Below are 288,358 nucleotides of genomic sequence, written 5' to 3'. Positions count from 1 at the left end.
AAGCATTATGACACATTACACCAGCAGTCCCCCACACAGAAAAATTAAAACAAAACTCACTTAACATCAGAGAATCACAAAGCATGATTCCTGTCAAAAACACTTTATTTCTTGAACAGCTTTAGGTTACACAGCAGGGGGGAACACCAAAGGGCATGGCAGCACTATCTTACACAAAAATAACACAACTCACTTAACATCAGAGAATCACAAAGCACAATTCCTGTCAAAAACACTTTATTTCTTGAACAGCTTTAGGCTACACAGCAGGGGGGAACACCAAAGGGCATGGCAGCACTATCTTACACAAAAATAACACAACTCACTTAACATCAGAGAATCACAAAAACACAATTCCTGGCAAAAACACTTTATTTCTTGAACAGCTTTAGGTTACACAGTAGGAGGGCACAACAGGGCATGATAGCAATGTACTACAAAAAATAATACAACCCACTTCACCGTTTTTGACAGCAATTGTGTTTGTGTGATTCTCTGATGTGAAGTGAGTTGTGTTATTTTTGTGTAGTACACTGCTTTCCTGCTCTGTGGTGCCTTCCTACTGTGTAACCTAAAGCAGTTACAGAAATAAAGTGCTTTTGACAGCAATTTTTTGGGGTGATTCTTTAATGTGAAGTGAGTTGTGTTATTTTTGTGTAAGATACTGCTTCCGTGCCCTTTGGTGTTCCCCCCCTGCTGTGTAGCCTAAAGCTGTTCAAGAAATAAAGTGTTTTTGACAGGAATTGTGCTTTGTGATTCTCTGATGTTAAGTGAGTTGTGTTATTTTTGTGTAAGATAGTGCTGCCATGCCCTTTGGTGTTCCCCCCTGCTGTGTAACCTAAAGCTGTTCAAGAAATAAAGTGTTTTTGACAGGAATCGTGTTTTGTGATTCTCTGATGTTAAATGAGTTTTGTTTTAATTTTTCTGTGTGGGGGACTGCTGGTGTAATGTGTCATAATGCTTTGCCTCCTTGTACTTTGGAAGGGAGAAAATAATTTTTTTAAAACTTTATTTTGTGTTGTTCTTGTTTTATTCTTTGTTGTGCAGTTGGTTCCCATCATAGGGAACAATGGGGCTGGCTGGCCAGCCATCTCTGTAGGTGGTGGGGGAATTTGAGGGAGGGTGTCTGTGGTTCAGGTGCTCTTTCACAGGGACCAGCTGGCACTCAGAAGTGTGCCCACCATTGTGGCACCCCTGGGCTGTGCAGAATTGCCCAGGGAAAGAGAGTTTAGAAGTTCCCAGCATAGGGAACAAAGGGAGAGGGCTGGCCTTTGCCAGCCTGTTCCTGGGGTTATGGGTGTGGGGCAGGTGGGGGTGGATTTGGGTCTGTGAGGGGCTAATGTGGGGATTTGGGTCTGTGTGTGGCAGCTGGGGGGGAATTGGGTTTGTGTGGGGCTGTAAGGGGTGGACTTTAGGGGCTGAGAGGACCTACTTGGGGAGGCCATGAAATGCCCCCCCCAAGTGGGAGCAGTCTGAGCCTTGGTGGGGGGTGGGAGGAAGGGTGGGAGAAGGGCCCCAGAGGGCTGGGGGGCATTTTGCATGCAAAATGCCACCCCTGGCAACACAAGCCTCCCCCAGCTGTCAGTGGTAGAGATGAGAGCAGAGCACCTACTTGGGGAGGCCATGAAATGCCCCCCCCAAGTGGGAGCAGGCTGAGCCTTGGTGGGGGGTGGGAGGAGGGGTGGGAGAAGGGCCCCAGAGGGTTGGGGGGCATTTTGCATGCAAAATGCCACCCCTGGCAACACAAGCCTCCCCCAGCTGTCAGTGGTAGAGATTAGAGCACCTACTTGGGGAGGCCATGAAATGGCCCCCCCCAAGTGGGAGCAGGCTGAGCCTTGGTGGGGGGTGGGAGGAGGGGTGGGAGAAGGGCCCCTGAGGGCTGGGGGGCATTTTGCATGCAAAATGCCACCCCTGGCAAAGGAAGCCTGCCTCTTCATTTTTTCCCCATAGGAAATAATGAAGAAAGATCAGCAGCAGCATGCTAACAATATGCTGCTCCTTCGCTTTCTTATGGGAGGATGGGGGGACCTGCTTTGGGGGGCCATAACATGGCCCCCCAAAGTCCAATCTGTCTGAAACTTGGGTGGTTGTTAGAGAAGGGTTAGAGGAAGGTCCCCACCAATTTTGGGCTTATTCGGTGGGAAAATGCCTCCTCCAGGCGTCCTGGAAGACGGAGGCATTTTCCCATAGAAAAGCCGAAAGAAAGCCGAAAGAATCCCGAAACGTTTCGGCTTTTTTCTTTCGGCTACCCGAAACGTTTCGGCATTCCCCGAAACGTTTCGGCATTCCCCGAAAGAAGCCGAAACACTTTTGTTTCGGCATTCTTTCGGCATTCTGAATGCCGAAACGCACATCCCTAGTTCAAATCCCACTACTGCCCTGAGCTCAGTAGGTGGCCTTGGGTAAGCCACTTCTCTCAGCCCCAGCTCCCCAGCTGCATTGTGGGAATAACAACACTAAATTGTTCAACACTCTGGGTGAGGTACTAATCTGTATAGAAGAGCGGAATATAAATGCAGTTGTTGAGTGGACTAAAGCCACACTTTACTCTTAGTTGTAGATAACTTTCCTACATTGATTTATTTGTAACAAAATGCAAATAACTAAAACTACAAACTGGAGGAAGAATGGACCAGAAGAGTTACTGAATCTTTTTCTGACTTTGCTGTTTTTCTGCTCAAAATCTCTTCTCCCTCCCAGTTGCATTTCCCCTCTCAAAGAATATTCAGGTATAAATCTATCAAGTCACCATGTCTTTGCCCTTCATGACTGTGTTATTTTATGTGGGAAAATTGTTAAGATTCAGCATTCCTTATCCTCTCTTTTTGCTCCTAAACTCAACCCTCAACCCATGCATCATATATAGGGAAGATCCACATTTAAATATGGGTCCGCTGCTGTCACATCTAGTTAAACTAGTATTAGAAACCCAGCTTCATGTGAAAGATGCTTGGTTTTGTGGAAAGATTTTCCCAATTTCTGACTATTCCATTATGTACCTGCGAAAAATATTTCCATTGCTGTTCACTCCAAACACGTCTCCTTCTGTCCCAACTTCAATCATGGAAAATGCACCAGGCACATTCTGCCACCTGGATCCGGCACAGGAATCTGGGGTGACACCATGCCGGTAATAGATGGCGTCAGCTGAGTTAACTCCCCAACAACCCAGTGGCCCACAGGAGTAGTATTTGAGTTTTCCTTCAATGTGGATCCAGGGCAGTGTTAAGCCACTATCAGCAACAATGGCTGATGACTTGGGTAGGCAATAGATGTCATCATTCATGTTGACTCCAACGATGAACTGGCTTCCACCTGCATCAATTTGTTTGAGCAAACCTGAAAAGTAGCAGAAAGGTCTAGTAGATTTATCTCAGAAATGTATAAACTAAGGATTAGGTAAATAAGTACATTTTGCCTGACATACTGAAAGACGGTTGTTTCAGCCCATGTCAAGTAATCCTTGGTTGGGTTCATCATGTGCTCTCGCAACCATACAACCAGGGGTTATGAGACCTTAATAACAGGGCACATAATCTGGATCTGGGGCTCGGATTCATTATACAACCAGGAAACTGGAGCACATACAGTAAGCAGTATGTCTTTCAATTGTGCTGGGTGGTGGAATTTCCATCTGTTGCACATGGTGAAAACCTGCCAATATATGAAGATTAACAAAGCTTCCTATCATACATCTAGTTGTATGGGTGCACACATTTCACAGAAATCTGCAATGGGTATTGTTTTAAAATGAAGTAGCAGGGAAACGCTTTCCAATTTTGCTGAATCTACAGCTTGAGATCATGAATTCAGTTAAGTTCTTCTACAAATATACATTTATCGATTTGTTTGTGTGGGACTCTGTGCCATGAGAGGGAGAGAAGACAAACCAAAGCAGTTTCTGTAGCTCCCTTGCAAATTCTCCACTCTAGTAACCTTTATTGCCAACACCAGACAGAAGTCTGTGTTTTTTCTTGGTTGAACCCCTCCAACAGCCTTTTCTAAATATCATAGGATTCAACCAACTGACAAATGCAAGAGAAAATGGGATGTCTGTAGGCACTGGATGTCTGTAAGCACTGGGTGGGAAAAAGAGACAAAGGTGCTTACAAAGCTACCTTTTTACTAAAAAAAATTATAGGATGGGGGAGACTTGTAATTTAAGTTACAAAGAATTATATATAAAAACCTGATAGCATCCAAAGTAATTACAAGGGCAAACACATCCAGCAAAACCTATACAGATTGTCCCTTAATCCTGGCAGATTGTAAAATAAAACAATATTTTTTAGCTCAATATGCTTCCGTTTTTGAAGCAACCAAATTCTCCAGCAAAGATTTCTCCTCATTTCTCTTCTAGGATTCTCTGACATCCTTATTTTATCTCTTGGCCTCTGGGTCCTCTTGTTTGGATGGGGTATTTCCTCCCAGGTCTTGAGGGGCATCCCCACATTTCAATTTTCCAAAACTTTAAGTTTCATTTTTCTGACCCTCAAGAGACTGTTGGTTTCATTTTCCTAGGCTGACCCTATGAACTCTGTCTGAAACAGATCAAAACTTATTTTTCCCCAAAGGCAACTATGGGGCAAAAAGTTTCATTCCTTCACAGGATGTATTGCTAAAGGGAAAATTACTCCCATTTCCAAATGTGGAGAAGAAGGTGTTTCTTCAGGTGTTTAGTAACTGTGAAATGGCTGCTGTAAAACACAGGGCCTCCTAGTGGACAGTGGGACAATTTACATGTCTGTTTGAACACAACGGTGGCTTTTCTCCCCTTTCCAGCTAAATCATCAATGCATGAAGATGGAAGATAATGTTTGGTACACCAGGATTGCCATGAGATGCCAACAGGGCAAGAATGGTGAGACACAGGAAACAGTGTAGCTTTTTTCCTGCTTTTGCTTATTTCTGATATGCTCAAACGGACTCCTGCACAAAGTTATTGGTGATCCCACTGATTTCCCCTTAGCCAAGGGCCCTCCAAACTGTGGTGCTCAAAATGAGTTCCAAGCTGAATATAGAGAACTATTCCTGGCACCTTAAAAGTTCTTTGGGGGGACAAAACATATAGTGAAAAATCCTAAAAAATGTTCCTTTTTGTGCATGGCAGTGATAGAAGGAGGGAGTAGAGGAACCGTTCCTGGCGGGGGGAAATCCCTTAGAGAAGAGTTTCTTAGAGAGAACCTGATAATGGCTGTCACTACTCGGGAATCTCCTGAGAACATCTAGACTGGCCCACTAAGTAGTTCCCTTCTAGCACAGTCCTAAACCAATAAAGAATTAAATGAGTATAACCCTGGAGAATACTTTATGGGAAAATATGTAGCATTCCTGCAGTCTGGCATGTAGGCAAGAGACTAAGGGCCAAGCTACAAATGATGAATGACACTTGAACGGCAAGTGGATTGGTGGAGCGCAAGTGAACAGGAAGAAATACACTTGCCGTTCAAGTGTCATTCGTCACTTGTAGCTTGGCCCTAAGAGAAATATTCCTGAGAAACATTGTGCACCAAATGAAGTCCAAAACTTCATTTGGGGATGTAGGTGTGCTTCTCCACCAATCTCCTGTCCGGGGGGAGGGGTGGCATTGTAACCCCTTCTGAGCTTTCCATCAGACTGGTTGCTCTCTCCACCTCCTGCCCCTTGATAGTTAATGGGGCAGGGCATATTTTGCAGACCTCCAACTTGAGTTTTATTGTTTTATAAAATGAGTTTTATCATTGTGGGAACCATTTTATGTATGTTTTTATATGTTTTTAACCTGGTTGTTACTCCGCTCTGAGCTTGCCATGGGGAGAGCTGACAAAAATAGATTCGGTTTCGTTTTCTCAGCCATGTCGGACGCTCCTCTTCGCGGGCTCGAGAGGAAGCGCCCGAGCACCCTGTCCGGGCGGCTGATCTGCGAAGATTAGCCCCCAAAACTCCCAGTGAGGGAGGCTGGGTCCGGGACGCTGCGGGAAGAGCCCCCCGGAATCAATGTGGGGGGTTAATTGCCCGTTTGTCCCTATGGAGGCCGGCAGACGTGCGCGGTGCCTCGAGTGCTGCCGGGCTATAGAAAACGGCAAAGAGCAGAACTAGGCGAGAGCCTGCAAGTAAGCGAATCCCTTCTGTTACTACAAGCGTACGTGAAGGAGTGGTGGGATCTGAAGCTAAGAAGGCTCGTTCTTCCCCTTTGCTGAGTTTCAGAATCCGGCTGGCGGTTCCCCCCCCCCCTAAAATGGCAACAAAAAAACAAAGTCCTGCCCTGGGCAAGTCAGTTTCGGCTGCCCTAAAGGGAGAGTCGTTGGAGGAGGTAGTGCGGAGGGCGGTTGGTGAAGCTATAAAACCCTTTGTTGACAAGCTGAATGAAACAGATCAAAGGGTGGGCTTAATTGAGAGCGAAGTGAAAACCATTAAGGAAGCAGCGGGGGGGGGGGAGAGAAGTCTGCTCGGGAAAGTGCGTCACTCGTGAAGGCTACGAATAAAGAGCTTAAACTGGTGGAGAATCAGCTGATCGGGCTACAAGTGGAAAGAACATAGACAATTTTGCGCCTCCAGAATGTGAAAGAGGAGGAAAATGAGGATTTACGGGGTCTGGTCTCGGAACTATTGGCGACACCCGCGAGGGCAACTAAAGAAGAAGTAAAAAGCGCCATTTTGGAAGTCCGTCGGGCTACTTCAAAATATGCAATGAAGCGTCAGTTGCCTCGCGAGATCATCATTGATTTTTCATCTAAGAGGATCCGGGACACTATCCTATATAATTCATATAATGCGGATTTGGACTTTTGGGGTAATAAAGTTAAGATATTGAAAGACGTCCCATTTCTAGTTCGGAAAAGACGTTTTAAGTATAAAAAGTTCGCAGCTCTTCTGAGAGAACGTGGAATAAAGTACAAATGGTTATTTCCGGAAGGAATCTGGTTCAGTCACAAAGATCAAGCTTTCAAGTTATTATCAGAAGATCAACTAAGGGATTTTGAGGATAAAAATCCGGAATTTCAGTGCACCAAGCAAGACGAAAAGGAGAAGTCTGAGGGGGGGGGGGGAGGAAATGAGCACTGCGGCTGCAGCTGCTCAGAGAGAATTGCGTCCGGGACCCAGGAGGGGAAGAAAAATTTAATTTGAATTTAAATTGTAATTTGCATTTAGTAAGGTCAACCACTCCATCAATATAACATAAAGCTTTAACTTTTCAATAATGGCAGTATGAAGGGAAAACATTTTGTGTAGCATAGCTGTTGCATGTTGTAGTTGTTGTGTTTTTTTTTTCCTTCCTCCCCTTGTTCCCTTTCTTCCCTTTGTATTGTTAGTTAATGTAGTTAAATAAAAATAAAAAATATTTAAAAAAAGGGAGAGCTGACAAAAATAGAATATATGAAATTTATTTATTTATATATATATATATATATATATATATATATATATATATATATATATATATATATATATATATATATTTATTTTAAAAACCCGTTTGTTATAGGAAAAAAGGGAAAAGGGTAAATGAATTTGAAAAAGTGTTGAAAAAAGTGGCCAAATACAAAAATAGGGAAGACCACACAATAACATTGCACACAAAATTTCAAATAAAAGCAATAAATTGAACTAATTCAACTAAATTGCACATTATCTAGGTGTAGTACATTCCTCAGAATATGTGCAGGGTTTTTTGCAGTAACAAGATGATGTCCTTAACTGTTACCTACCATCCTGTGGTCACCAGATTTCATGATGTTCTGATGGAGACAAGGAAAGATCCAGAACTCCCAGATATTTATGGGCAATGGAATCTGACCTAAGCCAGCCTCCTGTCAGACTGACCAGCTGGTTTAGCAGATCCAACGTAAAGCCTTATCTCTGAGGCTATTAGCAATTAGAAAATTATTAAAATGATGGTCCCCCACCAAGTAGCTCTGAACTACCATGACAAATAGGGGGTCCCATTTAGACCAGTTTGTGCTTTGTCTAAGGATTAAATATGGCAAGGTGGTCCAATGTGGAATGGAAACGAATGAGTGATTCTAAGGTACACCCCAGGAGTCCAAGATCCCAGACTCTCTCGAGGGCACTTGAGGCCTATTGTAGTTGAGGGGTTTCTATGACAATGCCCCTCTCCCTTGTTTCTCTCTTACAATCCATACAACCATGGAGCAGCTGTCTCACAATACCTGAAACCAGTGTCCAGTTGCCTCCTATAAACTTGTAGATGGCATGGTTTGAGTTCACACCCCAGATGCCAGAAGGACCGGTTGTGACATGGGTCATTGCCCCTGACAACAGAGTCCATGTGTTTCCATACTCCGTATAAATATTGCCTGCACTGTCCACACCAAAGGGCTGTCCATTGCTGGCATCGATTTGTGTCAATGCTCTGGGCACCTGTTCACAATCCAAAGCTGAAACTAGAACAAAAAAAATGTCATATTTGTACACTCATCAGCAAATGTAAATATATCACAAGGAGGAGGAAGATTGGGTTGGGGTGGGTAGAAAAATCCATGCCACTCCTGTGAGTAACTGACACTCATGCAGCTCTTGCTCTTTTCTATTCTAGGTCATGGAATGCACCTCAAGGGTCATCATATAACATATTGCAGGAGTTTAGATACTTAGCTTCAGCCATTACATAGCAATTTGGGAGCCTTTTTGCTGTATTGGAGGTCTATTTATGTCTCCCCTTCCCCAATGAGAACCCAAAGCAGTTTACAATATACAAAAAGGTATGAAAAAACCAGAGTACAGAACAGCACATCCTGAACTGGTCCTAGATCCACTGGGCTGCTTTGCTCATGACCACAGGCTGTGAGCCATGGACTAAGGTCAAAGGGTCCAGAGCCTTGCTCTTTGGCTCACAGTAGAAGACTCCTGCCTCTGGCCATACCCAAAATTAAATATCCGTCTCAGGAAGGGAAACAGAAGCTGCCTAGATCTTAATCAGATGATAGCTGTGTTCCCAACAATTCCCCTCCCCAGCTAGGTTGCATAAAATAATACTAATATTTGCCTTGAGACTGGTATTGTAATATATAATGATAGCTATATTGTGTCATATGGTTTTTCCTCATTCTTTTCCTTGTGGCAGATGGTGCCATGAAAACAGAATCATAACTGCTTGCCTCCGTTTTGGAAATGGTGTGTCAGAAATCGTGGGAAAAAGCCGCCAGCAGTCTGTGAGCGGGGTGCTATTTTAAGACATGGGAGACGGCCAGTGATAAAAACATGTTTACTTTTAAAAGTCGGTACTCATGTTGGTTCAAAAGGTTAGATAAAATGCAAACAGCTGCAAAAAGGGCTGTATCATACAAACATGTCAGTTGACTTGATTTGGTCTACACCTTTCATATTCTTTATATCTTGATGCACCTTGGAGGCTTCAACAAACTTCAGAGCTCTTTCCAGACCTGCAACTTCAGTCTGAATCATTACTTGGTATGGGACTCCTCCCCACCATGTAATACCTTTCCATGCCCATACCAGTGATTGCCAGTGTTGTGAATCCAAGTTGGGGAACTCCTCTACAGGCCGTAGGGATGCATGCAGGGCTTTTTTCTGGGGAAAGAGGTGGTGGAACTCAGTGGGTTGCCCTCGGAGAAAATGGTCACATGGCTGGTGGCCCTGCCCCCGATCTCCAGACAGAGGGGAGTTTAGATTGCCCTCTATGCTGCTGGAGCTCCCCTCTGTCTGGAGACCAGGGGGAGGGGCCACCGGCCATGTGACCATTTTCAAGAGGTTCCGGAACTCTGTTCCCCCACGTTCCCCCTGAAAAAAAGCCCTGGATGCATGTGAAGAGTTCTCTGACCTAAGCAATATGACCAAGTGGGAAACTGTCCTTCAGGATGTGAATCTGCGCTGCAAACTTAATTTGGGAGCTGAGTTTGCAAGCTAAAATACTGGCCATTTCCACACGTCATACCTGCCTGCGGAACATTGCACGAAAGACCCAGAAGTCAGCATCTTCTCGCGCGAAATCACACCAGGAAGATGCTGTTATCTGGGAGTTTTGCGCGATTTTGTGCAAAGCAAGAAGATGCTGTCTTTTGGGTCTTTCGCACAGTGTGCCACAGGCAGGTAAGACGTGTGGAAACGGCCATTGTGTCATGATGTTCATCTGAATACCTCTTAACCTGTTAAAAGTACAGCTTTCGAGGCTATTCAGCCTCACCATTGAATAGTCAGAGACTGGAGACATCAAGAATTGTGGGCTGGGAATTTCAGGTCAGAAGACAGGACTTCCAGATATTCTTGACACCCAGGCTGACTTCCTTTAAGCACCAGTTGTAGGACAAACTGTATATGGCGGCGCCATCCAGGAAAGTGGCTGCCACCATTCCTTGCATGTTTCAAGCTTCACACAATTATTTAAAATCTTGTTCATCAAAATGTGGGGCTATTTGACCAGTATTGAAGACATTCCTATGATTATAAGATATTAAACAGTAGCTATACTCAATGCTTTTAAAATGCACTAATTTTGTGAGATTGCATCATGAATATTACAAACAGCAAGTCTTTAAACCTCAGCAATCCTTTCCCTCCCTCTTAGAAATAGGGTTGCCAAATTCAGCTTTGGAAATTCCTGGAGATTTCCAAGGAGAATGGAGTTTGGGAAGAGCAGGGAGCTCAGCAAGGATGTGACTTCAGTCTAGGACTTCACTTTTGCCACTTTCCAAAGCTGCTGTTTCCCCAGGGGAACGGCTCTTTGCAGTCTGATCAGTTGTAGTTCTGGAAGAACTCTAAGCCCTGCCTTGGGGTTGATAACCCGACTTAGAAAGAGACCTATTTTCATGTTATGAAAGACTCCAACTGCAATGAAGCCATTTAGCTCACCCTAGAGTCATAAATGACCAATCTTAATGAGTTTTTAAAATATACAAATCTCAATGCAAAATAAGTCTATAAAGTGTCAGTAATTTTTGGTCCCCTGACCTGGATAGCCCAGGCAAGGCTGATCTCATCTGATCTCAGAAGCTAAGCATTTAATAGTGTATTATCTCCAAAGCTAAGCAGGGTTGGCCTTAGTTAGTAATTGGATGGGAGACCTCCAACAAAGACCAGGATTGCAGAGGCAGGCAAAGCTCCAGCAGCGGGTTGCCATAAATCAACTATGACTAGAAGGCACTTTCTACCATCACCGTTTTTAGTTAGTTTCTGAAAGGGATAAGGGCTGGGAAATAACATCAAACTGTCTCAGATATGTTCCTCTATTTAAAAGAGACGTCTCAATGCAAGGAAAGGGATTGCATTATAGAAAATACAGCAATTGAAAGAGAGGGGATGACATGGAGAAAGCATTTGCCTGAATTACTAGATCACTTTTAATGCTTGATGCTATTGGCTATGATAAACAAAATAAGAGCTGCCAGCAGAGGAACTATGAACGTCAGACTCAACCTTTGCAGTTAAAAATCTTTCCTTCTGTAGTCAAAACCCACAGCAGGCCCAGGTCATAGGATACGTGTTTGATCCGTCCAAGGTCATTGCTCAGATGTACCCATGCGGTTCCAGTGGGATTGGCAGCAGTGATTCCAGCCCTGCAAAAACATGTATCTAGAATATTCTAAGGATTAATATCTCTGCTTTGTATTTGTGGAATGAAATTTTTGAATTGTCCTAAATATGTGCAAGTATTATAGACAACAAAGTTTTTAAAAAACCTGCTAGAGATAAGTTCCATGAGCAAACTGAGACAAAGCCTTCTATGACTTGAAGTAAACACCTTGTTAGCTCATGTGCCAACGACAATTGTAACCAGGACTTTATGAGAGCTTGGCAAAAACTGGCATTAGAGCTTCTATTAGAAATCCAGGTATAAGACAGATGGGTGGCTGTGGCTAATTACTAGCTGGTTATAAAGTGTAAATTAGAATGCCAAAAAAAATGACATTGCTAATGTCAAATCACCTGCTCATGCAGTAGAGGACAAGTCCTTGTTTGACATCTGTGATCAAATGTTTGAAAGGAAACAAATCAAAATTGAACCCAGGCCAGACAGAAGTGATGCTGGCTGGAAAAGCAAAGATCCTGTGCTTCCCATCTTCGAAGTGATTCAGTTGACCGTGGCTGACTCAGTTAACAGCCTAATGATTATACAGCAGCCAGCACTGTTGCTAGAGAGGCAAGTGAATGCAGCTGCAAAGAAAGCCTTCTCCCAACTCAGACTAGCCTGGAAGGTGGCCCCCTACCTTAACACAGCCAATCTGGCCACCAAGATTCATGTCACAGGAACATCTAGGCTAGACCACTATAACGTACTCTATGTATGTCTCCTCTCAAAGTCAACTTGGAGATTGCAGTTGGTGCAGAATGCTGCAGCTCAGTTATTATCAGGATCTAAGGAGAGCATGCATATCACTCCCATTCTGCAGTCACGCTATTGGCTACCCATCAGTTACAGGGCTCAATTCAATTTTTGGCTATCACATAAAAAGCCATTCATGGTCTTGGTCCCTCATATCTCCCTATGTTCTGCTACAGCAGCTTTGCTCTTTTTAACAGGGCCTTCTGTAGATAACACTGTCCAGAGGGAGAGGCCCGCATCCCCAGACTTGAGCCCCCAATCCCCACCAGACCCACCTTACAGCACTGTTGAGGGGTTCTGGGAGCCAGAGGATGGCATGACAGCCACCAGGCAAGGAGGTGGAACGATGTGGCCCACAGGTGGGTTGCGGAGTGGCGAGGAGGCTGCTGGCCAGGCTGCCCCAGTGGCACAGCCCACTGCAGGCCAGGGAGTGTCCCGGAGGCTCGGTGACCTACTGGTGAAGCTGGAGGACACAGCCCACGCCGCAGGCACAGCCCCCTTGCTGGCTCAAGCACCCAGGAACAACCTCAGGGCCACAGGAGCAATGACCCCCACGAAGACCACTCAGGTCGCGGGAATGCCAGAGGCCCCAACAGAGAACACCCAGGCTGCAGGGAAGATGGCAGCAGGCCAAGTTACCTAGGGTGAGCAGGCCCAATGACTCAGTCACACCCATTGGTGAGGGCTGGCTAGCCCTGCCTTATAGGGTAGTGAGGGAGGCCTGGGGAGGGGCCAGGGGCCAGCTGAAAGAGGCTGGCACACCTGGCCATCACTAGGGAGGGGGCGAGACTGTCCCAGATAGGACAAAGCCTGGAGGGAATGGCAGGAACTGCCCCCAGAGGGGCTATTTAAGGGCATACTTCAGGATGGCAAGTGAGGAGTAGATGGGAGTGGACAGAGGCTGAAGAGAGCGAAGGAACATGACAAAACAGAGAGATGGAAGGGAGCCAACCCCACGGAGGGAAAGAGGAAACAAGAGTGTTGTCAACCCCCCTCCTCCCCCCATTTCAGAAGTCAATCCTGCACAACGCCATGCACATAGGCCACACTGGAGGGCAGCCCCCCCCCCCCCCGTTCTGATGATCCTCTTGCAACAACTGCCCTGCAGTTGGGCAAAATCTCCAGCTGCCTCTACATGCACATTCTCTGTGGTGGCTCCCATCTTATGGAATGGCCTGCCTGAAGAAGTTAGGAAAGCTCCCACCCTCTTGGCTTTCTACAAATTATGCAAAACCAAATTTTTCAGGAGGGCCTTTAACTCTGGAAATAGGTCTGCTCTGTAAAAAATGGATTAGACAGATGTCCCGACTCCCAGCCCTTCTTTTGGTTCTCAGTCATTAGCTACTAAAAACCTAGACCAGTTGCAGAGAAATCCATGATTTTTAAAAGCAATCAAACATTATATAGCAACCAAAAGCATTATATAGCCTGCTGAGACCCCTCCCGCCCTCTCCAGGCTTCACCCCCTCAAATCTCCAGAATTTCTCAAGAGTTAGTTGGCAACTCTATGTGGGGAGGTCCTGCTTCAGATTTCTCTGGGCTTATGTAGCTTAGTCCTAGGGGACAAATTGACATGAAGGTGGCAGACCTGGGTCTTTAAATATGGAGCGATACCTATCCAAGTATGAAGGGAAATGAGATAGAGAGCAAGGAGTTTCATTTTAAGAGCAAATTGTTGGGCAAATGAGCAGAACTGAATGTTTCCAACCACTACCAGATGGTTATCTCCTGCAGCTAGCCAGTCATCCCAAGGCTGATTTCTGTGATCCTGGCCAGGAGAATAGTACCAAGAGTGAGCCAAGATTCAGCATTCTTCACTTATCCTTTTTGCTCCTAAATTCAACTCCCACCTCATGCATCATACAAAAAGAAGACCAACATTTAAACTGATGGCTCCACTGATGTCACAGCTAGTTAAACTAGTATTAGTATCACAGCTTCATGTGGAAGTTGCTCAGTTTTATGGAGAGAAAAGCCTTTCCCAGTCTCTGTCTATTCCATTCTTTACCTGCGATAAATATATCCATCCCTGTTCACTCCATACACATCTCCTTCCGTCCCAACTTCAATCATGGAAAGTGCACCAGGTACCTTGATATGCGAACGTGATATACCACAGGAGGAATATGAGGTGGAATACTCCTGGAAAAAGACCTTGTCATCTGATTTAACTCCCCAACAACCCAGTGGCCCACAGGAGTAGTATTTGTATTTTCCTTCAAAGGAGATCCAGGTCAGTAATGAGTTGCCATCAGCAGCAATGGCTAATGACTTCTCCAGGCAATAGACGTCATTATATGTGGTGACTCCAACGACAGAGTGACTGCCACCTGCATCAATTTGTTTCAGCCTATCTTGATGATAACTTGAGGACTTTACACCTGAAAAAGAGCAGAAAGGTTTAAATCTACAGGATGTGACTTGAAACCAGCAAAATACAGCTGAATTGTTTTCTCCCAGCATATGTTTCTCCCCCATAAATAATCTAATAACAAATATTATCCAGACAATCCATTTGACACCCTTTGATATTTGTTTTCACTAGAACATTATATTTGATAGCTGATGTGTACAAATTTATTTAGTTAGTTATTGTATTTATATGCAATCTTTTCCCTCATTTTGGACAGATCATGATTTCAATTTTTTAACCTGAAACTATGAATTTTGCTATATTGAATATTTGCCTGTTCAGTTCTCCAACGAAGATATAACCAAATTCTATAATAGGAAGAAATCAAACAGGGATTAAAATAACTGGTATATTTAGGTTTTGATGTTTTAACCCCATGTTATCTAAACCTGGTGTGTATAACTGTGTATCCAGCCAATTATATAAACTGATTTCACCTACATGGGGTGAGTGGGGATAGGGCTGCTAGGTCCGATGGGGGCAGGGGATCCACTGCTCCCAGCCTCTGCCCCCTGCCACCACTCACCTGGCAAACAGGGGGGAAAGGCCTGGGGACAGGCCCAGGAGGTAAAAAACCTCCTGGTCCAGCACGCAGCAGGTGTGCTCTCGCTGGGTGCAATGATGTCACTTCCAGAAGTAACATCATTGTGCCCGGCAGTAGGCATGCTCCCGTGCTTTACAGCTTGCTGCTGGGCACAATGATGTCACTTCTGGAAGTGATGTCTTCATGCCCAATGGGCTTTCTGGTAAGTTCCAGGTTCCCCTCCTCCCGTCGAGAGGGTAAGGGGCCCTGGCAACCCTAGGTGGGAAGCACACAGGAAATCTAATATACCGACAGATTGTACAACCAGAAAACGCTCTTGCATTTGTCTTTAAGCCAGGCTTACTTCCAGGTCAAAAGCCCAGCTTGCAGAAATAATGGAGGAGCGATTCTCAATAAAATTATTCTCAATAAAATGGGGCACGATGGAGGAATATTTTCAATGAAGTATAAACAGGGGAAAGGTTTACATTTCCTCTCAAGCTTGCCAATTCCCCCCAAATATAGATTATTTTGCTTACAAGAAAAATGCAGGCATGTGGTTCTTCTCACCTAACTTCTCACTGAGGCAGAGGCATGTGCATGACTTATATGGATGACTGTGTCGACTTTAGAACAAATTCCTTCTGCATCCATCTCTGCCTTTATTTCTCTTCCTTTCATGCATGCACACACACATGCAGACCTCAACACAAGTTTTTTAAAAATACCTGACATCTGCCTCCAGTTGCCATCTACCAGTCTATAGATGCTGTGATCCGACTTCACACCCCAGATGCCATAAAGACCGACTGTGACGTGGGACAATGCGCCTGGTAACTGGGTCCATGTGTTTCCATACAAGGTATAAATACCTCCTGTACTGTTGTTCACACCAAAGACCTGTCCATTGCTGGCATCTATCTGTGTCAGTGTTCCTGGCACTTCAGTACACGTCAGAGCTGGGGGGGAAATGGAAGGGAAAATATCAATTTATGAGCAAATGGGAAAACTCCAGAAATGAGGGAAAGGACTGAGTTGATGCTGGCACATGAAGGCCACCACTCCACTGAAGCACCACAGCTGGCTATGTATTGTCCCCTTGTATTTCCTATTCCTTGCATTTTTCTTCATTGTCTGATAACAACAACAACAACGTTTGATTTATATATTACCCTTCATGAAGCTTGCCATTTCTCTCCACATACACATTATTTTGCTTACAAGAAAAAGATTCATCAAGCTCACAGATTATCCTTTCTTGTTCATTCATGTGGGAACAAATTATACTTCCCAGCACAACCTGAAACATGTTAAAAAGATATGAGACTCTGGGTAAAAAGCTGAAGGACCTGGGAGCAGAGGTTGTGATTTTTTCACTTCTTACTGTTGAGGGCCGTGGCTTAGGAAGAGAGAGAAGAATACTGGAAATAAACAACTTGCTATGCTGATGGTGTCATTAGGAAAGGTTTGATTTCCTGGACCATGGACTATGCTTTTGGGATGAAGTGCTTCTGTTGGGAGATGGTTGCATGAACCTCATGAGGATGGGAAAAATGTGTTTGGCAGGAGCCTCACAAATCTGATAAGGAGGACTTTAAACTAAATCCTGTGGGTAGGAAGAAAAAACCAAAAACAAGTATGATACCAATTACTTGTGAATAAGAGCACTAATGATGAAAGGGAATGGGCACATATGCAGGTATCCATTAATTTGCAGTAAGGACAAATATGAAACACTTGGAGGACATAAATCTGATGTCTCTACACTACTGTGAATATGGGAAACAAGCAAGAGGAATTTGAAATCTTAATATAGGAAGGGGTCTATGCCCTAACAGGCATTACTGAAACTTGGTGGGATAAGATGCACAATTAGAAGATTAGGATTGAAGGGTACAGCTTGTTTAAAAGGAACAGATGAGTAAAGAAAGGAGGTAGAGTATCGTTACACATCAAGGATATATTCTTGTGTATACTTGTGAGGAAATACATGAATCTAAGCATGGAAGTTAGTTGAGAACTTCTGGATAAAAATAAAAGGAGAAATAATAGTGAAATTATGGTGGGGGTCTACTATAGACCACCAAGCCAGGTAGAAGAATTGGATGATACTCTCCTAGACCAGATTACAAAATTTTCAAAGAAATGAGACATAGTGGTCATGGGAGATTTCAATTACCCTGTTGGAAGTCAAACTCTGCTAAAAATGTAAGATCTAATAAATTCCTGACTTATCTTGCTGACGATTTCATTATCCAGAAGGTAGAGAAGGAAACAAGGGGTCTGCAATCTTGGATATGATTCTCACAAACAGGGGAGAACTGGTTGATGAAGTAGAAGTAGTGGGCACCCTGGGTAGTGACCATGTAATTTTGGAATTTAAGATCTTAGGTAAGGGAAAGCTGAACATAGACATATAGGTTGGATTTTAGAAAAGCTAGTTTTAGCAAGCTCAAAGTTATGCTGGGTAGAATCCTATGGTCAGAAACATTGAAGGTAAAGGGAGTTGAAGATTCTTAAAAGCAAGATGTTGAAGGCACCCTCACAAACGATTCCAATGAGAAGGAAAATGAGAGGAACCTAAAGAAGCCAGGGTGGCTCCATAAACAGCTTTCTAAAGATCTGAAAATTTTAAAAGACACATTTAAGAAACGGAAGGAGGGCTGTATAATCAAGGATGAATATAAACAAATCAATTACAGGACCCAATGGCATCAACTACACTGTCTCTGGCTCTTACAGCTGCTCATCCTCCAATCTGATATATGCCCAGGGCCGGCGCGCCCATGGAGGCCAGGTAGGCGGTGGCCTCGGGCGCGCGGGCACTGGAGGGGCGCTGGAAGGGGTGTTGGGGGGTGGAGATGCGCGCAGCGAAGCTGGCATGACTTGGCTGCAGCTACTGCTGCAGCCAGTCAGCCAGCCCCTTGCTGCCACGAGCGCTGCCACACACCCCAGCCGGGCTCAGCCTCTGTGCGCCGCTTGAGCCCCGCTGCCGCCGCCACACTTCCCAGCCGGGCGCAGCCTCCACGCACCGCCCCAGCAGCGGCTCGCAGCTTCTGCTCCCGGCTGGGGCGTGTGGGGGCGGCGGCGGTGGAAGCACGGGGCTGGCTGGCTCCGTTGCGTGCTCCTCCGCCCCAGCCGGGCGCAGAAGCCGTGAGCTGCTGCTGGGGTGGCGCACGGAGCAGCCTCCGTGCGCCGCCCCAGCCCCGGCTCGCAGCTTCTGCGCTCGGCTGGGGCATGTGGCGGCGGCAGCACGGGGCTGGCTGGCTCCGTTGCGTGCTCCTCCGCCCCAGCCGGGCGCAGAAGCCGTGAGCTGCTGCTGGGGTGGCGCACGGAGCAGCCTCCGTGCGCCGCCCCAGCCCCGGCTCGCAGCTTCTGCGCTCGGCTGGGGCATGTGGCGGCGGCAGCACGGGGCTGGCTGGCTGGCTGCAGCTACTGCTGCAGCCAGCCACCCCAGCTCTGCTGTGCACTCCTCCGCCCCAGCTGGGCGTAGAAGCCGTGAGCTGCTGCTGGGGCGGCGTACGGAGCAGCCTCCGCGCGCCGCTCCAGCAGCAGCTCGCAGCTTCTGCGCTCGGCGGTCCTCCACACGCCGCCCAGCCCCCCTGCGGCGCGTGATGACGTCTGCAATGACGTCATCACGCAGTCCGTGGCGCGCCCGCGCGCACACGCCGCCGCGGGCGCCAAAACCTCTGGCACCGGCACTGTATATGCCCTCATGTGCCAACAATGTCCTTCTGCTCTGTACATTGGACAAACCAGCTAACCTCTACGCAAAAGAATAAATGGACACAAATCTGACATTAGAAATGGAAACGTCCAGAAACCAGTGGGAGAACACTTCAATCTACCAGGACATTCCATCAAAGACTTAAAGGTCGCTGTAGTTCAACAGAAACCTTTCAAAAACAAAATCCAACGGGAGGCTGCTGAACTGGAATTCATATGCAAATTTGACTCTGTTAAGCTGGGACTGAATAGGGACTATGAATGGTTATCACATTACCACAGGTAACAGATTTCCTTTACAGAGGTGGGGTCTGGGGGAGCTCAGTGGCATCTGGCGTGGGCTTTCGGGAACCACAGTTCTCTTTGTCAGATGCATCTGGCAGGGAGAGCTGTGGTTATCGAAGGCTCATACTGCATTGGATGGTCTAGCTGTTTGGCTGCTACAAACTAACAGGGCAAACTCCTTTGAAGCCAACTGATACACACACTAAAAGGAGATGTTTACATATACTAGCAAAGGAATGTTTTGATTGCACCCTCCCCCTTCCTCCCCCTAATTGCCTCTTCTCTCTCCTGCTCTTCTGTATTTGACCAGTCTCTGTATCAGGCATCTGACGAAGAGAACTTGATTCTCGAAAGCTTATGCTACAATAAAATTGGTTAGTCTTAAAGGTACTACTGGACTGATGTATTGTCGAAGGCTTTCACGGCCGGAGAACGATGGTTGTTGTGGGTTTTCCGGGCTGTATTGCTGTGGTCTTGGCATTGTAGTTCCTGACGTTTCGCCAGCAGCTGTGGCTGGCATCTTCAGAGGTGTAGCACCTGCTACACCTCTGAAGATGCCAGCCACAGCTGCTGGCGAAACGTCAGGAACTACAATGCCAAGACCACGGCAATACAGCCCGGAAAACCCACAACAACCATCATACTACTGGACTCTTTTTGATTTTGCTACCACAGACTAACACGGCTAACTCCTCTGCATCTATAAACAAATTGCCAGTGCTTGTAGACAGAGTGTTAGAAAGGCTAAAGCTTAATATGAGCTTAGGCTAGTGAGAGATGCTAAACGCAACAAAAAAGGGTTCGTTGCTTATGTTCAGAACAAAACAAATAATAAGGAAGTGATAGTCCTGCTGCAGGGAGAGGAAAGTGAAATTTTGACCGGTGACAAAGAACTGCTCAATTCCTACTTAGCAGTCTTCTCTTTCAATATTTATTTATTTCACATTTCTATTCCGCCGTCCCCACAAACGGGCTCAGGGTGGATCACAACCCATTAAAATACAATAGAATTCCACTTCCATAAAACATTTAAAAGCATCATTAAAATAAAAACGTATTTCTAATTATACAGTCAGCATTGCAAACTAAAACAGGATAGTGGAAAGCCTTCACAGGGAGGTTAGATTTTATACACCCCTTGTTGTTTCAGGGCAGTGGTGGCTCAGACCTCAGCCATGTGCCTGGTGGAACAGCTCTGTCTTACAGGCCTGGCGAAAAGATAGTAGGTCTTGCTGGGCCATGGTCTCAGTAGACAGAGTGTTCTACCAGGTGGCAGCCAAGACCAAGAAGGCCCTGGCTCTGGTCGAGGCTAAGCAGACCTCCCTGGGGCCAGGGACCACCAACAGGCACCACCAACTTGTTTATGTATTGTCAGTGTGTCTTCTGTTTAGAATATTGTGTTTTTCTTATCCCTTATGTTTATTGTTTGTTTATAGTTTATAGTTTAAATAATGAAAATCAGATCCTCAGGGCCAGATGAATTGCATCGAGGGGTACTACAGGAACTTGCTGATGTAATTGCGGAGCCTCTGTCTATTATCTTTGAGAATTCTTAGAAAACAGGTAAGGTACCAGAAAACTGGAGGCAGGCAAATATTGTCCCCGTCTTTAAGAAGGAGAAAAGGAGGGATCCAGGTAACTACCAACTTGACATCCACACCTGGAAAAGTTTTGGAACAAATCACCAATTAGTCCTTGAGCATTTAGAAAAGACAGCTGTAATTACTAAGAGCCAGCATGGATTCCTAAAAAACAAGTCATCTCAGACTAACGTTATCTCCTCTTTTGAGAGAGTTACTACTTGGTTGGATCAGGGGAATGCTGTGGACATAGTTTATCTTGATTTTGGTAAGGCTTTTGATAAGGTTCCACATGATATTTTTGTTGACAAGTTAGTAAAATGTGGTTCAGATACTACTACTGTTAGGTAGATTTGTAACTGGTTGACATCGTACCCAAAGAGTGCTTGTAAATGTTTCCTCATTCTCTTGGAGAGAAAAGCAGAGTGCCTCAGGGATCTGTCTTGGGCTCTGTGTTGTTCAACCTCTTTATAAATGACTTGGATGAAGTAACAGAGGGGGTGCTAATTAAATCTGCAGCTGATACTAAATTGGGAGGGGTAGCAAATAAAGTAGAAGCCAGAATCAAGATTCAGGAAGATTTTGGGAGGCTGAAAAACTGAGCTAAAGCCAACAAAATGAATTTCAACAGAGTTAAATGTAAAGTTCTGTGTTTAAGTAGGAAAAGTCAAAGGTATAATTATATGATGAGACTTTTGCCCCACCATTCGGAATTAAGAGACAGACACAAGGCTTGGGTATAAATTTGGGCCATTTATTGACCAACATTAAACTTAATAACAGCAAGGGCATCACTTGCAGTACAGGTCAGGACCGAGGGATCACCCTGGACCTCCTCCCTGACCTGTCTGGGCAAGTCACCCCTGCCCCAGATGCGAACCATCCATGCGAATGGCTGTAACTTGGCTGGCCAGGCGAATGGTTCCCCCATTAAAGCTCCAAGCACCCCAAGCCATGGAGCCTGAGGGAAGGACTTGTACAGGGGGTCCCACAGACAGTCTGCTCTCTCAACTGGCTGCTGTAAAGCCTGCCAGCCGATCCCTGCCAGACCCCAATTCCCCACCAATGGGGAGGTGCCACCGGGTGCTCACCGGCCCGCTCTGTCTACCCAAATCTAATCTGCCAGAGACCAAGGTTACAGTTACACCACTCCAAATATCACTCCTACAAGACAGTACGAGGTAGGCGAAAAACACCTCTTCCCTGAGCCAATTTGGGAAAAGGAGAAAAAATTCCTACCTAGCCCTGGTGACCAGCAACCAGCTAATCCTGTACTGCCATAGGGTGCGGTGGGTGGGCCGAGCTTTCAAAGCTGACTGAGCCCTATGGAGGTGGAGCCTCTCGTTATAGGGCCAGGACCTGCCTCCCAAGACTGGATGCCCAGGAATGCAAGGCTGCCTCTCCCTCCATGCAGTGAGGCAAAAGCGGCCCCCAGCCCAAGCATGTTTCACATGCAGCCGGGTGTGCCGTCTTTTTAGCGGTACTACATATGAGAAAGATGTAAGGGTCTTAGCAGATCATACAGTGAACATGTGTGATGCAGCAGCAAAAAAGTAAATACAATTTTAGGCTGTATCAACAGAAGCATAGTGTCCTGATCATGCAAAGTGATGGTATTGCTTTACTCTGCTCTGGTTAGACCTCACCTGGAATATTGTGTTCAGTTTTGGGCACCACAGTTTAGGAAGGATATTGACAAGCTGGAACGTGTTCAAAAGAGGGCAACAAAGATGGTGAGGGATCTGGAGACCAAGTCCTACAAGGAAAGGTTGAAAGAGATGGGTATGTGTAGCCTGGGCAGGAGGCGAGAGGTGATATGATAGCTCTCTTCAAGTATTTGAAGGGCTGTCACGTAGAGGATGGTGCAGAATTGTTTTCTGTTGCCCCAGAGGAGTAACAGAAACATCAGGTTAATATTAATATGAATACAGGTTAATATTAAAGTAAAAGAGTTTTCAGCTAAATATTAGAAAGAACTTCCTTCCCCCTGATGCCAGAAATTATTCTATTGGACCAATGGGACAAATACCAAGACCAAATTTCAACAATAAGACCTAATAGCCACCCTACTAGTAGCTGCAAAGAGCGCAATAGTTACCTTTTGGAAATCTAAGTCTACACCCTCAATTGATAACTGGCACAAAAAAATCTGGGAACATTATATATCAGAAACGTTATATGATAAAATTTACCAAGTAGAAAATTTTCCAAGAGCAACCAACTTTATTGAGAAATGGTTTCCTTTCTTTGAATACCTCGAAAATAATAGTTCCTTACCTGGTCTTAAACTCTTTCATACACATGCAAATATATAAGTAATCTGTCAATTTAATATGTTAGAATTTACAAGTACTTTCTCCTTATATTTGTTCAGATATATGCTCAGATATAACCCTCTAAACTGCTTTAAAATGCACTCAATTGTTACTTATTATGACATGTTATGTGGTTATTAATTTTGATATATGTATTTATTAACGGATTTTAGTATTAACTTCTTGTATGACTGCAAATTCATGATTGTATATAGTTTAATAGTTTATTGTTATAATTTTTTTAAATAAAGATATTGATTTTTTTTTTTAAAAGGAAGAACTTCCTGACAGTTGGAGCAATTCCTCAGTGGAACAGGCTTCCTTGGAAGCTGGTGGGCTCTCCTTCCTTGGAGGCATTTAAGAAGAGGCTAGATGGCCACCTGACAGCAATGATGATTCTATGACTCCATATGAATATACACAGATTGGGAGAGGAAGGGCATGAAGGGATTAGCTGGTGCTAAGCTCTCGTGGCTCTTTTTTATATGTTCAGGATAATTCCGATTGCCACTTTGGAGTAAGGAAGGAATTTTCTTCCAGGCCAGGTTGGCCAGGGGTCCAGGAGAGTTTTTTGCCTTCCTCTGGGCATAGAGCAGGAATCACTGAGGGGAGGATGAGGGGGGTAGCTGTGAATCTCCTGTATTGTGCAAGCAGTTGGACTAGATGACCCTTGGCAATCCTTCCAGCTCTATGTTTCAATTGTAATGTAATATAGATTGTTGTCTGTAAATTTCCCATATCATACAACTGGGGGTGGGGGAGAGGTCTGACAATTTTTTATCAGTTGTGTCCAGTATTTTTGTTGAATCCTTCTGGCAACCCTAGTTTTTGCATAAAGGTCAGTTGTGCTTACCTGAGGTGATTCCACACATGGACAACAGAAGGAGCAAGCCCTCATGAAGCCTCCTCATCGTATTCAGGGGAGGCCTTGGCTCTTGAGTGGACAAGCCAATTTAGACAGCAGCACTGAACATCTTTCCCCCAGAAATGTAGGCTGAAGCAGTTTCCTGACAAATCAAGCAACTGTGAAAAGCTCTTGGCTGCAGATGCAGTCAAAGAGGAGATTATTTAAGTCCTCTCTCTGAACTTACTTCTGCCCTTTTGACCTGCAGGTGGAGCTAAACATTTCACACAGTGCTTGTGTGCTGAACGAAATCTTCAGTTGGATTTACAGCGGGTTGGATCTGTAAGTAGAAAAACAAACAAGGGCGTTTTTTGGACTTCTCAGAAATGTGGAACATTTAACTGCTGTGATGCAACTGTTGACTCAAAGGGTAAACATTTTTCTCTCAACTCTGACAATTAACAGATACTCTTCAAATAGATTTTCCAACTCTGGGTGGATTTTGGGAGGGTGGAGCTTGTGGTGGGAGTGGTTTGGGGAGGGCAAGGACCTCATCTTACTACATAAATGGGTAAGCATGTTCGAAATGACTCCCCACACAGGTGAGCATGCCTTGCCTTCCCGCCGCCACAGGCATGGGGGCAGGGGGAATGTACTAAAAGGAATGACAGGATTGCCCATTGGAAATAATGGGAGAGGCTTGAAGGCCCATTGGAGAGAATGGGAGTCAAAAATGCCAATTTACTTGCACGGGCTCCACTGAAATACATTACTATCTGAGGTCTGTCATTCCAGCTAAAGAACACTTCTGTTACTCCTAGGGGCTGTCATTCCACTCTGTGGGCTATTATTCCAGTCCTAGAATGCTTCTGCTACTCCCAGGGGCTGTCATTCCACTCTGGAGGCTGTTATTCCAGCCCCAAAATGCTTTTGTTACTCCCAGGGGGCTATCATTCCAGTCAGCAGCCTGTCATTCCAGTCCCAGAATAGACCTTTATGGAAAATCCATTTCATATTTTCTTTGTAACTTTTTTTGTGGTGTAATGTATTTTAATGGAACCTGTGGAAGTAAATTGGCATTCATGGCTCCCATTATCTCCAGCGGGTCTTCTAGCCTCTCCCATTAATTCCAGTGTTATTCCTTTTAGTACATCCCCATACTGGGACCTGGTGACAGCTCAGCTGCAGAAGGGCCAGGCCAAAGGGGCTGCTTCCCTCCCTGACTCTGGGGCAGCCAGAGCTTGAGACTTGCATGGAGTCAAGCAGAGGGGCCCTGGGTAAAGGGCCTGGGAGGGACCACAAAACTCATTAAAAATTGAGAGGCCATAGAGTCCGCTACTATTGCTATTCAGTATGATCCTGCTGGGTAGTTCCTGTATTGTTTAATACATTCACCATAGAATCAGTTGTGTTCTGTTTCAGCATTTCTTCAGCTCTTTCGTGGATCCCTGAGGGGTTTAGAAATCTGCCCAAACTTGCACGTGATACAAGGATTACGTTTTATGGTCTTTGATAGTGACTTATTGACCCACACTGTGTAATCTGCCTTGAGTCCCAGTGAGAAAGGTGGACTACAAATATCCTACTATATAAAAGGCAAGCCATATCGGGATGGTACAGGGCGCAGGAACACTGCCGGGGCCATGCACTAGGCCCTGGAGCGTTCCTGTGCTCTGCTCCAGTCTGATTTCCACTTGTTTGAGGCCAAATCGGGCTGGTACAGGGCCTCATGCCCTCACAAGGCCCAGCTAGACCCCTTTGCATTGTGGGTAAACCACTCCTCTCAGCCCCAGCTCCCCAGCTGTATTGTGGGGATAATGATAGCACTAACTTGTTCACCGGTCTGGGTGAGGCACTTATCTGTCTAGAAGAGCGGTATATAAGTGCAGTTGTTGTTGTTGTTGTTGTTGTTGTTAAACACAACAGGCTTTGTTGCTGGTAGGGTTATAACGTCATAGAGTTCACCTTCCAAAGCAGCCATTTTCTCCAGAGGAACTGATCGATGTAGACTGAAGATCAGTTGTAATCCTGGGAGATCTCCAGACTTAAGCTGAAAGTTGGCAACCCTGTCCCAAAATTATTTTTTTAAAGACCTGCGAGTCTTTAAAATTGTGGAGTCCTGGGGAAAAAGAAACAATGCAATTCATACCCTTCACTAGGACCCTGAAGGGCACCCCCAAAGTCAAAATCTTTACAATTTCCTCCCCCCCTTTTATCATCCTTGCGTTAGCATCTATTACTTATCATTATTTAAAACATTTCCACATTGCCGCTCCTGTTTCTGGCTGAGAGGGGTTTCCAACAATAGAAATACCTTGCCTGCCCTGCACATTTTCTAAAAACCTGGGTATTAAAATTTTAATCAATGAGAGGCTTTAAAATGAGACGTCTGAGGCAAAAAAAAAGTATTGTTCTCAGAGGCCTCAGTGTTAAATGCACTGACGTTCAGTGTTGAAGCTTGCCACCCAGTAGAAAAACTTAGCTAGGGAAGGTAAAAAGAAATAAAGGAAAAAGCTAATGTTTGAGTCCTATGTGGTGAGTTAGATCCTTGAACTTCAGTTAAACACGGCTGGGGTTGCTGTCATTAACCATTTAGAGGATGAGATTGTGCTGCATTTTGGTCAGGATCCTGCAAAGAAGTGCTGCTCCCAGAGGCCTGTTCTGGATCAAGGCTGGGAGTGCATGCTGCCAGTCTGGCATGTTACCTTCTTTGCATTTTCTCGGCCCGAACCATCTACCAATGCCATTCTTGTGCTGTGTGCCTAGGTTTGTGTCCTGCCTGGGGGAGGCCCTTGCGCACACGGATCTTGGAGCATAGTTCACGAGTTAGGAATAATGTGCTAGAGGCCCCTTTAACACAGCACTTTCTAGATCTAGGACATAATGTATGGGATATCAGGGTCTCTATACTGTTTATTGGACAGAAAGGCTCTAGCCAATGTACCCCCAGGGAACTCATGAGAAGGGAAGTCCAGTGGATCCTTTCATTAAACACCTTGAAGCCACATGGTCTGAACAGTGAGTTAGCATTAAATTGTTTCTTGGGCTGGGTAAGGTTACTGTGACTTTAAACAGAACAGGATGGTTTTGACTATATAAGCTAATTAGGAGCCTTCGGAGGCACGTAAGATTTTTGGATTTGCATCATTCTCCAGGCTTCATGAGAAATGAAGCAGTCTGTGTTTGGGTAAGTTTGGCAAGAAATGTTGAATACATGTTTTCTACATTTATTGCTTTTTGATGTGTTACGTTGTAATGTATGCAATTGCTGTAGTGATCCTTTGCCTGCCCCTGAGGAGGTCAGGAGATGAAATCTGGCATTGCAGCTGGCCTCCAGCTTGGGCAATCATCGTTTGGGATCTCCTTTTTGGAATGTTGGAGAAAATCTGCAAGCAAGAGAGAGATTGAATGCAACTTGCTTTTTTGAAAGACACACAGCACTTACCTACATATTGGACTTGGAGTTGGCATCCTGCTTCTCATGAACAAACGGAAGGAGTAGTCCTCTATTTACTTTTCAGTACTTTGTACTTAACGAGTGTTCACTGTAATAATTGTATATTATGTTCTATTTAATGCATAGGAATTTGGGAGTACTAGCACTTTAATTAGATTACTATGGGATTTGCCTGTGTTTGCTTACTATACTATGGGGGAGGCCCATGGCAAGATCTCTCTTGCAGGCTCTAGCAGAGTAGTTTGCCACCTTTTGGGTTGCAAGATATTCAGGCAGCTGTTTTGACCTGGACCTTGAGCTGAGCACATGCAGAATTCCTTTCATTGAAGATGGTGGGGAGGGGGAGTGAGGCTGGGGAATATTTGATTTAATGAAATGTTATAGACACCCCCAGTACAGTTTAGAAGATTAAAGTAACTATAAAACAACATTAAACATAACAAAGCATTACTACCAAAATGCAGCATATTGGAATACTTGGTATTGGGAACAGGCACTCTTGGCTACACAAGACCTCTTACATGTGAATGCTCAAGTGAAGAGAGCGGCAATGTTAGCTGGGAAGCTGAGTTTTAAAAGACAGTTCCAAAGGCTTTGTCAATTCCCCCCTCAGAGGGTTTGTTTCTTCTTCGCCTTCAAAGGCTCTGTCCCCCTCCCCTCCAAACCATGAGCTCATTCGTGCAAGGGGGCAGAAAGCAGCCCCCAGGGAAAGCCACCCAATGTCAGCCTCATATGGCGGGGGGATTCAGTCTGCCCAGGAACAGTGGTTTTAGGGTGCCCTCTCGCCACCCCTGGTAGTAGTATTCACTAATGTGGTCCGTTCAGGTGAAATGTTCATGGCTCTCCTGCAGACTTTTATGCAGGAAGTTTCGCTCCCATCCTGTTATAGAGCAGAACCACAAGTGACAAAAGGCACAGGTTGGACACTTGTCAGCTTCCCTCAGGTTTTGATGGGAAATGTAGGCATCCTAGTCTTGCAGCTTGGCTCTCTGACTGCTGTCCAGTGGACTTTTCAACTGTCACTAGTCCAACATTCCGCCAAGCTGCCTACATTTCCCATCAAAACTTGAGGGAAGCTGACAAGTGTCCAATCTGTGCCTTTTGTCACTTGTGGTTCTGCTCATAGAAAAGGTGGGAAGAAGTGCCACAGACCCTTTGTGGCACCCAAAGTGTTCTTTCTTGCTTGCAAAGATGGCTCCTCAGAGGGTTTGTTTCTTCCAGAGGTGAAACTGACAGAGCCTTCTGATCTGTCTTTTAAAACTTGGCTTCCCGGCTAATATTGTGTCTTTCTTCACTTGAGCCTCGGAGAGACTCGGCAACAGGGGCACCCCTCATTCTAACAAGCCAGCTTTCTCCCATTCAGCTTAGAAGGGGAAGTGAAACTGACTGGAGGTGAAGAGGAAATTAACAAACCCTCTGAGCAGCATCTCTCTCTGACTCTGTAGAGAGGGGAAATTGACAAAGCCTTCCGATCTCTTTTAAAACTCAGCTTCCTGGCTAACATTGCAGCTCTCTCTTCCCATGCTCCTCCTCATGTAATTCATCTCTTGTAGCTTGGATCTTTAGTTTCCACAACACTGGAATATTACTGGGCTGGGGCAAGAATCAGTATGTTACAGTAGGTCTATCAAGCCTATGTCAAACTCTTACCAGCTGGGGGCTGGAGTCTGGGGGAGGCTCACCCCTCTAGAGTGCCCTCTCCATCTTGGTTGGTGACTGGGTAGGCCTTAGAAAAGAGGAGGAGGGAGATTTACAGTGCCCTCTCGCTCTCCAGAGCAGCCAGGCACGTGCAGTCTCTCTTCTCCAGCAGTTCTGTGCCTGCTCTTGGGTAGCCCCCCATTTTATGGGGCCAGCCTCAATGCTTCCTTGCTCTCAGGCTCCGCTTTCCTCCGAAGGCCATTCTCCCTGCCTTGCCTTTCCTGGACTTTGAGGGCTTGGCTGAAGGGCTGGTCTGGCTGGTCCTCTTCAGGTGGCCTGGCTCGGACGCCGCATCTGAGCTCTCACTTCTCACTGAGGGCAAAACTACAAGTGACGAATGACACAGGTTGGACACTTGTCAGCTTCCCTCAAGTTTTGATGGGAAATATAGGCAGCTTGGTGGAATGTTGGACAAGTGACAGTTGAAAAGTCCATTGGACAGCAGTCAGAGCCAAGCTGCAAGACCAGGACACCTACATTTCCCATCAAAACTTGAGGGAAGCTGACAAGTGTCCAACCTGTGTCATTCATCAACGGGGCTGGCACGCCCATTGAGGCCAGGTAGGCAGTGGCATCAGGGCGCGAGGGCACCAGAGGGGCGCCAGAGGGGGTGTCAGGGGCAGAGGCATGCACCGTGGAGCTGGCGTGGCTGGGCTGCAGCTGCTGAAGTCAGCCAGCTCCGTGCTGCCGCCACCACCACACACCCCCAGCCAGGCGCAGCAGCCGCAAGCTGCTGCCGGGGCGGCATACGGAGCACGGAGCAGCCTCTGCCCACCACCCCAGCCATCCTCCGGCCAATGCCCCCAGCTTGCGCAGCGTGATGATGTCATCGCATGATGATGTCATCACAGCCTGTGGCGCATGCGCACAGAGCGTGCGCTCGTCAGGGGTTGGCACCAGCAGTGTTCATCACTTGTAGCTTGGCCCTGAGTCTGCGCTGCTTGGTGCTCCCCTCTGGCTTGCTGAGTCCTGCTGCCCCTGAGAGATGAATTGGTGGGCTTGCTGAGCGTTGCTGTCAGGCCAGCTGTGGTGGGGAAGCGGCAACACTCAAAATCCTCACTTTCTTCCCAATGGAGGCTCCCTCACTTCGGCAGCTTCTGCCCTGGCGCTGGTGGGCTTGGCTGCGAGTCCACTGCCTGGACCTGGCCTGGTTGGAGCAACAGGGTCCCGCGGGCTGATATGTCCCTCCACAGAAGGGGGGTTTCAATTAATTTCAGTGGCAGAAAATCTGCTCCCTACTGGGAAAAAATGGGACATGGCAGGAAACAGCTCTGAAATTTTGGTTGAAGCTGTGTTTGAACTGGGAGCATATTTGCAGATTGGTGCTGTTCCAGATGCACTGTGATATGCAGCTGATTGTAGGATCTTAGTGTGCCACAAACAAATTCATCTGTCTGATTCATGGCCAGGACCAGGCATAACTAAGGATGCCAAATGGCCAGGAAAAGATAAACTGATCCTTTAATAGAAGTTTAATATGCAGGAATGAGCAGTTGGAGGTTTTCATTACATCTCCTGATAACTGCAGCAGATCAAAATGATATTAAAGGGATAGCAAGAGGGACAAGTTTAAAAACTGGCAACCTCAAGTGTAACACTGGCATAGATGGGGGCAGAGAGAAGCGTGCAGGGTTACCATATATCCCATTAAAATGATGATTGATTCATGCCCCTAGAATTCCTCCTTCCTCATCTGAACTTTACAATTCCAACAGCCATTTTTCTTAATGTATATAAAGCTTTAAGCCTCCTTGATGTATTGTTTTTGCAAGTTTGTAAAGATGTTTTGAAGATATATACTTAAAGCAAAGTGTGAATAAAAACAATATTTAGAAATAGTGCACTCAGAGAAGTGCATTTAGAAGTGCCAGGTTGCTTCAGTTTCCTGTTAAGTGGTATACATTTGGTAGCAAACCAGGACTTGCTCCTTAAAAAAAGGCTTTTTAGATATGAAAGAAGGTACATTTCCATCACCAAACAGTCAAGATATTAATTTAAAATTAGTTTAAAATTGCACATTAAAAGCAGTGGAGGGGACAGTTTTATAGAGTAAGGGAATGGCATAAGAGAAAACATTGGCTGAATCAGTTTGCTGCTACTTTAAATTTCTTGATGTCATTGTCGGGTTTCTTCTTATGTAGCCAACAACACGGATTCGACAGCAAAGGTCAGTTTACACTTGGCATTTGAAGATGTTCCCTTCGGAAGTGACAACCCATAGCTGGTCCAGGTCATAGGATGCATGTTTGGCCCTTCCAAGCCTTTTCTCTACTTGTGTCCAAGAAGTTCCAATGGGATTGTCTTTGGTGATTCCTTCCCTGGAAGAAAAGTCAGATGTTCAATTAGCTCTGTGAGCATCCTTGAGTTTAATTTGAATGGGTCTAACTCAGTGCCATCTCAATTATTGGCTAAGTGTTGAGATTTTACAAGTATCATTCTCTTCTGTCATGAAAGAGTTAATCTGTTTGTGTTTAGTTAGGCACAGCTAGTTTAGCATGAGGCCAGTTAGATGTCCAGTTGTTCTTCCTGCCAGGGGAAAGGGGAGTTGCATGCTTAATGAACAGATCTAGGATTGATTATTGGATGAACAGGTTTATTGGGGGCAATTAACGTTCTTTCCTTTACATCGAAGGCTTATACTACATAGGAATTGGATGGTCTAGCTATTTTACTGCTGCAAACTAACAGGGCAAACTCCCTTGAAGCCTCACTCAAGCCAACTGACCCCAAAAGGACACCAAAAGGAGATGTTTACATTTACTAGCAAAGGAATGTTTTGATTGCACCCTCCCTCTCTCCCCCCCTAACTGCATCTTCTCTCTCTTCCCCTCCTCTTCTATATTTGACCAGTTTCTGTACCATGCATCTGACGAAGAGAACTTGATTCTCGAAAGCTTATGCTACAATAAAATTGGTTAGTCTTAAAGGTGCTACTGGACTCTTTTTGATTTTCCTTTACACAGGACGCCATTGCTCCCTAGACAGTTAGACCGTCCGGCATGTAAGGATGAAGGAACTAAGTTAGCTCTTCTTTATTTTATCTCCAATGTAACCTTTATTATTTTTCCCTTTATGTAGTAAACATTATTTTAGAAGCTGAACACACGTGTCTCTGTGATTCTTTATATGCTGTGCAAAACTCTTCTCTGCTAAAACTAAATTTAACCCAACATTAAGGATACAAGTCCAGAAGCTAGCAGAAAAGAAAAATTGCTAGAGATGCTAATCTTCACCCATCAGATAAATCTGATGCAAAAGTGATGCAAACATGGCTGAGTGTCTGAAGCAGCTCCTCAAGACATGCATTTTCAGTGGTCCAAAGCCACTGAAAATGTTGTATGTTACTATCCTCCATTGATTTATTTTAAAACATAATACAAATAACCGGAGCTACAATCAGACTGGAGGAAGAATGAATTGAGAGAAATTCCTGAACCTTTATTCTGCTTGCAGTTTTTCTGCTCAAAATCTCTCTCCCCCCTCACCCCGTTGCTTTTCCCCTCTCAAAGAATATTCAGGCATAAATATATCAAGTCACCATGTCTCTGCCCTTCATATCTGTGTTACTTTTTGTGGGAAAATGTTCAAGATTCAACATTCCCCACCCACCCTTTTAGCTCCTAAACTCAACCCCCACCCCATGTAGCATAAGACACAAATTTAAAGTGATGGGTCCACTGTTGTCACATCTACTTAAACTAGTAATAGAATCCTAGCTTCATGTGAAAGATCCTTGGCTTTATGGAGATGAAAGCCTTTCCCAGTCTTTTGAGTATTCCATTCTGTACCTGCGATAAATATTTCCACTGCTGTTCACTCCAAACACGTCTCCTTCTGTCCCAACCTCAATCATGGAAAGTGCACCAGGCACATTCTGCCACCTGGATCCGGCACAGGAATCTGGGGTGACACCATGCCGGTAATAGATGGCGTCAGCCGAGTTAACTCCCCAACAACCCAGTGGTCCGCAGGAAAAGTATTTGAGTTTTCCATCAATGTGGATCCAGGGCAGTGCTGAGTTGCCATCCGCAGCGATGGTTGATGACTTGGGCAGGCAATAGATGTCATCATTCATGTTGACTCCAACGATGAACTGGCTTCCACCTGCATCAATTTGTTTGAGCAAACCTGAAAAGTAGCAGAAAGATTTTAGGGAGATTTCTCTCACAAATGTGTAAAATAATGAGGTAAATAAGCATATTTAGCATGACACACAGAAAGAGATTTGGTTGTTTCATCCCATAAGCATCAGGTGTGTTCGTCATGTGCCCTGGCAACCATACACCCACAGGTTATGAGACCTTAATAACAGGGCACATAATCTGTATCTGGGGTCTGGATTCATTGTACAACTAGGTATAATGGAATACGTATAGTAAGCTATATGGCTTTTGATTATGCTAGGTGGTGGAATTTCCACCTTTTGTACCTGGTGGAGGCCTGATATTATATGAGGATAAACAAAGCTAACTCTTCCTTTTACATATCCAGTTTCATAGTTGTACACATTTCATGGAAACCTGCAATGAGTATTGTTTTAAAATGAAATAGCAGGGAAACATAATACTTTCTGATTGTTGAGTCAACCGCTTAGAACCTGAATTCAGTCACGTTCCTCCACAAACATACAATTGGCATGTGTTACAGTCCGTGTGGGAGCCTGTGCCATGACAGCGAGGGAAGATAAGCCAAAGCAGCTTCTGTAGCCCCCTTTCAAACCCTCCACCCCAGCAGCCTTTACTACCAACATCAGACCAAAGTCTAGGTTTTTTGTTGCTTGCCCCCATCCAACAACCTTTTCTTTATATCATTATTGCATTCAGCCAATTCACAAATGCAAGATAAAACGAGATAGCCAGCTGTAGGCACCAGGTGGAAACAAAGGTTCCAATATAAAGGTGCTTACAGAATTAAAAAGCTTCCATTAAGTATCATACACTACAAATTAAGTTATAAGGAAGTATATATAAAAACCATGGTTGCATTCAACATAATTACAAGGGCGAATGCATCCAGCTAAATATTTATTGAAAAATCCTTATAAACATTCATTTTTCTGCATGCCTGTGATGGAAGGAGTGGGGTAGAAGAGCCTTTCCTGGCTTGGGAAACTCCCTTAGAGAAGCGTTTCCTAGAAAGGACCTGGTAATGGCTGGCACTGCTCAAGAACTTCTTGAGAACATCTAGACTGACCAACTAACAAGATTCCCTTCTAGGGTGGCCTTAGACCAATAAAGAATTAGGAGGGTAGAAGTCACGGAGAATACCTTATAGAAAACTATGTTGCATTCATGCAGTCTGGCACATAGGGAAGAGACTAAGAGAACTATCCCTGAAGCATACTGTACCAAACAAAGTCAGAAAAGTGCCTTGATTTAAAAAAATAATGTTTATTATAGAAAAAAAAAGAGGAAGGGGTAGTTGGATTCAAAAAGGTGTTGAAAAAGGAGACAAATACAAAAACCGGGGAGAGCACACAATATCACAGCACACGGACTTTCAAATAAACGTAGTATAGTTGATCTAACTCATCTATGTACACATTACCTAGGCTGTAGTAGGTTCCTCAGATCATATGTAGAGTTTCTTGCAATAACAAGATGATGGAGGAGACCTTCACTCCTACCCACTATCTTGTGGTCACTAGATTTCATGATGTTCTGATGGAGACAAGGAAAGATCCAGAACTCCCAGATATTTATGGGCAATGAAATCTGACCTAAGCCAGCCACCTCTGTCAGACTGACCAGCTGGTTTAGCAAATCCAATGTAAAGCCCATCTCTGATGTCAGAAGCTTCTGAGAAAATTACCAAAATGATGTTCCCACTGGTGAAGCAGCTCATAATGGCTCTGAAGTATCATGACAAACAGGGGGTCCCATTTAAACTGAGTTGTCCTTTGTGTAAAAAAGGATTAAATTTGACAAAAGTAGTCCAATGTGGAATGGATATGATTGGCTGTTTCCACACGTTTTACCTGCCTGCAGAACATCGCACAAAAGACCCGGAAGACAGTGCAAAACTCCCGGATAACAGCATCTTCCTGGTGTGATTTCGTGAGAGAAGACACTGTCTTCCGAGTCTTTCACGTGATGTTCCGCAGGCAGGTAAGACATGTAGAAATGGCAAATGAGTTATTCTGATGTACACCCAAGATCCCAGACACTGCAGGGGGCACTCTTGAGTCATACTGGAGCTTAGGGGTTTCTGTCACAAAGTGTCCATACAACCATAGATTAGCTGTCTTACAATACCTGTAACCAGCCTCCAGTTGCCTCCCACGAGCTTGTAGATGTTATGGTTTGAGTTCACACCCCAGATGCCAGAAGGACCAGTTGTGACATGGGTCAGTGCCCCTGGTAACTGGGTCCATGTGTTTCCATACAAGGTATAAATATTGCCTGCACTGTTTACACCAAAAACCTGTCCATTGCTGGCATCAATTTGTGTCAATGCTCCCGGCACTTGTTCACAATCTGGAGCTGAAACTAGAACAAAAAAGTGTCATATTTGTACACACATCGGCAAAAATAGGTATATCACAAGGAGGATGAAGATGGGATTTTGGTGTATAGAAAAATGCAAACATCATCACTCTTGAAAGGAACTAACAATCATGCAGGTCTCAATCTTGAACAAGAAAGTTATCTCCTGCTCAGCTGGGTATGAATGGCCTTGCAGTATGTTAAGTGCATTGTGAGCTAAGAAGTCTCCCTGTAGTCTCTTGAGGTATGGAATGCATGAATAATGAAGCAGTATAGCTTATTGGGTGTTAGAATGGTTCCATACCTCCAGCATCCAACTAATGTGTTCCTCCTGATCTGGCCTGGCTAAAAACAATTCTTTAAATAAGCTCTGAGCTAAAGCTCACCTACGATTGAGTCCCTATATGTGTTTCCCTGATTCCTCCCTTCTTGTCCCTTCTGTCTTGCTCTGGTTCTATCTACTTGCAACATCCACAACACTGCTCTTACAGTATTCCTTGTATTGGTTGCCCCAATAGGACCTGTTCATCCAGCTCCAGAGCTTGGTTTGCAACAGAGGTCTTGATATCTGCCCCCAACTTCTATCTTCCCTGGTCCCTTTCCTGCTAAATATCACACTTCCGTACAGTTGCTGCTTACGGTGTGGAGGCAACACCCCCATGCTATTGAGAGGAAATGCTTATGAATAAACAACACTATTGGAATTAATTATAATACTATAGGCATTGGTTCCTTCATGCAATTATATCAAAACATGGCTCTTTGAACCATAACAATCTGACTTCTCACTGCTGTGAGTGACAGGATGTAGAGTTTTCAGATGAAGTTCCAATTCCTACTTACCTGATGTGATTTTGCACAGCACTAGCAGCACATAATGGTCCCTCATTGTCTAAGAGATACTGAATATTCTCCTTTGAGTTAGACAGGGAAGGATTTATACACCCCATCCCCATAGTGACATCTCCTGCTTGACAAACCATCTCTTCAACAGCTTTTTGGCAACATATTTGCTTGCAGGGCCATCAGAAATGAAGACCGATGGGTCATTCCCCTTCATTCTGTTCCACCCTTGCTCCAAAGAAGGCAACAGGAGTGGCAGGATTAGAGTCCAGCAGCACCTTAGAGACCAACAAGATTTTCAGGAGTGGCGGGATTTCTCCATTAGCTGGAAGGCCTGGTGCCATGTTTGAATGTCATTCTAGGTCAAGGAATGCATCTCAAGGGTCATCATCTAACATGCTGCAGGATTTTAGATATTTACCCATAGCCATTACATAACCATTTGGGAGCTTTTTTGCTGTAGGGAGCATTTTTCACCCCGATGTGTACCAAAAGCAGTTTATAATGTACAAAGATAGTGAGGGGAAAACCTCAAAGAGTACATTACACCACATTCAGGATTGATCCTAGATCCACCGGGTTGCCTTGCTCATGACCACAGGCTGTGAGCCACAGGCTAAAGGCCTGTATCAGGAAGGGAAACAGAAGAGGAGCTCAGATCTTAGTCAGCTGATTATTCCCAAGAATTCCCCTCCCCAGCTGGGGATACATAAAGTAATATTAATATTTGCCCTGAGATTGGTATTGTCACATAAAAAGATTAGCTGTATTGTGTCATTTGGTTTTCCTCATTCTTTTCCTTGTGGTAAATGGCAGAGAACTGAAAGGGTAATAAAAACATGTTTGCTTTTTAAAGCCTGTGCTCATGTGGGTTCATAAGATTAGATAAAATGTAAATAGCTTCAAAAACAGCTACATCATTGCAAGGTATCGGGGAAAACCCTTTGATCATACAAACACATCCGTTGACTTAATTTGGTCTACATCTTTATATCCTTTCTATCTGGATGTGTCTTGGAGGTTTCAACAAGCTTCACAGCTCCTTCCAAGCCTGCAACTTCAGCCTGACTTTGAACTTACCACATGGCTCCTCCTGACAATGTATTAGGTTCCTATGCCCACACCAATGACTGTCATTGTTGTGAATTGGAGTCAGGGTGATTTGACTCTTTAATGGGCAGTAAAAAAGTATGTGTGAAGACTTCTACAAACCAATATGACAGGGAGTGTGAAACAGGCCTTTGGGGATGTGCATCTGCATTGCAAATTTAATTTGGGGGTTGGATTTGCAAGCTAAAATCTTATGTTATGATCATCTGAACACTCCTTACCCTATTAAAAATACAGCTCTAGCCCATTTTCAAGCTAGTTTTAAGGAGATTATGATGGTGCGGGTCAAGATCATTCATAATTACAAATGTAGATGCCAAACAGCTTGTAGGAACCATGGCCTGAAGTTAGGATTTTCTTTATGCGGAGTCTAAAGACAGGGCCTGAACAAATCTCTTGTAGATATGAGCCTTGGCAGATGGCTAGCAATAGATTTCTAAACCCAACCTACCCATAGCAAAGTTTTTCGAAAGCACCTGCACCCCTGCAGCAGGTAAAAGGGAGGACGAATATAGGTTTAATCACATCAGTCCTGGAAACTGCTTTGAATGTCCAGGCTTTAGTCCTGCCACATACAAAGTATTAACAAAAGAAGAATGTGCATAAAGAATGGTACATGTGCAGAATGTATTTTCCTCACCACTTAGCCATAGGCAGTCAGTGTCAGGGCTTGCAGCGGCTGCTGCTGGGCAGGGCGCCAGGCGGTCTGCTCCTGATGTCAAATGGGTGCCAGGGATGCTGCAGGACCCTGCTCTGTGGAAGGAGGGGCGGTATACATCACCCAGACTCCCTCTCAATCCACTCGCTGGCCTGCTCAACCTGCGCCACTCACCCCCTTTGATCTCTGCCATCTCCTCCTCCATCCACTCTCCTCCTTGCCTTCGCTCTTGCTCTGCTCCACTCCATTACTCCTACTCAAACCCACCACCCCAGAGCTCTTCCCAGCCATCCTTTATAGGGCTTCCTTTCTCCGCCCCCCCTTCTTCCAGCCTGGTTCTGGGCTGCCCCAAGTAGTTGCAGCTGGGGTAGCTGATCTGGCTCCACTGACCAGCACCAGCTGTGTCTTGTTGCCTGGCTGTCAAGCCTCCCTGACTCTGCTGATTGCCAAAGGCAGGTCCAGCTGCAGCCCCTTGGCTGGCTGCCCAGCTCCTCCCCCAGAATGCCTGTGGCAGCTCCACCTGGAGTTGCTTGGCTCCTGGCACTCCCTGAGCCTGGCTATTGCCTTCTAGCTGGTGTATAGGCTGGGGCGTGGCTCTGAGCTGTTGGGGCTGCTTCTCCTCATCAGGTAAGGGCTCTGCTTGGGCAGCTGCTGGGTCCCTATTTCCCCTGCCCTTGCCTTCTCCCTCTATTTTGCCCAGCCCCCTGCCTTCTCCCTGGAGGGTGGGGCTAGCTGGCCTTGCTCTGCCCCTTCTAGCCCCCTGGGGCCTTGGACCTTTGCCCCTTTCCCCTGGCATAGGCAGGTTCTGGCTCTGATGGCTGGCCGGGGCAGTAGGGCCACTGCCTCCCGGCTGTCTCCCACTGCTTCCTCCTGGCAAGGCCGGGGGCTGTGCCTCAGACCCCGGACAACCCCCCCCCCCGCTTGGCTTTGTCTTGTGGGGGTCGGGGTCGGCCTCAAACAGTCGGGACATGAAGTCTGCATCCATGTGTCGAGCTCCCTGGCGGTACTTGATGGTGAATTGGAATGGCAGTAGGGAGAGATACCACCGCAGGACCCGAGGATTGTGGGCCTTCATGCGGTAGAGCCATTGCATGAAGGTGGGGCATGGTCCATCAGCAGCAAGAAGGGGTTGTTGGCCAGGTAGTACTGCAGGGCCCCCACTGCCCATTTGACTGCCAGGGCTTCCTGCTCCACCGTCACATAGCGCCTCTCTGTGGGTTGCAGCTTCTGACTCAGGAAGAGGATGGAGACGTCCACTCTGCTGCGCTCCTGAGTCAGTACAGCCCCGAGACCGGTGTCGGAAGTGTCCGTGGCCAGAGTGAAGGGCCGGTCAAAGTCCGGGTTTCACAGGGCAGTGGTATTAGAGAGGGCAGACCGCAGGTCCTTGAAAGCCGTCTCCAGCTCCGGGGGTCCACCGGACTTGGTTGGGCATCCCCTTTCTTAAGCAGTCCATCAGAGGTGCTGCGCGGGAGGCGAAGTGGGGGATGAACTGCCCATAATACCCCAGCAGTCCCAGAAATCACCGGACCTGCTTCTTGGTCTGGGGCCATGGTGCATCGACCATCGAGGCTACTTTGTCCGGTGGCGGTCGGACTCGGTCTCCCCCGACCACAAAGCCAAGGTACTGCAGCTCCTGGAATCCCAGGTGGCTCTTTTTTGGGTTTTCCCGCAGCCCGGCCTGTTGGAGGGCCCTCAAGACCAATTCCAGGTGCTGGAGGTGGGTGGGCCAGTCCAGGCTAAAGACAATGATGTCGTCAATGTAGGCCATTGTGCACATCCAGCACTCACCCAGCACCTGGTTCACTAGTTGCTGGAACGTGGCTGCTGCTCCATGGAGACGGAAAGGCATTTTTTTAAATTGAAAAAGGCCTCAGGGGGTGGCGAAGGCTGTTTTCTCCCGATCCTCAGGCCGCATGAGCACCTGCCAGTACCCCTTGGTTAAATCAAGAGCCGACAGGTAGCGAGCGGACTCCAGGTGGTCCACCAGCACATCCGCTCGGGGCATGGGATAGGCGTCGAACTTGGCCACTGTATTCAGCTCTCGGTAGTCCATGCAGAAGTGGGTGGTCCCGTCCGGCTTGGGTACTAAGACTATCGGGATCCTCCAGGCACTCCGCGAGGGCTCGATTACCCCCAACTGGAGCATCTCGTCCATCTCCTTTTCCACCGCCTCCCACCGCTTTCTGGGCATGGGTTGCCACGCAGCCCGAGCCGCCTGCCCTGGCTCTGTCGGGATGGCATGCTGTATCAGGCTGGTGCTACCAGGTCTATGGGAGAAGACGCCTGGTACCCGGGCCCATAGAGCCTGTAGCTGGGCCTGTTGAGTCAGGTCGAGCTGGGGGTCCACTTTGGGCTCCTCGAACTCTGGGCCTTCTGTGGTCCACGGCAGCTTGCTGGACGGTAGTTCCAGGGGGTCCTCGGCCAAGCCACAGATGCCTTCCTGCCGCTCATGCCATCGTTTCAGCAGATTTACATGCAGGGTCTTCCGATGGAGCCGGCCAACCCCGCACTGGAGTTCATAGGTGGTGGGGCCCAGCACCCTCCGGATTTGGTAGGGGCCCCTCCACGGATCCCCCTCCTCTCTGGGGAACGCTGTTCGGTGCACCAGGACCTTCTCCCCTGCCTGGAAGGTCCTCATCCCTGTGCCCCGGTCGTAGGCAGCCTTCTGTTGCTTCTGGCCGAGGGCCAGCCACTGGTTCGCCTCAGCCTGGGACCGCTGCACCCTCTCGCGGAGTTGGGTCATGTACTCCTGGACTGGCGGAGCTGGACTGCTGGCTCGGGGACCCCATCATTCTGCCAACCGAGAGAGTATCCCCCACGGCTTGCACCTGTGCTATAGTTCAAACGGGCTGAAACCTGTGGAGGCCTGCGGGGTCTCTCTGAGGGCAAACATCAGGGGGTCAATATACAGGTCCCACTGATGGGGCCTGTCACGGGTCATCTTTTTCAGGGCCTCCTTGATGGTCTGGTTTAGGCGCTCCGCCAACCCGTCGGTTTGGGGGTGGTAGGCGGAGGTGAACACCTGCCAGATCCCCAGGTTCTGGCAGAGTTGCCACATGGCCTTGGTGCGGAAGGGCCCTCCCCGATCCATCAAGATTTCGCTCGTGAGTCCCACATTGCGAACAGCTTGGACAATGCCCAGATCATCCCTGGGGTCGTCTGCATGGTCCTCAGCAGGATGACCTCTGGGAACCGTGTGGCTTAGTCCATGATCACCAGGGTGAATTGGTGGCCCTGGGGTGTGCACGGCAGCGGGCCAATAAAGTCCATTGCTATTCGCTGGAAGGGCGTCTCTATCACTGGCAGCGGGGAGAGAGGGGCCCTTGGCGGGCACCGCGTGGCCACCCACTGACATGTGGGGCACGAGCGACAGTGGGCCTTCATGTCCGCGTTCACTGAGGGCCAGAAGAACCGCTCCAGGATCTTCCTCAGGGTCTTATGGTGTCCCAGGTGCCCTGCCCATGCATGCTCATGGGCCATGTGGAGGACTTCTGTCCGGTAGGCTGCCGGCACTAACAGTTGGCGGACCTCTCCTTGACCACTTGGGGCGCGGGACATGCGGACCCATACCTCCCTGCTTCTCAATGCAGGGGAGACGCTGGGCCTTTCGTTCATCCCGCACCTGCTCCTCTTCCTGTGCAGCGGATTCCCGCAAGCGCTGTAGGGACTCATTCGATCCTTGGGCGGTGTGGAACGTGCAGTGTGGAGGGGGTCCCGCTGGGTCCTCAGCAGGGAGCTCTGCCGCAGGCCCGGTGCTGGGCTCTTCACCCGGGTTGGCTTCCTCCTCGACTTGCAGAGCCGCGGTGACTTGTGGGCTTGCCAGCCCCTGTACGGCTTCTCGGAGCAATCTAGAGAACTCTGGGGCATCTCTTCCCAGCAACATTGGGTGGGGTAAGTGGGCTACCTTGGCGACTTCCATGCGGTGGGCCACCCCCAGGTACTCCACTGTGAACTAGACAAGGGGCCACGCCTGGGCATGGCCCATCACACATACCACCAGGGACCAGCGATGCACCGGGGTGCCGGGTGGGACGAGTTGGGCATGGATCATTGAGATTGAGCTTCCCGAATCCAGCAGCGCCTGCAGGCTCTGACGGTATACCCTCACTGAGGTGCATAGGCTCGGCACCCCGTTGAGAGACGAGGTGGCCGGTGGGTTGACTTCCCACGCCAATGCCCATTCCGCCAGCAAGGAAGCTGTGGGCGCCCAGGCTTGCATCCGCTGCTCTACCTCCTGTGCCAGCTCCATCCGAGCCATTTGGTAGGCAGCCACCAGCTTCCTCCACATCTCATTCAGGTGATCCTCTAGCCACAGTCCGAATTCAGCCCGGCCTATGGTACTGGGACACACCCCTTTGGCCGGTATCTGTGGCTGAACGAACTCCCCTGTACAGGCCACCAACTTGTCAGGGCTTGTGCGGCCGCCACTGGGCAGGGTGCTGGGCGGTCTGCTCCTGACGTCAAAGGGGTGCCAGGGATGCTGCAGGACCCTGCTCTGTGGAAGGAGGGGCGGTATACATCACCCAGACTCCCTCTCAATCCACTCGCTGGCCTGCTCAACCTGTGCCACTCACCCCCTTTGATCTCTGCCATCTCCTCCTCCATCCACTCTCCTCCTTACCTTCGCTCTTGCTCTGCTCCACTCCATTACTCCTACTCAAACCCACCACCCCAGAGCTCTTCCCAGCCATCCTTTATAGGGCTTCCTTTCTCCGCCCCCCCTTCTTCCAGCCTGGTTCTGGGCTGCCCCAAGTAGTTGCAGCTGGGGTAGCTGATCTGGCTCCACTGACCAGCACCAGCTGTGTCTTGTTGCCTGGCTGTCAAGCCTCCCTGATTCTGCTGATTGCCGAAGGCAGGTCCAGCTGCAGCCCCTTGGCTGGCTGCCCAGCTCCTCCCCCAGAATGCCTGTGGCAGCTCCACCTGGAGTTGCTTGGCTCCTGGCACTCCCTGAGCCTGGCTATTGCCTTCTAGCTGGTGTATAGGCTGGGGCGTGGCTCTGAGCTGTTGGGGCTGCTTCTCCTCATCAGGTAAGGGCTCTGCTTGGACAGCTGCTGGGTCCCTATTTCCCCTGACCTTGCCTTTTCCCTCTACTTTGCCCAGCCCCCTGCCTTCTCCCTGGAGGGTGGGGCTAGCTGGCCTTGCCCTGCCCCTTCTAGCCCCCTGGGGCCTTGGACCTTTGCCCCTTTCCCTTGGCATAGGCAGGTTCTGGCTCTGATGGCTGGCTGGGGCAGTAGGGCCACTGCCTCCCGACTGTCTCCCACTGCTTCCTCCTGGCGAGGCCGGTTGCTGTGCCTCAGACCCCGGACAGTCAGGACACATCAAGAACTGTGAATAGAAAATTTCAGATCAGAAGATAGATCTTCCAGGCACGCTTGATAACCAGTGTGACTCTCTGTAGATAGTAAGTACCAGTTGTATGTCAAGGGCTGGGAAGGAGACAACTACCACCATTCTTGCATTTTTCAAGCTTCACATGATTATTAAAAGTGTTGCTTATCAAAATGAGGGGCTATTTGACTGGTAATTATGACATTTCTATGGTTACTATAAAATATTAAACAGTAATGACACCATTCTTAAATTTTACCACTTTTTGTGCTGTTCCATTGTGAATATTACAAAAAGCAAGTCTTGAAATCTCAGCATCTTTTTCCTCCCTCTTAGAACTAGGGTTGCCAATTCCAGCTTGAGAAATTCCTGGAGATTTCCAAGGATAATGGAGTTTGGAGAGGGTGAAAACTCAGCAGGGATGTGATGTCAATCTAGGACTTGACTTTCTCCTAGACTCAATGGTACACCATACAGCCCACCCTCCAAAGCTGCTTCTTCCTCCAGGAGAACTGCTCCCTGCAGTCTGGAGATCAGTTGTAGTTCTGGAAGAATTCTAAGCCCTGCCTTGGGGTTGATAACCCAACTTGGAAAGAGATCTGTTTTCTCATCGTAAAAGACTCCAACCATGATTCAACCGTTTGGCACACTCAAGAGTCATAAGGGATCAACCTTAACAAGTTTAAAAGTACACAAGTCTCAATGCAAAATAAATATGTATTAAGTGTCAGCTATTTTTGATGTAGTTTTAGAAAAGGGATGAGGGCCGGGAAATCATTCTCTCAGATATTTTACTCTATCTAAAAGAGAAGTCTCAATGCAACAAAGGGGATTGGGTTACTGAAAAAAGAACAAGTGGAAGAGAGAGGATGACACAGAGATACATTTGCCTGAATCACGAGATCACTTTTAATGTCTTGATGCTATTGGCTATGATAAACAAAGCAAGCACTGCCAGCAAAGAAATTATGTATGTTCAGATTCAACCTTTGCAGTTCAAAATCTTTCCTTCTGTAGTCAAAACCCACAGCAGGCCCAGGTCATAGGATATGTGTTTTATCCGTCCAAGGTCATTGCTCAGATGTACCCATGCGGTTCCAATGGGATTGGCGGCAGTGATTCCAGCCCTGCAAGAAAATATAACAGGAATATTCTAAGGATTAATATCTCTGCTTTGTATCTATGGGATGAAATTTTTGAATTATGTCATAAATATGTGCAAGTATTATGGACAATGTTTTTTTTTTTAAAAAACTGCTAGAGACAAGTTCCATGAGAAAACAGAGATGCTAAAGTTATTTACCTCTACCTGTGGAACGACCTGCCTTGATGAGGCCAGGAGGGCCCCCACTGTCTTAGCTTTCCACAGACAATGCAAAACCAAATTATTCAAAAAGGCTTTCTACTCAGATAGGAGGGCAGAATTGTAGGGAGGGGGGTCTTAAATGCTTCACTAATGATTTATGAACTTTACTACTATGTTATATTGGATTCCTGCTAATGCTATATCTTTGTAAACTTGTATCTGTTTACCCTATAGCATTATTTATGGAAGTGCTCTTAATATTAAATGTACTAATCTCACACTGTGTAATCCACTGTGGCTCTCAGTGAGAAAGGCAGACTATAAATGATATCACTAGGGGTGTGCAAGCCAAAAATTTTCGGCTATAGCCGAAAGTAGAAAGCCGAAAGAAGATTCTCTATCGTTAAAGCCGAAAGCCGAAACAAGAATCTCTTTCGGCTTTCGGCTTTCGGGATTCTTTCGGGATTCTTTCGGCATTATTTCGGCTTTTTTCTATGGGAAAATGCCTCCGTCTTCCAGGACGCCTGGAGGAGGCATTTTCCCACCGAATAAGCCCAAAATTGGTGGGGACCTTCCTCTAACCCTTCTCTAACAACCACCCAAGTTTCAGACAGATTGAACTTTGGGGGGCCATGTTATGGCCCCCCAAAGCAGGTCCCCCCATCCTCCCATAAGAAAGCGAAGGAGCAGCATAATGTTAGCATGCTGCTGCTCATCTTTCTTCATTATTTCCTATGGGGGAAAAATGAAGAGGCAGGCTTCCTTTGCCAGGGGTGGCATTTTGCATGCAAAATGCCCCCTTACCCTCAGGGGCCCTTCTCCCACCCCTCCTCCCACCCCCCACCAAGGCTCAGCCTGCTCCCACTTGGGGGGGGCCATTTCATGGCCTCCCCAAGTAGGTGCTCTAATCTCTACCACTGACAGCTGGGGGAGGCTTGTGTTGCCAGGGGTGGCATTTTGCATGCAAAATGCCCCCCAACCCTCTGGGGCCCTTCTCCCACCCCTCCTCCCACCCCCCACCAAGGCTCAGCCTGCTCCCACTTGGGGGGGCCATTTCATGGCCTCCCCAAGTAGGTGCTCTGCTCTCATCTCTACCACTGACAGCTGGGGGAGGCTTGTCTTGCCAGGGGTGGCATTTTGCATGCAAAATGCCCCCCAGCCCTCTGGGGCCCTTCTCCCACCCTTCCTCCCACCCCCCACCAAGGCTCAGACTGCTCCCACTTGGGGGGGGGGGCCATTTCATGGCCTCCCCAAGTAGGTCCTCTCAGCCCCTAAAGTCCACCCCTTACAGCCCCACACAAACCCAATTCCCCCCCAGCTGCCACACACAGACCCAAATCCCCACATTAGCCCCTCACAGACCCAAATCCACCCCCACCTGCCCCACACCCATAACCCCAGGAACAGGCTGGCAAAGGCCAGCCCTCTCCCTTTGTTCCCTATGCTGGGAACTTCTAAACTCTCTTTCCCTGGGCAATTCTGCACAGCCCAGGGGTGCCACAATGGTGGGCACACTTCTGAGTGCCAGCTGGTCCCTGTGAAAGAGCACCTGAACCACAGACACCCTCCCTCAAATTCCCCCACCACCTACAGAGATGTCTGGCCAGCCAGCCCCATTGTTCCCTATGATGGGAACCAACTGCACAACAAAGAATAAAACAAGAACAACACAAAATAAAGTTTAAAATTTTTTTTTCTCCCTTCCAAAGTACAAGTAGGCAAAGCATTATGACACATTACACCAGCAGTCCCCCACACAGAAAAATAACACAACTCACTTAACATCAGAGAATCACAAAACACGATTCCTGTCAAAAACACTTTATTTCTTGAACAGCTTTAGGTTACACAGCAGGGGGGAACACCAAAGGGCATGGCAGCACTATCTTACACAAAAATAACACAACTCACTTAACATCAGAGAATCACAAAAGCACAATTCCTGTCAAAAACACTTTATTTCTTGAACAGCTTTAGGCTACACAGCAGCGGGGGAACACCAAAGGGCATGGAAGCAGTATCTTACACAAAAATAACACAACTCACTTCACATTAAAGAATCACCCCAAAAAATTGCTGTCAAAAGCACTTTATTTCTGTAACTGCTTTAGGTTACACAGTAGGAAGGCACCACAGAGCAGGAAAGCAGTGTACTACACAAAAATAACACAACTCACTTCACATCAGAGAATCACACAAACACAATTGCTGTCAAAAACGGTGAAGTGGGTTGTATTATTTTTTGTAGTACATTGCTATCATGTCCTGTTGTGTCCTCCTACTGTGTAACCTAAAGCTGTTCAAGAAATAAAGTGTTTTTGCCAGGAATTGTGTTTTTGTGATTCTCTGATGTTAAGTGAGTTGTGTTATTTTTGTGTAAGATAGTGCTGCCATGCCCTTTGGTGTTCCCCCCTGCTATGTAACCTAAAGCTGTTCAAGAAATAAAGTGTTTTTGACAGGAATTGTGCTTTGTGATTCTCTGATGTTAAGTGAGTTGTGTTATTTTTGTGTAAGATAGTGCTGCCATGCCCTTTGGTGTTCCCCCCTGCTGTGTAACCTAAAGCTGTTCAAGACATAAAGTGTTTTTGACAGGAATCATGCTTTGTGATTCTCTGATGTTAAGTGAGTTGTGTTATTTTTCTGTGTGGGGGACTGCTGGTGTAATGTGTCATAATGCTTTGCCTACTTGTACTTTGGAAGGGAGAAAAAAAATTTTAAACTTTATTTTGTGTTGTTCTTGTTTTATTCTTTGTTGTGCAGTTGGTTCCCATCATAGGGAACAATGGGGCTGGCTGGCCAGCCATCTCTGTAGGTGGTGGGGGAATTTGAGGGAGGGTGTCTGTGGTTCAGGTGCTCTTTCACAGGGACCAGCTGGCACTCAGAAGTGTGCCCACCATTGTGGCACCCCTGGGCTGTGCAGAATTGCCCAGGGAAAGAGAGTTTAGAAGTTCCCAGCATAGGGAACAAAGGGAGAGGGCTGGCCTTTGCCAGCCTGTTCCTGGGGTTATGGGTGTGGGGCAGGTGGGGGTGGATTTGGGTCTGTGAGGGGCTAATGTGGGGATTTGGGTCTGTGTGTGGCAGCTGGGGGGGAATTGGGTTTGTGTGGGGCTGTAAGGGGTGGACTTTAGGGGCTGAGAGGACCTACTTGGGGAGGCCATGAAATGCCCCCCCCAAGTGGGAGCAGTCTGAGCCTTGGTGGGGGGTGGGAGGAAGGGTGGGAGAAGGGCCCCAGAGGGCTGGGGGGCATTTTGCATGCAAAATGCCACCCCTGGCAAGACAAGCCTTCCCCAGCTGTCAGTGGTAGAGAAAAGAGCACCTACTTGGGGAGGCCATGAAATGCCCCCCCCAAGTGGGAGCAGTCTGAGCCTGGGTGGGGGGTGGGGGAAGGGTGGGAGAAGGGCCCCTGAGGGCTGGGGGGCATTTTGCATGCAAAATGCCACCCCTGGCAACACAAGCCTCCCCCAGCTGTCAGTGGTAGAGATTAGAGCACCTACTTGGGGAGGCCATGAAATGGCCCCCCCCAAGTGGGAGCAGGCTGAGCCTTGGTGGGGGGTGGGAGGAGGGGTGGGAGAAGGGCCCCTGAGGGTGAGGGGGCATTTTGCATGCAAAATGCCACCCCTGGCAAAGGAAGCCTGCTTCTTCATTTTTTCCCCATAGGAAATAATGAAGAAGATGAGTAGCAGCATGCTAACAATATGCTGCTCCTTCGCTTTCTTATGGGAGGATGGGGGGACCTGCTTTGGGGGGCCATAACATGGCCCCCCAAAGTCCAATCTGTCTGAAACTTGGGTGGTTGTTAGAGAAGGGTTTGAGGAAGGTCCCCACCAATTTTGGGCTTATTCGGTGGGAAAATGCCTCCCCCAGACGTCCGGGAAGACGGAGGCATTTTCCCATTGAAAAGCCGAAAGAAAGCCGAAAGAATCCCGAAACGTTTCGGCTTTTTTCTTTCGGCTACCCGAAACGTTTCGGCATTCCCCGAAACGTTTCGGCATTCCCCGAAAGAAGCCGAAACACTTTTGTTTCGGCATTCTTTCGGCATTCTGAATGCCGAAACGCACATCCCTAGATATCACTCACTCACTCAATCAATCAATTTAGGACTTGAAGTAAACACCTTGCTAGTTTATGTGTCAATTACATTTGTATCCAGGATTTTAAGGGTGTCTGGTAAAAACTGGCATTAGAATGTCCATTTGAAATCCAGGAGTCAGGGAGATGGGTGACTGTGGTTAATTACCAGCTGGTTATAAAGTGTAAATTAGGATGCTTACAAAAAGAGAACATGGCCTGGTCTTCAGCATAACCCTTTTGAACTCCGGGCTCTAACTGCCACCCACCCATTCCTACTACTTGTCTTTCATCTGCTTTCCTCCATCTACTATCATCCCTCTCCCCTCTCAACAGAAGACCCACGAATGTGAGCACTGCTGGTGTCTGACTGTCCATTTCCCAGCTCTTCATCATGCGATTAACTCTTTAGGTTCTTACTCATTAGGCAGTAGAAAACTAGACTAGATGAATGGAAAATCCATAATTTTTAAAAGCAACCAAAGGGCCCCCAAACCAGGATAGGGATGTGGCACATGGGAAAGGGTATTAACCTGTAGTCTTCCCAAGCCTTCCAAATGCAATTTGGAACTGCTACTTGTTGCGTGGAGGAAAACCTCAAGCACCAAACCTCATATTGACGTTGCTGGAGGACCTGCAGGGAGGCCCTGACTCCAATTTCTCTGGGCTTGTGTAGCTTAGCAGTACTGTTGTCCCGATTGCAGACTCACACTGGCAGCAGGCAAGGGACAACTCCCAAGTTGTCTGAGCAGGGCAAAGCACAGTTCCAGAGTTCAGGCACCAATTGGGCAACACTCACAGCTTCAAATCCACATGAACAGGCCAAGGTCAGAGACAAGAGAATCAGTTCCAAACACAGCAGCAAAGTCAGTAGTAAGCAGACACATTGCTTCCACACAGCCACTCCCTTTTCGGCTGCTTTTAACCCTCACAGTGCTCAGCTGCTTGTGCGATAGCATGCACCTGCCGGCTGTCTCAGTCCTGCTCCTGCAAGCACTCATCATCACTAATGATGCTGGGCCAGTGCAGTGCTGCTAGCCTGGCACTGAGCCTTCTGGCTTGGAGGGCTCTCCTAGCCCTCCTCTGACGGCGCTCCCAAGGCTCTGGTGATGAAGGGGGAGAGCTGGCCTGCACCTGGCTCTCTGCTGCTGGCCCAGGGCTGGGAAGCTGAGGGGGAGAGCTGGCTGATGCCTGGCTCTCTGCTGCTGGCCCAGGGCTGGGAAGCTGAGGAACTGATGTGCTGGGACGTGGCTGTGGATCTATATCTGAGCCTTCATAGGCTGCCTCCTCTTGCAGTGCCTCTACCACTGGCTGTGGATCTGGGTCAGGTTTGCCAGCTGCCTCTCCCTCAGAAGAGTCCTCTGAGTCTCTCTGCTCTGCTAGGCCAGGTTGGTCCATGGCAACTGTGCAGTAGCTAGGAGTGGCTGGGAGCAGGAGAGGAAGACGAGCCACATGTGGATGATGAGTGAGGCTAACTGTATTGCTGTTGCTGAAAAAATGTTGAATTTCTTCCTGTTCATGTCTCTGTGAGGTTGTTGCCGGGGGTGGGGGGCATGTCACATGGAGGGTCAACCTTGCTATGGAACCCTACCCTACCCATACCGCAAACAGCCCAGCCAGAGGCACAACAAAAGCTTTTCTCAATCTGTGACTATTCCATTCTGTACCTGCGATAAATATTTCCATCCCTGTTCACTCCATACACATCTCCTTCTGTCCCAACTTCAATCATGGAAAGTGCACCAGGAACATTCTGCCAACTGGATCCGGCACAGGAATCTGGGGTGACACCATGCCGGTAATAGATGGCGTCAGCTGAGTTAACTCCCCAACAGCCCAGCCGCCCACAGGAGTAGTATTTGAGTTTTCCTTCAATGTGGATCCAGGGCAGTGTTGAGCCACCATCAGCAGAGATGGCTGATGACTTGGGCAGGCAATAGATGTCATCATTCATGTTGACTCCAACGATGAACTGGCTTCCACCTGCATCAATCTGTTTGAGCAAACCTGAAAAGAGCAGAAGGATCTGAATCTATGGGACATGACTCGAAACCAGCAAAACAGAACTGAATTAAGTTTGTTCCCAACATATCTCTCCCTCCAATATGGTGAAGTGGTTGAGAGTGCCCTCAAGTCATAGCTGACTTATGGCAACCCTTGGTGGTGTTTTCATGGCAAGAGACTAACAGAGGTGGTTTGCCATTGCCTATCTCTGAAACCGTGGTCTTTATTGGAGGTCTCCCATATCAATTACTAACCAAAGCCAACCCTGCTTGGCTTCTAAGATCTGACAAGATCAGGCTCACCTAGGCTATCCAGGTTAGGGTTCTCCCCATATAAAGTCTGACAAATATATACTCCAGACAAGTCTCTGACTACATGAGGATTTGCTAAATATTGAAATATGTGTTCGACATCCTACAATATTTATTTTCCATATATCACAGCATTTGATAGTTGATGCATGCACATTTATTTATTTACGGAATGCAGTCTTTTGCATCATTCTGGGCTCAAGATAGATCATGATTTGAATTTTTAAATCTAAAAATAAATTTTGGCACATTAAACATTTGCTTGTATAGCTCTCCAACAAAGATATAACCAAATTCTAGATTAAGAAGAAATCAAATTAGGGATTAGAATAATGGGTACATTTAGGTTGGCATACTCCAAGAGGTTTCATTATTTTACTCACATGTAAGCAATGGCAAAACATCTCTGTTAGTCTCTTGCCATGAAAATCCCGCCAGGGGTTGCCATAAGTCAGCTATGACTTGACGGCACTCTCCACCACCACCACCAATCAAAATCTGGTGTGTCCAGACAATCACATAAACTGATATAATCTACATGGGAGAGGTGAGCACACAGGAAATCTAATATACTGACAGATCATACAATCAGAAAGTGCTCTTTATTCGTCTTTAAGCCAGGCTTACTTCCAGGTCAAAAGCCCAGCTGGCAAAAATAATGGAGGAACGATTTGCAATAAAATTATTCTCAATAAAATGGGGCATAGTGGAGGAGCATTTTCAATAGAGTATAAACAGAGGGGAAGGATTATACTTCCCCTCCAGCGTTCCAGTTCTCCCTGCATATACAATGCTTACTTACAAGGAAAATATAGGGTTGTGGTTTTTCTGACTTAACCTCACTGTGAAAGAAGCAGAAATAAGTGCATGATTTATATGGGTGGATGACTTTACTTTAAAGGGAATTCCAGAGCCAGTATGGTGTAGTGGCTTGAGTGACAGACTAGGATCTGGGTGACTCAGGTTCGAATCCCCGCTCTGCCACGGAAACTTGCTGAGTGATCTTGGCCACTAACAAACTGTCATCCTAGCTGGCCTCACAGAATTGTTGTGAGTATAAAATGGAGAGAAGGAAAATGATGTAAGCAACTTTGGGTCCCCAGTGGGGAGAAATGTAGGGTTCAAATGAAATAGAAGAAAATAAATAAAAGTAAAATTCCTTCTTCTGCATCCATCTCTATCTTTATTTCTCCTCCTTTGACAGACACACACACATACAAAACAAACTGAGTGGACTTAAAATACCTGTCACATGCCTCCAGTTGCCACCCACCAATCTATAGATGTTGTGATTTGAGTTCACACCCCAGATGCCATCAAGACCGACTGTGACGTGGGACAATGCGCCTGGTAACTGGGTCCATGTGCTTCCATACAAAGTATAAATACCGCCTGCACTGTTCACACCAAAGACTTGTCCATTGCTGGCATCAATCTGTGTCAGCGCTCCTGGCACTTCAGTACACGTCAGAGCTGGGGGGTGGGGAAATGGAAGGGAAAATATCATAAGCATCGATTTATGAACAAATGAGGAGACACTAGAAATTACGGAAAGGACTGAGTGGATGCTGGCATATGGACACCACCATCTCATTGAGACACCACAGCAGGCTATGTAGATTTCTACTGTGCTTCCTTTTCTTTGCATTTTTCATCATTGGTGAAGTGATTAGCACTTCAGATTAGTATTTAGAAGAGCCAGGTTCAAATCCCCACTCTGTCATGGAAGCCTTACACAAGTGTTGTGATGATAAAACGGAGAAGACAAGAACAATGTAAGCTGCTTTGGGACCCTATCAGGGAAGAAAAACACAATGCAAGCTACGGTGGAAGAAAGTTGAGCTATACATTTCTTAATTCAATATATTATACCCCAACTTTTGATAAATTGATCTTGAAGGCTGCTTAGAAAGCTCAAAACAGGAGAAGCTTAATCTTGAATGTGGCTCGTTGCTAAATGAAGTGAATCATAATAAAAAAAAAAGTTGCAAAAACATAATGAACATTTGTTTTTAAAATGTTATGCAGGGCTGCTTCCACACAAGGATGATTCTCCATGTAGCTCTTGTTGCTGCTGCAAATGCAAAAGCATCCATGGTGACAACAGAGCATCCTCGCATAAGTTCCACCCTTACTTTCCGTGCTTCGGCCTTCAGTGGCTGCCATTTTCTACTCTGCAACCAAAGGGCTCTTTTTCAAGCTTAATAAAAATCAGTAAGAGCTATAGTGCTATAGCTTTATAACACTTTAAGAATCTGTTGTGAAAGTCTCTAGTAATTTTGATTGTAGTGTTATAAGGTGAAATGTGCAGCCAGGATCTTTCCTCATATAACTAAAAGGGCTAGAGACTTAATTTTTTTTTAGAAAAGTGAAGACTAGGAGCTAGTACGTTGTTGCAACAGGTGGTATAACACCATAGTACTGTTAGTTGCTGTTAATTAGTACTGTTAATTAGCTGTTACTAATTTTTTTAAAAGCCCTTTCGTGGAGGGGAAAATGGTCATTGCAGGGACTGAGGTAAGGAAAATGGTGTTGCTGTAGGGTGGACCTGAAAAAATGCACATCCTCCCATCTATGTGATGTCCAAAGGTGCTTTGCCTACGTGGTTGTATCAAACCAGGGATGGGAAAGATCACAGCAAACTGCAGGAAACACACACAAGAGGATAAATAGAAGATGACATATAATGTGGATGCTGCCAGAAACCGTTGAAAGGCAGACAAGAAAGAGTAAAACCTCCATGTGAAAACAGTCCAGATATCAGTTGCTGTACAAACATAGCACACAGTTCAACTAACTCTTGAAAAAAAAACCTATGGATCTATGTACGCAATATTCTATTCTCAGATCTGTCTCCAAGCTCTATCAAGCAGACATGCAGTGGGAATAATTCTCAGATATTTCAGAGGGGACCCTATATGGATCAGGATTGTAGTGTGTGGTTGAAGGTCAGAGGAAAATCACTTCTTCCATTTGTAATTAATTGATTCAATCCCCAATAATTTTTTAAGCTATGAAGAGGTATTTCAACTTAAAGTAGCCTAGAATGAGGTAGTATGTGTTACATTAGGGAGAGAGATGTGTGTCTGACCCAGGCTTACCATCGGCACTACCATTACCCAGTGCTACTCATCTGGCCAGCAGGAGAAAAACATGGCAGGAAATGGGGGGTAGGGATGTCAGCAGCATCTCAACATGGTGATGTCACTCCCTGTGTCCCAAAAGTGATGTCTGCCCATAGCATTGCCAGGTGTCCCATTTTCACCCAAACAGTCCAGTATTCTCTTGAACTGACTGATGGAAATGGAATGAAAATACTAGACACGCACTGCCTTCTCCCCACTGTGCTTCTAGCAGCCAGCCTTTGCAGCTGGCTGCTGCTGCTGGAGAAAGTAAGCAAGCACAACCCTCAAGGAGAATGGGGGTTCATGCGCTGCCTCCCTGCCCTCCCCCCATGTGAAACATAAGAACACTCCAGCAAGAACCACTCCCAGAAGTGACGCCATGGCATGAGTGCTGCAAAGATCTATTCTCAGATTAATTGTGTGTGTGTTTGAGGAGGGGGGGATGCGTCCAGTATTTTAGATAGAACCATCTGGCAACCCTGTCAGCACATCACTGGGGGATGCTGGGGATGGTTTTGCTCAAATACTAGATTGTTCCCCACCAACGCACTGATGTCAGTTCCTGTTGCACAGATGTGACATCAGTATATCACTGGCGACATGGTGACATCACCAGCGTGCCCCTAGTCTCTCTCTAATCCAACCCCACTTCCCTTCACTGAAGTCTGATATGGGGGGAGAGAGAGAGAGAGATTAAAACACAAACACACATCCCGCTCTGTGCTGCTTCAGTATTAGGCTATATAAGCATTTTTTCTGCATAAAATAAAATAGTGCTATAGGGCAACTGCTAGATTGATGAGATTTTGAAGTAGAGAAGAGAACCCAGCACCACTTCCTGATTGTTAGTTCACTTTCCCATAATCCCTTTTGAGCCTCAGCTTCCCACTGGTCCAAATAGATATACACGCATAGCTTCTCAGCTGTTCTTTGGCTTTTCCATCAGATTTTCTAAATGATATTCTTTGCAGATGACTCCACTTAAGCCCATATGAAAATTGTATCCCTGCTAATTAAGCTATCCCTCAATGCTGAGAGGCTGTTAATGTTTAAAAAAGCAATCTGGGCTCCTCATTCTTGAAAGAAGTGAAGGGATTATACATTGTCCCTTGTGCCTGGCCTCAGGTTACAGAAGGGACATATTGTAGAGAGAGGTCAGGACCTGTACATCCCACCTTTCTGTTCTACTGATGCTATCCCTCTGATATGTAGATTGCAAGTCTCAGGAAAACTTCCTTCGGTTTTCTACCTTCCTTACCTGCATGCACATGAGGAAGTGCCACTTGGAGGCAAGTAGGGCTCTCAAGTAGTGATGCAGAGAGCTCATAAGTCATCTCCAAAATGAGGAATGCAAAGTATCACTCCAGCACGTTTTTTCCCGTGCAGAAGGAATGAGATCATGGACAAACCTCCTAAAAACTGTGTCTCAAAGAGTCTCTCAACACAGGACATCTTACATGGGGACGCTCAAGTGTAGGGAGACACAATGTTAGCCGGAAGTGTAGCTTTAAAAGACAGACCCAGTAGAAATTGCTCCTCAGAGGGTTTGTTAATTTCATCTTCTCTTCCCCAAAGGCTCTGTCAATTTCACCTCCCCTTTTAGGAGGCAAAGATAAAAATTTAATTTAATGTAATTTATTGGATTTATACTCCGCCCTCCTCACATCAGCAGGCTCAGGGCGGATAACAACACATTTTAAAACATATTTAACTATTATTAAAATCTTATATATATATATATATATACACACACACACATATACATACATACAGAGCAAAGAATCAAGGCGGCACATAATTTGATTTGGACGTTCCATACAGCAGTTCTTCCCAGTACAAAAATATAAAAAGATGGACAACGACATTGCATGGGAGGGCATATGGTTTAAACCCTCCCCCCGCCTGGGGGGGGCACTGCCTAGTATCAACCATATGCCCGGTGGAACAACTCTGTCTTACAGGCCTGGCGAAATATTAACAAGTCTTGCCAGGCCCTGGACTCATGAGACAGAGCGTTCCACCAGGCTGGGGCCAGGACCAAGAAGGCCCTGGCCCTGGTCGACACCAGGCAGGCCTCTCTAGGGCCAGGGACCTTTAATAGATGTTTATTACACAAGCGAAGGGTCCTTGGGCTCATAACAACTAACAAACCCTCTGAGGAGTGATCTCCACTGGCTCTGTCTTTTAAAACTATGCTTCCCGGCTAACATTGCGTCTCCCTACACTTGAGTGTCCCGGTGTAAGATGTCTTATGTAGAGAAACCAAACAACACTCTCTAACTATAGGCCTATTAGTCTTCTCTCCATAATGGGCAAGTTATATTTTAAGCATTTATTATCTAAGCTCAGCTCCTGGGTGTCTCAGCAGAGAATTTTAGGTCAGGAATAGTGGGGCTTTTGTAAAGGACAGTCAACACTGGATCACTGTACTACTCTATCTCATCTAATTAACAAATATGTAAAAAAGGAGTAACTCAAAACTATATGCTGTTTTCCTAGATTTCAAGGGAGCATTCGATTCAATTGATAGGGAACTCCTATGGGCCAAATTACACTATTTAAACATAGATAGGAGGCTACTTAACCTTATCAAAAAGCTGTATACAGCCACCACTTGCCAAATTAAATGTTCATTGGCAGGGGAACTAACACCCAAAATTCCAAGCAGGACTGTATATTAGCTCCTTTTCTCTTCAACCTGTTTCTCAATGAGCTCACCCCCTACCTAGCAGAAGTTGATTGCCATGATCCCAAACTGGGTGCCATACATATGCCCTTGTTACTTTTTGCCGATGATACTGTATTACTTTCCTGCTCTAGAGTAGGCCTAAAACGATCACTGAATAGATGCCTTATATTTTCCTCAACTAACAAACTGTTTTTGAATCATGAGAAATCAAAAATAATCGTTTTCTCTAAATCCAGGAAATTGTCCAAATGAGTAATTTGTGGGAAAAGAAACAGAACAGGTTAACCACTTCCAGTATCTGGGGATGCATTTCCAATATAATGTATCATGGTTTAACCATCGCAAATCAGCAATAAATATGGCCAACATCAGCACCTCTGCTATATCCCGTTTTTTTTACAACAGAGGAAACCAATTTGTACCAGCCGCGCTGAAAGTCTTTTAGGCCAACTATTATATGGCATCCCAGCATGGATAAGTGCATTTGATGGTGCTACAGAACGAGTGCAGGCCAGCTTCTTGCAGAAAATTATGGGCAGGCCACACTGTACACTTTATGCAGCCCTGTGTCTAGAAACTGGTCTAAATCTTGTGGAAACAAGAATGTGGCTCAGGGGACAGTAAAATACTGGCTACGCTTGCATTATACCGCAGAGGCAGGGAGCTTTATACAACAAATTCTCTTAGAGTCCAACATGTCTAATTGGCTAGCCTACATTGAAAGCCAGTTTAGTGTAGTGGTTAAGAGCGCGGGACTCTAGTCTGGAGAGCCGGGTTTGATTCCCCACTCCTCCACTTGAAGCCAGCTGGGTGACCTTGGGCTAGTCACAGTTCTCTGGAGCTTTCTCAGACCCACCCACCTCACGGGGTTTTTTGTTGTGGGGATAATAATGGCATACTTTGTAAACCGCTCTGAGAGGGCATTAAGTTGTCCTGAAGGGTGGTATAGAAATTGAATGTTGTTGTTGTTGTTGTTGTTGAAAAGAAAATAACTACCATAGGTCTATTCATTGATTTGTTATACTTACTTTCCTTTCCAGAGGCATACAAGGTAATCAAACATAGAATACTGGATATCGAACATCAAGAGTTATCTAGCCAAGCCAATAGAACCTGTTCCCCTCTAAGCTTTGAGATCCCCCTTAAGATTGGTGGCATGGCTTCTTATTTATCTTCCCTACAGGCACATCTTCACAGAGCCTTCTCCCTTGCAAGATTCAATCTGATGCCATCTTCAATCTTATTCAGCAGATATAATAAGATCCCATACGTAGACAGAGTTTGTCACTGCAATCACGGTAGTACTGAAAAAGTTTTGCATGTCCTGCTGTATTGCCAACTATATGCAGACTTGCGTCTTAAATATTTAGAAGCAAAATTAGTTCATATGAGGGGTTTCCTGGATCCCTTAAAGGTCTTTCACCTTCTGAATGACTCCTACCTAAAACGACTGAGAATGTAGCAATGTTTCTCTATATGGCTATAAAATTCTGTCAGGAGTGGTTCCAGAAGTAACTTTGCTTTTTCTATGTTTCTTGTACTGTGCCAACTGATGCCAATAAAGTCTAACTGAACTGAACTGAACTGTAGAGAGACTATTTGTGAGGAAGAACTGCTTTTGATTGGGATGGGGCTGGATTGCAGTGGACGGCTACCTCCCTCCAAACCTGCAAGATTTGCAGACTCCATTGGTTTGCTTTAGCAACATTAGCACAGATTAATGTCCCCTTCCTTTCTGTTTTCTGATAGCAATAACCTTTTGGAACTAAGCAGTTGTGAAAATACTGTGTTTTACACTCTAATTTTTGAACCTTACCTGGTACAATTTGTATTTGCTGTGTTTATAAGTATACAGAAAAGACTCAGATTTGATGACTGATGGGGACTTCTGGCTGAGCGTGATTAGAGTGTGTGTGATAACTGATGGATGTGGGGAAACTACCCCCTCTTCTTTCCAGGACATTCCAGGACATTGTGAAATATGGATACTGGTTTTGGAAAGGTACAGCTCCCTCACCCTCATCTCTCACTTGACAGAGGCTGAATTCATCTCATGCATATTTACTTAAAAGTAAGTCTCTTTAAATTTCATGAGACTTGTTCCCAAATAAGTGTGTACAGAGTTTAAGTAAACCTGTTTATAAATAGGTTACATCCACTGAAGCCAATAGTATATAGTATGACTTCACTAGCTAGTCTATTTATTTAATACAGGGGTGGAGAACCTTTTTTCTGCCAAGAGCCAATAGGGATAATTATAACATCATTTGTGGGTCAGACAAAATTATCAACTTAAAAATTAGCGCGCTATATTTGGTCAAACATTTAATTAACTCACCCTTAATGTGATGGCTGGAACTGCTTCTCTTTGGTCATTTTCTCTTCACATTGGCAAAAACTGGAGTGTCTGCTGGAAGCTACAAACTGACCTTCCCAATGTCCAATACCCACCAAATTTGCAGGGGACATAGTCCTCACTGTCCTCTATAGACCCCCCAAGTTTCAGAGAGATTGAACCCCAGAAAAGGCATGATCCATGGGTCTCTCCCTTTCCTCTCACTTTCTCTTCACAGTGGCAAAAACGGAAGTGTCTGCCAGCAGCTACTTTGAGGGGCTGGCCCTTTTCCTGGCTGGATGGGCCAGAATAGGAGCTCTCTAATTGGCAGGGACAGTGGCAAAAACTGGAGTGTCTGCTGGAAGCTACAAACTGACCTTCCCAATGTCCAATACCCACCAAGCGCACAAAGCAATAGGCACAGCCTGATTGGCCCACCAAGCGCACAAAGCAATAGGTACAGCTTGATTGCTTCCACGCCGCACATGTTGTGGCGCTGCTGCCAGGTCGGGCCGGGGGCACAAGTGCATGAAGCAATAGCCTGAATGCTTCTGCGCCGCGTGTCCCACGGCGCTGCTGCTGGCTTGGGCTGGGGGCACAAGCACACAAAGCAACAGGCACAGCCTGGTTGCTTCTGTGCTGCATGGCCTGTAGCGCTGGTGATGGGTCAGGCCGAGGGGTTGTCAGGGGCTGGCATGGGCCACAGCGCCTCCTTCAGAGAGCTGTGCTTGAGGCGGCTGCCAGCTCCACCTTAATGGACGCGCTGGCCCTGCGGGCCAGACTAAACAATTTCACGGGCCGTATCCGTCCCTTGGGCCAGACGTTCCCCACCCCTGATTTAATGAATAGCGAGGCACTTTTTATCTCTAAGGAAGCAAAAAGAATGTTGAGGAAATGGTATTATTATTTTCTTTTCTTATTTTGGAATATTCCATCCTCCATATCCTTTTGTGCACTTGGGTTATCTTTCTAATTGCAGAGGGGTAGATGTGTTAGTCTATTGTAACAAAACAAAACAAAAGTCCCATGGCACCTTAACAACAGTATTTATTCCAGCATGAGCTTTTATCCAGAAAATTACAGAAGAGAAGGGGAGTGAAAGGGGAAGAGGAAGAGGTAAGCAAAGACAGGCCTGGGGTCATAAATTAGGCGAGATTCACTGTGCCAGAGACTTGAACACCTTAGATTATTATACATAACAGGATGAATAATGAATATTTCTAATTTACCAGAGTGCATGACTGCTGGTGAATCACAGTGGAGGCCTTTACTGTAATGTAATGTAGATTGTTGTCTATAAATTTCCAATGTTACGTAATTTGTGGGAGGGTCCAACAATTTTTCATCAAGTATGTCCAGTATTTTTGTTGAATCCATCTGGCAACCTTAGTTTCTATGTAAAGGTCAATTTTGTGCTTACCTGAGATGATTCCGCACATGGACAACAGAAGGAGCAAACCCTCACGAAGCCCCCTCATCATGTTCAGGGGAAGTCTTAGCTCTTAGCTGGAAAGAAAAAAATTTAGACAGCGGCACTGAATGTTTTTCCCCTGAGAAACGTAGGCTGAAGCAGTTTCCAGACAAATCAAGCAATTGTGAAAAGCTCCTGCCTGCAGATGCAGTCAAAGTGGAGCCTATTTAAGCCCTTTATGTGAACATACTTCTGCTCTCTTGACCTACAGGTGAGGCTAAACAGTTCACACATCTTTCAGGGCTTGTGTGTTGAACCAAATGTCTATATTTAGACTTGGGGTGGGGATGAATTTGTAAGAACAACAAACAAGGAAGTTTCTTGGAGTTCTCAGAAATATAGAGCACTTAACAGCCGTGATGCAATTGTGGAATTAAAGGTTAGATATTTTTCTGTCAACTCTGACAATTAACAGACATTCTCCAAATAGGGCTGCCCACTCTGAGTCAAGAAATTCCTGGAGATTTGGAGATGAAGCTTGGTTTGGGTGGTGGAAGGACCTCATAGGGATATAAGGTGATATCCCCCCCTCTCCCACACCACCACCAAAGCAGCCATTTTCAACAGGGAACTGATCTTAGTAGGCTGGAGATCAATTGTAATCCCAGGGGATCTCCAGGCCTCACCTGGAGACTGGCAACCCTATCCCAGTTTTTAAAGGTATGCAAGTCTAAAGCTGTGGAGACCCTGGGGGGAAAACACACACAACTAGCTTCCTTACCCCCAAAGCCAAAATCTTTCAAATTTCCCTTTACATCCCTTTACCATCCCTGCCTTAGCATTTATTATTTATCGGTATTTAAAATATTTCCATTATTGCCTTTCCAGTTTCTGGCTGAAAGGGATTTCCAACAATATAAGTACACACACACACTCACTTTCTAGAAGTCCTGGCATTAACTTTTTTATGTATGAGTCATTTTTAAACAAGAGGTTTGAGGCAAAAAGTATCACTCTCAGAACCTCAATGTTGAATGCATTTACTGAATTCAATGCTGAAGTTTGTTACCCAGTAGAAAAGTGTAAACAGGGAAGGTAGAAGAAGTAAGGAAAAATATAATACTTGAGTCCTATGTGGTGGTTTAGATCTCAGGATTTCAGTTAAACAAGGCTGCCATTAGCTATTTATAGCACGTTTAGTTCTTTCCATCTTGCAAAGATAATAAGGATATGGCCTGAGCTTGGTTCTCTTGCAAACACTTCAACCCTGGACTTGAGAGAGGTTGAGGAACTATGGATTCTTGTGTACTCCCCACCCCTGGCTGAAACCTGGAGCCAACCATAGAAGTGAATGCTGGGAAGTCAGCTGAAGCTGACAACCACCAAGGGACACCAGGGGTTGCCTAACAACCGGCAATGTTGGAGGTGGAAAGAATTTGTCTGGGACCAATGGTAAGGTGAGCTGTGCCCTCATGGCATTTAGGGTGTCCAACAAGTCAAAGACTATGGGCCAAGCTACACATGACGAATGACACTTGAACAGCAAGTGTATTTCTCCCTGTTCACTTGCCCTCCACTCAATCCACTTGCCGTTCAAGTGTCATTCGTCATGTGTAGCTTGGCCCTATGTCCTCTGTAACCTACAGAGGGAGTGGCACAGACATCAGAGAATATAGATAATCTTGGCTACTCTGTTCAAAGAACCTATCAGAAAATGAAGTAACTTCTTACGTATTTATGTATCCCACAGTAACACGCAATCACATATCAGCTTTCTTATTGGAGCAGACTTTTACTTCATTTGTAAGTCCTGCTTTTTGATTCACACATAACTATCAGTCACTAGAGGCAAGTTTGCAAAACTCTCATACCTACATTATACATTCTTAGATTACTATCAAGCTGCTGGTTTTAACCAGAGAGAAAGCAGTTTCTGCCAGTCTGAGGACATGTTTGCTTGTTGTAAATATACGGTTTCTATTGCACTATTCTCTCATTTGTTTTGTTGCATTGTTCATTATATGTATTATATTGTTTTATTGTGTGTGTCATCAGGGGTCATTTTGTAGAAAAAGAGCTGGAGGAACTCATTAGCATAGATCATTAGCATATGCCTCACCCCAGACAGCACCAGAAGTGCGCCATTAGCATAACTGATTTGCATATTCCACACCCCCTGACATCACATACCCTGGCTGTTTTGGACTCAATCCTGGCCATTCAGGGCCAAAATTGGGCCCAAAATGGCAAAAAGGGGCTGAAAATGGCCAAAAAGGGGCCCCAAATGGTCAGGATCAGGCCGCTGCTGAGCGGGAGAGTGATCCACCACCCGTCAGAGGCCCGACCCCGCCGTTTTGGCCCCAATCCAGGCCGAAATGGGCCCAAATGGTCAAGAGTCAGGTGGGTGGGGCCACCTGACATGTAACCTCTTTGGTGAACTGCGTTCCTGTCCGTTCCCCCTTGAAATGAGCCCTGTGTGTTATACCATTTTAATGCATTGTTCTTTAATTTTGTAATCCAACTTTATTACATTGTTGACTGTACTGTTCTTGCTGTATTGTTTTTCACTGAGCAATCCTCCATGAGGCTCAGTGAGAAAGCTGGGTTATAAATGAAGTAAGTGTAACAAAACTGGTATGTTTTAACAGGTGAGAATGAATGAAGAAACGTGATTTACGGTTCCTCGCTATCTGTATAACATTCATTGAAAATGAAAATTTAACCATCAGTTAGAAAAATAAGCACATTCATTCGTCCGTTCTTGGTGAAGGAGGTAAGAGAATGGGAATGCATAGCAGGGGCACTAGGTCTGGTACCTTGTTGAAATCAAGGCAGGGTGTGGATATTCGACCCTCAGTACTCAGAACTGGGTACAGGAGCCCTATGGCGCAGAGCGGTAAGCTGCAGTACTACAACCCAAGCTCTGCTCACAACCTGAGTTCAATTCTGGCAGAAGCCAGGTTCAAATAGCCGGCTCAAGGTTGACTCAGAGCCAAGCTTCAAGCTTCCCATCAAAACTTGAGGTAAACTGACAAGTGTCAGGCATCACTTGTATCTTGGCTCTCAGCCTTCCATCCTGCCAAGGTTGGTAAAATGAGTGCCTAGTTTCCTGGGGGTAAAGTGTAGATGACTTGGGAAGGCAACGGCAAACCACCCCGTAACAAATGTCTGCTAAGAAAACGTCATGATGTAACATCCCCCCTTGGGTCAGTAATGACTTGGTGCTTGCACAGGGGACTACCTTTACCTTTTCCTACTCAGAACAGGGTGTCTTCAATCTGGAATACCAACACTCTTCACCTCCATAAACCCTGTGTGCATCCTCAATGGTCCCTTAGTGCAATTATAACCCTGTAGATTTGGGTTTCTGTTGGAGTTGGGGGGGTATTTTGTCTCTAAGAGGGGACCATATGAGGGTTCTGAAGAAAAAAAGAGAATCCTGAGGGAAAAGAGAGCTCTGAGGAGAAAAGGGAGACGGAAACCATCTTTTCCCCAGTGTAGAGAACAGTGAAGCCTGAGAAGGAGCCTCAAGGCAGCTGCAGCTTCCAGAGATCTGCCATGGAAACATAAGTCCCAAGAGCTACAGCAGAACCACAGAGAGCCAGCCGAGCCACAGCAAAGAGTGCAGGAGAGGAGACTTGCAGAAGGCCTCAGAGAGACAGTAACAGATTCTATTCACCTTCTCGCTTCCCATTTTAAATTGTGATGTCTTAAGTTGGAGTTTTGTGTGTGTTGAATTAAACCATACTTGTATTTTAAGTTCTACTTGTGAATGGTTCTAGGCGTTTGGAGGGTCTGGAAGTTGTTTTAAAATTACATCCCCCCCCCTTTTTGCCTACTGGCCATCACCCTCACCCCCCCCTCTTAGGAAGTGGAGGGCAGTGGGATGGAGGCACTGCTGCAGCCTTTTTTTTTGTTACCCCTCCATTAACCAACCCAGATCCCATAATTTCTTCCGACTGGGGCTGGCAGGAGAAACTGGGGTTAGCATGGTGATGATGACATTTGATCCCTGTATTCTTCAGCAGCTTACATTTTCCTGCTAGCATCATTGACAGGCAGTAATGTTTTCAGGTAAAGCATCTATTTCTGCTTACCTGAAGTGGTTCCATGAAAGGATATCAGCACGCAGCACACAAAACTCCGTTATTATCTTCAAGAGATGTATTGGATATGTTTTGAGAGAGTGGGATTAAGTCTTGCACAATCTGTACCCTGCTTTCCAGATTAGGGGCAAAGAAGAGATGCAAGCTGAAGCAGGATGAAAGCTATCATTTTGACATATATTTGACATTTCCTGTCAGCTGCCCTCAGGTGTGAAGATTGCATCCTCGAGTAAAAGAGAAGCTGTAACACTGGATTCCCCCATTTTTGGGGAGGCCAGATGCACTGGATGTGCATTCAAAGGTAATTATAGATCAAGCATGTAAGCAAAGGGCCATCATCACACAACCCTGTTCAGAGTTTTAAATACTTATTCTAATAAATTTAATATTCATTCAGAAACATTTTTCCAGCACTAGAATTTCAGGGACGAAATGTGTTTTTCAAAAAATAATTAAGGGCTGCCTTGTAACTGATATTGCAACAACCTTAAGAAAGATTCGGAGGTGCTATTCTTTGTACAGTAGGAAATAATGAAATTTAATAAAGTGCTAAGTGCAAAGAACACATATTGTGAGACAGTGTCATAAAGATTTCATAAATAATCCATAAATAACAATTAATTAATCCCAATCTATAATTAGATGAAGCCCCAACAACAATATCACAGTCCATATAGTTCATTCAATATCTATCCAAGCAGTAGTCCAACCGGTGAAGAGTCCAGTATTCAAAATTTCAAATGCGATTTTAGGTGGAAAACGACCCGGAGCTATATCTCTTCTTCCAAGAACAGCCAGAACTAGGTCAGATGGAAATGACCTGGAGCTCCATCTGACCTAGTTCTGGCTGTTCTTGGAAGAAGAGATATAGCTCCGGGTCGTTTTCCACCTAAAATCGCATTTGAAATTTTGAATACTGGACTCTTCACCGGTTGGACTACTGCTTGGATAGATATTGAATGAACTATATGGACTGTGATATTGTTGTTGGGGCTTCATCTAATTATAGATTGGGATTAATTAATTGTTATTTATGAATTATTTATGAAATCTTTATGACACTGTCTCACAATATGTGTTCTTTGCACTTAGCACTTTCATTATTTCCTACTGTACAAAGAATAGCACCACCGATTTTTTCTTAAGGTTGTTGCAGTGTGCATATCGGAGGTACTCCAGTTGTTTAGCTTTGAAACTGATATTGGCAAACACAGAGATTAGATATATTGTGTCATCTTGTACTCAAGTGACTTTTTTCCTCGTTCTTTTTCTTGGGTATTTGGGATATTTGGCAAATCACTGAAAGACTCATGTGAGCAGAGCCTGTTTTTGGCTAATGTGGACTTTGCTTTAACTTGCCTGTTTGGCATTTTTCTTTTTGTTTATAACTTCATATGTCACTTGAACACTGAGACATTACAGTGACATTTTAAACAAGTGTTCAGAGCAGAACTCTGTGGGTCAAGTTTGTATTTACCACAGCCATTCTCAAAGGTGGGAAGGAAAAGGCAAAATATGCTGCTGTGGAGATTAAATGCTTGAAAGCTGGTATGTACATTCAGAATGCAAGCCAATGTTTAGGCTTGAAACACCCTGCCCCCCTCCAACCATAATGGTTTTTAATGGGAGGGATTACAATGAGTTTGACTCCACCATTTTCATGGATGGAAGGGGTGGGGCAATTTTTCCTGTCCACCTCCTTTCAGGTGAGAAGGATCACCTCCTTCCCGTCTCTGATTGGTAGACAATCTTCTAACAATTAGCCAAGTTTTCAGGAGTCTATTTTGCCAGTTCAGTTCCCATACTGCAGCGTGTTTTTTTCATTATAATCTGCACCTTTCATTATAATCTGCAGCTTTTCCCTGGTTTTCCTGGGAGTGCTTATACTTTGACTTAAAAAAAATATCCGCTTTGCAGTCTGCTGTTTCCCCATGTGCACCCTTTATTCCGTTTTTGGTATTCCCCCCTCTCCCACCCTCTGCTAGCCCACTGCACTGTGATTGGCTACTCTTATCTAGCCAGCCACTTCCCCTCCACTCCTTTCCATTCTTCCCCACTCTCCTCCTTTAATTTTTTTTTAAGTCTAGTGCAGGATCAATGAATCGCTGGTTTGAAAGCACAGAGGGAAGTTCCCTTTTTATTCCTTTTGCTTTGGCATCGGTGGGAATATTGTATAGGGGCTAAATATGTGGGTATCAAAAATAAAGATTTTAATACCACGTTTTAGAGAGGTGTGAACAGCCACATACAAGCTGATTCCATGCTTTCTGGCCTTGACTTCAGGGACAGTGAGGAATTATGTCCCTGGTGCAGAAGGGGATCATTAACTCCCACTGATGAAACATCCAGTCCTAAGGAATGATGACATTTTACATGGTGGTAACGATGGGGAGAATACACTGCAATGCAAATGATAATGTAAAATACGTTGTAGTATCATCTGAAATAACACCTCTTAAACTCTGGTCTCTATTAATTATTATCAGATTATAAGGGTAAATAAAATGATGACTGCAGGGTTTAATTCATTAAAAATTAATTAAGGAATGAATTGTTGATCTTCTCAGTAGAGGTATCACATGATCATTGGGGTTCTATCAAACTTGTACAGTCACATTGTGGACAGCTCTGTTTAAGGGCCTGACATATTACAAGAGGCAAGCTGTTGTCCCAGTGTTCCAAGGGGGCTGGATCCCTCACCCTCAGAAAATGAACCAATCCTGCCATTTTGTGTTTTTCTCTATTACTTTTTGTTGTTCAAAACGTCACCAGTTTCATAACATGAAGTTCTAATGTATGAAATTCCTAACACATTGCATCAGAATATAGCTGGTTATCATTGCAGTATTTGCGACAAAATCTGTTCAATTTTTTACCCTTCAGATAGATATACTTGGGTTGTTGCCATGGAGATATCTTCCCACACTTTATGTAACCACTCTAACATCCAGGATTTTCTGGCAAACACAATTCTAAGAGGAGTTAATATGTAGTTATCATATAGCCCAGTGATCTCCATTAGTGTAGTGTAGTGTAGATGGCACACTCCCTTTTGCCTTCTTCCTCATCCAAGTTCTTCAGGGAGCCTCTATTTGGAAACAGGGGTCTCTGTCATAGAATGACACCTGGCTTGGAATTTCCCATCATTTTATGACCTCGGATTCCACTTCAGCCATTTTGTGGTGGTATAAGGAGAAAGCAAATTTGCTACCTCCTGGCAGCCTGCTCCTCATGGCTGCTTCTTCCCTGAGAATGGGGAGGGGGATCAGAATTGTGCTCCTATAAAAATGGCAGTGCCCAGTGTTGGCAGTGGCATTAGTGGGCCCCCAGGCAGCCTGGAGCTCTGGCAACTTCCCCACCTTACTGACTGCTGAAGCTGGCCCTGATTTCCCTATTCACCACCCTCGGAAGGCAGGCAGAGAAATGTTCTAAGTATCTGGAGGTCCAGCATAATTTGGGGGTACTTTCTGTCCATTTGCAATATCCAGCTCAGGACACTGGTAACTATTTACTGACTATGAATAAGCAGAGTTGCACCTTTTTAGGTCTATTGGACCTGAACAGGTGTAACTGTGCTTAGGATTGCACTGTTATTGTCTCACCGGAATTGAATCCACTGGCTAGCAGCCCCAAGAGAGAAAGAGATCTGGTGTTTAGTCAAGCCTACTGACCTTTGTTAGAAGACAAGCCATGCCTACATACTGGAAGCCTTGAATTGCTATCCTTGTGCCTCTATAACCAAGGAGATTTCAATGCATGGGGAGATAGCTCCCTACATGTGCCAAGAACAATTCATTAAAAAAAGCCCCACTAACTCCCCTTCTCATACTTCAGTTAACAGTCGTTATTATGTTACAGAGAAATGCCCCAGCTTCTCATCAGATGTATGAGGAGGAAGTCATTTGGGTCAGCTGCTGTGACCGGGTTCAGCAAACAGCAAGCTGAAAACAAGGGGGAAATTCTAGGATGTCTCAAGCCACAAATTATATATTGCACCAAATTTACAAAACCTGACAATGTAACACCAGAGGCACTTTGGCCACATAATTTGGCAAAAGATCTGATGCCATTAAAATGTGCGGATGTTTGAACAAATCAAGACCAACAAACCTCTGATCCCACTAATCAGAGATTAACTAACTAAAGTAAAGGCAGCTCTCAGTAAAGCAACAGCAAAATCATCAGGGATTCCTCTGTAAATTCTTCTTTTTTGCTAATACCTTCTAGTTGCAACTCATGGACCTATTAATTTGAAATACTTGGGTTCCAGCTGAGAAATGATCCTCACCTATCAAGATTTAGAGCACATTGCAAAAACGTGTTAATGGAAATGTGTTGTTTTAGTGAGACCTGGAGTTTTTTAAAAGGAAACATTTATTCATATAAACAACCCTATTGTTTTTATTTGTTCTATTGCATTAATTTTTATTTATTTTACATATTTTATCCCACCTCTACAAAACTGTTAATATCTGTGTATTCCATGGAAGCTCTTCTAGCTAAGCATGCTTTGTTTCTCCTCTCAGCTTCTGTAGCTTCTGCTTGTAGGTGTGTTGAATTCTGCACCTACCCGATTGTAGAAAGCCCTGTGCATGGTCTCATAGACTTTCAGGAGTAATAAGTATGCAAACCAAGAGAGGTTTTGCTTCAGTAAATGTCTAGAACTGCAAATGTCTAGAACTGTTCCTGTTCTCAGTCTTTTATTTTCCAGGCTGGAACTCTGTAAAGTATGAGCACCGGATTTCATCCTGCAGAAAGATGCATGCATCACATTCTTTGGTTCCAAGGCAAGCATTCAGAGGGAGCTGTGTGAAGAGCACCCCCTAGTGGTCCAGAAAGAGAAAAGGTTTCTATTAGCACACAATAAATCTCATAGGGCTTTCCCACACACTGGACTATTCCTGATTTTCCTGATCCACAATTGCTGGACTTGGTTTGGGTACAGTTCATTTGCACATCTGCCCTTCTCCTGCTTTTTTACAGTTGTAGTGTCAGTTATTTTGTTCTGCACGTGCCTTAAATAATCATAATTTTCAAGTGAGGGTACTATCATCATTGGTGGCATCATTAGTGACATCACAGCACCCCTCTTATTTTTTGTGCATGCTTAAATCTTTAGATTGATATAAGGACTGAATTTTTGAAAAAAATAACAAAAATGAATGCATGGAAAAGTCTTTGCATGGGGAAGCCTAAAAGAGGAGCAGCTCTGCCATCAATACTGAAATCACCACAGTCCAAACCGGAAAGCCCTGCCCAGACTGACTCAGAGCCAGGAGGTGGACACCGGCACTAGGGTTGCCATCCTCCAGGTAGTGGCTGGAGATCCCCCAGAATTACAACTGGTCTCCAGGCCACAGAGATCAGTTCAACTGGAGAAAATGGCTACTTTGGGGGGTGGACTCTATGGAATTATGCCATGCCAAGGTCCTCCCCCTCCCCAAACCCCTCTTTCTCCAGGTTTCTCTCCCTAGAACTCCAGGAATTTCTCAAGTTGGAGCTGGCAACCTAACTGGCACTAGAGGGACAAATCATCCTCTGTTGGGAGTTGGGACAGTGCCCAGAGCAGCAGCAGCTATGTGATTTTCAAACTGCACTGCTTTTTCTGATGCCAGAAGTGGCCACCCCCCTCCCCCGGGCCTTCAGGGTTTTTTGCAGGTTTTTTTTTTTAAATCATCATTTTCATATCACTATACTGACCTACCATTGTTATAAAAGATGCAGCAGGTTCTCTGAATTCTCAGCTTTCATTTTTTAAAAGTCTCTAATCCCTTCCCATGTGGATATATAAGGGAAAAGGCATGTGTCTGCAATAAACCGGGTTAGGCATACTTTTTCCCATATGATACTCTGAGCATTGAGATAGATCCAGAGGAGTTAGCTGTGTTAGTCTGCAGTAGCAAAATCAAAAAGAGTCCAGTAGCACCTTTAAGACTAACCAACTTTACTGTAGCGTAAGCTTTCAAGAATCACAGTTCTCTTCATCAGATGCATGGAGGGTAAGAAGAAACTAGTCAGATATATAGGTGGAGGGGGGAGTAGATGCAGTCAGTACCTTCTGACTGAACCTATTATCAGAAGCTACTGATTGTATCTTCTCCCCCCTCCCCTCTCCACCTATATATCTGACCAGTTTCTTCTTACCCTCCATGCATCTGACGAAGAGAACTGTGATTCTCGAAAGCTTATGCTGCAGTAAAGTTGGTTAGTCTTAAAGGTGCTACTGGACTCTTTTTGATTCTGAACATTGAGAGATACTTTCAGATTTATCTAGAACTGATGGAGAGTTTTGTAGGAACAAGTACATGTTGGTGTTGCCTCTGATGAAACGGACTGTTTTCAGGGAAAAGCTGAAGAATAACTGCTTGGCTATAACCTGCATATTGCCTGAAACCCAAACCGTTTCCAGATGGCTTACCTACCTCCGGAACGTTGCGCCATCTTGCGGGGAAAACGCAATAGTCCTTGCCTGTCAACACTACAACCTACTCAGGCCTAGATGTGGGTTAAAATATATTGTAACCTCCATTCCTGGCTGTAGTATGCATCTTCAGTGGTGGACACTAAATAGTGCAATCCTGCACAGAGTTATACCCTTCTATGCCCATTGGCTTCAATTGATTTAGAAGGGTGTAATTGTTTAGGATTGTACTGTGAGACGACTTTGAATTTGCCTGACTTTGTCATCATTAATTGCACATTTTAGTTGGATATTTATCTGGATTGCCTTTTTCCCCTTGTTGATTTATTTACTTTGTACCCCACCTTTCTCCCCAATGGGGTCCCAAAGTGGCTGACGTCATTCTCCACTCCTCTATTTTTTTCTCACAACAATCCCTGTGAGGTAGGTTAGGCTGAGAGTTTTTGTGACTGGCTCAAGGTCACTCAATGAGCTTCCATGGCAGAATGGGGTGTCAAACCTGGGTTGGCCAGATCCTAGTCCGTCACTCTATCATCTTCAAGGCCTCCTGGAGGACGGGGGATGTGCCACAGGACTGGAGAAGAGCTAATGTTATCCCAATCTTTAAGAAAGGGAAGAAGGATGACCCGGGAAACTACAGGCTGGTCAGTCTGACTTCTATTGCTGGGAAGATATTAGAACAGATTTTAAAGGGATCAATCTGTAAGCATCTGAAGGACCGCTCAGTGATCCGTGGAAGTCAGCATGGTTTTGTTCCTAACAGATCTTGCCAGACCAACCTGGTTTCCTTCTTTGATCGAGTGACCAGCTTACTGGATCGGGGGAACTCTGTTGACGTGATTTATCTGGATTTCAGTAAAGCTTTTGATAAGGTCCCCCATGACATTCTGATGGGCAAACTGGAAGACTGTGGACTGGACTAAAGGACAGTTTGGTGGATAGGGAACTGGTTAGAGGACCGCACCCAAAGAGTGGTGGTCAACGGCATTTCATCAGATTGGAGGGAGGTGTCCAGTGGGGTGCCACAGGGCTCGGTTTTCGGCCCAGTACTTTTCAATATTTTTATCAATGATCTGGATGAAGGAGTGGAAGGGCTGCTCATTAAATTTGCTGATACCAAATTGGGAGGAGTAGCAAACACCCAAGAAGATAGAATTAAAATTCAACAAGACCTGAATACTCTGGAGAGTAGTAGTATTCTTTATTACAGCACTTAGCCAGTACATTTACCATAAAAATTTCAGTGCACATTTTACAACCATTTAAAACATGAAGCATATGAGTATATACAATTTGAAGACATAATTTCCTAATATTTATCCTCTGGAGAAGTGGGCAGCTGTGAATAGGATGCAATTCAACAAAGACAAGTGCACGGTATTACATCTGGGCCACAAAAATGGGAAACACAAATACTGGATGGGGGATACACTTCTGGGCAGTAGTATATGTGAAAGGGATCTTGGGGTAAGAGCGGACTGTAAACTAAATATGAGCAGTCAGTGTGATGCGGTGGCAAAAAAGGCTAATTCAATCTTGGGTTGTATCAAAGGGGCCATAGCGTCGAAATCGCAGGAGGCCATAGCCCCTCTCTATACTGCCTTGGTCAGGCCACACCTGGAGTATTGTGTGCAGTTCTGGAGGCCTCACTTCAAAAAGGATGTGGCCAAAATCGAGAGAATGCAGAGGAGAGCGACAAGGTTGATCAGGAGTTTGAAGACTGAGCCCTACGATGAAAGGCTGAGGGTCTTGGGAATGTTTAATTTGGAGAAGAGGAGGTTGAGGGGGGACATGATTGCTCTCTTTAAATATTTGAAAGGCTGTCATTTGAAGGAGAAGGAGCTGTTCCAGTTGGCAGCAGAGGGTAGGACGCGAAACAATGGGCTTAAATTACATGAACAAAGGTACCGGCTGGATATTAGGAAAAACTTTGTCATGGTCAGAGTAGTTTAAAAGTGGAATCAGCTGCCTAGGGAGGTGGTGAGCTCCCCATCACTGGCAGTTTTCAAGAAGAGGCTGGATGAATACTTGTCAGAGATGCTTTAGGCTGATCCTGCACTGGGCAGGGGGTTAGACTAGATGGTCTGTATGCCCCTTCCAATTCTATGATTCTATGATTCTAACCACTATGCCATACTGATTCAAAGACCTATTAAAAATACAGGAGGGCTTGTTTATGTTTTATTTATTTAACCTTTAATTCATATAACGTTAGTTGTTTGTTTTATGCTTGAGCTAATTATATTGTTGTAACATTATTCTAATCTACGTGAGAGATGTGTAAACTTGCTTATTTGAAGGTTGTGAGTAAACAGCCAGCATTTGGGACTGGGGATTTGAACCTCAATCTAACCCCATACTGAACTTGACCCACTTGGATGCTACTCATCAGGCAGCATCGGATGACAAAATGGTGGTTTTGATGGCACCAGAGCTCCTGTTAAGACAGAGGTTAACATTATACATACTTGAACTTGGAGGAGGGAAAAATGTCCAGTGCTGGAGGCAGTACCAGCCCACAGTGGAACTGAGAGGTTAACACTAATGGGGATACAGAGAACCATTTTAGCCATAAGAAAAATCTCATTATTGCTAGGTGCTGCAGGATGCAGACAACAAAGCTGTCTGGGTCACAAAGCATCACACTGAGCTTCCCTTGAAAAGTTTGGAAACTTCAGTTGGTACAGAATGCTGCTTACAGGACGTTGACAGGAGTGGATTTTATGGACCATATCACTCCAGCTGGCTCCCAATTTGTTTCTGGGCACACTTCATGGTGTTGACCTTTAAAGCCCTATATGGTTTGGGACCAACATCCTCTAAGGACTGCCTACTCTCATACAACCTACCTTACCACTACAGTTATCATCTAAACACTGCGTCAGGTGCCTTCTGAATTTAAGCAGGTGCAACCCTAGATGGGACCTTTTTGGTTGCTGCACCAAACTCTGAAACTCCCTCCCAGAGATTTTCATCTGTCCTCTTCCATCACTGTCTTCTGCCACGGGTGAAGACTTGTTTCATTATGGAGTTTACTCAATGACCGCTCCTTTCTGCACTATATTTAAACGTGGTTTTTAATCATCTATCTTATCCTGAAGTGATCCCGATGCATATGGATGCTTAAATCCAAGAACTGGAATCACTTCAGAACAATCTAGGTGGTTCTGGAAATTTGGGACACTCCCCAACTTTCAGAAATATCTCAAACCTAACAAGAAGTACATTAGAGGGTTTAAACCTCCACCAAAAGCAAAAAGCAAAAATAAAAGTGTTTTCTCCACAAGCACAGAAAATGCTCTCACCTTCTTCATCAGGTTGAGCCCAGCCAGTGCCATACTGGGACAAGGTAAGGATCATGCACTGGGGGAAAAGGGTTTGGAGAGGAAGGGTTTTGGAGAGGAAGAGGAGAGTACTGTGAGGGAAGAAGGAAGGCTATTTAGGAGGAAGAGTGGCAGGGGAAGGGTCTTTGGGATAGAGGTTGGGCAGGATGTTGGGAGGAATGGGAAGGGTATTTGGGAGGGGGGGAAAAACAGGAAGGGTGTTGGGCAGCAAGGAAGGCCAAGGGAAATGTCTTTGTCAGGGAGGGGGTTAAAGGGGAAGGTTCTTTGGGAGGGAGAGGCTAAAGGGAAATGTCTTTGGGAGAGGGGTGCCAAAGGGAAAGGTGTTTGGAAGGGAGTGGGTGCAAAGGGGAAGAGTGTTTGAGAGGGAAGAGGGCAAAGAGCAAGGGTGTTTGCGAAGAGGTGCAAAGGAAAAAGGTGTTTAGAAGGAAAAAGGGGAAGGGTCTTTGTGAGAGGTTACCAGAAGCCCATTGCAGCTCCCTGGAATCCCTCCCTCTGTGCAATTTTTATGGGGGTCCTAGCTTTTACATGTTTTATTTTTGTTTTTAATTGATTTTATTATGCGTTTCATAGTGTTTTAATTGTTAGCAGCCTTGATGGTCGATTGGGCAGAAAGGCAGGATATGAATTATGTAAATAAATTATAACAATAAATATTTTATCAATATCTGCAAATTAGTTAGCTGACCTTATACAACTGATCAAGTTATTGGGATAATGGTCTGTTATAGAACAGCTTGGTCCTCTTGTGTCATTCTTCTAAGTGATTCAGTTAATTTTACAGCTCAGGTGCACATTTGGGGCAGAATGTGGTGTAAAAGTGAAACGTCCTCTTCTTGCACTCTAGGTCAGAACACATGACTGTCTTTGCATCTTGGTGATGTTGGGCCGGTCACTCTCTGTCAGCGTGACCTACTTTTCAGGATCTTTTGCACATACATTGCTTATTCTCATCTCAAGGATCATTCCCCACTTATGTACTGGTAAGGCTGGCTCATCTCTGCTCTCTACTGGGCATTTTCCTGTCCTCTTCCCTGAAACAATAAATGTTATTAAAGTGATTGCAACTTTATTTTAAATCTTAGGGATATTCCATCTTGTGTTGGATATTTTTGGGGTTATTGTACAATAACTTCTATTTAAATTCAGTCCATTTCATTTTTTTAAAATAATTTTTTATTTTAATTACTAACATCAAAACTACAAACAGAAAAAGGAAACAAGGGGAGAGGGAAAAAACAACATAAGAACACAGACTACAACTACAAGTATTGAATTCCCTTCATAATACAATTATTTAAAGTTAAACTTTCTAATATGCTATTAGATTGGTAGATCTTATAAGATACGAACTACAGTCAGGATCAGGTCTTCTCCCTCCCCCCCCCCGCGTCTCGGTCTCAATTCTCTTTGAACAGCTACAATAGCTGCGCTCACTCCCTCCTCCCCACTCCTCCCTTCAGATTCTGGATCTTCTTCTTGCTCGAACTCTTGATGATTAAGCACAAAATCCCTCAGCTGTACTTCTGATATTATCTTGTAGGCTTGGTCTTTATATCTAAACCAGATGCCTTCCGGAAATAACCATTTGTATTTTATATCACGCTTTCTCAGAAGAGCTGCAAACCTTTTGTATTTGAATCTTCTTTTCCGAGCTAAAAATGGAACGTCCTTCAATATCTTAACCTTGTTGCCAAGAAAGTCCAAGTCCACGTTAGTTGAATTGTATAAAATGGTGTCCCGAGTCTTCTTAGATGAAAAATCAATAATAATCTCGTGAGGCAGCTGACGCTTCATTGCATATTTTGAAGATGTCCGACGGACTTCCAGAATATCACTTTTTAACTCTTCTTTAGTTGCCTTTGCGAATGACGCCAAAAGTTCCGACACCAAATCCTTTAAATTTTCACTTTCCTCCTCCTTCACATTCTGTAAACGCAATACCGTCTGAGCACGATCCACTTGTAGTCCTATCAATTGATTCTCCAAAAGCTTTACTTCTTTGGTTGTTGTGCGTTTTCCGGGCTGTATTGCTGTGGTCTTGGCATTGTAGTTCCTGACGTTTCGCCAGCAGCTGTGGCTGGCATCTTCAGAGGTGTAGCACCAAAAGACAGAGATCTCTCAGAGAACTACAGGAACTACAATGCCAAGACCACGGCAATACAGCCCGGAAAACCCACAACAACCATCGTTCTCCGGCCGTGAAAGCCTTCGACAATACATCTTTACTTCTTTGTTTGTAGCTCTCATGAGTGTTGCATTTTCACGAGCAGATTTCTCTGCCTCGAGCGCTACATCTTTAATGGTTTTCACTTCATTTTCAACTAAGCCAACCCTTTGTCCGATTTCATTTAGCTTATCAACAAAGGGCTTCATAGCTTCAACGACCGACAGTTTAACCACCTCTTCAAGAGTCTCTCCCTTCCCCTGCAACGCAGCCGAAACCGATTTGCCCACAGCAGGGCTCTGCTTTTTCGTCGCCATCTTAGGGGGGGGGAGTCTGCCAACTAAGTTCCAAAACTCAATGAAGGGGAAGATATCCGAACCTTCTTAAGCTTCAACTCCCACCAATCCTTCGCATACACTTAGAGTAACATTAGGGATCCGCTTACTTACAGGCTTTTCACCTTAAATCTGCTTTTTGCCGTTCTCCATGGCCCGGCAGCACGTGATGTGCTGCGCAAGTCTGCCGGCCTCCATAGCAGCAGACGGGCTATTTACCCCCTGGATCGACTTCAGGGGGCTCTTCCCGCAGCGCTCCGGACCCTGACCCCCTACCTGGGAGTCCTGGGGGTTAACCCTCGCAGGTCAACCACCCGGTCAGGCTGCTCGGCTGCTTCCTCCCGGACCAGTGGAGAGGAGCGTCCGACATGGCCGGGAAAACGAAACCGAATCCAAATTCAGTCCATTTCAGACTGTCTAGAACATGTCCATTTTGATAATGGGTTATGGGGTGAGGATGGGAATAAAAAGACACTCGTAGGCACAGTTTACAAGAGGTAAATACTGACTAATAGAGTCAGTGATTTTTCAACAACTGTAACAAAGCCAGTGTCACTGCTAGTCCTAGGTAGGGTTGCCTTCTTTTCGGAACAGTTTCAAAGAAATAAATGGAAAACATCCGTGACTTCCTCCAAATCAGTTAACAGAAATATTGACAGTCCTGTTACCAAGTTCAAAAGCCTCTTTATGTTGTCTGTGAATTATAGCATCATAAACATATAGGCTAAATAAGAAATTGAAGCCCAGAAACTAATTTATAACAAACATCTTACTTAAGTAAAGATAGGGTTGCCAGCTCTGGTCTGGGAAATTCCTGGAGATTTGGGGGTTGGTTCCTGTGGAAGGAAACATTTAGGAAAGGATTTCACCTAGAATATATGGTATATATCATACAATTTGCCCTCTAAACTTGCCATTTTATCCAAGGGAACTAATCTCTGTAACCGTTAGATCAATTTTAATTCTGAGAGAATTCCATGACCCACCTGGAAGTTGACAACCACAATTTATCCCTTACAATACATTTTTATGTTGCCATAATATCTATGGTAGGTCTCCCGCCACATCACTTAAACATAATGGTAAAAGCAATTTACCATTGAACAAGAGCAAGTTTGGAACCTAGGATCAGTCTTCCTACAGAAAATGGCAGCTTTGGAAGGTGGTATCTAGGATATATCACAAAGTATAGGAGAAACATTAGTCCTAGAGTGACATAACATCTGAACTAAACTCCCTCCACTCCACAAAGTCCGCCTTCCCATTGTCTGTCCTCAGATCTCTAGGATTTTTCCAAATGGGAATTAGTAGCTCTACTGCAGCATTATCATGGAAGAAGGGGAGTCACCAGTTTAAAAACAAAACCTTTCAATTTTACTATATTTTTAATTTTACTATATTTTTTTCTTTTGATGGAAAGTATCCTAGGGACAGACTTTACTATGTACTGTCTGTCGCTGTGTGATTTTACTGGGTCGTTTTAATGTTAATATGTTAGTCTTAGAACTGCTTACACTGTTTCAGCATTTCTTCAACTCTGTATTGGCCTTCTGCTGGCTTAAATCTTTGCAGTGGCATTTGTGTACCCTATTACATTGTTTATTGAAATGTCTGAAACTTACTGTACTGATTCACACTGCGTAATCCGCCTTTCTGAGGGAGAAAGGCAGACTATAAATAACATACATAAAAATAAATTTAAAAATTCAAAGTCTTTACTAAAGCAAAAACAACAACAACAACCGAGGACGGGACGAATCATGGCTCCAGCCGTGCCAATACCCCCACCGGCTTTACCCCTTGTTGATGTGTCAACCATATTTTACCTCACGTCTGTATCTGCCGTGGAAAAATCATCCTTGGCTCTGAACTGAGAGGAACCGAATAGCTCAGCTGCATTACGGGTTTCCTCTCGGATTACTCTTGCCAAGGGTTACGGGGGAGTTTCTCGTAAAGGAGCAGATACGCTGAGGTAAAACGGCCGTTTCACCTCTACTCTAAAATTCAATCGATGAGGCGCTACAAACTTTCCCGCTCATTTTTTTCCTCCTCACGAGCCCTACCCAGCATTCCACGCTCCCAAGAACGCGCGGGGTGTCATTCGCTCGTCTTTTACGCCGCCAGAGGGCCGGAGGACTGGCAGAGAATCAGCAGGCTCTTACAGGGCGTCACGTGCCAAGGCGAGAGGAGGCGTGGCGGATCCCGTTACGCGCTGGATGCCACGCCCCCTCGCCTCAGCCCCGGCGGCTGGGCAGAGCAGCAGAGCTGAGTGAGGCGAGCTGGAGGGACGATCAGCCGGGCGCAGCGGCGCCTATGGGGAAGGCGGCCGCGTCGTCGTGCAGCGGCAGCACCCGCGGGCTGGTCTCCTTGCTCAGCGCCGTCCCCTGCCTGGCCTGCAAGCAGCCGCCGCCCTCCTCCCGCGCCGCCATGAGCCTGAGCGCGACCAGCTCCGAGGGCCCCCCGCTCGCCGCCGGGCCCGGCTCCGACACCTACAAGGGCTGGCTCTTCAAGTGGACCAACTACCTGAAGGGTTACCAGCGTCGCTGGTTCGTGCTCAGCAACGGTCTGCTGAGCTACTATAGGTACCGTGGTAACGGCGCCCGGGTGGATGGGCGGGAGGGAGGGATGAGCTGGGAGCAGCCCAGGAGAGGCTTTCCTTTTGGAGGAGACGTGTGCGAATCTGTCCTTGCTCGCCTGCCCCAGTGAGCCGAGTGGCAGCGGAGGCAAGGCTTGTGGAGATTTGGCAGTGCGCTCCTATTATGTGCATTGTAGTAACTAAAAGAGGCGGTGGTCTGGGGTGCGGAATGCCTTTTGCCTGTTAGGCTCTAGTGTATATGCTTGTTGATCACTCTTTTAGGAGTTGTGGGAGTTTGCAGTTGCTGCGGGTAATGCATCCCTCTTTCTCTGCACACTGTAGAGGAGCTGTTCATGGAAATACGTTTTGCTTTGGTATTCTTATGGTAGGATAAATAGGCGCTAAGCCCAGTTGAGAAAAACAACATGCTTGATTGTCATGCCCCTTGTCACAAGCACAGGGGCCTTGTGAACACCGAAAGGCTGGCTGCCTCATGCTTGAGAAACTCACTTTAGCCACAGTCTTGTTCATTAAACGCTGCAAGTTTGCCGGTATGTCTCTGCTCTTCTGACAGTTGGCAGGTAGAGGAATCTCTACTTCATGTCTTTGCTTGTTGGGTGATTTTGGGCCAGTCATACACTCTCACCTTAACCTGCCTCACAAGGTTGTTGTGAGAATGAAATTGAATGATGTAAGCTGTGTTTGGATCTCCTTGGGGAGAAAGGCAAGGTACCAATAAAGTAAATAAAAAATAAATTAAAATGTCATACAGCAGTTTGGCTGCTGCTGCACATTGACTGGTGGTCTATCTGCACAGCTAATGGGGCCCAGTAAACACCCATGAGATTGATGGGTAGTGGCAGAGTCACCAATGGAACTGTGGGTGAATGCATCAGTGTTGCTACATTAGTGCATTGTCCACAACAGTTGTAATCTGGATACTTCTGTCTGACAGTAGGATTGCAACTGTGACACCTTAGAATCAGCTCCTGGGTTGGTGACCAGTTGCGGAAGAGAGCTGGCATACTGGACTCTTGCTCTTAACTTATTAAGTTTATTGCTGTTATCCTGCCCGGGGGTCTTGGGTCATCAGAAGGAAGATAGTTAATTTCAGAATAAATGTACATTAAAACACTAGAAACAGTAAAAAAAAATTCATAGAGGCACCAGGCTAAACATAAGAGGCCCCTGAATGACCAAGGAAATCTTTAAAGGCCTCTGTAAAGAAGGCTGTCATAACCTGGTGCTGAAAAGATGGCTAATTAGGTACCAGGCTGACTGCAGCAGGGAAATTGTTCAAAAGATGGGGGGGGGGCACCACCAAAAAGGCTGTCCCTCTAATTGCTACCCTCTGAGCCTCTCAAGGAGATGGCACCCAGAGGAAGGCTCCAGAGGCTGAGCACAGTGTCTAGGTAGAATGGGACCAGGAGAGGTGCTCAGACAGGTATTGTGGTCCCAAGCTGTACAGGACTTTGTAGATTAAAACCGCCACTTTGAATTGGGACCATAAACATACAGGCAGCCAAGGCAGATGGGCCAGAGTTGATTGTATGTATTTGAACCTCTGGATCCCAGTTATTAATCTGGCTTCTGGGTTCTGCAGTTTCCAAACTGTCTTCAAGGGCAGCCCCATGTAGAGTGCGTTTCAGTAATCCAATCTGGAGATTGAGCAGAGATTACTAAAACCAGGCTGTCTGTGTCCAGATAGGGGTGCAATTGGGCCACCAGCCGAAGCTGATAGAATGTGATGAATGTGTCATGTTGAATGTGAGTGGAAATGGCAAGCATTTCCCTTTAAGAAAATAAATTAGGTTGCTTGTTACTTCACAAAGATTCATACTGAAATAAAATCTATTTGAGGTGAAAGCAGGTTGTAATGGGTCCTTGGAGGGAAAGTAATGATCTGAGGAATCTCATCTCTGCTGTTGTTCACTTCCTTGATCAGCGAGGGCTAGTGTGATGTAGTGATTCTGGTGTTGGACTAGGATCTGGGACGACTGCCTGCTCTGCCTTGGAAGCTTACTGGGTGACTAGATTCATTGCAGACTTTCAGCCTACCTGACAGCATGATTGCTGTAAGGATAGAGTGAAAGAGGGAAGAATATGTTGCTTTAGGTCTCCACTCAGGAGAAAAGGATGTACATTTTTAAAAAAGTTTTAGTCTAAAAGAGGAAGAGGGACTGACAAACAATTCTTTTCCTACTCTTTCAGCCACAGGAGTTAAACTGATGGAAGATCTTACATTAAAATAAACAGGACGCTTGTGACACTTTTAAGACGACACATCATTATTCAAGCATGTGTTTGTATAGGAAGGTGTCACAAGGCTCCTGTTTATTTCTGTTGCATGACTGCACTCTTGGAATTACTACATCTTGTCTTTTATACATGGGTGTAGAAACAGCGGAGACCACTGTTTCTGATTCTCTTGCCCTTTTCACAACAAGGCTTATTGACCTTTGTCTTCCTCTCTTGATTCCATTGCAATATTGTCCTCTACAACGTAGCTTGCTCTGACAGCACTGGCAAAGCCCACCTTTTAGTCTTCTTCCCATCTACCACTTGAATATATGTACCCCTCAGTCATGAGTCCCCCCAGGCTTGAGCTCAGCAGACATCAGCATTCTCTTTCATCTGCTGCTGTGTCATTGTTTTTTTAAAAAAGCAACATTGAGCACAGTTCAGATGTAGGACGGAAAGTTTTCCAGTGCTTTATATTTCTGTTGGAGATCGATCAAGATGGGTAGTCTGTCTGTCTAGCAGAGAAAAAGAGCAAGAGTCCAGTAGCACCTATAAGACTAACAAAATTAGTGGTAGGGTATGACCTTTCGTGAGCCACATCTCACTTCTTCAGAACTGTTGGAGATCTTTAACTTCTAAAGATGTATTGTTCTCCTAAAATTAATGACAATTAGTTGATGCCACTGCTAATACAATATGCTACAATCATTGCACTTTTGAAGTTTTTGTGTTAATCCGGTAATTATCTCTAGGAATTTGTGAGAGAGTGGATGTTTTGTTGCTTTGTAAATGGAGCAGGTGTGGAAGAACCACAAATGTACATAATAATCTAAATAGTTAAGTTATGAATTCACCTGATGTGCTGTGCTAGTTAGATCGGCACTAAAATTCTTAAGTAAAAGCAAAGTAAAAACTGTGATTAATGTTTCACTTTCAGAAAACACACAGATCAGTGGCTCATCCACTCCCCCCTCCTCCTTTGAGCTTGGGGACCTTGGGATGTTTGCACAAGACACTTGTGAGTGCAGCTAGGCTTTCAGTTCAATCCAGATAAAAAGAATAAACAAATGATTGCATGGTCAAGCTTGATTGTTTCTCAAAATCTCTTGCTTTTGGAGACCCAAAACAAGTACAATAAGTAAACAAGATGAAGTGTGGTAAGTTGCCCATTGTTTAGCAGACATGAATATTGTTCAGGTACTTCTGAATCATGTTTGTGTCTGTCTGATATGGAACTAAGAAGTGATAATATGAGCAGTGAAAGTGAAAATAAGGTGACCTTTGTAGAAGAGACTTAAATTCTGTTGGAATAGGTAAGTGGGCACTTGTGTCTAAGGCGTATCATGCTTAGTTCTTTGGATGTGGTAAAACTAGTGTCAACAGTTTAGTTTTTTCTTAGATGTAAACAGTGCAAGGGTGCATTATATCATATTGTTAAAATTTACAAACATTATTCCAATAAAAATATCTTCCACAAAAAGGTTTGAATTTATTTGAATATGACATTTAAACTGTGATTGATTACTATTTTTCCTAATCAAAAATTTTAGTGTATTTGTTTTGGGACATAATAATTTTGTTTACTAGATAAGTCAAAAATAAAACTTGCTAAATCACATCATGCTTTCATTAGAGCATTTTAAGATGTTCCAATTAATGTTTTTTCCAGAAAACTCGCATCATAGAGGTAGCTGCGTCATGACTTACCTTGATTTACAGTCAAATTGGGAACTTATATGAATGTGGCTGCAGGAGAGTTTCTGCCTCAGGATGCAGTTGAAAAGCGCTATTTTAAGTCTTCTTCTCTTAAACTCACTTCTGCCTTCTTGACCTGCAGGCGGGACTAAAAAAAATTGGCAAAGCATCCTGTACTCATGTGTTGAATCATATTTTCCTATTTGTTCCTTGATATGTGTTCTACTTAAAACAAAAAATTCTGTTAGGAGAGACAAGAAATCCTAATGAAGTGGACTTGCAAAGCTTTCTTCGTGACAAACAACCATGAAGTAGAGTTGAGCAGTACGTTTTTAGAAGAACTACAAAGTGAAAGAGAGGGAAGGAAAAAAGGCATCATCCATTGCTCTTGATCTGAGATACATATTTTAGTTTTTTGTTATTAAAAGTAGCCTTGGGTGCTCATTACTTTGGTATAGAAGTTGGGTAAAATATAATAAGAGTGAAGGGGATGGCAGCTAAAGGAATCCATCGTTTGATTACAGTAGGATGTATATTGGTAATCATACTGATTGATGTGCCTGTAGCTTTAGATGAGCATGTACATAGGTGTCTGTATATCTAAGGGAATTCAGGACCCACATTATATCTAAAAATGAAGTTGATTTTTTTGGGGCGGGGGACTTTCAGGACAGTCAGCTCTGGAACTAGAATAGGACTGCTAGCTGGCTTGTTTTGAAGTAATTTGTCTTTCCTGTTACTGAGAGACAGTGGTCAGCTTCCTTGCATGTTTAGAGGAACATGCTAGAAGAGAGCACTGGTCACTTATGGGGAGAGGGCAGCCATGACCAAATTCTGCTACTGGAAGTGAAATGGACTTATATTTGTTGTCGAAGTTAAGCACTTCTAGAGGAGTAGATCATGAGTTATAACTCTGGTACCCAGTAATAAGCAGGATCCTATACCCAGTGTGGTGTAGTGGCTAGAACATTGGACTAGGATCTGAGACTCTCCAGTTCGAATCCCCACTTGGCCATGGAAGCCTGGTTGGTAACCTTGAACCTCATAGGGTTGTTGTTAAGATAAAATGGAAGCGGGGAAGATAATAATGTAATCTACTTTGGGTATATCTAAATAATACTCCAGTTCTGTTTCTGAAGTGAATTTTGGGCATAGGACAAAGTTCAAGAGAATACAATGCAGTAATACAGGTATAGGCAGCCCAGTAACTAGCTTGCAGCTAACGCAGGTGCAAAATATTCAGTCCCTCTAGGAGGATGCATTCACTTGTAGAATGAAAACATTTTGGGATGTAGTGGTTGTTCCAATTTGTTTCCATACTTAACGCCATGGGTGATATACCTGACCATTTTATGTCAGTTTTTACAAATGCCAAGGAAACTTGTGTTAAATTTTGGGTCTAAAACTATGGACCCTTAGTCTTTCAAAAGAGCTTCTGGAAAAAGCCATGGTCTCACTAACCAAAGAATTGGACTGTGTCCATGACATAGAAGAAACAAGTTCCAAGTCTTTCCATGCTAAGGAGAAATTCAAATCACCAATATAAATGTAGCTACAAACTTAGTTTGAGGGTGATGGGTGAAAAATGCAAAGGGCTGGTTTCCTGGTATTTAAGATTATTATATAGCAATATCTAAGTAGCTAAGCCAGAGAAGCCTGTGGGAAGGCTGGGCAGTTTCCAGTCATGCTACTCTAAGACTCACTATACCAGTGTTAAATAGCAATAGCATTTCTTTATTCTTCTCTGTATTCAATCCCTGCAAGTAGCGATACTTCTGGAGTGTCAGTTTAGTCCACGCATGGTATTCTTGATAAAGTAGTATTTTTACAGTCTGTTCTTGTAGACCGTAGACTCTGAGAGAACATACCCCTACCCTTTCAGACAGGCCTAATATATATGTTTATTTCATTTACACTCTACTTTTCTCCCCAGTGAAGCCTCAAAGCAGCTTACACCATTCTCCTTTTCATTTTCACAATAATCCTGAGAAGCAGGTTATTCTGAGAGTGTGTGACTAACCCAAGATCATCCAGGAAATTTCCATGGCAGAAGGATTGATTTTAACCTGGGTCTTCCTACCACACTGGCTGCTGCCTAATATGCAGAATAGGATTTCTGTCTTTAGGAAAGGCAGACAGGCATAAAAATAGATCAAGGAAGGTACCAATAAACTTTGTTGCTTTATTAAAAACCTTACATTACATTTCTGACATAAACATGGTTGAGGGAATGACACAGCTTTCAGGTTAGTTAATAAAATTACATAGGCGTTCTCCCTCAAAGGGGAGGAAGACACTATGATGCACTTGGTACTCTGTTAAGTCTCAGAGTGTCTTCCTCACTCTAAAGAAGGAATCTTCATAGTATATCCAGTGTTCCATTTTCAGAAAATAAATACAGAAAATACTATCACACATTGTTGAAAATGAAGTGTGCAGATCCATCTTTGGGTTAATTGCTCAGTTCACGCTGTGTCTTAGACTTGCATAGTAATGCTTTGCAGTGGTTCAATGGCCCTTGTGTCTAACAATTCTCTGTTGCTATATTACAACTGAACACTTCTCAGCTGTGTTTTTTAACCTTGAAGGGGATCAAAATCATCCTGCTCTTCCCTTCAGTAGGGAACTTGGGATGATCTGGTCTGGGAACTGTTGTGTTAAAGTGAAACAAAGGCTGATGCCATTGCATGACCAGAGCCTAGAAGGGTTTCTGCCTGCTCTGTTGAGGTAATCCTTTAGGTTATATATGATTTATGTACAGAGCTATGCTGTATGCAAGCACAATGTCAGTGGGATTAATAGCATGATTTAGAGCTCTGGCATAAGAATTGGAAGAGCTGTGTACTGACCTCTTGCATAGAACTATTTAATTCATTTTAAAAGTCCTTTGTGCCAGCCACAGTCCTTGAAAGGATCTTTCATCAGCTGTGGCCGATCAACTCAGTCTGTTAAATCAAAGGCTGCTATATTTGCTTTTGCAAAAAAAAAATCAGGAATCTGGTATGATAATACAGCAATTCATTTGCCAAAAGCTGACAAGTAAATTAACACAATAGCTGTTAATATGCACAATATTTGCTTAATACATGTTACACAAAAATATAACAACCCTTATTTATTTAATGTCATTTATAGCATAAGCTTTCGAGAATCACAGTTCTCTTCGTCAGATGCATCTGACGAAGAGAACTGTGGTTCTCGAAAGCTTATGCTACAGTAAAATTGGTTAGTCTTAAAGGTGCTACTGGACTCTTTTCTATTTTACTTCTGTAATATCTGGCAGTTTGTGAAGTGACAGGGTAGATGAGCGCTAGAACATGGAAGGAACTGCACTAGTTTAACCTAGTCAGCCAGCCTGGAAGGTTAGGGTAAGAAATGTCATCCCTTTAAAGGACTTTATTAAAACAGATAGCCCAGGCAAGCCTGATCTTGTTAGATCTTGGAAGCTAAGCAGAGTTGGCCTTCGATAGTAATTGGAAGGGAGACCTCCAAGGAAGACCAGAGTTGCTATGCAGAGGCAGACAATGGCAAATCACCTCTGTTAGCCTCTTATCTTAAAAACACCTGCATGGGTCACCGTAAGTCAGCAAAGACTTGATGGCGCTTTCCACCAGCACCATTCAACCGTTTGGGGAGGAGGAAGACAGGTCAGCTGCAGAGAAGCAGAATCATCCTGGCATGGGTGGGAGGGCAGCATATATTCTGTTCATTATATTTGTACTTTGTATTCTTAGTTTAACACTCTTCTCAAAGCAGATCAGTAAACACTATTTTGTGTATGTATGTGTATTAATAAGTGTCAGTTGCCCCTGCAGAATAGGGGAGAGACTTGCCTAAGCTATTACTCTTAATCAAAACATCCCCACAGAATTGTTGTGATTAAGCATTTTAAATATTAAAGGTACTATAGAAATTATATATAACAAAATAACAGTATTTAGATCAAGCCTTGACAAATTTCCTTTGGGTATAGGAGCCAGATGAAAAATTTAGGAGCAAGGCTGTTTTTTATTTATTTATTTGATCAAATTTATACCCCACCCTCCCCATGAATGGGCTCAGGGCAGCTAACAACAAAAGAAAATATTATACATTAAAATAATAAACAAGTATCTAAAAACAATAGATTCAATAGAATACAAAATACAAGACTGGTGCCATGAACAGTACAGGCTACATTAATTATCTAAAAAGCATGAATACAGCTGTGGTACAAGCCTGGAGCAGCCAACAATGGAATATGTGGGGGGGGGCAGGGAGACAATTCACTGGCTTTCAGCCAAAGGCCCGGCAGAACATCTCTGTCTTACAAGCCCTATGGATCTGGAACTGGCCCCTCGGGGCCTGGATCTCAATCGGGAGCATGTTCTGCCAGGCCAGAGCTGAAAAGGCCTTGGCCCTAGTCAAGGCCAGATGAGTGGGCCAGGAGCCACCAGAAGCTGCTTATCTGCAGAGTGCAAGGCCCTGTGAGGGACATAGTGGGAGAGGCGAGCCCGCAGGTATGCAGGTCCCAGTCCGTGAAGGGCTTTGAACACTAAAACCAACACCTTGAACTGGATCTGGAACTGAACTGGCAGGTGGCACAGCACAGGATTGATGTGTGCCCCAAATGACGTCCCAGTAAGGATGCATGCCGCTGCATTCTGAACCAGTTGTAATTTCTGGGTCAACAAGGGCAGCCTAGCATAAAGTGAGTAGCAGTAATCCAGCCTGGAGGTGACCACTGCATGGATTACTGACACCAGGTCCTGGGGTGGGAGATAGGGCACCAACTGCCTGACCTGTCAGATATGGAAAAAGGCAGATTTGGCAGTGGCGGTGACCTGGGCCTCCATAGAAAGTGTGGCATCTAGGAGCATGGCTGTCCCACAGATCCTCGTGGCAGCAAGGCGGTAGGTCACTGCCATGGCGACTTGGTGCTTGGGATTTGTTGAGCCTTTATTAAGATAGGAGGAAAATAATAAAGGCTAATTATTGTTTGATATTACTTTCTGCCTGCATTTAGATGTCACAAACACATCGGGAGTCTGTGATGAGCAAGAATCTGGCCTGTGTGCTCCCTCCCTCCTCCCCTTTACACCCAGAGCTGTGATTGAAGACTTTCTAAACAAGCTCTCATTCCAGCTTGCTGTTATGTCCAAATGTGGGCATCTTTACAAATCTAAATGATGTGTAATCCTGATTTAGAATCCTGTATACTGAGAAAGAAACAAAAAACAGTGGGAGATGTGTGAGAGTCACTAAGACTAAGCTAAAGGCAGCCATAGGATGTAGCTTGGTGGCAGGGAGTCATAGGATTGAACTCACAATATATTGGTCCTTCCTTCACTCTCTATGATTGGCATTTTGCTAGTGTTAATAGAAATTTTCCGTGAGGATAGGAAACTACTAATACTGTTTCCATTTAAATCAGAAGTTTAGGTTAGCAGGTGTAAGTCTACTCTGATTTCTTTTTTCAATTCCCACAAGTATATTTCCCCACCCCCTCCCCTCCCCCTTTTCAATGTTGACTTCCAACAGCACTTGAACCCCCCGCTATTAATATCACATTATTTCTATATTATAGTTGTTCTTATCTTGTTATTAGTAAAGATCTTAATTATATCTTATCTTACTTAGTATCATTAAAACTCTTCAAAAGACCATAATTGTCCCTTAACATCCCATTTCTTTTCCATATATTTTTTCAGCTTTTTCCAATCTTCCAAAAATGTTTTTGGTTCTTGATCCTTCAAGTTTCTTGTTAGTTTGTCCATTTCAGCCATATACAACAATTTGTTTGTCCATTCTTCAATTTCAGGTATTTCTTCTTTCTTCCAGTATTGAGCATATAATATTCTTGCTGCTGTTATCATATAATATAGCAATGTCATTTCTATTAACATCTTCTAAGTGCAAAGATAATAACAGCATTTCTGGATTTTTAACAACATTATACTGGAGTATCAAAGACATCTCAGCACATATTTTATCCCAAAAGTCTCTAGCCTTACGGCAAGTCCACCACATATGAAATAGAGAACCTTCATGCTCCTTACATTTCCAACACTTAGTAGGTAGCTGCTTATTAGCTATGGCTAATTTTTTCGGTGTTAAATACCATCTATATAACATTTTATAGCCATTCTCTCTAATACCGGTACATGTTGATATTTTTAACGTATTTTTCCACAATTGTTCCCATGTTTCCATCATTATTTCCCACTTTACCATTTGTACCTTGACTGTTTCATCTTCTGTGAACCATTTCAATAACATTTAATTGCTTTATTACTATCTCCTAACAAAAGTTCCTCAAATTCTGAATTCTGAATTCTAAAACCTGTCCTCCTTTGATCTGTATCAAATAGGTCTTTAATTTGTCTATATTGTAACCAACCATATTTAAATGGCAACTCCTCATTTGTAGTCTACTCTGATTTCTAAACAGTGCATCTATACAAGTATGTACATATGAAGCAGCCTCAGCATAAGCTGTACTCCTATATTGCTGAATAGTTCAAAAAGTCAGATAGTCTAAAGAAATAAGGCTGAGCCCTGCAAAATTAATCATATCTTGTTCTGTAACAAGCCCTAAAGTCAATGAAACAAGAAATGAGGAAACATACACTGTACTCTTAAAAAACTGACCAGCTGTGTGTGCAGGGGACTGTGCAGTGATTGTTTACTTGTTATGGGGGGGGGGCACATTCTTTCTCTTCCTTTGCAGGGAAGCAGTTGTTTGTGAAAGGCAGAAATTTGGGGAGGGGAGAGGAGGGGAGAGGCTGAATGCAAATGATGCAGGGTTTGACTGCAGAATTGTTTATCCTAAAGCTCTTCAAGGTACAAGAGTCTGTAGGGGCTGCAGCCTTTGCATCCTCCATGACCATGAAGGGAAGGCTGGGCTGCTAATGGGATGGAAGCAGAATGGGAAGACCCATTGTTGGGGAGGCTCTGTGTTTTTCTCACTGGACCTCCCTCTCCGTCTACTTACTTGTTCAAGTAAGGACCTCCCTAGTCCACACTGGATGCTGCTGCTACAGCAAACCTGCTTTGGAAGCCCCCTCCCACCGCTTCTATTTCTAGCGGTGGTGCCCCAGTGTTATAAAAGTGGGGAGCAGAAAAGAAGGAGGCCAAGAGAGGAGGAAAAGCGGGGGAGAGATGGCGATGGAATCCTCTTGGGAAACACTAAGTTAGGTTATGAGTCCTACTATGCATAGATCTTTAAAAGTGAATGGAACCCTTTGATGGGGGGGTGGGGAAGCAATGTGAAAAAATATAAGGCTTGTTTGCTTCCAAATAGTGAATGAATGGGGGTAGGGCAGGACTGGAATCCAGGCGGCCTTATTGGCATTTGTGGTAGATTATCTTGAAATCTTTTTTAAGAAAATACTATGCTCTCCCTCTAACATCATGTAAGAAAAATACAACTTTAAATTTTCCCAGATGAAATGTAAACTTTTACATAAATACAAAGTTAAACAATATTTCACAATTCATTATTAGAGAACACTGTTGCTGCCCAAGCACCAAAGGAACTCTAGTGTGCAGTACTGGTTGAACAAGTGAGCTGTGACTCATGAAAGCTCATACCTTACCACACATTTTGTTAGTCTTATAGGTGCTACTGGACTCTTGCTCTTTTCTACTGCTACAGACAGACTAACATGGCTATCTATCCCTGTTGATCTATCATCAACCAGAACAGCCACTTTTACTTTCATCTTTAGCATGAGGCCTGCATCTTAGGGAGGCTTGCAGCTTGCAAATTCCTCCAGAAATATAGTAAAGAGTCAGTAGCACCTTTAAGACCAACCAACTTTATTGTAGCATAAGCTTTCGAGAACTACAGCTCTCTTTGTCAAATGCAACTATTTTTCAACTACAGACTAACACAGCTAACTCCTCTGTATCTCCTCCAGCAATGGCTGTTTCACATTGGAAACCACTTGTCAACCACAAGTCCCACCAGACAAGGGCTTTCCCACTTTCCTGAAACATGAGGCAGGTGCCATGTTTGGGGAATGGTGCTTTGAAGAGTCATGGGTGGCTTGTCAGAAAGCCACATGTTGACCCTGAACCACTGAGTATCACTGTGTTAGACCTTGCTTGTTCCCTCCTGTTATCTCTGGAAAACAGGGATCCCTAGAACTGAAACTCAAGAGTGTTTTTCTGTTAACACCAGGACGCATTGTGCACCCTGACCCAAATTTAGACACATCTTATTGCTTCTTTCTCAAGAGCAAGCTAGTATTTTTATGGATTTGAGCAATTCTTTGCCCCTTAAATTCATGGCAAAAAGTGGGTTGACATGCCAACCATAATTAGACACTGAAATTTTTGCCAGATTTCTTGACATTACATAATTTCCTTGGGGGTGAACAGTAATCCCAGGCATAGCACCTGAATGCAGAATACCTGAGGAATGTACAGTTAGCTTATATTTTAATACAAGCAACACAAACAAGGCTCTCCTGACAATAACCACTAAAGACCCGAAGGAAAACTGAGTGAATACCTCTGACTATACAATAAGTAATATTTACTCTTAAAGTGATTAAGTGCTGATACAAAGTGCTTGCAGAAATATAAATACAATAATTATAACTTCATAGAAAAATATACATATGTAAATTCATAAATACATCCATTCATAAACACATACAAATACAACTATAGGATATGCAACATACAAATATCAACCTGACCATAAATATCTATCTCTTCAAGATACTGAAGCCCTGTCTTACCTACCACCACCCGAGGCTCATGAGGGCATCACCCCTCACACTTTCAAATGCATCCTTACAGCCACACAAGGTAGAAACTTGCTTTTTAAAAATATGAAAGCTGATATTCTCATTGAAGAATTTGTGCCCACTTACTGCATTCTGGTACCTTTCCTGCACCCTACCAGAAACATGACATATGCACGATCCTGAGTATATGTTCCTCCAGATGGTCTAGGACAACACAGTGCTCATTGCTGCCATATGTAGCCATTAATTTTACAACTTGCTGATTTTGCAACTCTTCTCAGCTGTAAAGGAAGTAGTATGTTTATTTTGCAAGATCAACTTCTGGCTGACAGTGCTATAAATGTAACGTGTGTTCTCTTGTACATTTGTTTTGTGATTTCATTTCTCTAGCAGAATAACTTGTAAAGTAGAAAAAGTATACCTCAGCAGCATAGTGAAGTAGGTTGTTCCAGGATTACCCTTATATCCTCCTTTTCCTTCAGGAACATCAAGTGCCCATCCAGGCAATGTTTGCAATAGTGGGGAAAAGTGCAGATGTTTTGATGGAGCAAGTAATGTTCATTTGTTTGGCTACGTGCATTTGTCTGACTCCTGACATTCGAGTAGAGAATTCCTGGGTTATCCTTAGAACCTTTACTGCCACTAAGGATGAAACAGAAGAAAATGAAGAATATTTCTGAGGTTTCCTTTCTATTACTGGGAATCAAATGTGAAGTTATTGGGCCTGATGCTTAAGAGTGCTGTATTTTGAGTCAAATGGACCATGACTTTCCCAGTCGTGAAAGGTCTCTATCACTATGCAGAATTGAAGCGATACACAAAAGACAGGAGAGCTGTTTCCTATGTACATCCTTCAGCCAGTACACAGAGGTGTGGAATTCATGCAAGAGAGACAAAATAACCTAACTCATTATGCTCCAGTTGAAAACAGAGGGAAAAAATTAGACCTAACAGAGTGTTCATATGTAAAACTGCAAATTGCCAAGTCATTAGAAAATACCAGTTACTGTTATTGGTAGGTCCCCATTCTTAATTTGATTTCAAGGATAGAGAACAAATTGAATGTCTTGCAGTCTGAAACTATTCAGCTGTTGAAACAGCAAACACACCTAAGTATGTTGTAGATTATACTGTCAGGAATCTGGTGACAGCCCTTTCCCTGAGGATGCATGCCTGCCTCAGGTCCATCACTTTACCCAATGAAACTTAAGTCTCCGTGCTGACCATGTGGAAAATGTCATGTGTAAGTTTGACCTTACAGCTATAATGAGGATGGTCATTTCAAAGGCACTGAACTTTTCAGAACTCAGTATGATATTTTATAGAAAAAACAGATTCACTTGGTCATTAGGTATCTTAGCACTTTTGCCATGTTTTCAGAGGACCAAGCCTTATAAACTCCCACTACGAGTAGCAAAGTTACCAAAGCCACACTTTCCAAACCAACTATAAAATAAATTGCAGGTCATGCTGCTTTAGGACCTGAGACTACTTAAATTAGTAAATCACATTCTTAAGTATGACCATCAAAAACAACCGCTGCTATTTCGTATTGACATTTCTAAAGCAGCATTATTTTAGTTATTCTAAGGCCAGTGCAAACATATATATTGATCTCTAGGGAGCTACTCAGTTTTGACACTCTGTGGAATGCTTGCTGTTTCAGTATGCTTGAAACATCAATGTGCTTGAAATGTCAGCTTGGAAGGCATTTTAGAGTGACCATTTATTTGATTCTGGAGAAGGATGATGCCCAGTGGATGGAACAGGCTGTTGTCTTTCATTATCTTCTGCTAAAAGCATTTGATGCTGATGAAGACAAAGTCCTGTGATCCTAGATTACCTGATTTACTGCAATATTAATGTTCATAGGCTAATAGCCTATGAAATGAATCTCAGCCACTTCATGCATTGGATGTTGGCTGCTGGCTACAAAGGTGCATTCTGTGGTAATAAGGGCATGCCTTTGTGTGTCATTGCACTTTTTGTTTTCTCATATCTCCTCTTCTGGACTTTAATGCTTGTGATTAGCATGCTGGCCACTCAGTTGGGAAGCTGTAGATGCTGATGTCAGGAAAGCTTTCGTGTGCATTGACTGCCTACTGCTCTTGAGTGCATAGCGTTAAAATTTCGATTTGGCTGACAGGTTTTTTTAAAAAAAATTGTAACAATTTGGAGGAATTAGTGAGAAAAGTAGGACAGACAAAACCTAGTCTGTTCATATAAGGGCAGCAGAACACCTGGCTGTCTCTCCTGGGTCCATTACTCATACTACTTGATGGCTGTGGAAGCAAAAAGACATTTGTGATGCAGCATCTCCAGAGTCCTCGAGACATCATGTGATGTGGCTTGCTCTAAAACAAATAAAAGCTGTCTGATTGGAATACAGGAGAACCTTGGAGCTAGTGCTTGGCATTCAGGTCAGATGTTGTCTGGTGTGTTAAAGCACTGATTTATTGGAACAGAGTAAGAATTAGATGAATTGCAAAAAAAGAAAAAGAAAGAAACCACCCTAACAACTTCTGTAAGATTTGGGAATTCAGTTGCTACCTACTTTTTTTTTTTTAAGAGCTCTACCAGTGAGCAAAGCCAATGATGATGATACTAATTCCTGGGCACTGATCTCCAGTGGCAAAAGTCACATTTGCTTCATGCTTCCTCCTGAGGCTTGGGTTCCAAAATGTTGGTTGTTGGAACACATGACCAAGCTGTGAGGGTTTCCTGATAGGGGGAGGGCCGTAGCTCTCTAGAGAGCTACAGCTGGCAGGTATATGGATTTGTTTTACTTGACTTTTCTGTTAAAAATTGCCTCCCAAAGTACTTTATGGCAATTTAAAACACAGATATAAATAAATTGTGCTTAGGAAAACAGCACGTAGTGAGGTCTGGCTGCAGGCCCAGGCACTTCCATGTCAGGAATGGCATGTGACCTGCAAACTGAGGACCAAGAGGAGTTTGCCTTGCTCACTCCTATCAAGTGACTTGATGACGCAATAAAAAGGGTCGTCTGCCAGCTACATAGTGGCATTCTGGAATATTTCACTTGCATCCTAACTTCAGTGCTTCAGCTCAGCTGTCTTTTGCTTTGGCTGCATTCTTTTGGCTTTTTAAACTCCTGCCATATCGTTCTGTGGATCACAGCTAGTTTTCCAACTCATTTTGAGACCTGCCACCTGAGATACTGGCCTTGGCACATACAGAAGCTATCTGCCATGCATGATTGCTTGAAAGCTATCCCCACACAATTGATAATCTTTTCATCCCACCTTTCCACTACAGGAATCATCGTGGTGACTTACAGCAAGATTAAAGCTCATCTGATTAAATGCCTTCCTACTTTGAAAGCCTTTGTTGTAGGTAACTTAAAATTCCAACACTTTGATCTTTTTAACAAAAGGCAATCTGACAGCTTCCTCTGAGGAGATGCAAATCCTTTTCATATTACATAGCAATTTTATTAATAATGATTAGTAATGGCTATGAAAGATGAAATCAATCCCCCAAATTTGCACTATAGCAAAATATAATGTGTATCTGATTTCATTGTAAACGTATCCAGGCATTCTTGGTGAAAGCAAGGTGAATGTAGAAAATAGTCTTCACAACCCAAAATAGGGAGCATGCGCCGAGCTCTTCTATTGCTTACATTGGGAAAGAACATTTGTAGCATGTGCTGCATCTTTCTCCTGTTTTGAAGGATCATACCTAATTCTGAAGTGGCCCCGAACCGTGTGGGTGCTTATATCTGAGGGTCCAGGCTGCTTTGGAACACAACAGAGGCATCTGCAAGCTAGGGGAACCCCTCAGGGTTGCAGAAAAATCACAACAGATGCACAGGGGGGGGGCTTGAAACCCCTCCCCCCCAGGGTTCCCAGGTCTCTCTATCCTCCCGGTGGAAGGAGAGGGACCTGGGACTTAACTGTTTTGATCTCCTCCTGGAGAGGTGTGGAGACATCACTTTTGGGAAGTGAAGTCACACGCCAGCCTTGAGTATGCTTTGCATAGGGCTAATTCTGGCCCATTTGGGGCTAAAATTGGCCCCAGCAAAGCACAGGAGCATGCCCATGGCCAGCACGACATCACTTCAGGAAGTGATGTTGTCACCTCCCCCTGCCAGGAGCACACCCGGTGTGTGCTTTCCAGTGTTGCCTGCTGGTGGTGGGCAACGGGGCAAACCCCTAGAAGAACTGGGAAGCCTACCCCCAACAAAAGTGCACTTTCTGCTCAGGCCCCACCTTAAAAGTGTGGGCAGGAGCAGACCCACAAAGCCCAGGAAGTTCTAGCATGCTTTTGCCTTCCTGGCTAGACGAGAACAAAGTGGGGCTGAGGAGAAGTGCCCAGACACTGCTGGAATGGTAGGGACCACTCCCCTGGCCACTGCAGGACACACAGAGGAGGGTGGAGAGGAGCAACAGGGCTGGGGTATGTGGAGCCCTGGCCAGCACTGCTGAGTGTAAACCCTCTCCAGCCTGAGACTTCAGGCCTTAGCAGCCTGGAAGGCATGCTGGGGCTTGCAAAACCCCTCCAGCCCCAGTTACAGCTGGGATGCTCATTCCCCCTCCTGCCCAGGCCCCTGTTCCAAAAGTCCAGTCTGCAGGGGGGGGGAGCACTTTTTGAGAGGGAGAGGAGAAGGGTATTGGGGGGGGGAGAATAGAAAAAGGTAATGTATTTTGCAGGGAGGGAAGGGTGGATCGGGGTTTTCAGCAGGGAGGGTGATTAAGGGCAAGGATGTTTGCGGGAGGGGGAGGTAAAGGCCAAGGAATTTTAGGGAGGGAGGCAGAAGAGTACCACTCATGACTGTCGGGGGTGGGGGGCAAGCAGCAGGGAAAGTTGGGTGGGTATGGGGATCAGTGACAGAAAGGGTGGCTGCAACAACTGTAGAGATAATGAATTCACAATCCACATCTCCCCTCATCCTTTTCTGATTCCTGCAACTGAATTCATTGTGTAGTTCTGCTTCTGGAGAGGCATTTTAAGCGTTTGAAAGCTGAGCTGTGGTCCCATTGTTTGAGTCTCCGCATTATCTCCCCCCCACACATTTCAAATGCTACGGTCTCTCTGCTTACATGCCAGCCTTTTATCTGCAACTGTGTGGATTACAAATACATTTTTGAAGCTTTGGTTTTCCTAAGCGGTTAGCAGAACAGGTGTTCTGTACCAATCCAATAGAATGTGTAAGTTTCCCTGTTTACTTCTGTTGCAGGAAACTTCTTGACTTAGATATTTGTCCCTTTTTTGCAGCCATGGTGTGTGCATCGTTCTTTCTTCATGGTTCTGTGTTCTGCCACGTGACTGGAGTCCCTTTGGTAGCACTTGCTGAGACGTGTTGGTGGGATGGAGAGAAACAGGAAGTGAGCAGGAAGCATAAAGCAGAAAATGGAGCGTGGATCTCTTTTGGCTGAGAAAAATGCCATTGTTCCTTGACCCCTGAATATTTCTTCGGGATAATGCTTGATCCTGTGGGGAGGTCCTGTTTGTCGTGTCTCCTGTAATCTTATGTATTAAAATATAATTGGGCTGTTAGTAGGCAGTTTATATTCTCTTGTTTAGGTGTACTGCTGTGATTTATTTGTTATCAATTCACCTAATACTATAATGTTCATATTAGTTATGTAATACGTATCTAGGAATAGAGACAGAAATGATACACTTTTGTGAAAGGCTATGAAATGCAAGCAAAAACCAAGAGACAGTAGGTACAGACTGGCACTTATTGAAATGTATGCAAGATGAGTACACTGGCATTCAGAACAGCAATAATTGACAATATCACAATCTTCCTAGGTAAATATTGCAAGTTCCTATGTTGGCCCCCAGAAGCAGCAGTGTAATACACTTTTCTTGAACCTATCCCACATATTGCATGTTGTTGAGCGCACCTTTATGTTCCTCAGTTCTTCTTTAGGCTGGCTGTTCAGTACAGAAAAACATGCTTCAGGTAAATATGCTTGTCTGTCTGCTGAGAGTACTTAGGATTTGTTGACATGGTCTCTAATCCATGAAAAATTTTGCCACATTAAGCCTTGGTTTTTAAGTTATCTGACGATGATATTTTGTGTCTGATGTTACACATTGGTATAGCTACCCTTCAGCAAAATATTTATTTTGTAATTTCATTACTTCTTTGTGCCCCTGTGCTTGTGGACAAACTGTTCTTGATTGTTAATCTAATTTTTATTGCTATTGAGAGCAGTACGTATTTGTGTTTCTCTGTTCGGGATTATCTCAAATTTGAGGCTCTGGAAACCTGCTTATGTCATCTTGTTATGCAATCGTTGAAATGCTAGTGCTGAATAGGAAAATCTATCTAAAAGCTGGTCAACTTGCTACTGAAGGGCACAGTTATGACTTTGTGCGGAACAGCAGATGAGATGGCTTCAGTGTGTTCCTTCTTGTAGAGCTTCCTGTGTGTCTGTATTTAGCGGAAAACTATACTTTTATTCATGTCACAATCAGGTTGCATTTTTAAAAATTGTAAGTGTCCAAGGGCACTCTTCTTCCCACCACCATGTGCCCCTGCCCACTTGCCAGTGCCACCCATCCATATGTCTCCTGCAGGGTGGATTTGATTTAAATCAAACTGATTTAAATCACGATTTAAATCACTAGTCAGTAAGGCTTGATTTAAATCATAGTTTTCTACATAAAATACTAATTCTTGCTGGTATAACTTTAATATGCAAGTAGATGCCTGCCTTACCGATAGGTAAAGGAACTTCATTAAAGTATTCCCAAACTGGGTCTCTTTTACGGCCTGCTGCCATTATAGGTTTTTTCCTCCAAGGAAAGAATGTGATAAACCTCAGGTCATACACACCAAAGATCCAAAGACTTGTACAGTATTGTGCTCAAAAAGTTTCACTTTCATTTTGTACTGCTTGCCCCTCCCTCCTCACACTTAGTTTCTTCTTGTGCAGATCTATTCCACTCCAAACAATCAGAAAAATATTGTTTCTTTTCACTGAACTTCTTGGAACTTAGCACTGGAGGGGTTGATTCTGTCTTCATAGGTTTGCAGAACAATAGCATTAAGGTCTTTTTCTCAACTCTGTTCATGTTATAACATTTTTGCTGTGAAGAAGAGGCATGTGATCTCTGCTGAGCTGACACAAATTCAGTTTTGAGAACTGCAAAACCAAGCATCTGTGATAATATCTTGTAGGCAGAGAAACTGCCCAATAATCTTACAAAAACCTCTGGAAGAGCATGACATTGTGAATGGATTAATGGAATTTATTTACCAAAAAAATTAAACATATACAGCCTTATTCTACATAATTAAAAACTAATCTTTATTTCATGATGGAATAACCTTTGGATGGTAATATATTTTCCTCAAAAAGCATTTTATTAAAAAAAATCCAATTTAAATAAAAATCCGATTTAAATAAAAAAAATCCGATTTTTTTGATTTTTTTTAAAAAATCATTGATTTTTATCCACCCTGGTCTCCTGCCTGCTTGTGAGCCCGTCCATCATGTATACTTACAGCCATTTTCATGGGCCAAACTACTTTGAAACTTCAGAAGCCCAGCAGTGCGAACAGATTTACCTTTTAATACTCCTGGAGTAGAGAGAGCTGAATCATAGAGAACTGAATCATTTGGCAAAAGTTGACTTGGAAGGGCTTTGTGGGCAACACAGGCAATATGCTAGATAGTTTTATAAGTGGAATACAACTGAAGGAAGCGGTTTGTTTGAAGGAGAGTTAACTCTACAGAGTGTCATTTGTTGAAACTAAAATAGATTTGCGGGTTTTGTCTATCAGGATTTATGTTACACACATTTTTTTTCAAAATTCTGTCACAATACTTAGGCTACCAACCATTGCTAAGATTCCATATGCATCCCACCCAGGAATGTTAATGTTCTTTGCCAAGAAAACAAGTCGTGTCATATGCAAACCAAAATTATTTCTGGTTGAGATTGGCTATGTTTTTATATAACTACAGGTTTAGAGAATTTGTATTTTATATGATGTAGAATGTAATGGCAGTTAATTAAGAAGGAGGGCTTCTAATCTCTGGCTGTTACACAGGTATGAGTTCTTGAACTTTAGTGGTTTTGGATGCTCTAAATGCATTACTTTTTAAAAGGAGTTTCCATTTCCAGTTGCAGAAGTGTTTGAAAGCATAAAGGCAACATGTATAACAGGCTATGATATTGGGAGGGGGAAAGGTTGGGGGAAATATCTGATTTTGTCCTACCTTTGTAACTTTATATTGCCTCACCTCCTTCTTCCACAGCATCTATCAAATTCCATATTCTTTTTAAAAAGAGACTCCTGACTCATAACAAAATATGAAAACCAAGTAATTGTGTGCAAAATTATTATTTTTTTTTAGCTGCTGGGGAGTGGAGAAACAGAGTGTAGTTTTGTTGAAAGTTTAGTATAGGATGTCGATTCAGTCATGCTCAGCTCTTTTTTTTTTTGGTAATTATGAGAGCAAGAAACTTGCTGCACTTCGAACATCAATATTTCACACATTACTTTGGGGTTCTGTAATGAAGACAATATTTTATGGTACATCTATGGTCATGTTTCCTACGTGCTTTGGATATATTAAATGAATCCCTAATTACTGGGATGAGTTCCTCATGTAGCATTGCTAGACTTCCGCTTTCAGAGCTTAGAACAGCACAAGCAGGAGAATGTTTATTTCCTGGCTCTTAACCGCTTGATTTTTTTTTTTTTAAGGATGCAGATGTGAAATCTAAGGCATTTACATCCCTCCTTTACTACTTTTTACAGGACCCAAGCTGAAATGGCTCACACTTGTCGAGGAACCATCAACCTGTCAACAGCCCACATTGATACAGAGGACTCCTGTAACATTGTGCTTTCCAATGGGGGAAGGACATACCATCTAAAGGCTAGTTCGGAAGTGGAACGGCAGCGGTGGGTCACAGCTCTGGAGTTGGCTAAGGCCAAAGCCATTCGTATGAGGGACAACCAGTCAGGTAGAGTTGGTGCTTAGTGCATACTCATTGGAAAGATCCCTGAAACTCCTATGCCCAGACCTTCCCAAGTAGTGGAAGAAAGTGCTGGAAGACTGAGATTCAAAGAAGGGCTGCTTATCAGTATTCTTGGAAAAGGGCTGCAGTGGAAGTACTGGGCTAATTGAAATTGCTGATCTTGGGGTCATCAGTCTAAAAAAACCCCTGAGAATTACAGATTCCAAAGTTAGTGTAGGCAATGAAGTGCCATGGGTTGGTTGTGCAAGGCAGCTAAATTCTTCAACAGGACAAAAATGACTTGCTTGCCTGTTCCTTAAAACTTGAATAAGTTAGCATGAATCCAACATAACAAATTAGTTCTACATGTAGCTAGCTGTGAGTCTGACTCAAATGAGATCAGAAGCAGCACTTCACTGTTCAAAAGCAAGAACAGTGTTCTGACCTTGTGCTTTGCAAAGCATACAATATAAAAACACTTCAGATAAAAATCACATTGTTTTAGTGGTGAAGCCTTTGATCAAGGTGAAATGTTGAGGGCTTTCTAGACCCTCACATTAAGTTGGAGTATTTTTCAAATTTAATTTTATATAATATAAAGAGAAAATCTACTTCACGATTGCAATACAGTATATCAATGTATTGAATCAATTATAAACAACATCGGTATTAGGAAAAAATCATTCTGTCCCATATATACTTATAAGTTGTCAGGTTGTCTGTTAGCAGACCAGACACTTTGCAACTGTTTCTACCCACTGGATTCACTTGTTGCTTACATACTCATAGTTTTGATATTCTGGCTTTTTTAAAACCTTAAATAGACATGTTCGCTTTTATTTGCTTTAGCTGTGTTTCCTACCAAGTAAATCATAGGAGAGAGTTCAAATACGTACATCACTTTTTGGATATTATTATTTACTAGAGACCAGACTGTTTGCTTTATCACACAATTCTACCAGATGTACATTTGAGTTCCTTTTATATATAAATTTTCAATATGTTTCATTTCTCAAATATTTCGCCAAATCTGGCCGCAGTTTAATACCAGTTATAAAACATCTTCAAACAGTTTTGTCTAATATTTACATTCAGAGGAATATCAAAAACTTCTCTAGCATTTTCCATGTAGCCAACTGTGTGACTTCAAAATAACCTTTTCTTACCTTGTCTTTATACATCTCTAGTAATGAACCTTATGGAGAATAAAATAGTTTTTTACCATGCAACATTTCTATTTGACTAGGTCTTATTAATAAGTTTTCAAATTTATTTAATACTTTAACCACATTGTATGATAGCAGAACAGCTTGAATACAGTATCTAATTTAAAGCCTGGAAGAGAATTTTGCTGAATTAGCTTTTTGTTCTATTTCTGAAAGAGGATAATTCCATTATTTGAAAATCAGTAAACCTAGGTAATTCAGTTGCTAGCCATACTTCAGAAAGGTTTGTTTGTAATGATTCTTAGGATTTTAAAGGTAAGTAGTTGCCCATTTGTTCTTTAAAATCAGCACTCATCTGTCCAGTAAACAAATCACACAGATAATGTTTATATTTCCTCTCCAGTACCCTCTTTCAGGCCTTTGATACTTACATTTGCTCTTCTTAACCTGAAAGAGCCCCGTGGCACAGAGTGGTAAGCTGCAGTACTGCAGTCCAAACTCTGCTCACGACCTGAGTTTGATCCTGGCGGAAGCTGGGTTCAGGTAGGTGGCTCAAGGTTGACTCAGCCTTCCATGCTTCCGAGGTTGGTAAAATGAGTACCCAGTTTCCTGGGGGTAAAGTGTAGATGACTGGGGAAGGCAATGGCAAACCACCCCGTAAAAAGTCTGCCAAGAAAATATTGTAATGCGACATCTCCCCCATAGGTCAGTAATGACTCGGTGTTTGCACAAGGGACTACCTTTACCTTTTAAAACCTGTTATCAGTTTCCTCTGTGCTGTCCACTAAACTTCTCATTCTTCCTAATTTCTCAGTTAAAATTCTAAAGTGAAAGTGCAAATGAAATATTAGCATCAGAGTTCCAGAATTTGCCTGTGCAAATTGGTAGTATCTTATCAAAGAAAAGCCTTCAGATTCCTGTGTGCAAAAGCAACAAAAACACTACAGTTAACACCTTTAAAGTTATAAGATGCTCCTACTGACTAAACCTTTTTTAATTAACAGCTTTCTAATTCCCAAAAAGCATGTGAAAATCAGCAAAGTCTGCAGATGTTTTCATGGGTCTGAGAGGTAGTTAATGCCTCCTGGAGGGAGGGGGTGGTTGCCCCAGCCTTGAAACAGGCTGCAATGTGCCCATGTTTAAAGAAGTCTAAGCTTGCATCCAGGAGAACTTAATAACTATTGATCAGTCTCGATTCTCAAATGTTCTGTTCTTGAGCAAGATGATTGAAAGGATGGCTGAACAACTTCAAGCCTTCCTGGATGATACAAAAGGCCTGGTTATGAGACTGAAACAGCCCAGGTCACTTTCTAAGCTTTCAATGTATTGTGTTTTTTTTTGACAGACTTCAATTTGTTGCACTTTATAGACCAGAGCAAAACTCGTGTGTGTGTATAAAGTAAGCCCATGCAACAAACTTTCTTTGAAGATGGGATGTGAACTGTTAACATAGTCCTGAATCTTAAACAAGCTGAATTCAGCCCACCTGGGGCTTAATATACCTGTATGTATTTGCTGCCTACCTGGGTCTGTAAACACATTACTGTGCTCTTGGGAAGGCACAGTAGATAGCTGGAAGCTTGCATTTGCCTTAGTAGGGCTTGCTAGTAGGGCAGAGCTATGTTTAGCATGGTCTGCTTAGATTTATAGTGGGGAAGGGAGCTACTCTGAGCTGCAGCCAAGTCAAGAGAGATGGTGCCTGATGCTTTTTTTTTGGTAATATCCTGTTCTTACTCTTGCATGGCTGCAGCATTGGACCATTTAATAAAGTGCAAAACACTTTATGTGATCTTGATCTGTTGCGAATTTTTTATAAAATCTGTCTAATTTCTGTAAGTTCAAAACAACTATGAAAAAAGTAGCATGTAATGTTAAAACCTGCTGCTTTGTACAATATATTATACAGACTTTTATCAAAAGTCTGTAGAGAGAGAGAGAGTTTTTGGGAAAACCTAAAATCTGTTGCTTCTGGGTCAGTTGGCAGCCTTTGTTGGGCTGCTTCTGGGCATTCTGAAGCTAAGACTTTGCTTCCTAAATGTTTTTGAAATGGTTTCATAGGATAACATAACAGTGACAAGTCTGCAATTATTTGATAAAGGAAACATCTCAAAACTGATTTTTCAGTCATTGTACTGAAAAATAAAGGCACTCTCCTCATTAAATGGGATAACTTATTTATCCCAAATATTCCAGATATTCTAAGTGTAATTCCAAACTGTGTCATGAAAAAAAAATATGGAAGGTGTTTGGGTATTGGGCTTATTATCCTGAAAAGCTGTTAATGCCTTAAGATACATTGGAGATCATCCTATGGCTTCTATTTCTTTTGGTATTGGAAGTGTGCCTATCAGTCACTTCTGTGATTAAAAATAGGAACATTAAGAATGCCAGCCTGCTGGTATGTATATTAGAGCTGGTAATAGAAGCATTTCCAATTTTAGGACTGAAAACAGTAATCCTGAGCATGGATTCCCTAAGCTCTTAATTCTGTGTGTGTTGCAGTTATTGAAAGTCTCATTACCACTCCATCTGAATCTTTTACCACCTGCCTCTTCTGATTCCATTGCCCTTCCTCTTCTATAGACCCTTTTCCTGTCCCTTCTGAAGTTACTGTTTCCCCTGTTCCATGGATCCAAACTACATTATGTCTTACTAGTTTTAAACTGTTTTTTCCTTCCCACAGCTGTTTAAAGATGAGCTTCATTACCAAAAGAATCAGAGCCATGTACATGAATTTCATATCTGAAAATAAACTTAATTATTTACAAGTGAGATATAGTCTTTGTGGTAGTAAGCTCTGTTTGCACACTTCCCTTCTGTGTCCTGTCAGTATGAACTTGCAGGAGAAAGCAAGCTTGCTGTGTTGTAGCTTTACAATCTAGTTACAATCACTAGCTAGATTGGGTGTCAGTTGGCAACCTAGCTTGAAGGAAACTGAACAAATCTTTTTCACTAGTGTTCATGGGCATTTAACAGTGAATTGTCCCAAAGCCACTCCAACCCCTTTAACCACACAGTTAGTGAATCCAGGTCTGTTGGATCCTCTGCTCATTCCAGTGGACCAGTGCAATGACCTTTTGCTAAGAGCTCATTAGTGAGGCTGTGATTCAGAAGGTCCCAATTTCATACTGCTTTAAAAAATAGCAGCCTCAGACATGGATTGGTGGATCAGTCCCCTCCTCTCTAGAGATGGTCCAGCCATCTTTTGCTTACATCTAATTTTAAAAATAAACAGGTCCAACCCAAGATTTGTAGAATGTTTTATAACCTATGATTAATTCCTGCTGATTTCATGCTGTGTGTAGCATTTGCAGCACCTAGAGCATGAGAACAGCGTGCAGAAACTCTCCTCCTGGCAACCACAGGGGGCCACCCACGGATGAGCCATCCTGTTACTCTTTGGTAGAGGCTGTTGGGAATCTTGTTAATAACCATGCTGTACAAACCTTCCGGGATGCCGTTGCTTTTGAACACGGTGATTGGTTTTTCTGCCTGCTTGGGCTTAATGGATGCATGCATTATGCAACAGAAGCCGCCTGCTTGGCAGTGTCATTTGGGTCTACCACTTCCTTGGCTTTCTAGCATTTGAATGAAAGTTTCCTGCTCTTGCTTTCTTGTCTCTGGGAGGCTCTGAAAGTCAAAAGCTTTCCAGTAAATGCTAGGATTGGGAGTGGGTCCTTCAGCCTCCCTCAAGAATTTTCTTAGATTGCCTAGAGGTTTGTGCCTTTTGAAAAACAAACATCACTGGTATGAGAACAAGATTGTTACACAATGATGCTGTTTTGCTGCTTGCCCTGCAGAATCCTCTGGAGATCCACCCCCCGCCCCCCCACAGAGGATACCCAACCCTACTCCCCGAATTTTATTTTTTTAAACAAATGGGCCACAGTGAAGGTATTGAAGGTATGTTTAGCCCCATAACTGACTTTCCTATCTATTACCTAAGACTGATTTTCTCTGAGTCAGCTAGAAAGTATAATCCTTCTGAGCATAAAAATACCTTTTCTTCATCTCCTGGCAAAACCTCCTTTTAGGGTTAGTGAGGACAGCTGCTGTGCTGTCCTGAATCCAAACACCTGGAATAGAAGAAAGGATTAGCTTCAAAAGGGGTATACAACTAGATTTAAGTCATTTGTTTATGAATTTAACATTATTTTAAAATTGGAATACCAATATCCATATACAGAGAATGAAGCAATGGGAGTGCTTCCTTGACAGCAAAGGAAATTCATGACCATTACGAGTGTGCATTATGAAATTCCTGAGCAAAAAATATACAAGAAAATTGCTGTTTCAGGTCATTACTGTGATTTTCTGAAATAGTAACATATCCAGGATGCTTGGGGATTACCTCCTTGAAAATAAAATCTGTGTTTTTTGTGTCCAGGTGCTTATTAACAGTGCAGCAGGCATCATGGTTTGGTTTTTTTTTTATTCTACTGATTTTCCGAGGCAATGACCCAGAGAAAGCAGTTCCCAGCTGGCTTGTTCCTTCTATTTTCCTCCCCTATTCCCTTTGTGGTGGTGGGGTCATTTTTTCTTCTGCAAATAGAGTAGCTGGAGGCACCTTTTTCAGGGGCTTGTAAAATTGGTCCCCTTGGTCCAATTTGCTTGAAACTTGGGGTTTCTTTACTGGACAGGCAGCCCTAGTTCCACCTAAAAACGTTCCCCATGGGGAATAACGAAAGAACTGTGAGATGGGTTTGGCAGGTTTTCTGCAAAGGAAGCCTTCCTCGCTCTGTGAAAGGAAACAAACAGACCACCACAAGGAATAATGGCAAATGCAGAGCTTTCAGTGGAAAGGTTTTAAAAATCCCAGTAAGAGTAGGGAAATGAAATTAATGCAGACAGTGTTTTTTTTCATGTTGGCGGCCAGCAGCTGCTCTTCTGCTAGGCCACTGCTTGACCACCATTCTTCCAACCAGAAATCAGTAGAGAGAAGTCCATCTGTGCCAAGAGGCACCTGCTCTGGGATTCTGTAAAATTGATCCCCTTTATTAAATCCCCTTGAAACTTAGGGGATGTTTAGATTAGAGGAAGGATTCTGTTCTGTGCAAATATGGTGCCAGCTGCTCAAGACCCACAAATACATTCCCCATTAATGACAATGGTCCTGAAACTCTGGATCCAAAGACTACATGGATTTGAATCCCAAACTGGTAATGTCCTACTTTAAAATCAGCAGTTACAGTAAAAATTTCTACTTGAATCCCTGATCCAGAATTACAACTTAAGTTTTTCTTGGAGCAAACCCCTAAGGACCACTGCTTTACTTTCACTTTATGACGTATGCCACTATAAATGGGGCTGTTTAATTCCATGTGCTCATCTCCTGCTCTTGCTTTTGCCTGATGCTTATCCCTGCTTAACTTCTCACTGCTGCAGGGAGATAGCAATTCTGTTTTTTATGTTGGTGTTTGCCTACTCTTCTCCTTTATTCACGAGCACAAAGAACTGGCATGTGTGCACAAGATGTACATTGGTGGGTCAGTTTAGCAATCTCTCAAGGCACTGTTTCAATATTAACATACCACTCTCAAATACTGAACTTAGATATTTCCACCATAACAATTGGTTGTATTTTTAAGGCTTTGAAGTGAATTTCTAAGAGCAGCTGTTAAGCTCCCTGTGGATCATGGCTACTGGCTCATTCTGTTTGTCAGCATTAACAAAACTTGCTCTGCTTTCCATGGAGAGATTCTATATAACTTAGACCTTCAGTCTTGTTTTTCACTGCCCTTTCTTCTAATAACTTCCTGGGAAATTTGGCTTCTTGGCCCAACTAATGTGGGTAGCACGTGGCACTTGCTGCTGACATGTCTGGATCAACAACCTTTACCAAGCAATATTTCCGGATAAATTTGCTTTTGGCTGCAGTTTCATTAGAAATAAAAAACGTAGTGTATCAGATGAATAGAGTTACATGGGGTCCCACAGTTTTATATAGTGGTCTAAAGGCATTCTCCAAAATTGGCCAACTCACTACATCATTTCCACCTGATGTATATGTGGTGTTCTTGAGCACTACTGTTAGGCGGTGGTTGCTGTTGCCAGTATGAACTTGGCAAACAGTTTTGCAGCTACTGGTCATGAGAATTCCAGTTGCTTTGCAATACCAATGCAGCGTCAGAAATTGTGACACAACATCAATCCTTTTTCTCAGTCTCACGTGCTTGCTTGCATTGTAATGCAATGGATTATAGGATTTTGTCCTGGAAAATTTTTGTGAATACGCTTTGATGTTGTAGTTTTAGCTGCCCCCTAATGGCAGCAATTTTTATGATTCTTTCTGTGGCTGACTTTCGGCAATCCTATCCAGTGAATCCTATGATTGGTAGCCCACTCCCCCAGCCTGCTATTGTAGTTCAGCATTATTTTAAAGTAATGAACATTAATAACTGATTAATATTTTAATTAGCAAATGTGAAACAGTATTGTAGAGGAATCACTATGCCAGAGGTGCATAATGCTTTTGTTAGAGATAGGCAGTATGAAGATGATAACGTTGAGCTGTCTTACGACATTGCTTGTAACAGTCACAACCATGTGTGATGGATGTTTGTAGCATTTGAGTGTTCAATAAATGCTAAGTGATCGCAACAAAGCATCAGGGTGTAATAATTGGATTCTCTGATAAGTAGCAATAATCCTGATGCAATGCCAGTTCTGCAGAGATGTTAAGCAATTGAGAAACCTAGTTTTAATTTTTTTTAAGCCAGCATTTTGAAATTCTCATAGTTTTAAGGTAGATGTGAAAATCTGCAGGTAGACACACCGAGAATGGTATATGGAGATGCCTGTGTAGAACAGGACAACTTATTCTCTAAAGCTGCCGCAGTTAAGTCTTCAGGCACAAAAACTTTGATGTAGATGAACTAATCTAGTCTAGCTGTTGTTGAACTTTAAAAAAAAAAACCAGCCAAGGTATGAAATGCTGGTGCATTAAAAAGATATTTTACATTATTCCCTCCTATTCCAACACTCAAAATATTGCATCGTACATCTTGTCAAGCAGTTGCCTTGAAGTGAAGAAGTTCATATATTATAAAAATTAAAAGCCATGAGTGTGCAGACTTTGACGAAATGGTATTTCTGTTTCAGGCTTCTTAGTTCTGGGTGTGGAGTTTTGTGCCCCGTATCTGTTCTTTCTGCTACTTGCAGCTTGTCCATACACCTGCCTCTTGATACTACAGAGTCCTTTAAACTTCAAAATTCTGCAAAATATCCACTATCCAAGTTGAGAAAGAAGCATTCAGTTTAAGCAGCTTGTCTGCCTTTAGCTGTCATTTTGCGTTTAGAGTTAATTTTCTTGATGAACTTGATAGCCTGCTGAGACTTGGACCACACACAGAGCTACCTGCACACTTCATGTATTAAAGCCATAGGTTTCTGCAGTTCTCGATAGGTCGCATGGAATTTATTTGATTTACTTTGTTTATAGCCCACCTTTCTCTCTGAGACTCAAGGTACATCACAAAATACAAAAACAAATCAGTCAGACATGACATCTAATATTTTTTTAAATTTTTATTTTATCGTATTTATATTCCGCCGTCCCCGCAAGCAGGCTCAGGGCGGATAACAACGTTAAAACATTTAAAACATTACATTAAACATTAAACATAAAACATTGAAACATTGTATAAAGATATTAAAAATAGCAGCACTTTTTTCTTGGTGGCAGCAATATCGTTGATTACAGAAAGTGCAACAGTGCAGTAGTAGGACAAGGATTACAGAAGTAGAAAACAATACAAAAGGTTAATTGAAATACAACAAAATATAAACATTCAGTCATGCTGCCCAATAAACAATGCAGTAGGACTAGGATCCCAGAACTGGAAAACAGTGCAAAAGATTGATCAAATTGTAACAATCACATGCGTTGCATTATCGCCAAATTTGGCTAAAAGCTTGTATTTTTAACAGTGTTGTATGTATTTGTGCCTGTTCGGAAACATTGTTCTGTTTAATGTTTGCATTCATGTCTTTCACAGTAAAACTTTGGTTTCTTTATGTGTTCGTATGTGTGTTCATTTCAACTGTTGGAATCATACTGTCTCCCAGTGTTGCTGCTTCTATTAACCTGATTTCACACATAACAATCCATCTTTTCAACTGTTTGTTAATAAATGTTGCATGTAACCTTTTGTGGTTTACTTTTTGTTCCATTTTTCTTTTGAAAGTTCAAGTAACAAAGCGCACAATTTCATTCTCTTGAAATGGCCATCACATTAACCCAAGAGGTTCATCTTTCCTCATTTTCTCACTCCTCACTCTTTGAGCCTTTGTGTTTTGAAGATACAGAGAAACAGTAAGCAAAGTCTTCCTTGGTCGGGACCACACAAACAGCTGCCTGCACACTTCATGTCACATCAGCAGTTTTCAAGGTGTTAGATCATGCCTTAATACAGCACCACTGGCTGTAAATGGTGTTGATTGAATGAGACAGAAAAGTGGGGAGAGGGGACAGCAGGTGGCACTGCTGGATCAGTGGTCTTCCATACTTAGAACAACACCGATGCAAGAAAAGGGCAGCCAAGTCTTGGGGCATATAAGAGGAAGGCTTAATAGTATGACTTGAGATTGTTCTGTAAAGGTTAGATTCCTCTGGTCCTTAAAGGGCTCCATGACTTATTTTGTCCTGAACTTTGGACACAGTCCAGTCACCTGTGGGGGAGGAGGGAGGAAGTTTCATCTCATAAAAAGTGGTACAACGATTCTTAAAGCTAGGTGCTGCAGAAAGATTCCCAAAAGTTTTAGTACACAACCTCTATCTACTGGCTATTACTATTTTAGCAATTTGGCTGAAGCCTAAGTCTAAAAATGTTGAAATGCATAATCTGTGTTCCCCAGACCTGAGTGTAAAGTGTCCTTGTTAGCACTCAGATATTTTCTTAGCTTCTCTTAACTTACAAAATGTTGACCTCTGGAGAAAAAGCAGCCAGGATGTGGAGTAAAAAGTCTTTTCAAAATACAGTGTGTGGAATTTCTTTCATTGGGATTATATTTTGGTGAGTAAGCCCCTCCGTGGATCTGTACTCAGGGCAAATAATGCCAGGAATGCTTGTGTTTAGCATTGTGGCACAACTGAGCTTAATATGACTGCTGCTGCAGGTAAGAATGGTTTTGAACACCTAATTGTAGGTTGTAGCTGTGGGTAATGTGTGGAAGAAATGGGGCTCTTGCAATGTAAAACCCATGTGCGTGTATCCTTCACATAGAGTTACGTGGAGGAGGAGCATCAAAAAATAGCAGCTTTTGCACAGCCACAACTTAAATGATAGATGCAAGTGCACATAACATTTCTGAATATATTAATACAGTAAGAGTTTTGTTGACTAGAATGAATTTTCTTGAGGGTGTAGGCAGCAAGTGTATCTTGCAGCAGTCTTGATATGATTTACACAATTATTTTTATTCTTGCTCTGCCATGTAAAAACTTACTGTACCACACTGAGTCAATCACTGTCTCAGGTTATTTTAAGTATCTAATGGGGTTGTTGAGAGGACTAACTTGATTTGTGTTTGTGTGTATAGAACTGCACACCACTGCAAGGAAGGGTAGGTTAAAAATGTATGGATAGCTAAGACAAAATCAAAAGTTACTCATTTTACCCTTACTGGGTATAATTTTAACCAAGTTTTTAAATCCAGCCTTCATCTTGTATCTGAATGAATAGCCTGTTGATATGCTAGAATAGATGCCATAATATCCTTTTATTCAGTTCTAAGGGGTTTCTCTAGCAGATGTGTTTCTTTGACTGGAGAATCCAACCTGAAGCCTTATAAGTTAATTGTCACTCTTCCATTGACTGATTTTTATTTCAAAATGAAAGAATCTCATATAAAAAGAGCCAAGCATGTTGCCTACAACTCACTTTTTATTCCTGCATATGCGCAGTATGCCATGCATACACAGTACACTGGGATACAAAGTGAGCAGGGGCAAAACGTTTTGCTTCCCTGCTGCTTCCACAGGCCTGGAAAGGCTCAGCGTGACTTTCGGAGGTGCAGGAAGACCCAGGCCAGCGATGGGGAAACCCAGCATTGCAGCGCCAAGCCTTCCTGCTGCCCAGGAGCCTGCCACCTGCTGCTGAGGATCCTGCCACCCGCTGCCAAGGAGCCTACTGTGACAGGCCTGCACACGCCAGCGATCTGCTGTGGTGCAGGGGTGCCCAGCCTGGTGGACCGCTGTGGCCCAGCCCAGTGGTCTGCTGCGGTGCAGGGGATCCTGGCCCGCAGCAGCCCGCTAAGGCGTGAGGCTGCCCAGCCCAGCGGCCTGTTGCAAGGCAGCCTGGCCCATTGCAACGAGGCCCAGTGGAGTGCTGCAATGTGGGGCTGCCCTACCCATTGTGGCGTGGCCCAGTGGCATGCTGCTACCCGGGGCTGCCTGGCCTGTTGTGGCACTGGGTGGCCCGGCCCTGCACATTGCAGCGCAGCCAGGCCCAGCAGCATGCTGCAATGCGGGGCTGCCCAGTCTGTTGCAGCACCAGCCAGTTCAGATGGGCCCGTTGCAGTGCAGCAATGTGGGGCTACCCGACCCGTTATGGCGTGGGGTGGCTTGATGGAGGAGTGGTGGAGGAGCTTGCCCGCCGCTCAGGCTTTCTCCCTGCCCAGCTGAGTGGCGAGTGCTCTGCTGCTGCCCCCCCTCGCCTACGGATCAGCTGGCCCGCAGGCAAGGGGGGGTGGCAGCGGAGCGGCCGCCTGTCAACTGCTCAGCTGGGAAGGGAGAAGGCTTTCTCCCTGCCCAGCTGATCCATGGTCCAGCCCGATGGCCCGCTGCAGCGTGGGGCAGCCCAGCTGGCAGCCTGTTGCAGCATGGGACGGCCTGTCCCACGGCAATGCCAGCCATCCTGTCCCTCCTGAGGCTGTTGCTTCGGCGGGAAGGCCAAACAAGTTGGCCCGCACCATTTTCTAGGGCCTATTTTTTTTTTAAACGGGCTCTTTTGCTAGTTTATAATACATTACCAAAACACATTTCCAAAGCTTTTTTTCATTTTGAACCATCACATTTCAACATAACAACAATAACAATAATCTAACGATCATTACAAATTATAAGTTATAATTATATCATCTTGGGGTTTATTGATGTAACAATTAGTTAATTCACATTCAGTCTCAACCATTTATTAATTTCCTTTGTTTAATATAAAAGTGAGACACAATTATGCATGTCTAATGGTATATTTAATTTTCCCTTCAAAGGCACTGTTTTATCTCAACTGTTGCTTTCTCCCTCATTTCCTCATGGGAGTACTTCGTCTTTATATGGTCCACAGCCCAATTCATATTAATGCTACTCGTCAGTATTTTTATGACTGCATTTTCTGATGCCAGTAGTGTATCCTGGCTACTCTCCAAAGGGAACAAACCACCCGGGGGTAAAGAGAAAAATTACCCTCAAATTACTGTCCAGTCAATAAGACTTCTATGTAAAGTGCAAGTGTGTTCAAGTATCCTCTGGATTCCAGAGGATATTAGAACTGTCTCTATGGTATTTACCAAAACATATGAATTGTGCACTTCGAGCACACTTGCACTTTACATAAAAGTCTTATTGATTGGACAGTAATTTGGGGGTAATTTTTCTCTTTACCCCCGGGTGGTTTGTTACCTTTGGAGAGTAGCTAGGCTGTGCCCAGTGGTGCCCTTTTGTTTTTTGTTCAGTAGAGTATCCTGGTCAGTGCAACCAAACTGTACATATACTGCTTTGCTGGTGCAAGATATCCACACAAAAAAGGTTGACCTTATTTCTCCATGATCCTGTGTCATAGGGAAAGAGACTGCCACACTTAACCAGTTAAATTGTGGAGGCATCGCTGATAACTAGCACTTTGTGGGAACAAACAGCATGGTAGAGGAAATTTTTTAAATTAATATTATTTATATCTCTTCTTTCTCCCCAATAGGGACCCAAAGTGGCTCACATCATTCTCCTCTCCTCCAGCTTATCCTCACAATAACCCTGCAAGGTAGGGTAGGCTGAGAATGTGTGACTTGGCCCAAGTCACCCAGTGAGTTTCCATGGCAGAGTGGGGATTCAAACCTGGTTCTCCCAAATCTTACTCCAACACTAACTACTGCATCACACTGGCTGCCTCTATAGCTCTATGCATATGACACATATGTGTATTGAGCATGTGCAGAGGGGAGTTATCTCCGCCCCTTCCTATATGCATTTGCTTTACATGCATTGGCCTCACCCTTGTGGTTGGGAATGTTCAAAAAGCAGTAGTTATGGGAATGTATAGGGTGCTGTGCCCATATTTGTCAAATGCACATAGGAGGAAGTGTGGACAGCACACTGTCCCATCCTCCACATGTTGGCTTGTTCCTGTTTGTATGGGCTGTACAGGCTCAGTATGGACTAAGTGTCTTTGGTATACCCAAGGCCTGTGTGACCAGCTGGATATAAATTTTACTCTCCCATTGGGAGCTGTTCTATGCATGCAGTAGAGGAATGAAGTAATTGGTACTGGTTGTCTCTAAATACTAGGACTACAAGCATTAATGAAAGCTGAAACAGACAGAACATTAAGTTAATTTAGCCCATCCTGTTTCAATTTCAAAAGTCAAATTGAACCTGAATCATCACCGGGCTTTCCATGACCTACTGGCTTAATTCCCTTTCATAAGTGGACAGGATGCTGTTGATTATCTGGAAAACCAATGCAGATGAGGGAGTGAGTTCACTGGCCAACAAAAGGCAGTGCACCCCTCCGGGAACTAACAATTGAGCTTTTCTTAGTCAAAGGGCATCTTTGCCCTTTCCCACATAAATATGTCTGAAAACCATCAAAAAGGAGAATTTCTGGAGCAGGAATCTCGGGTGGCAGGGAGGGGGGAAATAAGCTTTCCTCTAAAAAAACCCCTCCCACATCTTCTGAGATCTCCGGTGATCATATCATACTGAAGTAGTTAAGCTGATGGCAAATTGCTGCTTTTTATATCTTAAGTTCATAATGGGCCTGTTCCTTGTTGAAGTATTACAGGCTAATATTGGAAAATTTGTGGCTACTTAGCTATGTTAACCTTTTGAGATGAAGGCCTTGCTGCATGTGGAAAATGTTGGTCTGTGTGCCGAGACCCATCCTTTCCCATGATTTACGGGGACATTTTCATACACAGAAACAGATGCCATGTGGTGGTGCTCCAGAACATGACCATTGTCACCACGTTTTTGTGTGGTATTTTTGTTACAACAGCCTAAAGCATCACTTGAATTCTTTTGCCTTTTTTCAAATATTTGCACGTAAAGAGATCCCTCTGGATTTTCTTTTATCCTGCTCAACAAACTTTTAAAGCAAATATTTTTATGCAAACCTGGACATCACCAGATTCGTGGAACCCTAAAATGTAGCCATGGTGGGCCACACTATACAGTTTTTTTTTAAAATTAGTACAGTTGCTAGCCCTTGGCTATTGGATATAACAGTTGAATCTTACATGGAGGTACCTTATAGTACTTACAGTAGAGACTAATTTGGGGGAGGATAGGTCTAATCATTTTTTTAAAAATGCTGTCTGGCCCAGACTTCTTGTAATGAATTCCAGATTATTATGAATGGTGTGGTGGTATTTTGTTCATGTCCATTTTAAGTTTATTGCCAGTCAACTGCTTAGACTGTCTTTGATTTCTGTAATATCTGAAACACCTTTTTCTTGCTGCTATTCATGTTTCTGTAGTGGTATAGTGATTAAGAGTGGCAGGACTCTGACCTGGAGAACCAAGTCTGATTTCCCATTTCCCCACTTGAAGCTAGCTGAGTGACTTTGGGTCAATCACAGCTTCTCGGATATCTCTCAGCCCCACCCATCCTGAAGGGTAATATATAAATTGAATGTTGTTGTTATATTGGCTGTATTTATAGGGGCTTTTTAAACAGTGCATTTGAGAGAGTATTTCACTCCCAGCCCTGATGGGGCTGGATGCATTCCTGAATGCTAGCCACATATTTTAATGTGAAATGTAAGACTGAGCTACAGTTAAGAGATTAGGACCAAGGCAGTGACATATAATCAGGGAATTTCTGTTGGGGGAAGAATCAGTCAATTTCTGTAAAGGAAATTGCAGGGTAGCATACATATGTCTCCTCTGTTCCATTGTATTCTCACAAAATCCCTATGAGGAAGGGTTAGGCTGAGGAAGAAAGCAGCTGACCTAAGGTTGCTCAGTGTTTTGCTAAAGAGTAATATGTGGGGAACCAGGAGGGAGGACAGGATAGCTGTTTTTGAGAATTCCATTAGAATGCATCTTATGTTGCCATCAGTTTTAAATTTACTTCTGTACCAGTTTTAAGGTACTGTTTATTTGAAGACCCATTAAGTTACAGTTTGGGCTGCAAATTGTGAGTGGCTGCTGTGCCAGAATGCAACAGCAGGGGGCAGATTTGCAGCAGCAAGCTAATCACAAAAAAACACTAATACGGGTTCTGTTGGCCTATGTAATTCAGTTTTGTGATGCATGTGCGTGGTGCGCTCTTAGCTGATTTTAAAGTTGCAGTGTTGTTATGCTATAATCACAAATAGGCCTTTCTGAACCAGTTGCTTTGGGTGGTGAATTTTTAAACTTGTCTTGTTAACCTTTGTCCACTGTGTCTGAAATGAATAAAACAGCAAATGGTTATCCTTTTTGTGGAGCAAATAGAGTGGCTTTACTTCTCACTGCTGCCCTAAAGTTCTCTGAAATTAATTAATAAAATACTTCTTTGAAAGATATACAAATATCAGTGCAAAACAAGAGCAAAATGCCACTAGTAGCAGGCACCTCCAACCTTGGTGAACCTGTGGGTATTGGGGAAATTTTGAAAACAGGTAGTGGGTTCCACCACAAAATGGCTGCCATGGGGACTGAAGCAAATGACAAAATGGTGGAATGTTCCAAGCTGAATATTGTCCTGTGATGGAAGCAGCTGTTTCTGAATGGGTGCTCCCTGTAAGCACAAAGGAGATGCCTCCTGGGCACATCTGAAGCACCTCCTGATCCAGTGAGGTGGAGGAAAATCGGGGTTAGCTCTTACAGGGAAGAAGTGGGTCTGGGCAGGCACTGTAGTTGGGGGGGGGGTCGTCACTGGTCTAAAAACATGCTTTGCGTGCCTTTCTAAAAAAGGAAAAGGGAGCTAGGAGCCATTTCTAGAGTTCTGAGGCCACTTCAGAAAAAGCTCCATTCCTACCCACAGCTGATCTTTTCCCTTCCATTAAAGACTTGAATGGGAAAATGAAATGCACGTTGAAAAGCAGAACTACCTGGTTTGGGAAACACATATTCCTAAATCCACCTTTGCATCAAGATCATTGGATGGGAGTGGGCCTTGCTAAGTTTATGCTTGCTATTTTCCCCCAGTAAATGACCCCAAAGACCATTTCCCCTAACTGGGCTCTCTTTTGGTTTTGGAGCTCAGATAAAGAGAAAATGTTTTAAAATGATTTGAAAGGGAGTAGGGGTTTACAGGTGAGGGGAGAAGGTTACAGCACCTCTCCTGCCTACTGTTGTTTTTCAGAAGGGTGACTGAAGAGGGGAATGACCGAGGGAAGGAATTCTGTGGCATGACCTGCAGGGGCCCCAGAATAAACCTACACTGGGGAGCTTTGCAGGTGTGGGTTGGGGACCCTGCTTGGGCCCTAGTTCCCTTTGTCAGCTGTAAACACGGAAGGAAACATGGCTACTCCAACTTCAGCATTTGCATAAATCCATAGGCCAGTTAGAGCAAAATAACATGGCGGCATCCTCACGGCCGCCACAAGGAAGCCTTCGCGATTTTATCCTCTGAAGAAATAGCAGCCAGGATGCTGAGTAAAAAAGTCGTTTTTATATAGAGCATGGGATTCCTTTCACTGGCATCACGTTTTGGTGAGTAAGCTCCTCCATGGATCTGTGCTGGGGGCAAACGTTGGCAGGGGTACCTGTGCTTAGCAACGTGGCACAGTTGAGTTTAACATGACTGCTGCTGCAGGTAAGAACTGTTTTGAATGCCTAATTGTAGGTTGTGTATGTGGATAATCTTAAGGGGTGTAGACAAATTGTGGTTCGTACAATGTAAAATCTTTGTGCAGTGCTCCTTAGTGTCTGTGAATTTTCAGAAATTCTTGTGCCTCGATGAAGAGAGAACTAACAGTTAGGAAGAAAACATAAATATCTACCTATCATAAATAGTCTGCTGTGAGTTTTCAGGCGGCACATATTAATGAAGCTGTCTTGCAGAGAAATCCCTGGGAATCCCTCTCTTCCCTCACAGTTGCATATATATTCCCTAAATTCAGGGAGGCAGCTTGAAAGGACTGGAAAGAGGCAGACTCTTGCTTCCCTGATGCTTTGTCCTTTGTGGTCTGATGCACTACTTTTTTGAGATATGAAATAAAATTACATGATTCCTGCTAATGGCAAACTTCTGCACCTATTCTCAAGGCAATGAAACTAGGTTATCCATATATAAAATAAGAGTTCCATACTCCCCAAGTTATATCTTTTTTTCTGCTTAGATTGTAAACATAAAAAGAGGTTCCTTCCGCTCTCTCAATAAAAACACCAGTCCAGCAATCGGTGAGTATGCTCAGGGCCCTCTAGAAAGCAGAGTTTTGAGGGCAGGTGAACGTATGTTGGGATGGGGGGAAGTAAATGGCAGTGGGGGGGTGGGTGGTCTGCAATCTATCTAATGGTGCGTACTATCCTGGAGGAGGTGATTAGGGGAGAGTATGCCTTGCTCTGTGAATCTGTAAATGTTAATCTTTCCTCAGGTTTCAAAAACCAAATCGTAATCGTTTCTTGTTCACCTGTAAGCTGTTAGGTGCTGTTACCAATTTGAAACTAAAAGAATCTTGGTAGGGAGGATCAATAGGATCAGAAGTGTTTCATTCAATCCTAATTAATTATACTGCTGCTAACTGTGCAGAGTCCTTAATAGGTTATACTATTCTGGAATGGGGATATCAGGGGATGTGTACCTAATCCCATTCTCCACAAACACTTCCCATGCTGCACGGGTGAGAAAGAAAGTGCTTTACTTTTCTACATGCAAAATTACAAATATTCCCCAAGACTAGAGAGAGAAGCAAACTGCTACATTCTATGCAATATTAACACATGTGGCTTAATTTTTGTCATTTGAGTGACAGGGAAAAAATAAAAGTTGAAAATAGAAATTAACTTTGTAATAAAGTATAGGAGTTTGATATTAATTGTGGACAGAATTTAAGCAAATATACTGTTGAAAACAACGTTTGTGTGTCTACCGTGTTTATTTTATTGTCTGCCTTTCTCACATGGACTCAAGGCAGATTTCTTAGCATAAATCAAGTGCAGTCAACAACATCCAATAAGACAATTCAGTAAGGTTTGTATTAAAGAAGTCTGAAACAGAACTGAAACAAAACATAAGCAGATTTAACAATGACTCATTAAATGATGCAGAAATTACATAGCAGAAGCACATTTACAACAACAACAAGACTGAGCATAGTAGTATTGTCCACAGTCCCTATCCCTTTGCCACAGCTTCTTTCTGAACCATTTCATTTCAGTACATTTCTGTTACCTATGTAAAAAAGCCCTCTTGAGTAATTCAGTTTTGCATAGTGTGTGGAAAGCCAGGAGAATGGGAGCCTTCCTAACCTAATCAGGCAGACCATTCCATAAATTGGGGCTACCACAAAGAAAGCATGTGTATGGGCAGCTGTTGATTTTGCCCAGCAGCAGGGTAGCACCTGCAGAAGGTCCTGTTCAGATGGGTGAAGCCGTTGTAGTGGAACATAGGGAGAAAGGCAGTTCTGCAAAATAATGATGAACCAAGGCCTGAAGATGCTTTTTATGTGACAGTATCTTGAACTGAGCCTGGTAACTGATGAGCAGCCAATGGGGTGATTGCATAATGAGAGTAATAGGCATGCTCTGCCTGGCTCCCCACAATAACTCAACTGCAAGGTTCTGTACCAATCAGAGTCTCCAAGTTGACTTCAAGAGGATACTTGAATAGACCGCTATTACAGTAGTCTCGTCTCAGTGTTACCATGGTGTGGATCCCAGTGGCCAGATCAATTGGGTCAAGATAGGGGGCCATCTTGCAGGCTAGACTGAGTTGGAAGATAGCATGTTTTGCTGCTGTGTTAAGGTGTTTTTCTAGCAGCAATGCCGGATCCAGTATGACCCCTAGGCTCTTGACAACGTCCCAAGGGTCAGCTGAACCCCATCCAAGGTGGGAAGCACATTGTCCTTCAAGATCGCCTCCTTCCCATCTAGCATCACTTCTGTCTTGTCTGGGTTCAGTTTCAGTTTAGTTGTTTCCTGTCATTAGACTGCCATAGTCAGGCAACAACTGAAAACCTCTACTGCATCACCATGAATTTTGGATGAGATACAGAGCTGGGTGTCATCTGCATATTGATGACATCCAGTTCCAGGCCTGTGTGCTCTTCTTACACCAAAGCACACCAATAAGCTGAGTAACCTGCTGATGATTTGTGAGCTCATGTATACAATTTTAATATTGTAGCGAGGTCTAGCTATATCAGATGGTTGCAGCAACAAAAAGAGCATGACACGCAAGAGGTAGAGCATACCTATGATACTTCTGTGCAAAGCTCAAATGTATCTAAGATAAGAACAGTATCCTTTCACAATAGCAGTAGTTGATGGTAACTCCTTGCTTTCGCTATGCTAATTTCTCACCTGTAGTGGAGGGTGGGATACCCTCCACTGCACTTTTATCAAGTCCATAAAAATTTGTGCCACAATAAGTGTGTCAGTTTTTAAGGTGCCACAGAAACCTGAATTTTCATCTGGAAACTGAATCATGTATGCCAAACTTCCCACAAACTATGAAAACAATTATTTAGGAGAGCTTTTTTACACAGGTAATAGGACTATACTGTAATAAAATGTTTTCAGAATGATGTTTTAGTAAAGGGGTAGGGACTGTGGTCTGTGTTATGGTTTCTAGCATGTACTATCCGTTACTATCAGCGTGATCCTTCTATGTAACTCCTGTTGCGTTAATGTTTATGCTTGGTTTCAGAGAGCCAGTTTGGTGTAGTGGTTAAGAGCGGCAGGACTCTAATCTGGAGAGTCGGGTTTGATTCCCCGCTCCTCCACTTGAAGCCAGCCGGGTGACCTTGGGCTAGTCACAGCTCTCTGGAACTCTCTCAGCCCCACCCACCTCACAGGGTGTTTGTTGTGGGGATAATAATAACATACTTTGTAAACCGCTCTGAGCATTAAGTTGTCCTGAAGGGCGGTATATAAATCGAATGTTGTTGTTATGTTTTTAGATTTTCTTCTCAGTTTCTGATTTTTGCAATCCAAACCGCTATTGTATTGTTTACAGGATGTCTCATTCCTGTTTATTTAAATAGTCTCATACTGTGTAATTTACCTTGAGTCTCAGTGAGAAGGGCAGAGTATAAATTATGTAAATAAAATAATAAATAAACCAAGATATCACCTTGTGCAAAAAAATAGCAAATACATTGCTGTACATTTTTTCCATGTTATTTACACATAATGAAATTCCTTTTTAAAAAAGTAGCACTGGTAGTATGGTACATTTGAACACACCAAATTGCCCTATGCTGAATCAGACCATTGCTTCAGAGTATTGTCTACTCTGGCTGACAGTGGATCTCCAGGTTCTTGGGAAGAAGTCTTTCATATCACCTACTACCTGATCCTTTTTAAACTGTAGCTGCAGAGGATTAAACCTGGGAGTTTCTGCATGCAAGCAGCTGCTCTGCCCCTGAGCCGTGGCCCCTCCTCAGTTGAATCACAGAAACAAAAAGGTCTGGGATCAGAACTCTTACAGCTTAGAGGAATGGGACCGGGGCCATTTCGTAGAAAAAGAGCTGCAGGAACTCATTAGCATAACTCATTAGCATATGTCACACCCCTTGATATTACCGGAAGCGTGTCATTAGCATAACTGGTTTGCATATGCCATACCCCCTGACATCACCTATCTTGGCTGTTTTGGACCCAACCCTGGCCATTCAGGGCTGAAATTGGGCCCAAAATGGCAAAAAGGGGCTGAAAATGGCCAAAAAGGGGCCCAAAATGGTCAGGATCTGGCCGCTGCTGAGCCCGATCTGGGCCATTTCGGGACCAATCCTGGCTGTTTCAGCCCTGATCCTGGCCATTTCGGCCCCAATCCAGGCTGCAATGGGCCCCAAAACAGCTGAAAATCAGGTGGGTGGGGCCACCTGACGTGATCTCTTTGGAGAACTACTGTCCATTCCCCCTCAAAATGAGTCCTGAACGGGACATTATTAATGGACAAACATGTTTGATACAGGGGTAGTGAAGATACAAATGGAGGGTACTTCTGTTCTTTCACCGGATGGAGTTCTGTATAAACCTAAAGCTTTCATGCCCCTACACTGTCTGCTAATTTTTTAAAAAATGACTTTATTTAATCAACATTTTTTTTTGCATTAAAGCCTGTGGACTGTTTCACATTTTGATAACATTCCAAGTAAGGAGGGAAATATCCTAAAAATACCAGTGGAGGAACTATTAACTGAAGCTTTCAGAATATAAATTCATGGGTTAATTCATTAAAATGAGATTAAACTACATGGCAAAACAAACATCCAAATAATGCAACTCTCACAAAATCAGCAAGTACAAAAATAATTTGCAGGAGGGCTCATTAAACAGTGCAACAGAACAGAATGGCTTGATGTTGTAATTAACTTTGTCATTCCAGTACTAAATGAGCAATGACTAATTGTCTTCCCTGCTTGCCTACCTTGTTTGTCTCACAAAACTGGTTAATTCAGTTTTTTCTTTAACACAAGGTAATATTTTCAGTAGCATGCACTGAAATGGTCTCTTGAGTGATTTGGATTATTTATGGTGTCTTGAAAAATGATACAGAATTGTGTCAGATCCGGGCTGTGAGAAACGAGGATATGAAAAAAAAAATTATGTTAAAGGTATTAACGATGACAAGACGAAAGTGTACAAATTTCCTTGAATGTCTATTTGTGCTGAATTCAACATGTAAAATGTTGTCAAGATTAACTAGCTATTTAAACCTTTCAGTTTGTGTGTGGACTTGTGGGAACAAGGAGGTGAAAATTAAAATTACAGGAAAATCACGAGAGTAGTTTCTCACTCTCCAGGTTTTTTTTTTTTATTAGCGTTTTTCTTCCAAGAGTCATCAGGCAAAATGAAGTGGGTGGGGCTGGTTAGTGCCCAGCAGAACACATGACTGCCAAATAAGTCTCCTTTCCGTCTCCTTGAGTGTATGTGCCTATGCCTGTGGCTTTTTTGGGAGACCCATCTGGCAGCTGTCCATGGTGCTGATCAGATCGCTGTCCCTAGCAGCATCAGCAGCTGCTGCTGTTCTTCTCCTGGATGGAGATTCATCAGAGCTGCTTGCAGATCTCCATTCAGAGATTAGTTTACCTTGCCTTTGCCTGGATTTCTCAGCAAATGAGACAGGAAGCTTGAAGATAAATGAATTGAGGTGGGAAACAAATGCACAGAGAAGCAGCCAGAGGAAGAGTGATGCAACTCCCAGCTGCTTTTGGTGAAGAGTTGTGTGTCGCTGCAGCCGCTAAGGCAGAACTGGCTGGGTGAGTAGGGGCTGTGTGGAGAATGGTCCCATTGTTAGCTGAGCAAAGCAAGCCTGCTGTGACAGCAGAACAAAGGGGGTGTTGATCATCCCCCAGCCCATTCTTTGGCACTGAGGTGGAATATCTGTTGGGTGAAATAGATGCAAAGAGCCTGAGACGGAATTGAATCGTTTAGTGCTGGGCTTTGGAGATAAGGTTCTGGGAGGAGTGCCGCCTTTTTTAGTAGATACTCTCGGTCCATGTTGTGAGCTTCCCTCCATCCACCCTGCAACTGTACCCTCCAGCAGCCTGTTTCTTTTGCAAGACGGCAAAAATGACCATGTACAAAGTGAATGGGAGAGGGAGGGGATGAAGCAAGTGGGATTTTTGCAACTCTTGAATCCTGATAGATTCTTTTATACATGCTCTGGGTGGAAGCTCAGCCATCTCTATTAGATTTGGGGGGAGAAATAAGGTGATGTTCCTTGGCCAGGACCCCTTGTGCCTCATTCTCTCTGTAGAGGCAATCCTACCCCCCCCCCCCCCCGCTTGTGCAGTGCCTCTGAGTAAGCACTTGGTTCCCAGTCTCTTGGCGAAGCTGGACTGCACAAGAAGCCTTGGGTTCCCCTCCCCCCCTAAGCCTCCCCTCTCCCGCCAGCCATCCATGGGGGAGATGTGCCTTAACTTAATGGGTCACCTCTGCTTGCGACCTCATCAGAGTGAGGTCTCCATCACGTGGCAAGGTCAGAAAGACATAGGAGCAAAGCTTTGGAAGGGAGGGGTAATGGGTGGGGGAGGGAGGTGACTTGCTTGTGTGAATATGGTGTGAGAGGCTGGGAGAGCAGCAAGGGTGGAGAGCTGACACCCACAGAAGGCAAGGCATTGGAAACTTTGATACATTAGCTGTAGAGGGGGGAAATCCTTTACTGGATGCCTAGGCAGTAGTAGCATCTCTCTTTTAGGCAGTCCCCCCCCCATTTTCCGCTCAGCTAGATAAGACTTTTAAAAGTCATCCACAGTATCTAACTATTCTAGGTAATCCTGGCATGTATGGGATTCCTGGAAGGAATGATTGTGAGGATAATGTGAAATCCAGAATTTAGTACCTAGTTAGTCTGAAAAATAGTGCAATGCTGGCAGGATGGAATTTTGTGTAAGGTTTGGTTGGAATTGCTGTTTCAAACCCTCCTTAAACATCTTGCAGAGAGAAGGAGCAGCTTTTGTAATACAGGCCTGTCACTGTATACTGTATAGGACAGTGAAATTATCAATAGGATAAGCTGGTTGCTGCAGGCTAGCCTGCTAGAGGTCTGTGAAGTCTGGGTTGCTTTTTCTTAACTCGGATCATCTTGTGTTGGTTTTTGTTATTTGCTATTAAGATTACTGATTTGGTGTCCCAATGCAAATATTGCATTAACATGCTAAATGGGGGTTGAAAAACCCCTGGTAACAGGCTGTCTTTGCAACTATTGAAAAGAAAAGGGGGGTTGCATCATGGCTTAGCATCAGCCAGAGGCTTTTATGCCATTCCGTTAATTCAAGCTCATCAGTGTTTTATTTATTAAAATATTTCTACCCTACTTTTCAATTCAGATCTTTAAGAAAGATTTGAAAGATGTGCTGTTTGTCTCAGGACTAGATCTTCGTGGTGCTATATTGGATATTCATGGGCTTTCAGACAACCTCAGGTTGTCAGATTCTTTATAGGAAAGCACCATACAACAATTAGCTATTTTTTTAAAAAATGTATTTTGGATTTCATTTCACAGATCTTCAGTGCTTGCTACAAGTTAGAAAAACAAACTGCTGTAGTAAGCTTGACTTTGGGAAACCTTATGGATAATGAAATTGACACAGTTCTAAATTTAATCCCTAACATGTTTGGAAGTAAATAAAGCCGCTTTCATGCTGTCATTTCCTTGTTAGAGAAGTACTAGAGTATTGACAAGTTCTTTTGTTCTCCTTGTTTTCAGGTGTGCTTGAAAATAAGAGTGACTGTGTTTGGAGCTGTATGTTTTCCTAAAAACAAAAATTTCAGCAGGAGCTGTATGGCTTCTGATTGGCATTTTTTTATGGACTAGATACCATGTTGGAGTGATTAAATCCCCCCCCCCAGTGTTTATTGATAATTATGGTCTGATATCAATAGCTTTGAAGAGTTGCTGTTCAAGCTAATATCTGTTCTTCTCTCTCTCTCTCTCCCCTTCCCTCTTTTCTCCCTGATAGGGACTCAAAGTGACTTACAAAAATACTTTATTTAAATAAATTAATCAGAAATACAAACAAATGACTCCCCCCACAAAACCACATCCTGGGCAGGTTCTGAATCCAGTAGTCTTTTTACTGACCACGGGCTAAGATCTGAGGTTCAAGTACTCTTTGACTTACTGCCCTGCATCTTGTGCTAAAAGGTTTGCACCCCTGGCCATACTTGGGCCTTTAATATCTGTAGACATGAAGGAGACAAGGAAAACAAAAAGGGGGGAGGCACAAAGGAAGGATAGCCAAAGAGGTTGCACCAAAGTAGCACATTAAAATATAGCTATGAAAGCAATACAAATCAATATAAAACCAGTATATAATTTAAATCAAACAGAGGTGGAAAAAAGAAATAGCTAAAAACATTAACAGTGGTTCAGCATATTAGTAACATACCATTGTATATTCAGGATGTACAATTTTCAGATATACGGGTATCTTCATATGTATAGAACCAGAACCAGATGCATTTCTGCCAAAGGTCCTTCTTTAGTGGTATAATTTCATACAAAGCACCCCATTAGTATAACAAATTAATATTATGGAGTGCTATTTGTTTTTCACTTCTGTTTGTTTGATTCAATTATATACTGGTCTTCTATTGATTTCTATTGCTTTCACAGTTATATTTTAATTTGTTATTAGCAAGAAGACAAGAACAGTGAGATGGGCAGGTGGCAAGATATTCATTCAACAGGTCCTCTCCCTGTGCTGTATCTTCATGCTATTCGTGTGTATTAATACAAATGAAATGTAGATAGATTTTGGGAAGAGCAGTGGGAGTTTAGTGTCCAAGCATTAAGACATTTAATGGCAGATTTATTGTCAGTATGACATTTCTGGAGCACAGTGTTCCTTGCCAGCGATAGTGGGTCGTTCCACTATTGAAGTAATGGGCCACCTTTCCCCTGAGCATATTCAACCAAATCTCTCTCTCTGAGTTCTATTGATCTGCCTGTGGATGTTCATCTTTCTTTCTGACTAGCCCTTAGAGCAGGGTTACCCAAACTTTTTGATCCTGTGGGCACCTTTGAAATTCTGGCTCAGGGTGGTAGGCACAACCACATAATGGCTGCTGTGGAAGGCGGAACACAAATGGGCACTGTGGAAGGCAGAGCCAACTATGTACCTACAGCAAGGAAGTGCAAGCGCAGGGGACAAGAGGAACATGTTTTTAAAATATTCTGGGAAAGGAGAGGGAGAGGGAGAAGAAAACTAACACTATAGTGGCATGTTGCAGAAACAATGGTATTTTAATCTGCAGAGCCAGTCAGATCTCCAGTGACCACAGGCACCCTTCTAGGAACCCTTGTCTTAGAGATCGCTGCATATTTATAGCCATCTCCAATGCCATCTTGCACTGGGCAGTATTTTGGCCATGGGGCACTTCTAGTTGTATGATCGCAGATAAACACATTAATACTTGAGAGGGCGTGGAGCTTGCTAATAGGATTTCAGCGCATCTTTTGGATTGGCTTTTTAAACATACGGATTTGCTATACTGGCACAAGTGAAGTATGTAAAGCAGTACAGTGACAGTTTGTATGTAAAAGGAGAATCCAGATTACTTGTTTATCTCAACTGAGTTTTCTTTTTTGGAGCTGAAGAGTGCTGACTTTAATAGGGATCTCTCAAATAATATTCTACAAGCGCTCAAGATCTTTTGCAATTTTCTTGAGCAAGAGTTCTGTGTCTCTCTTGGCCTTGAAGTACTTCCAGCACAGGGCAGTAACAGATATCTCCTGAATCACAGTGAATCCATGTCTGTCTGATTTGGGAGTAACATAGGAAACCATCTTATTTGTGGATAGCACCTTAATCAGGAGCCCACAACCTCATTCATGATGGTGAGCATAACCCTTCTTCTTTTTCCAAAAAAGCTTGGAGTCCTTACCTTAATGTAAGAAGCTCAGCTACATGGTGGAGTAACCATAGAAAGGATCTGGACTTGCTTAGGGTATTTAGGACAGCACCCATCCTCCTGCAGGACAGTCTCTTAGCCTGGGAGGGGAACTCACAGCTGGGCTACATTGTTAGAAGAAGCAGACAAAAAGACTGGGCAGGGGCCACCATGCCCATGTGATTACTGCATAATTTCAAGTCTTCCTTTGTTTTCAATTCTACAAGCAAGAGTTTAGTTTTAGAGAAACTAGTGTTGCATACCCTGTAAAGATAGGAAAGCTATTTGTATGCATGTAAGAAGGTCCCTTGTCCAACAAAAAAGTATCAGGAAGGATGGATTGATTTGCATTAAGGCAAAATAGATTTAAATAAAAGTTTTCATACATTTCCTGCAAGTGGCACATTTTCATGAACAAGCTGGCATACTAATAGGTAATTATAATGAAACATACTTATTTTCAATTAAATAGAGACTTTGTTCTACCTGTGAGCATAATCCTAAATGCTGATCATGTATCCCACATGTCTTTCGCACTACTGAAGACTGGGAGTGGTATGTGAAATTCATTATTTTTCTTTAGTAGGGATGCTAAGCAAAATCACTTATTTGAAGACTGGGGGCAGGATTCGAAATTAAGCATTTTTCTTTCCCCCTCTGTACACATGCAGGGACTCTAAGCAAGATCACTTATTTAAAAATTAAGTGCTTAGAACTTTTCAGAAAGGGCCTGTAGATGCTGGGCAGAACAGTACATCCATGAAATCAAAAGTAAATAATTTTTCTTATTTGAGTAATAATCATAAATATGATGGACCAACCCCACCCCACCCACCCCCGGCCAGGTATTCCTCTTTCTAACTCAGCAAAATGATTCTACCTCACTCTTGTGTAACCTGTGCTTATGCCTGTTTATTAAGACAGTACCATGTCTATCGTGCATTGGTGATTTTACAACATTGCTTATAATTCCTTATTCTTCAGTTACTGGTGGCCTGTATTTCCTGTCTTTACAGAGTGTTTATATTAAAAATCTTGATAAAGTTATTTTTTTACTTAATATTTGACTGCAGCCAAAAACAGTTAAAGATTGTTTGAAACCAAAAATGTCCCAGCTTATCTCTTCAATTTCATTAAGGTGTCGTTTGTTAACAATGAAGGCTGCTTGCCCCCCTAGTTATGGCTGTGTAGCAGCTAGGGGCAGACCAAATAGCATGCTCTCTTAATGGCCGTCTGCTATAACAGCAGCAAAGAGCACAAGCTGTCATTGTCAAAAGTCACTGCCCACATTTAAGTTAACACATTTGATTCTGTAATTTGTTGATTATAATTTTTGTTAATACTGTAAAAGCTGCCTTGGTGGCATCGATTGGGGAGAAATGTGGGGTATAAATTTGTGAATAAATAAAAATACTTGACCACTATTTAACAATATTTGACTGGCCAAGTGATCAAATCTCTTTTGACTGGTCAAATGCCCTACCCTAGATAGCTTTTCAGCCTTTTGGCTAGGGTGTGCAGGCAAAGGGATCTTGGTAGATTCGTTAAGCTTGTACTAGTGTTCCAGGAAATGAAGTTGTACATAAGAGCAGGCACCCTACGTTAACCTATCACTGATTGATAAATTGGCTACTTGTGGTTGTCTGGGATGAGGGTCAGATGTCTGGTAGCTTGGGGGAAAGCTGTACATAAGCATTGTGTATGGGCATTTCATGCACGTGAAGTCGTTATTTGGAAGAGTTAGCTATTACATTTTACTGAATGAGGTACTAAAATAATATTTGGTGTATTATGTTTTGTTTTCATTTGTATCAGTTGTATATGTTGGGGAGGGGGAACCAACAATACTCTTGCCATTAATAACATTAGCCAATGCCTGAAATTAGTCTGTGCTTCCATCTGGCTGGGCTTTTATTAATTTTTTTATTAATAATAGATGTGTATATTGATACCTCCAGATGATTGCAGAGAGCATCTATGTTGTCTGGTACTATGCGGATGGAGTTGGCAGCTTCTCTCCCATTTGTTCTTTACTTTGTCTCTTCTTTATTCACTCTGGGAACATAAGCCTGCCCTCAATTATATTATTAGGGGCAGCTCACACTAACTTCTGCATGGTTAGACTTTCAGGCCTAGCTGCTTGTTTTTCGTTTATGGACTGTCCCCACTTCTCTCCTTTACAGAAGAAGGCTCAGGGCATGTTACAAGTTGGCAGTAACAACAACTATACAGAACCATGGCAACAATAAAACGGCATAAAATTTAAAACTCATGTTCACATTGCTCTATTAGTGTGTTGAAATGAGAACTAGTCTCGTAAAACTTTCCAGAATGATCTAAATAAGCCTTTCCAAAGGGTTGAACAGGTTTTGTGTCATCCTCAACACTTCGCTGTTTTTGAGGTTGTTCACCTTACTTCAAATGGCAAAGGTACATGTTGCAAGGCCTCCCTGGCAGTGGGATTCACAGTAAGGAAAGCATCCCACCCCCACCCCCCAATCTCTGTCGAAGGTGCATTGGTCTACTGAATTCAGCAGTCTCTTTTGTCCAAAAATTCTAACCTCGGAGCTCTGCCACCCAGCCCTCTCTCAGCTGCCTCTATTGGCATGGAGCTTTGCAGGAAGAGAGGGAACATTGCCAGCAGCAACAACGAAAGTTCAGTTATGTCTAGAGGCTTTGTTGAGCTGTTTAGAATGAGAGTTTGCCAGTGTATTTGTAGCTTTGGATTGTACCCATTGATCCATCTAAAGTAGAGGGCCTAGAAAAATTCATGGCCTCAAGGCCATCATGAAGGGTAGAGTGGATAGATGCTGTGGAAGATATAAAGGGGCATTCAGAGAAATCTGCTAAAGGCTGTGATGTGCTGTGCTGGCCACATGCAGGTTTCCCTGTCCATTGACAATTATTTCTGAAATTGAAACAGTTTAATGAAAGGAACCAACATGTGGCCTCTTCGAACAACCAAAGTTCTCATATGCTTGTTGCCATCATCATCCATAAAATGTAGCGTGATAGTTTGCTCTGAACTCTGCAAAAAGAGAAAGTTTCTAGCTCTCATGAGTTACGTAAGTAAATGTAAAATGCAATTGCAAATTAGGAGGAGTTGTTAGGGTTTGTCAGGGTTTTTTGCCAGCAATCTCTATAGATAAACTTTGTCCCATACCTTCCATTTCTATGACTGATGCACTCTACTCACTGCAAAAAAAATCCAAACAATATATACAATTGTGGAGTCTCAATATTTGTATTCTTCAAATAACATTGTGTCTCATGCACAATGTGAGAACTAAGGTATAACTAGGAGAAATACACTCAACAATAGATAACAAATGTAAGAAAAATGCATTTCTACTGCTTTGTGCACTAAGAATAAGGCATATGCAACATAAATGTTTACTGGCGCATCAAATAATGAATGCTAAACATAACCAAATGGGCAATGATTACTTCCTCTAGAATATTGACTCAAGCAAAAATTGTTCTTAGTACATTCTTGTAGGGAACTAAATTGGAATAATTCAATAGAGTTGGTTGTGGGGGTATTTTTTTCTGGAGAAACTGTCATTTATGTAGCAGTTTCATGAAATTTGCAGTTTCTTTTTTACTTAAAATATGGCGATGAAAAACCATCCTTTTGTGAGCAAATGTGTGGCATTTTATCACCATCTGTGTGCTAGCGATGGAAGCTTTTCTGTTACTCTGTTGTAGCAGTGTTTTGCACGTATACAAACTTCGGAGATGGGGGTCAAGATAAAAGGGCAAGAGGGAGTGCCATCAGTCTCTTTGTCTCCCCTGGACCTGAACATTTGATCCTGACATGGGCTTTGTTGCTTTACAACTTAGGAAATTCCCCCTAATGTTTCAGGAGGCAGGAATATTCAAATGATGCTTGTTATACATTGTGTGGTTGCTTTCCTGTTTTCATCATCTCCCTAAACTGTTGTTTAGCAGCGAGCTATCATTTTGATGAGGGCTATTGCAGTGAGATTGCTGCAGTTACTATCGCTTGATTCCAAACAGATTCTTTCTAAATCTCTAGCTCCTCAGAAGGGCTGTATATTCGGGTTTGGGAAAGTCCAAGTTTCACATGCAGGAGAGGGGTGAGACATGTGTCCCTTAGGCAGCTTATTTTTGAAGTGGATACTAAATTATGGGGGTTTTCTTTTGACCTTAGTTTTCAGGCTCCTTTTCAAGATGAGAGAATGTGGAAAATACTATGTTAGGGGTTTTTTTTTAAAAGATAAATAAGTTTGATGCCTACTCTAGGCAGATGTCCTAAAAATAACCTCTACAAGGATTTAAAGAGCCAGAGCTTCTTCCAAATTACTTTCCCAGATAGCTTGTGTCATCCTCTTGTGTTCCATGTGACTTTCCAAAAGCACAGACTGTTAAGGAGAAACGGCAGCAGAGCAATGCAGTATGTATTCGTATACCTCCCCCCAATTCCTTTGCTTCGTTCTTCCCAGCATTGATGGAGTTAAGCATTGCCTTATTGCACTGAAGTAAGCTGTGGTGCATTGTGGTATAATGAGGCGGCTTGATGGTTGCTGGGAGATCCATGGGGCTAAATGTATTGCGAGAGCAGCATGTGGCCAGAATCTGTAATGTGGAGTGTGCCTCTTTGAGAACACCATTGCAGCAGCCCAGCTCGTAACTGAATAAGGACATTTCTTAAATATTAGTAGTGTTCTTTTTATTTAAAAAAAACCCCAAAACCTCAGCCTAACAGTAATGCCCAGAGCCGTAGCTTCTGCCAGAGCCATCCAGCGGCGGGAATGAAGGTTAGGGGCTGCTGGGAGTCGGGATCCGTTCGCTCCTTCTGCAACTCCGGCTGCCTGAATAAAATTAAGAAGGGTTAGTTAGCCTTCCCGGACTTTCTGCTGAAGGCCTGTGTTTATCTCTGGGCCCCTCTGGCTTTCACTGCTGGTATTTTTCAATGCATGATCAATTCCGTAAAGTGTCTGGGGTCATCGGAACTAAAAGGCATGAGGTGATTGTTTGTATACAATATCATGCATAATGTGTTGGGGGGTGGGCATTGCATTGCATTTTGCAATAAGCTGAAATTGATAGCAGCTACAAAAAATAAGTACTGGTTTGCAGCTTAAAAGCATACAAAACTCTAACAAAATCATGCGGAGAAGAATGGAAAGGGATCCATCTACCATATCATCAATATTTGCATGGGGCTCTTAGTGCTCAAAGTTTAGCAATGTGAAGTGCATGGTATATTGTCACTTTTTGATCAGAATGTTCTGCCTCTGTACCTTGCAAAGCTGTCAGGATAAGAGGAAGAGTCCATGTTTTATAAACCTGAAGAACCTTGTTTTTCTAGTATGCATACTGACTTCATAATATTTATAGACAAAACAGTGATTTTCTCACTTTGTGTCCTGTTGCTGCTGTGTACCAAGCTTATGCCTAACATTTCCATCGCCTGCCAGCTGTTAGCTGTTTGGCTGGCCCGTGACAGCAAGTCTTGAATGCCTGCACTCAGAACTTTAGCATGGTCTGAATTTTGAGCAGTAAAAACATTTTCCGCATGGAGGGGGAATCTTAAGTTGTTTAATCACACAAGATTATGCATATGTGGATGGCATTTACATGTGACAAGAGGTTTGTAGTAAGACAAGAAGTTTGAATCTGAACATACTGAAAACTCTTTGGGAATTCCCTCTGATTTACACTGAATTGGCTTGTTGATTAATGTGCTGTAATAATGTTAGAGTTTTATATGGTACAGTAGTGCTGAAAGAGCTCATTGTATTTGAAGCTGTGCCTGCACATGCACTAGGTGTGTCTTCTGATCTCAGCTGTTTCACATACTCTAGAAGATTGCAAGAAAAGTAAAACTGAATGCAAGTTGGCTCTAGTCCACAGTAACAACAAAAATAGTAAAACTTTATGGTGCCTCAGTATTTCTGTTGGTTTTTGCTGCACCAGATTCCTCAGGAATTTCAATCCAAAGATGTTCTTCCTCTTGCTCAAGAGGAAGGATGTAAACTGCTATAGAACCTGCCTGACCTTTTGGCAAAGCATTTGAGGAGGAGCAGAGGTGGCTGTCTTTCTTCCACTTAGTTCTCTGGCTCCAATCCATTACCTCAGCAATCCTCACAACAAACTCAACAGTATTTTCCTTCTGCAGAGGAGGGATTGGTAATGTGATGTGGCAGTTTGCCAAAAGAGATCCAGTACTAGTGTGTCATACTAGAATCTGGGAGACCCAGGTTTGACTCCCCTCTTCGCTAAGAAAGCTTGCTGGGTGGTCTTGGGGCAGTCACTCTCAGCATAGCCTACTTCACAGGGTTGTTGTGAGAACAAAATGAAAGCGAGGAAGACAATATAAGCAGGTTGGGTCCCCACTGGGGAGAAAGGCAGGATGTAGATGAAATAAATAAAAAATAAAAAGTCCCCTACTGAGTTTGCAGTAGAAGCCAGATTTAATTCATGACCTTCAGCTTCACTACTCGTAAGGGTTTCTTGGAAAATGTGAATTGGAAAAGTTTCCAAAAAATAATTCTCTGCCTTAAATAGAAGTTGATCTGACTACTTTATTCTGACTTCTACCCAGGGCTTTTTTTCAGTGGGAATGCGGTGGAACGGAGTTCCGGCACCTCTTGAAAATGGTCACATGGCCGGTGGCCCCGCCCCCTGATCTCCAGACAGAGAGGAGTTTAGATTGCCCTGTGCGCCGCAGCGTGGCGCGGAGGGCAATCTAAACTCCCCTCTGTCTGGAGATCAGGGGGCGGGGCCACCGGCCATGTGACCATTTTCACTGAGGGTGATTTAAACTTTAAAAAACTCTCTCCTTGTTCCAGCTGACTCAAAGTGACATCATTGTGCGGTCCTGAGTTCCACCACTGAGTTCCACCACCTCCTTTCCCAGAAAAAAAGCCCCGTACCTGACTCAATAGCAACAAATACTTGAACTGAAATATTTGCTTAGGCAAGCATAGCTCAAGCGTGCTTTAAATGTTATGTTTGAACAAAATGTTATGTGGGAGTTATTTTTATCAGAATAATACTTACAAAGCTTTAAAGGCTATATGGCATGCACTTCCCTTATGTTGTGTGAATGTAAGGAAAAAAGACCAAAGGCACTGAAAACTGTTGACACTAATTTTAGCACACTCAGAGAACTGTGCATATGCTGCAGATATGGCTGTCCACTCCTCTATTTCAGCAATTTAACTGTTTTCCGCAGAGGTCACTGGGGCACCTCGTTTCTGCTGTCACTCTCTAGTTTCACTTTCAGCACTTGTTAGTTCCACCTCAGATTGGTGTTTAAAGTATTTACCATGCTTGTGATAGACCTAGAAATAAGAATGTTAGTTTTGGTTTTGATGTGACCTGCACAGCCAATCAGGTGAATTCATAACTTGAGATTCTATTAAATTATTATACATATCTGGCTTTATTCCTCCCCCACCCCAGTTGACAAATCAATAAAACTTGCTTGTATTCTTGCACAATTCCTAGGGATCATAACCTGACAAAACACGAATTATAACTTTGAAACTTCCAGGCTTGCCTGATACTGTATTGGCATTCATTGATGTTAATGTTATGAAACAGTGATCTCTTAGAAATGAAAACGTTTTCACCCTGTATCTCTACTGCTTGGTCTGTATTCTTATGATACACTCCCTCTTCACTGACTATAGCACATCCAGGCTATTTCCACTATTTTCATGAGTTGAGAGTTTCCTTCTCCTTTGCTGTGTTTGCCTTATCCTGATAGTCCCGTTCGTGTTCAGTTTTTAATATTTGCATTTCTGGAATCTATGAATGTAGATAACGGTATGTGGAGATTTGATAAATCGTTGTCTTAGCTATTTAGAAATGAATATTAGATTAGTTTTCTCATAATTTAATTCAGTAAATTGATGTCATGTGCAGTTATAATGGAAACTGGGTATGTGAGGAGACACAGATTTTGTGTGTGCGTACATGCACAGGAGGACTTTCTATCTTACTGAGTAGCTCAGAGATGCTGTCCAGGGTGCTGTTCAGTAATACTCATGGATAACAGTAATAAAAATAATAACGCTTAGAAGAATTGTGATAAACAGTCTGTAAATCCCCACATTAGCTAGTGTTCTTGGGTCTACATGTCTATGTTGGTCGATTTATTGGCTGGGGGTTGGGTGAGGTTTGGCTATAGTATGTAAATTCCTAATTCCACAGCTAGGAAAGTAGATATAGTTAGCTAGTGCTGGTGAAGTGTAATCTTGTGTCCTGGGAAGCCTGGGAGGCAGTTCCCTTCCTAATTAGTGGTTGTACAGAATATTTTGCTTCTTAGCAAAGTATAGACTTAAAAAACATAATTAAAAATAGATTTGACTGTAACAGTATTATTTGGGGTGCTAGAAGACACCTCTTAATTAAGGCTTTTAATAGGCACTCTTCTAGTCACCTATAGTACATAAGAGTCTCTTCCAAAGAACCAGACACAGAAGCTTTTGTTAATTTAAAGAGTGTTTACCCACTCTTGCTTCCTTTCAGGCCTTTAGTGACTCGCATAAGAACATCCACGCGGGCAAGTTAAATGTTTTTATTGGCTAGTACCTTTTGTGGATTGATTCATGAGGCTCTCCTCACTTAAGAACAGTTGGGTAACAGCACAAGAAATATTTTACCCTAGATTTTAAAGGTGGTATTCAGACTGTCCCGATACAAAAGGAGTTGATTACGTTTTGAGACATGTTGGTACTGTTTGCTCTCCACTTACAGGGGTTAGGATGATGGTGCAACATCTCAGCTCTCACATTTGGCCTTGTCTGTTACAGATTTGACAGCAAATAAAGTGCAGGTGAGCTGTGGTTGACAGAAAAGAAACAGAAATCTCAAATGTATTGCGAGCCAGAACCACTTTTTTGCATGATGTGTAGCAATAAGTAAGTAAGTAAGTAAGCCCTGTGTAGAGCAGGAGAGCGGAAGAGTCAGGAAACCTTCATTCATTCTCGTCCAGACAGTTGAAGGCTGCCATTATTTCCTTCCTGTGTCTACCACAATGTGTGGCTTTTTGTATAAGAGAGGGTTTTTTAAAATGCTTCCTTTATTTCCCAAGTAAAAACTTCAGCATTGCATCGTGTTAGTGATGAGAAGGAAATGGGCTCACCTCCTAGACTTGTGTCATCTCTAAACGGATCAATGGAGGGTTAATCTTTTTCTGTGGGATGGCTTCCTTAGTACTGTTGCTATCAATCAAACACCAGGCGTGGGGTTTACTCCAGCACTAGACAGGGGGAGTGCTTTGAGTACTGTAAAGACAGGTTTATTCATCTGGTAACATTTTTTACCTGTAGCAGAGTACTGTTTTCCTTAGGAACACCCACCAGTTTCAAGATCTGCAGAGAAGATTAAATTCTTATTATATAATGCATAGATTGCATGGGATGCATACATGTACATTATGTACTAAAATAAAAATAGTGCTGGATCCCTGCCAGATATGCAAAATGTTAAAGTAGCGAACATGAATGATGGAAGGTACCACCTCTTGTTAGCCCCTCTACACTGTCAAGTGGTGTCCTTAGATTCTACCATTACCAACAGTACCTCCAAAATGCAAAGTACTGGTAATAGGTTGTTTCATTTCAGTCGTACACGGAGAGGAAAGTACTGTAGTTCTGCAGATCTAATGAGATGATCCATGTGGTATGGTGGAGGGATGGAGAATGTACACGGCCATGTTTAAAACAAAGTCTAATGCATTCATCTTAAGTGGTCACATGCTGACCATTTAAACTGGAGTGGTTCACAGGTACCAACTGGGTTATACCAGTGTAGGTTGCTCATTAAAGATTTCACTTAATTCCTTTTTCTATCTCATTATTCAGGTTTTGCTGTAGAAATGGCAGAGGCGTTTTTGCATTCTGCACATAGTCTTCTAGGTATTAGGTAAAGAAACAAAGTGGCCATTCACTTTTCTAAAATTAAGCAGAGTCTCTTTTAAATTGTGTGTACTTGAGAGCAGCGCTGTATGTCAGAGCATTTGCATACCTCTGAATGAAACTCTTGTTTTCCAGCATGTTGGGCTATATGCAGTCATGAATTTCTGTGCTGCTTAGGGATATGTGGCCCACGGGCTGCATACTGATGGCCTTGGTATATACTATCACTGAAGGAATCTTTCCAGGGGCATTTCCCCCCCCCCCCCCCACATCTTGAGTCAGCTCCAAGGAAAGGCAAGCAGAGTAGGTTCCAGTAAATAGATCTGGTGATCTCAAATAAGAGGTCAAGGCCGGCTCTAAAGTATCTTATTCCCTTCAGAGGACAAAGCACCTGCTCGTTGTAAGCTTATATACCAACAGTTAAGCACTCCCCTTGCAGTGCCTGGTTCAGGCTCAGTAATATGCAGTGTTGTTATTAGCCTTTACCTGTATACAGGGCTTTTTTCTGGGAAAAGAGGTGGTGGAACTCAGTGGGTTGCCCTTGGAGAAAATGGTCACATGGCTGGTAGCCCCGCCCCCTGATCTCCAGACAGAGGGGAGTTTAGATTGCCCTCTGAGCCACTTGGTGGCGCAGAGGGCAATCTGAACTCCCCTCTGTCTGGAGATCGGGGGGGGGGGGGCACCAGCCATGTGACCATTTTCAAGAGGTTCCGGAACTCCGTTCCCCCACGTTCCCCCTGAAAAAAAGCCCTGCCTGTATAGTACATTAGGCAACAGTTAAGAGGACAAGTCTCTTATTTCATTTTCTCAGTTGTACTCATCAGGTCTTTATGAATGTTTTGTTACTTTTTTTTTTTTTACAACTTGCTTAAGAATTCTGAATGTGTTTCATCCCTGCTGGGTCTCCTGGTTGGTTCCTGTTACTTCACTGAGGCCTAGTCTATGTGTGGATCAGAATGAGGTGATGAGTTAGTAGAGTACAAAAATGGTGGAATGGTCTGTGACACCTCAGATTACAGACGGGGGATTACGTTTTTCATAGTTCCTGTACTTTGATAATTTCCTCTAAGTGGAAAAGTGGTTCTGCACATGAAGGAGGACTATTCTAGAACCTTCTTTCCTGGTGTGCTATTTTTTTTTTTATTTGCAGGGAATTTTTTATAATGGAGAGTACTGAAAATACTGTCTTTCCCACATCTGCAGCCTAGTGTGGTACAACCCATTCTGCTACCTCAAAATTCAGTCACCCCCTTCTGCTGCATATGTAGAACAAGCCATAGAAGGGTTTTGGCAGATAATTTTATTTCGTTCTCTTTGGGGGGCAAACTGTGTTGGAAACTAGTTATATCACCTCACCTCTTATGCAATGACGTTTACTTCAAATGACAGCACAGAACCCAAGTGTGTGACCCAGAAACTGTTCCTTGTTTTTTCAGTTGGCATTCATGTGGGAAGCAGGGTTGAATTGTTCTAGTGACATGTCCTTCCTATGCAATGGTGAAACTCTAGAAAGACCAGAGGGTGGAAAATGTATTTAAATGATGATTAAAAATTTATCTTGACTGACGCATTTAGAAAAGCTTGAATGTTAGATACCCTTCTATATCCAGATGCTGGGGAAATCGTATCTATGGCTATTGGAAGTGAGCAGAGAAAAGGACCCGGCTCCCAATGACGTCCGTGAACTGGTGTCACTTACATGCCTCAGTCTCCTGTTATGCGTGGTCAGCATTATCCTCAAATGTATGGAGGTTGGAGCATCTGTGGGCATGGCATTTTGTCCTATTGATGTTTTTATTGAGGGAATCTGTTGCAGTGAGAGGTAGCTTCTGGCTTAGCTTTCGGCAGTAGCATTGAGGCAGAAATGTATTTGAACTTAAATGTAAAACTGTCTGTACTAGATCAGACCAGGATCTGGTCCACCTACTCCAGCATTCTGTCTCTAACAGTGGCCAGGAAGCTCAGAAGTGGAACATGATAGAGGGATCCATCCCATGGCTTGCTGAATATGAGAATTATAGTTAGCTGTTAGGCTAATCGTTGGCTCTCTTCTGTTAATATAAATGGTCCTTTTTAAAAGCAGTCTGAGGGTGTGGGGGGAGCATGTGGGGCAGAGGTAAAGCTTTGCCTGTAGAAGGTTACAGCTTCAGTCCCTGGGATGACTTTTTAAAATATGTGCCAGGTTTTGGTGCTGTGAAAGACCTGAGACCCTGGAGATCCACTGCCCGTTAGAGTATTGTCTATTCTGACAGTAATTGTCCTTGATAGAGCAATGGTCTTATTCAGTATAGGGCATCTTCATGTGTTCATAACTAAGCAAGGAGCTCTCCAGATCTTAGTGTGTTTCATGTGTGGTGTGGTGGCTCTTTGTCAAGTCTGAGCCTATTGTCAATGCATTTAGCTGGACTTGGGGTTCTAGTACTAGGAGAAGAAGATTTTTCTCTGCTCCATGACTTTATGGACCTCTGTCATGATGCCTTTCTTCCCCTCTTGTTACTCAAAAAAGGCCCAAGTTTTGTTAATCCTTCATTTCAGTTCTGTTTTTTAACAAGAAATGTTGGGATTGTTTTCTTTGGTCTAAAATGTGATATAAAACTTTTTAAAAAATAAGTCAGCTTCAGAGGAACTGTTTTAGAGAGCATCCTAACAGTAAGCTCGTTGGGAGGAGGAATTTTGGAGAGCATCTTCTAGAGGTGTCTTATTTAAGAAACTGCCAGGGATATTTTTTTTAAAAAAAATTATACTGTGCTTATCTTAGGACCAGAGAGCAGTCTGCATGGTCAGTCGAGTTCTCTTCAGCTCTGTCTGGTTCTGAATAAATCTTGCATCTTTATGGTGCAACAAAACTTAGAAAGGGATACACAATCTGACAGATCTATCTGCTTCTCCGTGATTGCTTTGGATACTGTGGTTTAAAGGCTTATGCAAATAGGTATCCTAAAGGCAGAAGGAAATTCAGCCATTATCCATAGATACTTCCAGAGGTACATGCCATAATGCCTCAAAGCGTTACATAAAACTTAGCCTAGCTTACTAGGCTCACTCAAGATGGGTCATACGTAGAAATAATGCTTTAAATCATAAACGCAACATAAATTATCAACATTGACAGCAAACCACTAAAAGCAAGCCAGCAGCATAAAAACAGCCAGGCATCATTTGTGGTTGTCCCCTCTCTGCTTGCCTCCCCCAATTTTTTTGTGGGCCAAAGAACTTGGGGTTGAGGCTCATATCAAGCTGGACTTTGAGGTAAGCAGAAACCAGCAGGGCACCCTCTTGTGCTGTTTCTTGCCTGTTCCAAAGCTCAGCATGTGGGGGAGACAACCGAGGGGGGAAGAGGGGACTTTCATACATTAAAATATCATCCTGAAATCCATTAAAAGCAACATGTAAATACATTGTTAAAACAATTTAAAACCAGAACTTAAAATATATACTAAAGATAAAAGTTAACAGTTAAAACATTGAGGAGAGATGACAGATCACTGTGGGAATGCCAAGCAAAAAAAAAAAAATCTTTACGCATTGGCTGAAGACAGCAGCAGCAAGGGACAGGCAATCTCCCTGGGGCGAATTCCAGAGTTTTGGTGCCACTACTGAGAAGACCCTCCCTCAGGTTGCCAACCACCTAATCTCAGAAAACAGGGGTACCCAAAGCAGGTTATCGGTGATAATTTCCTTTGCTGATGAATCTGTGAAGTGGGTTGAAGCCATGCTGCCCATAGAGCAGGCTTGCATCCAGCCAGTTGTTCTTATACACGGTTCTGGTTTCAGCCATTTTCTACCAACTTCTTTCCGGGGGTGGGGGGGATAACAAGCAATGGAAATAATTACAACTGAAAACAAGCATTTGGAGTTTCTTTGTGTCTTTCCCCCTTTGCTATTTCTATTTCGTGACATTTCAGAATGTCTTTGCAATAATCAAAAAGAGTCCAGTAGCACCTTTAAGACTAACCAATTTTATTGTAGCATAAGCTTTCGAGAATCAAGTTCTCTTCGTCAGATGCCTGATCAAAACTGGGCAGATACAGAAGAGGAGGGGGGAAGAGAGAGAGAGAGGAAAGAAGGGGACATAAATCACAAGGGGACAGAATGCAATTAGCGTGGAGGCAATCAAAACATTCCTTTGCTTGGAAATGTAAACATCTCCTTTTGGTGTGCAGTCAGTTTGCCGTATTAGTTTGTAGCAGTGAAAGTATCCAATTCCTATGTAGTATAAGCCTTCAATAACCACAGCTCTCCCTGCCAGCTGCATCTGACAAAGAGAACTGTGGTCCCCGAAAGCCCACACCAGGCGTCACTGGGCTCCCCCAGATCACGCCTCTGTAAAGAGAATCTGTTACCTGTGATAATGTGATAACCATTCATAGTCTCTATTCAGTCCCCGCTTGACAGAGTCAAATTTGCATATGAATTCCAATTCAGCAGCCTCCCGTTGGATTTTGTTTTTGAAAGGTTTCTGTTGAACCACAGCGACCTTTAAGTCTTTGGTGGAATGCCCTGGTAGATTGAAGTGTTCTCCCACTGGTTTTTGGACGTTTCCATTTCTAATGTCAGATTTGTGTCCATTTATTCTTTTTCGTAGAGGTTGGCTGGTTTGTCCAATGTACAGAGCAGAAGGACATTGTTGGCACATGAGGGCATATATCAGATTGGAGGATGAGCAGCTGTAAGAGCCATAATGATCACTAGGGATTTTTGTATATAGGGAACAGAAACCACATTTTCCAGAACTCTTTCCTCTTTTTTTTATGGCAAGCTTTTAACTCCTGGCTAGTATTGCCATCTGGCCTGGGGGAAAATGTCCTGTTCTGTTAATAGAGGTTTAATGTGTGGAAATGAGCAATTGATGCTTTTTGTGGCCTGAAGGTAAATGCTATCACTTGACATAACATCCTGTTAAGCCTTTGTTACATGGTATTTTTCTCCAGGCCAGTTGATGACCCTAACCATGGCTGTAGACATGTATTTGAGCCCATATAAACCACCGGTTTGAGGCTCATGTGCCACAAGTCCTCCTGATTATGAAAGTGCCTCTCTTGTGAGCCTATCACCTAGCCCTGGTCCAGCAGAGCAGGCTGCAGCACAGAGCTGGAAAGATCAGGCAAGAATTTGAGCCTAATCCCATGCATAGCTTAGACCAACCTTTATGAGCCTGCAGGCACCTTTGGAGTTCTGGCACAGCATGGTGGGCACGGTCACAAAATATCTGCTGCAGCTTATCTTCAGTCACACAGTGAAGATCCTTGTGCTCAGCTGCTGTCAAGGCAACATTTTAAAAAATCCACGCAACTAATCAACTCCACAGTGGCCAATCAGAAGCCTAGCTGGGCCAGTGCTCCACCTGGCCCTATCCACTTTCTGAAAACACTTGGTGGGCACTGGGAATGGTGTTGGCAGGTGTCATGATGCCTGCAGGAACCCTGGCTTAGACCCATGAGTATCCTGCCCATACTCAGACTCTTACTTCTTTTGCCCCTAGTGGCATTTGTGCCACAGGTTGGCTGCCCATGATGTATACTGTCTCTGATAGGCTGTGAGATTCTGGTGCTGGAGTTTCTGACATGGAGTTGTTGAGATGGTTTTGTGCACCTAGTGTTCATTTTTGGTCTTCTGTGCAGTCCCACATGGCACTGTGCATTCGCAGGCCTGCTGATCGGTGGGGTCTGTAGCTAAAATTTCCTTTAGGGGGCATGTGCCCCCTCCCAGAGCACAGGATCTGATAGCACTCCAAGTCCATCCGATCTGGCAACATCATGGATCCGGCAACACCAATGAGTTTTGAGTACTCAAAGTCCATCGGCTTTGACAGTTCCATCAGATCAGGCAGTACGAGCCCCGTCTATAACACCTGCCTTTGCAGATCCACACTCAATTCTGAATCCAATCAGGCATAGATCTGAGGGAACAGAAGGGCCAACTCCAGAATCCTTGGAACCACTGAGGAAAAAGGCCAAATCTAAATCGAAACACTCCAAGCATAAGAGGGGTTCTCACAGAATGCAGGTCATAGACCTTGAGGCTGGAGATCTGGAGGTAGTGGAGACGCCACGTACCCCTTCCCCTTGCTTGGGTTCCTGCTCAGCTTGTTCCTCAGAGGAAGAAGGAGAATTGTCCCAGGGTCCTTTGTACTCAGCCCACCAGGGGCATGGACAAATTTTGCACCAGAGCTGCTGTGCACATAGATGCCCAGCATGATACAAGGGAGTGCCTCCACCTTCAGGAGGTGAACCTTACAGAGCAGAATCTGTGGGATCACCATTTGATCTTGCACAACCAAAGCGCACCATCAACAGTACTCCATTCCAAAATCATTCATGGCCTTTCATCTGCCTAAATTAGATCCAGAGCCCTGCCTGGGGAGCAGAGCCCAAGTCTGCCATTTGAACCATCACCAGATGAGGCCGTGGGAGATAAAGAACCTGTTTCTCCCACATGTGACTTTTGGCTCTGTGCCAAGCAAATGCTCCAAATGGCAAATTCCTTGGACATAGATTTGGCTTCTTCTGAACCAAGACCCAAGGACAAAATACTAGAACACCTCTGTTCAGGAAACCCAGCCAACATCACGTTTCCTGTGATCAAAGGGTTCATAAATTGGACATCTGTTTTATGTGAGAAGCCAGCTTCTATTCTACCAACATCCAAGTAGGCTGAAGGGCTTCATAAGACAAAGGAAAGCAAATGTCCCTTTCTTTTCACCCATCTTCCTCTGTCATTGTTGGTCACAGAGGAGATGCAGTCAAGGCACAAGCAAGGCCACCTTTCTACGCCTGCTGAAAGGGAGGGAAAGAAGCTGGATTGGGGCAAAAAGTTTATATGTTTGCAGCCCTCAACATAAAAATTGCTAATTATGCTGCTATTAATAACAACAACATTCGATTTATATACCGCCCTTCAGGACAACTTAACACCCACTCAGAGCAGTTTACAAAGTATGTCATTATTATCCCCACAACAACAAACACCCTGCAAGGCAGGTGGGGCTGAGAGAGCTCCTAGAAGCTGTGACTGACCCAAGGTCACCCATCTGGCTTCAAGTGGATTGAGGACTCAAACCTGGTTCTCCCAATTAGAGTCCTGTGCTCTTAACCACTACAACAAACTGGGGACTTACCAGATATTCCTTTGGAATAAGACGGCAGCGTATAATGACCATCTGCCAGAGGACCAGAAAGTTCTAGTCAAGGTGATCCAAGAGGGAGTTGATTAGGCTCTCTAAACAGCAGATAAATTCTGGAAGGCACATGGCTGACTCTTCTACCAGGGCTCTAGCATTGGCTGTAGTTCTTCAAAGGCATACATGGTTCTGGTCCACACCCCTACCTATTTAGATGAGAATCAGGGTGGAAGATATACCCTTCAAGGGTGAGATATTATTCTCTGCAAAAACAGATGAGTATCTATCCCAGAAGTGGAAGAACGAGAGACCACGAGGTCCTATGGAGCGTTGCCATCTTCTCAGCTATCAGGTTTTCAACCCTTCTACAGACAGCAGCAATAGCATCAGTATAGAGGTTGTTATTCCAGATACCAGCCCTACCAACCTCAGTATCCTCATAATCACTCAATGTCTGCCTGTCAAGGGCAGTACCAGAGGTGTAAGTCCACTCATAAACTGAGACAACGTGTTTCATTGGCTGGGAGCAAGGACCTAAGCCAAAATAAGAAGCAATTCTGACTAATACAAGGGGAATCTGTTGTTTTCAGTGATAGACTAACCCACTTTTACACAGTCTGGGTATCTACCACTACAGATATTTGGGTGTTAGAAGTTATCAGAAGCTGTTATAAAATTGAGTTAAACAGTTCCCAGTGTCTGAGTCTTCCTTGTAAATCTGCTCAAGATACCTTACCTGAGTTGGCTAATGAGTTGTCAGTGCTGCGAGAAAAGGGAACTGTACAACGGCACTTGGCTGAAGAGTGAGAGAAGTTTACATATCAATAGGTTAGAAATTAGGGCGGTTCATTCCGTGCTCATCTCCTTCACAGATATAATGCAAAACAAACATGTCCAAATACTTATGAACAATTATATGACCATCTACATAAACAAGCAGAGAGGCACTACTTCATGGACCCTCTGCCCTGAGTCACTGTTGATCTGGGACTGGGCAGTGCAACACCGTGTCTCCCCCCAGGCCATCTGTGTTCTGGGGACATCCAGTCTTATACAGACAGACTGAGCAGGCTAGGTTTTTCCACTCATGGGTGGTCACTGAAAGTTATGTATATGGCTGATCTTCCAGCAGTGGAGATTCTCAAACGTAGACCTGTCTGCCACAGAGGAGAACAGAAAGCCTCTGTTGTTCTGTTCCAGAGGGGAATGGGCTCAGGGTCCCTGGGAGATGCATTCCAGTTAACATGGTCAGGGTACCTATTTTACATCTTCCCACCCATACCCCTCATAGCCTGCACCATCAGGAAAATACAGATGGAGAGAATGAGTTGCATAATAATACCACCCTTCTGGCCATGTCAAGCATGGTTTCACAGGCTACTTCTAATGGCCAACAGCAGATTTCAGCACTTAACCATTGGTAAAGGATCTGCTGCACCAAGGAGTGAGGTATCACGACATACCCAGACTCAAACTAATGCCCTGTTTAATTCTGAAGTAGGTAGCCTTCCTCAGGATGTAGCAGAAGTTATACCAAATGTTAGCCTAATGCTAGGAGATCTTATGCCAATAAACGGGATAAATTGGTATGGTGGTCCAAGAGTGAGAAGCCAAAGGGGGCGCAAAAGGATCAAGGAGATACAGTTTGGTGTAGTGGTTAAGAGCACGGGACTCTAATCTGGAGAGCCGGGTTTGATTCCCCGCTCCTCCACTTGAAGCCAGCTGGGTGACCTTGGGCTAGTCACAGTTCTCTGGAGCTCTCTCAGCCCCACCCACCTCACGGTGTTTTTGTTGTGGGGATAATAATGGCATACTTTGTAAACCGAATGTTAGCCTAATGCTAGGAGATCTTATGCCAATAAATGGGATAAATTTGTATGGTGGTCCAAGAGTGAGTGGCCTTGTAGGGTGACCTTATAATAACAACAACAACAACAACAACAACATTCAATTTATATACCACCCTAGATGTACATAACAGGAGGGAAGCAGCCGTGGGTTAAGCTGTCCTGCAAACAGTGTTCTCATGAAGAGTGCACTTCTCCTTCACATGTAAGTGGCTTGTTAATCTCCCATGTGAGACTACAAAGAAGACTGAAAATGAAAACAGAGTTGCACTTACTTACAGAGTTGCAACCAGCGTTGTTGTTCATTGAGGTCTTTTGTGCAGGCACACATGCCCTCCCTCCTATCCTGCTGTGTGCTCTTCACTACTTACCTGGAGAGTTCCAGTGGCTAAGGAGAAACTGAGGGTTGAAGGCATCACTCCTTCCAGACAGCAGGCTGTTTCAGCAGGAAACAAGCCATGCCTACCCTCTGGGAGGGGGCAGACACCCCCAGAGGAAATTTTAGCAACAGAACCTACCGATCAGCAGGCCTGCACATGCACAGTCCCGTGTGTGCCTGCACAGAAGGCCTCAATGATCAATAGTTACAGGTAAGTGCAACCCTGTTTTTTGTTCTGGGTTGGGTGCTGGTGGTATCAGGAGTGGCATTCAGCATTCTTGTTCCTCTGACAGCAAACCTCCCTTTCTCTTCCCATCTTGTAAGCCCTCTGTAATCTTTCCTTCGACCATCAATCTTTTGACAGTCCCTTCTTGCACTTTATTTTCTTAGACTTGGCATCTTTTATTTTTAAAAAAGACTTTCTGCTTGTTTCTTTAATTCCCTGGAGATGAATAGTGGGAATGGTTTGTTATCAAGAGTTATGCATGGCTATTATGCCAAAAGGGAACACACCTCTGTGGTGATGCCCTACTTGCTATTAAAAACCATTTTTGTGTACAGTGATATAAATAACTTTCTTTGCATGTAAAAAATAGCAAGGTCTGGCTTCTTTGTCTTTTTAACAATATCTTCAGATTGGTTTACTTTTATAATGTTATGTTTCCTGTTGATTTCTCTCTTGGATGATTTCTCTTTCTTGATTTCTCTCTTTCTGTCCTGGATAGGCCAGCTCTGTAGTTATCAGGCTCCTGGTGCTGGCTTTTGCTTTGCACGTTACCTGAACTGCTATTGAATTTTCCGTTCCAGTGAAGCTGCTGTGGAGAAAATTGCCTCTTGTTTGGGGATGTGGGAGCCTAGATTTTCAGCCAGAAGTTGATAATGCTGTTTCCATCTGTGGGGATGGAGAAAAATATTTGAAGATATGTATCTGGTAAATTAGTCTGCAATTTCTGGACTGTGAATTCAGTAATCTGGGATCCCTAAAGGGGGGTGGTCTTCCCTTGCAGCCCAAAGTATAACAGGTGCAAAATATTTCTCTGTTGCCCAAGCAAGGGTAGGCTTTGTGTGTTTTATAATATCAAAACTGGCCTTTCCAGCGTCTCCAAACTGGTGTACTGGCCTACTCTGTCTATTCTGTTATGCTTTTGGAAACAGCTCTGAGACCTACTGTGTCACTCAGTGGATCTGGCCGCAGTCTCTGGTTTTGTGTGTTCAGGCCTCAGAGTTCTGGACATTTCTGTAGATTGGTGAGAGAATTGATTTCTATTTGCTGTGTGCTACATTTTTTTAGAGACCTCTGTGGGAATAGGATCTGGGGTTTTATGCTTAGTTACGGCAGGGTGAGCAGAATAAAACTATTCACCACTGATTATTAAAAACCACTGCAAATGGGGAGAAGGGGCTGCATAAAATCTTGAACGCACCACCACTCCCAACTTCTAAATGTCCCACAAGATTTGTAGAGGACATGGCTCCCATTAAGATTCATTGATCTAGTTTACTCTCGCTAAGAAAATGTGTAGTTACTATATATCTATCTATGTATATATCCATCTTCCATTCATCTTCCATCTGCTTAATTTACACAGCATTTTTCTCCCCAAAGCGGCTTACAACATTCTCTCATCCTCCATTTTATCCTCACAACAATCCTTTAAGGTAGGTTAGGTTGTGACGAGCCCAAAGTCACCCAGGGAGCTTCCAAGGCAGAATGAGGATTTGAACCTGCATCTCCTAGATCCTAGTCTGACACCCTAAGCACTACACCATGTTTGCTCTCTTGTGAGAATCTCAGAGCTCCTCCAGTGGCCTAATACTATCCATTTCCCTAAATACCAGAAGTGACAAAGTCTGCAGGACTCTGAACATGTATGCAGCCTCCAAACAGGGGAAGCAAACTTTGGGATGGAGCCAACACTAACTGCTGGTAATCTTAAAAACAGGCCTGGGAGTAGATAGAGCTGATCCAGGGCGGTAGCAATGCCGAAGAGCAAGCTCTTTTGCTTCCTTCTCTTGTATTTCCCAGGAGGGCCTTCCAGCAGCGTCAGGAAACTATTTTTGATTGTTTCCCCATTGTCACCTTGGAACCCTCTCATCTATGTGGGTAAGCAATGCTGAGGAGGATAGAGAGGCCCATTCTTTTGCTGTAGATGTCTTCTCAGTTCTGGTCCAGCCCAGCTTCAACCAGCAGCTGCCAAGAAAGTCCTGGCCTTGCTTGCAGATGGCCCAAGTTGACTTCAGAGACTTAAACAGCGAATAACTTGATCCTCCCTCTATTTCTCTCCTTCTGAGGAAAGTGGGGATTAATTTCGTGGCGGAGGCGGCTTTTAACTCCATGGTAGAAACCTACAGAAGGTGGTTGCCAGGTGACCAGCAGTGAGGACCAGCCCTCTTAATTGACTGCACGGCTTTGGGTGACTAGTACAGTCCCCAAGTTCTCCACACTACTGAGGATGAGGGAAGGATCTCATTTGATGAGAGACGGGAGAGACAGACTGCACCGTCCCTCTTTGTCCAGTCTGTAGGTGGTTCAGGGAAGGGGGCGTTTCACGGTGCCCTTGGAATCTCTCCTGCTGCTTCTGAGTAGCTTCAAAACCTGGTGTAAAGTGAAAGCTGACCCATCCCTTGCCCTAAATTCTCTGTATTGGAAGGGAGGATATAACTGGTGACTGCAAGTCTCTCATAAGGCCATCAGAGAGGATGGAGGAAGCAACCAGGCACTGTGTTCATTCATGCTTGGACTCCAGTCTTGCTAAGAACCATCTCCCCAAGCCACATTTTTGTAACTGGCATTTGTTCTGAATGGCTGAGAGTCAATGTTTAGTTAAAATTGAAGGTTAAAATGTAAGAGATAAATATCTGGCTACAAAGGTGAGCTGAAATGTGTGGACCCTGATTTTGAGAGACTTTTTCAATCAGTCTCACCTTTCCCCCTTCCTTCTTACAGTCCATGTCCCACATGGCTTTTGTCCCTGCAGGCCGCATGAATTCCCAGCATAGTCTTTTTGGTAGTCAAAGGGAGTGCCCTCCTCCCCCTCTGAGGACTGGAAAAGCTGGTTCAGTCTAGCCCTCTGTTTGTAGCACAGGCAGAGGCCTCCGGGAACTGGCTGGCTGAGCCACAAATTCCCCAGCTGCAACAGGGTCCCATCTGTCTAGTGTTTAGGGTGGCCCTGTGCTTTGTGCTGAGCCACTGCATTCCTTTTGAAATCTCTGCTGTGTTCAAAAGCACAGACTTTTAAGATTTGTCTCATGCAAACCATGAAAGGCCACGTTACATTTTTATATCTGTATTTGTATATTAGCTGTAAAGAGGAAAAAACTGTAGCTATGTTGTAATGGCAAAAAAAATCCATTTTGCTTCTGCTGATTGCATTCTACATTATTTGCCGTTTTCATTAAATTATAAATATGGAAATGAAAGAATAGCTACTTCTGCTGCCTTATTTATGGGTTCCATTACAAACAAGTGTCTGTCTTTAACTGTATGAACAGGGAGTGCAGGCTATTAAATGTGAATGCTAGTTTGCATTTAATATTCATAGCTATTAAAATGATATAAAACAGTATGAAAGTTTCTTCTTTAGGAAGATGACTAATATTCATACATTCTGCTGTTGAATGCAGAAAAGAAAAAAAAAGTATAGGAAGCCAGTAGGGCTGTGCGCTTCGGGTTTTGCTTCGGGTAAAGTTACCTGAAGCAACCCGATTCGGAATGCTTCGGTATTCCCTGAAGCGGGGCCAGCATGCTGGCCCCACTTCAGAATACCAAAGCAAAGCTTTCCAAAGCATTCGGAAATGCTTCGGAAAGCTTCGGGGCTTGTTTAAAGGGCCCACTGCTGCTTGCAAGCAGTGGTGGGGCCCTTTAAACATTAACCCCCCACCTCCCCCGCCACCTACCTTGCGGTGGCTCCAGGCCGGCTCCTCTGCCGCTGCCGTGCTGCCACCCGAGCCTGCAGGGTGGTGGGGAAGGCCGGAGCCACCTCCTCCGGCCCTTCCTGCCCCTCAAATGGCTGTGGCATGCCAGTGCCACGGCGGCCATTTGAGGGGCAGGAAGGGCTGGAGGAGGCGGAGAAAGCCCTTCCTGCCCCTCAAATGGCCACTGCGGTGCCGGCACATCGCAGCCATTTGAGGGGCAGGAAGGACCGGAGGAGGTGGCTCCGGCCTTTCCCACCACCCCGCAGGCTTGGGCGGTGGCACGGCGGCAGAGGAGCCAGCTGGCTCCAGGCCACGCAGCCTTGTGCTGCCGCTGCCGCCCAGCTGATAACCCAGGTAAGTGGGTGGGGGTTGGATGGATCTCCCCAGGGGTCGGGGGTGGGGGTGGGGTCTCCCTGGGGGGGGAGTTCCCCCCCTCGCTTCAGTATGCTCTGAATCTTCATGGAGCATACTGAAGCGATCCCTGAATCGCCGCTTCGGATTTGGGGGTATTCCGAATCTGTTTCCCACTTCGGGTAAACCCACCCATGCACAGCCCTAGAAGCCAGATGAGAACCACTGTACTATAATGGTTAGAGTATTAGACTAGAAGCAGGGATCTTTGGGTTCAAATCCCCCCTCAGCTGCTAAGAGTACAATTGTAAACCAAGTAACACCTTCTAAGCCCATTAACTTCAATGGACTTTTAAGGGTGTAACTTTGCTTAAGATGGCACTGTTGGTGATTTTGAGACAGGCTTTTTTAAGTTTTATAAGAACAGAGCCATGTATGGTAACTATCTTGAGCTCCTTGAAGAACAGGCTGGGCAAAAATGTATTGGATTATCTTTGTGGGGATTATGCTGGGCTAAAATCTATAACCTCAGAAGTCACTCTTTACCTCCTCAGTGATTGTCCTTGTAATAACAATATTTGTTTTCATACCATTGTTTGACCAGTCAGAGGACAGCACATGCACTGTATAGCCAATATTTTACAGAAAAGGATCTCATTCTTTTTATGAACCATTGCTGCATCATGACTTGCAAGAAGTTCCTCTAGTTTTTCCTTTAACTTTCCATGCAATTTACTTGCAAACAACAGTAGCAGCAAAGTAGTTCACTTCTGCAATGGCCACACTGCTAATTTGGAGAGAAATCCTCCTTCGATGGTTGTTGTGGGTTTTCCAGGCTGTATAGCTGCGGTCTTGGCATTGTAGTTCCTGACGTTTCGCCAGCAGCTGTGGCTGGCATCTTCAGAGGTGTAGCACCAAAAGACAGAGATCTCTCAGTGACCTCTCAGGACACTGAGAGATCTCTGTCTTTTGGTGCTAAGCCTCTGAAGATGCCAGCCACAGCTGCTGGCGAAACGTCAGGAACTACAATGCCAAGACCACGGCAATACAGCCGGGAAAACCCACAACAACCATCGTTCTCCGGCCGTGAAAGCCTTCGACAATAAATCCTCCTTCGTTTGGCAATGCAGACAGTACAGAAATGGAATACATTATCATTGTTAGGGTGTGCGGAATGTGAAGCTGCTTAATTCTTACCATCCAAAGGAGAGAAGGGCACCTTGTTCCCAGGTACAGGAAGATCTCTGACAGGGATTAAAGTGTACGGCCTGTTTGGGGAGCAGATTATAGCCATGCTGTCTCCGTTGATAGTTTTGGGTTACAGTTCCCCCTGCCCTCCTTTTAAATTCTGAATTGTTGTGTTGGTTTTAAATATGGTGATTTGTATCTCTAACATTTTAAATTGTTAGCTGCCTTGGGGGCCTGCAAAGTAACAGTGCAGAGCTAAGAAGAGTTATACTCTTCTAAGCCCATTGATGTCATTGGAGTTAGAAGAATGTAACTGTTTGGGATTGCACAATAAATGTGTGAAAGTAGTTACATCACGCACATACATACATACATACCAAGATGCATCTCTCTCCTGTATGTGAAAAACCAAACCCTTGAGCTTCATCTGTATTTTGTGCTTGTGGAAATTGACCTTTGTTCTCACTCTGTCTCTTTTGCAACAGTCTCCTCAACGCCTACAGGTCAAATCATAGTTAATTTAAAGTCACCAATAGGGTCTGATCTCATTGCTGTCAATTTTCATGGTGGCCAATTATAATTCAAGTAAAACTGTTTGGTTTGCATTTGTTTTTCCAGCAGGTCAAAGATGTTTAAAATATCAAATGGTGTAACTGAACCACTTTAGGCTTAGGGTTGGATACCAGAATAAATGGGGAATTTTTACCGATGCCCTTCAAGGAGATGAGCGGGCTGTGGGGGTGAGGCAGGAAAGTTCCATTCTGGTGGTGGAGAATTTAGATCTGATCCAGTCCTTAATTACAACAACAACAACAACAATAAAGCCTTTATTGGCATATCTCAGGTTATCGATACAGGCAGTAAACAAATATAATTTCAGGCTGGACTTTAATTGGCTCTCACGGCTATAGAAGCTACATAGATGTTGTAGGATTCCCCTGTACTTGTTGTATCTGTGCAATATACAATATGATTGTTCAGTATCAGTGATATTGAGCATAGATCTGAGCGCAGGAAATGGAGGGTTTGATGAAGTGTGTCCTCTCACACTGTTTGCTGAGCTGGGTAATTAGGTGTTAATAAATGAGGGAAACCCCCAAAGCCTGTTCTTTTTTGAGCGTGTGGACGAACTGGAAGTCTCTGTGCTGATTTGTGAATTTGTGTAGGATTATTCAGCAGGGCTGGGCGCCAGGCATTGTCTGTTTTGCAGAGACCCGGGAATGCAGAGACTGCAGCGAGATGGGCAGAAGAGGAATTTTTTAAAAAATGGAATCAATGATACATTGGCTGTTCTTTCCTGAACGGCCTGCCTTGTGCCTGCATCACGCTTTCCTGTACAAAGATGAGTTCAATAACACTCATGAGGCAGCAGATTGAAGATGCATCTCAAAGGAGCTTAGGGCTGATAGCTTGTCATCAATTTGTACACAAGGGATTTAGTAGCGTCATGACATGAGCCCAAAAATAGCTGCCTTGGCTTCCAGTGAGGCAGGCAGTTCCTATGGCAACAGGTTCATTTGTGGTGCCCTATTAAAAAAAAACAAGGTATGGTACCTTGTAAGTTTAGTCATGAAAGAGCCATTAGATACATGCAAAAAACCCTACACCTTGCTTCTTGCACTTAAATTTATTGATGACTAATAAAATATTTGCGCACTTCTGTCAATAACATGCTGTGCAGCATTGTGCTGTATCTGGTATAAGATTCCCCGTAGTTTTTATTCTTTGTTTGTAAATGCATAACCGTGCACCTTCCCTGTAGAACTCTTGCTAGCTTTTCCTGAAGTTCCTCGTGGGCATTTAGTTTGGTTTTGATTTTAGCCAGGTTTAGCTAATGCTAAGGTGGATGAAGAGTTTGGGGGCGGCCTCTGGAACCCTTTTGTAGACAGGCTTGATGATATAGGAAGAAGCGGGGCAGGGATTTGCAAAATTCACTACTCAAGGTCCGCTCTGCTCCTCCAAAGCATTGAGCCAGCAGTAGTGTGGACCTGTTGAGGTGATTCTGAGGCTGTGGTGAGAACACAGGCACGCAGTTGCCATTGGGGAATAAAAATGGTATTTCTACATAATTTGCTAGTTCTTATCACAATGACTTTCCTTGTGCCTCTGCCCTCAGAGATCTCTCTGGCTATTGATTCTACTACTGGGTCTCTGAATTGACAACCTTTTCCCATAAAGAAAGGAATCTTAAGGTTATTTATCCACTGATTTCCTCTCTGTCAACTTAATTGAGTGTCTCAATCACCTCCAGTGGTTGAAGAGATTTAAGGTGGTGTTAGCTGAACATTCCAGACTGGGTTACTACTTTGTTATGCTTTGGTTTCCATCATTCTGGGATCTATGTAGATAAACTTGTTTAACCTTTAGAAAACCTTGGAAACATGCCATGAGCCTTGGGATTACTTCTGTGTTCTGTTTGCTTGAATGTGGTCTGAATGTGGTCTGTCAACCACGTATATTTCTGATTGATGGACCACATAAAGTTTCTATTGTGCCACATAAACCACAGAGAATGCCTCAGCTATTCCTGGCTGATTAAGAAGTCTTTGCTGATTATTCCTGGCAGTGAAGGGTAAATCAAACTATCCAGGAACCTGTTAGAATAGAGGTGACTCAGCATGCCTGGACACTGGGAATCACTCTTTTTCCCTTTGCACTAGAACCAGACTGTGTATATATGTTAATCCTCTCTTTGTCTGAGTTAGAAACTTCTCTCTGACTCCTTTGTTCTCTTTCTCCTTGTGGTCTTGGAAGAAGCAAGACACTTCTGCAGAGCTCTCCTGTGCTAGCATGCCAGAGGCACACCTGTGGTCTCATACTCACATGCAGCTGGATTAACTGGCCACTTTTAATAGGAAATAGTGTTATTTAAATTAGGTTTCTGTTTTTCTTCTGTTAGTACAAAAATACAAGGGAATTTGAATCAGCTTCAATAAAAGTAAGTTTTATCTGATGAAATATACTAACTTGAAGAGTGTTTTACCACATACGATTCCATGTCTTACTAACCGTGCAACTTTGCAGCATTAACAAATATCCCTGATAGAACCAGCTGATCGAGATCAGCTTAGATACGACATCTGAAAAAGTACGGTTCTTATTTTATGGAAGTGCTATGGTTGCTGTTGTCTCATGAGACAGCTATGCCCAGAGTAATGCTGATTGCCACTTTGGGTCAGGTAGCAATTTTCCCCAGACCAGTTTGGCTAGGGATCCTGATGGTGTTTTGCCATCTTCTGGGCATGGAGTATGGGTCACTGGGTGTGTGTGGTGATGGGGAGATAGTTGTGAATTTCCTGCACTGTGCAGGGGGTTGAACTAGATGACCATGGAGGTCCTTTCCAACCCTATGATTCTATGCAGGTAACAGCAGGCTTGAGTCGAATGGGGTCACAAGGTCTCTCCACCCTACTCCAGTTTTTTTCCAGACGTATGTGAGTCTGCAGTTAATTCCCATGGAGAAACGTAAAAGCTTCACTTAGGGACAATGTTGCCATGGGACACTACCTCCATCAGTGACCATGGGGTCTTTTCCTTTCTGAATGCAGATCTAATCTATTAGGAAGAGACACCTAACCCTAACCCTAACCCTAACCCTTCCCATATATCTCTTGGGATTTTCATGAGCATGGATTTATAAAAAATGTGATAGAATTTAGAAAATGATCTGCAACATTAGTCTTCTACTACTGGGTCCCGTAATGCAACACACCTGAGACACACCACAACCCGATGTGAGGTGCAGCAGCAGAATTTTTTTTTTTACAGTGTATGGGCTTTTGAGAGGAGGTGAAAAAACAAAAAGAAACAGAAGAGAGACAAAAAAAATAGTAGACAAGTGTTGAAGTTTGGTGGACATGTTGAAGTTTGGTGTTAGAGATGAGCCCTTGACTGAAAAGATTGAGGTTTTGAGCAAAGTGGATTGGAAAAATCAGAGCAGAAATGCAATGGGTGGTAATGGGGTTCCCATATGGATAGAATGCTTGAATCTTTTAAGGCTGACCGAAGTCTTTTTGTTCACAGGTCTTTATAATTCTGTAAACCCCTTTGAGTCTCAACTGGAAAAGCAGATAATAAAGGAAGTAAAGAAACAGGTTAAGGTTGGCAGGGCCATGTTTTGCTGTGGGGCTGGGGCAGAGGGAGCTTTCCTGCTCCGGTATTCCTTTGCAAGTCACCTTCTGATGAGCCTGAGCGCTCTGGTCTTGGTGTTAGGTAGCTCTGTGTTCCTGTGAGCTGCAGCTGTTATGTAAGCCTCCCTATTAAAAGGGCATTGTCCTCATTTGAACTACCCTGGACTGAGCAGACTGGCATCAATCTCTCATTGCCACTGCTTGGCCGTGGTGCCACACGAGGCAGACTCTCCTCTCCTTGAGGCAGCTAATTGTTTCAGAGGTGTCGGCAGTAACAGGACTGAAGATATAAACGCCACAGCATGATATGGAAAAATATGGGAATTTGGGGGTAAAATTTTCAATTAACAAACTGTTTTCTCTATCAGAGTAATTGGTGAAGTTGTGCTAATTGTGTTATAGGACTGTTAGTTTCTGCGGCTTTTCCTAGGGATATTTTTCTTTGCTGTATGCAGGACGACTACATATTGTTTCTAACCCCAAAGTCTAAGCTACTTTTTTCCAACTTTGTATTTGTTCCTCTTTGCCATTTAAGCTGTAGCTCTGTCCTAAACGGTGGCAATACTTGTAACTCTAGGGAAGGAGAGGAGGTATGCTGTGACTCAGTAAGTGTAAAGTTTTATGTAACAACTTCTGAGTTATATATAATGTAGTTTAAGTTCATGGCGTTACAGAGTTTCGGTTTGGCAAGTCAGAATTGTATGCATTTTAATTTTTACCAAATTTCCTATTATTCTGGGATTTTTTTGCTAAGGGGACTTTGACATTTCTGGAAATCTGATAAGCTGAAACTCAGCAGCTTGTCCAAAACTGCCTAGTGAATATTGTGGCCAAGCGGGCTGAAATCGCACTGTGGTCCATGAGTGCAAGAGAGAGTCTCTGAAGTAGTGATAGGCAGGTGCTGCCCCCATCTCCCTTCTTGCTTTGGAATGGCTCTGCTAAAAGAATCCTTCCCCCCTTCCCAAATTCTAAAGGCATAATATTTCCAAGGCTGTCACGATGCAGTGGCCTTCCTGCTCCTTCTGTTCCCAAACACATCTGGCTGTGACAGAGACAACGGAGGAGACCTTGCTCTGGGGAAAGATACTGCCAGGGATGCTGGCAAACTGCCATTCTTGCAGGAGAAGAGGATCCTTGTCTTCTGCACTAATGTGCAAAGAAACATTCGAGCTTCCAAAAATGCCTTATAATTGATACACAGTACAGAAAATGGTATTTTGTTTGGCTTTCTGGTGCTGTATCTGAGTTGGCACCAGAGCCCAGAAACCAATGGGTTTTTTTGGGAGGGGGGGAGGTTTGCAAGGGGGATGTCAATCTCTTTAATTGGAACTTTTTTGTTGAAAACAGCTGTGTCCTACCAGCCACTGCCACCTAATGAAGCTTATGACTCCTGAAGCTTTTTTCATCTTTTCTGCGTGTCTTCATCCTATTATGGCTCATATGTCTGCTCCTGGACTTGTTTCTTGTGAAGCTATGGTTTCTTGTAAAGCTGTCTTTAGCTTTACCCATTTAAAGGCAAACCTGTGCAAGGGTGTTTTTTTGCAAATGTCAAATAAGTGACGTTTGTGCCAAGCTGGAGGCTTTCTTGCCACTGCGCGTATGCACGCACACACTCACGCACACACTCACGCACGCACTCACTCACTCACTGGTTAGTCATATAATTTGACCAAGATTGTAGGTAGCCGTGTTGGTCCTCAAAAAAAGTCTAAACACACATTCAGTATGTTCCCTTTTTATTAGGACTGAGCAAAATGTCACAAAACAATGGGCAAACTTTCAAGTTTCCAGGAACTCTTCATTAAGCTGGATGTTCAGTACAAAAGAAAAAAAGGGGAGAGGCAGACTGATGTTACAGTGCTTGATGGAAAAGCCGCCAGCCTGCAGCTTACAGAGTCTTAAAACAGAATACAGGATGTGTTGCAAATATGACAGGTTTCAGAATGCCTCAAGGGCTACTGGGGAAGAGACTCAAACCAAAGGACCACACTCGGTTTCAGATGAAAAGTTAATAGTTAATTAGCTATTTGATATGTAGAATGTGTGGTTTAAATAGCATGACATTTAATAATGTATTGTGTGGTGCGGTGGTTAGAGTGTAGGATCTGAGAGACCCAGGTTTTAATGTCCACTCTGCCATGGAAGCTTTCTGAGTGACATTGGACCAGTCATATATACCTAACCTACCTCACAGGGTAGTTATGAGGAAAAAATGGAGGAGAGAGCTATGTTAAGCATCTTTGTGTCCCCACTGAGAAGAAAGGCAGGTTTATAAATAAAGTCAGTAAATAAATAAAAAGTGCTACTAGTACGAGCAGCATGGATATATATGTGTTTGTGTGTGTGTGTATGTATACACACACACACACACACACACACACACACACACACATATATATATATATATATATACACACTCACATATATAGGGAAGGGGAGTTGCAAATAGATCTGAGTTGTTTTTTTCATGGAGGCTGTGCCCTTTGCATCTTTAGCATCAGGTTATGAATGACAAAAGCCACTGGGAGTTGTATGTTGATTGTGATTCAAGCTGACTGACAAAAACCCCTTCCAAATGATTGACTTTGCAGCTTGCATACCTTTGCTGCTTCTCACTCAGTTTGCCACCTCCCCTTCCAGGGGCTTGTGCCATCTCATTAGCCTGGTCACTGCAGATTGTTATGCAAGTGTCATCTTAGCTCAGCTGCTCATATGCCTTTGTGCCGGTCAGTTGCTGAAGCCTCAGACTGTTTACCTTTCTGATAACCTTTTCAGGGTTGGCATTTTTGCTTTGTGGCTGAATAGACCAGGATGAAGTGTCTCTCTGCTGCCTACCCATTTCTTCACCCCGCCCCTGCCATCTGTGGGTTCATTTTACCTTCCAGCTTTAATTCCTTCTGAACCTTAGCATCTGTCACTTTTTCCTCTGTGTACAGAGACATATTGGAGATTGACTATGTTATTTGCAGCACACAAATGGTATCTTGTGATGTTATGTTTTTGTGTTTAAGACAGACAAATATTCCCCATCCTGCTGTCTCAGTGATGCATGTGTTCAGCAGTTCCATTGCCTCAGTGACTTTCCTATTCCATTGTGATTTAGGTATTAAACAGGTTGAAATCGCTTATTGGATCATCTGTTTTCTAATGTTTGGGTGATATGGTATTGAGATTTCTTAAAGCCAAGTATCCTGGTGGTCAGTCAGATGTATCTTGGTTTACAGCATAACGCAAATCTCAGCAATGATGCAACATTAACTGAAGAAACAAAACACTCCCAGATTCAGGATATGCTTCAACCCTGAGTTCTTCCTCAGGACTCATGAGATATAAATTTCATTTCCTATGGTGGGCAGGACCGTGGCTTAGTGGTAAAGCACATATTTTCATATAAAGGTTGACACCACAGTCCCTGGCTTCACCAGGAAGTAAGTCAGAAAGACCTTGGAGAGCCACACCCAGTTAAAGCAGATAGTACTGGGTTTTGTGGGCTAGTGATCTGATTCCAAACAAAGCGCTTAGGCTTCACAACATTCAGTGTCAAGATCTTCAGCTAATCAGAATGCTTGTTCCTAGAGACCAATCCCAGACAAGGATCTTGCAGCCAGTCAGGAGCCTTGGTCTTTGTCTCAGTGAAGGATGTATTCTACAGCATTCCATGGGATGTAATGTTTCCAGTATCCCGGCGTGGCTGCTTGGCAACTGCCCCTGTATTGGGCAGCAGAGGATCTGTGTAGTCAGCCCCATGGTATCAAGTCAGGGAAAAAAACTTTCTAAAATCACTTCATGTTTTCGTTACACTGAAGGTAATGGAGGTGGAAGGCTGGTTCACTGTTGTTGGCTTGACTCCTTTCTCATTTGGCCAAGCTGGAAGGCCTGGAATACAGGGTGGGGTAAGCAAGTACCTGACAAAAAGCAAGAGCTGACAGACGGTCCTGAAATTATTTCTAATAAAGAGAAAATGGGGATGATCTAAAAAGTAACTTAAAAGTGATGCATATTGGGACAATGAAGACTCCAGTCTCGCTGATGAAGAGGCAAATATAGAGACTCCTAGTGAGATAAATGTACTGTGGTATACCACATGAGGAAATCCTTGCTGTTAGTTCGGGGAGAATAATGTGGGGTAGAGGAAGTGGAGGTGATTGGGTGTGGAGAGACCAAGCCAGGTGTGTACATGTGTGTGTATGGGGTGGGTGCGCGGGAAGCAGCTCTTAAGGCTGAGGACCTGCAGCTTTTCTATAGGAAACGTCAATCAACTGGTCTTGGTGATGGTTAACTCTCCCCCTGTAACTGACTAGGAATTTTTTTTAAGTTGGCAAATTGTATTTGCAGGAATCTTAATAAGTATATTTTAGATATATGTTCTCATCTACCAAACTATTGTTTGAGCTTGTTGGGGAAAATCACTTAATTTAGTTTAAAAGAAGTTACAATGCTTTATTTAAGCAGCTGCTGTTCTGCCAAAATGGATACCTACAACTATGGTGCAGCTATTTTTTATACGTTACAGAACGAAGGAGCTAGTATTCATTGGTTTATCAAAGTAGGAAGACATATCTTGTTAATATATAATTGGCTTATTCATAGTAAAGCAGACGTTATTGGCAGCATACACTTCATACTTTATCACAAGAGAGGCACAGAAAGGGGGAAACAGCATATGGTCTACATTCACCTGCTTATTTCTAACTTTCTTATACTGCTGTCTATGCAACTTTCTTTCTCTATCATGAAAAGGCTATTTTTAATAGATTGCAAAATGGATTTTACAAGCTTCTGCAACTGACTTCATGTCCAAAGTTGCACAAGAGGATTTATAGAATTAGTGTAACATGCCCATCGGCCACATCTCAACATTTCCCTCATTCATGTAGATGATGTGCAAATTCTCTCAATGTGTTTGTTTTGAAAGCAAAAAATAAGTATCCCACAGGTGTTTATATTTCCAGAGGGGTCAGTGGTGCTGAGAAAATTACCTGACTCCTATCTGACTATTTGGACATCCGCTAGCAGCTACTCCTGCCACTTGTTAGTAAAGGTTAAAGCTGCTCCCCTGCACTGCAGTGACACTGTAACAGGACTGCTCCCCTGCTTTGCAGTGACACTGAGAGATCTCTGTCTTTTGGTGCTACACCTCTGAAGATGCTAGCCACAGCTGCTGGCGAAACGTCAGGAACTACAATGCCAAGACCACGGCAATACAGCCCGGAAAACCCACAACAACCACAGAGCAGCCTGTCTACAAGGTGGAAAGGAAAGAACTATCTCGTAATATTTTCTAGATCTGCCATCTAATGCTTACTGATTCTCTGAACTCTCTTCTGATAGAGAATGTAGACTGTGAATATGCATTCCCTCCCAATTCTTTTTTTCTCTCCCATGCAATAGCTCTCCAACTTAAAAAAAGAAAGATGTTTAGGATTGAACCTGGGACCTTCTGCCTGCAAAGCATGTGGTTTGCTTCTTAATTACAGAAGCAGTATATTGCCCGTCATTTACTCTTGATAGAAGCTACCCTGTTTCAGTTGTTGGCAGGATCCTGCAACTGTGGATTTAAACTAAGAAAATCCCTGTTGTCTAGAAATTGCTGTAGGAACTGCAAGTAATGGGACATGGTCTATTAACCACTCTCAAGGACAATGATATAGCTGACTAGTTACTTGGTATTTTAACTAGAAATTTGTTTTCGAAGCAAGATGTGCCCCTAATGTATCATCCTAAAAAATAATTGGTTTTAGCTGCAAGCTTTTATATTTGTGAAGGAAGTATGGCCACTTTTTCCCCAGTCTCTCCTGTAGCCTTTGGTGAATCTTGAAATCTGCTTTGCACCCTATGCCATGTAATCCGGTTAAGTATGCAACATGTCCTGCATTCGATTGTAAAATCCCACAAGCTGCAGTCCTGTGAGTTTTCCCATCAGGCCCTGCCCTGAAATGTCTTTCCTTCTCCCATTTTTGTTCGGAACATCCATCCTGATGAAGTGTTCTGGGGAACTCAAAAGTTTGCACAGTTTTGTGATATTTTGGTTAATACAAATAAAATATCTCTCAGCATTGTGGGGTGGAGCAGGACTTTCCCCTGGATTCTTTGACATTTGAAAGTACATTCCATTAACTCCAGTAAGGTTCACATGGCGGGCAATGTGTTCAGGACAAAAGCAGGCAAAGGAAAAAGTCCTCTCAAACTTTGAACGGAGGAGAAAATCAAATGATTTTGTGTATGTGTGAGAGTGAGTGAGCATGAGAGAGAGAGAGAGAGAGATGGGAGGGGGCAGTGAGTGGCCACGAGAAATAGCACTCTGTAAACAGAGTCCTCGCTTCACTTTTCTTTGCACCACACCCCATTGCCGTGTTTTTAATACAGTCCAGCTAGTAACCATGGAAACCATTTTTGTCTCTTCCTCCCCTCTGCTGCCACCGTTCCCCTCTACAGATGACTCCGGTGATGAGGAGCCAGCCTCCCAGTCTGACAAGAGTGAGCTGCACAGCACTCTGAAAAACCTCTCAAGTAAGCTGGAGGATCTCAGCACTTGCAACGACCTCATTGCAAAGCATGGGGCAGCTCTCCAGAGGTCCCTGAGTGAGTTGGAAAATCTGAAGCTGCCTGCCGAAAGCGGGGAGAAGATCAAAGCTGTCAATGAGCGAGCCACTCTCTTCCGGATCACCTCTAATGCTATGATCAATGTAAGTGGGGCACAGCTACTCGTTGTGGGGTGCTGGTGGTGGTCACGCAGATCCTCTCCTGACCAGATCATGCATTAATGCATCTGGGATGCCTGCAGCCAGTTAGTGGTCTCCGTAGAGTGAGCATGCAAGGAGGTAATGTTGCACTCTTGGATGTCTTTTGTCCTAGCTGGGAGGGAGGTATGCTTTGTGCTGCTGTTTCATTTTGAGCTTGTGTGGTCCTATTGATGGAGAGCTTCAGATTTTTCTCTTTGATGGATTCAGATTCAGATCCCTGAGTTCAGATTGCTCCCCACCTCCCACAGTGTTGCCTGAGTTTGAATTCCTGGGTTCAGATTTTCCCCAGTGCTAGCACTAAACTTGCAGGTTAAGTTTAGCTGTGAATGGGGAATAGTAATAGCACACACCACAGAGCTGCTGCTGTTGATTTGGAGTTGCTAAAATTGACTATAGTTACTACAAGGATGAATGAGCGAGTAACTGTTAAATGTATTGTGAGTTAAAAGCATGAGCAGGCTGAGGAAAAACAGCAGCCAAATGGATATGAATTTTTAAAGGTCTCCCTAGCAAATATTATTTCTTTGAGAGACATCTGTCAGTGCCTCCCCTTTAATTCTGAGCTCACCCTTTCCACCAAAGGGCCTTTGGTGCTTGTTGCTGCAATGTAAATGTCCCAACCTGCCCCCCCCAAGGCCTGTTTCTTAAGTTTGTGAGGAGCTGTCAGCCTTAGAGCTGGTGGCCCAAGCACTGCTTTCCGACTCCCAGCATCATCCAAACTGCTGACCAGAAAGAGAACTTTGCACATTTCAAGCTAAGATACTAACAAAGACCAGAATCTTTCTTGCTCTGGGAATTGGGTGATCCCATGCTAGTGGTTGATTTCAAGATCCCAGATCTGCTGTACTTCCTCAATCTAGGCATCTGGATCACTGAGGGAAGCCACCAGTCTGTTGCCTTTGTCCCCATCCTCGTATACCTGCTGCCTCTACACTGGGGCAGGCTAGGGATGGAGCTTGCTGGCACTTGGACCTGGCTGCCTGCTTCACTGAGCTCAGGGGCTCTGAGAGGCTGTGTAGAGTTCAGCTAGAATGTGTGTGTTATCGTCATATGCTGTGAACAAGGCAGAAAGAATTCCAGCTCTTGAAAGGCATGCCAAGAGGGACAGGCTAGTGGTCTGTGGTTGGAATGTTCCTTTGGTGCCACCACGACAGTTACTAAGACAAGCCAAATCATTAGAAACCACTGAAAGGGGAGAAATATCAGCACATGTTTTTTCTAGGTGCTGGAACAACTGACTTCAAGTTGTGTTGCAACAAGGCATCAAAGTTAGCTTCGGAGGACTGTCCCAACAGCCACTCAATTTTGCTAGTTCAGTTTCATTGGGTTTTTTTTCAATGTTGCTTGAGTCTTTGTGTTATAAAGTTATTTATCCCTCTGTGCTTTTTTTGGATATACTACATCTGCCTTTCCCATTGTGTATAAACCACAAAGAAGAGACTAGAACAAGCAGAAATCATTGTATATCTAAAGATTAAAGGAGCCCAGTTGGCATCTACACCTGTTGTTTCTGGATTAAGTGTGAAATTGAAGTAGGCTTACCGTACTGTGGGAATAGGGGCCAATACATTTTGTTTGTTTAAATGCAGTGTCAACTCTATTCAGAAAAAGTTATATGAATCTCTGCAGTTATTCCTTGCAGGGAAAAAAACCTCTTTCCTAGTATCTGAGGAATTTGCAGCCACTTTGTCCTTCCCTTGAGATGAATGCTACAATTGACAGCTACCATTATCTGATGGATGACATATGTGAACTTGGAGACTATAGATGTGTATTTGCCCTTAGATGTTTTATTTTCTTCTTACAATGTGAGCATATAGGCCATGGCATTCCTTTCAGTGCATTCTCACCCCTTGTGCCCAATAATTTTTGTGCCCCAGTGAAACAGCAGTTAGGAGCTAGGAGTGGGGAGAGATGCACCATGTTTCTGGCCATGAAGCCCAGTCTCAAGCATTTAAAATAATCAGTAATAATGGTCCACTTTCAGAAATTAATGGATCTGATTGGGTTGCAGACTGCTGAGGGGAGTTTTGAGAACTTCACTGACAGCTCTTTGGGGACCCCTGAAGCCAGGTGAAATGATGGACTGGCAAGAGTCATAGACAATGTTGTTCTCTGGCAATCTTTCCCACCCTTGCATAGGCCATATTTTATGATGAAGACTGGGAGATGTCTCCGGTATTACTAGCAGAAGACTTTGGATGAATCAGAGTGCACAATAGAGCCGTTTGCAAGCCTATGAGGTAGCAGTGATTGCAGGGGGGAAAGGGCTGGTTCTCTGCCAGTGTCTTGTTAGCTGAACCTCATCCAGATCAGAGGTTTGTAATACCTGGTCAATGATGTTAATTTGGCTTCTGGCAGTGATGTTTTGTCAAGTTCTTTGCTTCAACTTGGGGGCTAAGTTGAGAGCGGATACAGTACCTGAGGTATTAGAAGCACCTCCTTGTTTTTTTTGGTATGGATAGGTACAAAGTGATCTTGCCGGTGGATGCTGACAAGATCCTTGTGAGATCTTTGTGCTCTTGAGCCATGCTTATCTTGGCATTTAAAATCATGCCAGGAAAAGATATTGGAACCTTTTCTTCAAACCTGTTAACACCTCACTGAGCCAAGGGGTTTTCCCCCTAAGCCTCTGAAGAAAACCGTTGTCAAACTGTTAAAAACTTCTTATTGGCTGCGGTTGATGAGGCCAATTACAGGTTGGTTTCCAGTTTGTCCTTCTTGGGGAAGGTAATAGGGCATGTGGAGGGGAAACAGCTCAAGGGAATTCTGAAATGCCATATGTGCAGTCAGGGGTGGCACCAGAGTTTCTGGCGCGCGTGCGCACACCACACTGCGTGATGACATCACGTGTGACATTATCACAGTGTGCGCTGCGAGCCGGCCCCATTGCTGCGGCGGGCAGCTGAGATGGCATTCGGGTGGCCTCCCAGCTCTCTCGCTCGGTTGCCCTGCGCCGCCCCAGACCTGGCCCTGCGCCGCCCGTGCCTGGCCCGCGGCTGCTGCGCCCAGCTGGGGGCGTGTGCTGGCGGCAATGGCGGCGGCAGCACTGGGCGGGAGGGCTGGGAGGCTGCAGCAGCTGCGGCTTCCCATCCCTCCTGCTCAGCACCCAGCGCCTCCTCCGGTGCCCCCTCCGGCTCCCCAGCGCTCATGGCAACCGCCTACCTGGCCTCAATGGGCACGCCAGCCTTGTGTGCAGTTGATCCATTTTGGTCTGGTTTTAGAACTGGGTTTGGAACAGAGGCAGCTTTGGTTGTCCTAGCGGATGATTTTCACTTAAAGTTGGACGGTGATCCCAGTTCACTTCTTTGGCTTCATAGTAATCCTGAGAGTGAAAGGCTGAAGAGCCACTGTAGTGACCCAGAACCAAGCAGAATGCAGCTTCTTCTTGAATATGGAATGCACACAGTCTCTCTCCCACCTCCCTAGTTCTGACGTGCTATCCTTGGAGTCCCATTTTGTGTGCATGACTAATACAGAGTTCAAACAGTTTACCGACGCTCCAGCAGATGCAGAGTTGACTAATTTTATGAATGGAGACCACCCTCCCCTTCCAGAAGCAGCATTGGCTTCTTCTCTTTGCAGTATCAGAGTAGGCTTCTCTTTGTTTCCTGCTTTCACCCTTGTGAAACAGACATGTCCAGGTCCACACAATCGCAGTACATATATCCCCACCCACAAAATTTTTATATATCTTGCTGGGCCAAAAAAGAATTGTTTTTCCTAGAATAGAATACTGATAGAAATGATCTTGTCTTGTTTTTATGCCTACCATTGAAATGAAGGTCTAGATAAGGAAAAGAGTATGCTGCAGGGCTGAACAGGCAAGGAAGAAATGGGCAGGAGGTGCAGAGGTGGAAGTGGCAGTCTGGTGTGGAGGTGGCGTGGGAGGTGCATCCCAAAGCAGAGGAACTAATCAAAGGGTAAATAGAAGAGTTGCACAGAGTATTCCGACAAGCAGCAGAAAAGTCCCTTTGGATGATTCAGTAGACAGAAGGTTAGAGGAAACCTCACTAGAAGTGCAGCATAGGAAACATGTCCTAGAGTTTAAAAGGCTTTTCAGAGTACTTTAATACCTCTGCAGCTGTTCTTCTTTTTTTGCTTTTTGCTAGACTCCAAAACCAGATGTAAGCCTATTTGGGATGGAGGGGGTTGCGCAGCAGAGAGTCAGTTGGCATGGAAGGGATTGAGTACTCTTTTCCTTCTTCAGGTCCTCCCCTGTAAGCTTCCACCCCATTCCAGTTCTCTGTTGGCCGTTTTGGAACACACATTACAGAACACATTACAGAATCTTTGGAATGGGTCCTGTAGAGGATCTGGACAATCTCTCAATGAAGTTCCATGGACTAGCACCTTTCCAAGTGGTTCTGTAGCACAGAGGAACTAGGAGCATACACCTAAGTGCATGCACCTGCAGAAGCCCAGCACCTTGGACAGATCATTGGGGCTGATGGCTTTAAGGCTGAGACTTGGAGACAGCAGCTCAGCACTTTTGTCTCTCCGGCTCTGCTTCTGCCCACTCCTGCAAAACAGAGTGCCTTCCAAGGAATGCTTGCGGTCTAATCTTTTGATGACCCTCCAGAAGATATTTTGCCTCTGTCAATATGAGAAGATCCTGGGTAATGCAGGTGCTGGCTTCTCACCAGGGTGGGGGGATGCTGAGTTCCGTGGAGGTTGCCTCCCAGGTACTGATGTCTCAGACTGAGACCCAAGCTAGAAGTGACGAACGACACTTGAATGGCAAGTGAACGGACTGACATGTATTCCTCCCTGTTCACTTGTGCTCCACTTGCACTTCACTGGCGCTCCACGCAATTGCGTGGAGCGCAAATGAACAGGGAGGAATACATGTGAGTCTGTTCACTTGCCATTCAAGTGTAGTTCGTCACTTCTAGCTTGGCCCTCAGAGGTCACTGTTTCGGGAATCTCACCCACATTGTGGTTCAGTTCTGGCAGTAGGGTCCTAGTCTTGAAGGTATCTGCTTCTCCTCTTCCGTATCTGTGCTGTTCATGGTCTGCATTATGACAGTGAATATGCAGTTCTGCCCTTAAACAGTGTTGAAAGCCAGCCTTCAGCAAAATGTTGTGGTCTGAAAGAAGGGGCAGTCTCTCTGTGATTCGTAATAGCTGTTATCTTGTGTCTAGTCCTAAGGGACATGAATATATGAAGCTGCCTTACACTGAAGCAGACGATTGGTCTGTGAAGTCCAGTGCTGTATACTGAAAATGGCTGTCCACGGTCTCAGGTGGAGCCCTTTCCCATCACCTACTACCTTGTTTTTTTTTTAACTGGAGATGCTGCGATTGAACTTGGGACTTTATCTGTGCAAAGCAGGTGCTGTACCACTGAGTCAGAGACCCTCCCTTGTGTCATCAAGAATACTCAAACCAAAGCAAAACCTATCATGGGCAATGAATAGCAGCCTTTTCTGCTGCTTTGCTCACAGTATAAATGTGATGTTGAAAAGCACCTTTCTTATCATGCAAACTTCCCTTTCAGGATCACAGGGAATGGGGAATCCAAGTTCTTTTGGTAATGATTCACATTCTTAAGAACAGCTATCTCTCCATCTTAGCCATGCTATTGGCAAGCCCTTTGTTTTCCATTTTGCGTTTGTCTTCTTAGCTGCTGCAGCATGGGCAGACAGTAAATGTTTCAGAATGTTGGTGTTAGGAAGCAGGATGAGACATGGCTGTTTAAGGTATTTGCTTCTGTTCCTTAAGAGTCTTCACTGCCAAGCAGTTGGACTTGTTGCAGCTTAGGCACGCGGGACATTTGAGATGGACGTCGCAAAAGAGAGTGAGTGCAAGATTGCATATTGGGGAGGATACCCATGCCTTTGAGTAAAATGAGAAAACTTGGCAGGTTCATTCTCTATCATAAAGTAGGAGTCAAAGGAGAAGCTGCATTTGGCAAAAGTGGACTTTCTTTCTAATTATGACAAGCACAAGTGTCATAACTTAAATTTAACTCAGCAGCCTGAGAGGGAGAGGAGAGGCACCAAACACCCCAGCGCTGTTAGAAACTTGTCACCTAAGGCATAGCCTCGCTCTGTCCTCCTTAGCAGAGATAATCGAATAGCAGTGTGCCCATGTAGAGCAGCAGCAAATTGTAGGGTCCTCAGTTAATTGCAGCAAAGTGTGGCTTACCTGCAACATTTTTCTTGGTATTGTGTGTGGTGGTGGTGGTGGTGGTGGTGGGGAGAGTGGGCAAGCCAGGTGAAAATGGGAGTGATTAAGTCACAGTGAATCATGATAGTTAATGCTGAAGTTAATGGTAAAATGGTAAAATCTGGGGCAGTTAAAGTTTAGTGTCAAGGAAACCAGTATTCTGAAAGAGCTCCTTCTGTGGGGTCATAGCTTTGGGACACACTATAGCCTGCCTTAGTAACAGGATAATGTGTAGAACAGGGATTTATGTTTGTGTACAATGGCTGGGATTGGCCCAGGGACAAGTCTTGGGTTCAAATCATGGAGCAAATATTGTTGCTTCCCAGTATGGGAACGAGAGGGAGATTTTCGTGCAAGAGAGGAAGGATGGCTGGAGACAAAGAGATTTTGTTACTCTCACTTCTTTAGCAAAATGGCAAAGAGTCCAGTAGCACCTTTAAGACTAACCAACTTTACTGTAGCATAAGCTTTCGAGAACCAGTTCTGTTCGTCTTTCGAGAACTGTGGTTCTCAAAAGCTTATGCCACTACATGGCTATCTCCTCCGGATCTATCACTTTAAGGAACTCAGGGCAGTGTACACTCCCATTTTATTCTCACACCAACCCGTGAAGTAGGCTAGACTGAATGAGTGACTGGCCACAATTCACGCAGTAGACTTTGTTGCGGAACAGGGATTAAAATCCTGGTGTCCCTGGTCTAACCACTACTCATGCTGGCTCTCAGTATGTTGATTCTTGAATCTCAGTACATAAAACCAGTTTAAGGAGGGAACAGTGTAATTTCTGCTGGTTCTAGAAGCTGGGATCTTCTCACAAATTCTTGATAACTTCCTGTCTGTCAGTACAAAGCACAGCTCAGCACCATTCATGTCTGTAAATCAGTTACTTTTTTGCCTGAGGATCCTAACATTGAAAGAAGGAACTGTGGCCTAACTGAATGATCCTTTCTGGTGCCTTTATGCAGGCATCATTCAGTGACTCATTAACATTCATCTTCAGTAAGTGGCCCTTGTTCATCTACTGTTACCTTCATTTAGGGAACAGAGACCTTCATTGCATGGTAAAGACCTTCTCAAATCCTACAGACAGATATCTGCTGTTGGCTATTTGGCATCCTGGAAATCTTGGCCTTGGTTTAAAAACTGCCTTCTAGTCTACATGATGGTGAAGAAGCTTGATAGCAAGAACAGTGATTCATTCCTCGAGCACAGAAGAGAGTTTTAGCATTTAGGTAATATCCCTTTGATATCCTGAGGATTTATATTCTATTCCCCAGCCTAATCCAGGTCTCTGTGCCTCTCCATCACCCAAAATCTTGTCAAGCATTCTGCATTCTCTGAAAGCTTTTAATCTTGTAAGAAGAATAAATGATGCTAAATATAATTTTACATATTTGGTCCATAGCTTTATAGTTTCACATGTGAATGCTCTACGGTCATGCAGTTTCTATTATTCTTAGTTTTGTATGTGAATTCTACAGCTCCTTTCTGGGTCATCTCTGTTTAATATTGTTCCTCTGGAATACTGCTGCTGAGAAAGGGGAAATCATGGTTTTGGGTGTGGCTGTGTTTCCAGCATCTTCTGAAATGGAAATAGATGTCAAGGATGCTTTTACATAAAGTGCAGCCTCATCTCCCTTTTGTGCCACTGTTAATGGCTCCGTGATTTTGATAGGTGGTTTTACTACCGCTAACCTATTTAAAGAAACATTTAAAGAAAGATTTGATCATATATATTTTAACAATTTGCTTTTCAGCATTGCTTGCCTTCCTTGGAAGGTCTTTGCATTTGATTTTCCAAAACGTGTGGAACATATACAAGTGCAGCACAGACAACTGAAGGAAGAATCCACAATACACTTGCAGTAGCACAGGATACGGTACATTTGAGCCCTAGGGAAGTGACCCAGTGGAATTGTAAACATCGGAAAGCAGCCCAAAAGCTAAAAGAAAAAAATGCTGAGACAGCCTTGTTACGTTTGCTGCCAGCCATTCATTTCTTTTATTGGAAGGGGAAGGGGAGTCAGCAGTTTCTAATGAGAGATTAAGGCTGCTAATGATGGGTGCGGAAGCTCAGACAATTAGAATCTTTGCCTGTTTAAATAACCCTCTCTCATGCACTAGAATACAGCTGATTGTACTTTGGCTGGTTGGTTAATGGACTCTGAGCCTCACCGTGTGCATAACAGAAGACTGTTTGCTGCCACCCCTTCCCCCTGGGGTTCTGTGCCAGATAAGAATCTCGGTTCTGGGAAGAAAACAAACCTCAGTTGCCAGAGGTGCCCCCGTTCAGACATCCTGACTAATTGGATTTGGTTTAAGACTTCCATCTTCAGTCTATGTGCAACAGGGGAGGACAGGTAGGAGGACAGGAGCATGTAGTCAAGAGACCCATTTGACTGTCTAGCCCAGGGCAGTAGTGAAGGCCACTCGCAGCCCTTTAAACTGGGGATACTCTTAAGACCTTACATGCACACCTGACATATATTGTCATTGGGCTCTGATTCAGTACTGCAATTAAACAACAACATTTATCATGGCTCATAGTTCTCTGGCCTACAGGAATTAATACATATGATTGGACTCCAGGCTGCTTTGGGGAATTTTGAGAACTTCACTGACAGCTTTAGCTGGTGCATTTTGATACTCTCTGGATTCCTGTTCTTAGCTCTTGTTGCAAGTAGATGTCTTCTGCCTCCAAGCCTTCAGAGGAAGTAATGGATCATTATAATATGTGCTGTTACTCTTCTAGGGCATATAGATGTAGCCATATGGGGACGTGTTCCCTGGGAGCTCTCCTCTTCCTCACTTTAATCATAAACTTGACTTCTTTGCTAGTTGAGTGCAATTCCCACCCCATCTTGGATAGTCAGGGCGTAGCCATGAAGGGAAGAGGAATGCTGAAATAGAGGCCTTGGATCATTTGGAACGTTCCAGCCCCTTCCCCAATGTTAAAAGACGCTTCTGGTCCTTTTACTTACTGAGATGTAAATACCATTCTACCCCATTGCACAATAAAAACGCTTTCCCCTACAGCGTGCAAGTCACTGAGTGGAAAGTCACTGGAATTATTGACAGGTAAGGGAAACTGTGATGTTTTGAAAACAAAAGCCATGTGATACCTTTTATTAAGACCAGCCAAAATAACACAACACGGCATGGAAACGTTCAGGTTCTCCAGAACGCTTTATAAGGCTGGATGATAAAAAATAAAAAGAAAGAAAGAAAATGCCAGGGGTGGTTGGGTCATGATGAGTCTTTCAGGCCTTGGTCTTAAGGCTTCTTTATCAGCATCCTGTGGCTTCAGTGGGCACAGATTGTGGCTGAATGTTGTGAGGTTGAGCCCTTGGTAAGCTGGGAATAAGAAGCAAAAAATGGAAGCCATTCAGCTGAAAACGTTTCATGTGAGGTAGGTTTGGTGAGAGTGAGTGTGACTGGCTCAGGCTTCCATAGCAGAATGGGGATTCCAACCTGGGTCTCCCAGGCAGATCATAGCCTGATATTGTAGCAACCAGACAACACTGACCAACTAATAGTTGTTCAGATGGCTCCGTGATGCCTAACAGAACACACAGGGCCTAGGTCCATTTTTCTGCTATAGTCTTACTGCTGAACAAGAGGAACAAGTGTGGATCTATTTATGTTATGTTTGCTTTAGTAAATATGGCACACCTCTACATGAAGGTCAGTGAACTGGCTAAATCCTGTCCCCTGCCTTGAGAACAGGGAGACTGTAAACTTCAAGGTCGGTCACTAGGCAGATGCTCCTGAGATGAGGCCCTCAGGAAGGCTGGTATGCAGTTGGCTCAGTGGCAGTCATGATTTTGCTGGAGAGCAGTGTCACTCACAACACAGCAGAGCACATCTGTGCATTAAGAATTGCTATTTGACGTTGTCTGAATTGAGGGGGGGGGTTAGCCCTGTGGGATTATTTTGTCCATTGATCATCCAGTTTCATCAACCACCTGCTGACACAGTAATTGCACAGGGAGGGGAACATCCCGAAAGGCTTTGTTAGTAAACGGTATGTATGCAGGTTTAGCTGATCCCCACTGATTGAAAATGCTCCACAGCCAAATACCCATCTCCTCATTCATCTCACAGGTTCTGGGCACAAGAGGGGCTGTTCTCTTTGACAGCTTGATTTACAGCTTGCTAAGGAAGGTACTTCCTTTTTTTGCTACATACCGATCTGTTTTGCTGATTGATTGATTTTTTTTTATCTTTCACTCAGCAATAAGTATTGAGTGCAAAGAGATTAAAACAGCATGGTTAGCATAAACCCCGCAGAAGGATTTTCCATTGTTCCCTCGATAAAGCCTTTCTTTTTGCTCAGGGCGATTGTAAAATGACGACATTCCCCAACTCCCACCACCAGTAAAAGCATTTGTTGTAGGAAAGAGAGCAAAGATCATTTCAGGGAGAAGGCTGTTAATTTTAATGGGTGTACACTGCCTTTATAACAATTAACACTCTCCTTCCTTACTCCTAGTCCCTCAATTACATTTTTTTAAAAGTTTCTATATATTTTATTTAAAAAAGAAAATAACAGTACACAGTAGACAATACATGAAACAGAATATATAACAAAGTACTTAAACTACATAATACTTCTCTCCATCCCATACTTATTACTTTACATTCAGCATTTTATCTTCAACATTTTATGTTTAGCATTATTTACTAATTATTCTGTTTTACGTCGTTTCCAGCCACATAATCCAGCTTTCCATTTTTTTTGAAATTTTTGAATCAGTCCATTATGCATATAAGACGTTAATCCTCAATTATATTTCTAAATAAGAAATCAATAGCTCTAGACATCGGCAGTGGCTCTCCAGCAATTGCTTTCGTTTGGATGCAGTACCTTGCCTGATTCAATCCATTGTTTTTCATTGCAAGAAAACCAATGACCAGCTCTATTGCTGCAGGTCTAATGATGAGCAGACTGGGCACCAGAAGCATGCTAGTAGTTTACCCCTAGTTTGTTGTTGCAATGGGGAGTGAAGTGTGGACAGGAGGAATGCCTAGAGGAATCAAAAGAGCATTCTGATGGTATATTGTGAAGATCTTAGGGTGGTCCTATAGAAGGACCTAAAACCTGGGATATGTGCCAGTATTCTTTGGCAATGCGGAGGAAAGCCATAAAACGTAATGCTTGTATCAGAATTTACCTTCCCCAGAAGATCAGCTTTGTGTTTTGTTTTTTAAACAAGCTTCTAGCCTTCTGGCTGCAAAGATACACTTGCAAGATTTCTGGTGGCCCATAGACACACACATACATCTAGCAAAGATAGAATAAGATTAGTTGACCGTACAAGCATAAATTGCTGAGTTCAGCAAATTTGACAAGAATTGGTTTAAAATTTGGAATCTGAGTTCTTACTGCTCCCCTCACTCCGAAATGAATTGTATAAATGATAAGCTTCTACCAGGAAGAGTGATGAGCCTGAGAGCCCCAGTCTGAGAAACAGGCTTCCCTAAGATCAGTTGTGTTTTTTGGCAGCAGGGTCTTTTTAAAAAAAAAAAAAAAAAGTGTGACCATACATACACTAATATGAAAGTGAAATATCAGTGCACCAAAACTGATATTGGAGACAGAGTTTGAGTCAAACTAAAGATACTTATAAACTCCTGTGCTTAAAAGGAGTGGATTAATTATCTAGCGCCCTGACCTGGGTAGCCCAGGTGAGCCTGATCTTGTCAGATCTCAGAAGTTAAGCAGGGTCAGCCTTGGTTGGATGAGAGATCTCCAACAAAGGCCAGGGTTGCAGAGGCAGGCACCTTTGATAGTCACTTGCCATGAAAACCCCACCAGGGTTCACCATAAGTCATCTATGACTTGAGGGCACCACACACACAATTATCTAGCACTGGAGTCAGGTAAGATCTAAATAATATTTTAAACAAAAACAATCTTTTTTTTTTTTGGCAATGACCTCGGGGGGGGCGTATTCTTTTTATTTACAATATTTATATGCTGCCTTTCCACTCAAAATAGGGCCCCCAAAGCATAATGAAAACTTTAAAATCACACTTAAAATACATATATAAATATTGTAAAACATATTGACATATAATGAACTATTAATCTTTATATAATACAGGGGTACAAATGTACCCCTTGGCCGTCTTCTGGTCCAGTTTTAGATCACTTTGGCGTGGTCTCCCAGGAGGATGTTAACAGGATCCTGCGGCTGGTGTGGCCCACTACATGCCCCTTAGAACCCTGCCCCTTGTGGCTGGTTAAGGCCAGTCTCGATGGGCTGAGGGCCCCATTGGAGGCCATTATTAATCCATCACTGAGCTCTGAGGTTTTTCCCAGAGCATTAAAGGAAGCCGTAGTGAGGCCCCTCCTGAAAAAGCCAACTTTGGACCCCACTGATCTGTCCAGTTACCACCCGGTCTCGAACCTCCTGTTTCTGGGTAAGGTGATTGAGCGAGTGGTGGTGGAGCAGCTGCAGGGCTTCCTGGATGAGGCATTGGTCCTGGACCCATTCCAGTCTGGTTTCCTCCCAGGTCATGGGACTGAGACAATGTTGGTCACCCTCACAGACGATCTCCTTAGGCATCTGGATCAGGGCGGGTCAGCGCTGCTGGTGTTGCTAGACCTCTCAGCAGCATTCGACACAGTTGACCATGAACTGTTAACCGACCGCCTTGCCGATGTGGAGATTCAAGGGACTGCCTTGCACTGGCTTTCTCCACGGTTGGGGACAGAGAGTGGCGCTGGGGGAGAGGTTATCAGCATGTCAACCTTTGGTGTGTGGCATCCCCCAGGGGGCGTTACTCTCCCCATTGTTGTTTAATCTCTACATGTGCCCTCTTGCCCAGCTGGCACGGAGTTTCGGACTGGGTTGCCACCAATATGCGGATGACACCCAGTTGTATCTGTTGATGGACAGCCGGCCTGGCTCTGCTCCCAAGATCCTAAGTAGAGCATTGGGGGCCATGTCTGGATGGGTGGAGCAGAGCAGACTGAAGTTGAACCCTATGAAGAGGGAGGTCCTGTACCTGGGCCGTGGGGGGATAGATATGGGGATTCAGCTCCCGGCCTTTGAGGGGGCACCACTTGTGCCTGTTTCATCGGTCAGGAGCCTTGGTGTGACTCTGGATTCCTCTTTTTCAGTGGAGGCCCAGGTCAAGGCAGCTGCCAGAACTGCCTTTTTCCATCTTCGGCACGTCAGGCAGCTTGCCCCCTATCTCTCAGCCCATGGCCTAACGACAGTGATCCATGTAACGGTCACCTCCAGATTAGTTTACTGTAACTCTCTCTACGCAGGGCTTCCCTTGGGCCTGACCTGGAAATTGCAGCGGGTCCAAAATGCTGCAGCTTGTGTCCTGACAGGAATTTCATTCAGGGCACATGTGACTCCAACTCTGCAGCCGCTGCATTGGCTCCCCGTGGAATTCTGGATCAGGTTCAAGGTTCTGGTTCTGACCTATAAAGCCCTAAACGGACTGGGACCAGCATACCTGAGGGACCGCCTCCCCCCATATGTACCTCGGAGAGCTCTTAGATCGGCAAGTAAACACCTACTGGTGGTCCCTGGCCCCAGGGAGGCTCGGCTGGCCTCGACTAGGGCCAGGCCATTTTCTGTCCTGTCCCCAACCTGGTGGAACTCTCTGTTGGAAGACACTCAGGCCCGCCAAGATCTTGTATCTTTTCGGCGGGCCTGTAAGATGGATGTTCCGCCAGGCATATGGTTGAGGCCAGCACTGGATCCATCTAATTAGCCTCCCTGCCGGTCTCCTCTCGGGGGGGGGGGCGCATATGGTCCATCTGCCTCCCCATGCTTGAGGAGTTAGAGGTTCACCAATCCACACCTCCACCCTTTTTTCCCCTTGTGTATGGTAGGCAGGGAAAGGGGGAAGGGTGTCCCATTTGGAATATGGATATCCATGAGATGTTATTTTATTGGTTTTACTTATTGTATCTTATTTATGATTGTGACCCGCCCTGAGCCTGCTTGCGGGGAGGACAGGCTCAAAATCCAATAAATAAATATAAATATATAATAAATATGTAGATAGATGTTATTTGAAGTTTGTAATGATTTTGTGTGTCTCCCAGACCCCTAGAACTTACTGGACAGTATCCCACCACCCCTGTGCATAGAAGGCACACAGTTTTCCAACATTCCTCTCTGCATTACTGCAGCTCTTTTGGATTCTTGGAAAGTGTGTGCAGAGGAGAAGCTCTGAGGATTAGTGGGCTGTAATGAGAAGGTTCAATGAGATAAAATTACCCCCTCCCCTCATCGGAGGTGCACTTGCAGAAGGGGAAAGAGGAGCAATTTCAGCTCCTTGTCCATCCTTACTCCCCGCAAGCAGGCCTCCTGCCCCCCCCCCCAACAGGGCTTCCTCTATGGGGATCCCATGACTGTGGCAGTGGTCTTTTTACCAGGATCAGAATAAACAGCTACAGCAATAAAGAGGAAATTGCACCTTCTGCACATGGCATAGTAGGATATTGTCCACTATGTGTATTATTTTCAAGCAAACCTAGGGGTGTGAATAAAATAATCAATACTGTAAGATTAACATCACCTCACTTTAGCAGATGCATTATTTATATTAGTAATTTTAAAAACTGTAGCCCATGTAGAGTTTCCTGTTTGGAAAACAGACTGTAAATATGAACAGATGGTGCCATGTTTACTGTCCCCCATCCCTCTGTTTTTTTCTGCAGAGTGTGGTTCTGTGACATGCTCACAGGCATAGTTTTGTAAAGAATGATCAAAATTTCTCTGCGCATTATGAACACTACCTTTGCCCTGGAATTCAAATGTTGTTCTAAGAAACTGTGGATTTCATCTGTATGGGTGCATGTGGTGAAGTACGTGAGAGAGACGTATCTTAACCAGATTTGACCCTTACTTCATCCCTTGAATCTAAATAAACAGATCAGGAGACGAAGTGATTTCTCTAGCCATTAGCCTGGAATAACTATATAAAAGAACGTTCCTGCTGCATCCACACTTCAGACTTATCATTTGTTTTATGCCAAGTTAATTGTTGTGGCTTCCCTCAATGAATCCAGAGGGGTTGAAGTTTGGTGAGGATTCTGAAGACTCTCTGATCTCTGTTACCCTTACAGAACTACCATTCCTAGGGATCTCCAGAGAGACAGAATGACTGTGAAACCTATTTTAATTTGTGGAGGAGAATAGGAAGGGAATTCATTGCATCTCTTTGTATGATTAGCAGCAAATACGGGCAGAATCGAGGTTCACAATTAGATTATAAGGGATCCTGGCCTTGGGGATACTGAGGTAGAGATAATAACCATCACTAACTAGCTTTCACTGCTTAATTTGCTAGGTGGTGGTGGTGGTGGTGATGTAACTTTGCTATAGTTACCAAGCAAAAATGATCTGTGGAGGAAATGAAGTGGAAATGTGTAGAGGTTCCGAAGGGAGGTGTATATCCATGTGAACATTGCATGGCCTCGTTATTTGTACATTAATGAAACGTTGAACATTTCAGCGTTTTAGTATTTAGGGATGTTTGTACCATTACTCAGGTGTCATAATCTGCCATTGGCTCCAGAGGTTTTCCTAATTATAACATAGCACACCATGGTGTGCTGCCAACCACACATTTCCAGGGACTTACCTGCACAAATCTTCGGATGGGGTATGACTCTTTTCACCCATTTCCCCCTCTCACTGCAGATCTCCACTGTGGGACCTATTCTGTTCTTGCAGGTCCACAGAACCCTAGGAACAGAATTTGGGGGGGGGTCTCGTTTGGCTGAGGCAAGAGTGGAGGGAACTCTGTAAAGTCTGCAGACCGGTGAATATACACCACCGATGCTCCGTAGCCTCACTGGATGTGGGATGACCTGGGACATTCGCCATAAGTTGTACAAGCAACTGGCAGAATTCTAATGATTTTTCTGTTGCTCCCTAACAAGCCATGAAATCAGATCTGTTTGCTGTAACCGGCCTGTGAAATTTGCCAGCGTCTCTCATGGGGTCTTGATAGAAAGGTTTGTATTGTTGTGGCAGTGCTCTTTTCTTTCCTCCATTAAAGATAGAGGCTGCTACTGCAGAACTAGCGTGGTATAATGGGTAGAGTGTTAAATGACGAAGGGAGATCTGGATTCAAATTTCTCTTTAGGCATCTGACGAAGAGAACTGTGATTCTCGAAAGCTTATGCTACAGTAAAGTTGGTTAGTCTTAAAGGTGCTACTGGACTCTTTTTGATTTTGCTACTACAGACTAACACGGCTAACTCCTCTGCATCTTTAGGCATGAAGTTTAATGCATGATCTCGGTCCAGTCACACTCTCTTAAGTTAACCTACATCAGAAAGTTAAATTGGAATAATACCATTGTTGATCAAGGGTAAAGTACAAATGTACAAGATAAAACAAATACAGGGCAACTGGTTCAGCCCATGGAAGTGCCAAGTAGATTGTTGGTATTGGATATGGTATTGTTCAGTGTTGTCATAGGCTTCTCCCATTTCCAGCTGCGAGAGCCCCACCCTCCCAGTAGAAGTAGAGTATACCCTACTTATTTCCAGGGTAGAGTATACCCTACTTATTTCCAGGGTTATTTCCACCCATCTGTCAGGCATGGTTGGCTCTGGACCGTCCTGGGGACCCTGGCAGCTGCCCAACCATGCCAGTACCTGACACCAGCATTATGTCCACCTGTGCTGTGCTTTCAATCACCCATCCTTGCTTTCTATGGACTGGGCATTAGTCAACTCAGTTTAACTCATGAATCTTTTGCCATCATATCTAATTTTTCCTTTGTACTGCCCAGTGATTAGTACTGAAACATATGCTTGGTTGAATGTTCCTCTGTGGACATTAAAATATTCAAAGCCAGTCAATGGAAATGTAAGTTTCTCCACTGATCTGTGACGGCAAAATCTTGACTTCAGCCCTGCAGACTGACAAGTACACTGCACAAAGCCAGATAACCAGTGTCAACATTTAATTTCAACCAGTTTTCATATAGCCCAGTATACAAGCTTGTGAAATTTGCATTTCACTTTTTGTGTCATGCATGTTGTGATGTACTCATCATGATTTCTCCCTACCTAGTTGAATGCAGTCCTCCTCCTGAGCATGCATATACAATATTCGCCAGCATGCCAGCTTTATTTTCCAGGAGTCTCTTTATGTGGTGGTTCAGCAGCTAACAGATGGCCCAGCCCTGTGCCTCTCTTTGCATCTAAAATAGTGCAAATGTTTATTTTTAAAAAGTCACATGATTTTGAATGTCTTATTCAAGCATCCACTGTTTTCAGCCTACTTTATTGAGGTCTTTTGATTTCATCTTTACATAATAGCTGTGCTAGCAGGTAGAGCACGGGCTGTTGTTCCAGGCAGGGGTGCAAGCCCTCCAAAAGGGAACTAGGTGCGACAGGTTGCATTCAAAGAGCGGGATTCCTTCATTGTTTTTGGCACAGCACATAAGTAGGAGAAGCCATAGGATCCTGGAATATGTTGCATGAGTTGCATTGGATTTGGGGAAGAAGAGTTTCATGTCACTGACTGGAAGCTTTTGTTTATAGATGACAGTAGTGTTTTTAAAAAGTATCATAACATATTCGATGTCCCTAACCTGAAATTGAAATAGTTTTCCATTCCTTCCCACCCAGTGATGTTTATCATAAACAAGAAAGGTTTATAGACATGGGCCATGGCTTGGTATCTGAAATCCCATAGATCTCACCAACTAAGAAACACCAACTCAGCTATTTTACTGTTTGTTGTTTTGTTTCACTCAAACAGCAGGCTCATAAAGTCAATCAGGACCCACCTGAACCTCCTTCCATGTACTTGTTTTGGGCGTTGCACCTGTCTGTTACTTCACTAGTGATCCAAAGCTCACAATCATCCAGGTTTATTCTGGGAAGAGCACCTGTTTCCCTACAAAGAGAAGGAAGCATAAAGCTAGACTCTACTGTATCTGAGAAATGTAATATTTTTATTATCTCCAACAAGAAGTCACAAAGAAGTGGGCAGGCTCTCCAGGTCATCAAAACTCTTCATCACACTGCATTTTTTAAAAAACCAAAGTGGTGAGGGAGAACTAAAAAATTTACTAGCCATGATGGACATTCCAAACCTACAATTTCAAAGAAGATGGAATGGATAATATTTCTCTGACATAAATATGCTTGGGTACCATGGTCGCATCATTGGATTGGTGGATAGAGAAGCATGGCTGTTCTCCCTTGAGAAATTCCACATGATGTTTTTGCTTGGAGAGAGCAGCTAGATTTTTCTTTTAGAAACAAAATGTCTTTCTATAATTGGACTTAGGCCCTTTGGCTCCATTATCTGAGACACAGAGAAGCAAATGTATTTGGAACTTGACTGTTCCATTTTCCTTGCCATAAACAAGTCAGCTCAAAGTTTCTGGCTTACTGAAGGAGCTGATAGCAGTAGATGGTGGTAATTTTTCCTATGGGAGGTAGCAACATTTTCCCATGCAGAATAATGCACCGAAAAAGGGTAAGGTCTGGGACTAGAACTCTTGTTTCTGAAACTGGGGCACATTGTGCTGCAGCAAAGGTAAAAGATGCACTGTCCTGAGTTCGTGATGGAAGAACAGGATATAAAATGTGATTATTCCTGTTAGTTCATACTGCCTTATATGTATGAGACCTAGACTCCAAATACCTGCTGCTTTGCTACCTGGCTTGTCAGTATCAAGTCTGTTAGGCTGCTTAGACAGCAGTTTGCACTAAATCTTGCACATCCCTTAGCTTGGGGAAGGAATTTATTCTTGTGCCTTACAAGCTTCTGCAGTACTTTGAAGGATCTTTTTTATCAGTGGTGGGGTATATGCGTTCTGGTTATTAGTGTCCCAGTATAAAACATGAGGTTACATCTCATATTCTCATTCTTTGCAAAGTGTGTAGAATGACGCTAATTGTTCAAAGTACCAGACTATCTTTTGCCACCTCCACCCCTCCCATGCATTCTATGGATATGAATTTATGGGTTATCTTCATAAAAGGCATGCCAGTGTAACTGGGCTATTATCTCAGCCTAGTGCTAGTTAGTTAGGTGGTTAATTAGTTAATTAATTAATTAGTCCCTACTGTATCTTGCTGTGTCCCACATCTTGCTGAGCTTATAGCTTTCCGTTATGAGTTCTGACCCAGTTTAAAATTCCCTGTTCTGTTTCTCCTATCATTCTCCGCTTCGAGGGGTATTTCTTGTGCACCACTGTACAGTGAGGTCTCCAGGTTGTGCTTGTTATCAGTTCATCTGCTTCTGAAAACCAACTCTTGCCAGGAAATCTACTTTGAAAGTTGTTAGGGTCTTCATTAGGCAGGGAGACAGCCTTGTTAGCACAGGCAGCTGCATGGGGTGGGTGGAGGTAAGAAAAGAGTAGCGCTGTAAGAGGAATGGGTGTTTATCAGAATTTGGATCATTCTGGGAACCATGAACTATCTACTAAGGGGTGAACGGTTTATTTTGACGGCTGATAAAGATGTATTGTCGAAGGCTTTCACGGCCGGAGAACGATGGTTGTTGTGGGTTTTCCGGGCTGTATTGCCGTGGTCTTGGCATTGTAGTTCCTGACGTTTCGCCAGCAGCTGTGGCTGGCATCTTCAGAGGTGTAGCACCAAAAGACAGCGATCTCTCAGAGATCACACTGAGAGATCTCTGTCTTTTGGTGCTACACCTCTGAAGATGCCAGCCACAGCTGCTGGCGAAACGTCAGGAACTACAATGCCAAGACCACGGCAATACAGCCCGGAAAACCCACAACAACCATCGGCTGATAAAGAGCTGATTGAAAAAGTGAGCCAGACATCATACTTCAAATTCTTTTTTATCTCTTTGCCCTTTCTATTGAGCTTTTAACTCTATTAATAAAATAAAAAAAATTCTGGAAAAAAAGAAAAAGTGAGCCGGATGAAATCCTCTCCACCTACTGTGTTGGGAGGTTCAGACGAGTGATGTACTTCAGTAGAAAGCACTAGTGTGCAGAAATTGAATTGTATTGGTGGAGGCCATCAGAAGGGCAGAGTGGAACTGTTCTTCCGTCCCTTTCCACTTTTACAGGGGGAACGTGCCCTCTCTCCATTTGAGCTAGCTAAGGAGAATTGCAGGCACATATTCTGTATGGTGCAACATGTCATACGTCTCTGGAATCAGATCCAACATGCAAGTGCCAAAATGAAATACTGAAAGCTGTCAGAAAGTGGGTAGTTTAGTATTAAACTTTTCTCCCTGGCATGATCAGTGTATCTAATTCTCAACATGGTCCTAGCTGTGGATATTTAAATCTGGAGAAAATACATGGGCGGGAGGGGGTTTAAAAAATCCCAAAATGATAGAAGAAGCACCTGTAACTTTAAGAAATGTATGCCCTCTCAGAGACTGTTGTGGGGGTTGCTAGGCAACCACAACAATATGGTCAAGTCTTGGTTTCTGTCAGTAAAAAGCAGTGGGGAGGTGGCAGGGTCATTTCCAGGGCTGTTTTGGCCTTTCAGGGAGCACTCATCAGGGCCAAGGCCACTAGCAACCACCAGGTAACTTACATGACTTGCCCATTCCCAGTTGCTTGCTACTGGCTGATTCCGCACACATTGGATAATGCACTTTCAATGCACTTTATCAATCATTTGAGGTGGATTTTTTGTTCCGCACACAAAAAAAATCCGTTCCAAATGATCTATAAAGAGGATTGGAAGTGCATTATCCAACATGTGCAGAATCACTCAGTGTTCAACATCAGCCACCTCACAAAAGCTAGTGTAGTGTAGTGGCTAGAGTTTCTGACTCTGATCTGGAAGACCCAGATTTGAATCCTCAATCTGCTGTGGAAGCTCACTGGGTAACCTTGGGCCAGTCGCATACTTTCCACTTAGCCTAAATCTCAGGGTTGTTGTGAGGATAAAATGGAGGAGAGGAGAATGATATAAGCTGCTTTGGGTTCCCATTATGGAGACAGGTGGGGTATAAATGAAGCAAATAAATATAGCTGAAGATAAAAGATTTGTTGGCTGATGGGTGGGAAGGAGAAAGGGAAGCAAGGAAAGATGAGGACATGGGGGCGGGGGCTACCAGGAGAAGGAAAAGAGGAAATAGTGTGGGACAGGGGATACAAAGGAAATTTAGATGACCTGCAAGTCGTTGCAGGTTCCCCATTGCACAACTGGACCTGGGCCAGCACTGTGCAGAATTTTCTGATGGAGAAGCTGCCAGGGGGAGGGAAGGAGGAAAAGCTGAAGACTGAGGCTCAGATAAAGGTGGAGTGCCTGGGGGGTGCAGAGGACAGAAGAAAGCAGGAACAGGGGAGAGGCTATGGGGGCTTCTATGGAAGGGGAAAAGGAAATAGCGGGGGTCGAGAAAATAAGATACCCCACCCAGAAGTCTTTGTGGATTCCCTGCTTGTTAAAATCTGCTTTCTGCTGCTCCGTTAACTTCTTTGTTTCTGAAAACTTCTAAAATGTACCAAACACCATATAAATGTACTGTACTGCTGATTTAGGTCGAATCCACATTACTCATTCTAAGTCGCATGTTCCCCGCATTCCCCACGCAATCCCGAGTGCCGGTCACATTACCTCATTAAGCAGACGCATTTCATTCACATTTCTCCCGAACATGTGGTTACAGGTTTTCAACGGGAGTTTCATGGTGGCCGTGAATGGGCCAATGTGCAATTTACGTGGTTTTTTTAAAAACCACCCCCCCTTCCTGTCTCTCCGGCCGTTCTGAGAGTTCCTATTGGCTGATTCAACTTGCAAGTGCTCCGTAGTCTGCAAAAGACTGTTTTTGACTTCATAGCATTGGATTTATTGATTGTGCTGTTTCTGAATCAAATCTGGTAGTTTGAAAAATCATTTTGGGGTGAATCCGTCCTCAGAACGGACTCGCAAAACTTCCTTTTTAACTGTTTTTTATTTTTTTTATTTTATATTACTGTAATATCGAAATTACGAAATATCGAAATAATGACACTCCAAGGAAGTGAAACTTCAGTAAAATTCAGGCACTGAACATAGGAAATGCCCACGAAAGCTTCCCACATGCTTCCAAATTTCCCATAAAGAAATGGGAGAGAGCCATCAGTGCTGTCAGTGGGGGAAAGAGAGGCATCATTATCTTCAATGATGCTTCTTTATAAGGCAAGATCGGAATAACGGAAAAGTGTGCTAAAAATTTTTTTAAAAAATGGGCGGGAAAAAAGGTCCCACCCAAAAAAGCTGTTTTTGAGCGGCCGTGTGACGGGAGGGACGCGCGAGAAAGACGGATTGGAAGCAGGAATGTGAACGAAGAGGAAAAAATCACGGATTGGAGGCAAACGGAAGATATCCGATAAACATGCGGGTAATGGGTGAATGTGGATTCGACCTTAGTCAAAAGGGAAAGGTGGGGCACGAGACAAAGGAAAACACATGGGAAAGCTTCCCCCATATGCCAGGCTTTGCAGCTCACAAAGCTGCCTTGGATACTTGAGCTCTGTTGATACATAAGTTATAAAGAGACGCCAGCTCTGTTTCTCCTGCCTTCCCCTAAACTGACCCCATATACACAGCTGAAGACCAAATACGTTAGTCTCACGGGATTGAGAGGAAGAGCCTCGGTGAAGCGAGGGCAGCGATTCTCAGGCTGTGTTCTTCCGACACTGTTCCTGCTGCTAAGTGCTGACAGTGAACTCGGGAGCTGCCAGTCCAGCTCAGCCAAGATGTCCATCTCACTGTCTGCACTCTGATAGTGGAAATGTATGAAAAGGCATCATTTGGGGTTTATTAGAAAATAAATTTCTCATCCTTAAAAGGAAAAACTGCCTAACTTCCTGGCTAAACTTCTTTCCTTGAGGTCAAGGTGGATCTAAGGTGTTACGTGTGGCAGAGAAACACTGTCCTTGTTCTTCCTTTTTTTAAAAGGGCGTTTATCCTTGTTCAGCCATCCGCATAAGGCTGTGATCACATGAATGGCCAGCACCATGGATGAAATTTACAAGCAGCTGATCTTACAAAAGGGGGTGAGGGGAGACAGAGAAGGCAACATACATTGGTGCGCAACTGGAATCCTCACGTTCCCCTTCTAGAGGATGCTTTCAGTCGAGGAGGAGGAGGAATCGGGCATTCAGGGAACCATTGTCTACTCCAAGCAACAGCCCATAGCACATGAACACATCCCCAGCATTGTTCGTTTCTTTCTTTAATTGAGGAACAAGCTGATTCACGTCCTTAGAAACTGGACCTGCCTCTTTTTGGTGCTGCACTATAGGATCAATTCAGGCAGTGTTTGCCAGTCTTACAGAGATTACAACAGAGCCCGAGCGCCTTTTGGAGAATGCACATGTATTTCTGAGTGGTCTGATTGTGTAACCCATGAATGATCAAGAAAATCCATTTCAGTACAAAGGAAGCTATTTTCAGTGATTTAGTTACACTTCTGCAGCAGTGTCTTGGCCTCGTAAGCGTAGAGGCTCCCCCTCCCCGTCCTGCCCAAGTATGTGTATCCAGCTACAACAATTATTTTTTTAAAAAAATGTGTAATAACTTTTATTAAGACCAACCCAAATAGCACAAAGCTGTGTGCAAGGTTTTGAGTTCCCCAGAACTCTTCATAAGGCTCGGAGGCTGGCTGCAACACAGACTCAGGCAGCAGCCGCAAATACAGTGGGAAAGGGAGCTGGGAAGCTCCTCTCAATCCTCCTCTGCCATTGGCTCGTCCTTTTTGCAGCCAGCCTTGTGGGCCTCAGCTGCACAGGGCATTGTCTGGCACAGCGGAGAAAAAAGCCCAAGGTGAGCATCTAGCTATTAAGCAAAGGCCAGCGCTGCCTCTGCCGGACTCCTGCTCTCTTGCCTACAGGAAGAGCAGCTCATCCTTTTCAAACGCGGCATCCTTCATAATTTCCTTTGCTCATTCATTTAATTGGGTCCCAGTGAGAAAGACAGTCTGTAAATGAAAATAATAAATAAATAAAATGAATTAACCATAAACTTTCATTTGGGGGCAGAACTGACTAATGAAAAAAAATTACTAGTAAATGCAGCTGCCAAGGGTATTCCATTTCTCCCCAAAACTAGTTCGTTTGTTTGTTTTAAGTAAAGACCACATGAAAAGGGAGACCTTGGAAATTATTCCCCTCTTAAGGTTCCTTAGATACACAGTGAGCCTCTGCCTTCCTCCTCAAGTACAGAAATAGGCTGGAGTTCCTGCCTTGCTGTGTGAAGACAAAAGCAATTTAACCAACCTGTTTACAAAACTGTTCTCCCTTTGGGACCAGTTCTGGCAGGAAGGAGGAAAGCAAGCTTTGTGATCAGACCACTGCATAAGCAAGGGCAGAAAGGCATTTTTCACTGGAGGCAAAATACAAACCTGCTGGTTGTGCTGCATAGCACTTCCATAGGTTTTACTGCCTATTTCTGGGGCAAATGTAGCGAGGATGTCAGTGACACCTGCAGGGTTCTGACCTTAGAATGGCAGGCTGCTGTTAATGCCCAGAGCTTTATGGACACCGCGCTAAAAACAATAACATTCTCTGTGATGAGGGAATGAACATGACACGATGGGAGATTTTTTAATATTGATGAAAATGAAAGACAGGGAAGGACAAACAGATGGGTGAGCACTTCTTTTAGTATTCTGTCTTGCACGTGCATTCTGCCAGGGGAATCCATACTTTCCCTCCACATACTATTACAGATTGCAAGGGCCAGCAGCAGGTTGAGAGAGCCCAGTATATTCCTCACCTTTTGGAACCCCTTGCATATTGCTGTGGTATGTTGCTACTGCAGTGGCAGGAAACCAGACAGTAGTGTTGACCATCCTGTCTCTATACATCTGTCTGCCAGAAAAAACCTTCCTCTCCACACTAGAAGAAGCAATTTTCCTACAGACAGGCTGTTCCCCCAACACCACCCTATGTAGCTTGGCAGAACCTTAATATGGAAATTACCATCTGTTCCCAGTTGTGGGGGAAGGAATGTTTTCAAATAAGACATTTCGGAACATCACCTGTAATTACAGAGCTTTATTTAAGAGGCTTTTAAAGAGTCTTACAGTGAAAGGACCATTATGGTTCTGTAGAGGAAAGGAGATAATTGCGAGTTGGTTTAGGAGGTTCATGAGTAGAGATTACCGAGGTAAGGAGCTGCTCTGGAGACGAAGCATAATTTATAATCTAGTTATGCTTTGTGTGCAGTAATGCAGAGATTACAACACCAATCTTTCCCTCCTCCTCTGCAAGATCAGAGGAATGCTGCAATGGTCAGTTTTTTCATGTTGGTGGATGGAGATGTTTAAAAGTGCAAGGGGGCAGCAGGCAGGAATTAAACAGACTGGGTGCTGTTTCAAAATTCTCTCTCTCTGGCTAGCCTCTGTGCCCACACTTAGCTTTGTTAGTCATATGTGGCACCTCATTCTGAATCTGGCAACTGAAACCATTCTTACTTGCCTTGGGCAATTTGGAAAGTGTCTGACAATCTGGTTGAAGGGTCTGCTTTGGACAAGGAAAATTTTGTTTTATGTTTTGCCACCAACAAAATCAGTACTTGGTTGTTTAAACCCACTTAATGCACCTTTTACAATTGCTGTTTGTTCCTCCTTCCAGTTCTGCAATACAAACCTGAACTGTAGACCAAGACTCCTTTCTCTTTTCTGAAACCGACACCAGGCACGGGTCCCACCAAACTAACACCTGCTCTGTCTGCCCGCTTATAGGCCTTCAGGGACAGGCTTCTGAATCAAAGAGGAGAATCATGGAATCTATTTGTTTGAAACTGTGTGCAGGTTCTGGTTCAACAACAGGCAGCCTGTAGGCCAGGTTGGACCCTATCTGGATATTCCATTGCCAGTTCCAGGGAAAGCAGGAGTGTGGATGAGCAGCGTCTATGATGACAGGAGCTGGCAGATCATTTTGGGAAATTGGAGCATAGAACTTTATAGTCCCCTGAACCCTTATCATAGTGGCCCTCTGACACATTGTTTGCTGAACAGGGCAGTCAGTGCTGATCAGCGTTCAATAGTAGTGGCTAACCAGAAGACAAAACTAAGAGTCATCTTTTCTTAACTTTTTTTGGTGGGTTTCCTTTTCCTTAGAGACTTGCTTAACTGGACAGGGTGGCTGTGGCTAAGTCTGGACTATGAGGTGCTGATACCTTTATATTGTGGGGTGGGTTAGTGATGTATGTCTTGCTTTTTCAATGAAGCGTTCAGGATAGAGTAGAGTAGAAATCTAAATAGTTTAGAAACTCCTCTTACATTGTCAGGGATAAATTTTGATCTCAAGTATCTGGGATCAGGAGTTTGAAGGCTCTGCTCTTTTGCTTGCTGTCGAGCAAGTTCCCCAGGAACCTGTCCTGTCATCTTTGTACCTGTAAAGGAAGGGCTTTTAAGATGGCAGGTGCTGTGCTCTGTCTCTAATTGCTGCCCAAGAGACAGTCATTCAGACTGGAGTCTGCTGCACTAAAGAGCAGGGAAAGATGACTGCCACTTTTGTTTGGCTCATGAGTGACAGAGCGCAGGGAAAGAGTCAGCTTTGTATGTGCGTGATCTGAGCCTCTGCCCAGGGCTATATGCCCTCTGTGCTCCCGAGATCAAAATCCTTCATTAAGACAATCCCAAGTTGTGCAGTTATATTTATAGTATAAAATATGCAGGCGAAATATGCTGTTTGCATGGTTTATTCCCCTTAGCATTCTGCAGTTGCATAGTGGGATTGCAAAGGGATAGTGAGAGTGTTAGTGAGTATTGTGATGGAATGCCACATTGGAAAGCTTAAGATCTGTGCATAGATAGATAGAAATAGGGAGAGGGATGCTGATAGGAGGGATGGTGTCACCACATTCATGTTATTTCATTTTCCATCTGAACTGACTCCCCATTCTGGATTGTTTTTTGGAGCATAATTCATCATGCTGGTTTTAATTAGTATTCTGTGGCTTCTTAGCTAAGGACACAAAAAATTAAATTAAAAATTCAAGCAGTCCAAACCCTGTGCCAAGAAATGCTCAGTTCTGCAGCTGTAATAATACAAATGACATGTATAAATTATGCAAGTTGAAGCCAGTTGCATAATTCTGTATGTTTACTGTTTTGCATAACCAAACAAACCAGTGATATTCCTTCCACCATGTGCAGTGTTGCTCTCACAGTGGCATTTTAAAGCCACCGCAATCAGCCCATGCCCCACTCTTCACCTGAGTTGTTTTGTTCCCCGCAGGCTTGCCGAGATTTCCTAGAGTTAGCAGAGACCCACAGTCGGAAATGGCAGCGGGCACTCCAGTACGAGCGTGAGCAGCGGACCCGCCTTGAGGAAACCATTGAGCAGTTAGCCAAGCAGCATAATAGCTTAGAACGAGCCTGTCGAGGAGCCCCAGGACTTGCTGGGAATACTGTCACCCGTGCACCCAAAGGTGAGCTGCTGCTTCCTTCTTATCTCTGGTAGCTGTCCCTAAGGCAAATAACCTTCTGCCTTGCATAAATTTCTTTCTTTCTCTGAGCAAAACAATGCATGCGAGCTCCATATTATGCTATGATGTTAAGCTGGCTCTTCAGAGTAGATAATTCTCATTCCCAAACACTATAAAATCAAACCGTTTTGGCCATGAGTAAAACATGCCTTCAGTTTTAATGGGGGGGGGCGTGTCTTACTTTGGGAATCATACTCCTAGACTAATGGTAGGATTGTGTGTATTTCACAGTCCCTACAGGCATAGAATGTAATGTTAGGTATAGGATTCTAAAAATCTCAGTATTCATTTGAAAAAACGAAAGCAGGTTTCTAGTCCTCATGACTGCAGCAGAACACTTCTGGGCAATAGCTACTGAAATCCATTTCAGTAGCCTCCCCTCCACAGTACTTAACTAGATTGTTATTGAGCAGGGGTGGAGGGACAAAGAGAAGCAAGTCATAAGCTGCAGTGTAAAGATTTTGGGTTCAAATTGCTCCAGAAGTCGACAGTTGCTTTTTCAGCAACTACTGAACAGTACCTTGCCTTCCCCTTTGATGGTATCCTAAGTGTATCCTCCGTGGGTCTCTTAAGATCTTAAGGTGTATAGTGGGAATAGATGCTCCCTTGGGTATTGCATGCTCAGCTTATTTAAGTCAAATGCAGCTGACTGAATTGCACCAAGAAACATCCTGGCAATCGGTGAAGTTATTGGAGCACTAGTGGTGTTATGCTTTCTTCTCCCCGCAGCTGACAGAAGACTGTCAGCAACATTTTTGTACTGATGAAAGCTTCCTTGTGATCTTCCAAGGGCAGCTCCCAATGGAGCTTATTGCAGTAGTCTAGTCTGAAAGCTACCAAGGCAGGTGTGAAGGTGGTAATGTTTCTATATTCTGGTTGTATATGAAGATATCAAACCAACCAAAGCTAATAAAAGGCATCCATGGTCCGGGGTTATCTGGATTCCAAAAGCTAATCCCAGGTTCAGGAAAATGTCCAAATTGTGAACCTGATTTTTCAAAGAGACTGCACTCCCATCCAGAACAGGCATTTCCCCATCCAGCTGGTACACAGAGGCCCCCAGCATCATCTTTTCTATCTTGTCTGGTTTGAACTACAATTTATTCTTCCGCTGATTTACTTGGAGTAGATGAAAATAGACTCTACACTGCAGGTTTCTTGATGTGCTTGCAGTGATGGCACATCTTTTAAATACTATGGGCTCCTTAATTGGTAGTTCTCAAAGAAGGTGGAAGATTAAGAGAAAAACTTAATTAGAATTACTAATAAGCAGTGACTTGAAGCATTTACTAGGAAAAATTTATAAAATTCTACTGCAACACCATACAGAAATGGAACAAGTTAAACACTGTATGTTAAAATGGATGAAAAACTTCAGAGAAACCATCTCCGTGAATCAATGGGAAGATTTATGGAGCAAAGAGATCAAATTTACAGATTGCCAATTGTTAAGAGGAACTGGTACAAAATGTTCTTTAAATGTTCTTTACCACCACCACCACCACCCCGCTCCTTAATTGGTAGTTCTCAAAGGTCTTCAGTCCAATTTTCAATACATGAAAGAGCCACCACTTCCCAGTGTTAGAGGATGAGTCATTTGGTCCCACGGTGCCCCTTAAGAGTAGGCTCAGTCTTTGACTTAATGCAATCTTCCATGTAGACAGCACATATCCCAGGATTAATTTGAAGGCAGAAAACCTCAAGGGTGAGTAAAGAAATAAGCTAATTCTTCCACTGCTTACAAAAGCAGTAACAGGACAAGGCCGTAGCTCATAAGCTAAAGATCTACCAGGTGCAGTACATTTCCCATGACAGTGATGGATAGCAATTCTAAAGGAATGAAATCTGCCCATGGAACTTGTAAAGCGGAATTTGCTGCTGAAGGATTGTCATCGTGAGTCTAACAAAGACATTTTGGTGGTATTCAAGATAACATGTAATTGGCAAGAGTGCATCTAATATATATAATATATAGACTTCCTTTAGCATTTCATTTAAGCTGTAATTGGAATGATGGCTCATATGTCATGTTTTGAAAACTACAATATTCTTTGTCCCATGGAAGCTTTTTTGTTCATTTCACTGCTGAAACCCATAAGAATTTCAGATTCAGCCAAAGCTTCAGGGCCAAATTTAGCAACGGCCATGAAGGCAATATGTTAGTTCACAATTGGTGTGTGTCTGCGCACGCTCGCACGTGCGTGCAGTATACACTACCTTCATTAAGAGCCAGTGTGGTATAGTGGTAAGCGTGTCTGACTAAACACAGGTTGGAGTCCTCACTCTACCATGGAAGCTCAGGGGGTGACCTTGGGCCAGTCACACACTATTAGTCTGACCTATCTCATAGCGTTGCTCTGAAGACAAAATAGAGAAGAGGAGAAGGATGTAAGCTGCTTTGGATCACAATGGGGAGAAAGGTGGGGTATAAATGAAGTAAAAAAAAGAAAAGAAAGAGTTGTAAATGTGGAACCTGAGATTTGAAAACAAATTCCAGAGGGTTACCCCTATTAGGCTGTGTTGCAGCAGAAACAAACAAGAGTTCTTGTACTTTAAAGACTGGCCATTTTTATTCCAGCATAAGCTTGTTCCAAGTTGGAACTCTACAATCCAATTTTTTTTTTAGTCTTGAAGGTGCTACAAATGGCTGAGATTTGAAGTAATTGCAAAATGCAAATGACAAGGAAAATACTTACTGCAGAAGTTCCCACAGCTGTAGAACCAGATAGAATTGCTAAGTGTGGGTTGGGGGGGTGGGATGGAAATGAAGGGCAAACATTTGGTAGAGCTCTCTCAGAAGAGGACTCTGTCATGGATCTCTGCTTCTTGAATTACCTGCTTCTCTTATGCTTGTCAGATATGCTGGTGTTGGAGAGGAGGTTGCCAGCAAGCTTAGCTAAATGCCTGTCTGTGCCAGCAGGGAACGTGCTGACTGTGAAGGGGGAAGCCAGCGACGAAGATGAGGACACAGAATACTTTGATGCCATGGAGGACGCGCCATCTTTCATCACAGTAGCTGCAGATCCCACAAAGCATCACAGGTAGGTGTGGCTCGGCAGTGCGCCATCGACCCCTTTCACTGGCTGCCATTTCTTTTTTTTTTTAAGTAAAGATTTTATTTAAAAGAAAAAATATGAATAACAATAGAAAGTGCATAGAAACTTACACAAGCACTACATTTGAATTAGATTTAAACTAACAGAAAAATATATTCAAAGTATATAACAGCACAGCTAAATTATATAATAGCTCTCTTCCCTTCTCCTTAGTCGCTTATACCCAGACTTTAATATCAATGATTTTTAATCAGTCATCTGTTCTGGATTTTATCTCTATAATATAACTACCTTAATTTATCTTAGTTTTAATCTAGATAATCAAAGAAGTTTTTCCATTTTTTCCAGAATTCTGATATTGGTCTGTTGTGCACATAGGAAGTTAATTTAGCCATTGATTCATCTTCATACATCTTGTCTGTCTGCTCAGGCATGTCAGGACACAAATCTGTTTTCCATTTTGCGGTATATAGTGCTGTCGCCATATACCAGAAAAGATCTTCCTGTTCTTATGTAACATTATTCAGCTTGAGAATCTTCTGCATCTTCATGTATCTTTATCCAATACCTTCATGCTTCCTTACGTGTCCACCATATGTGATAAAATGTTGCATCCGTACATTGACATTTCCAACACTATCTACTATAGTCCTAATTCTCACAATATCTTTGGGGGTAGTATACCATCTAAAGAACATTTTGTACTAGTTCCTCTTAACAATTGGCAATCTGTAAATTTGATTATCTTTGATCCATAAATCTTCCCATTGATTCACGGAGATGGTTTCTCTGAAGTTTTTCATCCATTTTAACATACAGTGTTTAACTTGTTCCATTTCTGTATGGTGTTGCAGTAGAATTTTATAATTTTTTCTTAGTAAATGCTTCAAGTCACTTACTAGTAATTAGAATTCTGTTTTTTCTCTTAATTTTCCACCTTCTTTGAGAATTTGTTCTTTGAACTTAGATACTATTTGATGGTACATCAATCGTGGAATATTTTTCTCTTGAACTTGAATTTCTTGCTAAGTTTTCACGTTACCTTGCTAATCTGTCATAAGTTCATAGCTGAACTGATCAATTCTATTTCTAGTGGTAGCATCACAATAAGCATTTATTGGCGACTGCCATTTCAAAGAGGTTAAGCTGGCTTCTCCTAACACATTTGGAAGACTGCCCTGTAGGCCATTTGCTTTCATTCTGAATAACTTCCTTTGGTGCAGCCAGACAGGTTCCATTTGTCTTAGTGTCTGGGTGACAGCAGCTGCACACAACTCTCTTCGCCTTCCCAGTGATATGGAGATAGGTTTGGGCACAGAAGCTGGGTTGGTGAGAATGCTCATTTTGCATATTAGAACCTACCCTTTGTGACTCTCTCAGTGTACATTCTGCAATAGACAGGTATTGTTTGTGCTCCACATTGGTTACCATGCGCCATTTCACCTGCTGCTGTCATCTTTGTGTTTTCTGCAGGCGCACTGACAGCAACCTGAGCGGGGCCAGTGAAGGTCGTGCTGATGACTGGAATCTAGAGGACAGCGTGAGTGTATTCAGACAGAGCTCTGAAAATGTATAGCAAGAACTCAGATTTAGTCCCTTCACCCTGGGAAAGCTTTTAATGATCCCATTCTAATGGCGGCTCGCATATCCTGGAGAGATTAGGATCAGGCACCAGGCTCTAATTTTGGCAGTTTCCAAAATATGTATGTGGGAAAAGGAACATATAAGGCTGGAAGGGGATTGAACATACTGGTTTGGATCCAGATTAAACTGGTGTCTCCGCCAATTCCCCCTTCTTGTTGCAGACCCTTGTGTCATTCCTCAGTGTCCCTATCCCCATTGTGTGGGGATCAGCGGGCTAAAGTGGGGATGAGGAGGCAGAAAAGTTCTGTTCTGCTGATATCTACTGCAGTGGCCTTTTTATCAGGGCAGCCCGTTCTGTTCTTTGTTTAATTTGGAATAATCCAAGCCATAAGCAAAAATATATCGCTGCCTCTGTGGCTTTGATTACATTCTAAATTTTAATGTATTCTCCAAAAGAGCCACTTTGTAAGCAAAAAGGGGTTGCAGAACCCACAGCAGCCTTTTCAAAATCTGGATTCTCTTGAACCTCCAACTTGTAACTTAGAACCTTCTTAACTTAAATTTTAGTGGAGAAAAATCAGTAATGCATCTGAGTGAACTTGGATAAGACTGCTCCATAGTAATAACAGATCTTTTCTGCCACTGCTGCAACCATTTTAAATGAGGGGCCTTTTACATTGAGACCCTCAGGGAGGATTCCTTACTGGGCTGCTGTGTCCAATTTGCACAGCTCTTTGTAGATTAAATCGTTCCTAGGCATTCAAACTTGGACTCTGTATCTGTTGTAGAACTGGTTCTGGGCATTCCCTTGGGGTCTGATCATCATGTTTAAAGGATACTTTTCAGTTTGTGCAGCCAGAGAACACTGACAGAATCCTTGTGGAGGTGTTCACTAGACCCACCTTGTTCCTTCATCCCCCAGATAGTTAGAGCAGGCAGAGGACTGTATAGACAGGTGGAGAAGGTAATAATTACCTCATTGTGAAAAGGCACAGTATCAGTCTTTTTACACACACAAAAACCAGTCTTGATTGAAAATTGTTTAAAACTGGATCCCACTCAGAGTAACGAGCAGCCTGCCAGTTTCAATCATACCATTTTGGGGGAAGATGCCCGACCTTGTAGATTCTCAGTTCCACAGATACTTGATTTCCAACCAGTTTCAGGACCAAGTCATTCATGGTTTCCCTATTTAGCAACCTTTTTGCTTGGAATTATAGTACATCCTTATTACTTTTTCTAGCCCTCTCAGTGATTTTTGACCTTGACTGTATTATCCTTCTGGGACTCCTGTCAGGCGTGCCGGGCCTTGGAAGCACGGTTTTGTGGTGTTTCTGGTCATTCCAAGAGGGGAGGTCACAGAAGGCCGTGCTGGAGGATTGCTGCTCATCCCCATGCCCTTCGGTTTATGGAGTTCTGCAGGCATCCATGTTGTCCTCCATGCTTTTCAACATCTTCACAGAACTGTTGAGACAGGTTTTGGGGAGATCTTAGGGTACGGTGTCATCAATATGCTGATGATACCCAACTCTATTTCTCCTTTCCATCTGATTCCAGGGAGGCTGTGGAAATCCTGAACCGATGTCTGAGATCAGTGATGGACTGGATCCAGGCTAAAAACCCTGAAGCTTAATCCAGACAAGATGGAAGTGCCATTGGTTAGTGGAATGGCTGGCCCAGGGTTAAGCGTTCAGCCCGTTTGAGGTTGCATTCCCTTGTAAGACTGAATGTTCCTGGATAGTCAGAGGGCTCCTGTAACTAAGAGTTCTTCTGTTCAGTGTATGCTGAAAGTGCTGACTTGGACCTTAAATCACAGATAATTTGGAATCTGGATATCTAAAAGACAACTCCACCTTGTGCACCTACACATGATCTTAGATCTTCCGCTGAAGCTCTGCTCTGTGTTTCATTGCCGTCAGAGGTACGGCAGATGGGTATACAGAGGCTTATTTGGTACCTAGACCTTGGAATTTTCTGCCCCTCATCTTCTTACCTTTTGGTACCCAGTCAAGATGCAGCTGTGCAGGTATGCATTTGATCTGGGCGGATGCTGAGTGTCCTGGCACTCTTTTTATGTGCAGTTGCTGATTATTGCTGCTGTTCTTTATTGTTTATCCAGTCTCTGCCCTTTCTTTTCTGACCTATTTATTAGGTATTGCTGTTTGTATCCTGTTTTTTTTTACAAGATTAATTTACAGACTTATATTTTTCTGAATACCAGGGGAATCCCACAGGTATATAGGAATATGAACACACACACACCCCTTGCTTGTTGGTAACTAGGTTTTGTTGCTTTTGTGACTGGCATCAGCCACCAACTTCAATAATTAGACAGCAATAAAGGCAAATGCTCTGCCTTTCCCCCATTAAGGTGTTTAACTTTTATTGCACTGGTTTGCTGCCTTGAAAATCCTAATGGTGGATAAAAAGATGGGATGGAGACATTAAAATATAGGGTTGGCTCCAGCAATCTGCTTGTGCGGGGACCATGGATCTTCCCCGTTCATCCCCCACCCCGCTCCTGTTTCCACCGTTCACCCCCCACTCCTGTTTCCAACCCTGGAAAGATTGACTTCTAGTGCTGTGGGACATGCATGGCATAGTGCCTCTTGGGTTTGTGGAATGCAGCGGGTAGAGAGAAAGGAGTGGAATTGCTCCCTTCCCATCAGCAGAACTCCAGTGATGGAAGAAGCAGAAAGGATGATATCACCCCCTTCACCTTTCTCACTGCAGCCCACTGTCCCATTTGGCTATTAGTCCATGCGGGACCTTCTCAACTTTCCCAGTGTTGGGAACGGCTCCTGGGGTGAGGGAAAATGGGCAACATCTACAGTGCTTTCCCCAGGCCAACCTGTAGAGAGCCAGTAGGGTGTAGTTACGCTATCAGACTAGGATCTGGGAGAACCAGGTTTGAATCCCCACTCTGCCATGGGAGCTCATTGGGTGACATTGGGCAAGTCACGCACTTGTAGCCTAACCTATCTCACAAGGTTTTTGTGAGAATACAATGAAGGAGAGAAGAATTATGCAAACTATCTTGGGTCCTCATTGGGGAGAAAGGCAGGATATAAATAAAGTAAAATTTAAAAAATAATAATGTAGGTTTATTGAGGAGAGGGTGATGCACTGAGAATGGAACTTGAGGGTTTCTAGTCCCTTGCTGATTTCCATGGAGAGGCCCCTCAAGTGGTCTTACGTCACACAGAGCAGGAAGGGAGGTGCAGTTCGGTGCTTAACCCATCTTCAGGATTTCATTTTTGGTGGTATATTTAAAAATATGCTATGAGCCTGGGCATATTTCCATGTATGCATAGCTGGGGAAAGGTCATTAGAAATCTCAGGCATTTGACCTCCATTGACTTTGCTTTCTCTCCAGGTGTTCGAGTGCTCCACTCGGACCAGCTTTGATGCTACAGGCAAAGATGTCGTGTGCAAGAAGAGCAGACGGACTCGAATTCCAGACAAACCCAACTACAGCCTTAACCTCTGGAGCATCATGAAAAACTGCATTGGCAAAGAACTGTCCAAGATCCCAATGCCTGTATGTGCTTCTGCCTCTGTTCCATTCATTCCCTTGTGCAAGCTCAAGGCATATGCTACAGCTGTCATTGATATGCCCTGAAACACAGGGCCTGGCATAAGGAATGGTTCAGTGTTTGCTAGTCTTAGGGCATGCAGCACCTGTTCCTGGAATTGCATTTCAGCTTGTAGTCTGCCCCAACCATCAGGCTCAGTGAAGCAAAGGAAGAGGGGGCAAAGGAAGTGGAATGATGGGGGTCTGCTCATAGTATAAGGAGATGCCTTTTACAGAGTCAGACCAATATATAACACTGTCACCAAGGTCTCACACTTTAGACAATCTTTCCCAGCCCGACTCCTTAAGATCTTTAACTGGAGTTGCTGTTTAAACATGAACCTGCTTTGCACCAAGACAGACCATTGATCTGCCAAGGTCAGTGATGGTACACTGAAGCAGGGATGGACAGAAGGTTGCTTGGAGTGACCAGTCACTCCCCAAGCTATTACTCTGATGCAAGACTCTTGCTGTTTTTCTTTACAGATATGCCATCAAAAAAAATAAGAGGGAGTTGTCTTATATTTGCATACATGTTATAGTTATATCTGGTAAAAAATATTCTTGGTGTATAACTGGAGGGGGGGGGGTGGTCTTCCATTCAATGTTGTCTTCCTTTTGAGTAAATATGGTAGCCCTCTGCCCTTACTCCAGTGCTGCTGAAATCAGTATCAGATCCTTCTCTTAGCTACCACAGCAAATCCTCCTTTCATGCAAAGGAGGTGCCACTGACTGTGGTCACCAAAACTATCAGGTTGAGGGCTGCTGTATTAGAACATGTGCAGTGGAGATTGTGTGGCCTGTGCCACAAGCAAGTAAGGCAGGAAAGTTGTCTATGCATTTCTATCCCCAGTCATCTGGAAAGCTGGCCAAGGCAGGCAGTGTTCCAGCCATGCACAAGCCTCTGGCAGTGTCTTGTTTTCAGAGCGATCAGATATTCTTAATTGGCAAGTAATTGAATGCTTCCTTGTGCATTTCTCAGCTCTGAAGCAGAGCTGCTTCCTGACAAGAACAGCTCAGGGCAATTTGCTTTTTTGTAGTGAATGTTGCATGAGCAGTTGTTTGCCTCGTCACTGGCTCTCACACTGTGCACGTTACATAGGAAACACATCCTCACCCATCTCTCCCACTTTCTGCTTCACCTTGATGGCCCTGACTGATTGCCCCTACAACACCAGAAAATTTATTTTCCTTTTTTTACCAGAACATAAGAGAATGCATGTCTTGTTTAGGCTCCCATTTCTTGAAGTAGCCGCTAGCTAGTCAAATGCCACCAGGAAGGCTATACACAGGGCAAGGAAGCAAGTGTTCGCCCACTGCTACTATCCACCCCACTCACTGGTTTTCAGACATGCATGTGTTTGACCATAGAGGTGCTATTGAGCCATCTTAACTAGCAACCATTAAAGCTGCAGGAAAAAGTCAGCAAGAGCTGGCTTGATAACGCTGCCGCCTTGGCTCACTTTCTTGGAAGCAGTGCATGCCGACTCTGGTTCGATGGTCCCATTTCCGTAACAGCTTGCCCAAGACTCCTCTATGGTGGTGGAGCAGTCTTGATTCACATCCCATCACTTACGTCATTCTTCCTCTTTCTCATCTACCACCTCAGCCAATCCCCTAAGCCAATGAGCTTCCCACAAAATCGGAACTAGACTTGACCCCATCCACTCCTCCGGTTTCTAACATTGTCTGCCAGCTCTCTCCCCTTTTTGCTGGTTCCCCCCCTTGTATGCTCCCAGAAGCTTCGTCTGTCTCCCATATTCCACACACGTTTCAAGAGAGGACCAGCTTTTACCCAATGGGTGTTAACTGGATGAAGGATGCATTTCTCTCCTTTTTGTTACCTGCACAAAGAGAATGCCAAATAGTTATCCCCCTATAGAAGGGCATTTCTGATTTGAAACACATCAGGATAAATGGCTTCCATAATCCGTTAAATAATTTTGCACCTTAATGGATTTGCTGGCTTGCCAACTGTTGCAAACCTCCTCTTTGGCTAGCAAAACAGCGAGCAGCAGGTGGCATCTGACACCACCAGTTCCTGCATGCTCCCGCAATTCCCCCATTTCAAGAAAGTAGGCTGTTACACAGGAACATGTTCCTGTTAAAGGCCCCTGAGGCTCTTTTTACCAGCCCCTTCATTGTAGTTGATTGATAATTCCTGTATCCAAGATGCAGGACTTGCTTAGAATGCAGTAGAAGAGCTACAGTAGCCAAACAGAGTGATTAAGGGCTTTAGAGCTGTCGCTACAATGCTTGCGGCAACAAACAGGATTGTGTTTGCACTGGAGCCATGCTGGGCAATAGTTAGAAATGTCATAGAATTTTGTCATGGCAGTAAATCTCCCTCATTTGCAGGAAGCTTTTGGGGCACGTGACAAAAAAATTCTGCTAAAGGTGTGCCCACAAATGGTATTTCAAAGCAGCATGCAGTTTAATAATAACCACAACAACAACATTTGATTTATATACCGCCCTTCAGGACAACTTGATGCCCACTCAGAGTGGTTTACAAAGTATGTCACTATCGTCCCCACAACAAAACACCCTGTGAGGTGGGTGGGGCTGAGAGAGCTCCAGAGAGCCGTGGCTAGCCCAAGGTCACCCAGCTGGCTTCAAGTGGAGGAGTGGGGAATCAAACCCAGCTCTCCAGATTAGAGTCCCGCGCTCTTAATCACTACACCAAACTGGCTCTTTATAGGTATTCTGCTTTTGTTTGTGTGGCTCTCTCTCTCATACACATAGCTGATTACACTGGCTTAGCTTCAGCAGTGTTACAGCAGCTCAGCATATTCATTTCTCTCTGCTCCCCCGGTTTTAAAACACACCCATTTTGCTGTCCAGATTGACTTCTTCCATGTCTTTGCTCTCGTTCAGCACTTTTTTCTCCTTGTCCCAGTTGGCACAATAGCCCAAACAGCTCTCAGGTTCTCTTCTGGTCATCTGCAACCATTCCAGAGAGGGGGTTGGGGGAGAAAATGCAGCAGCACTGGAACAAGAAAGTCTTGCCTCTTCCCCCTCCCAGGTCGCAGTTGGCTGCCATGCTTACTATAGATCATGTAGATCATATAGGTCAAGATCCCTTTTTGCAAGGGTAAAATAAACCTCTTGCTGCTCATAAGGACTGAGGTCCCTGCTATTCTTTTTGGGACCTGATACTATATAATCTCCATGTAGAGATGAATATGCAAATAAACTAGCCATGTTGGTTTTGCATCTTTGTTGACTTACGTCACTTTTGCCAGTGACTCAGTTCTAATTTTGTTCTGGATGCAGGCGAACAGCCAGTTGCCTTTTTAAAAAATGGATGTTTCAGTTTGCCTTTGACAGCTGTCTGCTTTTATGGGCTGTGTACTCAATCTGTGAATACTCAGGTGTTAAGTATGAACATTCTGTACCTACAGTGTTAAAACAGGAATAGGGAAATGGAATGTCAGAAACACTCTTTATACCAAGAGGTGTTCTGATACGATCATCTGAGGGTCAGGCTCAAACTGTATATTATGCCAGGAGATCTGTGATTGATTTCCCATTTTTTAAAATTTTTTATTGAAATGCATTTTGGGTCGGGGAGGGAATGAGAGCTGCAAATTTTCCTGTATCCGTGACACTGCACAACACACCTTTTGCCTGCAGAAATGTTTGCAATTTCTATGCAAAAGTTTTAACGTATCAGAGATTTAGCCCCTTTAAAATACTTCCATATGCAACACTACTTTACATTTCAAAATGTATGCATCTTCCAGATATAACTGTTTAAATATCTTAACACCCTAGAAAAGTAGTCCTTCCCTCCCTTGTTCAGCTCTAATAGATTGGAGTTTTGTGCACCATAAAGTACAGAAAATGGCATCTAGCTGCATCAGAACATAACCCTTGTTCTAAATCTAAACTGTTGGTAGGAAAGCAACTTGAGAGGGATAAATGTGATTGCAAATGCAGCGGACAGGGCAAAGTTTAATCCCCCTCCCTCAACACCACTGTTGCAATCAAGTTCACAGTTTTCTGAGCCTATATTTCAAAACAGAAAGAGATCGACTGCAATTTTCCATTGTCAAATATAGTTTGACTTTTAGGAATATGAAAGGTTGGAGGGGTTGAACCTTTGATGGGGGGGCACACATGATGGAATTTAGGTTCAAAAGGGAAACCTGGACCTGTATCCAACTACTTTTCCAAGACTTAAAGACACATTTTCTTAATTTCTGCCAATTCCCGCCTCCCGCTGCAGACCCTTCTCTGTGCTCTTCCTGAAGATTCACTGTTCCCCCATCCCCCAGACAAAAATTAAACAGGCTACAGTAGGAGGAAGAAGTTGGTAGGAATTGCCACTCTCTCTAAAAGAAACTTGTTTTTTTCTAGCTGTGTGGTTGAATACAAGCAAGAATAGCAGCTTGGTAGCCATCTGGCTTCTCAGGTCTATGAACTGATGTTAATCCAGGAAGCTAATTAATCTGAAATCCACCCATTGGAAGCATGGTTGCATTTGACTAGTCAGAAACTTACCTTGCCGTAACCATATGTTCTGGTCTGGCTATAATGACAGCTGTAAGAGGCATCAGCAGCTCAAATTCCTTGCATTCTATATATTTTTTGAATCCCGTCTTTCTTCAAGAGCCTCAGAACCCATACCACAACCTTATAAGGCAGGCTAGGACAAGAGTGGCCTGCTCCAAACCCATCCAGAAACTGAGTTTCCCATATCCAAAGCAAATATTTGAACCACTCCAGCAGGCTCTTTCTCATGGAGGTCAGTAAATCTATTCAACTGGCCTGCCCACAGTCCCACTGTGGTATTTTGTGCCAGCGGCTCCAGCATGACCCTCTTTTGCTCTTGAAGCACTTTGGCCGCATGATGTGAACTGCTCCCCCCTTCTCCATAGTTCTGCTTTTTTACCAGATGACAAATTGCCATCTCCGTTGCCCTTCACACAAGCAGCCTCCTTGTGCTCTCACCTCCTTGTGACAATGATGTGCAAATCTGGGCTGTGGCGTGGGTGAGAGTCAGCAGCCAAGAGAGGAGCAGCTCTTCTGGAAGAGGCCGTCCTCTTCCCCCCCTGAGAAATTAATGCTAGCATCCTGTCTCTGTGGGTGTTCCGAATGCTGTCGCCTTTGCACACAGCTGAGGGACGCTGCTTCGGTGGTCAAATTGTGACTGTCAAAAGCTCTTGCAATTGGGAGAGAGAAGACCTGCCTTGATAATGAAACTGTATATCTCTAATGCCCTTAAGGGCTTACAGACAACATTTGCCTAATAAGAAAGGCTAGTCCCAAGGGAGAGGAGCTGGGTGTGTTCTGGTTCTGGATGAACATAGAATGTAATACGGGGTGTGGAATTCAGAATACTGAGAATCTCAGTTTTCATTTTAAAATGCCAGTTTTTAGGCCTCGTTGCCATAAGCAAACTTCCCTCCAGCTTCAGGACCCCTCTACTGTTTGCAAGGGGAGAGAGCTTCTATTGGCCTACCCTGTGAGGTTGATGTAAGGACTGCTGAGACAAATGTATGCGAAACACAATGAATACTTTAAATGTTGGATATTGTAGAGCCAGTGTGATGCAACGGTTAGTGCAGGGCTACAACCAGGGAGACCCAGCTTCAAATCCCCACAGTTCTGTGAAACGGAACTGGGTGACCTCAGGTCAGTCACTTCCTCTCAGCCTAACTTGCCTGACAGGTTATTGTGAGGATGAAATAGAGGACAGGGAGACCCATATACAGTGCCCTGAGCTCCTTGGAGGAAGGGGGAAATTAAAATATGATTACTTGATCCTTGTGAATGAAAAGGAGAAGTATCTGGGAAAGCCGCTAGCAGGTATTTATGTATTTCATTTATATCCTACCTTTCTCCCCCATCACTTACATAGTCCTGCTCTCTTCCATTTTATCCTCACACCAACCCTCTGAGGTAGTTTTAGGTGGGTTGCAATGTTGGTCTGCAGTGGAACAGTAGAATTTTAGTCCAGTGTCACCTTAGAGACCAACAAGATTTTCAGGGTGTAAGCTTTTGAGAGTCAGAGCTTCCTTCTTTCCCACTCGTGTCTGAAGAAGGGAGCTCTGACTCTTGAAAGCTTACACCCTGAAAATCTTGTTGGTCTCTAATGTACCACTGGGCTCAAATCTTGCTGTTCTTCCAGGGTAGGTTAGGCTGAGAGTTTGCCTAAGGTCATCCAGCAGACTTCCATGGTAGTGGGAATTCAGACGTGGATCTCCCTGATCCGAGGTTGACACTAGGATAATGAGCTTATGTGAGTGCCTGAGCACCACGTTGTGCAGGATTCAGTGCAGAGTCTTAGGGTCAGACTAATCTCCCTATGCATAACCCATTCTTTCCTCTCTCTGCCTTTTGCAGGTAAACTTCAATGAGCCCCTATCCATGCTGCAGAGGCTGACGGAGGACCTGGAGTACCATGAGCTGCTTGACAAAGCTGTCAAGTGTGAGAGCTCCACAGAGCAGATGTGTTTTGTGGCTGCTTTCTCCGTGTCTTCCTACTCAACGACTGTCCACCGGACAGCCAAGCCGTTCAACCCACTCCTGGGTGAGACCTATGAGCTGGACCGCCTGGATGAACTGGGCTTCCGTTCACTCTGCGAACAGGTGGGTTGATGAGCCAGTCTGGTGTTAGTGAGTAAGGGTATGCGTGTGCTGAAAGTTGTGAAGGGAGGGATATTTCTGTTCAAGTCCCCTACTTGATTATGAAGTTCACTTGGGTGACCTTGAGACAGCAGCCACTGTCTCTCGGCGTAGGGTTGTCGTGAGACTGAAGTAGTATAATCCCAGGCTTACTGTCCTGTTTTCCTTGGAGGAAGGGCAGGCAGGATGCATCTATGATAAATGTTACTAAATAAAGGGCAGAATCGCCCTGTCCGTGCTTTAACCTGCTGCCTTTGGAGTTGGCTCCTGTCACAGTTAACTGATGCTAGAGGTTGCTGCCACTCCAGCACTGGCCACTGTGTTGTTCCTTTAGGGGACTGTTCATAAATAAGATATAGTTGTACATGCCCCTGGGCCAAAAAATAAAAGGGATTCATTTCTTCCACCTTCTCCTTAAGTGAAGGAGAGTTTCATTTCTGTTTCTTTAAAACTCTTCTGCTGTCCAGGAAATAGAAAAAATCTTTGCTCATGGATTAAGCAAACCCCTTTCAGATCACAGTTCTCTGTGTGTCAGAACTGGGATTCTTGCAACCTGCCTCGAAATAATAGACAATGAAATGCAGTCGTCTGGTCCTGTCCCCCACCTCCCACTCTAGGTGCTGCAATGTAAGCTGAGTCTGTGGCAAGGCACGTGGTATGAAGATGCCCTACTGTATCATGTGAGGGCTTGTATCAGTTTCCTGCAATGGAGTCAGAAGCCTTTGGGTCCCTTCTGCCATTTGCCACCTGCTCATGAACAGTCTCTTCTTGGTCTGATAGTTGTACTACTCTGTGTTAGTATTAGGTAAGGAAGTTTTTGAAAAAAAAATGGTTCCATGTGTGCATCTCTGCATTCTTGTAGGGTATCCTTTTCCCATGTCCCCAACGTATCTCTCTGCATATACCCATAAACAGGACACAGTGGAGTGACTTTCCCACATGTTGGGTTCCAGCAGTGCATCTCTCTCTTAATTCTTTCCTCATGCCAGTCTTCCCCCTAGCCCCCCTGAACTGATACTGATATTCTTCTGATTAAAATCCAGTTATCCAAATAGGACTTCCTCTTGCCAGCTCCTGTGTGGCACTGATGCCTTGGAGTTTGTACTGCGCACGTCCATGATAGAGGTGTGCAAGAAAGGAACACTCCAGTGTGCCACAATCCTAATGCAAATCCAGAAGGAGCCTTGCATTCCTCTGTGTCATCTTCAAGTCTATAAGATTGTGGGGGGGGAAACATGGAAATGGATTGTCAGATCTCGCTGAAAGAGGAGGAGGAGACCTGGATGGATGCTTAGAAGTTCTGCTGCACAGCTCCCAGCCCCTGGCTTCCTCCTTTTATAGGCCTTAATCCCATCCTCCCACATTTTCCCTTATCTTACCAGAAAGCCAAAACACAAACACACACAACTCTGGAAACAAACTTGCAATTCTTCATGTTGTAGAAAGCCAAAATTCATCGTTTATTCTTCCGGTATAATTTCTGAGTTGTCAAAATGTGGGGATTCTGCAGCAGAATTCTCTCTGATTTCTTTGTGAAGGTTTCATTTAGATGCTTGGCATCTCAGTGCTGTGAACAAATGCTTTTCCATGATGCCTTGAAGCCCTTCTCTGCTTGTGGCTGACATGGTCTTTCAGGCCATCCTTTTGCTGCTTTCCTGGGAGTAACACTGTCAAGGCTTGCTTCTCCCAGGTGAGCCATCACCCTCCAGCTGCAGCCCACCATGTGTACTCCAGACGAGGCTGGACGCTGTGGCAGGAAATCACCATCGCTAGCAAATTTCGGGGCAAATATCTCTCCATTATGCCGCTGGGTAAGGAGCCTGCTCTTCAAGTACAAAGTTGTATTTTCTTGCCATACACAGACCGTTTAGAATGGGAGAGCAAGATTTGAGTCCAGTAGCAGCTTAAAGGCCAACCAGATTTCCAGAGTATACTCTTTCAAGAGTCAAAGCTCCCTTAGAGTGGAAAGTTCATTTCTTCTTGGGTGGATTTCCTCTTCTTCCTTCAGGCTCACTTGATTTTCAGGAAATGGTACAAGACTTCTTTAGTTGTGTTGTGCTGAGACTCCACTTTAACATTGGGGATTTCCCCTTTTCCTTATTGTATGAGCTAGTTTTAAAAAAACAAACCAACATTCAATCGTGGCCACAGGGTGCAGGCAATGGTGTTTCTCAAAGCACAGGAAAATTATCCTCTGATGCAGTGTTCTGCCTTCAGACCTTCTTTAGTGTGAATAAAAAGGAAGTAAGTGGAGAGGGGACGTAATAAACACCTTTACATTTTTATAAGAGAGTGGAGAGATTGGGGTACTGGAAAAGTATAGGAAATCCCTATTATAAGTCCTAGTGGCAGGGTCTACTATAGGATTAGACAAATTCTAGGGGCATAGATTGATCATCTACTGATCATGATGATGTGTGGTGGGCAAATGGGCTAGTGTCCCAAATTTCCATTTTCTGCCATATTCCAGTGGGCAAACAGTGTATTCATTAGAAATGCTACACCTTTGTGCTAGAAGCAGTCCTCTCTCCCTTTCTTTTTAGGTGCCATCCACCTGGAATTCCACTCCAGTGGCAACCACTACATCTGGAGAAAGGTGACCTCCACTGTTCACAATATTATTGTGGGCAAGCTCTGGATTGACCAGGTCAGTGTTCAAAAGCAGAGAAAGACCTGCCCTTGAATTCTAGAGTGATTAAACTGTTATCATAGGGGCAGGGAAGTAGTCAATAACAGAAATTGAAGGTGTCTGTGGATTAAAGTAAAGATAGGAGTCCACATTGGATTGGGAGGGGGGGAAGTCTACATAATATAGTAGTTTCCTGACCCACAATCTAATGCTTTTTATGGGGCCTCATTACGTGAAATGTAAAGTTCAATGCAACTTGAGTGTTACAACAGTCATGTGCTATAATTACTCTAATTGACTGTAATTCCCTTTCAAGCGCACAGAGTGTGGCCATCCTTGATAAGGGTTTATAACAGTACATCTAAAACTAGAGATCGTATTGTATAAGACCAGCAATGTATCAGCCGTTCCAAGCAGATACATAATAACAACACCAAAGGAAATTAAGAGACAGGTTGATGCAGGGACTGATGAATTGGGGTCTGTATATCCAATTCTTATTTGTGATACACATTTGAAGTGTGTGTGTAAAACATGAAAATGTCCCAAAGTGAATTGATTTTTTGCAATTAGTATGATAGCTAAATATTTCACTCTTAAAGCAGCTGCATCATCGGTAGGCATCTTTCACTTTTGTAGGAGATATTAGGTTTTTGTGAAAGGAAAGAGCTTCCAAATGCTGCACTGCTTTTAGTCTGAAAGAGTTTCTGTTGGGTTTCATTTTAAAATGTGCTACGGGCGTTTTTATCATGTTTCATTTCTTTCCTACTGGCGCATAGTAACATTGCTAAATGAGGCATGTTTTAAAACTTGGCATGCTTCAGGTATTTATTTAGTTCATTTATCACCCACCTTTCTTGTTGGGACTCAAGGTAGATTACAGAATTATAAAACAATAAAGTCCAGTAGAATATATACAATAAAATCATCAGTCAAACTGGATTATACAATTCGTGCACAATGAAATAAAAGCACTGGTGTTTGTCTAATAAATAATGCAATATGTGGGGCATGAAAAAAAACTGCCTCAATTTTTCACAAATAATTAAGCTTATACTCTATTCCCTTTATAAAAAGGCTGTCCAGAGCAGCTCCCTTTTACTCATTCTGCAGAACAATAGAAGTATGAGACCTCGTCAGGCAGGCCATCCCACAGGGTGGAAGTCATAACAGAGAACGCTTGGGTACAAACAGCTGTTGTTCTTACCCCTTTGCAGGGGGACACCTTCAGAAGGTTGAGCAAAGCTGTCTCAGCAGAGAATATCAAGAGAGGTGGTCCCACAGATATATATATATAGAAAAGAGTCCAGTAGCACCTTTAAGGCTAACCAACTTTACTGTAGCATAAGCTTTCAAGAATCACAGTTCTCTTCTTCAGATGCATCTGAAATCTGAAATCAGTCTCTTTGCAATTCCCTTCCTCAGTCTGGTGACATAGAAATCATCAACTACAAGTCAAAAGACAAATGCCAGCTGAAGTTCTCCCCCTACAGCTATTTCTCCAGAGATGTTCCTCGAAAGGTAGGCATTTTCCCAGAGACATGCTGTAGCCTTAATTTGCTATTTCCACAGTTCATTAGTGTACAAAATGAAGGGTGTTTTTAATGTATTTTATTTATTTAGACAAGGGATATCGCTGCCTGTCCTGAGACCTGTTTGAGACAGTTCACAGAGTAAAATACAAAGTAAAACAGTAGAGTACAAACAGCACAACACTTCCAGAGTTTCAGAGTGGTTTCTAAGAGATGTACTTGTAAAGGGATAGGGACTGTAAACTGTACTTCTGCGTACTGTCTGTTGCTGCAGGTATGAGCCTTCTGGGTTGTTTCTGTGCTGTTTAATAGGTTTAGAATTGCTTCTGCTCTGTTTCAACAGTGTTTTAGCTCTATATTGGATCTTTGCTTATTTTCAAATATGCAAATTTGCATTTGTATACCATATAGTATTGTTTGAATGTCACTGCTGTTGATTGTTTTGACTTCCACTGTGTAATCTGCCTTGGGTCTCAGTGAGAAAGGTGGACTATAAATAATGCAAATAAAATTAAAAGCAGCCTGCAAAAATGTGCTGTAACCATAAGGCTGATGTTCCCCCCGTCCCCAGGGCTTTGTCCACTTCATCCTAATTCCAAAAACAGCTAAAGCAAAAGTAGCCACTCACAATGGCAAATCATATCTAAGAATAGGTTTTAGCCTTGGCCTGGCAATATGGGGCCTAGGTTGCTAAAGCAGACTCCTTCTTGGGAGCTATTACTGGACAGCTGATGAGTGATCAGCACCTCCCCATCTCCCCTCTTTACCAGTGATCTCCCAGAGTTGCTCCATGTGATGTGTTTTATGTGATTGATCCCCCAATTTTTTAATGCACATCACTTTAGTGGTGAGGTCATGGCTCTAGAAGAAGAATTATTGCATTTTTACCATTGAGGGAGTGTTGCTGTTGCGCATAAACAGGCATGGCACAATGCAGCCAAAGTGAAATGCTTAACTCTGATAGAAGGGTAAACCACATGTTTAAATCTCTCCCAATGAAATGCATGGATGCTTGCTTGACTTTGGCAGGACTGTGTCATTTTCAAGCAACCAGAGCCAAAGCTGTTTCTCCCTTTTTCTCTCCCCATCCCTTGCCTGCCTCCCTCTGGACAGGTGACAGGCGTTGTCATGGACGCTGAAGGCAAGGCTCACTACGTTATGTCTGGCACATGGGATGAAAAGATGGAGTGCTCCAAAATAGTGCAGAGCAGCATGGGGTGCAGCAGCACAGAGGGCAAACTGCCAAAAACAGTCTACCAAACGCTGTCCCCCAAGGTCCTGTGGAAGAAATACCCTCTTCCGTAAGTTTCACCAGGGCAGACTTGTATGTTGTCAAGCCACTTATACGTGGCTTGCATTTCAGGGGGGGGGGGAAATGTGGGCTGAATGCTGCTGTGCTCGCTGTAATAGGTGCAACTAATCATTTGAAGTTGCCAGGTTACAAATCAGAGCATTGATCCATGTATCCTAAGTGGTAGAATTTATCCAGGGACTTGGGTAGGCGATCTGCTACTTGGGGTCCTTTTGACTGATTCTTACTTCTTCTATTCACACATCCCACATCCTTCCAGGGCAGTTTTTATGGGTGGGCGAGGTTAGCCTATTTTAGCCTCAAATGAACCCTGCAAGGTATGGTAGGCTGAGCAACTGTGGTTTGCCCAAAGAGTTTCATGGCAGGTGGGGATTTGAACCCAGTCTTCCACATCCAGCACTTATCATACTGGCTTACGGATATCAAGGACTGAACCCATAACAATCTCCTTCCAAGATACGTGTTCCATCATTGAGCTGCTAGGATGGTTGGAGCCCATGTCTCTCAGGCTAGGTTAAGATGTTTTGGTGCCTGTGGCAGAAACCCAAACAGCAGCCCCCCCCCATCTTTTAATCCTGCACAGCTGCACCAGTTGGGATGCCCAAGTACATGAATACTTAGCCACACCTATAAGATTATCTCACATTGCTGTCTTTTAATGGACCTCCAGTGGCCAAATATTAAAACATTTGCCTGAAGAATGGAGGAGGAGGGCAGGAGAACCTTGCCTAGAATGACAATTGATCATGTAATAGTTTCCCAGAATAAGATGCTTAGATGGCAAAGTGGGATGGATGCAATCATTCAGCCAGAGGGTTGCAGTAGTTGTCTCAGTGGAGGCGAAAGTTCCCCCTTTGGCTTTTAATAGATGGAGGAAAGTAGGGTAGGATTGCGGCTACCAGAGACTCTCTCCCACTCATATCAAGCCTTGATCTTCCTGCTTCAGGGATAATGCTGAAAATATGTACTACTTCTCCAACCTGGCTTTGATCCTAAACGAGATGGAGGAAGGCACAGCCCCTACAGACAGCCGACTAAGGCCTGACCAGCGGCTCATGGAGAATGGCAAGTGGGATGAAGCCAACATGGAGAAACAGAGGCTAGAAGAGAAGCAGAGGGCTGTTCGCCGCAAACGGGAAGCAGCAGCAGTGGTGGCTCTGGAAGAAGGTAGGAGCCAAAGTGTAGCTGGAACAGTTCTAAGTCAGCAGAAGGTGACATGCTGGAAAATTTGGCGAACCACTGGCCGCCCAGTTATATAGAAAGCAAAGCACATACAAGAGAGCTGATGTGTGTGCTTAGTGGATAGCAATCAGTATCGTCATTACAGTCCAATGCCACTGAGCTTGGAATGAGGCCCTGTTAGTTAATAGGTGACCTGCCAGCCAAGTGTAAAATTTAGTAGAACAAATCGTCAGCTAGTGTGTGGAGTTTGTAGAATTAAGGAAAGCTCACTGCCTCCATAACCCTTGGTGGCAGCTTTCCTCTTTGAGTGCACTGTTGTGTAATGTACAACTTGTGTTTTCTTTTCTTTACCCATCCTTTATAGGCAAAGATTATGAAGGCTACATCCCACTTTGGTTTGAGAGGAAGGTAGACCCTGCAACAGGGGAGCTGATCTGCGTTTACAAGGGCGGATACTGGGAAGCCAAGGAGAAACAGGACTGGAGTATGTGCCCCAGTATCTTCTGAGCCTCCTCCCACCCCTTGCTGGGCTGGCTGGTGCCCAGAGAGGCCTCTCCATCTTTCTGCAGAATCCAAGACCCAGCAGTTAAAGCACTCCAGGCAGCAGCATCTCTCTGGCAACACACAAACTTCAAGGAAACACACAGAGTTTAAATATTTTAAAAAAAAATTTAAGAAGAGAAACAAAAAGACAAAACAGGGATTCCAAACCTATTTTTATGCACTAATAAAATGGCATTTGATTTTTTTAAAGTGACTTTTTTTAGCTACCAATTAGGGTTGAGGAGGTGATTGGATTGTTTTCCTTTTTAAGCCTGACCTCTTTATTGCTGTGTCAGGAGTTGCAGCCTCCTTATATTTTGCAGGCTTGGTTTTTATTAACCAAGACTCTAACTTCCAAAGATGCACACATTGTGGGGAATTATGTATGTTTTGATTCTCTTTTGGGGGGTTTCTTCCTTTTGTGTGGGTCTTAAATTTTTTTTTAAGTCTATTGATGATTCAGGTTCCTTTCCTAAGGATGCAGGCAGCTCTGCGCTCCATTCCCCCTTTGAATTCTAGAGAGAAAAATGAGGCATCTGAAATGCTATTTGCAGCTGCTTCTTTAAGGGAATCGTGGAGGGGCATCCTTGACAGCTTGGTTGGCTTTCCTTCCGTGCTTTTACAGTACCCTGATCCAAAGCCTGCCAACAGGCAAGATTTTGTTGTTGTTTAGAATTCATTTTCTCTGGAAGATCATTTTGTGTTACGGAGAAGGTGTATGGCCTTCTTCTTTGGTGTGTGTGGGGGGTCTGTATCAAATTCCTAATAGATATGGGGTAGCAAGCCTTATTTCCGGCTTGCCTTAAAACAAGCTAGAGCAAGCTCCTAAGACCTTTGCTCTGTAGCAGAGACTTTAAAACCACTCTGTAAGTTAACTGCCAACATGGCACACAGTGTTCTTTGCAGCCCTAAGCTGTCTGCCCTTTTGTGGAAGGTGGAGGCGGGGGCACTAAAGTATGATTTTTTTCTCTTCTGTCACATATTAGGAAGAGAGCAATGGAAATGAGCTGCAATGAACCCTTGCGTACCTCAGTACCCTTTTTGTTATTTGTAGAAATCTCAGTATAGGAGTTAGGCAAACACAAGCAGAGCCATTTGGGGCACTCTTCTACAGCTTTGCCGTTTTAGCACTACCTGCCTCCTTCCCTTGCTAACCACCATAAAGATTGTAATTTCCCACTGTCACCAGTGCAACAGCATTTCACACACACCCTGGTGGTCAGTGTTTTGGCAGTCATAGTTGCAGTGCAAAGGTGATGCACGGCTGAGTCACAGTGAATTACTGTGCAGCCAGAATCAAGATGCACGGGGGTGCAAACTGCCCAGAAATACCTCCCCATTGGATACCCATGTTTGCGAGGGGTGGCGGGGAGGTATGACCTACACAAATTAGTAGTTGTTCAGGAGGAATGCTGGAAATACTGACTATGGTGACACCACCATGCCTAGAACCAACCGACACACAGATTTTACCGGGAACCCAGTCTCCATGATAGAGGTGTCCACACGTAGGGAGATCGCGTGAAACAGTTCAGGATCTGACTCCCAGTATTGCCTATTCTGCCTCTCCTTCCTCACTCAATCCTGGCTATGGTGCTGCCTTGCCATCCCCTCTGAAACATGCACTACTGAGACATCCTTCTCTGTCTGCCTGTTATCAGTGCTCTGACCAGAACTGCAAAGGCACCCAATAGTTTCATCTTTGGCCAACAGGTCATAAATACTAGCCCGGGAGAAGGAAATCTGCATTGCATGTTCCTTCTCCAAATGTGGCTGACTTAGCAGTACTAAGAGTAGCCGACTGGTGCTTGGGGCATGTTCTGTCAATTGTCCTTTGGGCCATGTAGAGTTGACCAGCTGGAGATCTTCTCTGGCTTGAGATGATATCGTTATGGTAGACAGCTAAAAATCTCATGGCCTGTCATACCCGTGATGAAGAAAATCAGCAATATCCCTCTTCAGAGCTTGGATAAGAGGAACCAGCCCTTGTCCCCCACCCTCACCCAGGCAAAAGGGTTATTATTCAGCCAGGTTATTGAGGGGTTTCTAATAGCCCTTTGTTCACAGTACCCCTGGGAACTATGATTCACACCATGCATCTGCATGTGTGTGTACACATACACACACACACTGCTCCCACAGTATATGTATATAAATATAACTAATATAACAATAAGTGACTGAATGTCAGTGTGCTGACACAGCTGATTTCAATGTACCCTTTAATCTTTTATTTATTTGCTTCTAATTTATATACATATATATAATATATATATATAAAATTATTTTGTTTAAATTTATATGGTACATAAATAGAAAAAAATAATGAAGACAGGAAAGCTTCTGTCTGAATTTTTTATACTACAAATGTGTACGGTGAATTTTGATTCCTCATTCAGGGTAGGTGTGCTCTCTCTTTTTAAAATAAAGAAATTAACAATAGTGAGGTTAAGGACACAGTCCAGTTCAGCAGTTTTCTTGCACGAGGCCCATGGAAGTGAACAGGAACTGTGCATGGAAGTGTTGGCAGTGTTCTCATGCAGCTTCCATTCGCTTCAGCAGGGCTTGTGCAAGAGAACTTCCAGAGGGCTGGTGGACTTTTTTTTTTTATGGTTTGGTTTCTGTTTACCTTGCTCCAAAGCCACAGGTTGAAACGATTCAGTGACGTCAAATCCACCGAGAAGTCCCACTGAAATGAACAGGCCTTACTGCATTCTTGCTTTTCTTGCACAAGCCCATTTGGTTCAGTGGGGGCTTATGCTGAAGATACTTCCAGTGGATTGTGTTTCAAAGTATTCTGAAGGAAAAACTTGTTTCTAGTTTGTGAAGACTGTATTGAGCCAGACAGTAGCACTCAAAGCGGCGTCTCTCCTGTGCTGTACTTGAAAAACTGTCTTAAGGTCCCACTTCCAGGGTGCCTGTTCTCAGTTGTTTCCATCACTCCTGTATCTTAAAAAAGTATGTATTGTCTTATTTTAAAAAGAAACGCTGAAACGGTCTGAAGTTGCAGTACTACTAAAGTCTACCAAATGCTGTGTTCAGTTACCCGAATGTAGTGTGTTTTCATGAGTAATTTTTTTCTACAAGGGAGAATGATTCTCCATAAAATGAGATGATGTGATACCCACAGCTGGAATCTTATGTGTAAATGGATACCATTTTAGCAAATGATAAATATGTGGAATCTACAGTTGTGCAACAAATGCATTAAGAGGAGTGATTCGGATAAGAAACAGCTTTTTAAATAGCGCTTTCTAAAGGGTATTTGCTGGAGGGAGGGAGATAAGACCAAGCGTAGAGACAGTTCAACTAACTCTCGAGGCTGAAAACAGAACTATTCTCACCTGTGATATGCACAATCACATTTTGTATATATAATAAATACATTTCTTTTTTTCAAAATAGCCTGAAAGCAAAATTATAGAACTTTTAAATAAAAAACCAAGAAAATATTAAATACATAAAAGGAAAACAAGACAATATAGCATCACTATTTTTAATAATGCAACTTAAGTAAACACTGTAAACACAGAACTCGAGTCATGTTTATAAACAGTTGAGCTTATCTAAAAAGATTTGTGTTAAACAGAGGGCCTGGAGCCAGCACAGTCCCACAGGACATATTTTCCCCATCTCACTGAGATCAACAGGCTTGAGTGATTTTTGTAGTGCTCGGGAAATTGGCCAGAGATTACAGAAGAACAAGAGATGAATGTGTATGTCATGGTTGCCTCTGGTTCTAGCAGATCACCTTCAGCCTTCCTTGCTGTCTCTAGCTAGAATTGGTAGGCAAGGTTCTGCAATGTACACACTTTTTTTTTCATCCTAGAGAACTGAACTCGTTCAGCTGCATTGTGAGGAGGATCAAGGTGTGTGTCTGCCTTTCTGACCCGCTGCCTCGTCCTCAAAGCAGCAGGCAAAAAACCCCTCTAAACTTCTCATAATGTAAAACACTGAACCAATGTAGTTCAGTCAGCTGGACTGCCTCCTGTGTGAGCCTAAAGGCATTAAGTATCCCTCTTCCCAAGATGCCCTTTCACATAGATGCAGAAGATACTGTTCTCTTTCTGTTCAGTTTAATGATGTAACAATAACAAGTTAGGGTTTTTTTGTTTTTTGTTTTCACTTTTAAGAACCTGACTCTTTATACAATGGACTGAATAACACAGCTCAATCTAATGCCTTATTTTCTGTGCTTGGATGATCACGTGCGTGTTAATAAAGAATTTGGGAATCCCCCCCCCCACAAACCCTTAGATTCAGTCTAACAGGATCTGGTTACTGTGTGAGCTAGAAAAATAAAAAGATTATCAAACTTGCTAAGTGTTGGCACACAGCTATGCAGAGTTTCAGGAAAGTAGAGGACAAGAGTTCGGGAGTCTCCATCCCAAATCCATTTTTTATTAAAATGTATTTATGTTATTTATCCTTCCAGCTGAAACAAGGATAGTGTTTTTGAACCCAGAGAGGGCCAAGGATAACACCAAATCCTTTACAAATAGAAGAGTGGTTTAGAGAGGGATGAAAAAGCTCTTTTTAAAAGTTTGCTTTCCAGTGTTTTAATGTGGAATGCATTTGGCTGTTAAGTTGATCCCAGGGGAAAATGGGAGAAATGTTAAATATACGCTTTGCTGATAGACCTTTATCTTGCAGAAAAATTTCAGACCACTTCTATTGTGACATCTGTGATTTTCTCTAGTGGGATGAACTGTTCAAGGTCCTAGAAAAGATGCAGAAATATCACCTGCGCCCCCCCCCTCTTGTCTTTAGAATCTTCACAGAAGCACGTAGCTGAGATCTGGCACTTAGGTGACAATGGGGGGAATTTTGCTCAGCAAAGCAGCCATTCCAGCCTCTTGCAGAGTTCCTGATTATGATAACACTTAATGAGAGCCATGACTTGTAGCCTTTCTATTTTTCCCACCAGGGAATTTTAACGTCACCTTACTGTTAATGCTGTTGAATGTAATACTTTTGAACAGATATTATTGTGAGTGATCCCTCTTTGCTTACACAGTAATAAAAACTTGGATTCAGGAGTTTTAAACTTACACTGTGCTGATATCTGTCACTTCTATGCAAACGTGGGAAGTAACACAGTTTTGGGCGGGGGTGCTGCAATGGGCGAATAAGATATAATTGGAAAAGGGACGGGTTCAGGGCCTATCTCGAATGGTAAATTTCTTTTAAAAAATGGCTGCAAACACTGTTTATCTGCATTTAACACACACTCGATCAATGTAGATTTCAGACAACAATATTCTGTTACTATATTTTACATGGACTTTTATAATTATTTTAGAGGCAAAGGGAGAAACGAAGTAAATGAGGATGAGCAAAACAAGTACAACGCTGCATTTGTGGATAACATTTTTGTTCATCAATTTCAAAAGTTTTTTGTACTTTACAATGTTACTTACAATTTTTATCGAAAAAAATGCTGTTTTCTGCAATACCCCCTCACAATTAACTAGGGCACTGAAGTCAGGTGGCCACTAGTAGATGGGCAATGGATATATATCCTCTAAACCATGTGTATTCTATATCCATTTCAGGTGCATGGCTGGTGTGAATGAGACTTCTTCACAAATTGGGCTCTAGATCACACAAAATAGCCAAACGGGTAAGTTTTAGGTGGTAGCCATGTGGGTCTGCAGTAGAACAGTGTTTGAGTCCAGTGGCACCTTAGAGACCAACAAGATTTTCAAGGGGTAAGCTTTGAGGGTCAGAGCTCCCTTCTAAAGATAACTCCTTCCTCCTTCTGTTCTTCTCCACCCTCTGTCTGAAGAAAGGAGCTCTGACTCTTGAAAGCTTATATGCTGAAAATCTTGGGTCTCTGAGGTGCCACTGGAATCAACTTGCTGTAATAACAGAAAGTTTAAGATAAACTACAAATACTGCAGCCAGTAATATTCAAATTTTGGTCAACACACTGCAATACTGAAGAGCTCATGAATACTTGTTCTTAAGTTTCAGCACTAGGGGGTTTGGGGGCCGGGGCGGGGAGAGCATTCACATGAAGTTGTCCTTGTCCAATTTCCAGGCTTTTCCTGCCCTTGGGAACTTCTTTCTGAAATATGGCTTGGTATAATCTTTCTGAGAAGAACACAGCCCACACCTGTAGCAGCAGCAGGTGTACATTTTAGAAGGCCCTGCCCACATCAGTGACATTTTCCTTTCCTCAGATCCCATGGCTGTCATTTCCTCTCCTATACTACCAGAGGAGCTTTTAAAAAGGGAGGTAATTGCCATGGAATGTTATTACAATCTATTATCACAATGTACTTATTCTTATGAATTCCCAGCTTTCATTAGAGTTGCTGTCCTTCTTTAAAATCAGTGTGTAATTTATATTAATCATAAGACACTGACTGTGAGGAAATTATACCAGTTGTGATGTAAGGGAAATAGTCAGTGATAGTGTGAAAGTACTACCATAAGCTCTGAAAACTGTTTTTTTAATTCCCTGTCAAGGGAAGTAGGAACAGTGGGTAATTGTTTTAGGTTGGGTTCTGGTGTTCGTCTTGGCAAGAAGCCCCTGCTCCTAATTGACTGGAAAATGCTGGGAATTGCTCAGTGGTGATTGAGAGTTATTCTGTAGATCAATGTTTCTCAACCAGGGTTCCACAAAACTCTGGGTTTCTGCAAGACATCAGCAGTTCTGTGAGAAATCATTGAATAAATAAAATTTTTGAAATGCCACAAAAAATTCCAAATAAACTTTGAAATATCACATTTATTAAGGTTATATTTAGTTGTATTGTGTCCATGTTAATTTCATATTGTAATAGAGCCACCTTGCCCGTGGTGACAGAAAGGAGAATTGAAAGAAAACTGGTAAATTGGATCTGATAATACAAAAAAATTGGTGTACATGTGCACAAACACAGCAGCTCTTTACAAATAAATTTTCTTGACAATAATGTTAGTAGTAATTGAATTGTACTCATCATCAGCTTTTTCTGGCCTGTAAATATTTTCATGCTCTGACCTGGATAATCCAGGCAAGCCTGATCTCATTAGATCTCTTGTGCCAGGCAGCATCAGTAACTGTTAGTAATTGGATGGGAGACCTCCAAGAAAGACTAGGGCCTCTGTGCAGAGGCTGTTAATGGCAAACCACCTCGGTTGGTCTCTTGCCTTGAAAACCCCAGGAGGGTTTGCTATAAGTTAGCCATGACTTGATGGCACTTTCCACAACCAAACTTTTTCATAAGGTTACTCAGGATGTCAAAAATTAATTTAGGGGTTCCACCATGGAAAAAGGTTGGGGAAACTGCAGATATAGACAAATATTTTTCTTTCCTGTCTACTGGCTCCTGGTGGATACTGCAACTATAACTTGCTTTTTTTCTTGACCGCTTGCTGCTGCTTCTCTGCCCTGGTGTGTGGTTCTCTTTTATGTGTTTTCCTCAGTCGGCATGTACATATGCCACTAGTTTAGGGTTGTCATTGGCTGGGAGCTCAAGCTTTTAGTGTGTGCAATCCCCTTTAGGCATCTCACAGGTCTCGTAATTGCATTCCAATCTTTGGCTGTTGGTGATGTAAGTCTTTCTGCGCTAATCATACTCGTCAGTTAAAGAACTACCCACAGGTTGGCACAGGCAAAGCTAAAGAGACAAGGAAGAAGAATGGGGTTACGATCAGAAAATTGTTTCTTTAACACCTAGAGCGATTGCAGGTGCATTTTGGAAGCTATATTACCCGATTCCAGTAACTGTCGTGATTGTAGAGGGACATAGGGATGCCAGCCTCCAGTTGGTGGCTGGGGGTCTCCCAGAATTACAACTGATCTCCAAGCCACAGAGATCAGTTTCCCTAGAGACAGTGGTGGCTTTAGAGGTGACTCTACAGCATTATGCTCCATTATACTTCCCCTCCCCAAACCGTGCCCTCTCCACCCCCCAAATCTGCAGAAATTTCCCACCCAACCCTCAGTGGTGAAGGAAAAGCACTTGACACAGGCACACAAAAGCTCGTTCCCCTTTAAATCCTACACCCAGCCAACGCTACTGTTCCCCTTCCCACAAGTCTCCAGACCCTTCGGTGGAGACAGCGCTCAGATGCCCAGCAAGGTATTTGCTTCCCGCCGCCTCTGGTCCGTTTCCGCTTCGTACGGTCGCTAGGCAACAGGTACGCATTCCCACCAATGGGACCGCGAGAACATGTTCGCGTGGCACGGTTGCTGGGTTACCCTGGCCGGGGACGTTCCACGGTTGCAAACTGGATCTCTTGTTGGGCCGCTACCGAAGAGGGCTCGTTTGCTCGGGAGAACGAAGGGAGGTAGCGAAGGAATGCGCGGCGCTTTCTGCGGCCATCGGGTAAACCGTGAGCGCCCTGCTCAGGGGAGAGGGCCGGGGGGTGATCCCAAGAGTCTCGAGTGCCCAGGCCGGTCCTTTGACCGAGGGTGACGCGCCTCTTCGCCGGTTAGTGTCGCTTAGTTGGCTTGCAAGGGAAGGAAAACGCAAAGCGTTTTAAACAAACTTCGTCAGCTGAACTCGAACACATTCCATTAACAGAGTAAACGATTGCAAAGCAGTTATTATTACTGCCTTTTCATTATGTACCCGTCTCCCTTTCCGCTGCCGCCTCTGTCAGTGCTTGGAGTTTTTTCGGACAATGATGTATCCTCTATTTAAGAACACCCAAAGTCCATCTAATCCCGTAACTTGTTGCACAAGTGACCAGCCACACGTCTTTGGGAAACCCACAGTCGCTAGTTGCCAGAGGTGCACTGCCACTGAACATGAAGGTTCCATCTAGCTCTTGTGGCAAATAGCCCTTCCCTTAATATCCAGTTAACTACGCCTGGCTTGATGAAATTCATAGCTGATGGATAAAGTGAGATGGCAAGAAAGACAACGCCGTATAGGTGCACAAGCAATGTTTTTTTAAAAAAAACTTTGTAAATTAATATATAAAGAAGGATGTTTAGAGCAGAATATAAAGAAGGGTAGCAGAGGCTAACTGATCAGAAAGTAAGTCAAAGGAAAGGCTCGATGTGGTGGAGAATGAGACAAGTGTGCACCTCCCAGAATTCCTTGCACACTGCATGCTGACCGACAGGGCATCAAGGTAGATGGGAGAAAGATGTAGCATCACTTGCAGGCCTGGATTATCCAGAATGAACCTTGAAAAAATCTGCAGAGATTAGCCTTATAAGAATGTAAGAAGTGCTCGATCAGACCAGCGTTCTCCCTCTAGTCTAGCATCATCCTTTGCACAGTGACCAACCAGTTGTTCTGGACAGCCAAAAACAGGGCATAGAGGCCAAGGTCTCTGTTTATACCTGCCCTTGTACCCAGGCCCAATCCAAGTGCCATGTGATAATTTGCCCAGTTCCAATGGCCCTCAGAATGATTTGGACCTATGGAATGTTGTCCTTAATCCTTTCTTTTAATGAGAGGTTTGCTGGGTCCAGGGCAACAGGTGGAGAGGTGCTGATTTGCTCATACTTGTGCAACCTGTTACTCTGCGGATGGGATCTCCACAATGCATGTGGTGTGTGCCATCTGGAAAGCCAGCCTTGATGCCAGCTGAACAATGGTTGCAATGAAGTTGGCAAAAGAGACTGTTGAGCCATGTTGGCCCTGCTGATGTCGGTGTAACTGTCTTCTCCCACTTCCTGCCCCCCAAAGAAGTGGTAGCAGAGGGAGGAGGGGCAGGTGCAACTTCCCCCAACACACACAGCCCAAAGTGAAGTAACATGTAGGCAGTGGCCTGAACTTTTAGATGGAGGAGTGGCACCTCTGCTGCCTTATGCATGCATTGTCTTTAGAGGCAAACAGCATGGCTGAGCCTGCTGTTGATAGTGCATGCTGCAGTCTTAATGATACAGGAAGTCTCTGATGCAGGCATTTACATTTTCCGCCCAATGTAGTTTATCATTAAAACTTGCATGCCAGTGTGAAAGTACATTAGATTACCAGTCTTGGGACCAACACAGTTGCAGTTTCATCTAATCAAGAGGGTGTTTTCACAGTACTGTGTTGTGGGGATTCTGTGTGAAAATTAAAGCTTGCAAGATTTATTTTATTTATTTATTTCAGATTTCTATTCTGCCCTCCCCACCGGTGGGCTCAGGGCAGATAACATATTAAAATACAATAAAAATTCATTGACATTAAAACAGTAGTGTATTTCTATTAATACACATTTAAAACAGGATGGTGGACAGCCTTCACAGGGAGGGTTAAGATTTTATTCACCCCTTTTTCAGGCCGGTGGAGGCCCAGCCTCAGCCATATGCCTGGTGGAACAACTCTGTCTTTCAGGCCCAGCGGAAGGATAGTAGGTCCTGCCAGGCCCTGATCTCGGCAGACAGAGCTTTCCACCAGGTGGGAGCCAGGACCAAAAAGGCCCTGGCTCTAGTCGAGGCTAGGCGGGCCTCCTTGGGGCCAGGGACCACCAACAGCTGTTCGTCCCCTGATCAGAGTGTCCTCCAGGGAATATATGGGGAGATAAGGTCCCATAGATACGCTGGACCCAGTCTGCACAGAGCCTTATAGGTCAATACCAGAACCTTGAATCTGGTTCGGTACTCCATTGGAGTGCTCTGCTGTTTGATTTGTAAATCACTTTGAGGATATCCTTGCAGGGAATATTGCGATAGCTCTGTTTATTGTGCAAAGTGTATCTCCCAGTGTTTGATTTCTAATAGGAGAGAACTGAACTAGCTTCTGAACTACACATTTACTTCCTAATTCTAGATGAGTAGGGATAAGCTGCGCTCAGTAATGAAGGAATGTGCTCATTCTGCACATACTTAGAGGCACACATGACATCAGGTGTTCCAAAGTTGCAAGAGCAGGGTCTGTGGCTGGACCCTGGCACAAATTAGTCCTGATACCTTGTCCAGATGTATGCCATTCTCTCAGAGTAAGAGAAATCCCTGTCTCCTCATCCATCAAGTTTTCTTTTCTACAAAGAGCTGTATGAAGATGGAATTTTGGTAAGTCCCTATTATCAGTATAGATCTGCCTCAGCACCTCATCTGTAGTCTCCATATCCTTGTTTTAATTTCCTCAAGCATCTGCCAGAAACACATGGTTTTGTTTTCTTAAACTCAGATCTCCTAGACAAGAAAATTAATGCACGGTGAACTGATCTGTGGATTTTTAAATTTAATTTGGGTAGCTGAATTTGGGAATGTATGATGCTGAGCTTCAATTCCTCTTGGCTCATGGTGTCTGTGGCCCTACATATATTACCTCCACCAAATATCCCTCATTGCTGCAACCAACGGGGGATTGTGGGATGCAACATTGCACTCAGCCAGCATGGTATAGTGGGTGTAGTGTCAGATTAAAATCTGGGGGACCCAGAATAGGAACCCCTATTCTGCCATACGGTCTCTCCATCTTCTCCCTGCCTAACCTACCTTGTTGTTGTAAGCTATTGTTAAGGGTATTATTATTGTTGTAAATTGTTGTAAGGGTAAAATAGAGGGGAGAAGAATTATGCTGTAAACCATTTTGGATTCCCACTGGGGGGAAAAGTGAGGTATAAATATCTAATAGGTAAAGGTAGTCCCCATGTGCGAACACCGAGTCATTACTGACCCATGGGGGGACGTCGCATCATGACGTTTTCTTGGCAGACTTTTTACAGGGTGGTTTGCCATTGCCTTCCCCAGTCATCTACACTTTACTCCCAGGAAACTGGGTACTCATTTTACCGACCTCGGAAGGATGGAAGGCTGAGTCAACCTTGAGCCGGCTACCTGAACCTGGCTTCCGCCAGGATCAAATTCAAGTCGTGAGCAGAGCTTGGGCTGCAGTACTGCAGGTTACCACTCTGAACCACGAGGCCCTTTCCAAATATCTAATAATCATTAGGATTTCATGGAGGATCAGATCTGCCTGGACGTCACTGGATTTGCACAGTCTTGTCTGAGAACCAGATTACTTTTGGGGCCAGCTTGCTGAAGAGTTGGATGGGTATTGTTGCCTCCCCAGGTGTGATGAAAGAGCCACCTCTTCCCTGTCCTGAGAGACCAGGCCCGCGGGCCAAGGATCATTGTGATTATCTGCTGGATTCTATTGATGCTCAACTCAACCAGCTACAGGTAGGAGATCGAAGGGCCCCATAGCTCACTGACAGAGCACAGGTGTAAGATCCTATGTTCCAAAATGGCCAGTATCTCCACTTGCAAGGATTTCCAGTGGGAGGGCTGGGGAGAATCTTGAACAGTTTTTACAGCTCATAGTAACCAGTGCTAATCTGGTTGGACCACAGGTCTCAGTCAATGGAAGTTACATATGCTAACATTGCCGTTCTAAGTATACATAGCATGTTGGCGCCATAGAGAAGGAAAGGAAACATTTCCCACCTGGAGTATTTCTCTACCACATACACATTATAAACTGCAGGAGCTGCACTAGCATGGAAACTTGTACACTCCTTATTTCTATTCACGCTGTTGTTTGTTTTAAATTTCCACCCTGTCCGTATTGCATAGGCCTCCAGCTACACACATAATTTATTCCTCTTGTCCTATAGGCTCAGGTACACAATGCAGAAATCAAGGGCAGCAGTGACAATGAGATGGCTTCCTTCAATGGATCCAAAGGCATCTCCAATCTTGCAGGTGAGATTCTTGGGGACAATCTGTATTTGGTTCCATGCTAGTGCGTTTGCAAGGTCAATCTATCCGTCTTAATCACCTTTCTAGTGGAAATGTAACCCACTTGCCAGTCTGGAAGGTAACCATGACTATGTCACATCCCAGGTTGCCTCAATCCCTCCCCCTCCCCCCAATAAATTGTGGGCAATATTATTTACTTCCTATTGGGACCAGGGAGATTTGGGGCCAGATCACCATTAAGTAATGAAGCTTGCTGGGTGATCTTGGGAAAAGGTTGTGCTACAGCCATGTTGCCCCCCATATAATCGAGGAAAATAAACAAAATCAATGTAATACCTTGTATTGAGGCCAACCCAAATGCCACAAAACATTGTGCAAGCTTTTGAGTTCTTTGGAACCCTTTATCAGGCAGGTGTGACAAAATTGAAAAATAAAGAAAGCTCATTTTCCAGTTCCAGTCCCAGATCATGAGATCCAGTCATGCCAGCCTTTTATGTGGGGTGCCAGCAGTCTCACTCTTACTCAATTTCTCTAAGAGCTAATCTACAAGAGATGAATTACACGAGGATGCTCACGTGAAGTGAGTCACAGTGTTCGCTGGGAAGCTGAGTTTGAAAAGAGATCAGAAGGCTTTGTCAATTTTCCCTCTCTGCAGAGCCAGCAAAGATTTCAGAGGGTTTGCTAATTTCCTCTTTGCCTCCAAAAGGCTCTGTCAGTTTCACCTCCCCTTCTAGGAGGTGAAGAGGAAATAAACAGACCCTCTGAGTAGATCTTTGCCAGCTCTGTTGAGAGTGGAAATTGACAGAGCCTTCCAATCTCTTTTCAAACTCAGCTTCCCAGCTAACATTGCGACTCCCTTCACGTGAGCTTCCTCGTGTCATTCATTACTTGTAGTTTAGCTCTAAGTGTCAGATTCCAGCACCTGCATTCTGAAAAGAAGGAAGAAACAATGGAGGGCCATCTTGTCTGGAAAAATAGAGACCAGCAAGGTCCAGATGTCATTCAGTGTCACTTGAACCAGTCTCTGAGTCCCACAGAGTTGTTGTGTGATGGTCAGATAGAAAAAACAACTTCCGCTTCTTGAGTCTCTCACACATACACCAAGGAAGGGTGTGATATCAATATAATAATCTGGCCTATGTGGACCAGAATACCAGTGTTATCAAGTTTGAAGAAGAAGAATCAATGGTATCATAAATAAGCAACAGAGAAGAACAAACAACCATCCAGCTGAATCTTGCTCTGCAAAGGTAGAGCAACAGAGCTTAGGGACTGATAGCACAACATTAAGATCTGCTGGAGATGACAGGACTTGGGCCAGGAAGCTCACGGTCTAGGTTAATGAAGATGGATCCAAGCCTACCTGGGTCCGTGTGCTCTCAGGGCTCAGAGCCCTCTTTAGGTGGAGGAGGAGTAGGGCAGGGGTCACCAACATGGTGCCCAATCACACCTTTCTTGGTACCCACCAAGTGTTTGGATGGGACCAGGTGGGACACGCTCAGCAGGACTTCTGACTGGCCACTGGAGATCCAGTTGGTTGGTCAGATTAAATAATGTTTCAGCAGCTGCTGCCACTAAAGCATTGGTTTTTCTCTCTCACTCTTCTTTCCCAATATCCCTCTTCTCACCTGCACCTATGTGTGTGGGGCTCAGCCTCATATGGCAGCCATTTTGTGACTGCACCCACCACCCTGTGTCAGAATTCCAAAGGTGGCCACTGGCTCAAAAAGGTTGGGGACCCCTGGAGTAGGGACATACAGCACTGCATTGGCCAGCAATGTGAAGTCCTGTGACTGGTCAGGCCTGGTAGAAATACAGGGATCCTGAGATTGTGCCCTTGGTGGGCAACAGAGCAAGACCTTCTGCTTGCTGTGTGTCAGGAGCTGTCCCTCATCTCTAGCTCCTACAACCGAGCTGAGCGATGCATGCTTCAGGTCTGGATTCAAGGCTGCCACCTGTAGTTTCAGCCTGGACCTGACAAGAACTTCTATAACAGCAAATACTTACTTTCTTGAGTACATGAAGGCCCTCACCAAATAGACAACTGCAAGGATTTCAAGGTATGAATTTTGGTTTCAGGTAGAAGTTGACTGTTCTTGTTTTACTTCCTTCTCCGTGCAGATCTGGGAGGATGCCCTGTGAACAGGAATGTTGACGCATCTTCAGAGAAAGACCTGTTCTCTTTGAGGGAGGAATACACCTGGCGTCTGTCACATCTGCTTGACTTAGAGGGCAAGCCAGACGATCAGAGCCAGTCAGACTCTGTCCGCACAGAGGACTTTGCTGCCAAGTTTAAAAAGGGCCTGGTGGACCCACTGCTGAAATCTGACGGGGAGGAGGATGTGTTTGCTGGTAGAATCCTGCCCTCTGGCTTAGGACCGCTTGAGTGCTCTGCTAGAGACTGGGCTGAGAAGGTTGACCCTTCTCAACTTTGGGAGGACCCTGAAGTTGTAGCAGATTTATGTTCAACAAGAAAGCAGCCATTGAAGAAGGCATCTGAGGAGGAATTGGAACAGGTTTCAGCTCTTGATTCCAAAGACCCTCCATCCCTGGTTCTTCAGAGCAGGGTAAGGAGCCTGGAGTCTCTGGGAGGAAAAATCTCCTCATTTTGCAAAGAGTCCTCCAACGACATCACCAATACCGCAAGGGACCATTCAGCACGGGAAAGGATTCTGTTTTACAGGCCCCTTGGCTTGGAGGAGAAGTTGACGGGCTTGGAAATGGGAGTCTCTGGGGAAACTGCCTTTGGGGGAACTCAACAGAGAAGAGATGGTTTGGAGGACTCTTTCGAGCAGATTCAAGATGCTCGTGAAAACTCCATCAGCCCGTTTATCATTGAAGATTTGAGCCCTTCCCTCCAAACTGCCCAGGGAACAGCTCTCGGAATGAGTATGTCGGATGCTGGAGCCTCACCAAGGAAGGTGGGACAGAGCTGCCAGGGGGAGAGGCAACATGACTGCCCAAGGGACTTGTCTGACATTGCCTGCCTGTGCCCCATTAACGTTCCTCATAAAAGGTGTGTGCTTGTTTCCAGTGGAGAGGTCAGAGGTGGTTTCAGCTCACCTGGGTGTATGGATCCATTGATTACCTTTGATATTGGCAAGAGGCAGAGGCCAGCTCCATCGAGGCTTAAAACTAGCACCTGTGGAACAAATGCCCCAGGGGATTTTCAGCAACCTCTAGGCCTGGGCTGTGAGGGCCGTGCGAAACAGAACAGAACCACGATTGCCTGCACAGAAAGGCATGGTGAAGCACTAGAACGGATGGCATGTGAGTCGGAGTACATTGCACTGATATGAATTATATGAATCATTTAATATATTGCTTATCTTCAAACCTTCCATGTGTGGCAGGTTACTCTCTTACCTCCATTTCACTGATTTGGAAACAGAGGTTGAAACAAAGTGTTACTTGGCCAGCATATAAATCTGTGATTTGAAGTAGGACTTGAACCCAAGTCAGTGCCTCGAGTGCCCTCTCTGTTTTTTCACGAAGTCTGTGTGTCACAGTAATTCCTTCCAGTGTAGCTTGAAAGGAACAAGTGGCTGTTCATAACCTCTGTTAGGGAGACAGTTTGGTGCAGTGGTTAAGAGCAGCAGGACTCTAATCTGGAGAACCGGGTTTGACTCCCCACTCCTCTGCTTGAAGCCAGCTGGGTGACCTTGGGTCAGTCACAGCTTTCTCAGAGCTCTCTCAGATAATAATAACATACTATGTAAACCGCTCTGAGCGGGTGTTAAGTTGTCCTGAAGGGCAGTATATAAATCGAATGTTTTTGTTGTTGTTATCATTATCATTATCTTCTTCAGGTGCACTAATTTGGAATTGGGAGGATTTCTCAAAACTGTAAAAATGCTTGGATACATTTGCATTGTTAGAAGATAAAAGAGTTCTTTAATTGTGGTGATAGTTTAAGCAAAAGACTTTTAATGACTTTCAGGACAGAGTTAGTGGAGTGAAACTGATTCCCAATTAATTGATCCAGGAAGGAAGACCTCATGGCTCAGGTCTTCTCGTGGTCCCTTTCATATCAAGCACCCCCCTCCCCACCCAAATTCTGTGTTTTCTCTTTAGATGGCGACTTGAGTGCTGAGTGCCACAAGCCCCAGTGTGGGCTGAACTCGGGCTGCAGAGGCAGATATGTGGCAGGTGAGAGGAGACCTGTTCTCCCTAAGAGATGGTTTTATAGAAGCATGAGAGAGAGACAGAGAGAGGACTGGGAAGAGCACCTGCTGGGAACAGCCTTGTGGAACTGGTAGGGAGGGGAGCTGAAGGTGGAGGGGGCTGCTAGGGAGAAAACTTCACAAGGCAAAGAGAAAGGTCTGGGTCAGACTGGAGTGTGAATTCCAATCTGGGCAATAAACACAAAAGCCCAGCCTGGGGTAAAAACTGCACTAGGACTCAGCTGAGGACTGAGTGAGGCCAGACTCAGGTATCTCCTGCTTGCCCCTGTTCTTTCACCATGTCCTACCTTTACTGCAGGTGTCCCCCTCAAGAGCTTTGGTAATGTCACTGTTGATAGTGACTTGGATTCAGTGAGGACAGAGGAGTGTGCAAGCACATTTCCGCAGGGCTGCAGGCTGTATCAGCAAGGTACACCTCTCCCCTTCTTCCCTGCACCTGTTGCAGTTCAGCCACTGTATTTCAGGCACCAACATCCTCAGGAGCAGGCACAGGAATTCTGCTTCTTTTTCTGTGACTTAGCTGCAGTCCTAAGAGCACTTTCCTGGGAGTAAGCCCTATTCAACTAAGGATTAAGTAGACCAGCTTGAGACTGCTTGCTTTGTGGCAGATCTACTTGCTTCAAATGCAGAATGTCCCATTTTTAATTCCTGGAGTCTCCAGATAAAATATCTTAGGTAGCAGATGGGAAGAGACCTTTCTTTGCCCCAAACCCTGTAGGCCTACTGCCTGTGAGTGTGGACAATACTGAACTAGATCAACCAGTGGCATGTCTTGGTATAAGGCGTCTTCATATGTATACAACACCCTTTGTAGCCTGACCCATCACTGTGTTTGTGCTGCCCCTTAATAATCTAGAACTATATCATATTTTCTATGAATGCAGCAGTAAGTCCCACTAAATTAAATGCTGCATTTAAGTGCAGTTAGCATTGCACCCATATTTTGTTTCCAGCATTCTGTCCAGTGGTGATGCTGGAAAGTGACAGCTGCCATGGGGGATGGGATGGGGAACCAGCCACAAAATGTTGCGAGAATCAACATAATGTTAAGAAGTTGAGCATCTTCCTGTGATGGTGGTAGCAGTTTCCAAGCGCTCCTGGCAGACAAAATGGTGACGCCTCCCAGGCTCTTCTGCAACACTTCCTGTTCCAGAGTGGTAGAGGAAAGCCAGGATTAGCTTTTTGCTGTGGGGAAGAAGTAGGTGGGCACCAGGAAACGCATCAGGAGGCACCACGCTGAGGATCACTGGGTTCATCCCTGTTTCTCCCCATTGGGTGTGACACCCTGGAACCAATAGTATCTCTTGTCCTCAAACAGGCCACAGCACTGAGAAGCCCCACTCGCCACAGAGTGTCTCGGGGAGGTAAGTGTTCTTGAGCATTTGACGCAGGTTAGCCAAGGTGGGAGTGGCCCTATAGCCCTCTTCAGGAGGGAGCCACATCCAGCCTCTGCATTCATAAATAACAGAAGAGGCTTTGCTGTGTGTGCGTTTGTGGGAATTTCATCCATAATGTTGTGTTTAGAGTGTCAGACTAGGATCTGGAATACCCAGATTTGAATCCTCTCTCAGCTGTGGAAGCTCGCGGGGTGACCTTGGGCCAGTCACATACTCTCAGCCTAACCTACCTCGCAGGGTTGTGAGGATAGAATGGAGGAGAGACAATGTAAGCTGCTTTGGGTCTTCATTGGGGGAAAAGCAGGGTAGAAATGAAGTAAAAAATAAATAATATAAGTTACAGTAGCCTAGGAAGAATATAGATTTGAGAAAGTTATTGTAGGTTGGCAGGAAAATTCAAAGATGTACCTTGTGTGGAAATACCTGGAGTTTTTTTTTTTATTGTCTTATTTATTGATTTAGAAAATTTCTCTAGGGAGTGTGCCGGAGGTGGCTTACAAAATAAAACATAATAAAAACACAAAACATCAAAAGTTATTAATTAAAATCTGGCATGGAAAACCAGTCAACATAAAAACATAAAGTTAACAGTTTAAAATGAATCTCACACAGTTCTCACAGAATCTCATGTAAACTATAAAAATGATGTTAAAAATCAACCCTTAATTGAGAGCCTAGATAAAAAGAAAAGTCTTGCCCCTCTATGTAAAAAAGAGTACAGTAGGCACCAGGCGGGCCTTGAGGGGCAAAGTGCCACTGCTGGAAAGGCCCTGTCACAGTTTGCCACCCGCCCCACCTCTAAAGGTGGGAGCAACAGAAAGCAGACCTTCTGAGGAAGATTTAGCTGGCAGTATGGGAAGGGGTGGGCCTTCAGATTTCCTGCCCCTAAGCCATGTAGGACTTGAAAGCAAAGAGCCAGTACTTTGAATTGTGCTGGGAAACAGACGGGCAGCCAGTGCAGATCTTCTGGCTCCAGAATGATGCTATCTCTGTATTCTGCCCCTGACAATAGCCTGGCAGCTGAAGTATCTGGGCCATTTTCAAGGGCAGCAACATGTGTGTTACAGTAATCTAACCTAAATATAATCGTAGCACGGTTTGAAGAGCAGCCATAGCTGTCATATCAGCAAACAGCGAAGATCTGCGAATGTAGGCCAAGATCCACCAGCACCCCCAAGCTACAAACCTGCTCCTCAGGGAGGGTGCAACACTGCCCCCCCCCCCCAACAGGCTGGCTCCTCAACTTTCAAGCAGCTTTGTCATTGACCAACAGCACCTCAATCTTGTCTAGACTGAGCTTTGGTTATTGGCAGCTTGTCATCAATTTTTGTCAAGATGACCTGTGATATGGATACAAAATTAAATAGATTATTAAACTAACTCTGTATTAAAAAAACAGCAAGTCACAAATTCAAAGCTACAATAGAAATAGCAGCTGAACAGATCAAAAGTAAGAATTGTCATTGCCCTGGCTCTTGTCCTCTATCGCCCAGCCATGGCTGACTTGGAGCTGGCTGTCGTCATTCTGCTTAAGATTGTACTGGAAGACTTCTAGTGGTTTGAGGTGGTGCTTCAGTACCTTTGCCCCTTCCATGACTGGCAAAAGCGGAATAGGTTGTACAAAGAGCAAAACACAAGCCTACGTCAGAATAAATTCTGCATTGTGAAATGTGTATAATTGATATAGATTACAAAATCCAGTTTTTCTAGCTGCATAATTTGAATTTTTTTTTTTAAACGTGGAATAAATACATGCCCCTAGCTATGGCCTTTCAGGTAGAAAGCGGGAATGTGGCATTTAATAAGGGGGGGGGATTCTTTGCTGTGCTGCTTATGGACGTGTTCCCAGATTCAGTTTCCAGGAAAATTCCCCATCGATTCTGTGACAAGGAAGCCCATGCTGTGCCCGTTTGGATTCTGAGCCCTGAATAAGTTATGTGGCAGGCAGCCCTATTTCCAGAGTTTCTGTGCAAGGGAGACATAAACTTCTTGTCCAACAGAAATGTAGGTTCCAGTGATACAGGCATTAAGGAGGAGGAACAAAAGGAGGCGTCTGAGTTATTGTGTCAAAGCAGCAGCCCCAGAAGGTGGACTCCAAGGGAAACGGAAGATCTTGGCTGGAAAAGAACTAAGAGGGAAGCATGCAGCAGCTGTAAGGTACTCCTGGCCACTGAGGACAGTCTCAGAAGTGGGAAACGGGACTCCCTTGCAGTAGTGCAAGCAGCTAATAGGGAGAGAAGAGATTCCATGTGCCTGACTGACCTTTGGTACGAGTGCCACAAACACACATGAATGCCTTATGCTGAATCAGACCATTGGTCCATCAAGGCCAGTATTGTCTCCTCTGGCTGGCAGCAGCTCTCCAGGGCTTTCACGCCACCTTCTGCCTGACCCTATGCTGGGGACCGAATCTGGGACTTTCCACATGCCAAGCAAATGCTCTACTGCTGAGTCAGAGCCCCTTCCTGGTAGTAGCTCAAGTGGCAGGAGCACATCCAGATAGGAGCAGGAAGATCTTATTGTGGCATAGAGTCACGTTTGTGCTGCCTCCTGTACTGAGCTGCTCCCTGGGTCAGCAGGCTTAAATGCAAGGCAGACCTAAGGGGTTCAGGGTGGGTGGGTTGCAAGTATACCTCAGATTGCACAAGAATGGCATGCTTGTCCTTTGGGCTTGTCTTGCAAAAGGCTGTTCTCCACTGGATGTTTTAGATCTTCATTTGCTTCTGTTGGCTGGGTATGTATGGACCTTCCTCCTCTTGCTGTCATAATAAAGATTGGTTAATTGATCGTTCAGCCTCTTGTTGGACAGGCCTCCCCAGGTGCTGCGTGGCATGGACCAGATCCTTCAGCAGAGACCTTTATTGCTGATCTGTTGAAACTGGAGGAATCTATTATGAAACTTCAGCAGGTAGGACAGGTTCTGGGGAAGATGTTGATGGGATGAGCAGCAGCGTGGCTTTGCATAAAGATCCTCTCTGCTGCATCCTTTCAAGACAGATGGGACACCAAATATGTCACTGGATGGGGTGGGGAGAGGCCTATTTGGCTGTCAACTCCCCTCTACCCCCGCCAGTGTATCAGATTGTTTCTTCTGCTGGATGCTCCCCATAGCAGGCATGTTCAAACCCAAAATGTCCTGCAGGGAGACCTAACTGTCATTCCTCTTCTCCTAGTGTCCTTTGCCTTATTTAGAGCATTTGCATTTGTACTTTGTTAAGAAAAAGATCTCTGTGCAGTTACAGCACAAAGCAAATGTCCTTCCAGGCACCTGATGGCTATGCACTTAACTGTGAATGATGTTGTAGTCCCCCCCTCCACAAACACACACACCAATGTTGTCTTTTTTTCTAAACCAAGAAACTTCAAGGTTTAAAACTTCTCCTCTTACGGACGGTGCACCAGCCCTTGATCATCTTTGTTGCCCTTTTTCTGCTCTCTGCTGGTGTCCTCCTGATCTGTGCACAGAATTCTAAATGCCATCTCCTACAGAGTTGTAGAAAGGCATTACAATACTGGCCATTTTATCATGCCAGGTTATCGAAAAAAGAACCCCTGTTGTCACCTTTCCTCTCTGTGCCTCAATCTACTTTCCCTCCAGAGCAGGCATTGTGTCAGTAGCAGACCAAAGGTGGGGAACAGCAGAGCTTGCCCGATTGCAAAAATACTTCCTTGCACATCTTTCTGTAGGTGCCAGTCTGCAACCTTCCAGGGCTATTGAAAAGATTAGTGAGAATGTAGGCAGGCTGTGCTTTAAATGCTTCCAGGAACTTCAAAGTAAATGCTAGGGATTGATTTTTCCCTCCCTGTTTTCTGCCCTTCCATAAAATGGCCACTACCATCAGGGACATAACCTGCAAAGTATTCTGCGGAAGGACAGGCCAGTGAGAGTCTGGTTTTGTTAAACAGGACTTGAAATTGGAAGAAGAAAAGCTGTTGCAGAAAAAGTCCGAGATCCGGCAGGCTGATGTAACCCTACACAATGTCCTCCAAGAGAAAAAGGTATCACCCCAGGCCTTTTTTGAGTGACCCACTGGAGTTATGCAGGGGGTCAGCAGAAAGTGCTCTGAGTTGCTGGGAGAAGGTACCAGCTCGCTGCTTTATATCACATTGGCATGCCTCTGGAAAAAAAAGCGATTTGGATTTTTCTTTTATTTTTAACTGCTAGGTTTTTGTCTTTTTCTAAACTGACCACAAACAGAAGCCTGGTTATAGCTGCTTGGGACGCTCTAAGCCTCTGGAGCTTGCAGTGATTCTGCTTTGAGCATGGTGTTGCCTGTAATAGCTGTTGTGTACCTTCTCTCCCTTTTCAGCCTGTGCATTTATAAATAAAATATTCCTCCCCAACACACAAAAGCGCTGTAGGATTCTAGTGATGTCTGTATCATAGATGGCAAACTTCTGTATTCATGGGACCAGGATCATGCTGTTCTCCAGAGGCCAGAAGTGTATTTTGCTACAAAAAAGGAACCAGGCTTCATGATAAAGTCCTCATGCTCTGGCAGTAAAAGCTTCTGCATGACCAAGCACGTGTGCTCAGGCATAGCATTGTGTAGAAATCTGTATCTGCGTACATACACGTTACTTCCGAAAGGAAAGTATAATGTTAAGAACAGGGTCTGTTTTTCTTGCAGTTTGGAAATACTAGCCATGCATTCTGAAAACTCTTTTGTTTTCTTAAGAGGAGAAAGCAGTTTCCACTGTTTCCCCTCTCTTGCTGCAGCCCACTGAACCCCCTGAATTTTGTTCCTGGGCATGGGGTCAATGTACCCTCAGGAACAGCATATAGGCCAAAGTGAGGGTCTGCAGCAGAAGGGAGGAGTCATTGGAAATTACCTCTCAGAGCCAAGCTACAAGTGACACCTGACACAGGTTGGACACTTGTCAGCTTCCTTCAAGTTTTGATGGGAAATGTAGGCATCCTGGTCTTGCAGCTGTAATGGAGAGCCAAGCTGTAAAACCAGGACGCCTACATTTCCCATCAAAACTTGAGGGAAGCTGACAAGTGTCCAACCTGTGTAAGGTGTCACTTGTAGCTTTGTTCTCACTCTCAGAGTGGCCTTATGTCTTCAGAATGTGTGATTACATGTGCTCCATGACTTCTTTTTTCTTTACTAGCAAACAGTGGAGAACTTTTGCTACACCTCAGTTAAAACTTAGAGGGGCTGTCAAGGGCCAGATGGAATGGCCTGGGTCACAAAAGGAGGGCAGGCCTTTACAATGCTTGCCCTGAACTACTCACTGCTTGTGGGAGGAGATGCAAGAGCCCCATAGAGCAATTTTAGGCTCTGTGTCAATCCTTGGCAGGTAGAATCCCCAAGTTCTTCACAGCAAACATGCAGGTGTATTGGTTGAAGTAACTTTATTAGAGATCCAGCAACTTCAAGGTGCTCAGACAAGTGCATTGGCAGAAGTGACATAACTGGGGTGGGTGATGTTAGTAATAGGGAATGTTCCCGCCATCAGGATAAGGGCCGTTGAAGTTTTGGGTGCGAAAGAGCCGGGCGGTGGGGAGGCGGTGTCAGGGAGAAGCTAGGTTTAGGCTAGACAGAACAAAGAATGAAATCATCTCACTTCCCAAGAAAGATACATTTCGAGTTGGCCGCAGCTAGCTTTCAAGGACACTTCTGGAGGCAGCGGGGAAAGAGAAAGTAAATACTTGTGAGATAACCTATTGCCTTAACAACAATAAGAAACTTCTCATACCCTCAGAGGACCAGTACCAGGGCTCATTTCGAGGGGCAACGCACAGGAACGCAGTTCTGGCAGTTCCCCCAAGAGGTCACATGTCAGGTGGCCCTGCCCACCTGACTCTCGGCCATTTTGGGCCCGTTTCGGCCTGGATTGGGGTCGAAACAGCCTGGATCAGGCCTCTGACAGGTGGTGGATCACTCTCCTGCTCATCAGTGGCCCGATCCTGACCATTTGGGGCCTCTGTTCAGCCATTTTCAGCCCCTTTTTGCCATTTTGGGCCCAATTTCAGCCCTGAATGGCCAGGATTGGGTCCAAAACAACCAGAATAGGTGATGTCAGGGGGTGTAGCATATGCAAATCAGTTATACTAATGATACACTTCCGGTGATGGCAAGAGTTGTGGCATATGCTAATGAGTTATGCTAATGAGTTCCTCCAGCTCTTTTTCTACAAAATGACCCCTGACCAGTACATAACACATAATACATTGATGACAGATATGAACACAGGACACATTCATGGCAAATATGCAGACAGGCATATATGACACTCTGTTCCTTCCTCTTGGTTTTAGCATGTGGCTTTGGAACTGGGGGCCTTGCACAAGACCCTGGAAGAGAGCTATAAGGAAGCAAAGAGGCTGGACTTGTGCCTGAAACAGCATCAAACCAAAGTGGAGGAGGCAAGGTATTGGAGGTGGGGGAGCCTTGCTCTGGCTGATGTCAGATGGGTGGCATAGGTTGGCATTGCCACTTCACCCAGTTAATAACTGAGCAGGCTGCATTTAAGAAAGTGAAGCACCTGAATAATGGTCACTCAAGCTGAGTGAAGGCAGCAAGTAGACCCATGAAGGAATGAGGAACCTCAAAATGGCAATTCCTTGACCTCCTCCCTTCAGGAGCCTCAGCTATGGCCAACAAGAGGTGCTTCATGCTGGGATGTGCCGTCCTGAGCAGCTGCTGCCTGATTGTTTTTCTGTGGTATTCAGGGCTGATCTGGTGCTCCTGGAATATAAGCGGGATGCCTGCCTGAGGGAACTGATGGAGCTGGAGAAGGAGTTAAGCATTCTGAGGCGACAGCGCAGCCAGTATGGGGTTGTCCACGCAGAGGTGAGCAACAGAAGTTGAAGTGGGCAGCTGGACTGACTCATGGGGTTTTTTTTTGTTGCTGAACTGAGGTAGTAGAATTCTGAGGCCATAGACTGGGCTGTACCACATCAGATTGTGGGGGGAAGGGGGCATTTTATTAATAAAAATCAATATTAATTTTAAAATTTATTAATAAAAAGATTGGCACATTGAGGAGAAAAGTTCTGGCTTTTTTCACACCATGCTAGTTTTCCAGTTATGGGGATTATTAATGTCAGGGAAGCTTGAAATATGTAGTCACTCACCTGCATTCTGAAACGTTACACTCCATTCTACTATCTCAGCACCCTGCAAAGTGATTATTGCCTATATGGGTAGACCAGGTCAGAATTTTGGTCATGGTGAAGAGGAACAGGGTAGACCTGACATCTCCACTCTTTCCTAGACCATCCCAATGAACCTGAGCCAAGAGAGCCTTTTTAAATTCCTAGTTACATGCTTCCTACTTGCATGAGTGGTGGGGAGTTCCAGGGGCAACAGCACTGAGTTCACGCTCCTTTGGAGGAGAGAGTATTGGAGGCTTTTTATGCCTCTGTTTGTGCCTCCATGGAAGCAAATGCCCTTCGTCAGTGGGTGGAATAGCCACTAACCCTGTATCACATCCCCAGCGAGCAATTTTTTGTCCTTTCCTCTCTCAAAGCTGCACCCACATTCAGTTAACTCTGTTTCTCTCCTCTAAAACTATAAAATGCATTTCTTTTAGAGATGCACAAGTTGAGAAGGAATAGTTGGACTGCAACAGCGATTACAGGCATTTAAACTGCAACTCTGCAATTCCAGTCAAAATGTCAGGTCTTGCCAGGTACTCCTCCCAAACACTTTACTTCATCACCCCAGTGTATGAGTTAATAATGTTTTTTTTAGAGTAAATACCAGTTTCAAGATACAGTAACAAGGGATTGACTGAAATGCCGAAAGGTGGGAAAGTTAGATCAGTTATAGGTCAGTGTCATCTCCCCTCCCCCAGTAGGAAGGCAGTTGGGTTGTAGAAGGCAGTTAGGAGTTTAGGTGTCCATCGCCTGGGAAGAAAGGAGGGGGAAGAAGAGGAGCTCATCTCAGTCTCTGAGAGTCCAAAGCCACATTCCTAGGCTTCGGCAGGAACTCGTAATCAAAACAACTTGCCTGGAAGATGAGCAATTAGCAGCAGGTCTACATAACTCCGAATCACTCTGCACTCACTCAGAGGCATTGAAACAAACACAATTAATGCATGATACATGGCAGATATGCTGCAGGCATATCTGACAGCTACCCCGTAGCTAGTGGGAATGCCCATCCCCAAACTATGATAGAGATTGCATTCCAAGGGCTAGAGAAAGGGTCCCAACTTTCTTAAATCCTGTTGTGAAAAAAAAACAGATCATCTGCATTGGTGCACGCGACAGCCAATAATACAATATGAGAGGATAGATAAGGATTGTAAATGGGATTTCCCAATCAGATTATCAAATAATTGGAAAGGCTCGAGCCTTTGCAAAGCAATTTACTTCTAGCAATTAAAATCATAACGGGATATTTTGAGTTTCTTTCCTTCTTGTTTATGAGTTTCTTTCCTTCTTGTTTAACAGGAGGGGACTGCTTCTTTCTGATTTTTTTTCCTGTGGTTTTGAGTTGGGGCTTTTCTTTGCCTAACTATTTCATGGTTTTCTTTTTTCAGTATATTCCTGATGTGTTCTTGTGTGTTCTTCTTATTTTAAAAGCTGCTCCATCTAAATTCTGGACCTTGCCCTCCCTCTCCAAACTGTTCAGCTGATCATCCCTAGATGATCAGAACATCTTTTGGGCTTCCAAAGTCCTGAAATTTCACGAAATTGGAGTGTGTAATGTTATATCCAGATTTCAGAAGAACTGTCCCAGTGCTTGGCCCAACAGGGATGCTGCTGTACCATGAAACCCCCCCAACTTATTGAATTACCTTGTGCCTCCACCAGGTTTCTCGACTGGTAACTGAGCGAGAGGAGTTGGATTCTCAGGTGCGCCACCAAAAACTGCAACTCAGGAGCTGCAAAGCAGAAGTAGCTGCCATGCAGGAAACAGCTGGAGCCAGGACTGAGCAGCTGCAGGAGGTAGGAGATCCCGAGACTTCAGTGGCCATGATCAGACTGGCAGTTGGAGCATGGCAGTCACTGCAGACCATCACTCTGTGGTATGCCATAGGTATATGGACTGTTGCTTATAAGCTCTGTTCCCAGTGATCCCAACCAGCACTTCGCACAAACCAGGGCTGTATCCCAGAATGTAGTTCAGAATTGTCTCTAATGTACGGGGACACCATGACAGATGCATGCTCGATTTGTGTGCCAAGAACAAGGTGGAAATAGTTCCCCATAAGTATAACATTTGACATCCCATACTACCTAAAATAATGTGATTTGAAACCCTGAATTCTGCAATTGGACTTAATAAGGGACACTTGTTCACTTGATTTTGCAGATTTCACAGTGACTATTCTGCTATATAATTTCTCTCGGTTGCAGGACTAAGCTTTTCTTGCTGCAGAAAGTTGCTCTGATTGCACCCAGCTCTGCCTCTAGTTGTCTGGTGCTCTAGTCAGCCATGTGTTATACTGCAGAGAAGAAGCAAAGGAAGTTGAGAAGCTGATGTGGTTCTTGAACAAGGATAAACACAGCAAGTTCTACTGGGTCCGTATAATGCAAAGAGGAGTCCATTTTACCTGAAGATCCACTTGAAATTTCCAGGGGCCACCCGTTGGGAAACCACCTGCCAGAGCTGGTTGGACTTAAGAGCCTTGCTGCAGGAGACAAGGCCACGCCTTTCCTGGACGCCTTCTCTGTAGTGTTTCTTGTAGCCCATCCATCACATTCATTATCTCAAAGATCTTGGGAACATCCTTGGTAGGATGGGCAGTATTACTGTCCCCATGTTTTGAGTGCAGTAGCACCTTAAAGACAAACAAAACGTCCAAGGTATACATTTCCAAGAGTACAAGCTCCCTTTGTCAGATACCAATGAGAGCTTTGATTCTAAGAGCCTATACCCTGGAAATCTTCTTGGTCTTTAAGTTCCTACTGGACTTGAATCTTACTCTTCTACTGCAGACCTACATGGCTACCCACTTGAAACTGGCCCCATGTTGTTAGGTGTACATGAAGTTGGGAACTTCATGTCTAAGAACACCCACGACATTTGTGGCAGAGGTGAAATCAGATTTGACTGGTTGATGGTAGCATTATGGCTAAAGGGACATCAGCTCTTGGGACGTCCTTGTTCAGATGCCCAGCCTGTCTGTGGTCCTGTGCTGGCACTCACTTGAGTGGCTTTCCTTACCGTGGGGCCTCGTTGTTCCAAGCACAGGTGGTTCAAGCTGCCAGTGAGTTGGACAGGCGAACCCGGGAGCTGGAGCAGAGGGTCTTGGCACTGCAAAAGATCCTGTCTGAAAAGGAGCTGGAGCTGTTGAGACTGCACAAGACCATCTTTGCCCTGGAGGCTGAAAAGGAGCGCTGGGACTCTGCTGTAGAAAGCCTGAAACAGGAACACAAGCGGCAGGTGGAGAAGCTGCAGGTGGAGGCTGTGCAGGAGAAGGTAGCCCTTGCCAACACATATTGGGAAAATCAGCACTTTGTATTAAAAGGGCCCCCAATCTTTGACTGTGTTTCTCTTGTCTTTTCCATGACCCAGACGTAAGCCAGATGCTTAACAGCAAAGTAGGTCAGGTTCAAAATGAAGATTAAAATTGCAGATCAAGAGTCTGGAGTTTTCTTTGAATGCTTTAGACCAACAAAATGTAAAACTTGTATCGGAAGAGAGACTTTAAATTAACAGAGAGCAGATGAAAGTAAACCGTATTCTGTAAAATGATCCTTTCCCACCACATTAACAAATACCCAGATTAGGGCTACAGTATCAGAGAGGAGAGTGACCCCCCCCTTCTGCACCCCACAGTTTCCACAGTCAGAAATTCTCTTTTGGGGCTGCTTAAAGTCCCTGTAGAAGAAAAAGACCCTGACCTGGATGGCCCCGACTATCCCAATCTTGTTAGAGCTCAGAAGCTAAGCAGGGTTGGCTCTGGTTAATACTCGGATGGGAGACCACAATGGAAGTTGAGGGTCATTATACAAAGGCAGGCAATGGCACACCATCTCTGCTTGTCTCTTGCCTTGAAAGTCCTGTGGGGTCGCTATAAGTCAATTGTGACTGGACAGCACCTTGCACACCGTGGAAGAAGACTGGGACTCTCATTATGCTCTAGTGGAGCTTAATATTGCTCAGGATGGGGCATTTTTGATCTGGGAAATGACACACACTTACCTCTCCCGCTTCTTTTGAATGGTTGGGACAGTTACAGGATTCCAGCATCATATGTCTTATACTGCATGACATTGCCCCGTTACTGAAAAGCAGCAGGTCCAGGACTGATCAGTGCCTGGGTAGGAGACTACCTGGAAACATAAATTAAATAGTAATCTAACTGAATTGTCTTTTCTTTCTGTTTACAGGAGAGGGATTTCGCTCAGCTGCAGAAGGAGAAGCAACAGCTGGTGCAAGAGGTATCCCCAGAGAGCACTCATTCCCCTGGATCTTCCTATGTTTTGCAACCAAATTTTGATCTCAGAATAAATCTTTTTAAATTGCATGTTCCTCTGTTTAGCATTGCTACAATCTCAAGCTTTATAATTTTGGAAAGGGAAAGGCATTGTATGCATAGAATTTTAAGTTTTTCTGTGCAACCATTAAAGCTTGGAGCTTGCATTCTTAATAACATTAAGTTGGGTTTTCTGGATGCCACATTTGGCTAGGTCTTCTCCAGGCATCTGAAAGTGTTATCCCTGCATGATGTTCTGCTAATGCGTGTATCACTGGCCTGGCTCTTTCCCTTTCCAAGACACCCTTGCTTATGTGCCTGTCTCACTCACTGCCTCAAGAAGGGATGATACTACCTGTTCTAACCAACTGATTTTCCCACCTCTCTCTCCAAGTTGACAGAGAAAACAGAGCAAACAAAGACCAAAGCTCTCCAAGAGCAAGCATCCACCTTCCAGAAGGAAGTAGAGGATCTCCGCAAGATCATAGAGGTAACCCACCGTTGATGTTCTGAAGCCCAGAATGTATTCATAGGGGTGGTCGTAATTAAAAATGATATTGTTACGTTTGTGTCTCCTTCTAAGGGTTTCCTACCTTTTATATCCATAGTCACACCCTGAGGTAGACTGACAGATGGTGCCTGGAGCAAGGTCACCCAATGGGCTTCATGGCTAAGCAGCTGTTTGTACCCAGGTCTTCCCAGGCCAAGCCTGATCTACCACATTGGCTGTTCAGGAATTGCACACAGGACCCTGGGGCTGCCTTGCATATGATTCCAAGTATCGCAGTGCTACAAGTAAAGCAACCCTATGACTTACACAGAACAGAGAGGGGAGAGATCAAAGCACAAGTCGCTCAGAGCCAAGCTACAAGTGACAAATGACGCTTGGCAAGTGAACAGACTCACGTGGTAAAATTTCCCCCACCACTTGGTGGGAGAATACAGATGCCAATTATAAGGATTTTTTGCTTGCTGTAATAAGTCACCACTTAGCAAATGGTCATCAGTATTTACCCCTAGTTGTTGCAGGAGGTAGAAATGCAATTCCACCTTTTCCTAACCAGAAGCAGACAGCAGCTCAATCTGGCAGACGGGAAAAAGGTTGCCTGCTGAGTCTTTGCACCCTGCTCTTCCCTTCCATCATCCTCAGGACCAAAAGAGAATGAGGGCTTGCCATTATTGCAGTTTGACTTCTGTGCATCTTGCTTGTTCCTGCACTGTTGGTGTCCTGGAGTCTGGAAGGGTCAGGGCAAAGCAGAGTTCTCCCTATTGAACCACGGCTCACCAGCGGAGCATACATGTTGCATGTGGAAGGTCCCAGGTTCAGTGTCTGGCATCCCAAGGGATTTCTCAGCTCACAGGTGTTTGGAAAAGACCTTTCTGTGCCTCAGACCCCAGAGAGTCACTGCTGGTGCCCATGCTGTGGCAAAGCAGCTTCATATGTTAGGAATGATGTGCCTCCTTCTTCTGGGCGTTGTAGCTATTGTCATAATTTGGACCATGTTCCTTAGGACTGATATTGTTGCGCATGTAAGCGCAAGACAGATTGAGTCGATCCTTGTATCTCTCCCGAGCCTCCTAAAACACACGTGCCTGAACCTTCTTGCTTTTCAAAAGTACTGTGAAAAATGGCTGACTGGGAAGGCAGAACTTACCCAGACAGCACCAGCAGTGGGCAGTATGTCTGACTAGGATCTGGGGAACCCAGGACTGGATTCCTAGTGGGTGACCTTGGACCAGTCTCTCTCAGCCTAACCTACTTCACGGATTGGTGGTTGTGAAGGTAAAATGGAAAGGGAGAATGATGTCATAAACTGCTTTAGATGAGCATTGGGGAGAAAAGTGGGGTATGAATATCAGAATGAATGCAGCCAGCTGTCTGTGTCCAGCCTATGCCCTTCCAACTGAGGGGCCGGGAGCATTCCTGCCACCCCTTTTAGTAATCCTGTGTCTTGCCTTGACTCATGAAGCATAGAAACGGCAGGGAAAGGGAACCCCCCAGGCTGTTTTATTCAGAGTGGTGTCCCCCTTCTGCTCAGGACCGAGATGCAGAACTTGCCCGACAGCAGGAGGCCACGCACCAGCAGGCGAGGAAGCTGAAGCAGGACGCCGAGGAGAAGGTAGGGCAGAGCAAGGTTTGTGCTCCTCCTCTTTCCTGTGTGGCGTCTTTGTAAGGGCTTGAACCATCCAAACAATACAAACTGGGGGCTTGTACAGCCTTCATTTACCTCCCAAGACTGTGCACTCTTGTCCTCTCCCCAGCTCTGCTGTTAGAAATGTGAAGGTGAAAAGAGCTTGCAGTCTGCATCTTATGATCAGAACAAGATACGTGACCTTTTCTTCCTCTTCTTGTCCTTCAAATCTTTCCTTATAAATGTTCAGATTGCGCCATTACTTCTGTGGCGCCCCTAAATATCCAACCCAGTCACTTTGACAGAGGGAGCCCAAATTAAAACTGCTGGTTTCCAGTGAAGGGCATTTGACTTGCTCTCCTGTTGTTTACTGTCCGACTCCCTTGGCAGTCTGCTAATTTCCAGTTGCACCTGGCCTCAGGTTCAGAGCTCATTACTCCAGGAGCAGCAGAAGTGGGAAGCTGACGCAAAGGTGGCCCTCCATATGCAGAAGGAAACGCTGGAGGAACAATGCCGGAATACGCAGACAGAGCTCCAGGAAGCCCTGGAGGAAGAGAGAAGGAGTCGCTATGCTTTGCAGGCCGAAACAGACGGCCTCCATAAAGTACGTGTCTCTGATACAGCAATTCTGATACAGCCATGCTTGCTCAGAGAGGAGCGCCACAGGACTGGTGGTACCCACTGGTGGATTTATATGCTTTGATGAACTGAGGTTCATAGATGTGGTTGCCACTGGCAACTATTAATTTAATTCTGTTGACCGGCTGTGAAAGCTTCTAAGAGTTTTTTTTTTTTAAGCTGCCAGCCATGCAGGTAGGCATCTGTTTTAAAATGCTGCCATGTTCATTGTTGGAGGGTAAGGGGTTGCTCCCAATGCACACACAAGCACACTCACTACCTTCCACTTGTCAAGCCTCCTTGCTGGGCAGTAGGTACAAAAAGGAACACCCTTATTTGCCTCTGAGGAGCAGACAGCAAGAAACCTGAACAATGCAGGCCACGAGAAACCAGTACTAGCTAAATAGTGAAGAGTCCAGTAGCACCTTTAAGACGAACCAACTTTATTGTAGCATAAGCTTTCGAGAACCACAGATCTGATGAAGAGAGCTGTCGTTCTCGAAAGCTTACTCTACAATAAAGTTGGTTAGTCTTCAAGGTGCTACTGGACTCTTCACTATTTTGCTACTACAGACTAACGTGGCTAACTCCTCTGGATCCATTCCTAGCTAGTAGCATATGACCACTCCTGTTGAGGAACTGGATGGTACCTCTCCATCCAAAGAACGGCACTGGTTGCCAGTCCAGTTCAAAGCCCTGATGTTGACCTCGAAAGCCAAAAATGGTTTCATTCAGAGTCATCTGTGGGAATGTCTGCTCCCATGACCCTCCCCTTGTGCCTTCAGAGCTTCAGGCGAGGCTCCGCTTTATGCTCACTTGCTCTCTGTTGTAGAGAATCCAGGAGCTGGAGACTCAGGCCCAGTTGCTCCAGGGTGAGAAGAGGACAGCACTGGAAGAGCTGCGAGTGCGTCTGCAGGAGGAGAAAGCTCAGGCACTGAGCCAGCTGCGAGAGGAGTTGGAGCAGGTGAGGAGAAAGGAAGGGAGTGTTCCATGCTGTGGGTGGGCAAGTTGCTCAGTGGCAGAGCGCTGGACGTGCCTGGAGAGGGTCACATGGATACACGGAAGCTGCCTTGTACTGAATCATCTACTCAAACAGGGAGTGGTTCTCCAGGGTCTCCAGCAGAGGTCTTTCACATCACTTGGTCCTTTTAAGTGGAGATGCCAGGAACTGAACCTGGGACCTCCTGCATGCCAAACTGATGCTCTGCCGTTGAGCCACAGCCCTTCTCTAGGTCCCAGGTTCAACCTTTGTCATCTCTAGTAAGAAGTGCTTGGACCCTGGAGGCCCACTGGCAACCAGAGGAGACAGTACTAAGCTTGGCAGTCTACTGTATAGGGTGGCTTCCTGTGTCTGTGTGCCCATGTAAATAAGGGATGTTGTTTCAGAATGACAATCCATTTCACTGGCAGTGTCTGATCTCACAGTGTCTGATCTCTTCCTTGTGGTGGACCTTCTCCCTCTTTGCCTAGGAGAGAAACCAGATGAGAGCAAGATTGCAGCAGATAGAATTGGATCGGAGACTCCTGCAGGCTGAACAGCAAGGGGCCTTCCCCTGGGAGCAGGGAGATCACACTCATGCTGAATGGACAGATCGCTCCCTGGCCAGGGAGGTCACCTTAGCCTGCCAGCGGCTCCAGCACCTGCTTCCCAAGCAAGCTGGCACACCCAGCCTCTCTTGGATGTTTCGTGGGTACTGTTACTTAAACGCAAACAGGGCTCCTTGTGTTGGTTCTACTCACATAATGCATCCGTGTCGCTCCCTCTAGTGGCAAGTTATTGTTTGAAGGAAGTAGCTTAACTGTTGTCAGCCCTGTCTTCCCCTTTTCCAATTCTGTATGTCCTTCCATTCTTAACTCACTGACTTGTCCGATTTTTCTTTCTTTTTCTGCCTCACGGGCTGTGCTCCTCTTTCTGCTCTGCATTTCTCACCTTTTCTTTACTGTTCTGGTCCTTAACGGGATAGCTCTAAGCAAAGTTTCACCCCTTTAAGTCTACTGAAGGATTGCACTGTCTATATCTCTATTCCATGGAGAAAACTGTGTTTGTTTGCTCGTTTATTAAAATATTTATACTCCACCTTTCCTTTTGGCTCAGGTTTGGCGCCTTCTTCCAATCGAAGGAGCCTTCGTCCAAAGTAAGTGGCTCTTCTGTTGGAGGTCCACTTAAGTTGGATGAATCCTCCTTTAGTTGGACAAAAGCTACTTGGAGGATGGTTGAATCACACACACACCCTCCCTAATGCTTTAGTATTTTCAGACACTTTATTACTCTCATGGTGGTAGGAATAATATTTTGATACTATTATTTGGTCTCTGTCTCAATCAGTACCCTCAAAGCCAAAATATAACAGCCAAATTGAAGCTTTCTGTGGTCTTTGCTATATTTTGAATTTGGTTGTTAACTTTATATTGAAGGGGTGTTGTATTTTTATTGTGCTTTAAATTTCTAAGCAGCTTTGAAGTCATTGGAATGGTTAGAAAAAGCATAGAAACATAGAGCTGGAAGGGACCCCAAGGGCCATCTAGTCCAAGCCCCTGCACAATGCAATACATTCATAGTTACCCCCGCCTTTTATCCCCACCCAGTGACCCCTGCTCTATGCCCAGAGGAAAGCAAAAAGAACACAGGGTTACAGAACAGAATTTCCCATTCCAGTCTTTCTGTGATGGAGGAAACCCCCTTTTAAAGAGGAGGCTTTTTACTGAATAGTGAACTGGCTACCTGCGTCTTCCTTGGACAGGCAGTGCCGAAGGTGTGGGACTAGCCTTCACTGGTGCACAGCAGACATCTGATAATGGCTGGGCCATCAGTTGGTCCTCGTTGAAGATTCTAAAGGGGACATTAGGGGAGAAGATGAAGGTTAAAGGAGAAAGCGCCAAAGCAGGATTACAGCTGAACATCAAGAAGACAAAAGAATTGACTGTTGAGGAATTACACAGTTTTAAAGTTGACAGTGAGGAAACTGAAATCATTCAAGATTTTCTATTCCTTGGCTCAATCACCAACCAAAAGGGAGACTGCAATGAAAAAATCAGAAGAGGTTTGAGACTTGGAAGAGCAGCTGTAAGGGAGCTAGAGATAAAGATGTCTCTTTGGGAACCAAGATCAAGATAATCCAAACTATGGTATTCCCCATTACTATGTATGGATGTGAAAGTTAGACAGTGGAGAAAGCTTAAATTGGTTCTTTTGAAATGTGGTGCTGGAGAAGAGTTCTGTGGGTGCCATGGACAGCCAAAAAGACAAATAAGTGGGTACTAGATCAAATCAAGCCTGAGTTCTCCCTAGAACCTAAAATGACAAGATTAAGGCTATCATACTTTGGTCACATCATGAGAAGACAAGATTCCGGAAAAGTCAGTAATGCTAGGTAAAGTAGAAGATAGTAGGAAAAGAGGAAGACCTAAAATGAGATGGCTTGACTCAATAAAAGAAGCCACGTCCTCCAGTTTGCAGGATCTGAGCAAGTCTGTTAATGATAGGACGTTTTGGAGGTCTTTCATTCATAGGGTCACCATAGGTCAGAGGTGACTTGATGACACACACAGAGGTGACTTGATGACACATAACACACTCAGGGGAGAAGAGGGCTGGAGTTCTCCTGGAATTCTCTGGAGGAACTGACAGCTTTAAAGGGCAGACTTGAGATTCCTCCCCTCTCCAGGCTCTGTCCCCAGTTCTCCAGAATTTCTCAAGCCAGAGTTGGCCACCCTGCCCTCAAGAGGCTTCCTGTTAACCACCTGGCTGCTGTATTCTGGACCAGCTGTAGTTGGGTAATAAGTTCTATATACACATTTAATGCATTTGTGTGAGGTCTGTTGAATTTCAGTTGGTTCATCATTCTTTCTGCTGCCTTCCTGATGCACATGGAGTCCCATCTCTTCCTGCCTGCAAACAGCATCAGAAAACCCATCTTTTAAAAACCGCCTTCCCCAGTGAAGATCTTTTTGCCTCTTTCACCTTTCCCTTTCCTTATTGTCTATCTCTGTTGGATTGTAGGGATTTGACTCTTTTTAATTTCTGAAGTGCTTATGTTTTAGTGCTACAGAAATAATAAATGTTGTGGGTAATAAAGAATGATGAACACATGCAGTTGCCTTAGTATAATATAGTCAGCTCATGATTGTCTACTGTGAGTGGCAGTGGCATACAGAAGGGTTTTTACCAGCACAGGCATCCTGAGATTGTTTAAACATGAGGTGCCAAGGACTGAACCTGCAACCTGCTGTGAGTAAAGCAAGGGGTTCTACCACTGAGCCATGCCCCCTAGAAGTCTAAAGGTGCAGCTACATATTACAGACCTTCAAGCGATATTCATGTTTGGGCTGCAATTCTATTCACCTTCAGATTTCCTTTTGCCTCTTCCAAGGAGTTTGGCTTTCCTCTCCACCAGCCATGCACTCCAGGCCTTGCAAGAGGTGAGTGAAGAAACACAGTGCTACCTCCAAGACCTAAAGCATGAGATAGAGACACAGAAACACAACATCCGCCAGCTCCAGAGAGAGAAGGTGAGCAGGTGCAAGCTGCTAACTTCTGGCCCAGAGCAGATTCAGCCTGGCTTGGAGACCCATGCAAGAGCCACTGGTGTGTCCAGATGGATGAGTCTGCTTCCTGGGCCCTTGCTGTTAGCATGGACCTCCTTGCTTGTGTGGTGGCTATGTGCTATCAGGCTTGGGGAGTGGGGAAAGATTCTTCAAGGCTTTGCAAGTTCTTGCTTGGAACAGCTTTGTGTTTAGGGAGGCAGTTGCCCAGAGACCTGGGGGTTGGCAGCTCTTGTATTCCTGATGATATCTAATAGCATAGGCACACAACCATGTTCTTTCTACTGCTTCAGGAAGAAGAGCTGAGGCAGCAACAGGAGCGGCTTCGCCAGGAGAGCCAGGCAAATCTAGAAGCCCTGAAGGATCACCTGGTCCAGGTAAACCCCTCTATGGTTTTCTGCAGCTGAGAGTGCCAATTACAAATCAAACAGTATTTTGCATTTGCTTCTTTAATTCATACATTCTGCCTTTTATGCAGTATCACTGGTTAAGTTTAAAAGAAGATCTATCTGTAGTTGTACCTTTAAAGAACAATAGTTGTGTAGCGCACAGTATGCTACAAAATGTATACAGTTGAGGTCAGCAGATTTGGGTGAAAAATGAAGATGATAGCTAAGGTGGTCATCCTCCATTGACTACTTGTGGTTTTTATGGAAGGAGGCTGCAATAGCTTCATGAGTGAGAAGGGGTGTGGATTCAACCGTACTATCCTATGAATTTTGCCGCCTTCCCCAATGTTTATTGAGGCTCAAGTATTCTTGGAAATACTGCACTCTGATCCAGACCTTCTCCCCCCTCCCCTGCTTGTCATTACTTTGAAGTCAGGGAAATTTACTTTGCACCTGCTCAGAGGCGTTTCCATCCAGTTTTGCATGCTCCTTACTTCCTTGAGCAACGAAAAGTTCCAGAAGTAGCACTATTCGGGTTTGTTCCATCCTTTTTGATAAGACAATGCTAGAAAATTAGAGTGTCTTTTTTAAATACTTGATTTCTTTACAAATATACAAAAGGAACACAAGCAAATACTGACTGACACTCCTGTGAGCAAACAGTACCCACGCTGCACCAGATTCCTAGAAAGCAGTCTGTACATCCCCCTCCCCTTTAATGGCAGCACACAGATTCTACCTACAAACTCTCCATTCTCAAGCAAACTGTGCTTAGCTGTTTCTTTGCCCCCTCCCCTCAGCCTAGAGTGCTTTCACCTTTTCCAGGTTCTGGTGGGTGTCTCATTCTAACAGCAGGGGCGTAATTTCCTGCCTCACTCCCATTGATAAAGCATCAACCAACCATATGGACAATTAACTTGATCGCCAGTTAGCTGTCAGAATCTACATGGATATTGGGCAGGGCTGATCCACAGACCGTGATAACTTACTGGGAATGAGCCCTGGTACAAAGCAAGCCCTATTCCTCTCTTGTGGATGGCATGAGGTTAGGGAGGGGAGGGGGGGGTACCCATGTTTTAAATAAATTAAATAAAAAGGAGGGTTCTGCTTATTCAGTGAGTGTCCCTCCAGGAGCACATGAAAGACATTGCCACCCTCCAGCGCAGCTGGGTGAAGGAGAAGCGCATGGGGGAAAAGCATGTGCTACTCAAGCAGCTGCAGGAGAAGGACGAGGAGCTGCGGGCAGTCCAGAGGAGCATGGCCTGCTGGAAGGACGAGACAGCCCGTAAGCTGGCCCACAAATTCCAGAAGCAGCTGGATGCAGAACTAGAGCAGTGAGTGTGTCCCAGGGAGGATGGGCGGATATCTTGAAGGCGGGGTCTGCAGGGTGCTCAGCCAAGCAGGCATACGAGATGATTATCTCGAGGCCTTGAGACGACTGCTGCTTGTGTCTGTGCAGTCCGGGAATTCCAGTGTGTTTCAAGGCCCAACAGGGGCAGTTGCAACTGCTTAATTGTGTATCTGCCCTGCTCATATATAAAGTGGGGGCAGAGGAGGGGTCATGAAATAAAATCCCACTGTTGCCATGAGCTCAGGAGGTGGCCTTGAGCGAGCCACTCATCCCCAGCTCCCCAGCTGTATTGTGGAGATAATAATAACACTGACTTTGTTCACCACTCTGACTGGGATACTAATCTGTCCAGAAAGATGGTCTACAATTGTTGCTGTTGTTTTAAAAGGTTGTTAGATAGTTTCATGATCCCTCAGTAGTTACTAGCCAAAGGAACCTCCATATTCAGAGGCAGTAAACCTCTGAAACAGCATTCGTAGGCAGGCAACATCAGGGGAAGGCTTTGGCCTATCTGCCTTGTTCATTGGCCATCCAGGTGATACAGGATGCTGGATTAGATGGAACCTCAGGAGTCACCCAGGATTTCCTAGCCCTAAATCATAACCACAGCTGGCCCCTCTGTTAGAATCTGCCTGTTTGCTAGGAGGGCAGGCCTTGGCTATTGGAGAAAGAGGTTGATGAAGAAAAGGGACTCTGCACATGTTCACAAGCAAGCTAGCTACTCATGTTTCATGGCTGAGCTCAGGCTTTACAAACAGGTTCTAGATGAAATGCTGCCAAATCCCAGCTCAAACTGTGTTCTAACCTTCAACTATTACAGCACTGTGAGACTTGTCATTGCTCCCACCACCTTCTTTTCTTGCAGGTGCCACTCCAAGGATGAATCCATGGACATTCACAGGCAACTAGAGACCACAGAGTCAGAAATCAGAGTCTCCTGCATGGTAAAAGGAAACAGAGGTCAGGGGAGTTTTCTGTAGGTCTGCCCCATGGAAAGAAGTGGCTGTGGGCCTGGAGAAAATGCCCTGCAGCCAACTGCCAGCTTGTTATCTGTGCCCTCCCCCTTTCAGGCTGCTGGGAAATTAGGAGGAGGGAGCACTTCTGGTTGCCTAGCAACCTCAACCGATCTTAATAGCAAGGGTCCCACACCTCACCACAGTTCGAGAACTGATTTCTACTTGGAAATTGAATGTTTGAGTAGCAATCATTTCTCCAAACCATCCACTCCTGACATGGGTTCTTCCAAAATCACCTTCAGTGATACGCAGTTGGGTTTCAATGCTTAGTTAGGCCCTGAAATAATCTTTCATTGTATGCTTCTGAAACCATGTCCTGGATTCACTTCAGAATTTTTGAATGCCTACACTAGGCCATTTTCAGACATTCTGGTATCTGATACAGGATGAGAGCCACTCCCCTTTTTTGTTTCACTAACACAGGACCCAGTATATCTTTTCCTGTTACCAATTGGCACTTGTCCATTTCCACCAAAGAGTATGAGAATGGAAGCTTTGTGTCAGGTGTCCAGGTATGGATGTGCAAAGTCCAGGAATGGCTGGAGAAGAGAATCCATTGGTCAAGGGTTGTCTCCTCAGCCCTCCCACAGCATCACTTAATTCATCAATGGCAAGGCTCGTGCTGCTCGACTCCACTCTGAGACCTAGGGCAAGTGGGGGAAGAAGGAAGCAGGTTGGTCATTGTTTCCCCGTCTTCGCCCTCACCTGCTGTTGCTTGGCTCACCTGGGTCACAGTCTGTGCATAGAGTGAGAAAAGACATCCATGGACAGACCCACCCCAGATGAGTCAAACAAGAAGGCACAGAGGAAAGCAATACACAAGCAAATCTGCTCCCTTCCCAAGCAATTTTGACTTTTTTCTCCCTTCAGAGCCACCTGCAAGTTAAGGACATAAAAGAACTTTGCTGTATCAAACCCATCTCGTTTAACACTGTGTTTGCGGTAGAGACCGGTCAGATGCCTTCTGGGAAGTTTACATCAGATGGCAGTGGAACCTGTGATATGTGAGGGCAGGGTCTGAAGGGCTGGCTGGGTTTTGGAGGTGAAGACTACAAAGGAAAAGGATTTCCACCACAGGCCATTCTCTCTCTTCTTTCTCTCCTCTGATCCATCCCAATTTAGCTTGTCCTAGAATTCGGAGTATCCCTCTGTTAATGGTGTGCAGGGCTGACTCAGACAGGGAAGAGGAGGGAATTTTCTGCATTGGCTAACCCTTTTCATTTCCAGTGCTCTCCACCCTCAATGGCCTCATGTTTAATCCCGGTTTACCACGTTCCACTTGTGGGGGGGGGCATGCCTGGAATCTGGGTCATGTTCATATCTAGGAGCCAGAGGTGGCAAACCGATCTCCTGCACAAGCCCCATTAAAATGTACAGAGGCTGCATGAGATATGTGATTTCCTTTCTGTGGCTTTTGCTGCAGGCCTACAGATGTCTTTGGCATCCGGAACCTGCTTTTCCTTTTCCTTTTAGCAGGGCCACATGTAGGCATTGTGCAGCAACATCCCAGCCATGCGGAGATGTATAGTGAGGAGTGGGAATGTATCTCAGACCAGAGCTGAACCCTCTGCATGTTCCTAGCATATCCAGAACCATCTAATCACACCTGCTGGTAGCACACATTTTGCAGCATTTTCTGCCCTTCCTTTCCCCCAGAACCTCGGTGAAGACCTCAGGCCCCATTCTGTTGGCTCCTTATCACTGAAGTCTGCACCATTGCCCAGACAACACAATTTCGGCACCCCAAAGCTACTGCACCACTTGCAGAGCCAAATCCAGGCACTGAGGTCTGAGAACACTCTATGCCTGGAGGACGTCAGCAGGCTCAGGGAAGGTCTGGACACTACCTACAGGAGCAAGGTAATTGCTTTCTTCATCTCCATCTGCTAGACCAACCAGTGGCATGGCAATAGATGTAGAACTCTGGAAATCTTTGCTTTAATTTTTCAAAGCAAGCAAACAAGCTCACAGAGCACTATGATCAACTAACTAAGACCTGCACTTTATGGTGAATTTCTTGTTGACCTTGTGCGTAGAAGCACTGTTTGGCAGCTACATTGATTTTTGAGCAATTGCCTTATACTTTACCTGTGTTTTTGAACCTTGAATTGTATTTCAATGTAAACATTATATTCTTGAGACTGATTCACGTGATTGATTTTGTGCAGGTCTTAGTTGATCACCGTGCTCTGTGAGCTTGTTTGCTTGGATCGTTCTTCCGTGATTCTATCTCCTTTGTAGTTAATTTTTCAAAGAGCAGGTTTCTAGCCTTATAACTGTGATAATGGGTATAGGGATGATGCGTGCTGGAATCTCAGAAGCCAGACATGTGACAGAATAAGATTGTCGTTGGGCGCCTTGTGGTGTTCCTCTTTCCTAGGACTATGAAAACTGGAACAAATTCTGCCTGCAGAACAAAGGCTGGTAGACCTTGACAAATTTTCTTTGGCTCTATAAGCTAGCCCAAAACTTTAGGAGCCAAATTTACATTTCTGCACTCAAGGTTATGTATGATCATGTTTTCCAGTTATTGTTACTACAAAAAATACTAGGTGCCACAATGAAATTTTTAGATGCCATGGCAACCTGGCACTGGGATTTGTCAAGCCCTGCAGTATATGATGGGGGAGGACATACAAATGCACTTGCTTACTGTCCACTCTGTTGGCATATTCAATGCAAATGAGGTCACAGAATTAAGCTTTCATTGGTACCGGTTTTTGATTGCCTGGGTGCAAATTTTTTTTTTAAAAACTGAGCACAGAGCACATACCACCCTTGGCACATCCAGTTTGCAGCTCTCTGTATTCTCTCTGCTTACTGACTTACTCAGAGTTCATGTTCTGCATGTTGTTGATTATAAACAGTTTTTTTAATAGGCTAGAGCAGGGATCCCCAACATGGTGCCTGCAAACACTTTTCCTTGTGCCCATTAAGTGTTTTTAGAAAGTGGGTGGGACCATGTGTGTCAGGTTCTGATTGGGTTTAAGCCAAAGAGACTCCATTTTAACTTTGTCAGTGTGTCAAGTGTGCTTCTTGCAGGTGGGGAGACCGCTGCTGGGAGCCTAGCAGAGGGAGAGGGATTGTTATCGTCTGCATACCTCTGCCTTCCTGCCGCCCTTGAGAAACTTTCCTTTTCTCACCCTCAGGCCGTTTGTTTTGAGAACTAAGGGGGAGGATGGGGCCTGAGGGGAACTGCATATTCTGTACCTAATCCTTTGCTTGGCATTCGTAACAATTCTACAGTTCAGCTAAGATCTATGTATCTTAGAATGTGTACTCCATTCGTTGACAATCTTCAGTAAAGCCTTTTGAAATCAATGGACTTTTGTCTTATTGCAAGAGGTGGGCTAAGTTGCAACTTTTGGTAAGCCACAGTCTGACAGTGAGGCTCTTGCCCAACAGGGCTTCTGATTGACCGCTGGAGATCTGATTGGCTGTGCAGATTAAAATAAGGTTTCAGCTGAAGCTGCCACCTCTTCCCCCGATGTGTTTTTTAAATTACCCTATATTCTGTCCTGCACTTGTGCTTCCTGGATGTTTGGCTCTGCCTCCTGCAGCAGCCATTTTGTAGTTGCACCACCACCCAGAATCTCAAAGGTGCCTACAGGTGCCAAAAGGTCAAGGAATTCCAAATATCTTGGTGTTCCTTAGTTGGGTACAATGTCAGTTAAAATAGTTTCCAGATGGTATAATTTGTTATGTGGATGTGTTTTTCCAGTTGGACTTTGCCTGCCTGTCCTACATTTTTATTCCGTAATGACCTTCAAGGAGCTCAAAATGATGTATGTACATGGCTCTTACACCCTCCATTTTTCCCCACACAAAAATTCTGTGAGGTGGGCTATGTGACTGGCCCAGGATCTTCTAATGAGTCTTGGGTCTGAGTGGGGAATTGAACCCTGGTCCCATCTTGACATTCTAGCTGCTGTACCGTGCTAGCTCTGTTGCTATTGATAGACTGATGGGACAGAAGCGTGCGGCTGCAGTGGCTGAGCTGACAGTCTCCTCATTGCTTTGCAGAGGCATCTGGCTTCGGATCTCTCATCCACTCAGCTCCATGGGAAAAGCATCAGGAACTAGAACAGTCCTGGAAGGGGTGCAACAGCAAGCACATTTGTCAGCATGCCCCCAGCAATGCTGCTTTGAACAGACCTGTGGCTCAGGAAGGAGCAGCCGTAGCAGCAGAATGGAGACTTTGAAGTCATGTGCTGCTGTTCTGCAAGAGCCAACAAGCAACACAGGCTTCTGAATGATAAGAAGCTCAGACCTGCTTTTGCACTGTGTACACTGTACAGGTGCAGTTCCTCTTTGTCTAAAAGGCTGCCCTCACCTGCCAAACAAGTCTCCTGAGCGGAATTTGACAGTAGCCCTGCTACAGAGTGGTGGAATGACTTGACACTGACACATGATCTGCTCCGGATGGAGAACGCTCTTAAGCCTTGACTTTTCAAGCAAACTGGTTTGGATGCTCTGTACAACTGTGAATCCTTAACTCTGTTCTGCTGCACTGGACTCATGCAATAAGAACAGATCTTAATGGAGGTATGGAGGGATTACACAACAAGAGTATGTACTAAATGTGTACTTTTTCATAGCTATGTAGTGGGGGAAATTTGTTGCTGAGAAATGGCAGCAGGGAGATACACACTCTTCCTTGTCCTTCCTACTGAGAACTGACTCTTTCCCAAGCTGCCTTCCTGTTCCCTCCCCTCCAGTAGAGTTCCAGATGTATGTCTATCCTTCAGGATCTGCTAAGCAGCTTACAAGTTTTAATTTACAAGAATACATCGTAATATTCAAAACAACAAACCCCAAACAATAATAATTGTCAGCAGCATAAAAACCAGACAGCACAGCATATAAAAGGACAGCCCCCCCCCCATGAAAAGTGGGGGGACTCACTGTGCATCCTGTTTTATTTACTTCATTTATTATTACTTTGTTTACCCACTTTTCTCTCCAATGGGGACCCAAAGTGGCTTACCACAATTGTCCCTTCTCAATTTATCCTCACAACAACCCTGTGAGGTAGGTTAGGCTATGTGGCCAAATGTCAACCAGCAACTTCCCATGACAGAATAGGGGTTTGAACCAGGATCTCTCAGAAACTGATACTCTAACATGCTGATACATTTGTACTTTGCAAACATACTTCTGGAACTGGCAAAAGGGAAAAGCAGCAGATAGGGGGAGGATTACGTTCTCTATTCCGTCCACCCCTGCCCTTCTCTGCCCCAAATTGTGCATGTTATTTTGCAGTAGAGGAGGCTTTAGTGATATACATTTCAATGTAATGTGCAGTCCCTCTGTGAATGTATGTTTAATGGCAATTGGGGGAAGGGGCGAGACAGACTGTGTTCAGATCACCTATAAATACATCAACTGCTATTGCAAAGGAAGGTGAAAATCTGTGTGATGGAAGAAATCTCCCTCTAGCAAGTCATGTTTTTAAGGTACATCTCTAAAGAGATGATGTGGGGAGACTTGAATTACTCTGAAGCAATATACAAATTGTGCCTTTGTGTATATGATGCAGATATGATAGGAGGACCTTTTTAAAATACAAATGTTTCAGCCCTTCGGTGATTGAGCTGGTAGGTATTGTAATACTGTTTATATATCTTTAACCTTTGACTGGTACTGGTGGCTACCGTACCTTAAAAAAAACTCAAATCACAATAAAGTAACCTGCAAATAATCCTAACAAATGCTGATGTATTTTGTTAGAATATATATATATATATATATATATATATATATATATATATATATATATATATATATATATATATATATATATATATTTAAAGAATTTCATGATTGCATCATGGTTGATCGTTGTTGAAAGGAGGCAAAAGTGTCTGCCACTCTGAAAACAGGATTTGCACATCTAGGACTAAACTCAAAGTCTTGGGGATGTTGTCTCTCCCAACTGCATAATGTGTAATAATATATGCAGTGCCATTGGGCTGCAACAAGCTTCCTTATCACTACAGTCTGTAATATGACATGGCAGCACTTTGGTAAGGAAATCTTACTCCACAATACAAGAAAGAGAGACAGCATGTGGCAGGCCTGTTATTTTTAGCAGCATCTTTGCAGATGTGCCCTGAGATGTAGTGTAAAGAAATGCATGCTTTTTCAATAATAATAATAAGAACAACATTCTATTTATATACTGCCCTCCAGGACAACTGAACTCCCACTCAGTGCAGTTTACAAAGTATGTTATTATTGTCCCCACAACAATCACCCTGTGAGGTGGGTGGGGCTGAGAGAGCTCTGAGAGAGCTGTGACTGACCCAAGGTCCCTCCGCCGGCTTTAAGCGGAGGAGTGGGGAATCAAACCCAGTTCTCCAGATTAAAGTCCTGCTGTTCTTAACCACTACACCAAACTGGCTTAGGGAAATGAGTTTCCTATCCCCTGATTCTCTCCCGTTTTCTTTCACATTTGTTACATATTGGGTGCCTCTAGTCTCACAGTGGACAAAGGTTTTGCCACATTCCGGGCATATAAACAGCCAAACCCCATCATTGACACTTTGTGGCAAATCAAATTCCTCTTCCATGTGAATTCTTTGGTGTGAGGTCAGCCCAAAGATCCATTTGAAACTTTTCTCATGTTTGAATCCTCTAGTGTTGGCTGACAAGACAGTTGTTGCGGAACTACTTCTCACACTCTGGATATTCCTAGGGTTTCTCCCCAGTATGGATTCTCTGGTTTTCTAACTAAGATGGAGTGCATATTGGAACTTTCCCCACATGACTAGCATTTATTAGGCTTCTCTCCTGTATTGATTATCCAGTGCTAAATCAGACCCAAACACCACCAGAAGCCTGACTTGCAGTTACTGCATTAAGATGTCTCCCATGTGGGTCCTCATGTGATGGAGGAGAACTCAGTCCAAATTGCTTCTCATAAGGACACAGTACACGTTTGTCTACACTGTACAAGGTGTGAGCTTGAAGTGTAAGCAGTGTCAGGTTCAATGTATTTGATAGAGTTTTCCCTTCTTGCAAACCAATGCTGCTTTTGTTCTGCCAATATAGTTCTCTGTAGGGTATATTTATAGGGTCTATCTTGAGGGCTGAATCTCGGGTCCAAAGAAGAAAAGGAATTGTGTTATTGGGCCGAATTGCCCCAGTTTACAATCTGCAAGCTTTTGACTTGTACAGAAATCTCCATCAGTCAGACTGGAACTGTGACTAATACTCAGCTAGGTAGTTCTTCATGTGATGGTCATATATCTGTGTAGGTGCAAAGAAGGCTGGCCAAAAACCTGCAGAGGAAGGAAGCCCCTTGAGAAATCTCCAAGGCTAAGCTCCTGGAGGGACTCCCTCCTTCGCGGCCCCGGAGGAAATACTGGCTGGGAAAAAAGATTCTTGGCTGGAGTGAATATGGCTCCAGGAGTGAAGGGGTTAGCGGAGAAGGGGTGGGACCTGCCCCTTGCACTATGAACTGGCGTCATCACCCGAGCAAGAGAGAAAACCAGGAGGGTGAATCCCAATCTTCTGAGTGGAATAAAGAGGAGACGAACAGAAGCGTTGACCGCAATCTTCATTTCCGGTTGTCGTTTGCATGGCGCAAAAATTAGCACGAACGCAGACTCGAGGAAGCCTCGCTGCCGATTACATTTGGGGGTAGAAAGTCCCGGCGGCATTCAGCGACCCGACCCCATTGGGGTTTCAAGGCAAGAGACCTTGCCATTGCCTGCCTCTGCGTAGCCTGGGCATCATCTCCCATCCAAGGACTAACCTGGATCCACCTTGCTTGCTTGTCAATGTGGGGCCCCCCTCCAGCAACGTCATCGAGGGGAAGTCAGTCTAATCTACATCCCTTTCTTCACTGTATTATTGTATTTTCGTGCAATAAATATGGGCAAGTGTTGTGCAGCAAACCACACATCTTCATCCTAGACGATAGGAGCCGGTCGTGATTTTTTAAAATAAGCTTACATTACGAAAGAAAGCCCCAGACCTTTTATCCCCAGTCTAATCGTGTTCCATTGCTCGCTCAAAATCTGCCTTAAATCCCGTTGTGCTCATTGAGGTTTACTCCCAGGTAAGTGTGAAACCCCGCCATGTCCCATAGGGGTGTGACTAAGCTTGTAACTGTTGCAGATCTGCATTTACTTGGGAGTAAGCATCACTGGCTACAGTGAGCTTGGCATCCCAGTGAATATTCGGTTGCTTCGTAGCTGAGAACGGAATCAGAAGCGAGCACTTCTTAAGAACGCACTTGCCTGGGAGTAAAACCATTACGCACAAGCAAGGGCTCAGGCAGCACCTACAGCGGATCGTCCAATCCACACAGCGGTAGCGCCAGGGGTAATTCCGCCCTCTTGTTTGCGCCCGGATCAGCGCCGGCTTTTTGCGGCTGGAGCGGAAAAGCGAGTCCGGGAAGACAGGAGCCAGCCGCCGGGCGGCGGTGTGCGCATCTCCGAGTTGTTCCTCTCCGGCTGCAGCGGCCGGAGCCGAAAGCGTTAATCCTCGGAGTTTGGGGAAGGGCCCCGTTGCCTTTTCACTCTGAACTGCGCTGTCGGGAGGACGGAGCCGCGGGAAGGAGCTGTCCAGTCCTCGCTTTTGTCGGGCTTTAAAACGGATACCCTTTCGAGAGCTCTGAGAGCCGAATCCCGCCGCCCCGAGTGCCGCCAGTTCAGCTGCTCCCCCCGGTCGCCGCTTCCCGGACAAACCGAAAGAGGCGAGAAGAGGCGGCTGCTTTGAAGATTGCGAGCCCACGACGGTCCTGATCCTTGCAAGGGGCTGTTGCGCGCCCTCTCGCGCAATGGGAGTACTTGTGGGTAAGTACAGGGTCCGTTGACAGCCCAGCCTTCCACAGGGGCGTTTTTGCTCTGGCTGACTTTCGGGGCCGGGCTGTGTCTTGCTAATCTCCCCAAGAAATCGAGGCTTGGTTTAAAATGAGTGAGGGTTTTTAATTCCTGCCTGGCTTCTTTTAACTATTTTTAAAGTCCTTTTTGGTGCAAAATTTAGGGCAGTATTTCATCTCCTTCTCCAACAAGTAAGTAAACAAATGCCAATATAACACTGATGGGGGAAGGCAGGGCTGGTTGATAGCTGCTTTAACAAGGTGTAGGCTTCAGTTTTCTGGTGGGGTGGAGTCGCTGGCCTGTTGGATTAGGAACGAGAAGACCTGGATCCAAATCCCCATTCAGCTCTGAAACTTTTTGCATGGCTAGTGTCACCGTTTCTGGGGCCTGTCTCTCAAGATGATCCTGAAGATAAAATTGGAGGAGGGGGCTATGTGAATGCTTCTCTGGTCTCCTTGGAGGAAGGGTGGGATAAAAATAATCTGCAAAATAAAAATGAAGTGTTATTGCAGTGCAGTGCTGATACTTGAAGTGGGCTTTTTGTAGCAAAGTTTAAAAACTTTTTTTCACAGCTCTGGAAGAGCTATGCTGGATTACATTAAAGGTCCAAAGGAACAGAAACTCAGGGGTACACTGCTTCTGAACATGGGGGATCCATTTAGTCAACAGCCTTTGACAGGCCTCTCTATGAATTTGCCTAATCCCCTTTTAAAGACATCAAACAAATGGCCATCAGTACATTCGCGGGCCCTACAATGACTGTAAGTGTTGTCGAGAAGGATCCTTTAACCCACCCAACCATTCACTTGGGCTTAGGGTGAGCCTGAGTTCCACTATCATAGGGGATGTTCGAATCTCTGGATTCTGTTCTGTTCTTTAGAAGTCTCCTTCTAGCTTTCTAAATTGAAAAGCCTTTTCTCATTGCCAAAAGTGCTTCTGCACTTTGCTCATTGGGATGGTGCTACTGCTCTCTTGCACAGCTTACCTTAATTTCAACAAACTTTCTTGGTGGATTTTGCTAGCAGACCTTTTTCATCCTACAGGTTTGGAACACTGATTAACAAAAAATCATTATAAAATTAATGTGAACTATGCTCTTGAGTTCCTCCCATTCACTTCAATGAGACTTAAGCAAGAGAACTTCCTTGAAGCTTGTAGCTTCTGAGCCATAGATCTGTCTTCATCCTGACACTCTTAACGGCACCCACAAGGTACCACCTCCAGTGCCCTCTCCCATTTGCAGCAATCTTCAGATCCAGTTTAATCTCTGGGACCAGAAAAAGTAGCAAATTGACTAAGTATTACTTTGGCAGATGTGAAAGGGACAGGAACCCATGAGGTCAGTATCATATACTCTGGCTCACAGCAGCTTTCCAGGGTCACGGGAGGAGATAGTTTACATCCCTTTTTAAACTAGAAATGCCAGAGATTGAACCTGGGACTTTTTGCATGCAAAACTGAGCTGCAGCCCCTTGCTAAAGATGGGAATGATTCAAGGAGGGCTCTATAAAATGATCGGTAAACTAATGTGTCTTATCCTTAAAGAATTAGATCTAAGTGCACGTATTTACTTGGGAGATTTAATCTTGAGCAAGCACAGTTAGGATGATGGTGCATTACACATCCAGAAGAAAATCTCCCTGACATGTCTTAAGGTAGAATTGAAGGATAGTTTCAGGTAAGTAGTCATGTTGGTCTGCAGTAGAACAGCAGGATTTGAGTCCAGTGGCACCTTAGAAAACAACAAGATTTTCAGAATGTAAGCAAGGGTTTGTTATTAAGTACATTTGCATTAATGTTAAATATTCCTACTATGAAAACTAGCACACCCCAGAATGTTGTGCTCAGCTCTGGGTTCAAATGCTGGCTTATCAGTGGATTTCACAGAGACATCTTTGACAAATAGCCGTATGGTTTGGGTAATATATCAGCTGAGAATGTGTGCTGCCAGATCCCAGTTCAAATTTTGCCACAAGTGGCACAGTCCTAAGCAGAATTACATTCTTCTAACCACCCTGTCTTTTATGGATGTAGAAAGATGCAACTATTCTTAGGAATGCACTGTGGGGTAGCCTTAAGAAAGGCTGTGGTCAACCTCATACTCCATCATGTAGGTCTGCCTACCTTACGGGGTATAGGGACAGCCAAGACTCTGTAGTGACACCTTAAAGACTAACAAGATTTTATTCCAGCATGAATATCTATGAACTCTAGCCCATGAAAGTGCATGCTAGGATAAAACCTCTAACCCTCTGAGATTATGCCTGTGATTTGGAAACAATTTTCTTGTTCCCTGTTCTTCTTTTATTCCTTAAATAAATGTGATTGGGACTGATGTCAGAATATATACACTGAAGCGGAATATATACACTGAAGCAAAGCTTTCAGCTTTTCCACAAAGGTTTTACTCACACCATGATTTTAAACTGGTTAATCATGGGAACTATAGTTTTTTGTCCCCTTAGGATGGTTTGTACGTGCTGAATGTGTTGCTGTATTGATATTCTAAATGCTTCTAGCTAGCTCTGCCACCTCACCATGAACAGGAGGAGAAAAATCCCAGCCATCCTTCATTTGCATATGTTAATTCATTTAAATGTATGCATGCTTTAAAAATGGCTTATTGTCTCTAAGACTCAGGATTGCCATTTTGTCCAGAGAAAGAGAGAGCGAGAGAGAGCAGCCAGGCAGTGTCCATTTGCATACAAAATCAAAAAGAGTCCAGTAGCACCTTTAAGACTAACCAATTTTATTATAGCATAAGCTTTCGAGAATCAAGTTCTCTTCATCAGATGCCTGATCAGCATCTCATTTAAAAGTGTGCATGTTTAAAATTGATGGGGAAAGGAGGCTGAGATGGGGATGGGAGAGAACCTGGCCAGCAGGTTTTCAAATAGGTCTGGTTCCAGTTCTGTCTGGGACTGTCTAGTACAAATGGAAATGGCTGAAGCCGTGGTTCTAGAATGGCCAGCTGGGGCCCCTGTGTGTGCTGCGAGCCTTCCATGTTGCTGTCATTGTGTGTTTGGAGCAAGAAGGTTATAAATGAGAGAAGGGTAATATGCACCTACAAGGGGAAGAATCAGTTTCAGGGCTGGATGTCACTTTCACACTGGCAATTAAACAGAGGGCTCCCTTAGAAGGTGACTGGAAGCAGGGCTTTTTTTCAGCAGGAATGCGGTGGAACGGAGTTCCGGCACCTCTTGAAAATGGTCACATGGCTGGTGGCCCCGCCCCCTGATCTCCAGACAGAGGGGAGTTGAGATTGCCCTCCGCGCCACTGATCTGGAGATCAGGGGGCAGGGCCACCAGCCATGTGACCATTTTCTCCAAGGGCAACCCACTGAGTTCCACCACCTCTTTTCCCAGGAAAAAAGCCCTGATTGGAAGGCAATGGAATCGGGCAGTTCCTGGCCAGTCATCATGGAAGGGCTGCAGTGTTGTAAACACTGCCTCTGCCTCCCCTTCAGATCTCTCTCTGTGCCACTGTGGGAAGCAATTTGTGCCTAACTTTGCAGCTGGATGCCATCTATTCTCTTGATGGTAATGCATCATAACAACAGTGGCCTTGTATGGAGTTAATCCAGATCTACTTTGCACACAGGTGCTTAAACTGTCCCTGGGGATGCATCCCTTTAGGCTGCAGGTGGAAAGGGCTCACAATGAAATGTTGCACTAACAAAAAGATCCCTGACATGCTAGCTTTCTCTGTGAAGAGAATATTTGTAAGGCAGAACAGACTCCACGTTCTATCTTCATCGGTACAGCCCAGACTGAGGTGACAGGAAGACAGGATTATCAGCTTCTTTCTACAACCGAGCTACAAAGGTGGCTGTCCCAGAATTTTTACTCTGAGATGCTACTCTCACCAACCCACCCATATGTGGGCTCTGCTTGTGTCATGCATATCCTTTGCTGGCACACTCACAGGAAACCAAGAGCCCCATTACCCAGAATGAGGACTGTACCAATTCAAACAGGTGTTTGTATTTTTTGAATGTTCCCTGCAAGGGAAGGGAAGCAGGAAGGAAGCAGCGGCAGCACAGTTCCAGTTTTGGCACCTGCTTCTGTCCAAGCAGCATCCACCTGACCACCATCTGAATGGTGCCCTTTCTGGAGCCCTACCATGTCACATGCTGCATCAGCAACCAGTGCGCTCAGCACAGAGGGCCACCATGGAAACGTATTGGGAAGCCCAAGGGCTGTGACTCATTTGCATGCTTAATCTGCACATTGCTCATGCTGTTTGCATAAAATTTGCATGCATGAGCTGGACACCAGGGCCTGGCTTTGGAAGGTACGGCTGCTTGAATGGTTTTTCCAAAGCTAAGTTTTTTTCCCCCAAAGACAAAAAAGGACATTCCCTTTTTAAAAAGAAAAACTATTTTCCTGTCCTCCATACTGGGAAAGGACAGTAGAAAACAGTTGTGCTCCCAAATGCAACTGCTAGGCTTACTGACCAGTCCTTGTAGCTGAGTTTGATCTGCAGGCAGTAGAAGGCAGTAGATGGTGCTTCTTTCCAAACAGTAAAGAAGGTCACATACTGATTTCTTCAGATCAAGAGTTTTTTAAAGGACAAAGAGCTAGCCAGGCCTTCTGCCCCCACTTGTCAGTCGGCTGTCTTGGTATCTGCTACTCATAGAAAAGAAGCATTGCCCATTGAAATTGTTTGGCTGTAGGTTAGCAATTGAGGATAGAAAGGATCCCCCTCCAAAAAACACACGTGATCCACTGTCGGAAATCATGGCCACAAGAAGTAGTGATGCCCACTAGTTTCAGTAGTTTTTAAATGGTATTGTGCAGGTTTATCGAGGAGGATACATCTGTCAATAGCTAATAACCAGGATGGATAAATAGCACCTGCATTTCCAGAGGCCGTGGCTTTCCTCTGAACAACCGCAATAGAGCAGGGTTTAGACTGATCCATCCTGATGCTGAAGTCAGTCAGTACCTGTTTCTTTAACAGCGACAGGAACAGTTTCTCTGGTCTGGGGTGGTTGTCAGGAGGATGAAGTGCCAACATAGCCTAATTTCAGAAATAAAGATGATTTTAAGACTAATACCTAGGCAGCACAAGTCAAATATTTTCAGTTTTATATTGTTGAATGGATGGGATCTGATATCCTGTTACTGTAGAAATAGCAGTAACTATTTGCGGGACTGGAGTGTCTGTGTGAACAAACTTTGAAGGATTTCCCCCTCAAATTTGTCCTGTTTAATGCACTGTGCATTTGCTAAAATAGATTGATAACAGTTGCCCTCCTAAGCAGAGTTACTTCTTTTTAACCCCGTTGATTTCAAGTCTGTTGAAGGATGGATCTCTGCTTAGGAGGGCACGGATAACGTGAGTTTTTGAGCATTGTATACCATTTAGTCTTGAAAACGGAGTGCTCCAGCGCATTTATATCCCCAGTAAATGCTTTTTCGAGCATGTAAAGCTGCCCTGTAATGACCAGGGTCTGCCTGGCTCTGTGCTGTGATTGGCAGCAGTTTCCCAAGGACTTCTTTGGAGGACTTTTCTGGCTGCTGAGGTCCCTTTAAATGGAAATGCTGAGCACTGAACATGGGGCCTTCTGTATTAAAGGATGTCCTCTTCTCCACCCTAGCGGGTTTTGGGTGCATGTGTGTTTTGGTGAACCTTTTGATTTTAAACTCTTTGGAACTTTTATATTCCTCCTTTCCTGGTGCACAGCCAGCCAGCTTACGTGGTTTTACAAAGAAAAAAAGCAACAGCACAGCTGTCTTTCCTAGCCACAAAGCTTCTCCTCCCACCACCACCACCAAGATGAGCTTTCCTGCTTTTGTCATTGAAAGCAGATTTGCAGAAGGGCTGGTTCCAAATGTGGCTGGGCCACCCTTTGGCAGTTTGTGCCAAATTGGCCAGTCATTCATTCTGGTGTCAGTTTTTGCAGATCATACTGTGATTGTGGAGGATCATGTGTTTGGGGTGGTTGTGGCTCATCCTATGGTATCCTTTTACTTGAATCCTCTTGCGATGCAGGTTTCTTTCTCCAAGCAACAACACTGATGGAAAGAAAGACCGAAGTCTGCCCACATGAATGGGACATGAATGGAAGGATGGTGTGGTGGAGTGGCTAAGAGACTGGGAAGTTTGGCGTTCAGCTGTTGCTGCTAAATGTATTAGGTGACCTGAGACAAGTCATTTTTTCTTGGCCTCATCCACCCCACAGACATGTGCAATATGGGGGATTCTAGAGGCAATGTCGAGCACTTTGAACACTAAAAAATGCGATGCGGATTTTAATAAACCAGTCCAGGGTATGTCCTTCATATGTGCACATGAACTTTATTTCACCCCACACAGGGGTTTCTGGGGCCCACATGTGTCCTGGGTGTCCTGGGTGGGAGCAACTTCTCAAAGGTTCTCTCTCAGGGGGCCTGCAGAGGGTGCATAAGCTCATGTGTGTAAATTCTGAAGCCGTGTGGGCAAGTCTGGTTGCATTTGTCTATCGCAGCTAGTGTTGCCAATTCTGGACTGGGAAATCCCGGAAGATTTGAGGGATTTGGCTTGGGGAGGCTGGAGTTTGGGGGAGGGAAAATGCATAGCAGGGATGTGATTCCATAGAGTCCACCCTCCACAGCTGCCGTTTTCTCCAAGACAACTTATTTCCGTTGTCTGGAGAACTCCAGGCCCCACCTGGAGGTTGATTGATGCACTTGATGAACTGGAGCTGAACAGCTCAGCCGAATGCCTCCTGCCCTGTTGGGGAGTGCTGAAGAAGAAAGACTCACATGACTGGTCCCACCCACACTCATGCAGCCTTCCCCTTTCCCAGAAGTCTGCAATCACCTCCAGACTCCTGCCAGGCAACCCTACCACCAGGTGGGGTTATTCAGTGGTGAAAGGAAGGTATTCTGCATTTACTTAGGGGCATTCTCGTGGCTGCATGTACACTAGGTCTGTGGACTGATTGATGCATGCACGTCCATCTTGTGATTTCTTAACACTTGATGAACTGGAGCTGAACAGCTCCACGGAGTCCACTGGAAAAGGGTGGGTTTGAGGCTAGAGGCAAATGCTGCCTTTGTGGCCTGGCCTGTCTGCATGTGCAGCTGATGCTATTGCTGAGCAAACATCACGGATGTGTGAACTGTCTTGGCATTCCAAACAAGGTCCAGGGCTGGCTGCTTGGCCCTGACATCCCACCAGGAGGAAGAGAAGAGTGAGGCCCCACATGGGGCTGTGCCAGAAACCGTCTCCCCACTGCAGCAGCACTTCCATGCAAATGAAGGGGAAAATACGGACTGGAGCAGAGTCTTATTTGCATCCACTTGATGCAAATGAAGTTTATGTTTTTTCCCTTTCCCGGAAGCAGAGGGATGATTTGCATAACATTCATGCAAATTTATTCAAAGTCCCTTTTTTAGTTTTGAAACTTGGAATTGGCAGTCTTGCCTGGTGCTAAACTCTACTCTTCCCCATTCTCTCTTCTCTCTTTTTTCCCTTTCTCCTTGGCAGGTGACAGATCTGCAGTCAGAGTGGTCTTCTTGGCACCTGCTTCTGCTAGAAAATTGCTGCCTGCCAAAGGGGGACTGCGTAGAGAAAAACTGCTGCAACACTGACCCCCCACCCCACCCCCAGCCACCCCCATTTTTGTGGCTGGCAAAGCAACCAAGCCTTCGTTGGTCCGTTCAGAAGAGACATGGCTGGAGCCCCTTCGTCTGCCCTTTGGGTAGGAAGATCTTGTGCTATGTGGGCCTTTTTGCAAAGGCATCTACAGTTGCTCTATGATTGCTATTGTTTTCTTATTTATAATTTCTACAGTGCCATCAACATACAGAGCTTGTTGTCAGCAAATGTAATGTAATGTAAACAAAAGAGATGGGGCTCTGCCCTGAAGAGTTTCAGGTGGGTAGCCTTGTTTGTCTGCAGTTGAAGAGCAAGATCTGAGTCCAATATCTCCTTAAGGACCAACTTGATTTTCAAGATACGAGCTTTGGAGCTTTGACTCTCGAAAGCTCATACCCTGGAAATCTAGTTGGTCTTTAAGGTGCTACTGGACCCAGTTCTACCCTGAGGAACTCACTAGGTTCCAGCAGTCTGGGTTTAATTTGAGCTGGGGCTCTGTCAAGACTCAGTCCTGAATTATGTTAGGACAATCCAAATCTCAGAGCTGAAACAGACGTGATGAGAAACCTAGGTTCAACTCGTGTTCTCTTACCTCAAGGTTTGTCAGGAAGTGTAGGCGTCCTTGCAGCTTAAAGTTTAGCATTTACAGAGCAGCAGGGAGGGAAGTGCAGGTGTGGGGCACCTTTCCTCCAGCTCTCGAGGTGCATCGCAGCATTTTCCCTTCCCCGCTTACACGGAGTATCGCTTCATCTCCCCCCCCCTCACCCGGCCTGGCCCCTGCAGAGCGACACCTGGCTGCACTGGGAGAGCCGGGAGGAAAGGCGCCCAGAGCATCTCCCCCCCTCGCTCGCCTGGCCCCTGCCCAAAGTCACATGTCCCAGAGCTGCATAGCCCGGCGTGCTCTGCCTTTACCCCGATTTTCTCAGGGTTAAAACAGGCGAAAAACTGGGAAATTTGTGATCAGTTCTTCCCACAATCTTTTAAAGCTGAATTACAGCTGCGCTCCCAATTTAAACTGGGACTCTTATGGAAAGGGGAGAAGATAACCCTTCCATCCCTGTGTGCAGTTTTGCTAATTGAAACCAACTCCTTTCCCACAAGCCTTTTTAACCAAAAAGATGTACACTTGTCCTCCCCCCCCCGAAAGAGTTAATAGCAGCGCAGGACCCCCAGTTTTGCATTGCTGTGATTCTCTGCTGTTGAACACATGTGGGACACCAAGGGGAAATGTAGCATCAGGATTGGTCCTAAGTGGGGAAGAGACCGTGGCAACAGAATCGTGGAACACAGCAAGAGAATGGCTGCCCTCTGCGAACCCTGCAGGAATCAATTGGTCTGAAATTTGCCCTTTGGAGCTTTGCTTGCGTTGTTGGCTTTGAGCTGGAAATGTTGAATCAATTGTGTTTGGGTATGCAGGGGCTCTTAATAATTTGCTAAGGTTCCTTAGTAGATGAAGTCTGCACCAGGACATCCAATTTTGAGCTGCCTGATGTCTCTTTCCACACTTTCCAGAGACCCTGAATGCTCCGTTTCTTCCACCATTACAATAGATTTGCATACTTGGCACACAAGCCACTCCTCTGGCTCTTTTTCCCACAGAAAATACCCAAAATAGAAATCTTGCAGCAATGCGCTTTAAAGGAGACGTCCCCCTGGAACTGGCTTGTTATTCTTCGGCATTGCATAGCATCAATCTTGGGCTTTCCCTAGTACTGTAAGAGAGGCAGAAAAGCTATTGGTGCCATGGGAAAAAATATTTTATTAGACTTGATGACCCTTACGCTAAGCTAAGCTGTTGTGGCAACATTCTGGCAATGTTTCTAAATTATACAGATCATCCTGAAGAAGCATGGGGGTCCTCAAGTCTACAAAAACATTTTTCCCACTGCACCAATTCCTTTTTTGCCTACATTCTGATTAATGGTGCAGCCTTCTCTTTTGGACTGGTTGTGAGAAATCCCCTAAGCCAGGCTGTGGGGGTGCATTTGCTGAGAAGTAGAATAGGGCAGCTAGTATAATGGAGCTGGGCCAGCTGTGTGAGTCAGACATTCAGTTAAGAATGAGAGGAAGCTGCTAGTCCTTGTGGTTGTGAAGATGTGTTTGCAAGCGTGTGGGCAATGCCTGGTTAAATCTCAAAGACAGGGTTCAGAGTGAAGCTTCAATGCCCTGCATAACTCACTGCCCCTCCAGTGATAAGAAAGCCGGTGTGGTGCAGTGGTTAAAATGTCAGACTGCGATCTGGGAGTCTCAGGTTTGAATCCCCAGTCTGGCTTGGAAGCTGGCTGGGTGAACTCGGGCCAGTCACCCTCTCTCTCTCAGCTTAACTTTCTTCACAGGATTGTTCTGAGGATAACGTAGAGGATGGGGGACTGGCCTCAGAAGCTTTAAAGCCCCCCTTGGGAGGGAAGTGGGGTGTAAAGATCTAAATAGACAAAAGAACAACTTATGCAAAAGTGCATAAGTGCATAAAAATGACTGTGTAGGTTATGCAGAGCAGGAAGAACTTTGGTACCTTTATTTAAGCTTCCTTGGAAATATGAAGGCTGGCATCTGAAAGAAGTTTGGTTTCATTGCTTTTTCAGGACCCCGTGACTTTCGAAGAAGTTGCCATCTACTTTTCCCGGGAGGAATGGGAGGAGCTGGCTGACTGGCAGAAAGAGCTCTACAAGGATGTCATGAGGGACAATTACGAGACCCTGGTTTCTTTAGGTAGCTCTTCGGTTGGATGTTCTACTACTTGTGTTCACCCAATTAATTAATTGGAGGGGGGCAGTTCCGTCCAAAATGCAGCTGAAACTTGTTAGGGAAGCCCAAAGAATTTCAAGGAGACTAACTGAAGTTCCCAGCGGTGCCCTTTATCTGGCCAAACCACTCAAGAAACTGCTCGGAGCAGCTCGAGGAAGAGGACATTGCTCTCCTGCAGGGCCTCCGCCTGGTCCTGGCCATTAACTGTGTTGCCACCTAAACAGAAATGCTGCAATCCAGGTCTGAGCCAAGTCCATGCTGTGTTGCTGCAGCGAGTTAGACTTGGCTGGTGGCAGCACAGGATGGTATATCTTGCTTGGGATGACAAAGTACATTGGCCTGGACATTATTTGCAGGTGGTGTTTCACACATTTCCTAGGTCTATTCTAAAGAGCACTCCAAAATGCATAGTGAATTCAGGAGAAAAAGCAAAAAAAAAAAGTTTTTTAACTGGAAGCAAGGAGAAGTTCCATGCGCTTTCAGGTCTCCAAATGGCAAAAATCAACAGGTTGAATGAAGTGGGAGGGGTGGCTTAAGGAGAAAGGGGGGAAGTTGACTCCTGCTCAGACCTCTGCATCGGTCCGGAAATGACTGCCAGGTTGTTCTCTGTTTCTGCAATCAGGTCTTGCTGCCTCCAAGCCCAACATCATCCAGCGGATTGAGCAAGGGGAGGAGCCATGTGTTGAGAGGCCCCAAGAACGGAGGGCAGGCGAGATTCCAAGTGATGTCTCTTGTAAGTAGCACAGCCGCAATTGTGCCTAAACTGTTCGGTTTGCATTGGGTTGCTTTAACAAATGAACTTAATCAGCAGTTATCCAAGCCCATAGCCAGACATTCGGGGGACGGTGGCAGTTATGGGGTGTAGGGATCCTCTGGGAGGTGAGATAAGTGCAAAATGGGAATACAAGTAATCTAATACTCGATTTAAATGACCAAGGCAAAAGATCTCTCTCATAGGACTTTGTGCACACACAATATCATGCACACACAATATCATGTGGAAACTGGGCTGCCACTCATACGAAGCAGCTACCCTGTGAAACTCCATGTTCCCCCAACATTTACTTACGACTGTATTAAGCAAGCAGCAGCAGCAGAAGCAAATGTCAGGCTTTTAAGACCCGGCAGATCTTTTGGGTGAAAGTGCACCCCAGCTGCCCCTTAGTTCATGGTTCGAGCACTGAAAGCCAGATCTGAACCAAGAAGGGAATCCATATCTGCTGTGTGTAATTGCAATGGTGAAATATTCCACATTCTATATTCACAGTATTTTATTGGGGGTGCGTAGAAAATGTTTGTAATAACTCCAAGTTTATACAACAGCCTCTCTGATATTCCTCCGTTAGATGTTTGTATTTTTTTAAAAAAAAGTGCAAGGCCCACCTTTTTGGGAGGCGTTTGGTGATTAAAGAAAAAAAAGATCAAAGTTGATGCTTTCTACCTGCTACCTCTAGTTAGTTTTTGTTCACACTTCAGTTATTATAAAATCATCATTGCTATTATTATTTCGCGCCTTTTATTTTGCAATTATTGCATTTTGTCCACCTTTGACCATTCAAGCATTACTCGCAATAACTTAAAAGTTAAAAATGACAATAAAAAAGACCATGAGAAATCATCAGTAGGAAAAAGCATTAAAATTTGCTATTAAAAATTCACCTTAGCAGAAGACTTCCCCACAGCAGAAGGACATTGCTCACCTGGGGGCCTAAAGGGAAGGTGCCAACCTGGTAAAAGCCCTGCTCCTTCTGGGTACCTTTACTATCTGATAGTTGTCAAAAATAGGGCCTCTCCATATTTGGGATGGCAGCCAAACAAGTCTCTCTAAGTGATGGGCATGTAATCAGATGCTCTGCTGAGATCTACCTAGTTCTCTATTGTTGTCATATAATGTTTGCATTCCATCTTGTGTGTTCCAGCAGGCAACCAGTTACTGATAAAGAAAGAGTGCTGCCGACAGGAAAATCTCGAGCAAGTGCCATGGCACCTGGTGCGTCCAGAGGCATCTGTGGGGAGTCTGAATAATGGAAGGGTCTATGAATTGCCCACCTGGCCAGGAGCCCATCTCAGTCACTCAGCCTTGACTGGGATGGCTCCACTGCCTCCCTGGCATACTGAACTCCGCTGGGCAAACTGCACTGTGGCAGGCAAGGAGCCAACACCCATCGAGCTTCATGCAGGGCATTCCGGTACCCCTGTGGGTGCCTTCTGGCCTGTGCATATTGCTGTTCCTCAGCCCAGTACTCATGAGGAGATGCTGCTGATCTGCACCCAGTGCCAAAAATGCTTCCCTGCCCGTTCTGCTCACAGTGTCCCCGCTGTGGCACCAACAGGAGAGGTGACCCAAGTTTGCCCTGAGTGTGAGAGTGGCCATGTGAAGAGCTCTCCTGCTGCCATTGCAGACCAGCAAAGCCACGTTAGAAAGCAGTCTTGCACATGTACACACTGTTCAGTGTTCAGTGTCCGTCAGAGAGTTCCCAAAGAGGAGAGGCCCTACAAGTGTGGGAAGTGTGACAAGAGCTTCCGGTACATGCACGAGTACACGTGGCACCAGAAGGCACATGCTGGAGAGAAGATCTACAAGTGCAGTGAGTGCGAAAAGGTCTTCCGGCACAAGCAGGAACTCATGTGGCACCAGCGGACCCACACAGCAGAGTGGCCCCACAAATGCAGCACATGTGAGAAGAACTTCCGTTTCAAGCAGGAGCTGACGTGGCACCTGAAAACCCACTCTGTGGAACGACCTTACAAATGTGCTGAGTGTGAGAAGAGCTTCCGGTTCAAGCAGGAGTTCATGTGGCACCAGAGGGCCCATGTTGGAGACCGGCCTTACAAGTGCTCCGAGTGTGAGAAAAGCTTCCGATTCAAGCAGGAGTTCACCTGGCACCAGAGGAGCCACGCTGGAGAGAAGATCTACAAGTGTCCAGGCTGCGATAAGAGCTTTCGGTACAAGCAAGAATTTATCTGGCACCAGAGAATCCACACCGGGGAACAGCCCTACCCGTGTGCTTCATGTGATTCCACCTTCACTTGCAGGCAAGAGTACATGCGCCACCAGCGGCTGCATGATGGGGAGAAGCCCTACCAGTGCCCTCACTGTGATAAAACCTTCCGCCGGGGCTCTACCTTGATCAGGCATCGGCGGATCCACATGAGCGAGGGGCCTTTCAAATGCTCTCACTGCGACAGAACCTTTGGCCAGAGTGCCAACCTTATCAAACACCTGCGGATCCACACATTGAAGAGTGAGACTGGGGAGAATACGGCAGAATGGGGCCCCTGCTCGCAAAGCTCGGGTACGCCGGTTCAGCAAGAGGCGGTGAGCGTGCTGAGCCTGAAAACTGTTTCTGTTGGTGCACTTTTCTTGCTAAATCTGCCGGAGCCCAAGCCGGGAAAAGGCCCAGCCAGGGAGTCCAATATTTGGGAACCTCAAATATGAGATAATTTATATGTTGCCTCCTTCCAGGAAGGAGTATGATAGATTTGGGCCCCTGGGTAGGTTACTGAAGCTTTTGAGGTGGATCGCCAGATTACAGGCATTAGGTATACTATATGGTAATATAAGCAAAAGTATTGGGAGGGAAAGAAACCACAGGCAGATCCTGAACAACACTCATATTCCACTGATTGGCCTTCTTTGTTAGGGGTGTCTCCTCTCCTAACCCATTTGCAGCAGGAGTGAGAAGCTAAAGAAAGCTCTTCAGATTTCAATTCCACATAGATTGTGGAGACAGTCTACTGCTGAATACCATTGGTGGGGGACAAACAGCAGGGAGCTATTAACACCATGAAGCCCCAGTTTTTGCCCCCAACGTATCTGGCTAGCTACTGTTGGAGACATAGTCCTGGGCAGGGCTTTTTTTCAGCTGGAACGCAGTGGAATGGAGTTCCAGAACCTCTTGAAAATGGTCACATGGCTGGTGGCCCCACCCCCTGATCTCCAGACAGGGGAGTTTAGATTGCCCTCTGCGCTGCAGTGTGGAGGGCAATCTCAACTCCCCTCTGTCTGGAGATCAGGGGGCAGGGCCACCAGCCATGTGACCATTTTCTCCAAGGGCAACCCACTGAGTTCCACCACCTCTTTTCCCAGAAAAAAAGCCCTGGTCCTGGGTTAAATAGGAGCGTTTCTTAACCCAGTACGGCAGTCCTTATTTGGAGTCAAGTGCCGTGTTTTTTGAAATCTGGAGAAGGGATAGAATTCCTGTTTTCTGCCCTGTTTAGATGGGATGGAGGTTCTTTGTGGGGCTCAAACCTAGACAGAGGATCATGTTCGTGACCCCCTCCCCCATGGATTTTAGTCATCCTCACCTCTAACCAGATTAACCTTGATCTTTCCTCCTGTATATGCAAGGCTCCAGGAGAGTCTTCCATAAGAGTGAGGTTCCCAATTAGTTTCCAGCTCTCTGGGATTACCATTTTTTTGTTCTGCAAGCACACACTCCCTGCACATCCAACCTGCCCCATCCTTTTCATATCCCACTCTCCAGGCTTGCATGCACTTGCCCTTTGTGATAAGTGTTGGTTCCAACACCAAGCATGGATCAAGCGACTTTGTAAGGAAGGTGAAACTGAACCTACAGAGGGCACCCTTGACTAGCTTAATGGGCAACTTGAGCGTCTTGCATGGAGGCAGCCACTGGTTTCCTTCACACCCGCTCAGCTCTGCTTCGTAGCTGCAGCAAAGGGAACTGTGCCTACAGACGTTCTGAGTCTCAGTTTCTCCAGGGGCTGGATGTGAACTGATTTAGCCATAATCAGTTGTGTTTGCTGGTGAGTTGTGTTGCAACATCAGAGACTTGTGCATTGACCTGAACTGTCTTGTCCTGACTAAGTGCCACTGGAGAGAGCTGTGAAAGGGGTTAGAATACTCACCTGCATCCAGTCCCCCTCCCCGCCTGTGCTGGCACAGAGGAATCCTTCTTTGGCAGTATTGGTAGGGCTGGCCAAAGACATTTTGATTCTGGAAGCAGTGACGCAAATGAAACCACCATCTCCCCTAGTTCTTAAAATGGGTCACAATCCACCCGGATGTTCTTCTACACAAGTCCCATTGAAATGAACAGAAACCAGGCCAGAGACTGCTGTGTAATTCTGGTTCATTTCAATGGAGCAGATAGAGGAGAATGTTGCTGTGGGTTGCACAGTATTGGAGTATCTCACTGCCTCCTTGAACCGCCCCTCCCAATCAATCACTTTGGGGTGGGGGGTTGCCTTCCCTTGAGCCTGAAGATGAGAGCTTTTTCCAAACGGTGGTGGTATTGGCTCCCTTGGCACGGGCAGCTGTGTCCTCTTCTTGTGCAGCACCCCAAACTTTGCACACACGGCCCAACTCCACCCTACTGCACCAGTGTGGACCTCGGTAGCCTGAACTGAATTCTAGTACTGTTAGTTGACTCACAGTCAACAATGGCTATCACAGATTTCCATGAAATCCACCAGTGCTGCAAGGCTGTTATTTTCTTACTTAAATGAATATTTTAATGTTTAATTGTGTTTTGGATAACATGTCATGAAATATGCAAGTTTTTTATTGTGAAAGAAAAAAAATGAACTTCTTAAAGTGGAGGGGGACTAACTAGCACAAACTGTGGCATCCGTCTAGTTGCCAATGCTTTCTGTCCAGTAAGACTCCAATGTCTGCGATGGTCACATGACAAGTAGAACCACAGGAAGAGGACCTTCTCCATCCCTGCGTCTTTGCTCTGGGAAAAGCTTCGCTTGCTGAATTTCTGTCCGTCATGCAGCTGGTAAAAGCACAGGGGCTCTGCAAGGAAAAAAAGGTGGTCGACCCTACTTTATGTAAAGTTCAAAGTCTATCTTCATAAGCAGATACCTTATTTTTCTCTTGGCAAGTCATCCTTAATATTTGTGTTCTTTTGGATTTATCATCTGCTCGTCTGTTGGGAAACACTATTTCCTTGTCTCATTTGCCTACAGAAGGTTGCTAAAAGTTAGGACACTGTTATTATGTTATAGATCCTGAGAAAGTGATTTTCTTTTCCCAAGGGCATCTGCTGAGGCCTGTTGCAGAGCAGTTTCATCACACAGATCTGGTTTAAATGGGTCTCGCACCCAAGTCCTCCTTGATGGATTGAGCCCCATGAGTCAAATCTGACTTTTACCCGTTTTCATGGCCTGAATGGCACATACCACTCTGAGGCTGCCGCTGTGCTTGCCCAAGGGTCATCTCTCGCCTAGATGAATTACTTTGCTCTACAATGAAGCAGGTTAGAATCGGCCCTCACCCTCGCTCCAGGCCCCAACCGCTTTTAGAAGCCTGCCTTGGACCAATAGAAAAATCCACCCTCCGACCTTCCTTTAACACGACTACATTTACAAAAGGAAATTAAAGTGTATTATAGAGAACTATTCTGAAATCTAATTAGAAATAAGAAGACTTCAGAACAAAGGGATCATAGAGGCTCACAAACTCCATAGAGGTTTTTGTTTGTTTGTTTGTTTTCAGGGTATGGAATTTTATGTTTTGTTGTTTAAAAGAGAACTGTGAGGAGGGGAATTAGGATCACAAAGTCAGGTGAATATTGATTGGAAGCTGCAGGAAGCAGTTGATCAATGTGAGAGTACACATGTAGCCCCCAGAGAGGCAAAAATAACACACCCCCGGCATTGTTTTATGTCATGTTTGGGGCGAGTGTGTGCTAAAGCCTCTTCCTTCCTTCAGTGCAGTGCCACACACCTGACGTACAACTGCCTGAGTCCAAGGGCCAAGCTTCAAGTGACGAATTACACTTGAATGGCAAGTGAACGGACTCACGTGTATTCCTGGCAAGTGAACAGATTCATGTGTATTCCTCCCTGTTCACTTGCGCTCCACTTGCACTCCACTCGATCACGTAGTGGAGTGCAAGTGCACAGGGAGTGCAAGTGAACAGGGAAGAATACACGTGAGTCTGTTCACTTGCCATTCAAGTGTAATTCGTCACTTGTAGCTTGGCCCAATATCGGATACTACATAAATCATAACTTTGTAGCTTGCTTTTCCTGGTATGTTTCTCAAAGTTGATAAATCCTTACTTCAGGATTTCCAGATATTAAAGAATATACATATTATTTTGGCATCTACAAGATGAGGCAGGAGAAGGAACTGCAGGGGTGACTTGTGCAGAGGAAGCTGTGGCTAAACTCTTCCAGCGCCCAACAATTCTTATTTTTATTTATTAGATTTATAGTCTGCTGCCCCCTCAAGTGGGCTCAGAGTGGATCACATCATATAAATATGTTCAACAATAAAATCACATTAATAACATAAAATTCAAACAACGTATAATCCAAGTGGCAAGCCATATCACTTAACCACGTCAATACATTCTATGAGATGGGGACCGGCAGACAAATGGAAAGCATGTCAACAGAAAGCATTTCCCTTGCAAATGTTCTTCCCTAAGCCTTTCTTGTCATTTTTGGGGCACAGATGTAAAGAAAGTGATTTTAAAAAGGCTGGGAATGCACACAAGCCCACACATGCTTTCACAAGGGAGACAAGAATCAGAAAGCCCAGTACTCTAGAGTTTTGCCCTTGAACCTTGGAGAACCCTGGACAGTTGGAGCAGTCAGTAACTGGCTAGAGGGACCAAGGCCCGATGCATTCTCAGGCAGCTTCAGATGTATTTCACTTGATGTGATTCACAAGAAGTCATTGCACTTACTGAATGCTTATCCTGGGGCCTCTGGTCCTGTACTGACCGTATGCCTACTGCTATAGTTCGGTCACTTGGTGGTGGAGAGCCCTCAAGTCATAGGTAACCCCTTGCAGGGTTTTCATGGCAAGAGACTAACAGAGGTGGTTTGCCATAGCTTGCCTCTGCAGTCCTGATCTTCACTGGAGATTTCCCATCCAGTTACTAACCAAGGCCAACCCTGCTTAGCTTCTGAGATCTGATGAGATCAGGCTCACCTGGGCTATCCAGGTCAGGGTAGTTCGGTCACTTAATTTCTGTCAAAGCAAACTGTGCTCCTTAAGACACATCTCTGTATTGCCACTAAGTTAAATTCTGGAGGTAAGCCTGCCTCCTCCCAGGCAGGTTACCTTTGGGGCCCATCGCCTGGCCTGCATCCTGCTGGGGCATTGACTGCTGCTTGCCGACCTTCAGCTATTACGTTTCCTTAAGCTGCCCTTATAAGCACATATCCAACATCAGGACTTGAAAATGCTTTCTTCCCGCAGGGTCTACCAAGGAAACCCTGTGCATTGCAGAGATGCTAAAGAGTGAAGAGGTGCTTATGGTTCGTGGAACTCTGGCCTGGCACTAGAGTTGCCAACAGGCCTGAAGAAAAATGTCTTGTCCATTTAATAGAGGCTTAATCTATGGAAATGGGCAGCTGACTTTTTTATAACATGGACATCACCTGATAAGTAATATTCTATTAAATCTATGTTAAAGGGCCAGGCATTTTTTTTAGTCCATTGGCAACCCTACTTGGCCCAATAGACCTGTCACTCCCTGTGCATGTGTCCAAGAACACCCTCGCTATTCTCTTCCAGTTGCTCATTGAAGGGAAGATAGGCCACACTGGACCAGCTTGTTTGGAGCTACTGATCTTCTAATTGAGGAACCCCTGATAAGCTTTCAGAGAATCCCAGGCCTAGAAATCATGGTTTCCCCTCACAAGGAAAGGTTTTGCCAGAACTGACAGCTACTGTAGGCAACAGAGCGAGGGGCTCAAAGCAACCGAGGGAGCGGTTGGCAGGGGGTGGGTATCAGGAAGGAAAGGATAAAATATGGTACCTTTTTCCTTTTAATTTAGTGTCTCCACAGCTGTGGTTCAAAACTTCTAGGGGTGAGACTGTAGGGTTACCAGCCTCCAGGTGGTAGCTGGAGATCTCCTGGAATTACAACTGATCTCCAGGCAACAGAGACCACTTACCCTGGAGAAAATGACAGGTGAACTCCATGGGATTATATCCCATTGAGGCCCCTCCCCTCACAAACCCCACCCTCTCCAGGCTCCACCCACAAAATCCCCTGGAATTTCTGTGCCTGGATCTGGCAACCCTAGATGCTGTTTGAAGTGGAAGATTTGTCTTCGATTTTTGCCTGTAAAAGTGCCTGGTGTGTTACTGAATCTATATTAATATTAAAAATAAACTCGCTGGGGGGAAAATGATGTTCAGTGCATGACCCAAGAAAGCTTGCACTAGCAAAACAGTCTTAGCGTTCACTTTTCCTAATTTTCAAAATGAAATGTGTTTGGCTTCATGCTTCTGGGAGCCTGGGATCACTTAAGCCACTAATGATAGATCCATAGAATTTGGTTATACTAACTTCTGAAGGCCCTCCATGCATGCTTACAGGTCTCTCTACCTGTGAGCCAGCACAGGTGGACACAGGTAGAGCTTGACAATCAGTGGACTAGCTGATGTTTGTTTGTTGGTAATTTGTAATTCTAGAAACTCCACAAGGATTTCACACAATTAACTTAGGAACTCACTGCCATATGATTGAGTGATGGCCATGAAATTAGATGGTTTTTTTAAAAAAAGGATTGGACATATTCAAGAAGAAGGATAGATTAGCCATAATGGCTAATATCCAGGAACGGAGTTGCATCAGCTGCTGGGGCAAAACAAATGATTGCGGGGGGGGGGGGTAGTTTTAGATATCAGTCATCTGTTAAGATTACAGAACAACCAGGAGAAAGGGGGCAATCCCAGAATATAGAGGATATAGAAAGCCAGAATGGTGTAATAGTTTGAGTGCCAGATTAGGACTGGGAAGACCCAGGTTCATATCCTCACATGCCATGGTATTCACTGGGGAACTTTGGCCAGGCATAATCTCTCAGTCTGACCGACCTCACAGGATTGTTGTGAAGATAAAATGGAGCAAGGCGAACCATGCATAAGCCTGAGCTGCTTGGGAGAAGGGCAGGATTCAAAGGTACTGTACATTAATAAATAGAATAATCTTGGTAAGATAATGGGCAGTTTCATCTACATCCATTTATGCTTTTTATCATCCACAGTCTTTGAGGTGCCAGGATGAGATTTTCCTTGACTCACAGTAAAGGGAAGGGATTGTTAAGCCTCTATTTTGATGCTTAAGCACGAAGAGTGGCAGGCTGAATTTTCTGAATTAAAACTGGAGACAAGTTGGAAGAAGCTAAGCTCAGGGCAAAAATTCTCGCAGGCACATAACAGGCACAAGGTGGACTGGCAAGACGAACTCCTGTCTGGTTCGGATTGTGAACTGCCCCCTACGTGTTATGGATGCTGTAGGGAGCATTGGCATTACAGCATTCTATCCCACTGCCAATGCAAAAAGTGTTTCTCCTACGCATATGCATTTATGTGAATTTGAACAGTCAGGTCTACTGATTCCTTAAGGAGAGTTAGATGCTGAAGGCCAGGCTGTGACCTTGGCATGGATGTGTCCCATCTGTGCTAGACTGGACTGGATTCTAGTCGGCTGATGAAGAAAACATACTAATCATAAAGAAAATACAACCTTCCCAGGATTGTTTATCCCCCAATTAGCCTTTATCGGAGCTATTTAAAAGCTTGAGTGGGATGCAACTCATTTCCTCTTTGGATTCGCTACTTAGCTGCTTCCCACCACTTGATGACAGCAGTTTTTCTGCTGGGCATGAGAGGTAAATGCAGTCAGGAAGCATTTGGAAAAGCAGTTCCTCGCCAGTTGGCAGTTTCTCAGCAATTCAGTTATAGGTAAGCAGAAAGAGGGCTGTTGACACCCTCCCCCCCACCCCGCACGTGCACACACAACTCCAACCCTTATTTGAAATCTCATCTCCAATTAACTTCACTTGACCCTGACCTTGATTTCAGTGCCAGCGCCCAGCCCTTGGGAACACCTCAGGTAAGAACAAGCAGGAATAGGGTTGCCAGCTCCAGGATGGGAAGTTTCAGGAGATTGGGGGGGGGGGTGAAGCCTGGAGAGGACAGGGTTTGTGGAGGGAAGAGGTCTGAGCAGGGTGTAATGCCATGGAGTCTACCCTCCAAAGCAGCCATTTTCTCCCAAGGAACTGACCTCTGTGGCCTGGAGATCAATTGTAATTCTGGGAGATCTCCAGCCACTGCCTGGAGGCTGGCAACCCTACACAGGGAGGTGCCTCTGAGCATGTGCAAACTGTTTCGTACTAGGTAGCTCTGAACAACTTACACACTTCTTGGAGCTGGACTTCTACAAGCATGCCTTTCAGGAAGGTCCACATTTTTGCTTTTTCTTACAAATTTACCACTGAATAAATCTCTTTGATCTCCGCTGAAATCCTTGAACTACAGCAGCAATTAGAACCAAGCAAGTAGCTAGCACCCTTCCATTCCTTGTGGAAGCAGCCAGGATCCCAGGATTGGGATAAGAAGAGAGGGCCACAGGGGAACGGCAGGCCAGTGGGAGTGCATAGGAGGTTCTTGGAGGATCAAAAAATGGCCAGGCAAGCAAGCTGTGACCAAGCCCGAGCAGGCACTCCACTTGAAGGCCTGCAGTGAAGGTGGAGGGGTGGGGAAGGAAGCAGTCGAGGCCTGAGGGAGCGGTTCGTGCTGCAGTTTGTTTACCTTTATTTATTTAGGTATTTAAATCCTGCTTCTCTCCCTAATGAGGACCCTATTTTAGAACATTCTTCTCTGTTCTGTATAATCCTTGGAACAACCCTGTGAGGTAGGTTAAGCTATGAGTGTGTGCCTGGCCCAAGGTCACCCAGGAAACTTCCACAGCAGTGAGGGTTTGAACCTGGATCTTCCAGACCTGGTCTGACACTTCACCTGTTGCACCATGGTGGCTTTTATTCATCCGGTGTTCATTACAAGGCATGCCAGCCCCAGGTTTGAGGGCACAATGCCCTCAGCTTTCCTTAAATAGGGAGAAGGAACTCAAGAATTCTCCTGATCTCTCGTGCTCTGTGCAAAATGAGAAGGCAAGCTGGACTTTGAGTCCTTTGGAAACCCAACGGCCTGGCCGCTTTCTGGAGTCAACCCTGTTTGCATATTTATCCAGTTTGTTTCAAATGATATTTATTCATGTCCAGCTTCATCCTACCCTCACCCTGGCTTACAAAACAATGAGCAATATGTCATCAGATACAATGACAAGTAAAAAGAACCACGCTCTAAATCAAGGTTTATATCTTGGTCGAAACAATAGGCAGCATTATTTATACATTTGTTTCAAAGAAGACAAGGCGGTATCCATTGTTGTTTTGAGATTCTTGGCACTGAAATAAAAGCTGAAGTTGCACCGTAGAGATCCTTGGCTCCAGCATCCAGTTGCACAGACAGGGAAACCTTGAACAGATGCTTCCAGAGGCTAAGATGGATGGGAGACCATTCGCTTTTAAAATTTACTTGCTAGGCAGTGCCTGGGAGGATGGACTAAGGCAAAGCCTGGGTGGGCAAAGTGGAGAAAGAGAGAACTTTCCCCCTGTCCCATAATACTAGCAGTCAGGGGAACACAGTGAAGTTGATGGGCGCTAGGGTCAGGTTACACCAGTGCTTAGTTCTCCTGGCCCCTTCTTACATGTTACATCTTACAGGTAATGCCAATTGCCACTTTGGGGTCAGGAAGCAATTTTCCCCAGTCCAGTTTGGCTGGGGATCCTGATGATGTTTTGCCATCTTCTGGGCATGGAGCAGGGGCCGCTGGGGGTGTGTGGGGGGAGGTAGTTGTGAATTTCCTGCACTGCGCAGGGGGTTGGACTAGATGACCCCGGAGATCCCGTCCAACCCTATGATTCTATGACCAACAAACGGAAGTACTTCTTTATGCAATGAGTACTCAAACTGAGGGATTCATTGCCAGATGGCATAGAGATGACCGCTAGCATAACGGGATTAGATTAATTTGTTTTATTTACTTTATACCCCACCTTTCTCCCCAGTTGAGATGCAAAGCACTTACATCATTCAGCATTCCTTCATTTGATCCTCTCAAAAACCCCATGAGGTAGGTTAGGCTGAGTGTGTGTGACTGGCCCAAAGTCATCCAGCCAACTTCCATGGCAGAGTGGGGGTTCGAACCCGGATCTCCTCCAGACTCATGGAGGAAAGGTCCATCCACCAATGGAAACTAGCTATGGTGACTAAAGGGAACCTCCACTTCCAGAGTCACTCCTCCCTGGAATACCACTGCTGGAGGCAACACCAGGGGAAGGCCTTGGTCTCTATCCTGTTGGTTGGCCCTCCAGAACAGCTGGTTGGCATCTGTGTAAAGCAGGATGCTGGGCCACAGGTTTGATCCGACAGGGCTCTTTTTACCTTCTAATGTTCTTAGGGTCTGGAGTAGAATCAAGGGGGTCATTAATTTGTAGGGTCACCATAAGTTGGTAGTGACTTGATGACATAGAGCCACAGAATCAAAGTGGATGATGAGTCTCATTGAACTGGAAGTTTACTGGCTTTTCGAACCTGCAAATGCTTCTTGGCAGCATTTAGTTCTCGAGACCAGCAGGAAAAAGAATATCTACAGTGGGAAGGAAGATACCTGGATGTTGTTTTACTGGTTGTTCAGTAACTTGCCAGCCAGTTGGCATCTCTTGCTGGGTGGAGGCACCCAAATCTCATTTCTCCCCCCCCCACACACACACACCATTTCCGCTTGAGTTTGTCAGCACTGAGAGAGGCATTTTCAGCAGCAGCTGAAGCAGCAAGATAACCTTGGCTCCTCGATCAATCATAGCCATTTCCTTACTGACTTCTGCAAACCCATTAGAGACATTTCCTTGGTTACCCTCCATCAACAGGGAGGACTTCGCTGCTCCAGCAGGGTGAGCAGCCGGGTGGGCTTACTGGCTTGCTTTGAGGTGCAAGAAAAGGTCACCATTCTGCAAGCGTTAAAAAAAAATCCAGGGCTGTTCACAGAAAAAAGAGAAAGAGAAATCAGGGGACAGGTAACCATTCATTGTATGGGTGTTGCAGAGGGTTGGTTATGTGGGCTTTACAGTGCTTTGGCTCAACTCAGAACTGGGCAGGGGGGAGAAACACTTCCCAAAATTCTCCTCAGCAAATTTCACTTCTAGATATTCACCAGCTATCCTTTAAATCTCAACAAAAACCAAGGAAACAGCCACAAGAAACAAAAAATTAGCCATCAAATCAAATGAAAATACAGATTAATTAAAATCAACCTCCACTACCACCTTCAGCAGCGCATCCTAGATGGCAAACCAGCTATCTAAGCAACAGTCAGGTCTTCACCAGCTTTCTCAAAAGCAGTAGGGACTAGGGAGTGAAAATAGCTGGCTGCCTGCCATTTTATCCTGTCCTTCCTCCAAGGAGATTTGGGTGGCATACATAATTCCCACCTCCCCATTTTATCTTTACAATGACTGTGTGGCAGGCTAGGCTAAAAGATCTTCATGACCAATCAGGAAGTTGAACCAACAACGACTCACCAGGCAAAGTCCAACTCACTGGCTGCTATGTCACACAGAGAATCTAGCTGTATGTTATACAGTCCTCATCTACCCTGCCCTCCATTTCCATTTCCACCCTGATCCCATAAATCAGATGTGCACTGGGAGTTCGGGAACTTAATTGAGGGACACATGGCGCCTAATTCAGATTGGGATTGCAGAGCAGGTGAGAAGATGAGGTCTTTAGCCTTTCCTGGAGCCACTTTGCTGAACTGAAATGTGCTACAGATAAGTTGCCTTAGTGAAGCAAACAGAGGATCCCAAGGGCAGTTTCAGGTTGGGAAAATGGCATGCGGGTGACTGGCTTAAGCCACTTCTCCCTACATACTACTCTCCCAATTTCAATTAGACTCCTTGCACATCTGGGAATCCCAGTCACAGAATTTCCAGCGCACATCTGGTTAACAGCAATGGAGAAAATGCAAGGCTGGGGAACATGAGGACAATGAAATGTGATATTCATTAGTCCATTTCATGTGTTATGTTAGTTTCAGGGCACTAGAATCTGGAGTAGTTCTAGCCCAGGTTTTACTCATTTCTCTAGGTAGTCTGTCTTGAGAAACTGCTATATGAAGGGCTCATTGTGTTTCTTTATTCATTTCTCATGAACAAAGTTACTCTTTTTATTAAAAAGACCCTCGGCATCTTCCTGGATGATTGCAGCATCTTACAATATAGGCCTTGAATCTGACAGGCCTCACTGGGAAGTGAGCTCCAGTGAGGAGGGGACCACAGAGGCTGCTATGTTTATTACTTCTAATCTGGAGAAACGGGTTTGATTCCCCACTCCTCCGCTTGAAGCCAGCTGGGTGACCTTGGGCCGGTCACAACTCTTTGGAGCTCTCTCAGCCCCACCCACCTCACAAGGTGATTGTTGTGGGGATAATAGTGACACACTTTGTAAACTGCTCTGAGTGGGCATTAAGTTGTCCTGAAGGGCAGTATATAAATTGAATATTGTTAGTATGCTGACCACCAGATGTGGCCTGGAGCACTCCAGGTATTACAACAGATCTCCAGACTACATAGGTCAGTTCCCTTCCCTTGGAGAAAATGGCCACTTTAGAGGGTGGACTCTATGACGTTATATCCCAATAAGGACGGTCCCCAACTCTATCCTCCTCAGGCTCCATCCCCAAATCACCAGGAATTTCCCATCCTTGAGCTGACAATCCTATTCTGACTCACTAAAAAAAGTCACAGACTATCGTACCGCAATCCTTTTTGTTTTGTTGGAGGCAGGGAGAAATTTGGTTCTTCCCCTCTGGACACGCGGTCTTCTGTTATTGCCTTTTCAAGTGTTCAAACTTGCTTGCAACAATCTAGTAAGGCAAGAGTGCTTTGAACATTTGAAGTGTATTATATAAACACTAAAGACTGCGACCCCCTTATTCGCCATGGAGCGCATGTGTATGTGCGTATGGTTGTGCTTTCCTTCCTTAAGGGGTCAAAGTTGGCAGCATCTGGCTTTGCAGATTAAGGCGATCACTCTTTAGTGCCCTCTTTTGCATTTGCTTCTATAAAAGGTGGGGCGCTCACTGCAGATGGAGATGCAAAGGAAGTCTCTTAAGTGTTTATGCAGGTCTATCCTCTCCTGACCCCTTCAGCTACACAATGGCAGGAAGAGTTGGTGGATGTTTCTTCCAGCTATTTTCTTTGTATCTAATCTGTGTCTCACTCTCCTCCTCCTTCTTCTCACTCAGCAAGGAGGACTCATGAAAGTTTGTTTTTACCTGCCCCACTTTTTCCGATTCATGTTGTGCT

General features: G+C 44.4%; 6 protein-coding genes across 7 annotated transcripts in view; 4 read left to right on the top strand and 2 right to left on the bottom strand.

Moving 5' to 3' along the window:
- Positions 1-24,254, bottom strand: part of LOC129341749 (uncharacterized) — a 26,403-nt gene extending 2,149 nt beyond the window's left edge. The window contains exons 1-6 of the mRNA XM_054997113.1: positions 23,976-24,254; positions 15,945-16,175; positions 14,289-14,661; positions 11,374-11,513; positions 8,151-8,384; positions 3,000-3,339 (exon numbers count right to left, since the gene is read on the bottom strand). Of these exons, the coding sequence (XP_054853088.1) occupies positions 3,000-3,339; positions 8,151-8,384; positions 11,374-11,513; positions 14,289-14,661; positions 15,945-16,175; positions 23,976-24,033 (1,376 nt within the window). The 5' untranslated portion in view covers positions 24,034-24,254. The remainder of the gene's footprint in view (positions 1-2,999; positions 3,340-8,150; positions 8,385-11,373; positions 11,514-14,288; positions 14,662-15,944; positions 16,176-23,975) is intronic.
- A 6,724-nt stretch (positions 24,255-30,978) lies between these two features.
- LOC129341750 (uncharacterized) lies at positions 30,979-61,045 on the bottom strand. The gene is made up of 7 exons (XM_054997114.1): positions 60,804-61,045; positions 52,480-52,707; positions 50,587-50,926; positions 44,533-44,672; positions 35,376-35,609; positions 32,910-33,249; positions 30,979-31,439 (listed from the first exon to the last, which is right to left on the bottom strand). Exons 1-7 carry the CDS (start codon positions 60,862-60,864, stop codon positions 31,295-31,297), a joined length of 1,488 nt encoding a protein of 495 aa, XP_054853089.1. The 5' UTR covers positions 60,865-61,045; the 3' UTR covers positions 30,979-31,294.
- An 18,374-nt stretch (positions 61,046-79,419) lies between these two features.
- Positions 79,420-218,499, top strand: OSBP2 (oxysterol binding protein 2). Of its 2 annotated transcripts, none has more exons than XM_054996264.1 (14): positions 79,420-79,746; positions 101,166-101,374; positions 163,504-163,754; positions 191,154-191,346; positions 194,324-194,444; positions 195,933-195,999; positions 199,420-199,584; positions 205,969-206,214; positions 207,941-208,061; positions 208,794-208,897; positions 210,305-210,400; positions 211,525-211,712; positions 212,670-212,890; positions 213,270-218,499. In XM_054996264.1, the coding sequence occupies exons 1-14, from the start codon at positions 79,478-79,480 to the stop codon at positions 213,410-213,412; spliced, it is 2,394 nt and encodes a 797-aa protein (XP_054852239.1). In that variant the 5' UTR covers positions 79,420-79,477; the 3' UTR covers positions 213,413-218,499. The 2 variants fall into 2 exon arrangements, with proteins under 2 accessions (XP_054852239.1, XP_054852238.1); XM_054996263.1 differs by having other exon boundaries at positions 194,321-194,444.
- Positions 218,500-221,790: 3,291 nt separating this feature from the next.
- On the top strand, positions 221,791-238,045 carry LOC129340963 (uncharacterized). The gene is made up of 9 exons (XM_054995859.1): positions 221,791-221,874; positions 225,406-225,515; positions 225,950-226,037; positions 228,156-229,304; positions 230,109-230,183; positions 231,537-231,582; positions 233,616-233,772; positions 235,522-235,614; positions 237,881-238,045. Exons 2-9 carry the CDS (start codon positions 225,411-225,413, stop codon positions 238,043-238,045), a joined length of 1,878 nt encoding a protein of 625 aa, XP_054851834.1. The 5' UTR covers positions 221,791-221,874; positions 225,406-225,410.
- LOC129341473 (trichohyalin-like) lies at positions 235,205-258,720 on the top strand. Its single transcript, XM_054996685.1, has 17 exons — positions 235,205-235,614; positions 237,881-237,993; positions 238,295-238,415; positions 240,386-240,520; positions 241,770-241,997; positions 242,912-242,962; positions 243,392-243,487; positions 245,037-245,117; positions 245,551-245,733; positions 246,580-246,711; positions 247,218-247,438; positions 250,118-250,256; positions 250,583-250,666; positions 251,810-252,012; positions 252,895-252,973; positions 254,702-254,905; positions 257,069-258,720. The coding sequence occupies exons 3-17, from the start codon at positions 238,347-238,349 to the stop codon at positions 257,126-257,128; spliced, it is 1,965 nt and encodes a 654-aa protein (XP_054852660.1). The 5' UTR covers positions 235,205-235,614; positions 237,881-237,993; positions 238,295-238,346; the 3' UTR covers positions 257,129-258,720.
- A 3,044-nt stretch (positions 258,721-261,764) lies between these two features.
- On the top strand, positions 261,765-275,648 carry LOC129340961 (zinc finger protein 34-like). Its single transcript, XM_054995858.1, has 5 exons — positions 261,765-261,849; positions 269,354-269,567; positions 272,047-272,173; positions 272,832-272,942; positions 274,129-275,648. Exons 2-5 carry the CDS (start codon positions 269,538-269,540, stop codon positions 275,646-275,648), a joined length of 1,788 nt encoding a protein of 595 aa, XP_054851833.1. The 5' UTR covers positions 261,765-261,849; positions 269,354-269,537.
- Positions 275,649-288,358: the final 12,710 nt, after the last annotated feature.

This window comes from Eublepharis macularius, chromosome 13, assembly GCF_028583425.1.
Source record: "Eublepharis macularius isolate TG4126 chromosome 13, MPM_Emac_v1.0, whole genome shotgun sequence".
NCBI classification, from domain to species: domain Eukaryota; kingdom Metazoa; phylum Chordata; class Lepidosauria; order Squamata; family Eublepharidae; genus Eublepharis; species Eublepharis macularius.
This window is presented reverse-complemented; position numbering and strand designations above follow the sequence as displayed.

Coding starts and splice junctions, on each gene's coding strand:
- LOC129340961 (XM_054995858.1), top strand. CDS start 269,538: ATGGCTGGAGCCCCTTCGTCTGCCCTTTGG. Junction 269,568..272,046: donor CCCCTTCGTCTGCCCTTTGG/GTAGGAAGATCT, acceptor TTGCTTTTTCAG/GACCCCGTGACTTTCGAAGA. Junction 272,174..272,831: donor CGAGACCCTGGTTTCTTTAG/GTAGCTCTTCGG, acceptor TTCTGCAATCAG/GTCTTGCTGCCTCCAAGCCC.
- LOC129341750 (XM_054997114.1), bottom strand. CDS start 60,864: ATGATGAGGGGGCTTCGTGAGGGTTTGCTCCTTCTGTTGTCCATGTGC. Junction 35,610..44,532: donor AAAGATTTTGAACTGCAAAG/GTTGAATCTGAA, acceptor TTTTTGTTCTAG/TTTCAGCTCCAGATTGTGAA. Junction 31,440..32,909: donor AGTGGAAATATTTATCGCAG/GTACAGAATGGA, acceptor CTTTTCTTCCAG/GGAAGGAATCACCAAAGACA.
- LOC129341473 (XM_054996685.1), top strand. CDS start 238,347: ATGGAGCTGGAGAAGGAGTTAAGCATTCTGAGGCGACAGCGCAGCCAG. Junction 245,118..245,550: donor AGCAGGACGCCGAGGAGAAG/GTAGGGCAGAGC, acceptor ACCTGGCCTCAG/GTTCAGAGCTCATTACTCCA. Junction 246,712..247,217: donor TGCGAGAGGAGTTGGAGCAG/GTGAGGAGAAAG, acceptor CTCTTTGCCTAG/GAGAGAAACCAGATGAGAGC.
- OSBP2 (XM_054996263.1), top strand. CDS start 79,478: ATGGGGAAGGCGGCCGCGTCGTCGTGCAGCGGCAGCACCCGCGGGCTG. Junction 194,445..195,932: donor GATCCCACAAAGCATCACAG/GTAGGTGTGGCT, acceptor TGTTTTCTGCAG/GCGCACTGACAGCAACCTGA. Junction 196,000..199,419: donor ACTGGAATCTAGAGGACAGC/GTGAGTGTATTC, acceptor CTTTCTCTCCAG/GTGTTCGAGTGCTCCACTCG.
- LOC129340963 (XM_054995859.1), top strand. CDS start 225,411: ATGAAAGAGCCACCTCTTCCCTGTCCTGAGAGACCAGGCCCGCGGGCC. Junction 229,305..230,108: donor AGCACTAGAACGGATGGCAT/GTGAGTCGGAGT, acceptor TTTTCTCTTTAG/ATGGCGACTTGAGTGCTGAG. Junction 231,583..233,615: donor CCACAGAGTGTCTCGGGGAG/GTAAGTGTTCTT, acceptor CTTGTCCAACAG/AAATGTAGGTTCCAGTGATA.